Source organism: Leguminivora glycinivorella, chromosome 2, assembly GCF_023078275.1.
Source record: "Leguminivora glycinivorella isolate SPB_JAAS2020 chromosome 2, LegGlyc_1.1, whole genome shotgun sequence".
NCBI lineage: Eukaryota > Metazoa > Arthropoda > Insecta > Lepidoptera > Tortricidae > Leguminivora > Leguminivora glycinivorella.
This window is the reverse complement of record NC_062972.1, coordinates 26,853,850-27,107,792: the sequence shown is the minus strand read 5'-3', so window position 1 is coordinate 27,107,792 and position 253,943 is coordinate 26,853,850. Positions and strand designations below refer to the sequence as shown.

General features: G+C 36.9%; 3 protein-coding genes and 2 long non-coding RNA genes across 8 annotated transcripts; 2 read left to right on the top strand and 3 right to left on the bottom strand.

Annotated features, from left to right (window-relative positions):
• The first annotated feature begins 10,825 nt into the window (after positions 1–10,825).
• Positions 10,826–57,868, top strand: LOC125236468. 4 transcript variants are annotated; one of them, XM_048143305.1, is made up of 6 exons: positions 35,766–35,902; positions 37,816–37,897; positions 48,984–49,090; positions 53,649–53,720; positions 55,919–56,087; positions 56,232–57,868. In XM_048143305.1, exons 3-6 carry the CDS (start codon positions 49,059–49,061, stop codon positions 57,267–57,269), a joined length of 1,311 nt encoding a protein of 436 aa, XP_047999262.1. In that variant the 5' UTR covers positions 35,766–35,902; positions 37,816–37,897; positions 48,984–49,058; the 3' UTR covers positions 57,270–57,868. The 4 variants fall into 4 exon arrangements, with proteins under 4 accessions (XP_047999256.1, XP_047999262.1, XP_047999248.1 ...); XM_048143299.1 differs by lacking the exons at positions 35,766–35,902; positions 37,816–37,897 and adding an exon at positions 10,826–11,033; XM_048143291.1 differs by lacking the exon at positions 37,816–37,897.
• Positions 57,869–58,002: 134 nt separating this feature from the next.
• LOC125236492 lies at positions 58,003–59,885 on the bottom strand. Its single transcript, XM_048143316.1, has 2 exons — positions 59,313–59,885; positions 58,003–58,545 (listed from the first exon to the last, which is right to left on the bottom strand). The coding sequence occupies exons 1-2, from the start codon at positions 59,535–59,537 to the stop codon at positions 58,399–58,401; spliced, it is 372 nt and encodes a 123-aa protein (XP_047999273.1). The 5' UTR covers positions 59,538–59,885; the 3' UTR covers positions 58,003–58,398.
• A 5,485-nt stretch (positions 59,886–65,370) lies between these two features.
• Positions 65,371–248,156, bottom strand: LOC125236457. Its single transcript, XM_048143271.1, is given in 32 exon segments — positions 65,371–65,961; positions 66,470–66,607; positions 68,488–68,649; positions 69,837–69,961; positions 70,579–70,683; positions 71,242–71,341; positions 71,422–71,493; positions 72,086–72,187; positions 72,508–72,561; positions 100,543–100,612; positions 103,095–103,189; positions 110,899–111,101; positions 176,781–176,871; positions 177,532–177,720; positions 178,052–178,085; positions 178,087–178,148; positions 178,693–178,818; positions 179,394–179,507; positions 179,924–180,065; positions 196,932–198,379; positions 207,121–207,212; positions 209,174–209,348; positions 210,945–211,087; positions 211,635–211,767; positions 214,765–214,905; positions 215,199–215,369; positions 215,934–216,146; positions 216,519–216,642; positions 217,148–217,242; positions 237,101–237,192; positions 247,310–247,434; positions 248,052–248,156. Coding segments are annotated over 32 exon segments (5,112 nt in total). The 5' UTR covers positions 248,057–248,156; the 3' UTR covers positions 65,371–65,790.
• On the bottom strand, positions 66,773–67,842 carry LOC125236502. Its single transcript, XR_007178212.1, has 2 exons — positions 67,341–67,842; positions 66,773–67,136 (listed from the first exon to the last, which is right to left on the bottom strand). It is a non-coding gene; the product is annotated as an uncharacterized LOC125236502 (long non-coding RNA).
• LOC125236508 lies at positions 83,399–84,132 on the top strand. The gene is made up of 3 exons (XR_007178213.1): positions 83,399–83,484; positions 83,562–83,647; positions 83,741–84,132. It is a non-coding gene; the product is annotated as an uncharacterized LOC125236508 (long non-coding RNA).
• Positions 248,157–253,943: the final 5,787 nt, after the last annotated feature.

Genomic DNA, 253,943 nt, shown 5'->3' with positions numbered 1-253,943 from the left:
TTTTTGCGCCTGAACAAAAAGAAATAGCAATAGGCCAAATAAAGGAGTTATTAAAACGCATATCGTATTTTTATTTTATTATAAATGGGCTTAATCGTGGCTACTATTATTCTTTTCACATAATGTTATAAAATAAGTTACATTTTGTTAAGTATTGTATGTGAGTGTGTTTAGTAAGACGTCCCACTTTGTCGGTTACCATTAAGGCGAGATTTACTTGTATCTTTATATAAATAAACTGACAAAGCGGCTTTATAGCAATCGACAAAGTGGAACGTTTTCCCGTGCACACTAACATATTTACATAAAACTAAACCACTTATACCTTAGAAAATAATATACCATACCAAACATATTATTTGGTTGCAATTCTGAATTTTACCTCTTCTGACTTAGACCGACTCTCGCCTCCAAAGATACATTTTTATGAGCTAGTACAAGAAACAAACATTTTTTCCGCCGACTGCCTACTGTGACCCTGTCAAAGGCATCCGAGCCACGCGTCTTATACACCTTAATGATCGATTTACCCAAGCATGGACAAGGCGTCATTACCACTTTAGAAAATAATTTATAGCTGTGTAATTCACAAGCCAAGTCTAGTTACGATATTGTTATACTCGTAATATACATTTATTGCTTACATGCGAAAATTATGCAATATTTCTACACTGACAGTATACAGTTTCTGTCAAACGAGCAGTCAAATAGTATACAGTAAATAAGAAAGGCACAGGAATTGGAGAAGATCATCCATACTATATAATATTATAAAGGGAAAAGTGTGTGTGTCTGTTTGTTCGTCTTTCACGGCAAAACGGAGCGACGAATTGACGTGATGTTTTAAGTGGAGATAGTTGAAGGGGTGAAGAGTGACATAGGCTACTTTTTGTCTTTTTCTAACGCGGGCAAATGCTAGTTATTACATATAAGTACTTAAATACGTGTAAACTGAGTACATTTTCACTTTAATATCTAGGTTATTATTGTCATATACATTAAATTCCACTCCATCGCGCAAAATAACTCCACGTGTGTTCTTCGTAGATAGCTGTCGATTATAAAATTAGTTAAGTTTTAGAACTTTTAGGGCCAGTTGCACCAAACCGTCTGTCACTGTTAAAGCATTCGTTAAATTTTATAGTATGGGGAGTTCCATAGACTTCTACTGCGTGACGATGATGTGTCTGTCAAATGTGGTTGATGCAACTGGCCCTTAGATGAAGTGTGTAGAAGTGACGAGACGACGGCACGTGGAGGATAAGGAGGAATACCGAAATAGAGGAGTTGGTGGGCGAAGCGAACATCATCGGCGTAACCAAATCGCACAGACTTCGCTGGTTCGGCCACCTACTCAGAATGGGAGAGGATCGGGCTGCCAAGAGGGCGTATCTGGGAAGACCAACTGGTGGCCGCCCGGCGGGTCGGCCCAGATACCGCTGGGGAGACAGCGTGATGGCGGATCTGTGTCAGCTACAAGCCGATAATTGGCAGGAAGCTGCGCAGGATCGGGATAAGTGGCGTGCTCTCGTTTTGGAGGCCAAGATCCTCTTTGGATCACAGTGCCATACTAGTTAGTTAGTTAGTGTATAAGTAGTTATAATTATAACCTACCATAACAATTTCTGATATCGAATTTAGTTTTCTATCCAGTATACTTTATGGGATAGGAGGCAAACGAGCAGACAGGTCGCCTGATGGTAAGCGATAACTGCCGCCCATGGACACCCGAAACACCAGAAGTGTTGGAGGTGCGTTGCCGGTATTTAAGATGGGTCTACCTCTTTTCTTGAAGGTTTGAAGGTCGTATCGGTCCAGAAATACGGCAGGTGAATTTCTGTTGACGAAAGCGGAATGGCCCGACTCTTAAATCTGTGGGCCCGACTAATAACGACTGCAAATAGAATCAGATAGTTCTCTGTATTAGGCTTAATTCTTGCTAATACGCTCAGCGGGAGTCTACGGTGAGGTATTCCATGACTAAATACAAAAACTACTTAAGACTCAACAGGAACGAAAATGATAATATGGAAAGGAGCTCCGCTTTCAATTTGGGAATTATAGTTAATGCACGTATATCATTTCTTAATAACACGAGTATATTAAAAAAATTGTCTATTAAGAACAACTCAGTTAAAAGATATTGCGAAAAAATCTTTAAACTCGAGGTGCCGCTCTCGACTGTTTCCTCCTCCAAAACTTAATCAATCGGAACGAAATTTGAGAATCTGAATAACAAATAATCTTTGTCGGACCATTCAGTTTTTTGGTTAACTGTTACTAATTTTGAATATCACACCTTTTTGCGCCATAATGAAAAAGGCCTTTTGTGGAAATTTTGGATGGGCCCTAGCGTCGTTAAAATCGAAAAATCAAAACGGTCCGACACAGATTAAAAATTATGATAATCTGTGTTGAAAAAAGCAAAAGGTACTCTAGCTTCAAAACCAGGGAGGAGATAGTTGAGTTTGTATGGAAATTGACCCCTCCTGTTACGTCTTAAAGGGTGTTCGCAGATGACATTAAATAATGCGGCAACTTTTAACATTATTGTGGCAAAGTGCGCCTACTACACAATATTTTGATAAAAACCGATTGGATACTATTGTCATGTTACATTGTTGCTACAACTAAATCATAATCATAATCTCGTCACTACTAGTATCCAATAGGTAGGTTATGGTGTGGGTGCACTTTGCCACCTGAAGGTGAAAAAATGTCACAAGTGAAGGAAAAAATGTCACAAGGTGAACCTTGTGACATTTTTTTGACTTTTTCATTTATCCAGGATGCTGCAAGCAAGCATTCACCTAATTAATAGTCCAGCGGTAGGTAAGCTGCTACCTGTGTAGCCTATAGATGGCACAGAATAGTTTACACAATAAACATTTTGCTAATTTATTATAGTACAGTCAAGTGCAAAAATACGTATCGATTTTATCCGCTCAAAAATATGTACCGAGACCTTATTCCGCCGACATAAAGTGCTATGGGACATATTTTTGATAAGTTGTACGCACCCATATTTTTACACTTGACTGTACGTGTTACATGCGCGTTGTCATTCAAATAATCTATGTGCACGTTTGCAAAGCGATCATAAAACAGCAACATTTAGACACGCTGAAATCTTTACCGAATCTTCTAAAAAAAAGCATGTAATATCTTTGTCTTTTTTGTGTTGTTTTCCATAATTTTGTTCATGTTACCTGTCGTGATTGTTTTTCACCGAATGGTTTAACCGGCAGATCAGCGCTGGAAGTCGCCTGCAATATTCTATTCTAAATATATTAAAGAAGAAACTGACCGAATGCCTGACTGACTGACATAATTATCAACCCTCAGCCGAAACCGCTGGTCCTAGACTCCAAATTTGGCAGGTAGGTTCTTTATAAGGTGTAGAAGAGTACTAAGAAAGGATTTTTTCAAAATTCACATCCTAAGGGGTGAAATGGGGGTCCAAATTTCAAAGTTTTAATAAGATTACTTTTAGTACGCGGGCGAGGCCACGGGAAAAAGCTAGTTACCTATATATTTTTAACACATAAAAAGTTTATGATCTTAAAAGTACTTACCTATTAAATACTAGATGTTCTACAGTTCAAGAAAGGTAATCACCTACTATCGGAAAAAAAACATGACATTAAGCCACTAGATAAAAGACAATTAAGAGGATACGGTACCGAAAATGCTAAAATGGAAAGGAGCCCCCTTTTCAACTTGGGAATTTTTGTTAAATATTGTGTTATTAACCAGATTTATCGAAAAAAAAATTGTGCATTAAGAACAACTCAGTCAAAAGATATAAAAAATCTTTAAAATCGAGGTTCCGCTCTCGACTCATTCCTCCTTCAAAACTTAATCAATCAGAACGAAATTTGAGAATCTGAATAACAATGAAATAGTCTATGTCGGAACGTTTAGCTTTTTTGGTTAATTGTTACCAATCTTGAGTATCACACCTTTTTTTGCGCCACAATGAAAAAGGGCGTTTTTGAAAATTTTTGATTGGCTCTAGTCTTTAAAAAGCAGAATATCAAAAAAATCAAAACAGTCCGACACAGATAAAAATAATAACAATCTGTGTTGAAAAAAATCATTGCTCTATCTTCAAAAACCAGGGAGGAAATAGTCGAGAGCGTTTGTATGGAGAATTGACCCCTACCGTGTATCGTCTTAAGGAGTGACAAGAGTGGACATGACATCGCTTTTGATATCTTATTACCTACATTTATATGCACATTAACCTCGTATCCCTTAATTACTACTAATTCCTACCTGACAGACAGGCAAGTAAATATAGACTGGCAATGACGCATAGGCAATGGTCTCACCAAATGCGAGTAAACTATGAGCTATCGGCTATAAAAACGAACAAATATAGTCGCTTCCGTGTAAATATTACCACAAAATTAAAATTTTGAAAAAACCCCCGACCGCGACCTAGTGGACCGATTTTCATGAAACATGGCTAAGAACACTCCCGACTAACTCAGCTTTCAGACAAAAAAACTAAATCAAAATCGGTTCATCCGTTCGAGAGCTACGATGCCACAGACAGACACACACACAGACAGACAGACAAACAGACAGGCAGACAGACCGACATCGACAGACCGACAGACAGACAGACATACACACAGACAGACACGTCAAACTTATAACACCCCTTCGTTTTTGCGTCGGGGGTTAAAAAGAGACGCGATGATAGACCGGACGAGTTATAGCTCGTAGTCGAGCTATGAACCATATAGTATATTGAATAGTATGGTATAGAGTTATCATTATCAGTCAAGATTTTCGAATGCAACGCCATCTATTATTAAGTTACGACAACTTTTCATGTGACTTTCCGTTTCTTATAGCATAAAACATTTAGACCCTTTAGACATTTAGCGCCACATTTTGAAGGCGGGATTTTTGAATAGGTTTCATTATGAATCTGAGCAAATCAACGAACGCATTTTCCAAATTCCACAATTAACATTAAAATATATAATTGAATTACATATAATTAACCATAGAATGTTGTTCGCTAGTTTGCAGGTGGTACAGCGACATCTAGCAAAAAATTTGTACATCAAAAAATACTTATACATTTTACGACAACAAGTCATTACCCAGTTTGCGGGGGTAACAGTGACATCTAGCGAACAACTTGCACTACGGCATATAATTGTTTTTCACGCCCTCTCGTTGAGTTTCCTAAACATATCCTAAGTACATCGGATTTACTATTTCCTTTGACTGAAAACACCGTGCTATGAACTACAAATCGCTCGCGGGAGCGACTATCTTTTGTTCGTTGTTATAGCCGATAGCTCATAGCAGAGCTTAAACGATTTTGGTGGGACCAGTGCCATTAGATTTTCTACCATGTGCCTCACCAATTTAACATTTATAGGGATTAGTGATAGCATAAATTAAATATAACAAGATCATACCATCCCATACATTAAAATGCGACCGCCTAAGACCGCGCTTACACTCCACCACACATAGATGGCGCCACAAAAAAAAAATGTCTGCTATACTTGTAGATGGCGTTAAGTGTCACTTTTGACATAGATTTACGGCTCGGAATTGACACGTAATGCCAAACTACAAATAATCGGTGGCAACAAGGCATTTTCTGTGGCGCCATCTATGCGTGGTGGAGTGTAAGGGCGTTCGTAGGCGGTCGCATTTTAATGTATGGGATGGTATGATCTTGTTATATTTAATTTATGGTGATAGGGAGAGCTAGCTAGTCTAGCAACGATACGCTTACGAAACGTAAGCTGTTGTAACGTTGGCTAGGTACCTAGGTCTAATATGTATAATATGTGCACACACACTTGTAAATACGCACTTGTTTAATGGAATTACGATCGCCATACCGCTGTTTATGTGTTTAAGTAATTAGATCAACAATTTAATTACAAGTTAGAAGTGTACCTACTCGTATATGTATAAGGTAATGTGCGATTTAATAGTAATGCTTAATAGGATTTGCTTTTAATACAAATAATCGTTAACATAGTTTTCCGATGAATTTTTAATTAAAATAGGCTAGTTTCCTATAGTTAAAATAAAATATTTTATGCAGTGCACGAAATAAAGCACCACATAATTAGAATAAAAATATGGACAGTAGTTATGTTTCAAGATAATTTATATTTAATAAGTCAAAGAGAAAGATATAAAGTAAATGAATTGACTGTGACGTCACTCCTCAGTATTTCATAGTAATTCCATATTAGCAAAGCGTTTTGACAGTTCTTAAAAAGAAGCTGATTTGACTAGTAGGAAACTAGCCTATTATCAATTTTATTGCTAAACAAATGCCTTATTTATTTATATTCACGTTATGTGACCAGGACAAGTCTATCTAGTCTATACCCTGAAAACATTTAGCAGCAGTAGCACGATATAGCTGTTACAGTTCAGTAAATACATTGCTACCAACTTAACAAACCAATTCGCAGAGTCGAGACTCCTTCGTTTTCTGCTGCGTTCATTGGCGACGCGTCGAATCGCATTCAAATGTATGAGAACTCGATTCAACTCGGCTCGATTCGTCTTAGTGGCCAGGCTTCAAAGAACCATACCATAGACAGTTTTATTTTCATGTTTGCACTCAAACTGCATATTCAAAATGGTAGGCGGTCCACCTAGATAACTAAGATGACTGAAAGTAGGTATTTGTTGAATTTATAATTTTCTTTCAAAATAAGTGCTTGGTCGTAGAAAAAGTATTGTATGCAACGGTGTTTAACTGAGTCAAAAAATGCTCGTGGCGTCTTTATTAACAATTTTCGGCTTCGCCTCAAATTGTTACCCACGCCACTCACCTTTTTTGACCTCTTTTAACCACCAGTTGCATAAAATACTATAAATATAATATTTTTATACGACTAAATCTACAGCCTGGCAAAAAAAAAGTTGAAAATAATATTGGCGGCGCCACCATCTATGTAAACCGCTTTGCAAGTAGCAACTATTTTGACACCTCTGTATGAAAAAAGTGTTGCTATGAAAAAAAAAATTACTATTTTTTGCTAAGCTGTAGGTATCCTTGTTTTCTTGATAACATATGCTAGCTTAACAAGAGCCAAGCATGTCTAATATGTACAAATATAATTGAACCATAACTCACACGCCTCGCACTTAATACAATGTTGCACGATATAATGAGTAAAGACAGCCGTGACATTATCCCTTTAACTGGTCTAAGATCGTGTGAAGGTTGCCTATCAGGTGACTCGATTAATGGCTAAACTCATTACAGGGCCTGACAAATCAATACTGACATAGTAACTCGGAAAAAGGTTTGCTCTTATCTCCCATACATTTAGTCATAATCATAGTCATCCATACTAATATTATAAATGGGAAAGTGGGTGTGTCTGTTTGTTTGTCCGTCTTTCACGGCAAAACGGAGCGACGTGTTGCCGTGGATTTTTTAAGTGCAGATAGTGGAAGGGATGGAGAGTTACATGGGCTACTTTTTGTCTCTTTCTAACACGAGCGAAGCCACGGGCAAAACATAGTTAATTTATAATGTTACAAAATATTACATGTGACATATTTATCTACATAATTATTGGTTCTACTATCAGATCAATTGAATAAGTAAAAGGAACTACTGGAACACGTGAATTTTCGATTTTGATTGCCAAGCGGAACTCAAGCTCTCATATAGCATTGTGTCTGAACATATATAACATAGTACAGATTTAATGGAGGTTTATCACTATTTAGGCATAAATTGTTAATTGTGAACCATTTATAAAGGAGGATAATGCAGTATTGACTATTTTGTTAAGCTCTACTAGGTTATCAGCATGTACAACAGCATACATTATTAAACTGGTACTACACTATTTGGTACGACACGAGATAGGGTAAACTTGCCTCATTCGGCGACACGCCTAATTCGGTGATACGCTTTGAAGCACTATTCCGAAAGACGATTTTTGGTTGTTTCACCGAATTAGGCGTGTCACCGAATGAGGCGAGTTTACCCTATATTTAACAAGATCATTCGTAAACATAATAAATAGTACAGGGCCTAAAATGGACCCCTGGGGTACACCTCTTCCTACTTAATTTTAGCAGATTTTAAGACGATACGATACAGGTAAATTCTCCATACAAACGCTCTCGACTATTTCCTCCCTGGTTTTTGAATATAGAGCAATGGTTTTTTTCAACACAGATTATTATTATTTTTATCTGTGTCGGACCGTTTCGATTTTTTTGCTATTTTCACTAGAGCCAATCAAAAATTTCTAAAAACGGCCTTTTTCAATATGGCTCAAAAAAAGGTGTGATACTCAAGATCGGTAAAAATTAGCCAAAAAATCTAAACGGTCCGACACAGATTATTTCATTGTTATTCAGAATCTCAAATTTCGTTTCGTTAAAATAAGTTTTGAAGGAGGAAACAGTCGAGAGCGGAACCTCAATTTTAAAGATTTTTTCGCAATATCTTTTAACTGAGTTGTTCTTAATGCACAATTTTTTTTTGATAAATCTAGTTAATAACACTAGTATATTTAACTGAAATTCCCAAATTGAAAGGGGGGCTCCTTTCCATTTTAGCATTTTCGCTCCCGTAGCGTCTTAAGGACCATGCCGCAGTCACGGTTTACCTCTTTTATTTCTACGTACTGATTACGGTTTTCAAGATAGTTACATAAGACCACAGATGTCATATATACCATAGATCAAGCAAACGTATAGTCCATTTCAAATACGAAGGCCCGATGGCACTCGAAACTTAACAATAGGGCTCATACTCATAATGTTTGCCTTTTGTTATCTAATTAGGCCCACTTCAAATTGGCACGCGTCGGTGCAATCTTTTTGTCGGTGCAATCAGGTATCTTTTGTTATCACTAATCCTATTGTTAACGCTAATTGACCGTCTCAAGTGCCATCGGGCCTTCGTATTTGAAATGGACTATATCTACTTAGCGTGTCAAATGAACTCAGTGAAATCCACTGAGTTGTCAGTCTTTACTCGCATCTTGCAGCTTTCGGGCGTCAATTTTTGTAAGTTGAAGTCAACCAAAACATAAAAAATGCCTCGTTACGTGATATTCAATTGCAACAACACAAAAATTATGAACAATCAAGAGCCTGAGACATATTTAAAATTACAGGCAAGAATCAACTTCAGTACAAAATTTGACACGCTCGGCCCCTATACAAATATATGAATTTGTTTCTTCTATCTAAATTAAGTTCTGTGCATGAGACCGTACACTTTGCCTCTCCATAGAACTCCATTTTTTTAAAAGATTACATGACCCACTGTATCAAAGGCAGAACTGAGATCCAGGACCAGCCCACTCCAGCCTACTGCCCTATTTTTAATGTGGATTTTGGTTTAAATAAATAAAAAAATAAATATAAAATAAATAAATATTGGGGACACCTTACACAGATCAACTTAGCCCCAAACTAAGCAAAGCTTGTACTATGGGTGCTAAGCGACGATATACATACATACTTAAATAGATAAATACATACTTATATACATAAATAAATAATAATGTTTAATTGAAATGGAAATGCAAATTATTGTAGGAATATCATTTTATAAAGAAAATTGATGATCAGATTCTTGCGAATTTTGGAGTAGTTTTCATCAAAACTGTCAGTAAATAGTTAATCATACGATTAATAAATAATTATTGCCTCGAAATGATAGTTAAGTCACGTGTGCGTAAGAAATATACTAACAGGAAATTTTAATTAGAGCCATATCATATTTTAGTACTTATTAGTATCCATGATCATCTTTAACTTTTAAAGTTTTTTTTTACCTATGTACTTTACAAAGTCGACTAAAATTGTTCCTTAACGTTTCTTATAGCCATTCTGCATAAAATATTTTTTTTGGCGATGTTTACTCGTAAATAAAAAGTTAATAAGTTTAAAATCAGTAGCATGACTTCATTCTAGTCTATTAAGCCTCATCCACACGAATCACTCGATGCTCGTGATCGTCACGCTGACTGGTCGCGTGTGAAGGTCGCATAATCACCTAAAAAGTTACATAATAAATGTTACGCTCGTAGAGGAAATTTGTATTATGATATGTACTAGCAAATTTCGTCTTTAATTTAAGATACTTTCGTCGGTACGCGACCATGTGGTAGCTTTTACTTGAAAACGTCACAGACATAGACCGGATTACAGGTACATACATACCCTCTTATTCATAAGCGTTCACTAAAGTTACCAAGCTGATAAAGTTCGTTTGTCCGTTTCTATCACACCAATACGTCGGAAAGGGATAAACGAACTTTATCGGCTTGACAACTTTAGTAGCACCATTTTGTAAAAATAAGGTAAAAGTTACCTGCATTTTCCGGCCAACTTGCTGTCATTATTAAGAGTTTGTATGAACTAAGCTAAAAAGGTACTTTAACAGTTAAGTATTACTTGTGTAAATAAATGTTGTACGTTGGCACTTAACTTGAAATTTATTTAATTAATTTTCCTTAAACGCGAGTTACAACAATCGAATAAAAAAAATGTTAGTTTTTGACATCTGTTTTTTTTTCGGTTTTATAACTTAAACAGCAGGAATATTTGGTTAAGCAAATGATCATGGTGTTTAAATGAACATACTTTTCTAAAAATAAGCTGAATATAAGACATACAAATTATACTTTTTATTTAATAATCCACTGAACAAAATCACACCTATTAAGATAGCTATCGAAAGTGTTAAAACTTTACGCGCCAATTCTTCCGGCATCGGCATAACAAAACGATTGCCGATGGCTCTTGTCAGTATCATAACGCTGCCGAGGCGAGAGCACGCAAAGAGGCGTTTTTAATCCAAAATATCAGTCGCGCGCAAAATATTCGCATGTAAAAGAACGTCTTCGTCGTTCCAAATTAAAAAAAAAAATATATAATTGCGTTTTAATCAATCGTTACAACGGAACGTTTTTGGTGTTCAAAATTCAAAAAAGTGTTTTGTTTTGGAAGTGTTGGTGATTCGTTTGTTTCGAATTGGATTGTACAAACAGGTAAATTATTATTGATAATGGTTATGCTTTGGTGTTATTAGGTTAATGAACATGTACGTTATGTGATTATATGTGGCATCTAGAATGTTAGAGAAACTAGAACGATTCGATTGACTGTTAAGTGTCTTCGCAGAAATAGTAATCGTGTTGAAGTTTTTCTTAGAATTTTACTTTCAATTAACTGTTGACTATCCTATTGTACTCACTACACTTTTTTAAATTATAGTTAGACTCTTAATCTGAACTACACATACCTATCAGCTTAGGATAGGCTGAAAATATTGCAATAAGGCTCTAGCTAAGTTAATAAAAAAAGAAACAACACAAAACAGAGCAGCTTGGCGCGAAAAGTGGCATATCCCGAGTTCCCGACCCTAATACTAAATAATAAAAGGCAAAAAAAAACTTACAAGGCTCTAGAGCAAGGCTAAGCGTGGTCCGCGCTTATTCTGCAGCATGTTTGGTTTGATGGCAGTGATTGAGTATGGGCCTTTTAGGCTTAAAACTAGATGGCGCTGTTTCGCCGCCTGGAAGTGACCAAAATCATATTTTCTCCAATTATTTTTGCGTGTTTTTATTAGAGTTCCGTAGTCAACTAGGAACCCTTATAGTTTCGCCATGTCTGTCTGTCTGTCCGTCCGTCCGTCCGTCCGTCCGCGGATAATCTCAATGACCGTTAGCACTAGAAAGCTGAAATTTGGTACCAAAATGGATATCAATCACGCCGACAAAGTGGTAAAATAAAAAGTGGAAAAAAATGTTTTGTTAGGGCACCCCCCCTACATGTAAAGTGGGGACAGATTTTTTTTTCATTCCAACCCTAACGTGTGATATATTGTTGGATAGGTATTAAAAATGCATAACGGTTTACTGAAATCGCTTTTTGATAATACATAATATTAATATTTTCGGAAATAATCGCTCCTAAAGGAAAAAAAAGTGTGTCCCCCCCCTCTAACTTTTGAACCATATGTTTAAAAAATATGAAAAAAAATCACAAAAGTAGAACTAAAGACTTTCTAGGAAAATTGTTTTCAACTTGATTGGTTTAGTAGTTTTTGAGAAAAATACGGAAAACTACGGAACCCTACACTGAGCGTGGCCCGACACGCTCTTGGCCGGTTTTTTTCTATAAGAACAAATGACATGCTTCTTTATTTTTATATCACGTCAATACACATTTTGAAAATAATAAATATGTATGCATCATCAATGTAGTTATAAAAATATTTAATAGATGGCGCTAAAAATGGAGGTACTCGTACGATTCATAGTATGAAGATTGTAAATCCTATATAAATAATCCTTGTCGAGAAGCATTTTTTCTTGAAGGGGTTTGGATAAAATTAATAAAGACAATGCTTGTAGCAAGTATTTATATCTGTGTGTAGTCAATAGTCATAAGTATGCTGTACGCGGAAGAACCGCGAGCACCTTTCACCGGCTTTCCGTATCTTTTGAAATCGTCGCGAGCGTCAAAAGTTCAAAACAAAACATTACAATCTGGATCAACGGGCCGATTTTTGAGTCTCACGCGTTCGAATTCAGAAAATTGTCACTGAAAAGAATAAGCAGGTCACCGTATTATAGGGACAAAATCCCGTATGCGAGATTCAAAAATCGCCCTCCTGGAGCCATTGAACTTTGCCGTAATATAGGTATAATGTTTTAAGCGGGTTACTCACGTATTATGTACTCTTGAAAAAGATCCTCGGAAATGGAACGAACCATGTCGAGCCGAGCGTTATATCGACATAATACGTGAGTTACCCGCGTAAAATATATATTTTTTAATATGTCTGAGTCTCGCGGGAGTCTAAGAGTTAAAATAACAAAAATATAATTATGAATAACTACATACTTACTTTACTTGCCAGAACGAAAGAAAGGTAGAGGCCGCCCGCCTGCAACCTGGTGGTCAAATATAAAGAGAGACCTTAGGAAAGCCCAATTGCCAGAACCGACAACCCAGGACAGACTATCCTGGCGCCTTAGAGTGAGGAGACCCGACCCCAAATAACGGCACCAGGGTTGGACAAAGAAGAAGAAGAAGAAGACATACTTTTTTTTATGTATTTACTTTTATAAGGGTATATATGGATGGTTATTTCATTTGAATAATCTTAGAAAGTAGCCCGTGTGAATGCCAATCCTAAATAAGTGGACAGGTGTTTACTAAATTTTAACAAAAAATTAAAGGTTAAACTATAATTGCCTGATAAGACAAAAAACAACATGTGTATGTGTGGGTCTCGCTCACGAGGTGGCTGTGACCACTGTGACCAGTTGTGGGTAGAGATGGGTAATGGTGGGTAAATAGGTACCGGGTAAATACCCGGTATTTACCCAAAGTACCCAGTAAAAACCCATAAATACCCGATTGGGTGGGTAAAAACTATTACGAACTAAATTTTAAATAAAATTATATTTCCTTCACTTATCTTTTCATCACGTTATATTTTATTATTAAATGGTTATTTTTGAAGCGAATGGTGATTTTCTAAGCGACACGAATGATATTTTTATTATAAAAACCATATAGGATGACTACTTATATATATAGGATGATTCCATATAGGATGATTAGAAACTTAGTTTACACTGATATTATTGTAGTAATAGAAGACTATCTATTGAAAAATGTACAGAACAATCATAAAAAGTCGGATATCAAACAAAATACCGCTCATTAGACCACCTGGTATTAAAACAGCACTTATATTGTAAAAAAATTCTCTTCATCTTATCAAACAGCTGCGTTGAACCTCATGGTATTTAAAATTGACACCTATTGTTGTTGGATCGTCTACTTCTAGCATACCTAGCAGCCAATCAGAAGGCGGGTAGCTAGGATTCTCTTAACTTGAAAAAAAAATCTCTAGGATCCCGCAAGAGAGGTCAGTTGCTATTTGTCATCTGACTTGCACACAACTACTTGCTCCCGTTTTACTTAATGTGTTATATACATCACGTCGTACTTCGACACTTGTTTTGTTTATGGACTTTGAAGTAGTTTTTCTGTGAATTAAGCTAACGTTATCTTTTGGACTTATATGGATATTTGCCACTTGCCAGTGAAATCGATCTTGGATCAGCGGTACAAGTAAGTAAAATTTTATTGTTTTTATCAAACCATGCGCCTATTTTTTACTGTATGGTTTTTTTCGTGATACTTAATTTCTTGATTAGGTATGTTTCAATTACCTATATCATAAACAATTTCTTTATTTCATAAATGACATTTATCAAAATAAATATATTAATAAATTATTATTTATTAGGTAAGTACAAATACTTACCTAATAAATAATAATTTAAACACTATCAACTGTTTGTTTTACTGTTCCTGTTCTATTCTACTTATCCGGCTTGTAGTCTAAGTCTTCTTTATTACACTATCATCTAACTTTGGCCAGCACCTGGAGACTAAATTTCAATTAAGTAAGAATTCAGATAGTATTTTTACTTCATTTGAATCAAAGAATGTTATACGAAGTAAATCATAACGAAAACCTTAATTCAAATACGTTTTACATTCTAAAAAGTTTTTACCCACTCATTCGGGTGTAAAAGGGTAAATACGGGTGGATTGGGTAATAAAAACCCGGTAAATACCCGGTATTTACCCGCGGGTTTTTACCCACTACCCATCTCTAGTTGTGGGAGGTACTATAACATATAAAAACTTAATTTATTCTATACAATTATCTAATTAATATAATTAGGCGACAAATAAATAAACTTTTTAACAAAAAATAAAACCGCCTTCAAAAATAAGCGCGTTACAAAACACGGAGAAACTAAAAAGCCAAAAATAATAAACCTTTCAATTCAGATTTCTTATCGTATTGCAATAAGCTAAACATCCAAATTATAAACAAATCAATTATTTTTGTAGTCGGTACCAGACCTATTCGTCGCCTTGCTATTGCCTGTTTGCCCCACCCAACCATACACAGGCTGGTACCGACTCCAAAAATAATTGATTTGTTTATAATTTGGATGTTTAGCTTATTGCAATACGATAAGAAATCTGAATTGAAAGGTTTATTATTGGGTTGGTAAGAAAGTAATGAGCGAATCATAACCAATATTGTAATTTTTATTTAATTTATTATTTTAATCATTTATCAAAAATATAACGGCCTTCGTTATCTACTACTTGTCTCCATCGTTCTGGTAAAGAATGAATAGCATCGGCGAAGAAGTTCTTAGGTTTAGATTCAAAAAACTCAGCTATGTAGTGTCGTAGATGGGCTTGATCATCGAACTTTTTTTCATTCAAGGCATTGCTTAGCGATCTGAATAATGCGTAATCCGTAGGTGCCAAGTCTGGAGAGTACGGTGGATGAGGTATCACTTTCCAACCTAGCTCCAATAGCTTTAGCCGAGTCACTTTTTCAATGTGTGGGCGAGCATTGTCGTGTAAGAAAAAAACTTTAGCATGCTGTGGACGATTCTGACAGATTTTTTGGTTTAAATTTTCAAGCTGATTACAGTATACTGATGCGGTAACAGTCATTCCACTTGGTAGGAGTTCCCAGTGAATAATACCAGGAATATCCCACCAAACGGACAGCATAACTTTTTTCGGGTGAGGCTCTGTTTTTGGTGCCTCTATTCCTTTTTCGTTTGGAGCTAGCCACTGACGTTTGCGTGTGTGATTTATATATAAGACCCATTTTTCATCTCCAGTGATAAGATGGTCCAACCAGTTGAATGTGCGGCGAAAAGACAGAAGTTGTGTGCAGATATCGGCACGGTGGTTTAGTTGATCTCTATCAAGAGTATCAAGTTCGTGCGGTATCCAAACACTGTATTTGTAGTTTTTTCCCAACTCGTGTAAATGTGTTTCTATGGTGACATGAGAGCAGCCTAACTCGGTAGCAAGAGTACGACTCGTTAGCCTCGGATCTCCTTCAATTAAGGTTATTAATTTGGCTACATCAATCTTCACCGGTCGACCAGACTTAGGTTGATTTGATAATGAAAAGTCGCCACTACGAAACCGCTGGAACCATCGTTTCGCCGTGGCCTCAGACACAACTTCAGGAGCAACACGCTGACATATATTACGCACTGCTTCGGCGGCTGAATGGCCAGACTGAAATTCATATAGTAAGCAATGCCTTACATGCACTTTTAATTCGTCCATTTTCTTCCTTATATTAGCTCGGCGACAGCTAGTGAATGACTGACGAGAAACTGTGCGACTCGCCCTTTATATACTTTCGACCATAGAAGATTCTAGAACTCTCTCAAAAATTTTATGTGGAATTCAATCGATCGCTCATTACTTTCTTACCAACCCAATATTTTTGGCTTTTTAGTTTCTCCGTGTTTTGTAACGCGCTTATTTTTGAAGGCGGTTTTATTTTTTGTTAAAAAGTTTATTTATTTGTTGATTTTTAGTGGTTCCTAGTGATATTATATGTATCAGTCTGAATACATGTACAGTAGTGAAAGAATTATCCTTTAACTCCTAACCATTGAGGAGTTGACCTTCCATCATCAGCTCAGCCACATAAAATTATTACCATCAGACGTAAATACTGGTGTACCTTTGAAAAATAGACTAAAAACATTACATGTGCCTATAACATTTGAAGAGTTCCCTCGATTTCTCCAGGATCCCATCATCAGACCCTGACTTGGTGTCAATGGGACCATCTCGGGGTTATAAGGTAAACGTCCCAATGAATGACACTATTAGGAGGAATTTGAGACATTTTCTATGAAAACTACTTATTATGTCACCCGTACAGATTACTGGCGTATGCAGATTTATGAACCAATCCTTCCTTTATGTCAGTGAAACATTACATTGCATAATAGTAATAACATTTCTTTATAATTTCAGTTTCCCTTGAGACCTGAAATTGTACCAATGGATAACACGCGAAAACTCGTATGTCCCAATATATGACTATGGAAAAAAAAATAGGCTGTCCTAATGTATGACAGTGTGAAACGGTAATTCCGTAATTATTAGCTGCTGTAGCAACAGCTATCACTCTCGATACTTCGTCTAATGCCTTTAATACGTCATCTAAACTATATTTTTAGAGTTTGGAGGCATTTTTACTTTTATTTATCTATATCTGTAACTAGTGTATGACACTATACTTTAGACCTAATTTTATTTTTACAAGGTATAACATACGTATGTTATACTTCCTTAATTTATTGTCAAAATAAAAACTTGTGAAATTACATTTTGTGCCAATGAATGACACGGGTGTCATACACTAGTAAAATCTAAAAATTTGTTCCAGTGAATGACATGTCTTTAAAATACTAAAGTAAGGAAAATAAGCTAATTTCAATTTACTAAATCAATTGTTTAATGTATCACCTAACAGTTTATAATGATGTTTTACCAGAAACTTCAAAATCCTGGTTTTTATTTCCTCTTTTCAAAAGCAGTTTCTTAACAGATTTAGTAAAAATTACGACGCACAACCAGCTAGATGCACCTCCTTGCAAAAACTACCCCACAGAATAAAAATTACTAAACTTATCATTCACAAATTCTAAACAAAATTCATAGATAACGCTGACGATCGATTAAGTCCTGTATCTTGTTCATACTGTTAACCGTTTTCTTATTTTTTTAAATAAACTGTGAAATAGTCATACATTGGGTCAGTGTCATCCATTGGGACGTTTACCTTACCGGTTCGATCAAAAAAAAAATTTTGAAAATCGGTCCACGATTCTCGGAGATATCGAGTAACATACATACAAAAAAAAAAAAAAAACATTCAGTCGAATTGAGAACCTCCTCCTTTTTTGAAGTCGGTTAAAAAGTGTCCAAAATTTCCTACCGAACCTCTCCACTATCACTTCAGACACGACATCACATGTGACAAGTCATCGAATGATGAAGGTGATATCGAAGGCAATTAATCAGGACCGTTTAGCGGCGCGCGCGCAGGGTAGCCAAATGCACAACCGCCTACGATATTTATTATCGATATCTCTCTATCATTTTTCCATATTGGCACGACAGAGACAAATCGCGTTTTGGATGAGCGTCTAGCGTCAACGATTGTCATTTCGGCTAGGCCGGTTGACCGATCGCGTGCGCATGTGACTGCACGGCATGTCACATGACGAGGAAACAGTCGGCAACAAACGTTTACATCATGTACCTTATATTTTTGTAATATGGTGTATAATGTGAGCATGTGTCTGATGTTCGGACCGTGTAGTTTGTTCTCGAATGTTTTGATGTATCGATAATGTTTTGTTGGTAGCACGTACTCCATTCTTGTTTTGACATAGTGTTATAAGGTATATTTGAGTAGTCTTTTGCGGTTTTTTTTAAAGACTAAGAAGACCTTACTGCAAAGGCATGGGATTCACTGACGGCTGAGGGTGTTGTTATTTATTTGTTTCGTAATTGTAGTTTAGTTTAATATGTAAGTAGATGGGGGTATACTCATCACACACACCTGTTTTTGCTATTTTAGAGCCCATTATTCGCCAACAAACTGTCCACAGTTAAGTTTTCTTTTGTAAAAAAAAGAATTTAAAAGAAAAGTACGTGGTGGTAAATACACTCCCTTATATTGTATATTTGGGTTTTTAATGAAATAAAATCGTTGACTCATTACTCTTTTCAAGTCTTCTTCAAGCTCATTTTATATATTTTTGATTAAAATAATATGTAAAGCTCTCTTAAATTATTGAAACTACTGATTAATACCGTGATTGCGAATTGTCTTCTAGAGATTGTACTACAACTACTTGCCCTATAATGTCGTTCTCCAACTTTACCCCATAGATTATCCTTTGTTCGGACAAAAGACACAAAATTGTCGTCAACTACTCTCAAGCTTTAAAGGATAGTTTTTCTGAAGACAGATGATGTAAACACGTCACTGACGTCACAGATGTGATTACCGGCACGAATGTAGCCGTCACGTCCGCTGGGTGATTGAAATTAATGTGTCAAGTACCCATCCTTATATTAAATGTGGTAGGTAGGTACTTGAAGAACAAGCAGACACACATTCTAATTGATCGGCAGTTAAAATGTAGGTCTACTGACCTTACTTGAAAATTAAGGAAATCTAAAAACGTGGTGCCGATGTTGAACTTTAAAATGAATATTGATATGTATTTTCGAGTACCTCGGGCGCTCTTATATATATCATGTCGAGTGTACCTTATTCTGATAACGTTTAGCTGTGCATCCTCGTACTCTGATGTGGGTGGAAAACAAACTGTTGACGGTTTGTGTAACGCCGTGCCTGTTTAGCATGTGCATCTTTTACATCTACTTACTCTTTTTTTCTTGACTGGAATTTAAAATTAATCATTTCTAAATCTTGTCTTATCTAAGCTACCATTATCCTATTTCCTATCAATAATAAAATGCTGATAACCCAGTGGTTTCGAAGAGCCTTGTATACCGAAGGCAAACAGTCCATTATTGTAATTACCATATTATCCTTCTTAAAGTATTTTCTCATTACCTGATTGACTACTTGACAGCATAAATATCTATTGCCGTGGGTATTGCTTCCGGAAGTTCCGTGTCATCTACCAACATTGTTAACCGAGACAATTTTTAGTATTTTTACTTATCAAGGAACTAGGTTATTGTTATGTTTCGGAAATTTGAAAAACGCGTACTGAGTACAGTCACCAGCATAAATATGTGATGATTTTTATGCCTTGTCACATTAACGTCTTGTTTGAAATGTACGAAATTGTCAAACGATTCAGAGCGACAAGGTACACAGATCATCACTTATTTATACCGGTGACTGTACTGAGCCAAACCTCTCGGACACAACAGCACAACTTGCGTCGTATACTAAAATTCACGCTAGACTTATGGACCTATGGACTCGCGCGCGAGACCGCAAACTTTGCTCGACCTCTTGTTAATTTATGTTCTTGGACACATCCTTAATGAAATGTAAAGGGTAGGTACACAGAGTGGATCCTCTTGCTCGTATCATGAGACGGTACCTACGTAGAGGCAGCACCCGTCAGCAAGGTATCATGATTGTCGCGAGAGTATTATGTCGCCGCGAGATAGACTACCCGTCCTTATGTCATTAATACACTCGCGGCGACATACTCTCGCGGCCATCATGTGCTAGGCCTACAGGGTTTAGGTAGATACTATTGCGATGCCGGAATCTGAAAATGATTAATACCTATTAAAAATGGGTTTAGCAAATCGAGGTCGTCGATCTCATTTTCTCTAAATTACTCTCTTAGAGTCTAAAGCAACCAACATTTAGAGAAAATGAGAACAATAATTCAATGTAATTTCATGGCTTGGTTAAAATAAATTAAGAATAACAAATAGACTTCACGAAATTGAAAGACAATTAGGTACTGTAACTAATAGGCGTAAATCTAGCTCGGCCAAATCCGCTTTTTTGTCTCATAAAGAATACAATGTTGTTACAAGAAATCCGCCAAAGGAATAAAAAAACATAGATAACTCGTGTAAAGCTGTGTTAAACTAAAATGGTTATAAAGGTAATTATATTCCTATTGATAGGTACCTCGTAGTCCTCGTACATTATTTTCTAACACTTTTATATCACGAAATATATGATAATCATATTTGCTTCATGAATAGGCATACCGATCTGGTTTCTATTGTGATGCTAATGTAACCTTCAGCTCAGTCATATGTGTGGTCATATGACATGCTGCTCCTAAAATACTTTCCACAATGACATTACTCAGATGGATTAACAAGTACTTAAAATAAAAACACAGTCAGCAGATGGCTTATGGAGATGCGACACACAGAATGATAAATAAATAAAATAAAATATAATTTATTTCAGACCTTGAGCCCATATTAATAAACAAATTAAATCAAAATGAAAACAAAATTAAATTAAAAATAAATTAAAATGTCAACTGAATTATATTATGTTAGATTTACACTTGTCCATATTATGGGCTATATATATGTCAAGAGTTTTGAATGATTCGCGGTTATTTTCATTAGACTTATATTGACCGGGATATAGATCGTGATTACCCTTTTGATTTTTGTAGAGCTCCCGATATTTCGACACAGTTGCATGCAGTGATCACGGAAAACTGACGAAGGCGGTTGGATGTCAAAGTTGCGTAGACAGCGCGCGATCTATCCTCCTTCGCGCGTCGGCTGCGGCAAAAATCAAAAAGGTAATCACGGTCTATATCCAGGTCAGTAAAAGTCTAATATATATATGTCACTACTTTCTGGATCCGTCTCAAACCATAAACACGAGAAGAAAAGTTGAAGTTGTTTCACACCTTCGTAGACACTAGACGCCTATACATAGGTGTTTACAGTGTTTACACTGATTGATGACAATTATTACTATATGTGTAAATGTCGAACAAGCTAACGGGAAAATGATTTTTTTTTTTAAACAAATCATCAGCTGTAATAGACCTTGTGGTTTACGTAAGCTATAAAAAAATATTTTATATCATTCGAATAACTTGTGTCGCTTAACTTCAAAACTGGGTATGTAAATCCATTCTGCTATAAGGTTGATTATCTTTCAGATCATATTGTATTTTTTATATATTCAAACTTAAAGCAGAATGGATTTGCCAAGGTTTGAAGTTAAGCGACGCACTTATTGTTAGACATAAATCTTATATTGTCTAACAAAACTTTAATATCCCTACAAGTAACAACTTAAAACTTCATTGTCTACCTAATAAAAGAATACATAGTTTACATACACGGTGTTTTTTTGTTTTCCGTTAAATTTGACACGCAGTTAGGTTAATCATCAGGAACCGAATGTATATCGCTTTTTGTAAAACTCGAAATTTTTTTTTTCTTTTCCATACATAATAAATGGATTAATTAGTGTGAGAGGACTTTAATCATAACATTTAAGTCATTGTCAAGTGTTTGACGGCACATGTCAAAACAAATAACATTAGGAAGTGGTAAGGGATGCCACACACGTGTTCACGTTCAGTAATTTTCTTTTTTAATAATTCGATAACAGTAAGAGTTAAGAGGCTAGTTTCTTAGAGAAATTGATTGTATTTGAACTAAAGAATTTTCCCTTAAAGTCAACGGAATTCAATACTAAGCAAAATCAATAATTTTGAAAAACCCCACGACGGAGACCTCATTTCAAAAGAATAAAATTAAAACCTACCTAAGAACATGCACCAATCAACCACAAACCCATTACTGAAGACCTCATCAAAATTGGTTTAGGAGTTTAGGAGATAATCGGTAACATTCCTTTGCACAAACAAACACACAATTTCTCACCCTAAACGCATGTACATTCTCCGTGCCGTAGCGCGTCGTGGGTAAAAAAACAGGGTGTATATACTGTGTAATAGATACATCAATCATTACCAAGGCCAGAATATAAATGAGTTTCTTCTAGAGCTGTAAATATCCAATTAAGATAAACTCATACAAAGTGAACCATTTACGTGTATGAGAACTGCCGCTGAGATCGGTATCGCGCATTAACCTAGTATAGTTCGAGTATTTATACCATAAATGATACCAATTACATGCATTTGGATCATTTATAATTGCTTAGGACTAAGTTTCTAGAGTACCTTCAAAACTGGTAAGTAATTTTTTGTGGTTTAGTTTTGTATTACAACTTGATTACAACCCTTAGCAGGAGGTAGGGCATAGCGAATGATATTCCGCTTTGTGTGGTAGGGCACAGCACAGCGGATATCATCTCGCTCGAATCTAGAGCAGAGCCCAACTGGGGAAGTACCTCCGCCTTACAGAAGACCGCAGCCAAATAGCACTAGACCCTACTCATAGTGTTGTGTTCCTGCCGGTGAGTAAGGCTGCCAGAGCTCAACGAGGGTGCGGTGTGCTGATGACGGGAGGACTTACGGAACTAACTTGTTCCGTCTATTGTCCTTTGAGTCGTCGGCAACCCGAACCCTCCTTGGAACTTGTGCACTCCTTTTTGCTGTGTACTTAACACAGCAAAAGGGAGTGTACAAGTTTCTAATGGGGTGGCAACGCGCATGTGACACTGTTTGAGTTGCAGGCGTCCATAGGTTACGGTGACCGCTTTACATCAGGCGGACCGTATACTTGTTTGCCACCGACGTAGTATAAAAAAAACCCCCATTAACTTATCGGCGATTGACCCAACTCCAACCTCATGGAAGACAGAGACCTAAGCTTGTTTTACTCTAAGGTACAGCGGGGCAAATCTCGACTGGGGGGCAATTGTAACTGATCCTTTTTTCCATTATTACAATAATTATGATGTTGAGTTTTACATGTAAGGTACAGCGGGGCAAATCTCGACTGTAGGGCAATTATAACTAATCAATTTTTCCATTATTACATTATGATGTTGAGTTCTACATGTATACACTGAACACGCCTACCATATATAATCGGTGGACACTCTATTTAATAATGCACACATTGTAAAACATGGAAAAAATGGACCAGTTACATTTGCCCCAGTCGAGATTTGCCCCGCGGTACCTTACTAAAGATATAAAAGGTGTTGCTTTTTTTCTGGTTCCCAAAAGGAATTTGGTAATAAACGCTCATGATAGTCATGATAATATTGTACTGAGTGAGTGAATTGAGTAACATACCTCATTCAAAAAATTCAAAAAAATTCAAAATTATTGAACCACGAGCAAAGCGAGTGGTTCGAGAATAGAATCCTGAACTTGCGAGTTTTTTAACACACGAGAAGTAAAATACATTTGCACCCGAGTGTAACACAAAACTTTTCCCCTCACTACAGCGAGGAAACTACAACGCAAAAAATGCGTTTATTACTGCTTCCAGTAGTTCCACAGGTGGTAAATCATCTTTATTACTAGATTCACCTACTTTTATCAATTTTAAAGCAGTTAATTTTACTTTATTCAAGGTCAAATTACTTTACCCACTAGTGGATAAAATGCGTTTTTACCCGCTGGTATTAAAGGACAAAACACGTGTTTCCGAGCTAGTGAGGGGAAAATAATATTAAAGTACAATTAAGATCTTATATAAATAAAATAGGTAGGTACATGCTATTCTCAACTATGTTACATTACAATTTTCAAAGTAGATTTTTAGGTAGTTAGGTAATAATTTTTTTGTAAGTATCTGAAAGTAAATTTAAAACTAAATTTGAATGTACATTTGAAAGTAAATTTAGGTTAAGGTAAATTCAATATTAAACAGGGTGAACCAGGAATATAAAACAAATTATTATAATAAAGATAAAGACAGAGGATTGTCCATGCAAATACTCGCACATGCGAGTCGCACGACAAAGTAAGTATATTTATCACGTTTTAATTATTAGATTAACGAATATAAAATAAAATATTTTATACCATGCACGAAATCAAGCATCATATTAGTAATTATAAAGAAAAAACATGGACAATAGTCATTTCATCCTCATACTTCAGGAGGTTGGATATTTAGTTAACCTCTTGCCGCCCAATGTACAATCAAATGTACATTGGTCAGTTGTTTTATTGGGCATATTCTATTATATTTACGATCAAATGCAAAAGTATCTCCAAATGTGGTGTTACCACAGGTACAATATTTTGTGATGGTGTTGTAGAATTTTTAATGACATCACGGTCAATTTTACTTTATATCTTTCTCTATGACTTATTAAATATAAATAAACAAAAAAAACAATTATTACAACATATATATAAAAAAAAAGGTAGGAAGGATACCTAAAGGAACCCGTTCTGGGCCATGCCGGGTCCAAAGGTCCCCATCACGCTAGCAGCGTTACCCCGCTGTATGGCGATGGAGACCTGTTGGACAAGCCATGACTCAGAACGGGGATCTTTTGTTTTCTCCCTGAGGCGCTTTCTGATCTCTCGGAAGAGTTCACGCGCCTCCCTTCCCCAGGGCCCGGCTGTCTCAACCGCGAAGGGCACGAAGTCATAAGTGGCTTCCAAGGCAGAGTACTTCAGGCGTTTGTTTTTGGCGGCAGTCTCTGCTGCTGAGCCTGCCGTCTTAACTGTGTGTCTGATATGGGATGCAGCAAATGTACTCACACACGTTGCATCCCATATAAGACACCGCCCTCTCTACCAAGGAACCAGCGTCAGCCCGTCGGGACGTTTGCCATCGGTTCGAGACAAACCTGGTGGTGGTTCCATGAGGCACGGAACACTTACCGAGAGCATCGCACGACGAATTATTTCGTTTATCGAGTGGTGCCTGGGGAAACGACCGGCGCAACGTAGGCAGCTGAGTCCGTGGTGGCCGTTCTCCTTAACTGACGCCCCACAAATACATCGGTGAACATTGCACACCTTGCTCCCTAGCCTTAAGGTCACTGCGATTCTTAGGGAATCGTTGTCCAGCAGTGTCCCCAGTTGAGGAGAAGGCAAGGCATGCAGCCACGCACCCGACTCAGGCTTGGAAACCGCCTTGAGTCGCGCTAGATCGTATCCCGAGGCACCAGCCTGTAGGTTAGTTTGACGGAGCCTGCACAGGATATCGTCCCAGCCCCTCTGAACAGCCGGGTTTTCCGGCCGGTCGTTGGAAGGGCATAATGTGGCCCATTTGGCTAAAGCATCGGATGCGAATGGTATACAGGTATCGGTGCTATCTATAGCTAGTATACGTGAGACGAGATTAGCTGAACCGAATGCTGAGGCCAAAAAGGCCACCAGGCCGATATCCTGGACTCGACGGACACCTAGACCACCGTAACGCACGGGTAAACTTGCCTGAAGCCACTGATCTCCGCTCAAGCTTACGTTCAGCACTGATTCCAGGATGAGTTTTAGAGTGTCGTCGTGGAATTTTAACTTTCATGTAAACGAATAAAGTATAATTTCTTTTGTTTCTAAAATTTTTCGATCAAATAAAACTCAACTCAATTTCAAGTGCAACTAACGTGGTTAATCCATGGTACATTAACAATACCTATTTATCAATATTCAACCTATCTAATCCCCTACATATTTGTTTATAAGGGCACATTAGCACTTTATAAAATGTACCTAATAGTACTTAATTTATATCGACAAAACTGAAGGGTTTTAATTTACGAATATTTGTTATACACGTGTTATTAATCTACATCTCAGTTTTACATAATATTAAAATGTATGTCCATAACTTTTATACCTTCGACGATATAGGAAAGTTAATAGGATCAAAATAATTACAAATAAGTCGGCTAAGTACTTTAACAACAAGTTAATCGCTGTAATTTAACTGTTAAAACTTCAAATCACGTTACAAGATTTTACTTAGAATTTTAATTTTACCGTAAGTGGATATAGTTTGCACTTGTTTCATTAAAAAGAGATATAAATACCGAAGTATAACAAGGCTTATTAAGCTCAATTCTATTGAATTAAGGTTCAAGTTGGAGCGCATGTTACTAGAACTTAATCTAATAGGTACCTACTAAAAGTTTATCTACACATATTATAGTATGTATAAAGTGAATTAATGTATATGTCAGTGTCTGTCGACATATTATTTTAAAGTACCTAGATAATGTATGGTAAACGAAATCCTTTCTTAGTGCTCCTCTACATCTTACAAGGAACCTACGTGCCAAATTTTGGAATCTCTAAGACCAGCGCCAGCGGTTTTGGCTGTGCGTTGATATGTCAGTCAGTCAGTCGGTCAGTTTCTTCTTTTATATATTTAGAAGATCTTTTTTTTGGTGGTAATATTGTGTGTAACTAGGGATGTAAGAATACTGCAAACTTAAGTCTTTAAAGCGGCTCGACAAGCCGGTGCGATTTAATTTACTCTCATTGGATATATTTCATTTCCGCCCCACGTGCCACAATGTTTACCGTGTTTAACATATTTATGCGGATTGTATCCTCAGTATCGAGGGTCGTTACCCGAATGATCACAATTTTCCTTTATGAACTTCCTTTTGTCTGACGTCAGTTTCACAACATATTAAAACTGGCACTGGAAACGCGATCGAAAATGATGATGCAGTTTATCAGAGAATTTAGAGAGCAGTAGGCCTAGCACATGATTGCCGCGGGAGTATGTCGCCGCGAGATAGATCACACGTCTTCTTCTAACTGTATTAATGACATAAGGACGGGTAGTCTATCTCGCGGCGACATACTCCCGCGGCAATCATGTGCTAGGCCTACTGGGGATCGTTTTTTGAATTTCGAACGCACCAATTCGCCGTTCGAAAGTCTGTGGAAAAACGACGTAATGCTATTTTTGAAAAAGGACGGCTAGTAATTCTAAAACTAGTGGTAATGACCACTCGTTTTCGATTCTGTTAGTAGAATTTAAATCGCTAGTAGTGGAGATATTATTAAACGAATTTCACGAAATCGAACGGCCGAGGTTCAAAAATAGGCCCCCTGGGTACGTAGCCGAATGGCACAAACGCTCACGAAACGAAACGCTGTATAGATAGATATCTATCTCTATCGCTCTTGCGTATTGGTGAGACAGAGCTATACCTTTCGCGGCGTTTCGTTCCCGTTTCGCGTCGCAGAAATGCCATTCGGCTACGGCACCTGGTAATAAACTCTGGGCAATGACAATAAAAAAAATGGTTTTGTCATCGCCGTTGCGCTGTCATTTCCGTAGGAAACGAAATCCGCGCAAAGTCAAGGTGAAACCGTGTCCTCAATAAAGATCATTGCCAGTTGAGCGGCTGAGCATTAAATGGCCTGTCAGATTCTTTGCAATTTCAACCTTGATTTATTTGGATAAAGTTTAGTTTATGTTGCTTTTTTGGGATTTGTTATGCTGTTGTGCAAATGAATAAAATTGGTTACCTGTGATTTTAATAAGTAATAATTGACTTATGATTTTTGTTGAAACTTCAACCCTAATACGTTTAGATAAAGTATGTGTTAAATTGCTGAATATAGGTTATATAGGTGTTTTGGGGAAGATTAATTGGTATTCGCAAAGTTGACAAATCGCCTCGATTCAGTTAATCCAATATAAGTATTAATCTTAACATTTTGAAAGATCTTTGGAGATCAGGAGGTCAAGTTATAGTAGAAAGACTAATAGTCATGGTATATTGTATATAAATTATTTAGGTGAGATTATTACGGATAATTTTCATACAATCATAATATTATGCTTGGCTTTTATCGTTAATATCAAGATCTCGGTACGTTTAATTCGGTCGTAAAGACTTACGCGCATGTCCCTTGGCATAAATAAGTAGGTATTCAAGGGTAAAAATAACTAAGTACAAACTTATATGAAAGAAGCGTATATGCATTTAAAATTTCGGCAAAGCATTTACAACCCCTTTAGTGTTATGAGATCATTAAGGGGCCAACTGACTAACAGTTTGTCGGACGATAACTGTTTATCAGGTAGAAGTAACGCCGTGGCTTGCGTGGGCGACGGTCGCGCGATGGTCGCCGACGGCGATGCGACGCATACGAAATCAAACCTTATCGATATGGAAGTATGAGACGCGACGGCGACGGCCGCGCGACCGTCGCGCGTCGCCCACGCAAGACACGGCGTAAAATGTTATAGCGCCGAATAAGTCCGTTTTCAGATCGGATCGGATACCGATATCGTACCTTTATGCATTGCACGTTTTGTATCTATGTCTATTGTCTAAGTTTACTGTGTGTATACGATTATACAATGAACGATTGAATGAAGCAACCGGCATGGGAATAGCGGAGGCCATCGCACCGTCTTTGACGTATTTCGATAGTCGCTCTTGTCGATTATTAGTCCGTTTTCACATTATCCGATCCAATATCGGATGTCGGAAGGATTTCAATGGAAAAAAATCCAAGATGGCGCCTGTAATGTATTGGGATATCGGTCTTACATCTGATATCGGATCGGATAACGTGAAAACGCATTTAGGGCGCTCATACACTCCAAATAAAATTACATGGAACTACTACGATTAGAAATATCAATGTCTAAAAAAGCCGTTATTCCTTCTTACATTGCACGTTCGTTCCATGTTAAGTTTGACATGTTAGATCGATATTAAGTAAGACTGTGTGCTTCTAAGTGAATAGTGATTGATATGCTTTACGCAATTAACTGCCCTCATCAATCCTAGACAAGTTTGGTTTAAAGACGACTAACTATGATATTCAAACTACGATAAATAACAGACTATGTTGACATGCACCAGAGACAATCTAGATGAACGCATTGAATGAATGATTGAATGAAGCAACCGGCATGGGAGTAGCGGAGGCCGTCGCACCGTATCGGACGAGTTTCGATACTCGCCCTTGTGTTGTGACCGATAGCAATCCGTGTATCGATTATTAGGACACTCATATACACTCCATCCATATAATATTCCATGGAACTACTACGATTAGAAATACCAATGTGTAAAAAAGCCGGTATTTGAGAACGGAAGACGCTGTATATAAATATATTATGTACTAGCTGTCTGTTAATATATTTTTTTATGAATACTTTTGCTGATTAAATTGTATCTCGTTTTTTTAATGCATGTTAATTATAAGATGTAATGTTTTGAAAAGAAGTGGCCCGCCGAGTTTCTTGCCGGTCCCATAGTGTGGATACCCCCCTCCAACTGAGGGGGGACTGAAATCTTCTCGAGGCTGAGGCGTAGGGTTAGAGCCGGCGTAGTTTTATTTGACGTTCATAAGCGCATTGTAATATGCCTACTTGGAAAATAAATATTTCATTTCATTTCATTTCATTAGCTTTTGCCCGCGGCTTCGCCTGCGTTAAATTTGGAAATTGTGGAATGCTCTATACAAACTTGCACCCCCCAGTTTAGAGAAGTGGGGGGTTAGAAACAGACAAAAAGTAGCCTATGTAATTTTCCATCTCTTAACCCCACTTAAAAAATCACGACAATTCGTCTCTCCGTTTTGACGTGAAGGATGGACAAACAAACAGGCACACACACTTTTCCATTTATTAGGGTTCCGTAGTCAACTAGGAACCCTTATAGTTTCGCCATGTCTGTCTGTCCGTCCGTCCGTCCGTCCGTCCGTCCGTCCGTCCGTCCGTCCGTCCGTCCGTCCGTCCGTCCGTCCGTCCGTCCGTCCGTCCGTCCGTCCGTCCGCGGATAATCTCAGTAACCGTAAGCACTAGAAAGCTGAAATTTGGTACCAATATGTATATCAATCACGCCAACAAAGTGCAGAAATAAAAAATGGAAAAAAATGTTTTATTAGGGTGCCCCCCCTACATGTAAAGTGGGGGCTGATATTTTTTTTCATTCCAACCCCAACGTGTGATATATTGTTGGATAGGTATTTAAAAATGAATAACGGTTTACTAAGATCGTTTTTTAATAATTTTAATATTTTCGGAAATAATCGCTCCTAAAGGAAAAAAAAGTGCGTCCCCCCCCCTCTAACTTTTGAACCATATGTTTAAAAAATATGAAAAAAATCACAAAAATAGAACTTTATAAAGACTTTCTAGGAAAATTGTTTCGAACTTGATAGGTTCAGTAGTTTTTGAGAAAAATACGAAAAACTACGGAACCCTACACTGAGCGTGGCCCGACACGCTCTTGGTCGGTTTTATAATATTAGTATGGATTTCTGCAGTTCTTGCTTCACGCTTTGCCCGTTCTTTATATGTTGTTTACGATTATGCAAGCTAGATCCGACCGGTGTGGCTCGAAGCGAATAGTGATTCTACCTGCCCCATCACACCTAGATATGTTTATTCGAGCATACTATGACAATAATATGTTTAAACTACGATTGATAACTATGTTGACATGCATGGCATGCCATGTTGACTAGAGACAAACTAGATGAACGCATTGAATGAAGCAACCGGCACACAGTGGATCGAAATGAATAAAAAATGGACATTCGCATTTTTTTCCAAAAATCCTATTTTAAAAAATGCTCTTCGGTTTAAAATGATATGAGAAATATAAAATGTTATATAAAATTTTTCAAAATGAGGCTTATTTTAAGCAGAAAAAATAAAATGTGTTTTTTTTGTATGAAACTGAAAAATAGGTATCTTATTGTAAGAAAACCGTAACCGATCCCGCTTTCAAACCTTTACAGTGTCATTGTCCTACTTTAGAACAGTAGAAAATAGTAAAAACCTTATCTGAGTAGGTGCCCGTTATTTTTTTGTAGTCCAATCAAAAGTCAGTAAATACAACATTTTTCTTAGTGCTTTATTTTTTTATTTTCATAAAAAAACGGTATATTCATGACAATTTAGTATAAAAATAAAATATATATGACATTTTGATACAGATAAATACAAGTTTTTACAAGGAAATGGTTAAAAATTACATTGAAATCGAAACATTTATTGCGATGTTTTTAGTAACTATGATAGTAACAAAAAGTTAAAATTTACTTGAAATCAACAATAACAATATAAGTTATAAAAAAAAATACATTGTATAGATCTATTTTATTCACCACCTTCTTCTACACTTTCAAACATTTCTATATTTTCAGTGTCATCAGTGCTTATGTTTTCTATTATTAATAATTCCAAAGCTTTAGAAGAGAGGGTCTTTTTAGTCGCTTTACTTAGTGGTGGCCTCAAAAAAGACAATCTTGGATCAGATGACACCAAAAAATTGTGCAATATGTCTTCGTTTGTTTTTGTTCGGCTACATTTTCTAGAATGATGCTCCCTCACATTGCGAAAATCTTTATTTCGTGCTTCTGATGCTTCTTCTGACATCTTTCCGATGGGCAGCATACCAAAATGTTCAATTTTGTCAGCCCCGTGAATCAATAGCTTGTGGACACTGGGTATATCCCCACTTAAACACTTACTCTGGGATTAACCCTTTATGGTAGATAAGTAACTAACGATAATGAATATGATCTGAGCAATTAGTATAAATGCTTAACTTGCATTATAGCGAGGTTGCTAATGTACCCATTACTTAATTACATATTATTGTAAAGGTTAGAATATCTAAGTTATAAATTAGTGAAACGATTTGAACGTTGATATTTCAACGACACATCATTATTTATGATTATGAGCATATTGTGAATGTGCTTACTAATCTCCATGTTTTGAAGTACAGAAGAAGGTGGTGAATAATAAAGATTTTTAAAATGCATTTTTTTATTTAATTATATCGTTATTGTTGATTTCAAGTATATTTTAGCTATTTGTTTACTGTCAATAAAAACACCGCAATAATTGTTTCTATTTCAATGCAATTTTCTTGTAAAAAATTGTATTTATCCTTAATAAAATGTCATATATATTTTGTTTTTATACTAAATTGTCATAAATACACCGTTTTTTTAATATAAATAAAAAAAATAAAGCACTAAGAAAAATGTTGTATTTACTGAATTTTGATTGGACTACAAAAAAAACGGGCACCTACTCAGATAAGGTTTTTACTATTTTCTACTGTTCTAAAGTAGGACAATGACATTGTAAAGGTTTGAAAGCGGGATCGGTTACGGTTTTCTTACAATAAGATACCTATTTTTCAGTTTCATACAAAAAAAACACATTTTATTTTTTTCTGCTTAAAATAAGCCTCATTTTGAAAAGTTTTATATAACATTTTTTATTTCTCATATCATTTTCAACCGAAGAGCATTTTTTAAAATAGGATTTTTGGAAAAAAATGCGAATGTCCATTTTTTATTCATTTCGATCCACTGTGCGGCATGGGAATAGCGGAGGCCGTCGCACCGTATCGGACGAGTTTCGATACTCGCCCTTGTGATCGATAGCAATCGGTGTATCAATTTATTAGGGTGTTCATACACTCAGTATTAGTTACGTACGGATGTAGTTTTTAAGTTTGAACATGTTAGTGTAAACTTACTGTCATTTTAGGTTACGTGTAATAGATGAGATTTTTTATAAAACGCGTTCCGGACTTTTTGTATCTTCTTGAATTCAGTTGATTCTAAGTACTTTGTGTTTAAATCACATTTAGAGTTTACCAGTTGACTGTCGCGAATGAGTTACATGTTTTTATTTTTTCATATTTTAAAAAGTTTTGTTCATAACTTATGAATCAAAAGTCAAATCTTATTAAGTAGGTGCCTACCGGAGCAAAATATTTTGTGTTTTACATAGTGACAGAGCCTAGATTTAAGTATGGAGTCCTAATTTTAAAATATGTAAATATATGGGTAAAACATGTAACTGAGTAAAAATTGCCTTGTAGTTTGTAGGTAATGCTTACTTAAGTAGGTACTTAAATTAAATACTTTGCCGTTAGCACACCTCGGACACTGGCGATCAAAATATAATATGAAAGAGACGCGTTCTTAGCACACAGTCTAAGCTCGTGTAAGGTCAGTGTGGGGAATACCGTCTATCCGGAAAGACCGTCTATTGACTATAACTTTTGTGTTTATATATCTACGCCTCTCACACCTCCGGAGGTATACCAGTTTTTCATCCTTAATCCATTGGTCTTCAATATATAGGTGAACGCGTACCAGGCTTGTATGAGTGAGATATGACAGGTCGGCTGTTCGCGTTTTTGACAGGCGGTAACTGTGAGGTAACCGAGAGCGGGTGGGTGGCACTTTCTGCGGGTAGAGGGAGTGGCCATACTGTACGATAGTACTCTTTATTATGCTGCGCCGTTAGTATGCGATCGGCCTAAAGTAACAGTTGAGCAACTATGAATCTATGATCGACAGTTACTTTACCAAAACAGATCTGGGACGATTTTATTCAACCGCTCATTGTATTCTATAACCTATTTTTTTGTACTTAGTTTCAATTTTGTTTGTTTAGGAAATTTTCCATTGTTTGATGGTGTTAAAAGATATACTTTGGCGCTTTCATCATATCAGTGTAATATTTCGTTCATAGATTTATCTAAGGCACATCTAAGGTATTTGAACATAAATGGAAATTGATTATTTATGATTGAATTTGTACTTATGAAATTAGCATGATGTGAATATTTACACTGTCTTACACACTTCTAACTTCTAACAAATGAAACATTTTTCTTACAAGAAAACAATAAAAACATGGGATAAATATGTAGAAGCAAACAATGGCGGACAAAATTCAAAAGAAGCGATATCTTTCATACATTTTTGAGTAATAACAAACAAACCTTTTTAAAACGAAAGTATGGTAATAAAGTAAGGAATAATAGGCGGATTATACCTACTATTTACAAGTGTAATATAAGATAACCGTTACATTCCATCATTGTCTAGAAATATAAATTTGGAACAGTAATCCATCAAGTAACTGATAAGAGATAATCCGTCACAGGTAATTGCCTTCTTGTGGCATTTTTGGACACCTTTTCAATATGATTAATGATTAATAATATAAAATACGTACACAAGTGCGAAAAGTAGCGATTACCTACGCAACGAGGCACTAAAATGACACACAGCCCAAGGGTGTTTTATAACTTTAAATAAATAAATACCCAAGTACCTGTTGAATATTATGTTACAGTAGAAAGTGCAACTTTCCTGCACTCGTGTAGAAAAGAGCACTAACCGTAAACCTATGTCTAAAATAAAACAAAAAAACATTATAAAACAAAAAAACATAATAGATGGCGCTGCATTCCAAAATCTTGACTGATAATTCTATACCATACTATTCAATATACTCCATGTTTTCCACTTTTCGCTTTTGTATCGTAATTAAAAATACTTGACTAATTATTCAACAGATTAACAACCAGACATTCTTCAAGACACCTGTCACCTTTACAATAGCAAAATTTATTTTATCATATTAATTACACACACTAATCATACCACGTGCGAAACATAATTGTAAAACGTTTTTTACTAACATAAAAACGAAACAAGTACCTAACTAAAGGCACCTGTTATTAATTTATTATATCTGGCACGACCATAATTTATTCCAATGATATAACCGATCACAAAAAAAAATTGTCAACTAAATAATAGATTGCAAAATATCAAGAGGGAAATCCCAAATAGTAGTATTGAGTAGTCATCGTTACTGTGGCGAGTATTGGCGTAGTAAGTAACGAGCGATTTGCTTAGGTACTTTTTTTTAAAGTTTGTCTATGTTAAGTTTTTTGTGGATGACTAGTAATAGAATAGATCAAAGTTTGAGTGTGTCATCCAAACAAACAAACAAACAAAGCATTTATTGCAAACATATTACAAACATATAACATGTGGGAGTAATATGACCCTGCAAGGGCGCAGCAATCTTACAATTACTTAATAGTAGGTGTATAAATAAATTACAAATTAGGTTTTATAAGTTATTAATAATACTTTTAGCTACTTAATTTTATCATAATAGGTATTAATTAAACATTCTGTCATCAATGTTAACATTGCCATAATCTATTGTTGAAAATTATATTCACACTACTTTGAGAATAATAGTATCACACAGTGTTATATAATATAAGTTTCTGTGTAATTAGGTCCCATAATTAAAGTTATTCTATAGTATCGCACAGTTGCGCTGTAACTCTGTAATTTTACAAAAACTTGACTGAATATTTTTTAGTAAATGTAATCAGCCTTCATTCTTTCATATGGTCACATGGTGGTTATTTCTCCTACATGATAATTTCCTGTTTTCATTTGGTGAGCTAAGATTAAACAAAAAACTAAATATTTATTTACTTGTGAAGTATTAGATCAAACACAACTCTAGCATTTGTCTAATTCTCTTTTTGTATTAAAAACAATACAATTGATAAACAGGACAATTTCAATGGTAGGGATAGGACAGGCCGCTCCCGCCTCTCGCTTGCGCCAATCTCATCAATACTCAATGAGTCACAAGACTTTGCAGTTGGATCTCAAACTTCGGTCAAGTCGCACAGACGAGTAGTAGTGACTTAGTCAAGTAAACAAACAATCAAGTTGAGTGAAAAATAAAGTGACCAATATTTTCAAAAGTGACAGTGTTTTGTTTTATTGTGAATTTAGTACCTGCATGTGAGGTAAGATTACGGTTACTTTTGGGTTTTGATTATGTTGTTAATATTTAATACAAATTAATAATTAATTAATTAGAACTATCATTAAGGCGATCGTCATATTTTTATAAGAAGAAACTCATTTACATTATTACCAAAATGATCCACGTGGGTACAATAATCAATCAGTGTGTTTGTTTACATCTACATAGTTTGTAATCTAGCTAAGATTATGCATGTACCCTAATTTTTGGTTAGAAATGTTTTTAAAATACCTACCGATTACATAAGTATAAGTATGTAGTAATAGGCATGTAAATTTTAGGGTCGCACAGTGTGTTAAAAACCCCAATTTTGTCTCACCTTGTTATAAGTAGATATAAGTAGCCTAAAGTAACAACCCTAGTCACAAGAAATCCGGTTATAACTAATATCACTTCTAACTTTTGATTAACGCGGAATTAGCACGTGATTTTAATATGGCTTACACCTTACACGTGTAAGCTAAAAAAATTAAAAACATAAAAACAGAAATTCATAAATTTCTCCTCTTGTAAAAAGAGAAAATACACAAGAAATTGCACAAAGGTCTGGTATTATACGCCTAATCAACTGGTTCAATTGAAATTAGTATTATAGATTTTTATGAATTTTATGACCCGGGTATAGGCAAACTTTAAGATTTTTTTATAAAAAAACTAGAAGCCGTAGCACCCTTGGAGTTTTAGTCTACTATTCAAAATCTTCTTAACTATGCAATAAAACCAAGGTGAAACAAAATTGGGGTTTTTTAATACACTGTGGGTCGCCAGTCGCCACAAATGCTACCAAAATTATACGTTTCATGGTTTAAAAACTATTTCTGACGGATTTTTGCTATAAATCTATAATGGTTTGGGTAGTTAATATAATTATGAAATACTTACAAATAAAAATAAGAACTGAAAAACTGGTTGATTAGGTCAATAGTGTTCTACATTGTAACTTCACCTGATATTTATAAGGGTATTTTCATTTTAAAATGTTTACATCAATGTCTAACCTTCTAATCATACTTATTAGATTCATTGATTGTCAGGCGACCATAGTGTACAGTGAGCTACAAAATTGAATGGAGAAATTAAGAATAAACTCATTGATAAATTCGCCATGCACTTTTACAGCTCACTGTACAAATAATTCGAGGGGTAGTCAAACCCGATAAGTTGAATAAACTGGTTTTTGAAATTCGAACTAGGTAGGTACTTATGTGCAATTTCCACAACATTCTTGTTTCAATACTTTTTTTAATGAAATAATCAGCAAAGGAGCAGACGAGTTTCAATTTATCGAGGTTTACCTCTAACCCTCGAATTTCGGATCAATGAGTTTTTTATTGCTGGCTGAATATTGTTGTTTACACTAAGTATAAATATTTACCTATAATTACCTATCCGGTATACAATCGTCACATAAAATGCAAACGATATGAGCCTTATGTTTCCTTATGGATTTTGAATATGTACTTGTACTAGTGCCAACTTACGTCAAATGCATAAGTACCCTGGAACCATTTCTAATAATGACATATCCATATATGACATCACTATTGGATTGCAAATTTCTTGCCGGTCCCATAGTGGATACCCACCTCCAACTGAGGGGGGACTGAAATCTTCTCGAGGTTGAGGCGTAGGGTTAGAGCCGGCGTAGCTTTATTTGACGTCCATCCATATGCGCATTGTTATATGCCTACTTGGAAAATTTAATATTTCATTTCATTTCAAATTTCCTTATGCCACGTTACTTATAATTATTTATTATTTATATCGGTTTTTCGTCTTCGTAGAGCGTTGTCCCTTTCTTACTTACGTGACTTTGATTGTCTCTTTCCAAAGACCGATGCGCATTCTTTATCGCCGTTTACTGTAAGTAAAATCCTTTTATGACATTTATAGGTGCAGTTAAGGTAAAACAATAAAATGCAGCGGTTGACTGTATCTCACAATAAAATTGTCGTCTGAATATGACTAAAATATGGTAAGTACTTGTGAGTAGCATGAGTAATGCTCTTGTCTTTCAATTATTTCACAAGTTCTGAGAGTTTTATGAATATAGAAATGACTAGTACAAATCTTTTACAAATCAGCTCTATAAATAGGGATTTTTCATCTTTGTAAGTAGTAATAAATAGGTGTTGCACTTAATTTATAAAACTAAATAGCAGATAAAGAAAGTGTATCAATTAGAAATAAGATTAGGAATAATATTTTTTAAGAACTACGAGTAAATACCTACCTATACCTACTACCAATCGCTACCCAAAAGCTATTGAATATCTTAGTTTAAAACGAATATACATTTGTATAAGAATTATCAATTTTGATTTATTTACCATAATTTTTCACGTTTGCGTACGTATAAACGTCAATCTTGCATCTGATATTATTTGTTTCTTGATTTGGCACATTGACTATGTGCAGGATTGTGATAGGTATACATCTCCTGCGGACGCGAGTTATATTCGTCCCCCACTAACATTCGTTCCCCTGAAACATTCGTCCCCCAGTAACATACATTTCTTGAAACATTCGTCCCCTGTAACATTAATTCCCCTGAACATTCGTCCCAAGTAACATTCATTCCCCTGAATAATTTGTCCCCTGTAACATTTTCATTCCCTGAATCAACCGTCCCGTGTAAATATCGTTCTGAAAATGAAAATGAAATAAAAATCGTTTATTGAGGAAATAAATATTACAACAAGGGTTAAAAAAGTGGTTCCCAAACTATTAGGCCGAGCCTGTATCTTAGGAGCCATAAAAACTTTATACTAAAACATTCGTCTCCCAGTAACATTCTTCCCCATTTAAAATTCGTCTCATTGTAACATACGTCCTGCAGTAATATTTATCCCAATGCAACATAAAAAGTTCTCACACAGTTATTACTAATAAGCATCATGTAGACCTTATCAAGGCTAACGCCAACCAGCTGCTCAGAAACACCGCCCATAATTTTCGGTTCCAAATATCGCGACCCGGAAAGGTCTGCAAGCCGATTCGAATGTACAAATAAATACAGATTTCCTTTTTATATCAGCCCCTATATATTTCAAATTTAATTTATAAATATTTAAGGAAAAATCCAGTTTACCGTATTTTATAAATATTTCATGTCGCTCAGTAACAGAACACGTAGCTATGAACAGGGTTTAGCGTAGCAGGAACAGTTTAGGTTGAGAGAGAGGGACGGAGCTATGTAACTGCTATAGCTGTGTCCCTTTCTCTCAACCTAAAATGAACGTCTTTAGTACGTCATGGTAACCCCCAGTTCTGTTCGAATGCCGCTTATGGTTTTGGGCAACACCCGGCACCAGTTACGCACCATCTTGCGATGACGTAGCAAAATATTGTATGTATTACGTATGTAAATAATTATTGACGATTTAAAAAGTCGTGACTGGTTTGAAACAAGTTTTTTTTCGCGCCCGGAGTTGTTAACTATAATATCGGGTGACGAAAACTAAACCGATTAAAAAATATATGTATGTACAAAGCAATTGCAATTTTTGTTTGTTTCACACTAGTGTGATATAACCCTACCATGCTTGCTCGCCTGGTCTAACAGCAAAAGCTAGTTACTAGAAATAGTTTCTTATATGAATTTCGTCATCTAGCATACGGTCAGCGCTATTAACCCCTCTGTGGGTATTTCCCGCTGATATTTCCTCAATGAAAGTTAGTGCCGACTATCGGCGCGAACTTCAAGATAATGTTAAGATTATGATATGGATTGGATATCTGTTTCAATAGCGTCATTTTGTTTAGATTATTGACACAATCCCTATCGTATTTAGATGTAATATTTTGACTGACAGTAGCACACAAACAATACCTGCTAGAAATGGAACTGCATCTCAATCTATGTTATTTAAAACGTTTTGATACCTTGTAGTTATTTCTTAACTTTATTTTAGTATCTCGTATAAATATTAAAAAATCAGAAAATAAGAATGGGAATATTAGATATATACCTAATTATTAAGCTTTAAATTATTAAAAAAATATTTTGGGTAGGTAATTTAATACCTTAATTTGTCGTTATATAATTTGCAAGATAAAAAACCGGCGGAGTTCCGTAGTTTCCCGTATTTTTATCAAAAACTACTCAACCTATCAAGTTCAAAACAATTTTCCTAGAAAGACTTTATAAAGTTCTACTACGGGGAGGACACACGTTTTTTTTACTTCAGGAGCGATTATTTCAGAAAATATTAATTTTATCCTTTAAGCCTTTTTCATTTTTAAATACCTATCTAACAATATATCACACGTTGGGGTTTGAATGATATCCCTATCAAAACATTTTTTTCCACTTTTTGTGTTACCACTTTGTAGGCATAAAATCTCTTCTTTTCCCCACCCTTATTGCACGTTATGTGATATACATATCGGTACTAAACAGTCTTCCTCTTCCATTCTCCTCTATCTTTCGTCATCTCAACATGGCGACATCTTTCTTCCTCATATCCTCTTTCACACAATCCATCCAGCGTTGTGGGCCCTCTCCATCCATCAACCTTCATTTCCAACATTCTTTTGCCTATATGACATTCATCCCTTTTCATGAACCGAACCATCAACCTTCCTCATCTTTTCCTATAGGCGCAACTTTCAAACTTCCCCTAATATACTATTCCTGATCCGATCCATTCTGGTCACTTCCATCTCAACATTCTCATTTCCGCTATTAACTCTCCTTTTCCTCCACCTTTGTCGCCCAGCATTCAGATCCATACAATACAATACAACAGGCCTCACAATCGTCTTGTAGATTTTCCCCTTAAGTTTAAAATCTAATCAACAAAAATAAACAGAAAAATACAAATTATTCTGATTGTGGTTTCCTCCTATACCGGTTCGTAAAGTCATTTTCACGATCATTAGTGTTCTGTGGTTTACGTGACTATGCGCACGTATTGCCTATGTTCTTAGATCAATTTTGTACCTTATAGTTACAGAAATAGGGCTTTGTTTTAAGCGGAAATTGATCACGACCCACCTGGAGCCTAGGTTGACCATACAACACCTCCAACACCTCTGGTGTTTCGGGTGTCCATGGGCGGCGGTGATCGCTTACCATCAGGCGACCTGTCTGCTCGTTTGCCTCCTATCCCACGATAGACCACGTGACCCCCCCCCCCTGGGCGCGAAGCTGGATCCGTGCTTGCCCAAGACAAAGTCAAGTGCAAAGGCCCTTTATAGTAGATCTATTTATGATATATATACTGTTCATACAAGATATACCTATTATATGCCATATAATCTCAACTTTAGCGTGTGATTATCTTATCGCTCCTTATCAGTCCTTATAATGCAGAATGTTCCATTTTGCAATGTTATCTTCTTAAGTAGGTATCACAAATAAAACTCTGAGCCTTGATTTCGTTTCAGGATATCTATCACAATTGTTTACTAGTATAATTAGCAGAGGTCGGGATTGCTCATGGCAATAACCTAACCACAAAATTAAAATTTTGAAAAAACCGCCGACTGCGACATAGTAGACCGATTTTCATGAAACATGGCAAAGAACACTCCCGACTAACTTAGCTTTCAGACAAAAAACCTAAATCTAAATCGGTTCATCCGTTCGGGAGCTATGATGCCACAGACAGACACACAAACAGACAGACAGACAGACAGACACGTCAAACTTATAACACCCCGTCGTTTTTGCTTTGGGGTTAAAAATCAAACGTCAATAGAGTTGGAATGTTAAATTTTATCGACTATATCGATTAAACTGAAATATATCAGTATATTGTTGAGTTGTTTTCGTCCGTAAGACAAGGATACTTCTTTATCCATTTGTTGGCTGTTTTTCGTTTTGGATTAACCATTTCTTTCAAACGTGAATTAGTTGCAAAAGGACTAGTGACAGAAATGGTAATCAAATGTCATACAATTTACTTACTACATCTTATCAAAGATGTCAAAATCAAATGGTCGAATAGCTAATCAGAGGTCAATGTTAAATTCAGAAATGTAAAAGGTGACTGAATTTATCGATAGCTGAAAATGTCGATAAAATGTAATGTTCCAAAGTTCCAAGTTCCAACTCTATTGACGTTTGATTTTTACCATGAGCAATTCCGCCCTCTGGATTAATTAGTAATAATCTGAGAAACTCCATAATAGTTATTTGTTATACAAGGGGGCAAAGTTGTATTTTAACGCCGAGTGTGGAATTGAAAAACGAGCAAGTGAAAGGATGCTATAGTTTATATATATTTCAAAAATAGAATCCTGAACTTGCGAGTTTTTTAACACACGAGAAGTAAAATACATTTGCACCCGAGTGTAACACAAAACTTTCCCCTCACTATAGCGAGGAAACTACAACGCAAAAAATGCGTTTATCACTGCTTCCAGTAGTTCCACAGGTGGTAAATCATCTTTATTACTAGATTCACCTAATTTTAAAGCAGTTAATTTGACTTTATTCAAGGTCAAATTACTTTACCCACTAGTGGATAAAATGCGTTTTTACCCGCTGGTATTAAAGGACAAAACACGTGTTTCCGAGCTAGTGAGGGGAAAAATATATGTATTACTTATTCATTTTCATCATCTCGGTTGTTCATGTTAATCCTCAAGTGATTTTCAATATTTTCATACACGTAGAATAAGCGGATAGCAGGTACTTATTTCAAGGTCACGAATAAGAACTATTTCTTCTCTAAGATAATTAGACACAACAAAAAATTGCCTATTATGTATGCCTATTCAACTTTTTGCGCGTAGATTTGCTTCTAAAGATGTTTTGTTTGTTTGTAACCTTGCCCGTGAAATTAAAGTTACTTTGCAATAGGTAGTAAATAGTGACGACCGGTCTGGCTCAGTCGGTAGTGACCCTGCCTGCTAAGCCGCGGTCCTGGGTTCGAATCCCGGTAAGGGCATTTATTTGTTGATGAGCACAAATATTTATTCCTAAATCATGGATGTTTTCTATGTATATGTCGCAGGGAAATGGCCAAAACAGAGATTTGATCCAGTCTCTAAGGGCATTTCATCATTTCTCTAGAAAATTTCAGTCACTTGACTAAATCCCTGACTCTGTTTAGTGAAATCACAAGTCGCTTAGCACCCATAGTACAAGCTTTGCTTAGTTTGGGGCTAAGTTGATCTGTGTAAGGTGTCCCCACCAATATATTTATTTATATTTATAGTTATTTGTTTTACAAGGGGGCAAAGTTATTGTTTCCAAAGGAAGATTCCAATATTGAACCGTGAGCGTATCGAGTCGTTCAAAAAGTGGAATCTTGAGCGTTGCGAGGGTTTCAAGGCACGAAGGTTAAACAAACTTAGCCGCCGAGTGAAACACAACATTTTTCACCACACAAACACGAACAAAATATTAGCTATAAAACATAAAACTAAATCAAATCTATCAATTTATTAAATATTAATATAGTTCATATTTGTATGAAATTACTTTGCACACTTGTGGATAAAAAGCAATTTTGCTATCTGTTTACGAATAGCAAAGTAAGCCTCAGTTGGTGTGGTGAAAAATAATACTTAAACTATTTTAGAGTCATTACAGACGATAAAAAATAAATATAAAAGACATTTATTTTAAATGCAAAGTTATAGAATAGGCTATAAAAACAATAGTGTAGGTACCAGTATGATGTAAGATGTCGTTATATTTGCCTTTGTTTAAGCCATGTAATTTTATTGACTGCTTACAAAAATACATCTTACGTGCAATTATTATTTTTATCACTTTAAAGAACACGTGTATCCCGAATTTAAATTTTTCTCACCGAGAAGTGTAAATGTTTTTGATCCAGATATAAATAAAGTCATCATGTTTAAACTTATCACCACCCACTTAAAAATGCTAAAAGTTCATACTGAAACAAACAACGGAAGAATTGAGACAAATCTCTAATGAAAGTTTAATGAATATTATTATATCGTCAATGAAAATAGTTACCCATTTTATATATGCCCCTTTCCGACGTATTGGTGTGATAGAAAGGGACAAACGAACTTTATCGGCTTGATAAATTTAGTGAAAGTTTATGGATGTTAGGGGGTTAGTGTTTCCTCAACCCAAGATGGTTTGAGTAAACATAACTGCCTCAAGTCGTATTTCCATATCAACCATTAGTAAACCAGTTTATTAGATTTTTATGCACAGAGAGAATGTAATGTATGTGTGTGTGTGGAATGTAATTGAATGTTTTTCTTTTGAGTGATTTGGCTGTGTAGTGCGTAGATGTAGTGTAGGGACACTGTACACCGAATGCACAAACGCTCACGATAATATCTCTTTCTTAGCTATCTATCGCTATCGCTTTTGCCTATTGGCGCGACAGAGCAAGACTACATTTCTGCGGCGTTTCGGTGGCGTTTCGCGTCGCAGAAATGCCATTCGGCTACGGGGCCTGGGTACGTAGCCGAATGGCACAAACACAAACGAAACGCTCACGAAACGAAACGCTCGTAGTTATCTATCTCTATCGCCCGTGCGTATTGGCGCGACAGAGCCAGACTACCTTTCCCGGCGTTTCGTTTTCGTTTCGCGTCGCAGAAATGCCATTCGGCTACGGCACCTGGGGGACGATTTTTGAGTCTCACTGTCACTAAAATACCGGTTGAAAACGGTGAATTGCCTATTATTTTCAGTGACAATTTTCTGAATTCGAACGCGTGAGACTCAAAAATCGGCCCCTGGCCGGAAACAGGCGGGCTGTCGAATTGTCGATCACATCATTCAGCCCAATTCCCTTGTGTAGTGTGTCTCGCTTACGCTTCATAAGCGTGTAGTTAGCCTCTCCCTGTCGCTCTCCGTAGTGACGCGACAGAGCTAGACTGCGTTTCGATTCTCGGTCGCCAAGAGGCGTCAACGATTGACACTTCGGCTAGGCAGAGAACACAGTTGTTTTCATTACATACGTCGTGTATTGTCGCCAAACAAGGCACGCGACTCGCCATGCTATTGTTGTGTTAAGGAAGTTGAATTACTCTACTTGTGTATGCGATGGCATGTAGCAATGTAAATATACTGACAGCCAGGTGCATCTGACCTTCAGATTTGAGCGGTTACAAGTAAATCAATCCTAGCTTGATTAGGAATCAGATTTCCGGTGCGTATGCTGCAAAGAAATAATATTTTTTGCGAAAGTAAATATAAAATTCAGATTACCCACCATATTCGAACAATTATTTTAAGATTTGTGTAAGATGTCACAGCGATGACATTTACGTTGACGCCGTCAGTGAAGTTTCAAGTAAAAATGTTATTTTTGCCACTGACATATACGATCGGTATCGATTTCATATAGCAGATTTAACAGTTGACGTAGGTACTATCAGCTGCAAAAGTGAATAGAGAAATTATGAATGAATTCATTGATAAATCGCCATGCACTTTTGCAGTTGATAGTACATTCAGATTCAAATAAGGGCTGTATGTGTATACTAGTTTATGAATAGCTCGAAAAAGGCAAATAAAGGTACTGGAGAACCGGGCGCTGCTATACTATGACAGGTACATAGGCTCAAAGCATATAGGAGCGATAGATTCATTTGCTATGTTATGCAAGCCGTCCTATAATTAATGGTTATGAGTTCAATAACGCAGTAACATAAATTTTATTAGTCACAATAGATCGCTGGCCAGAGGAGCACTATTCTGTTGAATGTTTACATCTAATATCACAAAAATATTAGTTATAATATTTACGATTATTTTGGGATATACGGAAATGGTTAAATATGTATGTGTATAGCTACATATATACAGTAGAGACCATCATTTAGACAATATTATGTCATTTGAAGTATATTATATATAATTATGTCATAGTTTTTTTGTATGATCAATTAATTACAATAATTGAAAATTTTAACTGAACATACTGTAGCAGTCGAGATTTGCCCCGCTGTACCTACCTTACATTTTTTGTTTCTATGTCTAATAAATAATCGCAATTTATTATTTCCTATTCATAAAATATCAATCAATGCACGCAAGTGTTCAATATTTCAATCAGTTTACTCAATACAAAATGCTATAGTTTTTAATGTAGGAAACAATAATTATATAATATTTATGTATGTGGCTGTGTGTACTTTACATAACAATTACGAATAACGTATGCTAGCAGAATTACTTATGTTGAACTATGCATATGTAACTATTGATCGTCAACCAAATCTTGTCACTAGAAAAATGTCTCCGCAAATTTGAAACATCCTGCTAGCAACTCTAGTTTTGAAAATCGGTGAAAATTCGCGTGTCCATTTGTATCTTGGGCAGTTTGAGAAATCTCCACCCTACCCCATGAGCAAATGAGCTCCTGCTGAACGAACGATCCAGGTCGATTTAGGGCGGCATGGTTTGCATTATCGGGTACATTCAGGTGAGGGCCATTTTGGATAGGTGGGTATCAGGTTTTCTGAAAAAAAAATGCCATTTCCGCGTCTGTATTTCGACTTGTACGGGTGCTTGTTTTTGTTCTCCATAATAGGGATACCGTTTAGTTTGATATACATTTAGGCCAAAAGATGACAGGCTATATTTGTTGTCTTTAAATTTGCCTGTGTCATTATTACATATGTATGTTACATAATATATCAAAGTGGTAATTATGACAGTGTTCAGTTAAAGCCAGACTTACAAATAGTGCGCTGGGAACGGCCTGATGTTTTATCATTTATCGCGCGATCATGCTCGTACGCCCGATATATAATTATATATACGAAGACTGCAACTAGGGAAGAAATCAAATTATTTTTCCCCTCACTAGCTCGGAAACACGTGTTTTGTCCTTTAATACCAGCGGGTAAAAACGCATTTTATCCACTAGTGGGTAAAGTAATTTGACCTTGAATAAAGTCAAATTAACTGGTTTAAAATTGACAAAAGTAGGTGAATCTAGTAATAAAGATGATTTACCATCTGTGGAACTACTGGAAGCAGTGATAAACACATTTTTTTGCGTTGTAGTTTCCTCGCTGTAGTGAGGGGAAAAGTTTTGTGTTACACTCGGGTGCAAATGTATTTTACTTCTCGTGTGTTAAAAAACTCGCAAGTTCAGGATTCTATTCTCGAACCACTCGCTTCGCTCGTGGTTCAACTATAGAATCCTTTCGCTAGCTCGTTTTTCAATTCCACACTCGGCGTTAAAATACAACTTTGCCCCCTTGTATAACAAATAACTATTATTGAATGTTTTTTTGATCCCTGGCTCGGCCACTAGTGGCCCTAGTGGCCCTTGTCGTTTTTTTTCGTGTATGTTAGGTATCTATTTTAATTTGTATGAGAATTGTCAAGAGAGCGCTGTTAGTCTCATGTATATTCATGTACCATGTATGAAAGTTCAATATACTATGGAAAAAAATGTCGTTTTGAAATTGCGCAACACGGTGCGTATTCTAAGAACAAATTATCTACATTATTTTCATAATTCATAAATTTTAATTTGTATTTTGTAGTAGTCACACTACTATTAAACTATAAATTGTAACGTCTTAACTGATTTGATTCAGTTAGAACATCAAACCGTACTGTTTTATCTCAGGGATGGCTAGGGGGCGCCACAAGCCTTCGGGAATTGTCATGTACTTGGAAATCTCAACCCTTACCATCGTGTCCGAATGAGAATTTAACTCACACGTTTTTTTTTTCACTATACCAGGGGAGTATTCGGGCACATGTTAATTTTATTGCATGTCGCGTCAACCTCTTTAAGTAAACCTTTGTACGTAATGTCATGTCATGACATCGCCTCAAGAAAATCCTTAGTCATATCTCACTGATAGCCGGTCAAAAGGTTACCTTCATTTTAAATGTTACCACCAATTAATACTGACAGCTATAAGTATTTAATGATCTTAATCGCCCTATAAAATCTTTGTTTCAAAACATCGTATGTTCTAAAGGATTGTGTAGGAGTTACGACGTTTTGGCGCTGAGTTGATAGCTCCTTGCCCTTTGCAAGTGGGTTAAGATTGTATTTACAATTTACATACAATGGCCGGCATATGGTTGTTAGATTCGTGTTTAGTACTGTTACAGGACAATTAATAAGCATAACCTACTTAACTTGGTTGTAAGGCGGCGCGTAAAAAATGAGACATTCATTCATAACTGGTTTCATATAAAATAATTATGTTCTTTTTTTATGTTGTTCAATAAAATTCATATAAGTTGACCAATGTAAGGAAACTAAGGAATCCTAACTTCACCGGTGGTGCCCATTTTCGCCGATTTAAAATACTAAAATAATATTTCTCCTTCCATGTATGTTAAAACTATCGGTGTAAAAACGTAAGTTTAAATATTCAATAATAATACAAACATTCGTAAAAAATCTTATTACATTGACATACATACATTTAAAAACTAGATCTAACCTAATAATACACACACACAGATACATAAACTTAGCCTGGTGTAAAAATTGTTTAAATGTAAAAAATACTGTTAGTCGTCTAAATTTGTTTAATAGTGATATTTGTATAATATATGAAGGTAATTATATTGAAACTTAATAATACAATAATCATGGAAAAGTTTTAGAGTTTAATTTTAGTATTCGACAGACTTATGAAAATAAATTATGATTTTATTTTATTTTATTATTTTCAAGGGATAACAAACAAATATGCAAACACATTTTATAAATGGAATTACATGGCATTTATTCGTGTGATGAGCACAGATATTTGTTCCCGAGTCATGGCTATTTTCTATGTATATATGTATGTATTTATCTATTTAAGTATGTATATCGTCGCTTAGCACCCATAGTTCAAGCTTTGATTAGTTTGGGGCTAAGTTAATCTGTGTAAGGTGTCCCCAATATTTATTTAATTATTTATTTATTTATTTAATAAGTATTGTTTTATCAAGTATTGTTTTGTCAACAACGTTATCCACGAATTAATACATTTTAAAATACAGTTGATGAGGGCAGGGCAGGTATACGATTTTGCTATTCTAGTAATAGTTTAAATGTACCTATCTCATATGATTTACGTAACATAATAAATATTATACATTTATAAATAAACTATTCTAATCCAATTCTCCATTGTTACAGAGATGCCTTCCTGACATTTAGGAGCTGCGAGCGACAGAGCAAACACACATACACGACATGTAAACAATCGTCGCGATGCTCCTAACCATCTGCAAATCATGCCAGTAGTGAGTATTTATATATTGTATTTATTATTATTTGTATTTATACATCTTATATTGTATTCTATCTACTGTTGTCATGCGGAAGAAGTTAAGACGATACAGGAGCGAAAATGCTAAAACGGAAAGAAGCCCCCTTTCAACTTGGGAATTTTAATTAAATATACAAGTGTTATGAACTAAATTATCGAAATAAAAATGTCCATTAAGAACAACTCAGTTAAAAGATATTTAAAAAAAAAAAATTTAAAATCGAGGTTCCGCTCTCGACTGTTTCCTCCTTCAAAACTTAATGAATTGGAACGAAATTTGAGAATCTGAATAACAATGAAAAAATCTGTGTCGGACTGTTTATAGTTTTTTTAGCTAATTATTACCAATCTTGAGTATCACACCTTTTTTTGCGCCATAATGAAAAAGGCCGTTTTTGGAAATTTTTGATTGGCTGTAGCGTCTTTAAAATAAAAATATCAAAGAAATAAAAACGGTCCGACACAGATAAAAATAATAACAATCTGTGTTGAAAAAATCATTGGTCTATCTTCAAAAACCAGGAGGAAATAGTCGAGAGCGTTTGTATGAAGAATTGACCCCTCCTGTATCGTCTTAAGCGGGCACGGCAATTGAGGGTTTTCTGAATTGTTTTTTTTTTTACCGAGGCGTAGCCGAATGGCATTTCTCCGACGCCAAACGAAAGCGATACGCCGCTGGCTCTATCGCGCCAATTGCAAGCGCTGAGCGCTTCGTTTCATTGTGCCATTCGGCTAGCCACCAAGGTCTTTCTGACAGAAAACTTCGAAATCCACCAATAATATGTCGATTTAATATATTATGATTGGTGGATTTTAAAGTAGGTATCTCACCTCAGCATAAATTGTGAACTCTCACTTTATTTACTATACTATTTACTGGCGAAACCCGATAAGTCGAGATAGTTTGTCCTTGAAATAACAACATTGTGGAAATCGCACATAGTTCGAATTTCAAAAACCAGTTTGCTCAACTTATCGGGTTTCACCAGTAAACCCTCGAATATATTTAGTACAAACATCATTAAAACAGATAGTTATACATATTATATTATTAATATAACAAAAAAAATTGAGTGGTATTATAATGACATTTCAGGTTAAAAACGTTCCGGGTAGTCATTTCTGAATACATATTAGGTACTGTTAGTTCTTTGGAACTAATGTGATTGTCAGACAAATAACTAAAAACCATACAATTGTGAAATAATTAAAGCGATTTGTACACTATTCACCGCGAAGACACAAACCGTGAATAATCTTCACAATTTCCCAGTCCAGTCACGCCATGATAAACCTGTAACTGTCACCTGTCAAGATAAGTCACGGTGTCATGACTCAAATCGTAACGTCTTATCAACGTATGACGTCTATACGCACTTAGTACAATTTTCTTCTGAGACCAGAGTGCTGTAGTACATATTTATATAAGAAGTTCATTCAGTCGCCAACTACGTAAGGTATAAGCAGTTGCAAACTTTTGTGTCCTTCGTGCAAGAATTACTCCAGTTGATTTTAAACTTTTTGTAGAAAGCATAAAGTCGATTTTCATAAATAAATATTTTTTGAAATTGGACCTTAACGATAGCGACTTGTTAGATGTTATTTCGTATATATTTGTAAAAGGATTTGTAAAAGGGACAAAACGTTTTCATTGCAAATTTATGTTTGCGGCTGAAAGAAGCGCCACTGTCACACAAAGTCAATGCGTTTTGTATGTGGTAGTGTTTGTTACAAATTTATCTACCATCAAACATAATGTGGCAGAGATACAACTTGAAAAACAGTTTTCATCGTGCTCCTCTCAGATGAGTGTAGGCGCGCACAATATTTTTTTATATTTTAAAATTTTATTGAGACGAGATAAGATTTTTTTTTTCTGCAAAAATCAATGTTCAAATCAATGTGCAAGTAAGAGTGCTTGTGAAAAATGAGTGTTCCAACTTATTCAATTACCTGATGTTTATTTTATTACGCAAATATGCGATCTAAAACATTTATTATAAATGTGCGGCTACATTACTAAACCTATAAAAATAACCTGGCTATTTGTGACTGAGGTTTTGGTGACGTGAAAAGTAATAGTGTGTTACGATGTGGTTCCTGGTTATCATACTAGCCATCATTCTTGGTGTCCTGTAAGTTCAACTATGAGGCATACTGCTTTAGTACTAGTATATGAATATTTAGGCATAATTTTATTTCTTGTCTTGCTATAGGCACTGAGCTACAGGGGGGTCAAAAGTGGGTCGAAACGGTTCGTGTAAATAGTGCAGGCATGCGCGCGGCCTGTTGATAGAACTTGGCCTGCGCACTACCGTGCGCTTAGATATTAGTTATTTATAATTTCAAAGCTTTCAACGCAAAAAAAAACACCTATTAAAAGCAAAGATATCCCGAAAAAATTGAAAGAGATTTATGAATACCTACGTCTGGAGGCGTTATATGGAATGAGACGTGGACACTAACTCAGCGCGAGAGAGACCGACTGAACGCTTTTGAAATGTGGACGTAGAGAAGAACGGATTGTATAAGCTAAAGAGAGAAAAACAAATGAACAAGTATTGGAGCAAGTCGGGGAGAAGAGATCTTTGCTACCAACAATTGAAGGGGAAACATGTTGGGGCACCTGATACGGCACGATATTTAGATAAAATCAATAATCGAAGGGCGAATAGAAAAGAGGAGAGGTAGGGGAAGACCGAGGCGTGCGTTTTTAGACCAACTTAAAGAGAAGACCAACGTAGTGACGTATCAGGACCTCAAAAAAGCGGCAGAGAAAAGAACGGAATGGCGCTTACTCCACAGAAAAGAGCCTGGCTATTATAATTATGATGATGATGATAATTTCAGAGCTTATGTATGACGCCAATATTAAGTAAAACTGCATGATATATGTATTAGCTATTAAGTTTCCAATTCAATTGATTTACCCAATTACCACTTTCCAAAACTGACGTTGTATTGTATTGAAGATTAATTAATAATTTCCTCCAACGGATTCGATCATAATCATCAGACACCATATAAGTACATTTTAAATTAAAATAAAAATAAATAAATAAATAAAATAAAATAAAATAAAATAAAATAAAATATCTTTATTTCAGACCAAAGTCCATACAGTGAGCAAAATACATTTTTAAAAACTTATTCTAATTCTAATTAAAGTGCCTTGGTAACAGCCACATACACTCAGTTATATGTGTAGGTGGCCACCACCGAGTGCATTCTAGTCCAGTGTATGAGGAGCTGACTATCCCAGCGATCAGCTAAGACGGCCAGAAGGCTGTTCCGGCTGCCACGCAGGCGGCACAAAGATGCCGCGCACCGCGCGCGCAGCATGGCCTGGAAACCATCTACGCGCGCATGCGCGAACATTCCCGATCGATGCACTACACCAGCGCGGCAGCCGCAACAGCGCCCTGAACGCATTGTTATACTGGACGCGGAGGTCACCCAGCGCCCTCTGCGTACAGCTGGCCCATAGTGCACATGTGTATAGTGATGTGCAAAAAGCTTTAAACAAAGTTATCTTGACAGGCACTGTGCATCGCCCGAACCTATGTGCCAGCATGTTCGCCCTGGTCGCCAGCGCCCTCCGCTCCCTCTTTATATCCTCATCGTCACACATATCATCACATAATACATGGCCAAGGTACTTAAATACATACACTCTTTTTAATGGAAAAATAAACGTATAGATAATTGTTTACTGGAATAAACTCACAAATTCACATATCCAAGGATTACTAAGGCAGTATTGCAGCGCGATGACTCTGCCGATTTGATTGTAGAATTTTCGGACAACAACGATGATTTTGGCATATTCAGGACTAATAGAGTCTGACTAAGCGAACTTTGCAATGATTTTGATAGTGCGTTATGTAACACTTGATCCAATTGTGATAATAATATTATTCCTTTATTTTATTTCACTTTTTAAGTTAGTCAATTTATAATATGATTAGTTATAAAAGAAAAATACAAAAACAATTCAAAATATAATATAAACACATAAAAAACTTAACCTAAGGAGCCGCCAGCAGCGGGACAGGGCCCAAGCTACCTGTGATTAGGACTGCAGAGAAAGAGGAACCGTCAGACTATCCGCGCCGTGTTCAAGATCAGATCACCGCCTTCTGCATCTGGCCCTTGATCCAGTCACCTAGCGAGAGTCTCTTAAGATATTGGTCGAGACTCTTGGCTATGAGACCGTTCGCTGAAACGACTATCGAAACAATGATCTTCGATCTACATCCCACATGGCGGTTATCTCGTGAGTCCAGTCTACGTGCTTACTGTACTTGTCCTTCATGGCTTTCACGAGATTCTCATCATGCGGGATAGCGTTATAAAAAATATTATTATAACGTTTGACAATTGCACAGCGACCACAGCGTATTTAATAGTGCGTTAGTGCGTTATAAAAATTGCTGCAGAGGTAGTTTAATCTGAACCCGAACTGTGTGTGCCAGGTGTAAAAGAAAAAATACTGAAAGGCTTTAATCAAATAACTTTTTTCATTTTTACAGCTGCCTGGAGACTATGTACTGGAAATGCTGCGAAGAAAAGTTCTGCTTTGACAAGAAAATCGCCGCCTACAAGTAAGTTCTTACTTATTATTTATCATAGCCAACTGTTACTCGTTTTAGTTTGATTTTTAACGGTTTATGAAAGTAAAAGTAAAATAATAACTAGGCAAACATTTCCTACATCATATGCATCTTCCTCGGTATAGTCAGACCAATAGATGCTAAATAAAAATTTTGGAAATGAAAAATGTGGAATATGGAAACTTAGATTTTGGAAATGAAAAATGTTGATTCCTAAAGATAAGTTTTACTTTGTAGCAACTTCACAATTTTGGCAAGTTTCCAAGTGCATATCAATAGTTCAACGTCGTTCAAGGTCGATATAGTTATCAGTCACTTAAGGGTCAGTGTCCAAGTCTCGCATCCGTACATGAGTATTGGTCGTATGAGATGGAAAAACAGGCGTTTTGGATTCGGATGTCAATTTCCTCCTGGATTGGTGTCGGTTTAGTATCTACAACATGGAGATTCTGACCCGTGTGTTCTTATAGCGCTTCATGTGTAGATACTCTGACTTTTCATTACTAGACCCATCTTTTTCCAGCACTGTAGCGGACTCGACAACTGTTTTGTTTCACCAAGCAGGGCTAGATTTATCCGATTGTGTAAAAAACAACCATTTCATCTAACACGATAGATAATCGATTATTGTGTGACTCAACTCCGTATATTTAGGTTTGGGCCACTCAAACTCGTATAATAATCGCTTTAGTCAGCAAATCAAATTCATCTGCGATACGAGGTTGAATCACACAACCCTCGTAATTTTGAAAGCTTTTTCTCTGATTTATACGATTATTATCTTCATAACTATTATACCATTAAACGGCCTATCCAAGATCGCAATTGCTTTCCTGAAATACCGGCAACTAGCCTAGGCAACCAGTTATGTCTGGTATGTCATCAATGCCCGTGATTACTTGATTACCTACAGACGATGCATTAAATAAATGGGATTGAGAAATATCGTTCTATCATTAACGTACCTGCGTTTATAATAACACTAATAACTATTAGATAAATGGTCGTTACAGCATACATAAGTAAGTCGGCGTAGACGATCATTTCAACATAACACAAGTCATTAGATAAATAGGTGGTTAATAGTTATTGAATAATGAAATAGAAGTAACGTAAAAAGTTTTTAACTGGACTATCAAAAAATTATCTTATTTAAAGTTAAAGATAAAAAAATCTTAATTCGCCTATTTTGTAAATACGCGTAAAATTTTAAATATAAAATAAAAAAGTTTATTAAAAAAAAAACACTAAAACATATTTCATAAGATAATCTAAACTAACCGTGATTTCAAAGATAAGCGCGGAAATAAAAATATATAACACGTATATGTAGTGTTTACATTTTTACAATGACTCTTTCGGAGCAAGTAAAATTAAAAGTTAATTTTATGAACGAATACAGAAGAATAGAAAAAATGTACTTACCCAATATCGCCGGAGACAAAATTATATTCTGCTCCCAAGAGCTTCTTTGTTCACTGTTTGATCCTTCACTATCCACTGACAAAATAGCTACAAACGAATAAAACATTATTTATTTATTTATGTTATGGAGAGCCAACAGTTATTAAACTAACAGTGTACAACAAGATATGATTCAGAAAGCCAATTACAGGATTTCACAGAAAGAAATTACCTATTTTTTAAACATTTTAATTCCACAAACACACAGATATTGATATTCATTGATATTTTAGTTTTACTCAAAATTGCAAATATACAGCACTGACGGAACTGAGAGCGAGTTTTGAATATTACTTGACATCTTTTATTTTCACTATTTTTAAAAGTAGGAGTAGAATTTGCCTACTTTACTCTTTGGGAATTCCTATGAGTTTCCTTGCAAAGAGGTTTATGTAGATTTAATTAATTCTTACAATGTAAATAACAGACTTAAAATCTCTTGGAATTAAGGACTATGAGTTTCCTGCTGGGCAAAGGCCTCCCCCCAAACTGATCTCTATCCATTGCTATGTCTGAGTATTCCTCCAAGAAGGAGTCCAGTTTGCCGGATGATAGATTTAATTAAGTTTTCTTAAACTGTAAATAACAGACGTTAAAATCCTCCAATCTCCATGGCTCGTTGCAAACCGAGTTTGGACTTCTGATTTTCAACTTCTACCAATAAGCAGCTTCCGTTTGAGTGTCATTCAAGAACTTTTTTTAATTACTTTAATTTTTAATTGCAGACTAGACGATGATAACCCGAACGCGTACTCGAACGGCTACGCTAACATGGGTGCGAGCCTGGACAGCGTGGTCACGGAGCAGCCCACCAACAACAACCACCTGCAGCAGCGGGACATCATCGGGCGTCAGCTCAACGAGCTGCCTATACATGCTGACAAACTGTATGAGGTACCAACCAACCTGTACCAAATTATTTCAAGCCGTTTTAGCCAAAATTGCTACTATCCTTTTAGTTATTTATTTGCCAACACAGCAAACGTGATTGGCTATAGTTAACAGTTGATGAGATCAAATTTTCCTTTCTCTTTCCAGGTATTCTCCAAATCTATGATATTTAGAGATGACCAGGAATTAAAATCAAAAGGCAGCGACGATTCACTTGACGAACTAGAAACGAAATCTGAACCAGACTATTTAGACAAACCAAATAGAACCAAAGTATATTTCGAAGATGAAGTGGATTCTCCAGTCACCGACTTTGAAATTATGTTCAAAGATGAACTTCTCGCAGGTCACGACATGTTCAAAATAGAGGAAGAAGAGGAAAGTGATAGTAAAAGCCAAGATGCTGAAGAGGGCTTAGTTATGAATGTTGAAGTAAAGAAACAGGACGTAATAAAACCTACTACAGTAACTGTCAAAGATGAATCCAAGATTACCACCCAAAGTTCCATTTATAAGTACGATCCCGTGTCAATTGTGGCCTTACCATCTACACTGTCTTTACCAAGAGTAGAAAGCGTTAAGGGAATTCTAAGATTAAGAGGTGAAAGTATGCCTAGAAGTTTCAGTGCCAGGACTTTGGAAAGAGTAGACAGTGGCAGTAGATTAGCCAAACCAATGCTTAACAGAGTAGAGAGTTTGAAAAATATAGACCCTATGAAAATGAATAAAGTTTTATCACGAGTTCCACACAGGAGCGCATCTTTCTTAAATATACCAGAACATTTAATACCAGAGAAGCCTCCTTTAATGAAGAGTAAATCTACAATAGGTATGACATCTTTAGAACAAGATGTTAAATTAGGAAGATTGCCGGACACACCAATAATCAGGAGTAATAATCTGCCGAGATTCTTCGCCGATAGTCCTTCACTCCCGGAATATAAGGGTGATACGAGCTTGCAAAGCATTAAACAGAAATCTGCTCAAATGTTGCAAGAGGACTATAGTATGCCAAGGTACTACGGTGCAGCAATACCAATGGATGCAGTGCCGGTCCATGAAAGCAAATCTATGCCTGATTTAAGGAGCCCCACCTCGACTGGTAAAGTTAGTAAAAGGTTAGTGAAATTACGAAGCAGGCTGAAGCCTCTGGTTATTAGAAAGAATTCAGATGAGAGGTTATAAACAAAACTACTTACTGAATTAGAAAATCTACTTGCTTCTTTGTTTATGGAAGATGATGATTTTGTATTATTTTGAATCGGATAAGTAGGTACTGAAACGAACACATTATTTACTATACCTAGATATATTTGTTACTCGGAAACATAAAGAAGAAAAACAGTCTAGACAATAATTTACTAAAATCAGATAAATTGTGATGAATGAGAATAATTGTGATTTATTATGGTATAATAGTATTAATTTTAGTTAAAAATTATACCTGCACTGGTGGCCATTTCCAATGTGCAATTGAATTGTTTCTATACATAATTAAAAATAAATTTCCTAAGTACTTACTAAAATTATGTGTTTATGAGTGTCAGTTTTCTGTGTTGTATTCATAATGTCATTTTTTAAATGGAAGTATAGTTTCTAAAACCTGATTTAAGTTACCTTTTTGTGTGTGAAGATGGTGTGAAGCCTATCTACTAGTATTGTAAGTATTTAATATTTTAATATTGTCACAAATAAATGTAATATTGAATATGACGTACGTATTATTAGGATTAGTTTGATCAGTATTTATTGCTCAAATATTAAGTACCATGATAAAAGTAACTGAAATGTTTAATTTGGTAATATCCCCTGCGTAACTGGCAGCGCGCAGACGTGTGGTTGGTCAGCTGTGTGGGAGGCCGGCGCTGAGGTGCAGGCGATCCGCTTGCTGGCGGTTGGTCTGGTGTGCCGGCTGGTCCCTGGTTCCGGCTCCCATGTTTGTCTGTCGTATTTTTCTTGCAATCTGTGGACAATCTGCAGTATTTTCATTTATAGTTATGAGTCTAACAATGCAATTGTAGTTTAATTGCATGTTCTTCACGGCCACAGGAAAACCAAATGAAAGTGTGTAATCAATTTTTGTAGTCTATTCCTATAAATGTCTGTGGCATGTCATAACCTTGTAATCCGTATTTAGTTTCGTATTTAGTATTGGAGTAAATAGTAATATGAAATTTGCAATTGTAAATTCTGTCTGATAATTTTCCGAGTCACTTAGTTCTTGTTATGGTTCGGTGTCACTGTAAAGGTCGGTTTACACTGTGGTATATTTTACTCTAAGCTTTTGAATCTCGTTTTCAAAAACTTCATCATGTTACTGAATTTTTCTATCTTGTTTGGCTCGTCTAACTCTCGTCGTCGTCGTCGTCGTCTCGTGGTCGAGTCCCATTTTCGATGGCTTAGTATGGGATCCTCTAAATGCATGTCGCGTAACATTCTTCCATTCGCTTGTCGATATTTTGTCAATTCTAATAACTTGTCAATAAAATATGTCTGAGTCAGAAGTCGCTCGTCTTTATAGCGATTTCTTAACAATGTGAGCGCGGCCTTATACTGAACCTCGTTCACGGTCAAATGCTCGATCAGCTTTTCTGCGTCGCCTCGAACATGTGTTTTTAAATATTGCATTTTTTCTTTTGTTGAAATAGTGCAGTCTTCGTCAATTATTTTATTAAATAAGTCATAACATGAAGTCCATGTGTCGTAGTTTCCCGTGAAAAACAGTATCGTAATTCCCGGAAGCTTAGTCGATGAGGTTTTAATGGTCTGTTTGTCTTTGTCTAAAACCTTTTCTTGTAATAATTCTATTACGGTTTCGTATGCGTCTTGCACGTCGGTGAATAAATCTTTCGTGAAATATTCGTCGCTGATTGTACACTGCTCGTAACACAATAACAATTGCATAATAATATGCGTCTCGTCTATTCCTTGAAATAGTTTTTCAAGGGTCTTAGTCAAACTTTGCAAGTGCCATGTAGGTTTGTTTTCCGTTATGGCGGTCTGTGCGGTCAAAAGTCTTTGTCTGAACTGATTTAATCCATACTTTTGAATAAACAGCTTAGACGATATACTTAAGTCTTGTGTCGCATTCGGATAACAAGTTGTGCTTGTCTTGAGTTCCGTGAGACTCTTACTACCCGAAGCGGTCTTAATGTTGACAATTTCTTGTCGTCTTTTTGTCAAATGAAGCATTGCTTCGTCAAAATGTCTTTTGATGTGGACGTCGAAGTGGTTGAGAGTGAGGTATTTATGCGAGGACAACACCTCTTGCTCCTGCAACCGTCGGTCGAATGCTCTTTGATAAATACTGTCCAAATTGGATTTTCGTTCGTCCACATATTTTTGTGTCTTCCTGGCTGTTGAGTCTTGTTTGACGCTTTCCCAAATCCTTCTAATTTCTTCATAGTTGTCTTCCTGGCTTCTATTAAGTATCTCGTCGACGGTCAAAGCCATTGTGTGTTCCGGTCTTCTTTCTTCTGTTTTCTTCTCTTGAAGTCCCTACTGTCCTTAACGTACCTACTCCTATCGCCCTACGACGTCAGCAAGTACTGCTCTCAGCGCCCTCGCATACAGTATCGCAACTTCTCAATTGACTGGTTGAACCCGCTTGTGGGAGGCCAGCAACCGATCTGCTACTGTACGGGTACCTTCTCCGAAAGCAATACCTACTAAGTACTTCGAATTACCACAATACTGGTGCTTGTTTGAGTACACCAGCATGCAGCTCTCCAAAGTGTCAGTCAGTCAAAGTTATGTCAGGGACAAGAGGACCGCGATTTTACCTAACTCAAACTGATTCAAATTTTTTGGTAATATTATCAAATTATTATCTTGTAGGTTTTAAATGTCATCTACGTATTCGTGTAAAAAAAATGTACCTATTTTATTTAAATAATTACTTGTCATGAAAAAAAAAATATAAATAGATTTTGAAGATGGTTTTTCGCAATGACTATTTTTGATGAATATTATTTAGATACTTAAAATAACTGTACGTAACTCAGAAGTACATTAAAAAATTGACATTTTATTTAATAGTACTTACATAAATCTGGACATTGAAGAAAGAAATGTTATTTTTCTAGTCATTTTGTCACAATAACTAAAATAACTGTAACGTAGAAAATATTATTAGTAGATTAATAAGATCTGCCGCATGGAAATGTACTTTTCTTAGTATTGCCTACAGATTATTTTGTGAATAAAATAAAATAATATTAAATGAATTGTCTTTTTCTCAGTTAATAACAGCAACATCGGAACTTGTTTTTTTTTTCATTAGTTGACTTATGTACAACTTATGAGAGACTTGGTATTGGACACATGAGATTGGAAAAAAAATACCGATTAAAAAAGCGCACAATTTATTACATAATCACTATGTCATACAATTTCCAGTTTACATTATTTAGGTATGTATATATTTAAAAGTCCAACGGTATAATTGTAAGAAATACATTAATAAATTTAAAAATTACAGCCACTAAAATGACTGGGAAAAGTGAAACATCTAACAATAAATGTATTGTTCTTTTTGATCTAATAAATCTATATTAACTATATTTACTTCACTTAAACTAATATGAACAAGGCTTTGTTATATAATTTACTTGAAGGATAAGAAACATCTAAGATGAAATTTTAAAGTTCTACTTACAAAAGCTTACATATAAATAGCGAATGGCAGATACTGGTATATCTTAGTACCCCTAATATACCTAAAATCTATGCTGCCATCCACCTGGTTAGAATTGCTTATGACTAAGAATGAAATATTTTAAAATTTTATCACAAACAGCTAAATTCATAAATTATCGCCTTGTACTAATATTGCAAATCTTTACAATTTTTAGCGCGTTATGACTTTTGTCGCGATTTAAAAATATAATTAAAGATAACGCCTGCTTGAATATAATAGCAAGAGTTTTCACCTGTAGGTCAGACTAGTATATAAAATAAGGCGCTGCAGAATTTAGTACCATTCTATGTAACTAAAGTACCTACTACGGATTAAAACTGGGTGGTCACTTGTACCAAAGAAATAATATATAACTCCCTATAGACAGATAAAGTCCAAGAAAAAAACGTACCTCAGTACCATACAGAAAAAGGTACGGTGGCCTTGATGGCATTACACCTTTGGGGTACGCTCAGCTAATAGATGGCGCTAATATTAATATTTGACATTTTAAAACATATCAAGCTAAGAATATGGGCCAAATTGTCAAAACTGAGGTTCAAAAGTTTTAAGCCTGTGTCAAGAGATGGCAGTCTATGCACTGTGATTACACATTTTACTTCGACAGTACCTCTCTATAATACTCGATCCTCTTTGCTTGTACGTATATTAGGTACCTACACAAAATACAGTACAAGTATGTTATTAAAAAACATACCTAGGTGCATTTGTAATATTAGTTTAGGTACATAACCCAAATTGTACATAAAAATGTGACTTCAATAGTGCAACTGGGGATCGCAGGCATTACGTTATACCTATTATCAAACAATATCACATGAAAATATATAGTTTTCACAGAAGCTCTATAGAGGTCTTTTGTATTTTTTCTACAAGATTGCGCTAATACAATAATATAACTGTAACCACAGTGAATGCAGAAAAGTAGGCTGTCTTGATAAAAGTCTACCTTTGGTTGTAACATTGTATTGTTCTTTTAAAGATCGTAGACATTTATCATGTCACTTAAGGTTGGAATTTCTACCTACAAATAATTAGGAATTTAATGAAACGCTCTATAATTTTGTTTTCACTGTGTATTAACTATAATGATATCTCATACCCATCTTAGCCTAATTGTTAATTAAATTGTAGTTTTTATTAAATTTCATATCACAAAACAGAATATCACTTGATAAATATTAAGCAATAGGTAAACTGTTCAAGCAGTTTCACACTGTTACAATCCAATATCGGATTTAGGGAGAATGTCAAAGGTAAAAATCAAAGATGGCGTCCCTAATAATTATGTAGGATATCGGTCCTACATCCAATATAGGATCGGATAATGTGAAAATGCACTTACCTTTATGATATTTACGATGAAAGGTACCTTCAAATGATCAGAAGTGATCATAATTAAACTATGATGGGCATGAGCTATCACATCATTTTTAAATTTAATTCTAAGCTTATAGGAAACTTTTTACACTTTACAATGATTTAGAATTATGCTACGCAACATTTACAGTTTTTTCAACTGGTTATTTTATATTTACGGATACCAACTTATCATGACAGTACTCGTCGTCATCGAAATCAATCAGAAAAATTATGCTTTAATTTTGATTTAAACTTTCATACGGGAAGTAATCGCAAATTATTAAGTTTTTACTAACCTCCGACGTTTTAAGGACGGCGTTGTCCCCGTGGTCTCGGAGCAGACACGTCACTGTGCGTAGCCAAATGCACAAAACGCTCACGTTAATATATCTTTCGTAGCTATCTACCTCTATCGCTCTTGCGTATTGGCGCGACAGAGCCAGACTACATTTTTGCGGCGTTTCGGTAGCGTTTCGCGTTGGAGAAATGCCATTCGTCTACACCCTCAGAGGTAGATTCGCGATTACGTCCTGTTTAAAACATTAAGTAATGCTTTAATATTTTAAATATTTGACGTATTAGTAACGCGTTTGTTTAACGAAATGTGTACTTATAAAGTATTCGGTTTATATCGTATTCAGATCTACTTTTTCACATAATTTTACATTATCTTAAAGTTCGAATTGGCCGTATTTAAAAAGTTGTAAAAAATGCCAAAATATAAATGTTGGTCTTAATGCCCATAGGAGCATATTTGAGTTTGTAAATGTGTGGACATCATGCATTCATGCATTAGGTATACTTAAAGGTAATGTTTGCGTCCTAACAAAATAAATATTCACCTAATATGACTCTAAAAGTGAAAATTATTAGTATAGAGTGTAAAGTAAAGTAAATAATCGCTTGTCAAAACTAGAATTAGGCTAAGATATCTCTGTACCGGGAGGCACACAGTTAACAAATGTTATTTAATACGTCAGATCAGAATATTATTTCTGTTGTTTAAAAGAACATTTTCACAGCTACAAATTTGGTTCAGCCTAGCTCTAAAAAAACCAGGGTTGAGGTTCTTAAAACCTTTTAAACCTCGTTCTTGTTTATGTTTAGGTACTTTCGAGTTTAAAAAAGACATACCTATCAATAATCATGTAAAGGCTAAAATGATGACCAAGGACAGTCTGTTGGCACAATTCTATATAAAAAAAAACATTTATTAAAATCGCTCCCGACTTAATTTGGTATCTTTTTGGATGTAGTCGATTGATAGGGATTATTTATTTAATTATTAATGTTATGCATATTTAATTGCGACATACTTTCATATATTTATGTTGGAAAGTGAATATATAGGTATAATTCCTCTAGCTACAGAAGTTCATATACTTACATTTAAGTAGGTAAGGCTACGAAAAACTTCAACTATAAAGATTTACATTTATGTACTTTTTACAAAACCAAGATTTTAAGATAAAAAAATAGTTCAACATTTTTTCGCAGATTTTGATACTATCGGTATATTATTATTTATAAATAGCTATATATTTTTTTCTAGCACTCTAGCAAAAATTGCCTAAGATTAGTAAGAAAAGTTGTTTATTTTTCTACATAGGTGTGGACTAGAGGTTTCGTACTTTGAATATTTAATATTTAAACAAACTAAGATACTATAAATGTATTTTTTAATTATTTTAACGGGTATTTTAGTGCTTTATTTTTATATATGCATCTCCATTAAACTAATGTTAAATAAATTGGTTTATACGAAATTCTACCCATTCTATGATTATAAAAATCATAAACTAAAGGATCGAATAACAAAATCTAAATATTAATACTTACTGAAATCACGTCAATCCTACAAACCAAGGGTCATTTCGGCCTGTCTTAGAATTAACTTAGATTAACTCAGATCCCAAAATTGTACTCAAAATACTGATTCTCTAATTGCCTACAATGCAAGAAAAGTTTAATGACATAAAAAACTATAGGAAAACTGTAATTTTAAGTTACTTAAAACTTAAGTAGGTTTTTCTAGTTGATCAGATAAAGGTTTATTTACTCAATGGTTTTTAAAGTTTTATTTTTAATATTGTTTCGTTTCAGGTAAGTAGATTTCAACGGTAAATACCTACTACGAACAGAATCAAACAGAGTTATTTCCTGCAGTATAGTTTTACCTACAGCATTTTGTATTACAACAAAAGTTAATGACTACAAAAGGTTCATGTAACCAAACGACCCTATGCCTTTGGTTTCAATAATATTTGATTGGTAATTTGGTTGGTAAAGATAAAAATAAATTTAAAATAAATATTGTTATATAGTGTTACTCAATAGTAATCGACTGAGAACAGTATAATACGTATATTTTCTAAGCGGATATGAAATTTATTTTCAAAAGATATTTAATTATGTATATCTGAAAATCATAACAAATTCATTCAATAAGTTTCAAACTATCCACAGAAAGGCCTTTGAAATAATAATTAATACAGTGTATTGTCAATCCACTTTTCAAGTTACACTCGTGACAACCACTCATTATTTCATCTTCGCTTTATCGATATTAAAATGTAGCGGACTATAGGATTGTCAAAATATTGTGTCCCAATATCATTTGTAGCGACATTCTGTAACTGTAAAGTAAGGTAAGCTATAACAGTATTTCAGCCAAAATTCCGAAAAATCAATTTTGATAGACAAAACGTAAGCACGTGGGCTTGCTCCCCAATAAAAAAATAATTTGCGCGTTTTTCTACTTGAAATTCGTTTATTTTGATAACACTATGCATTGATGAAGTTTAGTTTAAATTACAAATAGATATGAAATCGAGGAATCAATGGTCAAATCCGATTGAAATTATTTTTCATTGAAATAAGAACGTTGCCGAAATTGTACATGGTTCGAATTTCAAAAACAAAATTTGCTCAACTTATTGGGTTCGACCAAATCACCACTAATTCCTCAAAATATGAGTTTACTTTAAAACAATTAAAACATTTCAACTAAGTGTTTTCACCGGTTTTGACAACCCTCCAGCCCTAAGAAAACAGTACTAGTACGATATTGTCCTACCTAGAGACGCCCTTTTCTATACCATTTAGGGCCACTTGCACCAACGAAAATGATTGATGATTTTATATGGAATTTGACAGATGACAGCCCACTAACCCTGCCGGCGTATCATGCTGCCAATTTTATCACTTATCCACGTGGATAAAGCATCCGTCACGCTTTAGCAAGTATGTCAGTGTGAGAGTGACAGATGTCTTATCCACGTGGATAAGTGATAAAATTGGCAGCATGATACGCCGGCTGAGTTAAGTGGTTGGTGCAAGTGGGCCTTACATGACTTAACTCTTTTATACTTTCAGATATTTAGAAGAATAATAACATTCAAACTATAATACTATATTGCCAACCACCCAGGCATCAAAACCTGCCAATAGAATTGCGATTTGATCTGAGAAAAAAAAAGATCCAAATTAGAATAGAACAACAGACTTTTTATAGGCGTCTGGCCGGATAGAGGGCATCCATAAACCATAAATAACACCAGCTCGGTAATCGTATCACAAAGTAAAGTTTTTGTCCTTATAAATACCTAAAAGTACACACTAGATGGCGGTAACTCTGTCAACTTATTATCTGACTATCTTGAACCTCTTGACTTTGATCTGTGCCTTGTTGGCGCACAGCTTCAGCGCCGTGGCCGCCGCTACGTAGTCGCCTTGAGAAACGTCCTTTCCGTCCACGGATACTAGGAAGTCGCCTTTCTGGAGACGGCCGTCTAGATCCGCGGGGGAGCCGGGTAACTGCAATAAGAGTAAGTAGTGTGATGATCTGACTATTGGGAAGCAGTTTTAGTGGCTGGAGGTAATTTTACTATTTCATAAATAAGTACCTACGAGTAGTTTATTTTTACAAGGCAATAGTTTATAAATAGCATTAACCTTTTACAAAAAATGTAACAGTTATAGTCAATCGGTCTCAAGGGCAGCCATTTATATAGGTTTCTTGTCTACCAAATCTGACAAACCGTTGGTTTTCTTTAATCTGCTGCCAAAAATGTGCCAGAATTCATGTGAATGGGGATCCCTATATATGATCGGTCTCAAGGACAATCCCTTAAATATCTTGTCTACCAAATCTAACAAAGCTTTGAGAATGTTTTGTTCGTATTAGAAATGTATAATAAATATCGGAGGGATCTATGATAATAAAAATCCAAGCTCAGATGAAGTTTTAAAAGATTACTTACGAGTATATTGCCTAAACTGTTGCATGGTTTCATATATGTACTTAAGACTATAAGACCCTTACCAGATCCCCGAGGTAGACTCCCGTGCCTTCCACCGGTGCGATGCAGGTCAGGCCCAGAGTCTTACCCGCTTTGCGCGACAGTTCCACTTCCACCTCCGTGAAGGGAATGGGGTCTGGACGGAATACTGTTAGCTTCAGCTGGAACACATAAAACATATCTTTAATAGTTTAGTTCTTTAAATTAAGTGTTGTTATTATAAGGTTTTGATACCACGTCAGAATAACCGCTTTATTATTTCATGAAAGTCAAAAACAGATGGGTGGTTCTTTATTAACTAAATTAAATTACATGGACTTAGTGTATGGTTCTTGTCTCCTAGCAAAAACGAAACGACTCATTCAGCGGGTACAAAATGCGTGTGCTCGTTACTGCTTCAATATCCCACCAAGAGCCCATGTAACTCCGTTTTTGAATGATCATAACATTCTTAAAATGTTGCACCGTCGCAAACTTCATCTGGCTTGTCTTCTTTTTGGTACGATTAAATACAAATCTCCGTCATATCTTTTTGAGAAGCTATCATGGATGTCCACTCGTAGATCGTTAGGGGCTCGTAACTGCAGTGTTCAACTGGTGACGCCTCGACACACCTCAGCAGCATTTCGTGGTAGTTTTAAGTACTTGGCCAGTCGCTGCTGGAACAACATTCCTCCTCCCCTCAGGAACCTGCAAATTAGTATCAAATCTTTTAAAACCAAACTTCAGTTATGTATACTTCAGCACCAGCGGCAGCAGGAAGCTTTCCGAAATGACACAAGTTTTTTGTAGTGTTCTTAATCAATACTTTCAAGTAACTGTGTTAAGTGCTTGCTACAATTTGTACAAATGAGCAAGCCAATTAATTAGTTAATTAGGTAGTAAAAGGCATACCTGTTTTATGTCCTTTCTTTACAGACACAGCCAAAGCGCACTTGTTGATCTCGTGTCCGCGTTTTCGCAATTTATTGCCGCATCGTAACTTGTGGGTATAATTGTTGTAACCCAATCGTCACTTATATAGGTGATAACTGTATGCATATTGTTTCTTGGCACTTCGGAGCACACACGCTTCGGCAACGTAAACGCTTTTGTAACAAAGAACTTAATCAATGTATTATTGCACTTATCTTTCCGTGTAACGAGTTAACGTTATGCTTGTTCCATGTAGTTATTACTTTTTTAGCAGATTGAACTGTTTGAAATGTAGAATTGTAATTTTATATCAATCGTGAAACGTGCAACATGGTTTTCGTTTTCTCAGTTCTCAAATGTCATATGAATGTCATCATGACACCTAACCCATCGTGCAGCGCGCAGGCGCAACAAGATGGCGTCGACCCAAGAATGACAAATGGGCGCGTTCAAGTTATATTAAGGCCGAGTTGCACGTTTGCGTCCGTGGCCCACAAATGGTGTCGCCGGAAGACCAGCGCTGACTGTATGGTTAGCATTATGCTGAGGCGGGACCATTTCGTGGTAAACGATAATTTTTATATTATGTTTTAATAAATAAATGTTTGTATTTTTAATACCTATTGTAATTTACCACGAATAAACGATTTCTATTCTATTCTATTTCTTTTCATTTGACTTAATCATACTTTGAACGTCAACATAATTCTCATGGCAAAGTAATTATTTGCTGTGAAGTGCTGATATTTACATAATTATATACCCATAGGCTGACAGTCGTCAATTGGAACCCTAGGCCACTCTACAACCATGTCAAAATGACAAGCAGTAAGAGACTTCTTACATTCTGATTTATAACGTCACTATGACGTAGTTCTACAGTGGCCAAGGGTTCCAATTGGTTGACTGTACATGCGATAAGATCCTTAGCCTTATGCTGGATTGTAAAAAGCTAAAGCTACCTTGTTTTTTTCTTGACCTAACACTTTTAAGAACAGTCACAAACATTTACATTTGTATGAATAGGTACTAAGCTGACAGCCTTGCTGACTTCCTAGTTTGAAGTACATAAAATTCCACATTTGGTTAATGAGGATTGTAATAAAGACTCATTTAGTTTATTTACCTTAGGCGCTCGCTGCTTGATGCTCATAGCGATTCGTTCGTAAGTCATCTCTTTGGTGATATGGATGCCGTTGCATTCCACGATCTGGTCTCCAACCTTCAGCCGCCCGTCCTTGGCTATCGCACCTTTCTTATATATATCTAGGATCACCGCCGCTGCTCCCTGAGAAAACGTGTTAAAATAATAAGTTTTGTTTAATGCAAATAATGTAATACATACATACATACATACATACAATCACGCCTGTATCCCATAAAGGGGTAGGCAGAACACATGAAACTACTAAAGCTTCAGTGCCACTCTTGGCAAATAAGGGGTTGAAAGAAAACGAAACTGTGACATAATAATAATGTAATATGTAAATGTAATATTTATTATTATTTTAAGTGGCTTAGAATTAAATAAGAATCTTGTATCATAGAACTTTGGTAGCAGTCAACGAAAAATAGGGGTATCTAATCTAAAAGATGAAGGAAGAAAGTGTGGAAATATTAAATTTGTTGAGTGAGATCTTGATATCTCAGATGGCAGAAAATGAGACCGAATGAATAGTGAAGATTCAGAATGAATAGTGACTTAGTGTCGTGAAATCAAGACTCAATCAAGTCAGTGAATTGATGATTTTTAGTCCTTAATTGGTAAACAAAACCAGACTAAAGCTCTAAACTCATATTTCAGCTCGAAAAATAGGTGCGAGGCTAAAACTAAATACACAATATTTATGAAACACAGACTAATATCAGTTAAATTAAATACTTGTATTTAATTTGGGAAGTATCTGAAACGATGTTTACCACCGGAGTTCAAGGTTCTTTCGAATTTGCATGTATGCCGTTTGGACTTAAAATGCACCAGCCTGTGAGGTGAAAAAAGTGGGGACATTTCATGAGCTATCCTGTACCAACGCATTTTTTTTCTTATAAACGTTATTACCTCACTACTTTTATTGTCTTCTATTTTTACAGATAGGGCATTTTTACATCCAATGGGACAGAAAAAATAAGGAACCGGTGGCCCAGCGGTGAGAGCGTGCGACTTTCGAACCGGAGATCACGTGTTTGAACCCCAACTCATACCAATGAGTTTCTACCTGAACTTGTGTGCGAAATGTCATTGGATATTTGCCAGTCCGCTTTTCGGTGAAAGAAAACATCGTGAGGAAACTGGACTAGTTAGTCTAGTTAGCCTTCGGGTTGGAAGGACAGATGACAGTCGCTTTCGTAAAACTAGTTCAAACGCCAAATCTTGGGATAAGTTTTCAATCTGGACGTGGCTAAAAAATTACTAGGAGTGCAGCTCTACAGGGTAGGTTTATTGGTTTCACGTCGAGAGTATATAATGTTACTTACATTGATTAAAGTATCACTGCCACCTAGTAGGACGACGCCCAGAATCTCGTTGGCTGCATTAATTTCTATGACCGTGTCGTGATTTGGAATGGGTTGACACGTTGCAGGGTCGGGAGGTGGTTCCGCTGGAAAAAACAAATTGGAATAGTTGCAATAGGAAGTTGGAATATTCAATACAATTGTCAATCTCCTGTTTTTCCGTACTAATACAAAACCACCAACAGTTCCGAGTGTGTAGTAACAGCACAGCGTGCTAAGGGATTCTAAGGAAAATAATTATAAATTATGTTATATCAATTCATAACAGGCAAACTCTGATGGTCTAACGAGTAGACGTAGTAGACAACCTGACCAGTGAGCGCGAGTGTGACTTACAATAGGGAGGTAGAGATTTTCAAACATCGTAAAGGGAATCTCATTAATCCGTATAGGCCTAGTTTATTTTTGTGTTGGCGGCGTGCACACACAAGTAAGAACCCTGCGAAGGATACGGACGAGCCTTGCTCATGCGTATATCTGCCGCCATCTGTTTCCCTTAGTCGCCTTATACGACACCCACGGGATGAGATGGGGTGGTGCTATTATTTTCTGATGCCGGCATCACACGGCACCGGCCTGGTTTCGCCTATAGATTTTAAGGCCAATTCTCTCAGTGACTATCAAGGGAAACCAAGGCACATACGAGCCAGGTAAAAAGACATGAGGGAGATGATTTATTATTATATAATATTTTTTGCTATACCTTTCACAGGAGAAGGTGCCGGCCTCGGCGTGGTAGGGCGGGAAGCGCCTGCCTTGCCAGCGTCTGGGGTTTGGTTCCTGCTAGCTGGTCGTGACGCTGCGTTGGCTGTGAATAGATTTTCCAGTAGGTTAGGCCACTATCACTAGAATTATGACAAATATAAAAATGCTAATTATATCTTTGTAGATGAAAAATTCTTATCTTGAATTCCACTGCTAATTTGCTAACCCCCTTATTCGTAAACGTATTCTAAAGTTATCAAGCCGATAAAGTTTGCTTGTCCCTTTCCGATGTATTGGTGTGATAGAAAAGGACAAACGAACTTTAACAGCTTGATATCTTTAGAGTACGTTTATGAATAAGGGGGTAAGTATATAATTTTTACACTATTATGGTAACTCTGTATGCCAATTTTTGAAATTTGAGAAAGTAATAGCTAACCATAACAGATATGGCGCAGTACAGAGCGATCAGCTGTAAAAGTAGGGGCAATTTTTATTCTCAGCAAGACTAACACTGAACTTATATGAGATTTTCGTGACCTTTATGCCATCGAGCAACGTCAAAAAATTATGGTATTTGCTCTGGTGGTAGAAGGACAAAGCGTTGTCTGTCTGAAATTTACGTACAGTAAATTATATCATAATAAGTAGGTGTTCTTACCAGCTGAGCCGCTGGCATCATCAGTCTTATCATCTTTCTGGTTGGGGCTACACACTGTGAGCACCACAACTCCCTCAGTGTGCTTCAACTTTGCCGCTGCCTGGAAGAATTAATACCAAACTTATTGAAATTATCTAAGACACAAATAGAGAAGTCAAAGAAAGTATATAGAGAACTTACTGCATCGTAACTGCAACTCAATAAGGAATCTCTGTTCACAGCCAATATCATGTCTCCTATTTGAAGACCGCCCTGAAAAATAATAACATTAAAGTATAAGTGATATATAAACTACTACATATAATCAAAAATGAGGCTTAAGGACCTGTATAGAAGAATAATAGTGCTACAATAGCTTAAGGATGCGAGAGGATCGGGCAGTTAAGAGGGCATACTTGGGGCGACCAACTGGACGCCGTTCTGTTGGTATCCGTAAATATCGTTAGGTAGATAAAGTGGAAGCAGCTCTCCGTGAACTCGGCGTCAGCAAAAGCTGAAGTGACATCGCTCTGGGTCGAGCATAGTGGCGTACTCTTGTGTTAGATGTCAAGACTGATTTTGTGTCAGTGCTTTAATTTATAAAAGAAGATTCAAGTTTATAAATTTAAATAGATATCACACACGAAAGAAAAAACGACAAGGCCCACTGGTGGCCGAGCCGGGAATCGAACCCGGGTCTTCAGCTTACGCTTGAAAAAAAGAACAAATCGAAAAATATCCAATAAAATAATTTGATTTGTTCCCTAGTTGTAAAGATTCAAGTTTACTTGGACAAAATTCGAAACAGAAACGTTTTGTACGTAAGTTGTTTATACTGTACTGTGCTAAAATTATTGACAGTCACCTGTTCGGCAGCGCTGCCCTCTTGTAGGTCGGAGACGAAGATTCCCCGGCCGGCTTCTGTGTGCCGGCCCTCGATGATCATAATGCCGAGGCCAGAAGGACCCTGGAAAATAATAACGAGGGTTTCACTTGTCTTTTACTTTTTTTTCTACAAATAAAATATTAATAGGATATAATGTAAGTCAAATTTGCGCTCAATATATTTTTCAAGCGCTGGTGGTGGCCTAGCGGTAAGAGCCTGCGACTTTCAATCCGGCGGAGGTCGCGGGTTCGAAGCCGGGCTCGTGCCAATGAGTTTTTCGGAACTTATGTGAGGAATGTATTGTATTTGCCAAATATATTAGTCAAATTTCATAGTTCTAGTCAACGGTAAGTAACCCATGAATTTGAGGTTTTATTATACTCTTATGAAAGCGAACTTACCTTTTTGATGGTAATGTCGCGGACTCCTTTGTAAGCAGCATACTTGTCCTCCGACTGGAAAAGAATAAAAAAAACTATTGTAATTTGATGGTAATGATTATCTGGCCACCTTCATAAAACAAGATTCAATCAAAGAGCCGTTAAATAACGTAATTCTGTCGTAGAAATGCGACTTTTATATTGTAATATGTATTATGGTGTTGTTTTATGTTTGACACTTATGTCTGATTAACTTGCTGCGACTCAGAAACTGCACGTTGAAAGGCCAACAACACGCCTTCAACCCTTCTGATGTTTCGGGTGTTCATGGGCGGTAAGTATTTGGCGATTTTGAAAAATGTAGGGGCGAAGGTTCATCGTCCTATAAAACATTTGAATTTCGAGCCTTTTTTAGTGACAAGATTTACTTGACAGTATAGTACTTATACATAGTATATATGTATGTACGTTAGGCAAGTATTATTGATATTAAATTTAAAATAGGTATTCCAAAGGAAAACTCACAAAAAATATGTAAGTTTTCAAACCCTTCTACTTTCGGAGAACTCAAAAGGTCAACTCACGAAGATAAGACAGGCTTCCCATGACATTTAGGTTAAATTTAGCCTGATCACTACCTACGCAGTTCTTGAAACAAAAGCATCAATTTACCCCGATTAAATAAATACTCGTAATTATCCGTAAGTACCTAAAAATAAATCTATTTGTGGATATTTCCTTGTATTGAAAAATGGAAGTGTCTTAGTGCGTTTTCACATTATCCGAACCGATATCGGATTTCGGAAGGATTTTAAAGGAAAAAAACCGGCCAAGAGCGTGTCGGGCCACGTTCAGTGTAGGGTTCCATAGTTTTCCGTATTTTTTTCAAAAACTACTGAACCTATCAAGTTCAAAACAATTTTCCTAGAAAGTCTTTATAAAGTTCTACTTTTTCGCACTTTTTTTTCATTTAGAAGCGATTATTTCCGAAAACATTAATATTATCAAAAAACGATCTTAGTAAACCCTTATTCATTTTTAAATATCCTATCCAACAATATATTACACGTTGGGGTTGGAATGAAAAAAAATATCAGCCCCCACTTTACCTACATGTTTTACCCTAATAAAACATTTTTTCGATTTTTTTATTTTTGCATTTTGTTGGCGTGATTGATATACATATTGGTACCAAATTTCAGCTTTCTAGTGCTTACGGTTACTGAGATTATCCGCGGACGGACGGACGGACGGACGGACGGACAGACAGATAAGCGTTCCTAGTTGACTACGGAACCCTAAAAATCCAAGATGGCGCCTGTAATGTATGGGATATCGGCCCGACATCCGATATCGTATCGGATAATGTGAAAACGCACTTATGTATGCTAGGTTTATTGGTTATCAATGAATGACATTAAGTACACAAGTAGACTTTTTCGTGAAACATATTCAAATATTTAAATATACGGATGTACTCCGATCATCATTGTTAATTTGCATACAGCGTGTTTATTCCATACGGGCGAATATCTACATGATTTTTTTTTAATAGATGAAATATTTTTATCAATAGATAATAATTCAGCACGCAATGTATTATGTCCACAACAATTAGCGTACCTACCTATTAGGTACGACATGACGTTTATGTCATTTCAAATTAAGTTAAAAAAATGTATTACTATTAATTAATAACACTTTTTAACGAAATGATTATCTTATACAATTTGTATGATCAGATGCTATAACTGGATACGTAATTCGCCCGTATGGAATCCACACTCCGCTGTATATTCCTGATGTTCTACTATTATTTAATCTAAATATATAAAAGAAGAAACTGGCTGACTGACATATCAACGTGCAGCCGAAACCGCTGATTCTAGAGATTAAAAATTTGGCACGACGGCACGTAGGTTCCTTATAAGGTGTAGAGGAGCACTAACAAAAATTTTTTCAAAAGAATCTCCCAAAGGGGTGAAATGGGGGTCCAAAGTTTGAATAATAATACTTTTAGTACGCTGGCGAAGCCGCGGAAAAAACAAGTAAGGTACAGCCGGGCAAATCTCGACTGGAGGGCCATTGTAACTAATCCATTTTTTTCCATTATTACACTATGATGTTCAGTACTCAATCTATGATGTTCAATACTCTATTTAATAATGCAAACATTGTAAAACATGAAAAAAATGGATCAGTTACATTTGCCCCCCAGTCGAGATTTGCCCCGCTGTACCTTAAGTATTTATTTATTAAAACTTTATTGCACATTTAAAAAATAATACAAATAGCGGACTTAATGCCTTCAGGCATTCTCTACCGGTCAACCATAGGGCAAAAAATAAATTCGCGAATATAATTTCATTTATTTTATTTATATAACTGTATGGTTATATGTATATTGTATACCCTTGTAAACGTCACACTTACGTAGGTATACTAACAGGATTCACTGTGCTAACAAGTGCTAACTTAGTAACAGCACAACTAGAAGGCCTACCGCGAACCTCGTTCGACTCATCTCCCTGTCACACTTATGTACAAATTCACAAGTGCGACAAAGAGGCAACACGACGAACTTGATTCGCGGTAGGCCCCTCGAAGACCGAATCACAAGCACTACAGACCTTCACCTTTGGTGTTAAGGTCTTTGTTATATAAATCACGCTCTTGTTTCGTGAACTCCTACTGTGTATCCATAACTCGTAATATATTGCTGAAAATTGCTCACATCTAAAAATATATGTTTATTTACTTACCTATACTTGTAACAATTATCTAAGGTACAGCGGGGAAAATCTCAACTGGCGGGCAATTGTAACTTTTCCATTATTATACTACTAAGTTCTTGAGTTCTACATGTATCCACTGAAAACGCCTATCATATATATATAACCGGTGGACACTCTATTAAATAATGCAAACATTGTAAAACATGGAAAAAATGGACTAGTTACATGCTCCCCAGTTGAGATTTGGCCCGCTGTAGGTACCTTATGTTTTTTTTGGACCGAAATAATTTGTATGTTCATTTAGGTTTAGTACCTACTCATTATAATATTTGCCAAAAAGGATGCTGATAATTATAACATTTAGTTTTAATAAAGCACCATCCGTTTTCGATTAACTGTTAATCAAATAACCTTAAACATGCAATGTAAGTAATGTTACGGTTATCTAATAACCTATTAGCTACCGGAAACGAGGTCAACTGTTTCGCTGCAGAGAAATTTAGATGACATTATGTTTCCCAAAAATAGATATGTAAATAACCTAACCACAAAATTACAATTTTGAAAAACCTCCGACCGCGACATAGTAGACCGATTTTCATGAAACATGGCTAAAAAAACTCCCGACTAACTCTGCTTTCAGACAAAAAAATTAAATCTAAAACGGTTCATCCGTTCGGTAGCTACGATGCCACAGACAGACATACACTCACACTGAGAGAAAATACAACCAGTTTTCATGTTCGCTCAACAAGTTTTTTGGTTAAAATAGCGCCTACGTGCTCTTTGGTTCAAACAACAAGCTACTTGTCATTTGAATCGGCAATATATTTGAATCAACAAGTCGATTTTATAAAAACAACCTGACACATATTGTTTTAAACATACGTTTGGCTGATTCAAACGAATAAACCGCAACAAGTCGAACTTGTTACATTCACAATGCAAATTTCTCTCAGTGCACAAATAGACAGACAGACAGACACGTCAAACTTATAACGCCCCTTCGTTTTTGCGTCGGGGGTTAAAAAAGCCTGACCAAAACTATTTTCTTCATACTAAACTGAACTGTCGCCAGCGCAGTTCTTGACAATTAGTCATATAAATATTTCTGGCCAGGCTTTACGTGGAACACCCCACTGAACGTGGTCTAGTCTGTCCTACCCTTAAGACTCAGACAGCGCACAAACTCGCATACAATTTTAATTCCATTGCTGATTGAAGTTACATACAATAGGCTAGTTTCCTACAAGTCAAGTCAGCTTCTTTTTAAGGGTGCTTTCGAGAAAAACGTCAAAATAATGTAAAATTGATAGTTTTAGTCGGTGAAATACTACACTTTCCGTTAATAGATATATTTAATTGAAGTTTCAATTAAACCATCTTTTTCTACTCCCGTACTGTTATTCGTGAGTTACATGGTCGTGCATAGAACTTAAAAACCCTACATAAAAGATGTCAGGACAAGTCTATCTAGTCTATACCCTGAAAACATTTAGTAGAAGTAGCACGATATAGCTGTTACAGTTCAGTAAATACATTGCTACCAACTTAACAAACCAATTCGCAGAGTCGAGACTCCTTCGTTTGCTGCTGCGTTCATTGCCGACGCGTCGAATCGCATTCAAATGTATGAGAACTCGATTCAACTCGGCTCGATTCGTCTTAGTGGCCAGGCTTCAAAGAACCATACCATAGACAGTTTTATTTTCATGTTTACACTCAAACTGCATATTCAAAATGGTAGGCGGTCCACTAGATAACTAAGATGACTGAAAGTAGGTATTTGTTGATTTATAATTTTCTTTCAAAATAAGTGCTTGGTCGTAGAAAAAGTATTGTATGCAACGGTGTTTAACTGAGTCAAAAAATGCTCGTGGCGTCTTTATTAACAATTTTCGGCTTCGCCTCAAATTGTTACCCACGCCACTCACCTTTTTTGACCTCTTTTAACCACCAGTTGCATAAAATACTATAATATCTGGATTTTTATCAGACGGGATTTTTAAAAAGCTAGCTCACAAAAGTTTTTTTCTCTGATGCACGTTTAGAAACACCCGCGTATAGCGTTGAATGAGTCGATCTTATTTGTAAAATTTTGAAAATTTTGAATATTAAAATTAGTGAATTTATAATACGTATATTCTGTACTACCATATTCTAAGACTACATTTTTATTATAAGGTTTGTTGAAAAAGAGTAAACGAGGCTAAGACGAATTCAATGTTTTTAAGAATTTACCTAAAATTAAGTGACAATTTCTTTGAAAATCTACATCGTATCGAAGTAATTTTTGTACAAAAATAATCTGCAACGTTTTCTTACATTTCTCTTATGCCTCAGTGATTATAAATTTCTATTATATATTTTTGGTGATTTTTTTGAAAACGAGCCTTCACCGTCGCAATTATTACCACTTCTTGACATTTTCTCATATTTTGTTAGACCAAGTAGAAAAAGTCCTACAATATGTTATAAATTTGTAAACTACTCGTAAAGCCCTTTAATTTGATACCACACACGGTATGATTAATCGCTCGGTTGCCATTTCACTATTTTTCACATGAAAGCCCTCTTAAGGCTCACTTAGACAGCGCACAAACTCGCATACAATTTTAGTTCCATTGCTGACTATTGAGGTTACATACAATAGGCTAGTTTCCTACTAGTCAAATCAGCTTCTTTTTAAGAACTGTCAAAACGATTTGCTAATATGGAATTACTATAAAATGAAATACTGAGGAGTGGCATCACATTCAATTCATTTACTTTTTATCTTTCTCTTTGACTTATTAAATAGAAATTATGTTTAAACATAACTACAGTAGTAACTGTCCATATATTTTATTCTAATTTTGTATCGGAAACTAACCTATTCTGTAAACCAATCAAAATCATTTATTTATTCGTATCGTAGGTATACAGTCATGTTAGAAAATAGAAACATATTAGAACGTGAAATTTTACTTAAATATCTAGACTAAGAGCAGTCAGCCATTTTGTGGCTTCGTCGCACAGGGTGATCAGGTCTTCGGGAGGGCCGGCATAGCGTGTTATAGGGCAGTCTTGAATTATGTGCTGGATGGTTTGGGCTTCCGCACCGCAATCGCAGGCTGTCAAAACCATAATAATATGCCTCGTATGCATCATGTAAATGGGTCCTTAGTCGTTGCTAAAACGATACCCTTTTATGGAAGCAACTTTAAAGAAAGTATATATTTGCGGGCAGCAGACGGTCTCGTGCCGTTTGCACACCTGGCCAGCCACCTGTATAAATGTTTGTCTGTCTGTAAGGGGCACACAAACAGCATGCGCATAGCGATACGTTTTCTATGAACTTGGGACGCCATTCATCGTTTATTTTTCATTAAAATATTTTTAACCCCCGACGCAAAAACGACGGGGTGTTATAAGTTTGACGTGTCTGTCTGTCTGTTTGTCTGTCTGTCTGTGTGTGTGTCTGTCTGTGGCATCGTAGCTCCTGAACGGATGAACCGATTTAGATTTTTTTAGTTTTGTTTTTATCTGAGAGTTGAGTTAGTCGGGAGTGCTCTTAGCCATGTTTCATGAAAAGCGGTCTACTATGTTGCGGTCGGCGTTTTTTTCAAAATGTTAATTTTGTGGTTAGGTTATTATACGAAAGTTGAGCAAAGATATCTCTTAAATTTTTAACTTCTGATTAGCAGAAACGTCTGCAATCGATGCCACTAGGCTAGGTTTAAGAAGTTTAACACTCTTACGGTAGATGTCGCTACGGGTCCCATTGACCCTAGTAGTGGAAAATTTCGCTGGCTTGGTTGAAGTCTTGGTGGCTCAGTTGGCAGAGCGCTGGAGTATCGATCCAGAGGCCGTGAGTTCAAGTCTCACCCAAGGCAGACATTTTCCACTTTTAAATTTATTCTAAGATATCTCTTAATTCAGCTATGTACAACTAAAAATATCTCTTAATTCAACCAATTGGAACCCTAGGCCATTGTAGAACTATGTCACAGTGACGTTATAAATCAGATTGTAAGAAATCTCTTATTGCTTGTTATTTTGACATGGTGGTGGCCTAGTAAGAGTTAAAATACATTTTTTAATAAAATACAATTAAGCGTAATTATTTTTTTAAATCTGATCAAGCTGCAATATACGCCGTCCAACTTAATTTGACATGACATAAACGTCATGTCGTAATGACGATTAGGTTAGGTACGCTAACTGATGTGGATTGTGGACGTAATACATTTCGTGCTGAATTATTTCTATTCAACAAAAAAACCGGCTCCTTAGGTCCGACACTAATCGTTATTAAGATATTCGGCCGTATGGAATACACACGCTGTATATTCATATGTCTATGCTCACAATAGTGTGAGCATTAACGAACAAAATTTCATGGTAAGTTGGTTGGTGGTTGGTGGAATTTAAAAATTAGTAAAATTTTAAAGTTCGGTAAAAAATCTGTCTGAAATAATAATAGAACTGGGGATCGATTATTGAATTTCGAACGCACGAATTTGCCGTTCGAAAGTCTGTGGAAAACGACGTAATGCTATTTTTGAAAAAGGACGGCTAGTAGAATTTAAATCGCTAGTAGTGGAGATATTATTAAACGAATTTCACGAAATCGAATGGCCGAGATTCAAAAATCGGGCCCCTGTAATTGGACAGCGCCATATTTCGTCATTTTTGGGGTAAGTGGAGAAATACCTTTAGACCAAATGGAACGATACGATAGCGCAACAGTCCATTTAGATGTGTTATCCGATGAAAGTGTTGACACATCCTTATCAATAATATATAATCCTTTTCACACACGAATTCTTGATATCTTTGCATGGTAATATTAATAAACAAACAGAGTATGTATTGCATGTACGTATAGTGGTTATATCTATAGCTGGATGATGATACTGGACGTGGAGTGTTGTTTTATATTATTTCAAGTTTAATGGCTGATTTAGACGGTATACGATTTCTGGTGGCTTAAATAGATGTAATCATAATCACAATAGTCCGCAATGTGCCTCCTAAATAAATCTTAATACTTCACTAAAAACCATCGTCATTGCTTTTTGTGTACCTGAGGCACTTAAATACTTGTACTATTATATATTCTGTGCATGAGGACGCCTGGCAAACCGAAACGGTGATGGCGCTACGACTTTGACACATTTTATCAGAATTGACGTTAAAATGCAAATACTGGGTTGGCTTGAGGATAAGATGCACATGCCCAGCAGTGGGTCACTAAAGCCGATAAACAATTAATAACCTAACCACAAAAAAAAAAATTGAAAAAACCCCCGACCGCGACATAGTAGACCGGTTTTCATGAAACATGGCTAAGAACACTTCCGACTAACTCAGCTTTCAAACAAAAAAAACTAAATCGAATCCGTTCGGGAGCTACGATGCCACAGACAGACACACACACAGACAGACAAACAGACAGATACGTCAAACTTATAACACCCCGTGGTTTTTGCGTCGGGGGTTAAAAAGAAAAGTTATGAGCGAGAAACATTATCAAAACGATGTGAAATTTTCCGCGATTCGAATAGCCCCCAGCGCGGATTGAGGCGTCGATGAGGCGCGCGTTCCGCGCCGCCAGACGTATTTGTGTTTGTAATTGAGAAATCACTCCCAACATCTGTATCGAGATACATCCCATTCTGTTTTAGCTTGCGGATTTATGACTTCCGCAAACTCAGTCCTCGATTATATTCGTAGTAGTCACTTATGAAACAATCAGGGTGGCTAGCCGAATGGCACAATCGCTCACGAAACGCTCACGAAACGAAGCGCTAGTAGATATCTATATTATCTCTCTCTTGCGTTTGCGGAGTCCAGCCGTATCGCTTTCGAACGTCGGAGAAATGCCATTCGCCTGGGGCCAGGTGGGCCTGGCACAATCGCCCACGAAACGAAGCGCTAGTAGAAACATGTGGCGCGCAGCCAATAGCGATATAATAACGTGAGTACAACCGTATTTCAATTAATTATTTATAAATAAATTCATGAGTAAATTATGTATTTCATATAAAACAGATTATAAATCAAATTTACCTGTAAGTATCCCGTAGTAGCAGATAATCTAAAGATTAACTAAACTTGGACAGAGGGAAGCAGCTGTCAGCGAAGACAGCAAATAAAATTGACGTAAAGCATTTAAAATATCACGCTTTTAAGCACTTTTTATTCTTTCCGATGTCTATTTCAACTAAAAAAAATTCTAAATCTCTCCAGTCACGATGGAGATATCGTGGAACACACATTAAAATCACTTTGAGGTTTGGGCGGCGGTTAAAAAGTCATAACTCATAACTTTAATAAGGCACGGAAGTGCGTTTTTTTATACTTTTACGTGGAATCACTTCGTATGTAAATTATTTGACTTGACACAAGCTCGAAACGACGAATATTCTATTTGGTCATGGTAATTCGGCCATAAGTACCTACCAAAAATTTGTACTTAACATGGATGAGTTGCACTGCGTAACTACTGTGTAAATATTTATTTTGTTACAACGAAGGTATGGCACTTAGTTGCCACTCTAGTTAGTAGTTCTCAAGTTTCGGTAATTTCCAAAAAAAAAAAAAACTTATGCTAATACCAGTGCAGTGTTCATTTTACCCCTAAGATATTGTCACACTAAGACCCATCAGCCGATATGAATTTGAATACTACTGAAATACTTTCAAAATAATGTTTCTTCAGAGTCGGTTTTCAGTTTCGAATAAAAGTACTTAAATATTGCAATTAAAAATACTAAGGTACAGCGGGGCCAATCTCGACTGGGGGGGGCAATTGTAACTAATCCATTTTTTCCATTATTACAATATGATGTTGAGTTCTACGTATCCACTGAACACGCCTACCGGTAACCGGTGGACACTATTTAATAATGCAAACATTGTAAAACATGGAGAAAATGGACCAGTTACATTTGGCCCCCCAGCCGAGATTTGCCCCGCTGTACCTTACTCCACTTTACTATGCTCGTCAGAAAACCTGTCTCCACTTTCAAGTAAAATGCGTACAATAGGCTAGATTCCTACTAGTCAAATCAGCTTCTTTTTAGGAACTGTCAAAACGATTTTCTAATATGGAATTACTATGAAATACTGAGGAATGACGTCACGGTCAATTCATTTAGGTACTTACTTTGTATCTTTCTCTTGGACTTATTAAATAGAAATTATGTTTAAACATAACTTTTTTCTTCTAATGTAATTGTAATTGTAATTAATAATTATGTCCTTTATTTAGTGCACTGTATAAGGTAACGGACCTATAATCATTGACAGTTTAAGAAAAATTTTCGCCTGTTTTTGATATTTCACTGATAAATGTAAAAGTTCTACCGCTAAGCGTGTTAAATCTTGTACTTGTATGTCCTATCCTTCTTTTACATTTTAAGCGTATTACAGAATAGATACTGCTATTGGTTTCCTCATAGTTAACAAATTAAAACGAGGTGTTTTTTCTCCAGTCATGGACGACAGTCCTCCAGTAATGGATCCCTCATTATGGACAGTGAAATAAGTTTATAATTTTACTTTTAAAGCCAACTGATACTCAATGAGTCAATTTTATATACCCCAAATAAAAATAGTTTGCGTTATTTTAACATAGAATTGTTTATTGTAAATTTTGGTTTCGTAAATGGTTCCTTGTCCATCATTAGGAGGTATGCAGTTTTACGGTTCCAGTTATGGACACTTGCAAAATAACACTATTTCTTTATATCTTTGGAGTAACAAACTAGTATGTTTTATACCTTATCTCGTGGTTAATGCAGTAAGTAAAACTAATTCAAGTTTACACCGAGTGTTATTTATTTACAATTATTTTATAACATGTAACAATATTTTTTCAAACCTCGTAGGTTGGTTTCATACAGGCAGAGCCATCTATCGGCAGGATTGTATTGATCTCCCAGTTTGCTGTTGCTAGAATGACAAAAGATGGCGTGTCGATCGTCGTTAATTTATTTCCTTCTAAAACCCCTTTTTAATTTTCATTTATTAACAATAAAACTCAGTTTATTATTGTATTGTTAGTTTTCGCTCCTTTTTGGAAATATTTTATTACCCTCTTTAAGGAAGAAGTTAAAGTTGTTGTCTATAGGCGAATGCATCTCGTCACGTATCTGTGGGCCGAGCTGTCAGCCGACACTTTGCATTGGAAAGGATGTAGACGGGTGGTTTTCAAAATTCGTCAAGGGCCAATGTGCCACATTCTAATTTTAAATCGCGAATTAATCGCATAATCGTAAGTATTTTCTTCCATCTTCGAATACAAATTGTTGTGTTACGTTTAGTGCTAATTCTTGTGTCCGTTATTTTCAGATGATTTTATTTTTATAAAATTACCGAGGACCCCTTCCATTGACATGAATGCACGGAACCACAAGCCGGCTTCTTTTCTGGAATGGGTACGTTTCACATTCGTTCGAGTAATATTTTAACCCTCGCCAAGGGTTGGTGAAAGCCTCAGGGTCATTGTTTTTCCCTTCAACCTATTTCAGGGTCCTCAGATTTGGAGGTTAACGTTCGAAGACAAAGCAGAGCTGATGCTTCCCGAGCCTGGACCGGTGGACAGGGGGCTGTGGCGACCGGTATGGAAGAGCTCCCATTCCGTGGCTGCAGCGGTCAACTCTCCTCAATTCTGTTAGACATCACCAAGGTCAGAGCGTTCCTCGTTTTTTTAAAGGCGCCCAACATAAATTAATCTTTTATTTTAATTAATAATTTACCCTTTACCCGGTCTTCCAGTACCAGAACTACTGACTCACCCCTATGCTCTAAATTTTAGGTATTTGTTTTTTTTTTTAAGTAAATAGACTGAGCTAGCGATATAATTTATAATAAGCAGTATAATAAGGGTAGTTTCATTCCCTACCAGTTAGGCGTTACTAAGTAGTGTATTATTAAGTTCGAAATTATTTTCAAAAAGGAAGTTCATTAAAAAGTTATTTTCTATATAAATACCTAGTTTACTTTATTTACCCTTAGGTATTCCCCAAAATTGTAACAAACATGAACTCAACCCTCTTAGCAACATTACTAAGAATTCGTAATGACATTTTTTTCAGTAAACTGATGACTTTTAACTTGCCGCCAAATCCTTCAGAAATAACCGAATTAAATCAAACTTCGAAATTAAGCAGCTCTTTGACTCTTGTTTATGGTACGATGCCGTCCGTTTTTAGAAACTAATTTTATATACTTATTTTTAAGGATATACACGATGATTTGGAACAGGAACCATTTTTTCTAACTCAGTAATTGATGGGGATTACGTTAAAATAGTAATTACGTGGAAACAAACTTGTTCTTTTTTAAATCCTAATTTTAATTTTGAGTTAAATTTTATCCTAAAATCTTTGTCACTCTACTACCTTATCAGTTTTAATGAGTTTTTAACCTTTACAAACTTATTAGTAATTGACAATTTATGAGTAAATCTTGTCATGGACATTGTCAATTACTTTTGTCATAAGTACGCGTAAACAAAGTCAGATTCGTGGATATTGAATGAGAAAATTATAATTTATTTTCTAAAAGTCATGCCTCAACCATATCCGTACTCAAATATCGAGCGTTACGATTACGATATTATACGTTTGTCGATACAAACAAACAGCACAAGACGAACCCAACAGTTATTCCACGAACTTCATCCAAACGTCCCGATTCCCAGACACAATTTGGTCTCGGTTTCTCGGTAAATGTGTGGGCAGGGATAATTAATGAGACATTAATTGGACCCATATTCATAGAAGAGAGATTAAATGGAAGAAACTACCTAAATTTGCTAAGGCATATGGTGACAGAACTGTTGGACGAAGTGCCCCTGCGGAATTTGAACAACCTGCATTTCCAGCATGATGGTGCCCCTGCACATTTCGAATATAGGGTTCGCGACTACCTGAACGCGGAATTCCCTGGGCGGTAGATCGGCCGCGGCGGTCCCATCGCATGGCCTCCACGCAGTCCAGATCTCACTCCATTGGATTTTTACCTTTGGAGTGACGTAAAACGAATTGTTTACGAACAAGAGTCTAATACTGTCCATCAAGAACTCCGCCAAAGAATATGCAACGCATTTGACGAAATAAGGGCTAGCAATTCTCTCCGCAGAATTAAAAATAATCACAGGCGTCGAGCGGAGCTGTGTCAAGAACAACACGGTGGTCATTTTGAACACTTGTTAAATTATGTTTAAAATATTTTTTTTTATGTTTTAGTTGGTCAGGTACGCAGTTGCTTTTATTGTTTTTTATTTATTAATTAAATTGTACGGTTTAAAAACGAATCGTTTATCGTTTTACTTGTTCAACATTTAACTTGTACAAGAAGTAGCTTGCAAATAAAAGTTTAGGTAAGTAATGCACTTTATGTTAATCACCTATCAATTATTTTCGTCGTTATCAGTGCAGCACTAATAAGAGTGATAAGATTACAAGTACATAGAAGTATTTATTGACATAAGATCCGTCAAATTTCCCGCCATACTGATGACACTTGACGTATCGTAGTTAAACTTTATTTATACTGTAGGGTGACCATGTATTCAGTGGTTATTTGTTTTAATTATGTTTTCACTTTTAATTAATTAAACAGTGAAGAAATAACGCGAGACCTCGCCGAATAAGTTTAATTTGGGCTAAATTTTAATATTTTTCCACTCCTGTTCACGGAATAAAAATCATCGTGTATAAGAGAGAAAACAAATGTTATAGACGCACTAGATTACGCAAGAAAGTTAAAGTGGAAGTGGGCAGGTCATGTCGCAAGGATGGCAGACAAGAGATGGACGAATCAAATAACTATATGGCCCGGACCAATGGGCAAACGCAGAGATGGAAGGCCTTGCATGCGGTGGTCTGACGACATTATAAAAATTGCTGGCCCAAATTGGACTCTACCAGCGCAAGACAGATCCAACTGGCACTCTCTGGAGGAGGCCTTTACCCGAGAAGGGGTTCTTGCTTCGTAGAAATAGGAATATACTTAGTTTTATATTTATTATTAAATTGGAATTTATAAAATAATGACATATTAACAATTTTTATTCTAATAAGTAATTATGCATGTATATTCTTTTAAATGACACTGTACTGACATTCTATTGATTGATGAGCAAGAAAATAAAAGGCTTTTTTTTTTAAGGATTTGCATTTTTTTGTCCATAATGGCATGACCGTCCATTATAAGGTATTTTACATAACAATATTTTATTTTAAGTATAGGAAACTAGCCTATTCACATAGGTATGCTCTTAGAGCTTGAACATTGTTTTTAACCGACTTCAAAAAAGGAGGAGGTTCTCAATTCGACTGAATTTTTTTTTTATTGTTCCTCTATGTCGATGTATGAACACTGAGTTTATAAGTTTATCTAGAAAATGAAGACGGTCAATATCGAACGTAACAAGGGATTCGGAAATAGGTACGTACAAGGTTGATCGTATTATAAATTCATAAACAGCTTGCTCGGCAGCGGCGCTCGAAATAACTATACAAATACTAAAGTTTAGGCGTGAGGGTATTTGTTTGGCGGATGTTAGCAGAGATTCGACCTAGACATCTTCATTTTTAACCCCCGACGCAAAAACGACGAGGTGTTATAAGTTTGACGTCTGTCTGTCTGTCTGTCTGTCTGTGTGTGTGTCTGTCTGTGGCATTGTAGCTCCCGAACGGATAAACCGAATTAGATTTAGTTTTTTTTGTCTGAAATCTGAGTTAGTCGGGAGCACAGATCAATCAGTATTGATCGTCAGTGTCCGAGATGTAGCTAAAATATCATTTTGATTCACAACAGTATTTTCTTTTATAGTTATGAATAAGAAATTTTAGATTATTTATAAAAAAGTGATTTATGAAGAACAAGATGGTTCGCAATCATGGATTTCCAGTTTGAGGAAAAAATTCAAAGATATTTCCAAGGTAAGTAAAGCACTAAATAAAATAAATGTTGTATTACACGTTTTGCTTCGTAGCCTAGAAGGTTCATTAAATTTACACGTGTACAGGTGGAAAGACTTTGAAACGAAGTTTTCCTCTGTGTTAGGTCGAGGCAGCCTTTTGAGGGTTGGATCTTTTTTAAAATAATTAATAAAATATGTCGTTTGAATAATTTGATTTAAATATAAGTTATAATATGATATTCTAGAAAAGTTACGATTTAAACATGATGTAAAACAGTATTTAGGTTTGTACCGCACCACTCTATGATTTATGCTGGTGATTAGTACTAACCTTCCTCTTCTTGAAAGACAGAGTTTGCCGCCAAATTGTGCGCAGGAACGCTGTTGGTTTGTATAGTCTCTGAGTCAAGACAGGGCTCGGTCACCATCATCACCGTCATCACCTTATCTCTACTAACATAACTACAGTGTTTCGTCTCCTTCCTCTTCTTGAAAGACAGAGTCCACCGCCCAGGAACGCTGTTGGTCTGTACAAAGTCTCCGAGTCACGACAGGGCTCGGTCATCATCATCACCGTCATCACCTTGTCTCCACTTACATAACTACAGTGTTACCTTCCTCTTCTTGAAAGACAGAGTCCACTGCCATATCGTGCGCAGGAACGCAGTTGGTTTGTATAAAGTCTCCGAGTCGCGACAGGGCTCGGTCATCATCATCACCGTCATCACCTTGTCTCCACTAACATAACTACAGTGTTTTGTCTCACCTTTCTCTTCTTGAAAGACAGAGTCCGCCGCCATATCGTGCGTAGAAACGCAGTTGGTTTGTACAAAGTCTCCGAGTCGCGACAGGGCTCGGTCATCACAGTCATCATCCATCTACACCCGACAGGCCTCACGCGGCCTCCAGTGATTAGTCCATTGTCACTTCACTTGTCACTTTTTCACTTTGCACAGTTTGTATGTCTTTACTTGTGCACACTAACACTTATCTTACTACGTTAACTGACCGCTACAGTCCGGTATCAACTTTTGTATATTTTGAGAGGGTTTACGGTGAGTTTATACTACTACAGAAAAGGGTTAATAAAGATATCTGTTGTCGAGATGAGATTTTTAGAAGTTTTTAAGATAAAATAACCTACAGGATGTAATTTTTTTTTAGAAAATAACTCTTTGTAAAAAAAAGTTCCACCGACTTAATCAGAGTAGGTACTGACTAAAATATCATTATTTCGTGCTCACACTCGACACTCTTGTAAAATTTCATCTAACGAACCTAAACTTATTGCGGTTTCGTTTGTTTTACCTCAGAATTCCTAATGCTACTTTATCATAACATTGTGTTGTTGTCAAAGTAGGTAATTTAAGTGGTTTTGGACTTACTTTTTGTAACAAATTCAATTGTGGTTTTACTAATGTTATGCTAAGCTAAGATAGCGTGAGATGAGACAAGACACTATTTTTTGTACAATACATAATCCTCATACTATTTCTTTTGAGCCGAGAAAAATCCATACTATTATTATAAATGGGAAAGTGTGTGTGTCTGTTATTTGTCCGTCTTTCACGGCAAAACGGAGCGACAAATTGACGTGATTTTTTTTAAGTGGAGATAGTTGAAGGGATGGACAGTGACATAGGCTACTTTTTGTCTCTCTCTAATCCCCTACTTTCCTATCATGGGGGGAGGTGGAAGTTTGTATTGAGTATCCGCAGTGTTCGAATTTAACGCGAGCGAAACCGCGGGCAAAAGTTAGTAAGCTATATTTATCTTAACCCATATGACCTTATTTATCAAGAATTAGCAAGATCCCTTAATTACTTAAGCTTTTGATTTACCAGCCACTGTACCGTGAATAATGATAAAGTTCAAAGTGTACCCGTCCGCGTTATCACAATAACGCTGTTAACACTGTTAATGCTGATAACGATATTTGCTCACCTAGAGTGGCGGTCGATAAAGCCGGCTACATTAGTTGAATCAGTTAAATAGGGGGAAATTATGGAACTGACTATTATTGGCTATGCCATATGAATAACGTTCTCAAAAATGCTCTACGTGAAACATGGTATCATTTTTATTTCAATAATATTTTGTTAAAAACTCAGTTAAATGAGGCACAATTTAATTTCCGCATACAATTAATGTTATTTTTAGTAACGTACTCTATAACGTCAAAACATCATAGATGCTGCTGTTCCATCGCTTAGATGTGCTATCGGCCAAATGTTTAAAAAAACACATTGGATCAACACACTAATTTAACGCTGTTTATGAGCATTTACTCCTTAGTTGTATTAATTTTTTGTATACATTTTTATGTGTACTACTTTTGTATTTTCAAAATGTCTATGAAGTTTTCAGAAAACCATAGGTAGCAATTATGAGATAGTCCGTATCCGCAAACGGGCGCCCGCTCCGCTGGGCCGCTCAACCGCGGCACCTACCGGGCGCCCTACGATCATTCTCCCACCTCGTGGAACTATTGTTAAAATCGTTGTAATAGAATAGTCGCCATAGCAATTATTCTTACTTCAATGGTCAAATTAGCATACCTCCGCTCAATAGCACATTGTTTTAAAGGCCATAGACAAGTCGGAAATGTTTGAACAATTATTTACCAGTTTCACGCAGTCTTTATAAATTTACATAAATTTGCTTGGTTGGAAAAGGGGATTTCTTGTAAACTTGACTTTGCATAAATAAAATTAATGATTAAGTATGAGTTTTAAGTAATAGTGATCACTGATCACAGATTTGTATGTAAACACTTTATTGTACATAAGACGAGTTAGGACATAGAAATACAGTATAGTTATGGTGTACAAAGGCGAACTTATCCCTATAAGGGATCTCTTCCAGTCAACCTTTGAGCGAATTGAGAGGAAAAACTAATTAAAACATGATAGACAAACGAACACTATGTACAGAAAACAAAAATTTATAGTTCAATTACTACCCCAGTAATAAATAGAACCTGCAGCTTATTATATCGATATATACAAATATATAAATATATATATATATATATATATATACTTACAGAAATATAAATATATACAATATCACAATAAAATAAAATATTCGGCTGCAAAGATTTTTTTTTATAATACATCGGTGGCAAACAAGCATACGGTCCGCCTGATGGAAAGCGGTCACCGTAACCTATGGAGGCCTGCAACTCAAGGAGTGTCACATGCGCGTTACCAACCCATTAGAAACTTGTACACTCCCTTTTGCTGTGTTAAGTACAGAGATTTTGAATATTACAAATATTTTAATTAGACAACGCAATATTCATTAAGCTTGAGCAAGATGTCTGGGCGTGTCCGGCATCGCATACTTATACATATTTAAGCAGGAGTTTTAGTAAGTGTGAGCAAAAAAGGGAAAAAGCGGATATTAATAGTACATTTTCATACTCTCATCTTTAGTGCAAAATTTGAAGATGCGTTCTTGTTTTCCAATTGGCAAAAGGTAAACAATCAGGTTTTAAATCGATTATTTTACTCGAAAAGCCTCATGTCATGATTATCATTTGTATTTTTATACCAGATTTATGATTTAAAAAAAACAAAGTTTTATATTTTTCACAACCTTTATATAATTTATTATGATATAACCAATGCGCGTTTAATATTCAGTTTTTCAGGGTTAACGAAAAATTCATAGAAAATGTAATTCTTGAAGTATTAACCTAGTACATATTAAAATTCGTAATCATGTTACTATCGTTACGATTTTAAGTATATGAACATATTTTCTACTCAAATATTATCCTCATAGCCTCCGCTTATGACAACACTTACTTTTCCAACACAACTTATAATCTAAAACCGTAAAAAGAAGATATATATATATATATATATATATATATATATATATATATATATATATATATATATATATATATATTATATATATATATATACATATTATTTATTCGAAAATAAACGAAACATTTAAAATAATGCTTATGCAATTAACTTGTCAGTCAGGTTTACTCAATATCAGAGTGAATTTAATGACGGTAATCTAATTAGTCAGATATTTCCCACGGTATTTGACATTTGATACCTCGTATCAGCTCGACTACTTTATATAACGTGGGCTGAGTGATACATGCAGTGCACAGTATAAACACTGTTATCAGTATCGTCAGAAGAACTATTCACGCTTATTATCTCGCAGTGAAAATTTGGCTGTCTCATTTCAAATATCTTAGATGGAAAAATCATGATTTTTAATTGAGTAAGTATAAAAAATCTGAAGAAACACGTAAAATGGGTACAGTCACGGACTTTGATTGTTGATCCACTTCTAGCTCATTTTATACTGGAGCATCATAGCTTAACTATGCTTAACTATGAGATGTCCAGTATAAAATAAGCTACAAGTGGATAAACAATTAAAGTCCGTGACCGTACCTAAACCTATAGTTTTAGATACAAAAATCTTAGACTCATTTTCAATACTATCTGTATATTTATTTTTATTAAAATGTACACATGTAAAGAATAATAGCTCCTTTGTTTTTAGGGTTCCTCTTTTCAGAAAAAAGAGTTTGTAAATAATAATTATTATGTATCTGACAGTAAAGTACAGTCAAGTGTAAAAATATGGGTGCGTACAACTTATCAAAAATATGTCCCATAGCACTTTATGTCGGCGGAATAAGGTCTCGGTACATATTTTTGAGCGGATAAAATCGATACGTATTTTTGCACTTGACCGAAATGTCTCAGATAGATCACACCACTCAAGGGGGAGCAGAGACTTTTATTTTTCTGTTCGACGGAGTTGGGCAACTTCGCTTAGCGCAGAGGGCTGAAATTGACGCATTCTGGCCGGAGGACGCAAAATATATTTTGTTATCTAAAAGAGCAAAGCAATATTAGATATCTCTATTTTTGATACATTACAGCTCTATGATTTTCCAGACGATTCCGATAAGTTATAATGCTGATTGATTACTTTCACTGTGTTGACATTAAACATGTTGATATTAAACATATTCACGTGGATGATCTATAAATAGCATCTAGCATCTCAGATGTTAATTAACTTGTAATTGTAATTAAAGTTAAAATTATCTAAGCAATTTCGGCTAAAGTAACTAGTCTCCAATTATTCTTATATTTTTAACTACACACATCAGGGCAAAGTAAAGATAAAATGTTATATGACGTAAAATTTCGGCAAAAAAAATTTTTTTATGTATTTTTTTTTTAAGTTTTATTGGATGTATTTTCACATAAAAAGTAAATGTTGTTTCTAAAAGTGGCACTTAGATATCAAAAAGTAATTAGACTCATCGCAAAAAAAGTATTTTATTATAAAAATTGTAATTTTTTATTTTAAGTGCGATCAACGAGGATAGTTACATTATGTCCAATAACGACATCATCGCCATTAAAACAGCGTTTTGATCTGAGAAATAATAAGTAATTTTTATTTTTTCTAAATGCTTATAATTCTGAAAGTAGGCGAAATCCAGAAAAGTAAGTTTATATGACATTTTACTTTTCTAATATGATGAGGAATACTATATATATATACTAATAACTTGAATTCGACGAAAATGTAGCGCACAATACATACAGTTGCCATCAAATATATCGGAGCGGCCAACGTGATCACAAAAATTCTGAATAACATTTTTGAGAGTTGAAATATTTTAAAAGTCATTATCATTAACTACTTAGGTACATACCTATTTTCGGGTCTGTTGTTTTTACTGTTTTGGTAAATTTGTCCTAGATAGTTTAGGAAAATATTTTTAATTTATATTTAGTTTAAAGTGCCTTATGTACAAAATCTTTTATCGAAGTTTGAAATTCAGTTTAAACCCAACTCACCCCAAATAACGGTATACTGAGTGTCTAAAAATGTTGATCCTGTGACAATTGATTGCAGGAAATGCATTGTGACTATGAATTTTATTCCTAATAGAACAGGGATGCTGATACGCAATAATGCGTTATCTTATCCCACACGAATTTTGCAATAAAATGTCAACTTTAATCGTAATTTTTTTGAGTAGACATCTGAAATGAAATATTTATTTTCCAAGTAGGCATATCACAATGCGCATATGAACGTCAAATAATGCTGCGCCGGCTCTAACCCTACGCCTCAGCCTCGAGAAGATTTCAGTCCCCCCTCAGTTGGAGGGGGGTATCCACTATGCGACCGGCAAGAAACTCGGCGGGCCACTTCTTTTCAAAACATTACATCTTAGAGGTATAATTAACATGCATTAAAAAACAAGATACAATTTAAAAAGCAAAAGTATGCATCAAAAAAAATATTAACAGACTAGGTACCTACTCTATGGAAACTAATTTCAAAAAATTATACAAAGTATGATTAATAAGAGATGTTAGAGATGTATAGAGTCTCTAAGTGTCAAAGTACATCTAAAAAAAAAAGAAAAATTATACATGATGAAGAAAACAAAAACGAACTGATACAAATAAAAGATAACTAAAATAACTTTAGAGTTGTAAAAGACTCTTGGTGTCTCAACAAAAGAAAAAAAAAATACTTAATCTACTTTTATTTTCCTTGGAGATGTATATGGTCTCCAAGAGTCAGAAAGTAAATAAACAAACAAGGACGATCTTATTGCAAAATGAATATGGGATGACACATTATTGCGTATCAGCACCCAGTTGTAGGTATGTAGACAGACAGAAACCTTAAATGAGAAATGTTTAAAAAAAAGTATTTTTCATTTAGGCTTAGGTATATTAAAATTTAGCAAGACTACTTTTGTTGACCTAAGTGATTTTGCTCGCAGGTAACTAGTTATTATGTATTTAGGGTTCCGTAGTCTAGTCAACTAGGAACCCTTATAGTTTCGCCATGTCTGTCTGTCCGTCCGTCCGTCCGTCCGCGGATAATCTCAGTAACCGTAAGCACTAGAAAGCTGAAATTTGGTACCAATATGTATCTAAATCACGCCAACAAAGTGCAAACATAAAAAATGGAAAAATATGTTTTATTAGGGAACCCCCCTTACATGTAAAGTGGGGGCTGATATTTTTTTTTTCATTCCAACCCCAACGTGTGATATATTGTTGGATAGGTATTTAATAATGAATAAGGGTTTACTAAAATCGTTTTTTGATAATATTAATATTTTCGGAAATAATCGCTCCTAAAGGAAAAAAAAGTGCGTCCCCCCCCCTCTAACTTTTGAACCATATGTTTAAAAAATATGAAAAAAATCACCAAAGTAGAACTTTGTAAAGACTTTCTAGGAAAATTGTTTTGAACTTGATAGGCTCAGTAGTTTTTGAGAAAAATACGAAAAACTACGGAACCCTACACTGAGCGTGGCCCGACACGCTCTTGGCCGGTTTTTTTATTTTATTTGAATAACATTACACCTTGACTTTGTACTGATACATAAATATATTTGCTAATAACCAAATTATGTTTTTGTCAGTATTTATTGACCACATTTTGTAGAGGAATACCTCAATAGCATTAACATTTTTGTGGTCTGTTATTTAAAGAAATTCGGTACCTACGCAAATTAACATGTTATTCTAAACAGAGATACTTCAGTTTATAGGTAATCCAATATAAGTTTGCAACGATTGTCACAGCCTCGCCAGTGCAGATGTTATTTTAAACGTCAAACATTGATGAAATTATGACATTTACTTAACCCTTGCAGAGGCGGGGCAATTAAAATCGTTGCAGACTTATCTTGGCCGGACTTTATAACAGGTAGATAATATACAGTCACCGGCAATAACATCGTACCAAACAGAAGCCCCCATAAATATGTGACATACTCTTTATGTAGGGTTGCCAGACGGTCGGGATTTGGCGGGATTCTCCCGATTTTTAACATGTGTTCCCGAATCCCGACAAATTAGAAAATGTCCCGATTTCTCGAAATACTCTAAAATTTCAAATTCCAAACTAGAATCCAGCCAAATTATTTTTCTGGAACGACCGTAAAGTAAGTACCGTAACCCGCGCCTAGTGTGCGAAGCGCGTTGTTTCAGTGCGCAGTGCGGGGTGCGGTACGTTTTAAAATATTTTGGTTGCTCATCGTGGGTGTCATTTCAATGAACGAATTTCTTGGACACTACATCCTATACCGGTTAATATGTCAATACTGTGGGACTTCGTTAAATCGTCTTTCGTCCCGATTTCGAGAGCACTGGCTTTAGCAAGCTGCTGCATGGCTTCTAAATATCGTGGATGATATCCAACTATTGTCAGAATAAAGTTGAAAGATCGTATTATTGAATAAAATCTATCAGCAATTTTTGCTGTAGATTTCTCTATTGAATTCGATTCTTTCAGCAATTTTTGCTGTAGATTTCTCTATCTAAAAGTAACTAATGCCAGATAACTAATACCGCATCAACTTAATTCCTGGTAAAGTAGATATTTGGAGATACGTACATTTTCATTGTTTCACAGGAATCGTAATCTCACTCTCCATCCCTTCAACTAAATTTAAAAAATCACGTCAATAATTAATCGATCCGTTTTGCCGTGAAAGACGAACAAACAAACAGACACACACACTTTCCCATTTATAATATTAGCATGGATTATACAAGTCAAAAAACTTCTATGAGCAGGAGGTGTGCCAAATGTCATAATACAAACTTATAAAGTATATTCTTTAAATATAATTACGTATGAATGTTTTTTTTTCTTTTCCCGACTTGAGACCTAAAATCCCGAAAAAATATTTTTTTTCCCCGATAATCGGATAATACGATCTGGCAAGCCTATCTTTATGGCTCTATGAAGCACTAGTAGCCTAGCGGTAAGTACGTGCGACTTTCGTTCCGGAGGTCGCGGGTTCGAACCCCGGTTCGCACCAATGAGTTTTTCAGAATTTAAGTGAGAAATGTCATTTGACATTTGTCAGTCGCTTATCGGTGAAGGGAAACATCGTGAGGAAACCGGACTAATTCCAATAAGGTCTAGTTTACCCTTCGGGTTGGAAGGTCAGATGGCAGCATCGCAGCAGTCGCTTTCGTAAAAACTAGTGCCTACGCCAAATCTTGGGATTACTTGGCAAAGTGACCCCAGGCTCCCATGAGCCATGGCAAATGCCGGGACAACGCAAGGAGGATGACTCTTATGGGTCTACAAATAAAATTGTGTCAGATATTATTGCGGTCCTCGTTTTGTGCGATGTTACTGTCTGTGACTGTACAATTGTCCATACCTAAATAGCTGGGCATTTCAGAATTGATTTACAGATGAGAAATTAGCCATGAAAAGTATCTTAAGGAATTGTAATTAAAGTAGATTATTTCCTGTTGAATTAACCATCATAAAATTCATAAATAAAAGATCCAAGACACCTTCTAACGGCTAACTGATTAAAACACGCTTATCATTCTTTACAAATTCTAAATAGTTCTCAGTAGATTTATTTTCTTCAAAAATAAAACACAAAAATATTTTTCTCTATCTAAAATACCTACTCCACCAAAATTTGCTACTACTTCCGTTTACCTGAGTCCAACAAATTTTAAACAAGGTAGTTAAAACTATTTCACTATAAACAGACGATCACACTTCTCAACGAAACCTCAAAAACTGCACTCACTTAAAACGCACTTGATACTTTAAAATTTAATTAACAGTTTATTTTTAAACAAGATGGTGAAAAACCGACGCGTTTATATCGCCGCTAAACCATCCTCGAACTACAAACGGTATGTTTGCAATATGACATTGCTATGTACGATAACATTATACAAAAAAAAACTTTACACTCATACTACTACAACCTGCAACATCGCCATTTCATTATCAACTCTATCATAACCAACCAAAAGTCTAAATTTGATTCAAACCTAACGGTAACTTAGGTCTTTTTGTTGTGATAAGAAAACGTAAACACTGAAACTTTTTGTATTCACCGATTTTCAATCATCTGTTCTTGACTTAGAGTTTATTATAACATATAAATGGCCGAAAGGAAAATCATACGGATTATATGGCATGCGATACGCGGCGAGTGCGAGCGAGACGGCGATAGCCACCGCGACAAGGTCAGCGTACACTAATAAACATATTTAAATAATAAAGTGTAATTTATCTTTTTTTTTTTGTAAAATACCAGTTGTAATTGGTTGCTAGGAGCGGATTTAACACTGATTGCGTATCGGTTTTGTAATGCGGTTGCATTTGTTAATTTCTATTAAGGTTAACCAAAGTTATTTCATTCATGTAGCTTGTGTTTTTTTTTCTGGCATTAACATTTATAATAAAATTTGGCTTTGTCAAACACGGGGAAAATTTATAAACAATAAGTATCATAAAATTAAAAGGGGTTGGAAAACGGATGTCTTGAGTGTCAAATACCCACCTGCTCCAAATTATATTTTATATAGGATTTACAATCTTCATACAAAGAATCGTACCTCGATTATAACTACACTGATGATGCCTACAAATTTATATTTTTTTAAATGTGTATTGACGTGATATCTCTATCTATTAAAATAAAGAAATATGTTATTTGTTCTTATAAAAAATAAAAACACGCAAAAATATTAGGTGAAAATATAATTTTGGCCACTACCAAGCTTTGAACAGCGCCATCTAGTTTTAAGCCTAAAAGGCCCATACATTTCAGGGGTACGCTTTTTTGTATAGGCTTTGTCAATAAACTATTAATTAACCGATGTTAGGTTCTGTCCATGTTAGGTTCTGTCCTCACTTGTCACTTACCGAGTCTAACCCCCTTATTCATAAACGTTTACTAAAGTTATCAAGCCGATAAAATTCGTTTGTCTCTTTCTATCACACCAATACATCGGAAAGGGACGAACGAACTTTATCGGCTTGTTAACTTTAGTGTACGTTTATGAATAAGGGGGTAAGTGACAATCGTTGACGCTAAGTGGCGACCGAAACGCCGTCTGGATCTGTCGTGCCACTACAGAAGAGCTATTCGGTAAAGCTCTTTAGCTACGAAACTTAAGAGGATACGGTAGCGAAAATGCTAAAATGGAAAGGAGCCCCCCTTTCAACTTGGGTATTTTAGTTAAATATACAAGTGTTATTAACTAGATTTATTGAAAAAACCGGCCAAGAGCGTGTCGGGCCACGCTCAGTGTAGGGTTCCGTAGTTTTCCATATTTTTCTCAAAAACTACTGAACCTATCAAGTTCAAAACAATTTCCCTAGAAAGTTTTTATAAAGTTCTACTTTTGTGATTTTTTTTATATTTTTTAAACATATGGTTCAAAAGTTAGAGGGGGGGGGACGCACTTTTTTTCCCTTTAGGAGCGATTATTTCCGAAAATATTAATATTATCAAAAAACGATCTTAGTAAACCCTTATTCATTTTCAAATACCTATCCAACAATATATCACACGTAGGGATAGGAATGAAAAAAAATATCAGCCCCCACTTTACATGTAGGGGGGGTACCCTAATAAAACATTTTTTTCCATTTTTTATTTTTGCACTTTGTTGGCGTGATTGATATACATATTGGTACCAAATTTCAGCTTTCTAGTACTAACGGTTACTGAGATTATCCGCGGACGGACGGACGGACGGACAGACAGACATGGCGAAACTATAAGGGTTCCTAGTTGACTACGGAACCCTAAAAAATTGACCATTAAGAACAACTCAGTCAAAAGATATTTCAAAAAAATCTTTAAAATCGAGGTTCCGCTCTCGACTCTTTCCTCCTTCAAAACTTAATCAATCGGAACGAAATTTGAGAATCTGAATAACAATGAAATAATCTATGTCGGACCGTTTAGCTTTTTTGGTTAATTGTTACCAATCTTGAGTATCACACCTTTTTTTGCGCCACAATGAAAAAGGCCGTTTTTGGAAATTTTTGATTGGCTCTAGAGTCTTTAAAAAGCAGAATATCAAAGAAATCAAAACGGTCCGACACAGATAAAAATAATAACAATCTGTGTTGAAAAAACCGTTGCTCTATCTTAAAAAACCAGGGTGGCTAGCCGAATGGCACAATCGCTCACGAAACGCTCACGAAACGAAGCGCTAGTAGATATCTATCTCTATCGCGCTTGCGTATTGGCGCGACAGAGCCAGCGGCGTATCGCTTTCGTTTGACGTCGGAGAAATGCCATTCGGCTACGGGGCCTGGGAGGAAATAGTCGAGAGCGTTTGTATGGAGAATTGACCCCTACCGTATCGTCTTAACCCACCGAATTCTGCAGGCACGGATCCGTGCGTAAAATTAAGTCATCTTTAAGAGTGCTTTGAAGAAAAAGGTTAAAATAATGTAAAATTTATAGTTTTAGTCGGTGAAATACTACACTTTCCGTTATCTAATAGATATATTTATGTAATTGAAATTTCAATTAAAGCATCTTATTATCTTGATTCTTATCAGACGAGATTTTTGAAACCCAGCTCACTAAATTAATTACGATTTTTTCTCTGATGCAGATTTAGAAAAATCCGCGTATAGCGTTGCATTAGTCGATTGATAAGTAGGGATGTATATTATTTGTGTAAAGATATGTTGATAGGTACTTTGTACATTTTCCGATGCGCTTTAGTTGTGTTTGTCTACCATCTTCTATTTTCCTCTCTCAGTTATTCTAAGGTTAGCTGGAAGAGATCCCTTAAAGGGATAAGCTCGCCTTTGTACATAACCATTATAATTATTCAATGTAATTGTAATTTGTTCTGTGCAATAAAGTGTCTACTACTACTACTCCTACTATTAGTTAACCGTAGGTACCTACTGTAAAATGCGCATATTGCGTATAACCTGGCTGTTCAGCACTGGGACATTAATTATCTATATGCACTATATTTATTATTAAGTCAAAAACTTGTTTACCATGTACCTTTTTATACAGAATAGAAAAACTCGGAGTACCCAACTGGCGTGAAGGATAAAGCGCAATGGCACTGAGCTTGTGATGCACCTGGGTACCTACCTAAGTAAAATGTTTCCTCTGAAACCGTTTAATTGGCAAAAAGTGCTGAAGGTCGTGCGTTCAAAGTTTGAACCACCCGCAGCTCAATAGTACTAACGATTCTGATTCAGAAAAAAATACAAAAAGACGGTCAAAAGTAATGTACCTACATCCTGGCATGGAAGCATGGTCGCGCGATAAATGATAAAACATCTATGGCCCGTTTCTCTAAAGGTACAAGGCCTTGTATTACAAGTGTGTTTCCATGACAACCCATACGATTTGACAGTTAGCGCACTTGTAAACAAGGCTTGTACCTTTCGAGAAACGGGCCTCTGGCCGTCCCTATCACACTATTTGTAAGTGCTATAGGGACGGTCAGATGTTTTATCACTTATCACGCGACCATACTTGCCTGCCTGGTTACCGTTAGCAAAATAAGGGTTAAGTTCTAAAATTTGTAAGAGTAAACTTACATCTTCCTCGAGAGCGACAGGAAACTGTGTCAGCGGCTTTACGGCGACGTCTTCTAGAGCTGACTTCCGCCTGTTGAAAAAAATAATGGTTACACGTAAATGCATAATATTTCCTTAGACACAGTGCATAGGAATGGCTTTAAAGATTGACAAGTATCAAGAACCATAAAATGCATAATTAATTTAAGTCATTTTACTGTCTTTGAGCAAAATTGCCCAGAGAGGAGCAAAGTAGGAACGTTTTACGGTACCTACTTACTTAGTTTAAAACGTCAAATCTTATGGCAGAGGCTGATATATTCAAATCGTACAAAATTCAGCTCATATAGTATCGGATTTTCAGTTTCTTACATTCCTTTTGTATTGAAGATTTTACAATACACCAAATTTCTGCACATCATCTCCTTATTACCCATTCACAAAAGAAGTTTGTATTGTATGACACGGGAGAAAGGTTCCTAAAAATACGATTAATCGGACCTTGAAGGTATCTCCGAATAGCCCTTTATTCCACTAACGAGCCCGTGACAAAGCTTTGAGAGGAGCCTAGTACGCGGAGATAGGGTAAAGGATATGGCACAGACGTATGACTTTCTTGTAATCTAGACAATTATACGTTAAACTATAAGTGAGCCATATAAACAATTCAATGTTCAGAAATGGAAGAGCAGTCATTGCTACAGGCTAGTGATGGGAACCCCCTTTTAGGATTTAGTATAGCTTGTGCTAGAAGTAGCACAAGCTATATTAAAGCTTAAAAGAAGGTTCAAATCACTAGTTTTAAGATAAAAGTTGTGAAAAAGTGAAACGTGAAAAATTTATTTTTTATTAAAAGGTAAAAAACAGATGTACTAGGTCTCTCTCTGGGCGACTAAGGAATATGGACCGGCAGAAGTTGTTGAACGAGTGAAGGGGCGATTTTTGAAGTTTTCTTCTTATGTGAAGGTATCATAAGTACCTAAATAATATTTTGCCAATATCTTGCCACCTCCAACCCTCGAGGGGTTCTAACTATTTTTGAATTACATTTCAAAAGTGAAATACTGTTGATTTTAGGGCGATGAAGCGCATGATTTCATCGCCCTAAAATCAACAATAATAATTTTCACTTTTGAAACACTAGCGCTAGATTATTGAAACTGGGAATCTTGTGGTATTGATCACTCGTTAGTATTTGTGGTTAAAGAAATTTATTTTCTCAAAAGAAATTCAACATTTCACTTATATAGAGAAAATACAAGATACCTAAAACAAATTATGAGTGAGCATGCAAGTAATCTAACAGATCAAAATACTTAACGAGTAAAAGAATACACACTAGAACATGCCATTTACGAGCATTACCTACCCAAATTAAGATAAAAAAATTCTCTGATAATTCAGATATCCATCTATTCCATCTGTTTACAGAGTGCAATTCGTATTTCTAGAATATTTCTTTTTTACATTTCTACTAGTTTACTAGGGTCGTTTCTACTAGGTTATTATTACTACAGAGCCTAGACTAAGTGTAAATAAGTAGTACGTATGTTGATTGTGTAGATATGTCGTAGATATGCCTCTTCTAGTCAATACATTTTCTCATGGGTCCCATCAAAACGACCCTTCCACCGTTTAATGCTCCCTTGACGTCATCCATTTATTCGTATAATAAGCCAGGATGAGAATAGGATGATTGTCGAATTTTGCAATTGAATACATATTGTGTTGTGCATTGTTAACTCAATGCAAACTCGTAGGTATACAGAATATAGTATGAAAACGAGCACAAAAATGTACTTAAACAAAAGAAGGGGTAGACACAGGACACCTCTCTCATTCTCTTCCAAGCTATGAATTCCACATGGTGGTGCGGTCAGCTTCCGTGTCATTCGCTTCTACTTCACCCTATCGTTGACGTCGTCTTCGGACCTTTGCACTCAACCATCCTTTTTAGCACTGGGTCCCTCCATCTTGTTTTCGGATTGGCTCTGCCTCTCTTATCACTCTTATCAGGCCCCGTAGCCGAATAGCATTTCTGCGACGCGAAACGCCGCAAAAATGTAGTCTGGCTCTGTCGCGCCAATACGCAAGAGCTATAGAGTTAGATAGCTACGAAAGATATATTATTGTGAGCGTTTGTGCATTCAGCTAAGCACACAAGGTTGGAGAATCGTAATGTCAAAGCGTAGACACAGCAGATGAAACTGCTTTAGTAAATTTAATTGCCACTTGTCTTGTGATATTGCAGTCACAGATTAGACCCATTAAAAGAATATCGACTAAATTCGATTTAAGCATTACGTTTGAAACGTAATTTGAATCTTTAAAAACAATACCACTTTTTAATAAACATGAGTTTTGAATAATTCACGGTTATTTTAATTAGACTAATATTAAAGTGAACGCAGATCGCGCGCTGTCTACACAACTTTGACATCCACCCGCCTTCTTCAATTTTCCGTGATCATGATGCATGCAACTGCGTCGAAATATCGGAACCTCGACAAAAATCAAAAAGGTACTTAATCATGGTCCATACCTCGGTCAATATAAGTCTAATACCACTATACCTTAGCAGAATGATTTTGAAGACTGGCCCAACGAGTCCCTTGATGATGGCGGATGCGTTGAGATGGCACCGCCCGTGCAGCACGATCCCGTTCACCTGCACGAAACAAACATGGGTAAATAAATAAATAATTATTATCTTAATAATTAATTATCTTCTTCCACCCGTGATAGACATAGCTGACTACGATATTGATATTATTATTAAAGGCCTTTAAAACTTTTTTGTCCCTATAACTTCGGTCATTCAACAGAGTTAAGTTATACGTGCAACTTTACAGGTGTTATCTCCAAAGCAAAAGCAAAACAATCGTGTCGTCCTTTTCTAACACACGCACTTGTATTACAACCGACAAGGATGGCCAGATTGGCCAGCACACTTCACCTGATTCAAGAGTTATGGGTCACCCCGCTAGAACAAGAGAAGTTCCAGTGAAGTTACATTTCAATCAGAGTGAATTGTAAATGGGCCAGTTTGTTAGCGTCCGACGGATCGGGTGAGGGCTGAGAGATGGAGATAGCGGATTTAATCCGAGAAAGACAAAATCTTGTTTAAACAAAGATAATACGAAAGCAAAAGTTTTTTTAGCATCGGAAATGTTGGTTCAGCTGAGGATTCCAAATAAATAGATTAGCTTGGCTTAAAATTTAAATAAACAATAATATTTAACGAAATTTCAACGTCTTAGAGACCGAAGTCCGATAAGATCTCGTAGCAGATCAATGAACCTATTAGCGCTGCATTTTACCAGGCTCACCGTAACTGAAGGAGGCAGACATGTGACAAACTGAAGGAATCACGATCCTAAGTAAAAAGAGGAAAATTGAAGAGAGAATAGAAACAAATAAAAAAATCCAATCTGTCGTCTACACCTACAGGAACAGCTTATTTTCTAGTTTACCTACAAATGCATGCGCCAGTGCTTAGAATCTATAGTATCCTCTTTTAAAAAATCTGACATATGACCACGATAACCAGGACAATTGACCCCTTCATGGGGACACGGGACCCTACACCCTCAGGTGTAGCTTATTTTTAATTTCACCTTTCGCTCCGTCCACCGCCCCGCTTGCTCCCATCGTTGTACCCTCACCCTGCGGCCACTTGGCGGTCAGCCAGGCGCCCGCCGGAAATCAAAAGATCAGTCTAATGCATTCTCGAATATACAAGCGGCTGTCAGAGAATCGATAATTTATCTGACATAATTAATTTCCTATCTGACACATGAAATTAACAATGTAACTGCAAAGAAAAGAGATTTTAGACCTTTCATACTTTCTAAATTATTTATATGTTTTAGTTTTGGTGCATAATTTACCCGTGTGACGAGTTAAGAATTTCACCACCCCTTTCTTTCCGTGGGTGTCGTAGAAGGCGACTGTGGGATATGGGTTAAATTGTGGCGTAGGCGAGAGGCTGGCAACCTGTCACTGCAATGTCACAGTTTCGTTTTCTGTCAACCCCTTATTTGCCAAGCGTGGCACTGAAACTTGAGTAGTTTCATGTGCTCTGCTTACCCCTTCATGGGATACAGGCGTGATTGTATGTATGTATGTATGTATGTATGCATAATTTATATTTTTAGATCCTTGAAAGTTAATTTGCAAATTAATGAAACAAAAATGACAGATTTTTTTCTGACATAGCGTTACTTTTCTGGAAAAATGATTTTCCTGTTTCCAATGTTTTCATAGATGCCTTAAATCACAAGTTTAGAAGAGCCCGTTAGGATGACTGCCAAGTATTCCAGGTATTTTAATGTGCAAGTGAGTATCAGCCTCTGATGTAATTTAAAAATATTGCCATGGATAACAGCTTCAAAAAATATTTGGAATAATGTAACCATTCATCAACCAACCCAGCTCAGCTAGGTTCTACCACAAGGTAAAACTAGTGTCTACGTTAAATCTTGCGATTAGGTGTCTAAGTGGACCCTGGGCTCCCATGAGCCGTGGCGAATGCCGGGATAACGCAAGAAGGATAATGACAGTTACCACAAGGACCTGTGATATTTCTTTTATATTTATTCTCCTTGAATTCACAAACGCAACCAATATTACAAGCCCTGTTTAATAGCGCCTGAACCAAAGTATGTAGGTAAGAATTCAAGACGGCAGAAAATAAAAGCGCCGCTGGTTTTCAGTACGGCAATCCATCGAGAATGAGCCATTTCATTCAGCTTCCCATTCAGTATCGGTCTACCTTACAATGGGTTCCATTCGTTCAGTGAATGAAGTTTTTGGATTGCCGGTCTCTTGGCAAATGTTGACTTAAGTGTGAAAGAGCCGTATAGTGTAAGTACGAGACATTTAAATACACACAAAATAAGAAATGAAAGGCACCGCTGCTTTTTAGTTTCTAGCAATTTATCAAAAAATGAGATTAAATTACGTTTCGCTCCATGTCAAGCAAGCCAAATATTTCATTAAAAAAATGCTTTTTCAATACAGTTGGTGTTTTTTTTTACGCACTAGTGCGAGAAGTGGTTCATTCTATGTCAGGTCGAAACTTCGGAGGGCCATCTGTACTGAAAAAGTCGTACGATACACGTGCGAAAAGGAAATTCGTAACTCGTGTCGATTTAAAACACTCCCTTCGGTCGTGTTTTAATTTATCGCCACTCGTTTCGAACTTCCTTTTTTACGCACTTGTACCGTAATGTACTATTTTGAGTTATAACTATGCATTCTGTACTGTATGAACATGCATGCCCACGCCTCCTAGTTGTCAACAATAAAACGCATTTTTGAGAAATATATAATATTATTATTATATACGCAGCGCGGTAACTAAACAAATGAGGTCCGCTTCAGTTACCGCTATATGTATATTTACAAAAAGTTTTGACTAGTTTGACGAATTGAAATATTTAGTCAAATTATCCACTAATTCGGTAAGTTAACGGTACAAACCGTACAAACAATTTATTTTAGACACCGTCCGAACGTAAACTGAAAATTCGTACCATAAGTAAAAGTGAATTTTTCAAAGCTAGCGATCCTTCTCTTTATATCAGAGTTGGCATTATTCCACTTGGCGATGATTCACGGCGCATATTACGTATACAATAGGTATTTGCGCTTCTTCAGGCGTTAGTTGCCAATCTGATCAAAGATATCGAGAGATATTGATATATTATTTGTTTTTTGTAGATAGGTTATGATTAGAAACACCGGCTAAACATCCATACTAATATTATAAATGGGAAAGTGTGTGTGTCTGTTTGTTTGTCCGCCTTTCACGGCAAAACGGAGTGACGAATTGACGTGATTTTTTTAAGTGGAGATAGCTGAAGGGATGGAGAGTGGCATAGGCTACTTTTTGTCTCTTTCTAACGCGTGCGAAGCCGCAGGCAAAAGCTAGTTGTATAATAATCCGAATTTGACTTTGTAGCTTTCGCTATTTTAGCGCGTAAGGCAATTTGACGCCATCGGTCAACAAATTTACAAATAAATTAAAAGACATAATTGAGCCTCTTTATGTCCCACTGTTGGACACAAGCCTCTACCGATGCGTGAAAGAGCTCGCGCTATATAGTCATCACGCTAGTCTAATGCGATTGGGGACTTTACATACCCCTTGAATTTCTTCGCAGGTTATACAAATTTCCTCACGATATTTTCCTTTACCGAAAAGCTACATACTTCTATGAGTTCCGAAAAGTCCTTGGTCCAAAAAACTAACAATGGAACTAACCTCCGGATTGAAAGTCGAATGTTATATCATATCCATTTAACCACCGCCGATTTAACAATTTATGCCGCTTTGTTAAATAATAGACATAGTTCACACTTGTAAACGCACCCGTCGTGGTTAGGCTAGGAAGTGAAGTCGCTGTGTAAATCACTTAGGTCCTAGGGTCTCTCACCACTCCCCGCCGGCGACTTAGGTTAGCGCATCGCATGAATTTCAATATGACTTGAAACTCCGGTTACCGTATAATGTTCTTACGGTAGATGTCGCTACAGGTATCATTGGCCTATAAGGTGGAAAATTTCACTGGCTTGGTAGAAGTCTTAGTGTCTCAGTTGTCAGAGCGGTGGAGAATCGTTCCAGAAGTCGTAAGTCCAAGTCACCTAAGGCAGAACTTTTTCACTTTTAAATTAATCCTAAGCAGACGTTGCTGCTTGTCAAAAAGTTAAATTTAGATAAAAATAGCCTCAGGTTCACAAGAAAAATATCAAGTTCGCCTTTCAGTGAATAGATAGTTCCGAGAAACACTTGAACTTTTAAAACTAAATCGGGAAGAACAAAAATAGATATCGATGTGTACTCAGACATAGAGGCAGGGATAAAATAAAATATAAAAGGTCATACAGATCATAAAAATCGATGAAAAGGTTGTTTATCAGTAATAAGACCCCCTTATTAATTTGACGCTTATAATAGATATAAAGGTATCGTATCTAATAATATTATTCTGAGAATCGGGAAATAAAAAGGAACCTAGACCTCTACAAATTCTACGTCTCTTTCCGCAAATACTCTACTCATTGTCGGTTCTATGAAAAGGAAAATGCTTTTCATAAAACTATTTATAGTTGAAAGGTAAGTATTTCATTAATTAATATCAAACGCCCGGCCAGTGAGAGCGCCAGTCATGTTTGCACTGTATGACTGTGTTTTTGAGCGAGTACGAACTTCAAGTGACTACCTATAAACCCACGTACGTGCATGAAATACCTCATAGATCTAGTAGTTCCCTAGTTCCTGACTTTCACCAGCTGACTGGCTTGCATACCGAGGCTCAGCTGGTGGCACCCAAAGGTAAAGGTATGTTTTGCACCCTCTGAACGCGTGGTCGTTGCACTTAAGCTGACTGCAAACCTACGTAGCTGCGTAGGACGGCTGCCCTACGCAGAAATCAAGTATCTCAATTTTTTCCAAAAAATGGTTTTTTACATCATTCGATTCATTTTTTCAAAATACATCTTTCAGTATTTTTTTGAAATTTTTATAATGTATATTTTTCAAAATACAGAACATTAAAAAATTCAAGTATCTTTTTTTAACGGGGTATTCTACGCTAAAGTCAAGTATCTACCCTATTTCTATCTTGAAATCGAGTATCTTGCAAAAGCTACTTGCAATTCATATTAGATGGCTAAGTTACTTGACTTCAGAGTTGAAATATTGATATTTATTGATAAGTTACTTGACTTCAGCGTAGAACTATTGATATTGATTGCGAAGTTACTTGACTTCGGCGTCTATCATTTTGTGATGATGTCAAAAGCTTCTAATTACTTATACATGTATTAATTTGGGTTTAAGGTAGAAATTGTCTTAGTATTAAAAACAACCAGATGTAAACAGTAAAAGCACGAGGAACTTGTCTTATTTAATATGTAACTTCTTTTATACAAAATACGAAAATACATATAATGAACATACTTAATAATTATTGCATGTTGGTTAGTTGATCAATAGGCTACTTGCCTCCTAGTCAAATCAGCTTCTTTTTAAGAACTGTCAAAACGAATTTGAACGACTTGCTAATATAGAATTTATATGAAATTTAATTGAGTGACGTCACGGTCAACTTATTTAAAAATAACTGCTGTCCATGTTTTCTCATAATAATCTGATGCTTTATTTCGTGCATGGTATAAATTTTATTTTAACTACAGTTCCCTATTATTATAATTAAGGAAGACTATAACTTTCATTATTTTTTTCTGTCACCTACTTAATTAAATATTGTGCGTTCCACGGGAAATCGCTTTCGACGTTTTTTTTTTGTTATTTAAATAGTCTCCTACAACGTAAGTAATTGATTAAGTTTAATGAGTATTTTTGAACTCTTCGTAATAAAAAAACCTCTTAAACCTATACCTAATCTTAAGACAACTTGCATTCACACACAACCAGAGCTTCTTTTCCGTGGATTACTCCAATTTTGCATTTATATTAAAACCTAATTTACACAAGCATGACATACACTACATTAAAGGCATCTATCTAAAATGTATACATTGTTTACATATACTAGCGGTCCGCTCCGGCTGCGCACGGGGCTATCATAAAAATGGTTATAGTAATTTATCCTTAAAAGATAGACATATGCTATTACGGACTTTTTTGTATGTCTATGAAAGATACACAATTTTGCCATACATTGTTTTGATATAGCTCAAACAGTTTGGGCAGCGTTTTCGACTAAAGCTCTCAGCCAGCAGAATTTTGTCCGACTTGATTAGCAAAAATTGACATAAGTATTTCAACCAATTCAAACATGATCTCAACAAAGTATATACCAAAACCTTTCCCAAGATTCATTCTATTCATTGGTGAAAACCGCATGAAAATCCGTTTTGTAGTTTTTGTTTTAGATACAGTTAAAAATAACAAGCCTACCAAAGCTAAATGAAAACAGTTCAAGATACTTGCTTTCTTGTAGAAAAGCTTTAAAATTTTCTTATCGCATTCTACGCAGAAAGCTGTTTTTGTATTTTAAAATGATTGTGCTAATATTTTTGTTAAAATAATTATAGTACACTATTAATGATATCTAGTATAATAAAGTTCGTCTGTTTTAAAGGCTATCAATTAATTAATAAGCATGTAATCAGGAAAAATAAAAAAAAAAACGTTTTTTCGCTCTACTGTAAAATTTGACAAAACCCAGATACTTGATTTCTGCTTAGGGCAGCCGAGGAGTGTTAAAGCTTCTCACCTGTAATGTTGCTCCCACACTGGCTGTTGTAACACCCCGCCCAGTGTGGGAGCACCATAAGGTGTCATTAACAACTTTAACTGGCGGGGAGGCCTTAGCAGCCGAGCCAGCTGGATTGAGACCACACATGAACATAACCATCCGACTTCTGTCCCGATGCCCGACCAGCGAGATCCAGTCCCACCCGCGCACTCACTGACTTTGCTGACATGGACTTCAACTGACTACATCACTAAGTAATAACATTAAAACTCCTCAGTTCCTCACCTCCAATATCTCATCACCAACTTTAACCGGCGGGCTGGCCTTAGCAGCAGCCGAGCCAGCCGGGTTGAGACCACACACGAACAAGGCCATCCGACTTCTGTCCCGATGCCCGACCAGCGAGAGCCCTAGCACCACCAGCGCTTATCGCTCGCTCAGTTTGGTGACATGGACTTGGATCACTAAGTAATAATATTAAAACTCCTCACTTCCTCACCTCCAATATCTCATCACCAACTTTAACCGGCGGGATGGCCTTAGCAGCCGAGCCAGCCGGGTTGAGACCACACACGAACAAGGCCATCCGACTTCTGTCCCGATGCCCGACCAGCGAGAGCCCTAGCACCGCCCGCGCTTTGCGCTCGCTCAGTTTGCTGACATGGACTTCAACTGACAACATCACTAAGTAATAACATTAAAACTCCTCAGTTCCTCACCTCCATCTCATCACCAACTTTAACCGGCGGGCTGGCCTTAGCAGCCGAGCCAGCCGGGTTGAGGCCACACACGAACACCGCCATCCGACTTCGGTCCCGATGCCCGACCAGCGAGAGCCCTAGCACCGCCCGCGCTTTGCGCTCGCTCAGTTTGCTGACATGGACTTGGATCACTAAGTAATAACATTAAAACTCGTCAGTTCCTCACCTCCAATATGTCATCACCAACTTTAACCGGCGGGCTGGCCTAAGCAGCCGAGCCAGCCGGGTTGAGGCCACACACGAACACCGCCATCCGACTTCTGTCCCGATGCCCGGCCAGCGAGAGCCCTAGCACCGCCCGCGCTTTGCGCTCGCTCAGTTTGCTGACATGGACTTCAACTGACAACATCACTAAGTAATAACATTAAAACTCCTCAGTTCCTCACCTCCAAGATCTCATCACCAACTTTAACCGGCGGGCTGGCCTTAGCAGCCGAGCCAGCCGGGTTGAGGCCACACACGAACACGGCCATCCGACTTCGGTCTCGATGCCCGGCCAGCGAGAGCCCCAGTCCCGCCCGCGCCGTGCGCTCGAGTTTCACCACAACCACGCTATCGCCGAAGGACGCGTACTTCTTGCGGATCTTGTCTGTGGACAAAAAAAGCATAAAAATAAGCTTCAAGAGGTAAGAGTGACGCGCTGGTTTGTAGTTTGTCGCTTTCAGATCTTAGTGTACGGTTTACCCCGTCTGATCATGTAGATCATTACGCTGAACGCAAAGGCCTAATAAATACTTTCATAATGTCAAGTTGAAGAGGCCTTGATAAATTCATAACATAGGTACATACCTATGTTATGAATTTATCAAGGCCTACTTACACAAGTAGGTACATATTTTTGGTGTCTGTTCGGCATGAGAAGAGTTGTGAAATGTAATGGATCCAATAAATTCTACGTCTCTTTCCGCACAGCCAGGATAAACTAATGAGTATTATTGCGTATGGCTAAATATATATTCAATACTAACGAAACAAAGATCGAATTTAATGATACAAATAGACATTATGTTTGTTCAAGCTGAACTATCTTCAATTCTTCACACAAATCTTTGTTTTAAACAAATTCGGTAAACCAATTCCATACTAAATATCAGCAACTCAATTTCGCATGAGTCAACATTTAGGCAAATTATTTTACAAAGATACTTTAAATGTAACATATAAACAATTCCGTAGAATCAATATAAGGCGAAAAACAGAAAATTCTTATTTATACATCATAGTAAAATGTCGAAGTTTATACCGGTGACATTTTAAGTAGTTACCAAATGAAATAAATTCAATTCAATGTCACGTCAGCCCGTGGTCGGCACAAATCCGGACGTCCGGCGTCTCTGTGACGTCATAAATTGCCACCGCGTCCGCCATTGAGAAGCGCTCGCGACATAGTGCATCCATCAATCAAAGTTGTGGATTTAAAGGTAACATGACATACAGTTGCCTAGGTATGGATTTTCTGGTTCTAAATCAGTACAACATATTGTCAGACCCAGCTACCGTGGAATCTAGATATTCTTTGGTAAATACCGATAACATATATGCCAAATGAAATAAATTCAATTCAATGTCACGTCAGCCCGTCGTCGGCACAAATCCGGACGTGCGGCGTCTCCGTGACGTCACAAATTGCCGCCGCTTCCGCCACTTGCGCGCTAACTCGATTTGAGAAGCACTCACTACTGACACGGTGCGTCCGTCAATCAAAGTTGTGGATTTAAAGGTGGGAACATGACATACAGTTACCTAGGTATGGATTTTCTGGTTCTAAATCAGTACAACATATTGTCAGACCCAGCTACCGTGTAATCTAAATATTCTTTGGTAAATACCGATAACACATATGCCAAATGAAATAAATTCAATTCAATGTCACGTCAGCCCGTCGTTGGCACAAATCCGGACGTCCGGCGTCTCCGTGACGTCACAAATAGCCGCCGCGTCCGCCACTTGCGCGTTAACTCGATTTGAGAAGCACTCGCTACTGACACGGTGCGTCCGTCAATCGTATATGGATTTACATACATGAAGGTACGACTAAGAATGTAACATGCGGTTGGGCCATTTTTTTCAAAGTTGTCCACCCCACTTTTTTTTTTGATTTGGAAATTTTTATGCGTTTTCCACTCAGAATCGTGAGCTCGTTCAATACAAAGTAAAAAATACCCATGTTACAAAAAAAGTGGGGTGGACAACTTTGAAAAAAATGGCCCGGTTATATTAAGATTTTGTGGTTGAGCGAAGTTGGAAAGAGTTGGTCTGGTGGAGTGATACAGGCGTATTCTGATTTTAAGAATTCGATTTATAATCAATATGGATTTGATATGTCAGAGTCAGAGTGATGTTACTGGTCATTTGTGGCATGAACAGATCCGAACCATATTCAATCCAAGTAGAATAATTATTAAAATACGTTACTCGATCGAGCACTAACAGAATCTGCAAAGCATTTTGACTGTTTACGTATAAGTAATATTATTCATCGAAAGTTAAATTTACTTATGGGCGGCGGTAAACAATTAAATACTTAATTCAAATTAATTACATCTTAAATAACTTCCTAAACACTGATCCTAAAAAAACCTTGTAATAAAATTTCTGTTAAACTTTGATTCAAAAATAATCAATCTAAAAGCTCCTGCCATATCTACGTGCCATCAAAACGTGGGCTGTCGTTTTTATGACATTATCCTCGTAATAACGAAACCATTGTCCTTCGCCGCTGGAGCGCAATGATTGAAATCCCGACATAAATGAATTCATTTACATATGCCAGCCGGCCTGGCCGCAGCACAGACTGGTATTTGACCCAAAAAGTTGGCCAAAATTATTTTAAAGTTCCAATGGCCTCCTAACCATTTGTTATTAAGATTTAAGGGTCAAGAAGGTAAAATAAACCGGCCAAGTGCGTGTCGGGCCACGCTCAGTGTAGGGTTCCGTAGTTTTCCGTATTTTTCTCAAAATTACTAAACCTATCTAGTTCAAAACAATTTTCCTAGAAAGTCTTTATAAAGTTCTACTTTTGTGATTTTTTTCATAATTTTTAAACATATGGTTCAAAAGTTAGAGGGGGGGACGCACTTTTTTTCCTTTAGGAGCGATTATTTCCGAAAATATTAATACTATCAAAAAACATTCTTAGTAAACCCCTATTAATTTTTAAATACCTATCCAACAATATATCACACGTTGTGGTTGGAATGAAAAAAAAAAATTGTCCCCACTTTACATGTAGGGGGGGTACCCTAACAAAACATTTTTTTCCACTTTTTATTTTACCATTTTGCCGGCGTGGTTGATATATATATTGGTACCAAATTTCAGCTTTCTAGTGCTACCGGTTACTGACATTATCCGCGGACGGACGGACGGACAGACAGACATGGCGAAACTATAAGGGTTCCTAGTTGACAAATTGAAAGTTGAAAGACACTAAATATTATATTTCAACTTTTATTAGTTATTTTCTTCAAAGCTTACATTAGCTTTCTTCCAGGACATTTCTGTTTTATGTCTCTTGCTCTTGTCGCTCAACTCTAAGAAAGTCTTTTCAGGACGACCAGAACTGACTCCTGCTTTTGGTAGAGATATGCATCCTTTGAGCTACTCGATGCTGCTATCTAGGAATCTGGCACTTGTATTAAGAGCAGCTGTCCATTTTTGTTTAAACTAATGCTTGATGCGAGACAGTTTCAGCTTTATGTCAGCAATATTGTGGTCATTTTCCGTATATAGATTCAGTAATACTTGCTCCAAAAATTGCAACTTTTTGTTAAAAGTTGAGCTGTCTGAGCGTTCAATAATAGCAAATAAATCATTCCTATATAATACCCGGATTCCAGAAGAACCTAAAACACAAAAACGTAAAAATAAGTAAAATCTCATGTACCGAGTAACGAATGTGCTTACGGAAAAAAAATCACCAAAAATAGGCGGGTGCATTGGGGTGGCTATTCTGCACTTTATATTATAAAGGAAAGTCTATTCTTCAACATGTCATTCAAATGTTTGCTGGATAATGCTTGGTAACTTATTAAAAATTCCAATGTTCTTGAAAAACTTATCTTTTTATTTAAAATTTCCCGGTACTCACTTCTAAAGGGTATTAATGAAGAAAATCAATTAATATTTAAGTAAAATTTAGTGTTAAATAAAGTACATACCTGGTTCTTCGCAATCCATATTAGAAACCAACACAAAACGGGCCAATCAAGGAATAACAAATTTTTGAAAACAATGAAATTCGAGTGCATCGAACAATCACGCAGACGCTTTCGGCGAACGGTAATTTTCGACTAAGCCTACACGGGTGATAGATGACTTTAGCACGTGGTATTTTTTTTTACTAGGTGGAGGGGTTATCCTAGTTTTAAGAAACAATGGTTAAGAAGGGGTACGGCGTAAATAAAAAAAATGGATTTTGGCCAGCTTTTGAGGCAGTGCGCAGTTACCTGTCTGTGCGCAGTGACGATCGTTGACGCTACGAAACATTCGAAACGCAGTCTGGCTCTGTCACGCCTACAGAAGACGGATAGGACGACACGCTTACGAACCGTAAGCGATTGTGACGTTTAGATAGGTCCTTTCAGCCCAAAAGGCACGCTGTCAGTGGCCAATAAGAGCGTTTTGTTTGCATATTATTGCATGCTTTGTTAAACGGACGATGTTAACTTTATTGAGTATGGTTGAATATATTAAATATTAATACCTAAGGGCCACTTGCACCAACGAAAATGGAGGGTTAACCCGAGGGTTATCCCACCATTTTATATGGAATTTGACAGTTGACAGCCCACTAACCCTGAGTTAAGTGGTTGGTGCAAGTGGGCCTAAGTATGTTACGTACCTATATTTCAATTATCTGCCGAGTGAGGCTACTTTGTTCCACGAGCTAGCATATGATTGGTGCTACAGTTTATCGCTGTAGATCACACGTCTTTTTCTAATTGTATAATTGACATGAGGACGTCTAGCTTATGTCGCCGCGACATGATCTCGCACCAATCATGTGCTACCACTGCCACCCTATGCAGCAGCTATGATGCAGTTGCCACAAGTTGACAATTCACAATTATCTACATACGTTAGAAACTGCGTAGCAATCTCAGCTCATCTCCTTCGCACTGATGTAGGCTGGATTTATGAGATAAGATCTAGAGGAAATTCGATCGAGTTTACGCCGTCGCAAGCGTAAATGACCAAATTTTACATCAAACGCATGTACCTACCTACTGTATGAATACTTTTATATCTACCACTCATGGCTTGCAAAAGCCCTGTATTCACAGTATTTATTTTCTACTATGCTAGGTATTTTACAATATGTATATAAAAATAAAATATGAAAACATTTACAAAACAATATAAAAGCATATAAACATATTATAAAAAACCTAACCTAGGGTGCCGCCACCAGCGGGGCAGGGCCCAAGCTGCCGGTGGTTAGGGCTGCAGAGAGAGGAACCGTCGGACTATCCGCGCTGTGTCCAAGATCACCGCCTTCTGCATCTGGCCCTTGATCCAGCCACCTAGCGAGAGTCTCTTAAGACGTTGGTCGAGATCGGAACAATGATCGTTGATTCAACATCCCACATGGCGGTTATCTCGTGAGCCATGTCTAGGTACTTACTGAAGCCCTGTATTTATTATTATTATATATTTAGTCTACTGAAGTGAAAATTTAAGAAAGATATTTGCATTTGACCAACAGCACGTCATTGATGGCAAATATGACCATGACACGAATGTTGACGAATTTCACAGTATTGCGACAAAAATGACATTCAAGGGGGACGATTATTTGATTTATTTGTATCTTCTGTGCCATCGTCGAATCGAACGTCGGACCATATAATTATGTGCATTTGACGACAAAAATGGCATTGGGAACAGGAATATAATAACATGATTATATTAGTTTGAGTTGGTTTTGGTGTACATATTACATGCTTATTTTATAAATTACTAGCTTTTGCCCGCGGCTTCGCTCGCATTAAATTCGAAAATTACAGAATGCTCTATACAAACTTCCACCCCCTATGTTAGGGAAGTGGGGGTTTAGAAAGAGACAAAAAGTAGCCTATGTCACTCTCCAGCCCTTCAACTATCTCCACTTTAAAAATCACGTCGATTCGTCGCTCCATTTTGCCATGAAAGACGGACAAACAAACAGGCACACACACTTTCCCATTTACCTCTATAATGTTAGTATGGATGTTTACCTGTAAATATTATCGTTCAACGTATTGATGTTATTTAGCTACGCGTTGATTTTTATTCTATTCATTGTATGAAGTTCATTGCAACCTTCACAAAAAGCCCTCCAGTAAAACACTTCAGTTCATATCACTACCCCATATCGGTGAAAGTGCAGCTCGCATTGGGGTCGAGAGCTCTTGGCCCTGGTTGAGGATTCCCATTGGCAACATCGTGAACCAACATAACTAGGCCTTGGGATTCATCTAAGCTATACGTGAAGGGAGAGATCCCTTAAACTGGGACGAGCGAGTTAAGGGCTCGCAATACGCGGTAGGTTCCTAGAATGATACCACAGGCGTGCGCTAGTGTGTATACCACCACCTAACCTTACCTCAACCTTCTTTAAAAGGCATAAGGTTCACCAATGGCGAGTCAAAAGTGTATGTGCACTCGTTTGGCTCGTAGGTGCTAAGCAAACAGATGGACAAGATACACCACGATCGGGCCGATAGGATCTTGAGCAATTAGTCGAGGTGATACCCTATATTAGCTCGGCTCTTTAGTTAAGGTGAGTTCACGAGTCTTGGGATAATTATGTCAACATATATGTAGGTGAAGTATTCATATTCTGACACGCCTGAAGCGCTGTTCAATTTTGCTTTATGATATCGCACATCTAAACATTCGCAATGGGTCTTACTTAATACATACAAATATTATAAATGGAAAAGTCTTTGTGTCTGTTTGTTTGTCCGTCTTTCACGGCAAGATGGAGCAACGAATTAACGTAACAAAAAAAAAACTGTTTATTTCTAAGAAACGTACATGCATTTATGAACTTAACTGCTAATCTTAAATTGAAAAGATTATTTGAGTTAAGGAGTCTAAGGTACATATGAATTGTTATTTATTTTATTTATATTTGTATGTCTTTCCCATCACGGAACAATGGTGTTCCGGACCTTTGGGAGGCGTGCGCGGGGCCGAAGCCAACGCGTAGAGGCCCTTTCGACACTTTAATGAAATGTAAGGGGTACACCGAGCGGATGTTGCCCTTGCCCGTATCATGGGACTCACGCAGAGGCAACACCCGCCAGGGTGTAAGGACTATTTGAGAGTTAATGGAATCTAAAATGAACTGGTCTATTTTGATGAAAGTGATGGACTAAATACTGGGCTATGGATAAAAAACCGGACGCCTGCCTAATAAAACGGTATCCAATTTTATTTCCGGCAGACGGTGACTCGTCCCCACAAGATGGGCCCCCACAAAAAGCGACATCCAAGATGGCTCAAGGGCAACACCGGTGTGAGAACTCAAGGGTGTCGAGAGGTGTACACCGCTTTCTGCCCAGTGGCTGTTAAGCCACTGTACCAACTCGCGTCTTATGTAAATTTTCACTTCCACCCCTGGGGCATGTAGCCCTAACGACCCCACTCTGGACGGCCAGCCAAGGCAAGCCAGAGGTAGAGAGTACTGTCCCACCCACCCGCCTTACGGGTAACAGAACTCCCCAGGAGCACTCGGGTACGTGGGGTCGCTGTTCCCCAACAGCTCGCCACAAGCTGCCCTGCGTTGACTGATTGCACTGGTAAAACCAATGGGCGATGGGGTCGTCACATCCCTACGCCATTGTCACATCCCTACGCCATCGTCACATCCCTACGCCATCGTCACATCCCTACGCCATTATTTATATATTATTAAGTTTTTTCGTTTTTAATAAGTGTTTTTTTGAGTGGCGATAGTTGAAAATATGGAGAGTGACATAGGCTACTGTTTGCCTCCCCCCCCCCCTCCCCCACTTCCCTAAAATGGGTGGTGGACGTTTGTATAGAGCATTCCGCAATTTTCGAATTTAACACGAGCGAAGCCGTGGGCAAAAGCTAGTATTTTTACAAGATTTTGACCATCTTTTGCAGCCCCAAATCGAATCAAATCTATTGTATGTTTTTCTATGCTGACACTGTAAATGTTTTATTGACTTGTAGCTCTAGAGGACCCTTGACGCCCGACAGCACACATTTGAAAATATTTTTCATCACATTTGCTGTTTAAAGGTCTCATTGCGTCTACGTGTACTGAAGCATAATGTAGTATTTTATTCCCAAGGGAATAATGAATTAAGTTTTAAAAATTAATACAATCCGTACAATACTTCAGGCAAAGGATGTTTCAATCAGCCAAGGATTTTTTTTTGCACAACCAAAATTTGACTATTAAGCTACAAAAGATATTATATTTATGTTTTAGAATTTCAGTGTGTTTTGCATTTATTTCGTAAATTTAACTCAGATATATCGTTATAATTTACAATGACAATATGTTCTCGACACACGCTTGACCGCGTGCCAGCGCGAGGCGCCCACCGTCGCCTAGCAACGGAGAGTACAACAGATCAAAATTAATGAATGAATGAAAAATAAGTAAAAATTTAGTTCAATTATATGATTTATATGCTTTTTTGAACATTGTATTTTATTTTATTGCAGGATTTTCGTGTTTGTTTTCGTTCAAAAAGTGTTTGTTATCAAAAACAATGGAATTTAATGTGAATAATCTGATATAGATGAAGATACACTACTGGTCTTTGCGCCGTCGTTGCGTTGAAGGTTTTGCCTTATGACTTTTTTTTGTATTTTTCTCTCAAATGTGATGAAAAACATTGTGTGTAACTCAGGAGGTAAGGATATTAAATACCCGTGTCTATATTCACTCCAGCCTGCGGCTGTCGTGAATATATCAGGACACTCGTATTTCATGACCCCCTTACCTCCCTTGTTGCACAATTTACTATTTCAGTCAACTGAATTCTGAATAAAATTTTGCCGTCGACATTTAGGGCCTATTAAATAAGAGTGACAAAGAAAGATGTCTGCAATTTCTGAACTTCGGTGTTCACGATGGGATCTCTGGAATGACAATCACTATAGCTCTCCTTTTCACTACGGTTTGTGTGTCAGCCTTGGCTTGATTACCACTGTCCACACTTATGAGACTTAAACCTCACTGGAAATATAATAAGGTCTACGACAGATCAGTACTGAGTATTGATGTCAATACAAAGGATCCTGAAATAGTCTGTTTACCTACATTATTGGTCCATAACGGAACGCATTAATCGGGGTATTGCCACTGCCGGCCGGCAAATATAATAAATCTATATTTTCATGCGGGGTCTGTAATCTTTGGGGAATTTATAGCATTCCATGAATATTACATCATAGTGATGTGCAAGTTGCGGAAACTTTCCAAAAAAATCTTAAATTTCTTGAAAATTTCAGGAAACTTTCACGAAAAATAAAGGGAATTTAAGATTATGAAATTGAAAGTTTCCACCCATACAACTGTCCACACAAAAAATGGAAAGTTTCCGAAGGTTTCCTATGTGAAAATTTCAGAATTTTGGAAACTTTCCGTCGGCACATCAGTATTACATCATCATCATCCTTGCGTTATCCCGGCATTTTCCGCGGCTCAAGGGAGCCTGGGGTCCGCTGTGACAAATAATCCTAAGATTTGGCGTAGGCACTAGTTTTACGCAAGCGACTGCCATCTGACCATGAATATTACATGTATTAATTAATTATAGAAGATTTAAAATAGTACCCATTAGCACAAATAAATCTATTTTGAACCCCCGACGCAAAAACGACGGGGTGTTATAAGTTTCACGTGTCTGTCTGTCTGTGTGTGTGTCTGTCTGTGGTATCGTAGCTCCCGAACGGATGAACCGATTTAGATTTAGTTTATTTTGTTTGAAAGCTGAATTAGCCGGGAGTGTTCTTAGCATCGATTTAAACTTCTCTAGATACACTATCACCTACAAATTCGGCACTCAAAAGTGTCCGAACGCTTAGTTGCAAATGTGTGCGTCCAGTTGACAAACGAAAACTTCGCAATGTAGTAAAAACTACTTTCATTTTTTTACAAAAACAACGTTATTTCTTAGTACTTAAAGTTCAATTTCAAATGCAAGCAATTGGCGGTTATGACATTAATGAATGTGATCATCGCGAAAGCCATAAAATTTTATTACCGCAGATCGCAGGTGTGCATATTTTTAAAAAAATCTACGTCTTATTGCAACCAACTTAAGTTTAATTTCGTTTGCGCTGCAACAATCTAAACGCCATTTTTACATTGGGAACGAGGATGGACAGAGGCATCATGGGAGTCGCGCTATGAGATGAAAGGCGAGAATGAGGAAATTTGCGGTATTTTTGCGAAAAACTGTTTTAAAAAATCCTATTAGATAGAAAATTTCTTAAGGAACAAAACGTTTGGTATAACATTTTTCGAGATGTTGCGTATTTTAAGCGAAAAAAAATGAGTTTTTACTGTACGATATTTTTATTGATATTATCTCAAACAAAAAAATATATAAGGTACGGCGGGACAATTTGGACTGGGGGACAATTGCAACTGAACTGATTAATATCTCCACGTTTTGCAATGTTTGCATTATTAAATAGAGTCAACTGAGGTATATATATATATATATGTCGCAGTAAGATAGATAAAACCGTTATATAGTTATAACCCTAGGAATATAATTATACGTCGTAACATAGTTAAACGAAAGCGATTAATTGCTATCTTACTAGGAATATAACTATAATACGTTACTAGTTTAGTCAAATAGTTATATGACTGGATTCAGTCTAGTGAAATGATTGTAGGCAGGAGTGCGGCGGTGCGGCAGAGGTATAGTTATAACCCTAGGGATATAATTATATGCCGTAACATAGCTAAACAAAAGCGATTCATAACCATCTTACTAGGAATATAATTATAATACGGTACTAGTTTAGTTATATAATTATATCACTGGATTAAACTTAGTCTAGGGATATAATTATAATACGTCTCTAAGTGGGACTGGAACCGGGAGTCCCGGTTCTTTATAGTTCTATACCAAAAAAAAATCAAAAGAAACCCTTATGTCGCGACTCTGTCCATCCGTCTGTGTATTTAGGGAGAATAAGCACATTGAATTGGAAATAATTAACAAATTCTTGCCCTAAACTATTCTTCACTGTGGTTTGTTTGTTTAACGCATATAATTATATCCCTAGGGTTATAACTATACCCCCGCCGCACCGCCGCACTCCTGCCTACAATCATTTCACTAAACTGAATCCAGTCATATAACTATTTGACTAAACTAGTAACGTATTATAGTTATATTCCTAGTAAGATAGCAATAAATCGCTTTCGTTTAACTATGTTACGACATATAATTATATCCCTAGGGTTATAACTATATAACGGCTTTATCTATCTTACTGCGACATATATATATATATATATATATATATATATATATATATATATATATATATATATATATATATGTGTGTGTGTGTGTGTAGGTATGTATATATATAACATATGTGTGTGTGTGCGTGTAGTGAGTGTATGTGTAGCGATTATGTGAAGGTAAACAGTTGAGGGATTGTATGTGGTGTGTGTGAGGGTGCACTTGGAGAATATGAATTAAGTAGCTATTAAAACAAAGAAGAATTGAACGATGACATTAATTTATTATTCTACGTATAATTTCTTTCAAAGCTTTGTTTGGGTAAATCTTCTCTCCGCTCCTCAGCTATAATCTTGCGCCATTTTTCCCTTTCAACGTCTTGTTTTGGGAATCTGGAATAAAAAGCTTTTTTATTACTTAAAAACGAATTTGCTATTCCCGGGTTGTTTCTTTTTATAATTAAAGTAATTTATAAGATATGTATTAATATTATTGAATTGAAATCATTTATTTCAGACTTATTGGTCCATAATAATAAATAAATACATACATTATTAATATGAAATAGGCTTCTTTTACAAAAAATATAAATTAGCGACTCCATCATTCCATTTTTAACTATGTTCCACTTCATCCATCTTTTGTCGCCGTCCGCTCATTACTAGTATAGCGCGAGAGAAAGAGACAAACTGCGTAAGACCAAATCAAGGAATTTACTTTAATTATTCTAGAAAATAAATGTTTTTTGTAAGTTAGGAAGCCATTTTGACCACAAATGCATAACATTATAAAATTATTAACAATTACTTACCGGAAATACGATACGTCATCCTTTTTCAACGTATATAAGGTGTTATTTTTGCACTTTTTTACGGAGCACTTAGGCATGTTGCCGACACGGCGGATGAAGCGCTACTGACCGCCCAATTGTGCTTAGAACATTTTCAAGCACAATTTGCTGCGGACACATTCTAAGCCGTGATGGTGCATCTAGGTAGTTTAGATCGATGGTTCTTAGCCATGTTTCATGAGAATCGGTCTACTATGTCGCGGTCGGGAGTTTTTTCAAAATTTTAATTTTGTGGTTTTAGGTTATGACATGTGCCGTCAATCACTTGACACTAACTTGAATGTTATTCTTAAGGGTCTCTCACACTGATTAATTAATTTATTATGTATGAAAATGATGAAAAGTCTTTTTTTACGAATTTAATTAAAAGTGATATACAGGGTGGTTCCTGATAATGAACCTAATGACGTGTCGAATTTAACGGAAAACAAAAAAAACACGGTGTAGAAGATATAAAATAGTACCATTAGCACAAATAAATCTATTTTTAAAGGTAAAGCGGCGAAAGTAGATTCGAGTGCAGTAAGTAGGTCTTTCGTCAGAATCTTTCGTTTTATTTTAGCTTCAAAGACTAAACAAAAAGATAATTATAAATTTACTACGCACAATATGTACCTATAAGCAGAATAAACTTAGCTGTAAATGAAACCCGATCTATTAAGCAGATTAAATAGGTTTATGTTGACATAACCCCATTTGCAATACGAGATAGGTGGATAGGTGCGGCGTAATATTGTATGGCATCGTGGTGTTAGGTATATGAAAAGCGATCAATTATTTTAAACCGCTGACGCAAAAAAGACGGGGAGTTATAAGTTTGACGTGTGTGTGTGTCTGTCTGTGGCATCGTAGCTCCCGAACGGATGAACCGATTTAAATTATTTTTTTTTGTTTGAAAGCTGAGTTAGTCGCAAGTGTTCTTAGCCATGTTTCATGAAAATCGGTTGACTATGTCGGAGGTTTTTTTCAAAATTGTAATTTTGTGGTTAGGTTATTATTTTATGGTTTGTGATTCTCCAACCAATGCCCGGATAGCCAATTCTATAAAGGTGCCCTTAAAATCCAAGAACTCCAAGCATATATTACCAGGTGTGATCGTGGTCAAACGTCTACCTATTCATACAAAAAATAATAATAATAAGGCAGTTAGTTATCCGTGTCACAGATGTAAGATTTTACCATCCCATTTCCTCCCGTGGGTGTCGTAAAAATCGACGGTGGGATACCTAGGCCCACCTGCACCAACCACTTAGGGTTAGTGGGCTGTCATCTGTCAAATTCCATATAAAATGGTGGGTTAACCCTCCATTTTCGTTGGTGCAAGGGGCCCCTATTGGTTAAATTTGGGTGTATGCGAAAGGCTGGCAACCTGTCACTGCAATGTCACAATTTCGTTTTCATTCACCCCTTAATTGCTAAAAGCGGCACTGAAACTTGAGGAGTTTCATGTTCCCTGCCTACCCTTTAAAGTCAAAACATTGATCTTATATGTTTAAGAATTTTGGTTATTCTATCCGTTTCCAATATACGATAAATACACTCGAATTAAATAGGTTAAAATATTCTAACTAAGTCACTCTATTTGGGTAATTTCGAAAGTCACATAAGAATCAAATTTTTTTTCATCATATCAAGATTCCCCTTTCGAATTACCCGAGCATTTCTGTGCTTCGAAATTAGCCCAATGCACTATAATATTAATATATTGCCGAGTTCGATGTATGAGCAATAAATTAGGCTAATAAAAGAGCAGTTAGTTTAACGGAGGTGTTAACTGCGCCACTTGATACGGGGTAGTTACTGTAGTTAGTAGTTACCCGTTGCCTGTGTTTTATGGCCTGCGCAGAGTTGAGTTAGTATTTTAATAACTTTAATTAATAGGGGACACTGGGGCTAGACTGTATTGCTTAAAGCTAAAAGGACTTGACTGGCAATTATTACTTGTTTTCTTTATTGAAAAAAAAAACTTACTTTACATTTTTCTGTATTACGGCGTCGCATAATAGGTATAGAGTTCAATAATACGTCACGTACATTTCAAGGCAGTTTTTATAGTTCTCTAAAAACGAATGTTGGAAAAGTCCTGAATTTCATATGTAAAGTGAAATTTAAAATTCGTCGTCTAACATTTAAAATAAGTGAAACATTGTGATAATTTAGAAGTAAAACACTTGAATACTAAACTATTTATGGTTTTGAAACTTTCAAATTCAAAAATATTTAAGTAAACAAAGAGCGACTCCACAATTTTAGGTGCACTCAAACCATCTCATGCAGAGGAACGTAAAATATGTAATAAAATTCTTGGTCCATATACACAGATTTATGTGATTTCTGGTTCCGAAAGCTAATAACAACGATAAATACACATAATTCGATATAATGGAAAACCACTTCGTACAAATGATCTTAAGGCGATTGATTATAAGCTTGCATGAAGTCAATTTAAGCTAACTTTCGATATTCGTAAATGTGCAAGTTGCGGAAACTTTCCAAAAAAATCTTAAATTTCTTGAAAATTTCAGGAAACTTTCACGAAAAATAAATGGAATATAATATTGTCTTCGGTTACCGCGATAGTTACTCATTCATTATACGCGATTTAATCCGTTTCCATAGTTTTATTTAATGGAATATAAATTTATCAAATTGAAAGTTTCCACCCATACAACTATCTATACAAAGTATGGAAAGTTTCCGAAGGTTTCCTATGTGAAAATTTCAGAATTTTGGAAACTTTCCGTCGGCACATCAGTATTCGTAGCATAAACAGAATAAAATAGTGTCAATATTGTCGTATTTTCATAGAAAAATGTTGATTATGATATTGCCTCAGACAGTCTCAAAAGTAGCGGATCAAACAACGCTTCAAAAGTAGGTACGATTCTGCAACCGCTAAACAAAAAGAGAAATGGGTGTCTAAATATAAGTAAAGAGCGAAACTTTGACATTCCTATCCACGATCTGTACACATTTATCTATATTTCTTCAGTGAGTTAGATACTTTGGTGCGTTGTTTTAAGCGCTATTGATGCTTAAGAAAACTTGAGCCTTGAGCTCAACCAAGACTGAAAAATCAACAATTTTCGATTACTTAAATATTTAAAACATGAAGGGTGAATCCATGTAAAAGTAACGTGAGTCACGACTTAATTGAGTGTTTATTTGAACTACAGCAGCAAATTAAAAGATCTATGCATATATCGGGAAAGTAACACTAACACTTATTTAGAGGTATATTATCAATAGAACTTGCTTCGTGAATAAATGGAACATGCCACAAAATCGTGACTCGTGTTACTCTGGCCGCGGATTGACCTGAAGTGTTTTTTCTAGAAATCGAGATTTACTGACATATTTTATTCCAAATATCTCGTGTCCCTGTTTCGGGGTTAACTACGCGGCTCAATATACATTTAATGGGTAGTCAAATAGCGGTTATGGCTGCATATCTCGGCCTTAGCTAAGATATGGGGAGGCTATTTCTTTGGCGTCATCGATTGGCTGAGACTATATTTCGTAGGATCTTTTTTATAACATTTTCATTGAGAGTTTCCTGAAAAAAACGATGGCGTATTCAGATACTATTAATTTATGAATATTTAGAGTGATTTGAGTGATGTACATTTCGTTTATATTTTTGTTGTTAATAGTTATTTAGCAACAAAATAATTATCATTTATTTTTAATAAAATAACTATCATGGTGAAGTCGCTATTTTTACCGAAAGGTAGGTAATGAATATATACTTTCCTTCTCTTGAAAAGTATTTTCAATGTCGTTTTTCCCAAATGCTTATAAAATTTAGTAAAAAAAACCTACACAAGTTTATTTTTAGTATCAATTCAACGAGTAAATTAGGTAATTTACAATTTGGGTATATTGCTACCAGCTGCTACGACTTTGTAGCCCGTAGCTTTATTTTTTAAGTAGCTTTGACGTCATATCGCTCAGTTATTGACCTATTCTAATTTTAATATACCTACGTCGAATAATAAATGTAAATACGATTTGATCGGATATTTTAGTTTCAAAAACGATGTTTTGTTTGAAGTAATTTCAGTTTTGACACTGACGAATCGATGTCACATGATACCTTACACACCTTAGAAGAACTTATTCGTACACTGAGAGAAATTTGCATTGTGAATTTAACAAGTTCGACTTGTTGCGTCTTATCCGTTTGAATCAGCCAAACGTATGTTTAAAACAATATGTGTCAGGTTGTTTTTATAAAATCGACTTGTTGATTCAAATATATTGCCGATTCGAATGACAAGTAGCTTGTTGTTTGTACCAAAGAGCACGTAGGCGCTATTTTAACCAAAAAACTTGTTGAACGAACATGAAAACTGGTTGTATTTTCTCTCAGTGTATAAGAGAGAAGGTGATAGTAATTATGTAGCGCAGATAACATTTTGAATATCAGTGTGTATACTAAGACATTTTTGTAGTGTAAGCGATTGTGCAGTTGGCTTGGTAAGGGTATGTAGGTACGCTAATTTCGGCCTACGCACTACGAGCGTAGGCAACGGTTTTAAGAAAAACTATACTTTTATATAAGAATTATCCTGTAAAATATTATATATTTGCTTACTTTATATACAATACAGAGAATTAATAAATCTAACTCCAGAGAATAAATCCACTTTATAGCTTCGTCTTTTAGTTCAATCAGGTCTTCCGGGGGGCCTCCAGTATATCGAGTAGATGGGCAGTCTAGGAGAATGTGTTGTATACTCTGTTCCTCGGCACCACAGTGACAGGCAGAAGTCCACCCAGCCACAACAATATCTATATAAAGCGCAGCGACCGTGGCCAGTACGCAGTCTATTTAAATTATACCATGTGCGCCTCGGTAGTTCAAAATCTCTACCTCGTAAACATGACACCACGGCCAATGACACAATGTTTGAGATACACTGAATGCTCTTTAACGCCAGCTCAGATGGACAGACGTCGACACAAGTCAATTTCAATTAAAAATTCAATTTGCTTTGGACGGTAGGTCATCGACTTAAGAGTTATTATCTTATTACTGAATATAGGTTCAGTTTACATATTGTGACCTTTAATTGTAATTAAAACAGAATTGGGTTTTATTTATATATTACATGAAATTTAACGTTGAAACGTTGTTTAGTAGAATTTATGGGATATTATAAATTCATTCATGCGTTCAGTTTACGTTCCTATTTATAATTATGGAATAATAGCCACGTTTCATAAAACACATGCCCATACCTATAATTGTATTGTTTAAACATCAACAAAACTTCCTTTACAAAATGTCGCCCTCGTGTAAGATCAAAAACGGTTCTAACTGGAATAAACATTTTTTCCCCTCACTGAAACACGAACACACGTGTTTTATCCTTTAATACCAGCGGGTAAAAACGCATTTTATCCACTAGTGGGTAAAGTAATTTGACCTTGAATATAGTCAAATTAACTGCTTTAAAATTGATAAAAGTAGGTGAATTTAGTAATGAAGATGATTTGCCACCTGTGGAACTACTGGAAGCAGTGATAAACGCATTTTTTGCGTTGTAGTTTCCTCGCTATATTTAGTGAGGGGAAAAGTTTTGTGTTACACACGGGTTCAAATGTATTTTACTTCTCGTGTATTGAAAAACTCGCTAAGTTCAGGATTCTATTCTCGAACCACTCGCTTTGCTCGTGGTTCAACTATAGAATCCTTTCACTTGCTCGTTTTTCTATTCCACACTCGGAGTTAAAATACAACTTTGCCCCCTTGTATAACAAATAACTATTATAATCTTATTTGTTTTATGTGGTGACGGGTTAAGAATTTCACCACCCCCTTTCTTCCCGTGGGTATCGTAGAAGTCGACTGTGGGATATAGGTTAAATTGTGGTGTAGGCGAGAGGCTGGCAACCTGTCACTGCAATCTCACAATTTAGATTTCTTTCAACCCCTTTTTGCCAAGAGTGGCATTGAAACTTAGTAGTTCATGTGCTCTGCCTACCCCTTTATGGGATACAGGCGTGATTATATGTATATGTCGCAGTAAGATAGATAAAGCCTGTTGACTGTAGATGGAGGCGGCTACCAGGTTACGAAGAAAAAACTCCAGTTTTTTATTTTCAATTTGCTGCGGTGGTGTGTATGGGGGAGCAGCGCGTGCGCGCTCTCTCGCCGTCGGTGTTCAAGTGACGCTCCGAGCGTCGGGGCGGGTATATATATGCTTTCCCGGCCGCGAGACTCGTGTACCATTCGTCAAGTATGTATTGGTGTTATGTGTGTCTATCGTGTAACAGCAATTCTTTATTTTTCAAATATAATTCTTATGAGATAAACATTAACAATCTTCTTATACATTCTTATAAGTATATATTATATTAATATTCTAATTAGATTGTAAGTATCAGTGCCAGATACTTACTTTATATTAATTGCCATTTGTTTTTGGTATATAGTTATGTATTTACGACTGAACTATGCTTGGGTTTTTTAAGGGTAAGTAAGAATCTACTAGTTAAAGTTCAGTCGTATAGTGAAGTGCTTAGGATTGGTGGGAAATAAAACGAACAAATATAAATCGATATTTCTTTATTATTTATTATCTTAAATCTAACCTACGAGATCGTTATTTACCTATATTTTGGGGCTATTTACGACATTCCCCCTACGTGTTTTTAACACAGTTACAACGGAGTAAATCCTATAACGATAAGTCGTGAGGCTGGGCGACGAATTCTTCCTGCAGCGGTTTCAACTTCTGTAACTCGTACTCGCCCATCTGGACCAGGAAACGTCTTTACTACTTTGCCGCGTGGCCAGGTATTACGAGGCATAGTGCCGTCAGCTATGATGACTATATCTCCTTCTTTTATATTTTCGTACTTGGGATCGTTGGGGCTTCGTCTTGGTCTTAGCGTTTGACGGTATTCTTTTGTCCATCGATCCCAAAACATATCTGATAGAGCTTGTGCCGTTTTCCATGATTTTTCTGTGAGATGAATGTCGGTGAATACGCCGAATGGTGACATGGCGTTTGACCTTCCTATCAGGAAATGATTGGGCGTCAGAGCCGTCTGACGGTCATCTAATCGGACTGGAACAAGTGGTCTAGAGTTGATGATATGTTCGGCTTCTAGAAGTAAGGTATGTAGCACTTCTTCCGGTGGATGCCGTTCTTTCAGTGTAACGCGAAGAGCAGCTTTGGTAGCACCCACCAGTCGTTCCCAAGATCCTCCTGCTTCTGGATTGCCAGGAGGTATCTTTTTCCAGATTATGTTTTTATTTGTTACGAACGACTGCACTTCTTCTTCTATGTCTGCTAATGCTTCAGCTATCTCGCGTTCGGCCCCTATGAAGCAGGTAGCGTTGTCAGTATATAATACAGTAGGTTGACCTCGACGAGCCATCATGCGTCTGAGTGACAATATCATAGATGATGCAGATAGGGAAGGCACTAGTTCTATATGTACTGCCCTAGTGGTTAGGCAAGTGTACAGTGCGCCCCATCTTTTTTCATGTCGTCTGCCTACTGTAACTGTCATAGGTCCGAAGTAATCGCACGCTGTAGCTGTGAATGCAGGTTGATGAGCGGTAAGCCTTTCAGCAGGTAAATCGCCCAGAGGCACCTTGTGGGTAGTACCTCTGTATACGCGACACCATTGGCATGTGTTGCTAATATACCGTATGGCACTACGCAGTCCTACTATATGAAATTGTTTGTGTAGCTCATTGATGACAGTTTCGTGATTTGCGTGGTTAAACAAAGCGTGGTAGTGTGCTATGAGTAACTTTGTTAGAGCTTCTTTTGCGTGTAGGACTGGTATGCACTGGTTTCGATCTGTGCGCCCATCTAGTAGTAGGATTCCATGTTTGCTGACGTTCACGGCGAGCTTCTTCAGCGGTGACCCCTTTGATATAGGCCGCCCAGCCTCTATGTTGGCGATTTCCTCTCTGAATGATTTTCTCTGACTTCGTTTGATTAATAACAATTCCGCAATCTTAAGTTTTTCATTCATTGTAGTGAGTGTAAGTTTTATGCCGCGTATGAGAGACTTGAACGATTCAACTGCTGATAGTACGTAAGCGGACGCGCGTAATAATCGTTTATAGGTAGGAAATCTATCTATGTCGGGCAAGCAGACGCAAGTTTTGTTTTTATTAACGACATTTACCTTCTGTTGTACGCGTTCTTCTCCTGTTGGTGGAAACGGTTGTGCCGAGGGCTTTTCTACGGGCCACGAACTACTGTCTTGTGTTATAAAATCTGGGCCACGAAACCATCTATGGTTGGCGTCGAAATCTTTAGGTATGCCGCGTGTGGCGTCGTCGGCTACGTTTAGTGAGGTAGGTACCCATCGCCAATCCTCTGGCGAGGTAGTCTCCTCTATTTCAGCTAATCTATGTGCGACGAAGGTTTTGAATGTACGAGGTCCCGACCTTATCCACGACAGACACGTTAAACTATCTGACCAGTAATATGATTTTTCTATGACGTAACTAGATTCTCTTTTTACTGATTCGGTTAATCTACTAGCTAACGTAGCGGACTGCAGTTCGAGCCTAGGTATTGACACTTGTTTCAAAGGACAAACCCTTGCCTTCGCGGCTACTAGAGTGGCTTGTTTGTTCCCTTCTTCGTCCGTACCTACCATGTATACCGCGGCCGCGTATACTTTTTCTGACGCGTCACAAAAAGTATGAGTTACGACCTTTCGATTCGGCGCGGGAACGTACCGTTCTATTTTTAATTCGCGCAATTTATTCATGTTATTTATGAATTCTAACCATAATTGGTGATCTTCGGGGGTGATTTTTTCATCCCAGTCTTTACGCGTACGCCATATGTTTTGAATGAGTACTTTTCCCGTTACCGTAATGGGAGAAATAAGACCGATGGGGTCGAACAAGCTCATTACCCCCGAGGTCACCTGTCGTTTGGTAGGTATGACGCCTTTTTCCAGTACTTCTTTAGGTGTGTTGCGAAAGTTTACGTTAAACCCTAGTTTATCTTGTTTATTATGCCATAATAGGCCTAACGTTCGTTCGCATTCGTGCTTCCCTAATTCCGATACCTCTTTGCTAGAGATGTCGGTTACGTCTTTTAGAACTTCGGGAACGTTAGAAGCCCACCCGCGTAAATGAAAGGAAGCTTTTGCGTGTATTTTTACAATATCGTTCACTAACGTGCGTGCGACATGCGGGTCGTCAAAACTGGCTAATAAATCATCTACGTAAAAGTTATTTAGCGTAGTTTCTTTTACTAGTGGGTATTTTTCACTATGTTCTTCTGCGTTTTTATTTTTTACGAACTGTGCGATAGTAGGGCTAGAGGCGGAGCCGAATATTAGCGAAGTCATTCGGTATTCATCGGCCGGGCCTTCGCGCCTATCTCCCCTCCATAGAAATCGGAGGCTATCTCTGTCCTGCTCTATTACGCGAACTTGTAAGAACATTTCGGCTATGTCCGCTATGACGGCCACTTTGCCTTCGCGAAATCGTATCAACACACCGAACAATGATAGCAGTAAATCTGGTCCTACCAATAGTGCTTCGTTTAAGCTTTTACCCGCCATTTTGCATTTTCCGTCAAATACTAATCTAGGTTTACCCTTTTGAGGATGGAAAGTGGCAAAATGTGGAAGGTAGTATTCCCTGGGAGACGTGTTAGGCTTATGTATTCTTTCGGCGTACCCTTTGTCTAGGAGGTTTTGTATTTGTCGAGAGTATTCTGCCTTTAACCCGTCATCCCTGTCTAGTTTTTTTTCCAAACTTACTAGCCGTTTCATTGCTTTGTCTTTGTTGTTAGGTAGAGTTTCGTTGTCCGTTTTCCATAATAATCCTGCTTCGTACCTATCTTCGCCCTGTATTTTTTTACATGTTGCGTTTAGGATTTCGAAAGCGCGGTTATTAGGATCGGATCTGTTTATCTTAGGCTCCACTCCTAACGACTCTATGTTAAAATGTTGTTTTATTAATTCGTGCGTATCTTGTTCGTCGCGACGAGATACGTGATTAATTGTTGCTATTAACTTTCGCGGTTTTGCTTCCGCGCCGTGAAGGACCCAGCCCAACTTGGTATAGGATGCGGCGGGCAGGTTCTCGTCGGCCTCTATCAATTCTCTAGTAACAATTAAATGCCAGTTATCCTGGCCTATAAGTACAGTAGGTATACCCGTAGCGTATGTGAGTTCGTCTCGTAGTTCCTCGAGATGAGCGCACTTACTTAACACTTCTTTATTTATTCCTTGCGGGTGTAATCCTAACTTTTCGACTGTAAATGCCGTAAGATTATTTACGTTCTCGCTCTTTAGTCCGCGAATAGACACGTTTACCTCGCACGACTCGTTATCTACCAGAGTATTGTCTCCTACTGTATTTAGAGATAATTCACACGAACGCGTTCTAGGCGTAACTTGGTCGGCTATATGGCGCTCTATTAAAGTAAGCCCCGCCCCTTCGTCCAAAAGCCCGTATGTTTGTACGGAGCCCAATGGCCCGCTTACTTCGACTGGCATAACCTTTAAATAGGTATCTTTATCGTGTAAGTGGCTTATGGACGACTGCACTTTGCGGGTTTCGCTCTCTTTTCTAGTGCCGTGTAGTAATTTATGATGTGCCGCCTCGCAATCGCCCGTTCCGCACGGTACGTATTTACATCTATTAAAGCGTCTGTGATACGGCCCTAAACATCTGTAGCATAATTTGAATTCCTTCATTTTCGTCCATCGCTCGTCAACATTAAGCTTTAAAAATCGGCGCACTTCGTTATATAATGTTCGCCGCTGCATACCGTACATTTATTTGAATTACTTTCTCTAACTCGCGGGGCGTTCGTATGTGTTTTAGGTTTATTATTTTTCACGGATTTTTTCTCTACTGGTTTTTTACTGACCTGTGCAATGAAAGGTTTACTTGAACGTTTGTAGGAATATTCCGTTTCGCTATACGATTCCCTACTCGTCGACCGTGAGCGTGAACGGTGTCGCGACTGTGCTACCGCGTTTACGCTATGCTTTTTCTGTGCGGATCTACGCGATGCGTGGGTAACAGTTAGACCTGCCGCTTTGCTGGCCTCTGTTAGGAATTTTGATAATGACACTAAACCTAATTCCTTAGGGTTTTGTACGCGGTGTTTATTCCACTCATGTCGCATTAGAACACTCATTTTATCGACTAGCCTATTGACCAACTCCGGGGCCATGAGATATTGTTCTTGATGCAGTGATTTGATGGTGGCTACCACGTTAGCGACTTGGCCGGCGAACGATACGATATTGTGATTGTCTTCGGATAGTTTAGGTAACCGTTTGACCTCTTCTATTTCTGCTAGTACTAAGGCCTCGGGGTTGCCGAATTGCAACTCGAGCATGTCCATAATTTCGAAAGGATCCGACGTAGTATATAGTAGGGCTTTAACTGCGTATTTGGCGTCGCCGCGTAGCGCGCGCCTAATCCTACCTACATTTGCTACTTCTGAGAACATAGCCTCAGTGTCGTTGAACTCAGCCTTGAAAGCTATCCATTCCGATATTGAACCGTCGAATTTGGGTAACTCGGCAACGTGCCGTTGTACTACCGGGTCGCGCCTACCTTTACCTACCGCGTTCTCAAATCGTTGCGCTAACAATTCAATGTCATTACTTGCTATTTTATTACTTGTACCTACATACGGCATCGGTGCCGTATTTCTCGGTCTTATAGTATCTTTTTGTTCTATTTTTGCCTGTTCGTTAACCCAACATTGTACCGGGGGTACGTCTGACACCTGTGCGGGTTTGTTCATCGTCGCAGGTGTCTGTTTACGAGTACAGACTTCGGCAAACTCCGCCTCTGCTTTGGCTAGAGCTAATGCGCTACTGGCGGCAGCCGCTGCCGCCCTAGCTTGTGCTAATTCTGCGTCACGCACGGCCTGTTCGCTGCGGAGTATTAGTAACCTAGCCTCGGTTATTCTCTCGTGAGAACTATTGTCGATGACCGTAGGCCGCGGTGCCTCCACTGGCACAACCGTGTCGTCCAACATTGTGCTTTGACGGGGTGACGCCTGTTCGTTCTTATTTGTCGTTTCAGTACTATTCGCGCGTTTGCTACCGCTTACGCTTTCCTGTTCGGAAGCTGTATTTGTACGAGACCCTACTAACGGCGTGTGCTTACCCGATCGTAATACCCTCCCGCTTTCGCTCATGATTGAATCGTACAAATCTCTATCACACGGTAACGCCCTATATAATGAGTGCAAATAATTAGTACTATATACAATGGAAACTACAAAAAATAATCAAAAACGAACAAAACAAATTAACACTTATATTATGATTGACTTAACCACTACGCATAACACTTATATAACAACCCGTGACTCTACACACTCATTATTTGTACGTGGCACTGTATATGTTTACACTTGGCAATAACGCAATCCTAGCACTTCACTGTCCCTATGCAACGTGTCAACCCCCTGATAGGTTGACTCGTGCGCGGTCCCTATCGTCCCTAGGGCCTGACCGGGTACTAACGTAGGGGATCCGATCAGGATAGGATAAGGTTTGCGGAACTGCTCTGGTAGTGGCAGTGTACCTTACGGGTGCCCACTGATGACTGGGAATGTCCTCAGCTTAACAGCCTGGTTTCAATCCGTTAGACGGCATAGAATCCACCGTTCGATACACTGCGTGCCAGCACACACAGCCGAGTATGTACGTATCACTTGCGTGACACGGTGTACGTTCTCGTTCGTACACGAAGACCCGCTGCCCAGGCTCACGACAGTCGTTGACACCGTTAGGTGACCGTCTGAGGAGGGGGAGAATGTCGTCCAGGTCGCCACCGTTAAGGTTACGTTACCCACGTTACTTTTCTCGATAACTGATAAATCAGTCCTACTAAATTTTCGCGGCTAGCGCTACTCGTCTAGTTTATATCGATGACTGTATGTGTTTCTTTCTTCTTAGTTGCTGGATACTGGCACGATGATATCCGCGGCTCGATGGACCATTGTTGACTGTAGATGGAGGCGGCTACCAGGTTACGAAGAAAAAACTCCAGTTTTTTATTTTCAATTTGCTGCGGTGGTGTGTATGGGGGAGCAGCGCGTGCGCGCTCTCTCGCCGTCGGTGTTCAAGTGACGCTCCGAGCGTCGGGGCGGGTATATATATGCTTTCCCGGCCGCGAGACTCGTGTACCATTCGTCAAGTATGTATTGGTGTTATGTGTGTCTATCGTGTAACAGCAATTCTTTATTTTTCAAATATAATTCTTATGAGATAAACATTAACAATCTTCTTATACATTCTTATAAGTATATATTATATTAATATTCTAATTAGATTGTAAGTATCAGTGCCAGATACTTACTTTATATTAATTGCCATTTGTTTTTGGTATATAGTTATGTATTTACGACTGAACTATGCTTGGGTTTTTTAAGGGTAAGTAAGAATCTACTAGTTAAAGTTCAGTCGTATAGTGAAGTGCTTAGGATTGGTGGGAAATAAAACGAACAAATATAAATCGATATTTCTTTATTATTTATTATCTTAAATCTAACCTACGAGATCGTTATTTACCTATATTTTGGGGCTATTTACGACAAAGCCGTTATATAGTTATAACCCTAGGGATATAATTATATGTCGTAACATAGTTAAACGAAAGCGATTAATTGCTATCTTACTAGGAATATAACTATAATACGTTACTAGTTTAGTGATATAATTATATGACTGGATTCAGTTTAGTGAAATTATTGTAGCCAGGATTACGGCGGTGCGGCGGAGGTATAGTTATAACCCTAGTTATATAATTATATCACTGGATTAAACTTAGTCTAGGGATATAATTATAATACGTCTCCAGTTAAGTAATATAGTTATATTACTGGATTAAGTTCAGTAGTATAATTGTAGCAGTGTAGTGCGGGGGTGCAGTGGAGACGGGGGCGGGAGCTTACCCGCTACCACAAGGCAGTCGTTCGGCATCTGTTGTCGTTCACGTCACGGTTGAGTTTTCGTGCATAATTATTTATTGAATTTTCGCCACTTTTTCTGTGATATCGTTATGTTACGGCATATAATTATATCCCTAGGGTTATAACTATACCTCCGCCGCACGGCCGCACTCCTGCCTACAATCATTTCACTAAACTGAATCCAGTCATATAATTATATCACTAAACTAGTAACGTATTATAGTTATATTCCTAGTAAGATAGCAATTAATCGCTTTCGTTTAACTATGTAACGACATATAATTATATCCCTAGGGTTATAACGATATAACGGTTTTATCTATCTTACTGCGACATATATATGTATGTATGTATGTATGTATGTATCAGTTTTTTGGAATAATCATTACTTAATTACATTTTATAAAATTGACCCGAAGCGTCGTGTAATCGTGTTTTAATTGTGGTTAAACTACGATATGTCACAAAACCTGTACTTGTATAAGTTGATATAAAATATTATAGATGCATATTGTTGCACTAAAATATTACCCACTGGGATGGAAACTAGTTCGCCGTGTAAAGTTTCTAGGCAAGATGCCATTCTCATTTTTCATTGTAGATTTTATAACACTGAAGTCTCGAGTTTTAAAATAATGTTATTTTATCGCGTTCGATCCGTGATTTTAAATATTATAGATTTTTTTTGTGTATCCAAATAAGATAACGGTTGCTTTGTCTACATTATCTACAACTTACTTCATGGTCTGTTCTATATAGTTCTATTAAAAAAAAATCCAATATTTTTTATTGGAAAAAAAATATGTTCACAGTTTTGTGTTTAATTATATTTTCCCCTCACTAGCTCGGAAACACGTGTTTTGTCCTTTAATACCAGCGGGTAAAAACGCATTTTATCCACTAGTGGGTAAAGTAATTTGACTTTGAATAAAGTCAAATTAACTGCTTCAAAACTGATAAAAGTAGGTGAATCTAGTAATACAGATGATTTACCACCTGTGGAACTACTGGAAGCAGTGATAAATGCATTTTTTGCGTTGTAGTTTCCTCGCTATAGTGAGGGGAAAAGTTTTGTGTTACACTCGGGTGCAAATGTATTTTACTTCTCGTGTGTTAAAAAACTCGCAAGTTCAGGATTCTATTCTCGAACCACTCGCTTCGCTCGTGGTTCAACTATAGAATCCTTTCACTTGCTCGTTTTTCAATTCCACACTCGGCGTTAAAATACAACTTTGCCCCCTTGTATAACAAATAACTATTTCAGGACAGATGGTGCTTTTTTTACGCACTAGTGCGAGAAGTGGTTCATTTCTTGTCAGGTCTAAACTTCAAAGAGCCATAATAATATTATGTACTGAAAAATGTTGTACGATACACGTGCGAAGAGGGAATCTGTAACTCGTGTCCATTTAAAACACTACCTTCGGTCATGTTTTAATTTATCGCCCCTGGTTTCGAATTTCCTCTTTTCTGCCATTTGTATGTAAAAAGTAAGTGCACTACGACACCATTATACGGGTTTTAAACTGGATCCGAGTCTACTAGGGTAACGGTGTCAGTAACAGGACCTCGTTAAAAGTTTTAATCATGGATGTTTCGGTCAGATGAGATTACTGTTTACTAACAACTTTAACGTTAAACGTTAAATTTACGCACGAGTAAGCTGACACTTAGATAACAACAAGCGTTATTAAACTTTGTCTCATTATTAGAAAAACAATAATCTAAAAAGAAACTGAAATATTTCTTAAAAAAAAAAAATACAACCGTCAATAGAATTAAATTGTGTGACAGAGCTAGTTTCATGCCCCTATATTTTTTTCTAAAAACAATTAAAAAAACCACAGTTTCGTTTTCTTTTAACCCCTTATTTGCCAAGAGTGGCCCTGAAGCTTTAGTAGTTTCATGTGCTTTGCCTACCCCTTTATAGGCGTGATTGTATGTATGTAATTAAAAAAAAATAAAAATCATAACTATGTACTTATTGCCATGATGTTAGATTTTAAAGACACTTTGTTGAATGTAGAAACAGTATACAAACCTAATATTTTAAAATATGTGATTAAAAACATTATACACATTTTACCTACCTTGACTGTACTACAAAATACCAGCGAGCTTTTTCCCATTAGGCATTCTGGCACATTTTTGGAATCCGTCCCAACTAATAAAGTAAAGTAGCAATTTCTCTAATACATTCCCTCCTTTCCTTTGCAGCTAAAGTGTTGGAAAAGTACGCACTTTTGCCCCCGACTGTCCGTTTACCATCGTAATGGAATCGAGATAACGCGGTATCGACGTCTGGCTGCGTATAGCGAGCGGAAGCGAGTCCCGAGATCGATTCGGAATTTAAAATATAATAATTATTATTTTTTGCAAAATTTATTATCATACCTCAGGGTTTTCCATGTATGCGGTAATGTAATGCGGTAATGTCGTACTGTCGTAAAGCTGCAAACCGGGCTGATACGTTGCACGGTATCGGAGGCTAAACGTATTCTTTGCAAATGGTTACTGTCACTTGACTACCATGAAACTGAAAACTTACTTCAATAGGTAATTTAACAATAAATTTAACAATAATTTTAACTATAACCATACTATAAAATAACTTCTGCAAACTGTAATATTTTGGGCAACAGAATCAATGTTTAATAACTGTTCACACTGTACTTTTAATTATATAGTTACTGTGTTTTTCTAATTTTCTAACTACTGTCAACAGACTTCCATGAAACTGAAAACTTACTTCAATAGGTAATTTAGTAATAACTTAATTATAACCATAGTATGAAATAACTTCTGTAAACTGTAATACTTTAGACAACAGAATCAATGTTTAATCATTGTTTACACTGTACTTTAATTATATAGCTAACTTGTTTTTCTAACTTTCATGACATATAAATGCAATACAGGTCTCCCGCGGTACAGGCCTAGCCTAGTGCGGGGACCCCTGGAAACTTGTGTTAACAATAATTAGGATATGCACAAATGGATGTAAATTTTACCTATCTTTTGTAACAAATGACTTTGTGTTTATGTGCAACAATAAACGATTTTTACTTTTTTTACTTTTTTTACTTAATGATTTCTTATATGCGGTGAGAGATTCTTCGCGCGTGATTCCTTGCTTGCAGCTCATAGGCTGCTCGTCCACTGAAAGGCAGCGAGGCAATGCAGCGATGAGTTATTATAGATACATACATACATACATATAATCACGCCTGTATCCCATAAAGGAGTAGGCAGAGCACATGAACTACTAAGTTTCAGTGCCACTCTTGGCAAAAAGGGGTTGAAACAAATCCAAATTGTGACATTGCAGTGACAGGTTGCCAGCCTCTCAAAGATACTTATAGGTAAATCTACCAAAAGGGCAATGGAACTGGGATTTTAGCAATCCCACTCACATAAGTACGCAGATTTTCATCTCGCAGATCTTGCTCGCTGCCTTTTACCTCTCTCCGCTACAGTGGACAATGTAGACATCCCCTTTTTTAGTTCGTAGATTGTGTTCGAAGACATTGAGCCGTTTCATAGCAAAATATTATCATAAGTATGACCATACAATATAGCATTTTAAACTTAAATCGGCTACCATGAGCGGCGCGAGAGAGCACAATCAAATCGAGTTAAGATTGATGGACTTTAAATCCGTCTCCAGTAATGGGAATATCGGGCCTGTCCATTCTTATCCTATCCATATCTCACTCCGTCCTTCGACAATTGATGAGAGAACGTAATTTTGTGCTTTCGGCAAAATGTTTCGTGTCACTTCCTTATTTCGAAATGGGTACTGAATAGATTGACAGAAAAAGTAAAGTTTCTTTTCTTTTTAGGGTTTCATAAACCTTTTTGATCAAAAACTGCTTGTCATCCGGTGGAGGCCAAAACGAATAGCAAATGGAATGGATCTTTTTTTCGGATACTGCAAATAATAAAACCTATAACATATAAAACATTTTTTCCACTTTTTATTTTTGCACTTTGTCGGCGTGATTAATATACATATTGGTACCAAATTTCAGCTTTCTAGTCCTAACGGACTCTGAAATTATCCGCAGACGGACGGATGGACAGACAGACATGGTGAAACTATAAGGGTTTCTTACTACGGAACCCTAAAAAACGGGATATTGCCATCCGCAGAGCTTAAAACAAAAGAAATAACAACAAACTGAAAGCACACAGCAACAAATATTAGCCTTACTGAAAGTAAGTAAGTAAGTAAGTAAGTAAATATTCTTTATTGCACCATTTTACATGTTATATGTATACAGAATGTTTAGTGAGAGTATAACTAGGTAACAACAGGCGGTCTTATCGCTAAAAAGCGATCTCTTCCAGACAACCTTAGGGTAGCTGGAAAAACGGAACAGAAACAAAAGTTAACAGGCAGTATCCAAGTAAAGTAAAGTATCCAAGGAGTAAATATATTTCATTCTAGCTTTATTCATTGGTCCGTTTAACCTTGAGATTCTCATTTAAGACCTTTCAACATTAAAACTATGGCAAACAGCCAACTATAGAAAGATGAGGGCTATAATACTTTTGATGCATAACTTGGACGATACACACGATACCTCCATACAAAGCAAAGAGGATTGAGTACCTAGATCCGATGTCAGTATAGAGAATTACTGTCATGTCTGTGTAGTGCATAGACCATCTTTTGACACAGAATTGAAATTATTGAATTTCGTCCATATCCCCGAATCCCGGTAAGGTCATTTATTTGTGACGAGCACAGATATTTGTTCCTGAGTCATGCATGTTTTCTATGTATATAAGTGTTGTCTGAGTACCTGCAACACAAGCCTTCTTGAGCTTACCGTGGGACTCAGTCAATCTGTGTAAGAATGTCCCATAATTTATTTATTTATTTATCCTTAAGACGATTCGGTAGGGGCCAATTCTCCATACAAACGCTCTCGACTATTTCCTCCCTGGTTTTTGAAGATAGAGCAATTATTTTTTTAACACAGATTGTTATTATTTTTATCTGTGTCGGACCGTTTTGATTTTTTTGATATTCTGCTTTTTAAAGACTCTAGAGCCAATCAAAAATTTCCAAAAACGGCCTTTTTCATTGTGGCGCAAAAAAGGTGTGATACTCAAGATTGGTAACAATTAACCAAAAAAGCTAAATGGTCCGACATAGATTATTTCATTGTTATTCAGATTCTCAAATTTCGTTCCGATTGATTAAGTTTTGAAGGAGGAAAGAGTCGAGAGCGGAACCTCGATTTTAAAGATTTTTTTGAAATATCTTTTGACCGAGTTGTTCTTAATGGACAATTTTTTTTCGATAAATCTAGTTAATAACACTTGTATATTAACTAAAATTCCCAAGTTGAAAGGGGGGCTCCTCTCCATTTTAGCATTTTCGGTACCGTATCCTCTTAACCTCATCAAGTGATCAGGCCCCCGTAGGCGAATGGCATTTCTGCGACACCAAACGCCACAGAAATGCAATCTATCTCTTTCGCTCTTGCGTAATGGCGCGACAAGAGCCAGACTGGATTTTTCGGCGTTTGGCAGAAATGCCATTCGGCTACGGGGCCTGATATTATGTGTTAAAGTTGTCAAATATATTAGCGCCATCTTGCCGAGAATCGACTTTAAGCTTAGCGCCATCTAGTCGACCGCGCATTTTTCTTGATGGTTCCGAGGTCTGAGGTCCTACGTTTTTATTACAAGCTTTTATTTTTAACTTGTCTTGTTAAGTATGTTAGTTTGGGTCAAAACGTAGAAGCTAAATTTGACCCACTTCCCGGTTTCCTATTGAGCTGAAATTTTGCACACATATGTAAATCACGTGACAATGCAATGTTATAGTATCATGGAGATGATTTGATGATGGAACAGAAAGGTGGTCATAGGCACTCTGTTAACACGTCGTATCCCCATCGAGTTAGGGGTTTTTTAAAAACGTCTCGGAGAGCAGTAGATGACTGTTGAAAGAAAGGTACAGTCGGCGATAAAAGCTTGTGCCAAAAATGACATTTTTGCAAAAAACTTATTATGCTTATTCTTCTGTCTATATACGGAGTTATATACGTCTTTGATACAAAGCCACCCGTTTTTATAGCTATTGAGGGTACACAGGATAACGCTGTGTTCTCCACTTCTAGACGGTCTCGCGACACGAGATTATATTTATTTCGAGGCGGGCCCCGACCGCAGTAAACAGTGGCATAACAGTAGCCAAGTTTTTTTTCCTCGCGCCCAAAAACATATATGAAAGAGGCGCGTTCCTACGCACACAGTCTAAGCTCGTGTAGAGGAACGCGTACCGTGCTTGTATGAGATAAGACTGGTCGACTGGTCGCGTTCTTGACGGACGGTAACTGTGAGGTAACCGAGAGCGGGTGGGCGGCACTTTGAGCGGGGAGCGGAAGTGACACAGCACTCTGACACTTCATTAGCTTTCTTAAATTCTTACCAGACGGCCTGCACAATTCGCTTGACCATATTTGACGCCGCGCTTGGTGTATGGCTTCGCAGAAGTTTTTTCTAAACAGCCAGTTACAAAGTACCAATAGTCAAGTAGAAACACAAAAGTTCAAAGAGCATCACAAATTACTGGCTTGTAGTTGCTGAGCTTCAGAAATGAGAGTCGTGTTTGGTGTAGGTATGTACAACCAGTGCAATTTAGAAATTTGATTGACATTGACTTTAGCACACCAACATTCTCTACTATATTTATAATCTGGGATTAGTAACACTTCGGCTGTTATTTCCATGTCATTGACTACTGTCAGTGTAAAATACACTGTGATCTAAGAAAGGCACTTGACCCGACATTCTTTCCGCAGAAAAGCTGGTATTAGTGCGACTGCTGTAGACATCGCGTTATTGCAACGTTTGTTACTTGCTTTAGGTGGAATTGTTTGACATATGTTGTATATTATAAGATGTCTAGCAATTTCCTTTGTCTGAACTATCTTCTTACAGAGACACAGATGAGTAATAGTTTTTGCGTAATATATGACTCGGAAATAACATAAACAAATGACAATCATTTTCACAATAATAATCTATGGAATGTATTTCCACAATAAAATTAGTTTCAGTTCATTTCATTCAAGATAATTTGTCATTTAAAATGGCAATTGCACATCCTGTTGGAAATGGCTTAGTTCAACCCTTTTCGAGTTGATAAAAATAAATATGACGATAAAATTCACTTTTCACGCCTTTGACTAGAAATAAGAAAACAAATGGCGATCACATAAGAAATCTCTTATAAGTCACATTGCGTTGTGCGTAAGAAATCCCTTATAAGGCACATTGCGTTGCGCGTATGATATATTCCTACTTATAAGTTAGCTAAGTCTTTCCTGTCCATAATTTACGTATTTATTATTGCGTGTGTATGTTGTATCTTCGTATTTTTAACCCCCGATGAAAAAACGACGGGGTGGGTCTGTCTGTCTGTCCGTCTGTCTGTCTGTCTGTCTGTTTGTCTGTCTGTGTGTGTCTGTCTGTGGCATCGTAGCTCCTGGATGGATGAACCGATTTCGATTTTTTATTTGAAAGCTGTGTTAGTCGGGAGTGTTCTTAGCCATGTTTCATGAAAATCGGTCCACAAGGTCGCGGTCGGGGGTTTTTTCAAAATTTTAATTTTGTGGTTAGGTTATTAACCGATTCGTTGTGTGTTCCATTTTCGAAAACATTATCCTTTTGTCGATTTTAAAATGACTCGCATCGCGTGTCATACGCCTCAGGTAAAAAACCTTGATGACACGCCTCTCGTGTCATCCGTACAGAAACGGATAAGACACAGTATAATAAAGAGTACCTATCGTACAGTATGGCCACTCCCGCTCCCCGCTGAAAGTACCGCCCACCCCCTCTCGGCTACCTCACAGTTACCGCCTGTCAAAAACGCGAACAGTCGACCTGTCATATTTCACCCATACAAGCATAGTACGCGTTCACCTACACGAGCTTAGACTGTGTGCTAGGAACGCGCCTCTTTCATATATTTGGACGCCAGTGTCCGAGGTGTGGATAAGGTTACTGTAAGCACACGGTACACTGTGATCACAGACAGGCACTTGACCCGCATTGTGACAAAAGCCGGCATTAGAGGCACTGCTGTGGACATTGCATTACTGTTCGTTTGCTTTACGTCACATTGTGTGTCATTTATTATGATGTGAAGCAATTTCCGCTGTTTACTAAAGTTACAAAATTTTAATTATGTATATTTAATGCCATCGCATGATTTGCATGGAAGTACTGGGTTCGAATCCAGGACTTATTCTCTTTTTTTTTTTTTAATACTACGTCGGTGGCAAACAAGCATACGGTCCGCCTGATGGAAAGCGGTCACCGTAACCTATGGACGCCTGCAACTCAAAGAGTGTCGCATGCGCGTTGCCGCCCCATTAGAAACTTGTACACTCCCCTTTGCTGTGTGTGCACAGCAAAAACGAGTGTACAAGTTCAAAGGAGGGTTTGGGTTGCCGACAACTCAAAGGACAATAGACGGAACAAATTAGTTCCGTAAGTCCTCCCATCGTCAGCACCCCGCACCCTCGCTGAGCTCTGGCAGCCTTACTCACCGGCAGGAACACAACACTATGAGACAATATTTTTTGTTTTATTATTATGTACTCGTACAGTAGTTACTGAGCGTTTTCCACAAAAAAGATTAAAAACCTATTCTCTTACATGGTAATAATTTTTGGGTTCGTCGAACTCAGAATTTCTAACATAATTATCCTAATCTGATATTTTAAAAAATTCCAAAAAGTATAGATAAATTTTAGTTTCTAAACTACGATTCGAATGATTTTTTTTTATTGTTTATTTTCGATAGAGCAAGGGTATTCAAATCGCTTTTGAAATCTTAAATTAGTAAATGAAAATGCAATAGTTAACTGAGTAACGTAATGCTTTAAAAACTCAAGTGGACTTTTTTATCTAAGGAGTAATTTCGAGAAAATATTATATTTAGCGAGGGTTTTGTCTCTTTCTTACGCGAGCGAAGTCGCGGTCAAAAGCTAGTTTATTATAAATGGGAAAAGCTGGTTACTCTATAATCTGAAGTGGAAGAATTCGTTGTTTCACCAAAGATAATGTGTGTTTGTTTGTTTGTTTGTCCGTCTTTCACGGCCAAACGGAGCGACGAATTGACGTGATTTTTTAAGTGGAGATAGTTGAAGGGATGGAGAGTGACATATGCTACTTTTGTCTCTTTCTAACGCAAGCGAAGCCGCGGGCAAAAGCTAGTACAGCGCGGGTAGCATGGTCGCGCGATAGACGATAAAATATCAGGCCGTCCCTGTCGCACTATTAGTAAGTGCGATTATAGGGACGGCCAGATGTTTTATCATTTATCGCGCGACCATAATTGCCTGCCTGGACCAGATTATATTGATGATAATTTGATGATAATTATTATTTGAAACCATTTAGTTAATATTGTCTTCAGTTACCGCGATAGTTACTCATGAAATAAAAACTATGAAAACGGATTAAATCGTGTATAATGAATTTACAATTCATCCCGACGTTCCAAACACTACAGCGTTCGTGGTCTCTGAGCTCAACGGGTGACTGAGGAAAAATTACAATGTGCAAAAGCTACCCACATACCTACGTACATATTCTTATATATAACTATTTAGTTGTTGAAGAAAAACATTCACACAACAATAACATAGGTCAACTAGCTCAGTAAATGTAACGAAGTCAGCACATTACTAATACTATGCCCACACTATGACCTATGTACCTGACCTGACGTGTAATATTTTATTTTATCAACCATAATAAAGATTGTATTGTATTTTTGTATGAAAATAAAAAATAGGATAGAAATATAGTAAGAGTCTTTTTTAATAGAATATTTATTCTATTAAAAAATATAAAAAAAACTTAATAAATCCAAAAAAAGTTCAAATGATTAAAAAAGACTCCGGAATGGAACTTGAGATCTCCTGCTTCATAGTCAATGCATATGACCGAGACGCCATTTCGATTTACACTAGCAGTGTCGAAATACACGATATGTATCTTTATTGACAAAATGCGTCATTATTTCTGAGTCTGCTTGAGTTAAGTAAACCAATATCTTTAAATAATTACTTGTCAAGAGCCAAGTGTCACTGATGACAATGTCAACTAAAAATGCGCGAAATATGACGGCTCTGTGTCTGTACACAAAATTTGGCACGCACATTTACGTAAAATTAATAAAAAATTCACATGGATTTGTCCATGATTTCTGTATGAAACAATGTATTTCGTTCAATACTGCGACGATGGATAATGTATAGTAGATGTATGCGCATATTTTTATTTAGTTGTAGTGTGCGGTGACTAAATAAATGGTAGATGTTTTTTGTATGGAAAGCGAGCCACCTTAAGCGTAACCGTTTCATTGTATTGCAGTGCAATACATTTTTCACAACTCGACGTCTTGCGCCTATTTTGCGTGACATTTTTTTTAACCCCCGACGCAAAAACGACGGGGTGTTATTTAACCCCGACGCAAAAACGACGGGGTGTTATAAGTTTGACGTGTCTGTCTGTCTGTCTGTCTGTCTGTCTGTCTGTTTGTCTGTCTGTGTGTGTGTCTGTCTGTGGCATCGTTGCTCCCGAACGGATGAACCGATTTCGATTTAGTTTTTTTTTATTTGAAAGCTGTGTTAGTCGGGAGTGTTCTTAGCCATGTTTCATGAAAATCGGTCCACTAGGTCGCGGTCGGGGGTTTTTCAAAATTTTAATTTTGTGGTCAGGTTATTTATATATTGGAAACAGGTAAAGCATTTGAGTACGCAGTCTAGGACGGAACACGTATATCCGAAAGATGGCTGTCTATTCACTCTTGGTTCGCTAGTCTTGTCCACCGGTTCTTCGAGGTATCCTATATCCTATCAGACCTTTGATGAATTTACATTTTACAATAGATAATTAGATCTGTTTTTGTTTACCACGGCCACGTACGGTTGAAAAAACTTACCTCCACCTAGCGTTTGATAGTCTGTTCTGATAACCTAACCACAAAATTAAATTAAAAAAAAAAACCCGACATAGTAGACCGATTTTCATGAAACATGGCTAAGAACACTCCCAACTAACTCAGCTTTCAAGCAAAAAAAAACTAAATCTGAGCTACGATGCCTCAGACAAACACACACAGACAGTCAAACAGACAGACACACACGTCAAACTTATAACACGCCCTCGTTTTTGCGTCGGGGGTTAAAAAAAGAGTTTCACGATTTTTCTCTTTCCGAACTCTAACACCCACTCATTTATTTGTATTGTGTAAAATGCAAATCATTTCTTTTGTTACAAAAGCACTAGTGCAGCAATCACGCTTTTCCTCCCGGTGAATTTATTCTCCAGGGGGAACCGCAATCATTAATCAAAAGTCGAGATGAGCCTATGTATTCATTAAAACCTTTTGTAATCGCCAGCAAAAACCAGTGTTAACTGACCTCTACGTCCGTACCAACAGTACTTAGGTAAAGACCTGATATTAAATGGTGGTACACAAAGCGATGTTTTTTTATGTCAATTAGGACCTTGTAGCAATTTAGGGTAAAAAAATACACACAATAGAACATTCTCCACCCCAGTGAGAGTAATGCTAGGTTTACACGGGCTTAGTATCTGACAAAAGTGCAAGTGACTTATAAGTGGAGCGACAAGTGCCAAGTAGCCGTCTACACATGGGTGTTAGAACGCTATTTATTACAAGAGAGCTTTACTTGTCAACAACGTTTAAACCATTCATTTGTAATTTTTTTACTGGGGATTAGGTAATACTTGTCGCTTAGGAAACAGAACGGGGCATCTAATATTGTTAAATGTTTGTGACAAGTACACAATGACAAATACTAAGCACATACTAAGTCCGTGTAAACCTAGCACAAAAATTTAATAAATAACAGAAAATGTGTATTAAGGTTCAGAATGTCGCAATTTACCTTGAAAAGTCAGTTTAATTTTTAAATGTTACAACCTTTAGCAGGGCATGGTAATTGCTTTATAATAACAGGGTAATCATATGACAAGACTACCAAGCAGACTTACATTATTTTAAACCTACTTCGTGACCATAACAGGTGTACAAACAAGAGCATACACTAGAAGCGTCGGAGGTGCGTTGCTTGAGATGGGTGACTGGATGTACTGTCAACCAATTGGAACCCTAGGCCACTGTAGAACTATGTCATAGTGACGTTATAAATCAGATTGTAAGAACTCTCTTACTGTTTGTCATTTTGACATGGTTGTAGAGTGGCCTAGGGTTCCAATTGGTTGACTGTACGCTCTTTTCTTGAAGGTTTGATAGTCGTATCGGTCCGGAAATAAAGGAGACGACAGTACGGTCAACCAGTTTTAATCCTACTCTACTCTAGAACCCTATCTTAATGACTCCTAGCCGTATTTGTCATATAAGTCACGTTGACGTTTACTATGAAAAGGTTCTACAGTGGCTAAGGATGAAAATTGGTTGACTGTACTTAAAAAAATTGCCTACTTGATATTTCGCAAGAAAATCACATAAGATTACGTAACAATGTATAAGTTATACAGTATAACCGTCTAACATTGTTTAACCGTTTCACAAATATGGTCAGAAACAAAATCGTGTCAAACACCTGCTTCTTGGAAACACGAGTATAATGTTTGAACAGCTTTCAAAAGCTAGATATAAAGTATAAACCTGAAAATAATCGACGTTGGAACTGTGCGGGTTGCTTGTTTATAGAACATTTATTTTAGGTAGGTAGATGAGGAGATCGGTTCTTAGGATTTAGTTTAGTTACCAGAATTTTTTGAACGGTAAATTTTAAATACGTCTGTCAATCTAAACTATATTAGCGCTCCATGTTTTTGACACAGGAATGTCTAATTCCTATAGTATTTACAGCGAATAGTCGAGAAATATTTAAGTTTTTTTTTTTTTTTTTATGAGAAATATGATTAAGTTGGGAATAAGGCCAATGGGTGTAGTTTTCAATATCGGTGATCAACGATAGTGTGGAGTAAAAACGGATTACGGGGTGCGAATTTACACTAAAATCACTAAATGCATGGTTATAATATGGAAAGGTGTATCCCTTCTTGAGGCCTTACTGCAGGAAACCAAATATCAATACTTTTTTTGCGGCCTTGATCACTCAAATATTCAAAGAAAACAGGGATGTAGATTAAAAAAATGCGTTTCTCGTATGAAAACCTGAATTCCGTCTCTGAAATGGAATCGGTGAAATCGCCCAGAAGATGCCTGTTCACTCTTGATTTGAAGGTTGCCGGGTCGCATGTGTCGCATCGCATGGGATGAGATGCGACAAAAAAAGTACGTGGCATATGGCGCACATAAAAACTGACCTCTCTCTATTAGGGATGTACCGACTATTGATTTGGCCGACTAGACCGACTATCAACTAGTCGGCGCTTGGGTGGCCGATTAGTCAGCCGACTAGTCGGCTAGTCGGCTAGAACACAATTTTCGACTAAATTCATCAGATTCTTTTAATTACATTTTTGGTCCTTCGTCCGCGCTTTTAATTTTTTTTACAGGTTCAAGTTTTTCAAGGTCTATGAGAATACTTATACATTTTCCATTTTTGAAAACCGATTTGTCTTAGTGGGTAGGCAGGAGCCTATGAAACCCGGTAGTCCTAGGTAGGATTTTGTTTCTGTGCTGGGGGCCGATTTTTGAATGTCGACCATTCGATTTCGTGAACTTCGTTCAAAAATATCTCCACTACTAGCGAGTCGAGTCTCTATACTCGTACATTCGTATTCTGACGACTGTTCATTAAATGATGTGAAGGAAAAATAGATAAAGATAACGTTTTCACTATTTTGCAACACCTACATACAGCAATACTCTGTTAATATTCGGTCAAAGGTGCTAAACCTTTGCATACAAATTTTAATGCAAGGGATCACGATGTATTATCAGCAGATGTTTAACAAAAAATAAATAAATAAAAACACTTTTGAGCCCTATTATAACCAAGGCAAAAATGGTGGCAATTAGCTATTTTTTTGTGATACTAAAACCAAACAATAAATAATTTCTGCAAACATGACTACATTTGCCAACCATTTACACATGTAAATGGTTTTGTAAAAAAACAAAACATTTAATAGTCTTCTAATAAGTCATCAAAATCGGTGCCTAGAATCAGTTTAATTAGGCATTAGGCTGTCAACATCTTTGCCAACTTTTCTTAGACTGCCTTTATTAAATACAATATCAGTGAACTTACAAATGTACCTACACGTAAAAGTTTCGATTTTTTCCATGGTAAAATAAAATGAATAAAAATAGATAATATCTGATACATAGAGCGTACTCGAAGAGCTCCTATAACAAGGTAGATTAATTAGATTGGGTTCCCAATGTTCCCATCCTTCGAGGGGTCGCGAAGATATATTAACTTAACGGGATTTTTACCCGCTTATCTGTGCGAAAGTGTCAACGCGAACAATCTCACGATAATAAATAAAAAGAGAATCAAAGACCAGCTTAAGGATAACTCATGTCAGGGCCGATACAGAGAGTCTGCAACCCAACTGCAACTTATAGGGGAACTTCCTTCCTTCCCAGCTCATACAACCCAGTAACCTTTCAATTTAAGGATGAGGTCAGGCCACGTCTTTGACTCGGTTAGTAGTAATCTTGCAAAAAAAAATGCCCTGAGAACTTGTAAAAACTGGCTAAGAGCTGAAGCCACGCCTATTCAGACGTACCAAGCAAGACGTGCAGCCGTGCACCTGTGCACACTTGCACAGAGCATAACTATGTTAAAGTTAAACCAAATACAAATGATTTAATTTCATTACCAAGCTCAAGTTCCGCTTCGGCGTCCTCGGCGATGGTCTCCATGGCCTCAGCGCATGGTTCTAAACTGCACGCCCGCGCGCGACTCGCACGCCGCGCGCATTCCGAGCACGGGTGCAACGTGCCGGCGTGCGGTGCGGCGGGGGCACGTGCGCGCACGGCGCTCCGCTAGACACGGTTGCACGGACACTAGCACAGGGCAGCGGACGCACGCACGCACAGCGCTCCGCAAGACAAGACACTGTTGCACGCTTTGCTCACAGATTCTAATATAATACGGGGTGACGAAACCACGCTCCACGTGACACAATTGTACTGATTTTGCACGGACACGAACACAGCACTGCTTAATTCACTAATGCACTTGTTGATTGTAAGTTGTATTTTTGACAACGGCACTAAAACCCTAATCTTTATATGGATTGGTAGGGACACTATTGCACTTAAATATTTGCACGAGTCACTGGTCCACCGATCTGTTATAATTACAAACGTTATTTTTATACAGTTCTATTTTTTTATACCATGTTCTTTTTGAACCTGATCTTCAATTACGTTGCCCAATCTTTAACAAAGATACAAAGAGTTTGTAGGTATGTATAATTTTGTTACTCTGAATGGACCAATCAATATGTTTGGACACTTTTGTATAATTTTTTGTTATATTGCTTATCATTCTTATCAACGTCGTGAGATTATTTACATATCATTATGGTAATCTATTATAAATTCAATTCATTACAATTCATTCCAAAAGATGTGTTGACGTCAGCTGTCCGTGAAAGGAGACAACTGTTTTATTCATAAAGATGCAGTAAAATTATGCGAAAAAGCATCAGATAAACACCATTATGCGATGCCGGGAATTTTAAGATGAATATATTACGGGAGATGTTTTGAACGAAGAAATATTTTTTTCTTATACGACTGCACGTATCTACAAATTATATTTCCTGCTCAAAAAAGTAACTTCTTATAGTAAAAGAAAACGATACTAAAATAAGAATGATCCTTATGTATTTTTATTTATCAGTGGTTTTAATATTACCTACAAGTTATACAAATGTTACTTGAATATAAATTTGCCTTTGTACCTCTTGTTCCTGTAGATTCTATGCATGGGCATAAAAAATAAAGTGGTCATTGCTACCATTATTATATTACGTCTTCCAAAACAGGGAGTGCCTCCCAACAAATTTGAAGACTCGTTGTAGAATGCAACTCAAATAAATAAATTTATTCAAATAATAAAATAAAAATTCCTAGTAATATTTTTAAACTCTGCTTAAAAATTACTCAACTAAAATGACATGCATTTTTCATAGCCTAACTTTGTAACTGAAGTCCTATCACTGTCTTATTCTCGTGCAAACTCAGTAAACTTTAATGAAAACCACAAAGAACGGCCATAACTTTTTATCCATTACTACTTTAGTTGACCTATTAAAGTCACAACCTCTACCACGTTTTGTGTTTTAGAATACATATTACCTACTGTTATATTATCTTTAGGTATCTAAAGAAACGTAAACAAATTATTTGTACATACATAATTGTTGTTAACCAACCAAGTTCAAAACCGATCGGATCTGTTACTGAACGACTTATTGTCTTTAACCTACTTATTTGGTCGTGTATTGTTTGTATTAAGGATCCTTTTGAAGGTAGATTTAATTTACATTTATTTAAATTCCTAAAGATATCGTAAACATCACGGAAAATAACCTCCGAGAAAGTGAAAAGCGCCCCCAAAACTGTAAACTAGACCCAAAACTTACATTAATTTTCCTTAAAGATTTCACGTTTACACTATAGAGTAAAGTATTCTACAAAGTTGAGAACCCATAGTAGAAACTCAGATTCGCAACTTGACAATAGCTTCATCTAACAGTTGAGTTGAGACCACTTTTAAACGTTTGAACAAGGTTACTACTACGAGAATGGAGGACATTAAGAGAAGTTTGTGCTCAATTGTACACTACCGTCAAAAAGTTTAAGACCAAACACAATGTTCAGTGTCATTGTTATAAACCCTTCTAAAAATCATCAAACTAAATTTGTAATCAATAGAAAACAACGTAATCTTATTATATTGATCGGCAACCCATTTGTTCTGCAAGAAGACAACGATCCCAAACACTCAGCAAAGATCTGTAGAAGCTACACAGTCAATAAAGAACGCCAAGGTGTGTTAAAAAATATGATTTGGCCACCGCAATCCCCAGACCTTAACCCGATCGAACTTTTATGGGATGAACTCGACCGTAGAGTCCGAAGACAATGTCCGACATCTGCAACAGCTCTATGGGAGATACTGCAATACGAGTGGAAATCCATTAGCCAAGAAACGCTACACAAACTTATAGCAAGAATGCCAAGAATCTGCTCGGAAGTGAAAAAGCGTCGAGGAGGATTTTTCGATGAGAAAAACGTTTAGCTTTTTTTTCTTATTATGATCCCTTTTTAAAAATTGTTATACGCTTTGTTTTGTCGGTTGTAGGTACTGAAAAGTAATATTCTCATAGGAACTTCGTGAAATGTTGATTATTTGCATATATCGTGTTTGGTCTTAAACTTTTTGACGGTAGTGTATAACAAAAGCATGTGCTCCAGAAGATAAATTAATTGTCATCATCCTCCTCCTTGCGTTATCCCGGCATTTGCCACGGCTCATGGGAGCCTGGGGTCAGATTTGACAACGAATCCCAAGATTTGGCGTAGGCACTAGTTTTACGAAAGCAACTGCCATCTATCTGACCTTCCAACCCGAAGTAACTAGGTAACTAGGCCTTATTTGGATTAGCCCGGTTTCCCTCACGATGTTTTCCTTTACCGAAAAGCGACTGGCAAACTCATTGGTACGAGCTGGGGTTCGAACCTGCGACCTCCGGATTAAAAGTCGCACGCTTTTACCGCTAGGCCACCAGCGCTTTTTTTTTCAGAAGATATTCATTGTGTTGGAATCATTGTAGGTTTTAAACTGAAAACTCAAAACCCTAAGTGCGTTTTCACATTTTCCGATCCGTATCGGATGTAGGACCGATATCCCATATATTTCAGCCGCCATCTTTGATTTTTGCCTTTCAAATCCTTCCTACATCCGATATCGGATCGGATAATGTGAAAACGCACTAAGGGTCGGTTGCTTCAAAACTTCTGTCACCGAATTTATCTTTCGTTAAATTGTTTGTATGGGAATTTCCATAGTCTTCTGTTGCTTTACTAGCCCTAAAAGTTAAATTCGTGTGAACGAGAGGTTATTTGCTTATAGGACCCTGCATTAGACTATAAAGATAATATGAGTAGGGCTTAGTGGGCAGATGTGTGGGAGGACAAAATATCGTAAGTAGTAGGTACAATCTACACGATACAAATTTAATAATGGCTAAATAATCATTTATAAGGACCATCTTTAGGGTTCCGTAGTCAACTAGGAACCCTTATAGTTTCGCCATGTCTGTCTGTCCGTCCGTCCGTCCGTCCGTCCGTCCGTCCGCGGATAATCTCAGTAACCGTTAGCACTAGAAAGCTGAAATTTGGTACCAATATGTATATCAATCACGCCAACAAAGTGCAAAAATAAAAAATGCAAAAAAATGTTTTATTAGGGTACCCCCCCTACATGTAAAGTGGGGGCTGATATTTTTTTTCATTTTAACCCCAACGTGTGATATATTGTTGGATAGGTATTTAAAAATGAATAAGGGTTTACTAAGATCGTTTTTTGATAATATTAATATTTTCGGAAATAATCGCTCTTAAAGGAAAAAAAAGTGCGTCCCCCCCTCTAACTTTTGAACCATATGTTTAAAAATTACACTTAAAAAAAATCACAAAAGTTGAACTTTATAAAGACTTTCTAGGAAAATTGTTTTGAACTTGATAGGTTCAGTAGTTTTTGAGAAAAATACGGAAAACTACGGAACCCTACACTGAGCGTGGCCCGACACGCTCTAGGCCGGTTTTTTCAAAGTTGTCCATCCCACTTGTTTTGTAACATGGGTATTTTTTATTTTTTTATTTATTTCAATTAATACTCAGAATCGCGACGTCTTTCGATTCTGATAGGAGAAAAAAAATGTCCCAAGATTTCCATAGGTACATTTTTTGGAACCTTCCATTCCGTTACCGCCATACAAAACGTATGAAAAAATGGCAACGGAATGGGAAAAAACCTTGGGACACTTTTTTTCTCCTATTAGAATTGAAAGAGCTCGCGACTCTGAGTGGAAACCACATAAAATTTCTAAATCCAAAAAAAAAGTGGGGTGGACAACTTTAAAAAAAATGGCCCATAAACGCTTTATAAACCTGAAATAGATAATAACCGCTTGTCGTTAATTGTGAGAAAGAGTGAAACCCCCTTATTCATAAAAATGTGATTTATTCACCATATTTTTACGAACTATAGACCCGGGCTTCGCACGGGGATTAAAGCACAAACATGAGTCCTACTCGCATAGTATGTTTTCCTTAAAAGGTACACTTTTATGCCATAGTGAAAATTTTGAAGACCTTTTCGGGAGACACAATCTCGCTATAAGTACTTTGTTTTAAATAGTGATGTTGAATGAAACTAATGTGATTGATTGATAAAATTTATGAAACGATGAGGTGAATACGTCGTCAATTAAGCTAAGGTACAGCGGGGCAAATCTCGACTGGGGGGACAAATATGTAACTGGTCCATTTTTTTCATGTTTTACAATGTTTGCATTAAGTATTAAATAGAGTGTCCACCGGTTATACCTCGAACTCAACATCGTAATAATGGAAATAATTGATTAGTTACAATTGCCCCCCAGTCGAGATTTGTCCCGCTGTACCTTATAGTTTTTCAAACGTTCTACTTATTACTCTAAAAGTACCTATGTCACTTAGTAGACATTACTCCAGTCACCTTGACTTGTGTCGACACTTCCCGCAAATTACCGTGTGAGCGTAAATTGTCACACACACAACACACAATAGTCATTCTTATAACATCACAGATAAAATTTAATGTGACTTTGAAAACGTTTCACTACATAGCGGAATGATACTGCGATTAGCGGAAATACTATTTGAAATTGTATGGCAAGATGTTACGGTTGAATTTTCATGCTGAAAATTGATACAGTTAACTAAATGACTTTTAAAGAAGTTGACAGTACTCATTATTTTAATTATTATTGCTTCTTTTACAATATTGGTAATTGTAAAAATAAAATACACAGAGATATATGTTTTAAAAACGGTTTCCACAATCTAAATCTTAATTATACTGTACTCGACAGCAATATTCATGCTTGTTTCGAGATTTTTGGTGGACGGACTGCGAATCAGAAGAGAATTTGAATTTGAAGAAGATAAAACTGGGTGCTAAGGTGACGAAAGATACAGAAGAAAAATAATAGTTTATTTTTAAACAGTGTTACAAGCGGTAGTTACCAGAGGCCCCCGCACTAGGTAACACCAAAGACATATGTAACTCCGTATAGACAGCTACAGTCTAAGAAAAAAACGTACCTCAGAACCATATAGAAAAAGGTACGGTGGCCTAGATAACGTTACACCTTTGGGGGACGCTCGGGTAGATGGCGCTAATATTAATATTTGTCATTTTAACACATAGCAAGCTAAGAATATGGACCAAATTGTCAAAGCTGAGGTTCAAAAGTTTTAAGCCTGTGTCGAGAGATGGCAGTCTATACACTGTGATTACACATTTTACTTACACTTAACACTTATCACAAATAGTACTTGTTTCATTGATTCAAAACTTTTCACTTAGTAAGGATGCTCAATGTTCTTCATATTCGAGAATAATATACTTATTTTACAAATAAGTAGTAAAACGCTGAACATCATTAGCTACCTACTTACTTATAGTTAAGTTTTTTTTCCAAATAAGTACTCCAAACATTTTAGTTAGCATAATATGATACTTTAATAATTTCGTTAATCGAAAGTTTACGAACGATCTAAAAAGGTAATTCTACGAAAAGTTTATTTCATCATTTTGTAGTCCCATTATGCGAGGCAGCCAACTGAGAAATTACAAAAAATAACTTTTCGCTCAAATTTCACATTGCAACAAAATATCACGTAGGCTGCAAATTCTTGACAGTAATAAATTTATTAGGCTTTCAACCTTTTGACCGCTCGTCGTGTCTAATAAAAAGTCATAAGCTACTCTTAGCAAACCTTATTTATGCTAAGCTTTTATAAGCATTCTTAGCTCGTAAGACGAGTAGATATTTTATCTACTTAGAATTTATTCATCTTAATACGGACAATGAATCTAAAGAATTTGGTAATTATTATAGTAACTCTGTGATACAATCGCGCAACCAATTTTGTTATTAGATTAGTTAATATTAGGTTTCAATTAGTGCCTATTAGTACCTATCTATAATAATTTGTAATAGCATGTTGCAAGAAAAGTACCTACAGTCAACGATATTATTCTCATAGAAAGAGTGCAAAAAACTTTTCTCAGATTTTTGTATAAGAAGTTGCATACTTATTTTCCATTTTTATATCCGACCCAGTTTTTGATTCCCTTGCAGTTAGGCGCAATTACAATGTCTTAGTTACAGCGTGTGGAATTTTACGCGGCGATACAGACTGTCCCGAACTCGTAGAAAGAATTGTCAAACTTAGTGTTCCATTTGTGCCCAAAAATCTACTAAGACCGCGAAATCAAAACCTTTTAGCAGCCCCAATTACACGAAATAAACAAATAGAAACGCATAGAAATTCACCAGCTGTGCGGGCTCTAAAACAATTGAACTCGTTTCTGTCATGGGCACCAGAATGTGATGTGTTTGCAAGCAGATGGATGATAGTGTATCAAATGTGTCTGCGGTATTGTGAGGTGATGGACGAAAGGTGATCGTATTTTATATAATGTTTGTTTCTTTTGTTAATCACCTAATAATATCTATAAACTGAATTGTACAGTGCTTTGGTTTCGACTGTAATGCTGTAAATTATGTTTACAATAAATAATAATAAATTATTAGATAACATTTTTACTTGACAATAGTAGAGTAAAGTAAGAAATGTCTCAGATCATAAATTGTATGTTATAGCCGAGCTGGTAGGCAGTAACTTCGTTTAGCACAACGGCCTGAAATTTGACACTTTCCGACCGGAGGACCGAAAATTAGATTTTCACTGTCGCTTAATTTGTTTTCATTGTTTTTTTACAGAGCAAATGTCGAAAAAACCCGAAGCTTTTATCATTTCAATTAACAACTTAAAATATAATGAATTTACTACTACTTTTAACTTAAGAGATAAACTGATAACCCACTTCACGTACAGGTATGTTAATTCAACAAAAAACCGGACCAATTATAATTTGCGTCACACTTCACGTGCAGTCCGACATTTAGAGCCCTTGGGTAAGAGGGAACCACCGGTAAATATTAAAACGTACCTAAGGTAGCCTTCGAAGTAAATAAATAAGGTCAATACGGGTAGATACGTGTGTCATTTTAATATTTTATCTTCTGAACGAAAATGAGATTTTAAAGCATAAATTGCGTTTTATATCTACTTATACACCAATAATCGTAATTATAAGCATAGGTACCTTAACGAACTATATCCAGTATACCTACTTTATTTTCAGTATTCAATACTCCGCCTATTCAAGATTTTTATCTGATAGTTGTACACGAGCTAGAATAAGTAAGAACTCTAAATAAAATGAAGGTAAATATCTAAAAATAAACTTCTGAAAGAAAGAAATAAACATAAACAAACAAGCCACTGTTGTCATAATTTTTATAAATTATGAGAAGGTAACGATAGTAAAATATTGACGAGCAAATAAAGACAAAACATCAAAGCCGGAGTCAGGCTAATAGGCATAAAATTTATACTTAGGTATGTCTTTAATGGAATATATAAAGTGAATAAAACATTGACATGTCTTTGACCTTTATTGGGACGGACCGTCTTTTTAAACAAATGTGATATAAAAGTAAGTAATATAAATAAAATAATTTAGATACGAAATGTGAAGTATTTCACTAATTACAGTGGAAAAGTAGTAGCGGCCTAGTAGCGTATACAGAATATTAACGGCCATATTCGATTAATAGTTATGAGTTATGAGTAAGATGTCACTACGATATTATAATACCGTATATTTGGAATAAAGTACAGCGGGGCAAATCTCGACTGGGGGCCAAATGTAACTAGTCCATGTTTTACAATGTTTGGAAATGGAAAAAATGGATTAGTTACAATTGCCCCCCAGTCGAGATTTGTCCCGCTGTACCTTAATTAGATTGCGTTGTTTTACGTGATGAAATTTCCATACCACCTCCTATGTAGTCATTTTTCACTTATTGAACGTTTGTTCAACACGGTAAGTTACAGTTTAGCTCTCTTCTGAGAATGTCTTTATAATACCAAAGAGGATCGAGTATTATAGAGAGTTACTGTCGAAGTAAAATGTGTAATCACATTGCATTGACTTCCATCTCTTGACACAGGCTTAAAACTTTTGAACCTCAGTTTTGACAATCATCTAGCTGAGCGTACCCCAAAGGCCATCCAAGTGCCATCTAGGCCGCCGTACCTTTTTCTGTATGGTACTGAGGTACGTTTTTTTCGACTTTATCTGTCTATACGGAGTTATATATGTCTTTGATAATACTCATTTACCTAATAAATATTTATAATATTCATTCATAGGTATTGTATTATTTATATTCTATTTTTTTCGAAGATAAGATTACATACATACATACAATCACGCCTGTATCCCATAAAGGGGTAGGCAGAAACACATGAAACTACTAAAGCTAAGATAAAACACAACAAATTGTATGATTGTACAGTAATATGTCAGAGTTTCCTCGGTAACATTTTCTGTTGGGAAACTCTGCACCTGGCTGTATGTTTGGGGAAATTTATTATTACATACCTACAACTAAATTTTCTTTAAGAGTTTTGAATGATACACGGTTATTTTAGACTTATATTGAACAGGATATAGACATCCACCTGCCTTCGTCAGTTTTCCGTGATCATAATGCATGCAACTGCGTCGAAATATCGGGAGCTCGACAAAAATCAAAGAGGTAATCACGGTCTATATCCCGGTCAATATGAGTCTAAATTTTCTTTAACCGCATATGGTATAGTTTCCTAGACCTTAGGTACGGTCAACCAATTTGAATCATAGGCCACTCTAGAACCCTGTCGTATTGACATCGTGCTTTATTGGCCATTGAAGTCACATTTGGCGTTGACTGTGAAAAGATTCTACTGTGGCCTAGGATTCAAATTGGTTGACTGTACTTGTAGTCTTGGGTCGTATGTAGACTCGTGGAATGACGAGGAAGTCGCTTACGACATGCTCTTGCCTTGTATGGCAGTTATATCAATCAAATCCGTAAAGCTCGAGAAAATACTGCTAATTGGTTAACCAAGTCATGAAAGGTTGTTAGACACAGTTTCGCTTTCTTAGCGTCTTCAGAAGAATTAGAAGAATTGCATGTCGTAAGCGACATTCTAGTGGAATGCCCCAGGTAAGTTTTATGTTTTTTTTAATAGCCCTATTATGTGTCTCACTGCCGGGCAAATACCTCCCCTCTCCCCTTCCAAGTTGTATGCTTTATAGAAAAAATGCAAATTCACAAAGTAAAAGCCCTAACAATAAATACAGCTGATGTCAACACATCTTTAATGAGATTAATGACTCCCAACTTTTATCTCCGCTCAAATTATCGTTTAATTTTAGCATTAAAGATTTTATAATTACGTAGCAAATTAATGTGGGCATTAAAATACCCGTGATTCTGTATTTATACATTCTTTCGGTATTTCTAGGTTAAGGGTAACTATCAAAACAATATACCTAAAAGTATGCTTAAGTATCTGAATTAGTTCTCAAAGAATTTGTTCGTATCCAGACGTTCTATGCAAAGTCTGCCTAATTTATACCAACTTACATATAATTTTTGTAAGTAATCCATTAAATACACTACTTGATGATTTCAAACTTCACTATTCAAAAGATATACCGCGAGTTCAGCCGTCAACTTTTAATAAGTTACAACTTAAATATAAAAGTATATTTTCATAGGCGCGAACAAATCGTGGGAAAACGCGCGAATAACATCTCAACGACCATCCACGAGCATTCTCTTCGCGGCACTGAAAAACTGAGCACGTGGTAGAAAATACACCGCTCGCCGCCTACAATACGGCTCAATCGGCCGCTCGCGACTAGCCAAATAGCTCTTTGTGTCAATTGAAAATGGTCGTAAATAGAACCGCAGCTAGTGACGAGATCGCGAAAAATTACAAACAAATGCCATCACAACAGACAATCGACGATCAACGAAAATTCAACCTTACTTTTATATGAATAAGCTTAAGTTGATGATGGTGAGTGCGACTTTAGGTTTTCAAATATGGAAAACTTGATAGTTCGTGAAAACTCGGCCGCGCTCGGACGAGTTCGCGTTCGTTACCGGTCAAGCTTTTGACTGCAAACAGACGTCGCGAACGTTCACACTACATGGATTTTAATGGTGCAAACAGTATATTTTCTTACGGGCAATAATCTATTAGGATTCTGAAAAGATCCCTAAAGTATTCTGAATAGGGTTTTATTTTCTTTGCGAAGAAAGGTCGTTTTCCGGACGTTTGGCACGGATTTGAATTTGTTTTCTCGGAACGGGAGACAAATTATTCGTGTAATGATGTGCGAAAATATGCATGCATGTCAAATAAAGGTGTGTCGAGCAAAGTACGTGACGAAAGGAGAGTTTTGTACGTTTCTAAATGGTTCATTACTTGGTAATGAATGGAGTTACCGCTAGCGAGTTAAAAGTTGGAATTTATTTTAAACTTTGTACAGCTTCTTGTGCGAAGAGAAATGGTTGCGGAAACAATCATTTTGAAAGATTGTGTTCGAATATATCTCTTTGAAATATTGTTTGAGCTCGCTGTGTTACACGTGCATTTGAAGAAATTTATGGAACTGGAAAACATATGTAGAGGTGTTCATAATATTGTACAACATCTTGTTTACGTTCAGTACATTTTGTTAGGTAGGTATGTATAAATATATTTCGCTGTGTAATTGTAGACGTTGAGGTCTCTCAGTAAAAAAAAATGATTGATAATTTTATGATTAGAACTATTAGCAAAGAGCCAAAGACATATATAACTCCCAAAATAATCGATGATATGGCAGTCTATGAACTATAAACTAAATATTTTACTTTGACAGCAATTATCTATATACTCGATCCTCGTAAAATTTATTAATATCTCAATGCCTATTTGCAGCACTAGTAAATGACTTAACTGCAATTATAGGAGTCATAACAAAATTTGATTTGTTGCCAATACTCTCATGTATTTGGTAAACATTGCAATACTGGCAGCTTTCAGTACCAATTGCATTTTGAAGGCAATATTTTCATTGAGATTTATTACGAATTACAAAGAAGAACAGAATAGGATACTAACTTTATATTTTGTAAGATACCGGCGCCTAAGATGACTTATCGTTATTTTTCTCATGGCTGATTATATTGTAGGGTTCTTATACTTAATTAAAATATTTTATGCAGTGCACGAAATAAAACACCAAATTATTAGATGAAAAATATGAACAGTAGTGACTTTTAAAAATATTTTCAATTTAATAAATAACTCAAAGAAAAAGATATAAAGTAAATAAATGAGTTGACCGTGACGTTACTCTTCATGATTTCATATTAATTCCATAATAGCAAATCGTTTCGACAGTACTTAAAAAGAAGTTCATTTGACTAGTAGGAAACTAGCCTGTTATACCGGGTGTGACCTGTAATACGAGCAAAAAATTAACTGTAGCTTGTACTCAAACTGATCAACATTAACTCTGCGACTTTATAAATTACTTGTAGGTATTACATTTTTAGCATATCTACTTTAAAACTTATTTTAACACCCGATGTACTGCGTACTGATTTTGTTATGGTAATAGAAAGACGTACAAGTAACTTCAAGTAAACTGATTTAATTTATATTTTCTTTTTTAAAGTTATAATAAAATTAACATCGTTTACGGGGTAAAATTATTTGCTGCTAATACAGGCAATACACGATGTGTGTGGTTGAAAATACTGTTAGGTAATAATAATCATGATATTCATGATTCCCAAACCATTTCCGCCAATGCCATTCAATTAGTTTTCACTATCAGCTCTAAATAATAACCAATTTAACTTTTAGAGCCATTCCTGATAAACAAAAACATAGTTTCAGAAACACAGTGGTCCATTTTACAAAATTGTCTACTAGATTATTAGTATTACGAGTATTATCTGATGTCCCTTAAACAAAATTAAGTTAGCAAAAATCTATTTTATTCCATCGATAAGAAATATTTGAATAAGTCCCTGGGGCCAAAAATATGAGATACTTTGTTATCTTATCCCAGATCTCTAAATATTTGCATATTTGGTACCATATTTTGCTAATTCATTTTAAATACGTCTAAGGGACCAACTATATACACTTTATTGCGAGTTTCGTTACAATACATTGCCGTATTTTATGGGTATGCTGAATGAGGAGGCACACTGACATTTTATCCCGCCAGACGGCGCCTGTGCAAGTTTAGTGTCTAGACATGTCACTGTCATTCATATGTGTGAGAGAGAAAAGACATATCATCTTCTCGCTCTCACGTATGAAATTCTTTATCTGTGCAATGCAAGTACAATGGACTAATAGGGTGGCGCCATCTATGAGTGTGCCTCCTCATTGTATATAACCTCAACAATCCGCGATGTACGTAACTAAAATCGCAGGGGGCGTAAACCCAGACGCGTATTTCACTATTATAAAGTTTTAAGCTTTGAAACCTCTAGAAGTCTAGATACCTACTGAAGTGAAGACGCGAAATAAGACTCCTCGGAATGTTTGCGTAAACAACAAAGAAATATCGAGAATAGTTGAGGAGTTCAGGCGTTCAGGTGCCATCTATTTTCGCATTCCTTCTAAGCGACATACGGGTTTTCATCTAAATGGTACGCAAGAATATTTTCAACATTTTTTCGCTGTTATTGTTAAATCTATACAAACTTTAGCTTCTTTCTATACAGCCGTCATGTAAAATGCTCTCCTTAGATAAAAAGTCTTGCGGTTAGGCTGCGACTTTAGCAGACAGAATAAATATTATATCCATAGAATAAATATCACATCCAAAACTTCAAAACGGAAAACTTTCTTTTCATCTCGACAGATGTTATTGCTGACAATGTACGTTAAAATTTTCATGTATTACCTTTTTCATTCATCGTGTCAGCTACCAGGTGGGAGATATTGCAAATCTCAAATAGTATTTCATACAATCGTTATATCATACAAAACTTTTCAGCCGAGTACCATGTTTAGGCCACGAAGCTTGCTGAGTGGCCTAATAAAACAGTACGAGAGTGAAAAACTTAATTATATCACTTCATCATCAATGGACGAAAAATATCATCATTCAAGTTAAAATTAATGTAAATAGCGTCGTTCACCGTTGTATCAACATCAAATTACCTGATAACCAATTGTTTGTAATAACCGTCTCTGATTGGTCGATAACGCGATACCTAGATAAAAAAAATGTGTTTCAGATGCAGAAAAAAATTAGTATATAACTTGTACGAAGTTCTATTTTTTAAATGTTTTCAGTTAAATAAAGTGAAGTGTAATTAAATATTATAGTTGACTGTGTAGTTGACTAAGTGTCAAAGACTATCCAACACTGAAAAGTCAGCACGCATAGTTTAGTCTGTGATGTCCTAATTGACAGATTAAAGTCGACTAGTAGTAATAGTTATTTGTTATACAAGGGGGCAAAGTTGTATTTTAACGCCGAGTGTGGAATTGAAAAACGAGCAAGTGAAAGGATTCTATAGTTGAACCACGAGCGAAGCGAGTCGAGGACAAAACACGTGTTTCCGAGCTAGTGAGGGGAAAAAATAGTTTCCCCTCAGTAGCTCGGAAACACGTGTTTTGTCCTTTAATACCAGCGACTAAAAACGCATTTTATCCACTAGTGGGTAAAGTAATTTGACCTTGAATAAAGTCAAATTAACTGCTTTAAAGTTGATAAAAGTAGGTGAATCTAGTAATAAAGATGATTTACCACCTGTGGAACTACTGGAAGCAGTGATAAACGCATTTTTTGCGTTATAGTTTCCTCGCTATAGTGAGGGGAAAAGTTTTGTGTTACACTCGGGTGCAAATGTATTTTACTTCTCGTGTTTTAAAAAACTCACAAGTTCAGGATTCTATTCTCGAACCACTCGCTTCGCTCGTGGTTCAACTATAGAATCCTTTAACTTACTCGTTTTTCAATTCCACACTCGGCGTTAAAATGCAACTTTGCCCCCTTGTATAACAAATAACTATTTTCAAGCGTATCGTCAGTGTGTATCAATGACAAAAATAGCCCCAAATATTGTTTACATTTAGCAGTTTTAAGCATTTTTACGATATAATAAAACATATTTATGTCCGTGCATTCGGATGAGGTAGGTTATTTATTTAGTATCATATGATGTTTTCTTGAAAAGATGGAGATTTATATGTCGTAAATTGCAATCCTCTATTCGTATTTAAATTAAATAGATACTAATGTTAATTTAGATAGAATAAAAAATAAAATTTAGGACTGAACACATTTCATGAAACGATTTGTCTTTAATTTACTGAGACAAATAACAACAATAAAATAATAAATATGAATGAACAACTCTGGTTGGATGTATTATTATAGTATGTACTTGTTATAACTAGTACCTACTTAGGGCCGGTTGCATGAAACCGTCTGTCACCGTCTGTCACCGGTTGATGCAACTGGCTCTTAGTAACGTTTCTTCAAATAAAGACGTAATAGTTGACACTAATATTTCCGATTCATAGCATATCTATTGGAGAATTAATGTTTGCATCATCATCATCATCTCCTCCTAGCCGTTTTCGGCTACGGCGACTGCATTTTATAGATGAGAGCGTCGCTGGTGTGCCCTCAGGTGACTGACGTAGCCAATTTTTGCTACGAATGTGCGACCACACTCGCGGCAGGTCAGCACCCCTCCGACATAATTGTAGGTAATAGCCACAGGTTGCATGTTCAATCCATAAGGAAACATCAAAAAGTTCTGCTGCAAGCTGAACACCCGTGTTCGATTCCCGACTCGGCCACCAGTGGGTCTTGTCATTTTTTTCTTTCGTGTATGCTGTCTATTTTAGTTTATAATTTATATTATAGTAGTGTGACTACCTACTTGAAAAACAACAAATCAAAAAATATTTAATAAAATAATTCGATTTTTTCCCTAGTTATTTATATATTTTTTTACATTTCAAGTGTGATGAAGAATATTGTGTGTAACTCGAGGCGTCAGAATATTCCAAACTCTAATCGCGATTTAAATTGCTCTTGTATGCAATATTGAACTTCCGCCCCACGTTGTACAATGTACTATTGTCATTATCATATGACAGATAATGACAATAGTACATTGTGTATTTGTGAGAAAGGGACAAAACACCAACCAATCACTCTAATCAGTAACTTTTTAACCCCCGACGCAAAAATAACGGGGTGTTATAAGTTTGACATGTCTGACTGTCTGTCTGTCTGTCTGTCTGTCTATCTGTATGTCTGTGTGTGTGACTGTCTGTGGCAACGTAGCTCCCGAACGGATGGACCGATTTAGATTTAGTTTTTTTTTTGTTTGAAAGCTGAGTTAGTCGGGAGTGTTCTTAGCCATATGTTTCATGAAAATCGGTCCTCTAATTTCAAAATTTTGATTTTGGGCTTAGGTTATTAATAACTAGCTTCGCTCGCGTTAGAAAGAGGCAAAAGTAGCTTATGTCGCTCAACCATCCTTTCAACTGTCTCCACCTAAAAAATCACGTTGCTCCATTTTGCCGTGAAAGACGGACAAACAAACAGACACACACACTTTCCCATTTATAATATTAGTATGAATAACGGGGTTTTACACATCTTAATTGTACTTTTTCTCCCCACTAAGCATTTTGTGAACCAGCCCTCACAGGCCCCGTAGCCGAATGTCATTTCTGCGACGCGAAACGAAAACTAAACGCCGCGAAAGGTATTCTGGCTCTATCGCACAATACGCAAGTGCGATAGAGATAGATAGAAACGACGTACGAAAGAGATATTATCGTTCAAAAAAAAAAAATTCAAAATTCGTTTATTTATCAAACAAGGTTTCTTAGGGTGTCGAATCCTCCTTTTAAGTTTGACACTTGTGTTAGGAGGAATTCGCTCCTTCATACAAGGTGTTAAATAAATACATTGTAAGCGTTTCGTGAGCACATTCGGCTACGCACACTTGCCAGGAACAGTTCATGGGATAGCTTTACGATCGATCGATGGCAAGGTGCGAGTCCCGCTATTTCAGTCAAGGCCTCTCTCCGTAAACATCTGCAGGTGAATAATGTAACGGCTGAATGCGATGGCAAGAATATGCCGGATTCTAAATGTACAGTCTGCAATAAAATACCTACAATGTAAAACTATCTGAAACTGTCTTTTTATAGTTAAATAAATAAATAAAATAAATAAATAAATATTGGGGGACACCTTACACAGATCAACTTAGCCCCAAACTAAGCAAAGCTTGTACTATGGGTGCTAAGCGACGATATACATACTTAAATAGATAAATACATACTTATATACACAAAAAACATCCATGACTCAGGAACAAATATCTGTGCTCATCACACAAATAAATGCCCTTACCGGGATTCGAACCTGGGACCGCGGCTCAGCAATGTAATATTACTTAATATTACCACAATATTTTACACCACAAAAATTATGTGGCCTATCATCATTAGTACCTCAAAAAGGAAAAACGGAACCCTTATAGGATCACTCGTGCGTCTGTCTGTCTGTCTGTCACAGCCAAAAGGTTTTTCAACTATATTGTGTGTTTTTTCAACTACCTATATTGAGCTTTTCATAAGTATTTCAAAAATATATTTTTTTTATAATTTTTAGTAATTTTGAACATTTTGTGTACGCATTGAATAACTGTTTTTTTATAAATAAATAAATATGTAAATATTGGTGACATCTATCGTCATTCACTCGTCAATCACGCGCCAACTAGCGTAAATTATCAGTACTGCTACTTGCTAGACGTCACGACGAAAACATGCTCAACAATTTTTAGCTAATATACAATAGTATTAATCAGTACTTTCCAATTACTCAGGAAAATATAAGGTGTAAACTGTTTTAATATTACATTTTTGGCAGACGCAATAGTGTCGGCACCTAGTGTCGAGTAGCAGTACTGATAATTTACGCTAGTTGGCGCGTGATTGACGAGTGAATGACGATAGATGTCACTACAAATAACTCGCATTTACTGATGTATGGAGTTACAACTCTTCCCTTACTTATTCCTCTATGGTGTACGTATTGAATAACTGGTTTTTTATAAATAAATGACATCCTTCTCTAAAAAGATGATTTTGATTATCCTTATTTTATCAACGTCTAAGGTATTAAAACTAGGTTAAAATCTTATCTGACTTTAATAACATCTTTTAAAAATTACAGCTTCAACTGATAGCAAAAATACTGACTTAAGTATATCAAACAAAAGACGATTAAAATAGTTGTTTACATATAATAGCTCCCTTGCGAATACTCCAATAATTTGTCTGTCAACATTTGCTAAAGATAAAAAGCTTATTTGATGAATGTTATTTTATGAAAATTTTTATACATTTAGAACATAAAATTACAACCATTTTAATAAATTTGACTCAAAACATTTTTGAATAAGAAGACAGTAACAAAATAGTGAAAAGATACATTATTATTTAGAGAAAAAGATCGAAAAATAAAGAATCTAAAGCTCCCAATGTTATTAGGAAGCCGCCGCCGCCCGTTCTCAAATGATGCAAAACATTGTGCCGAAATGAAACTATTTTGATAGCCCAGCGTATTTTGCCAACTAAATTTTAATAACTTATTAAGACCCCTTATTCCTTAGAGCGCTCATCAATTTCACGAAACGGCTATCGATAGGATGGCGTTGGCGCTCGGTACGCGAGCACCGGCAACTCAACGCGCGTTTCAACGCAGACACGAATAATCTTGATAGTTTTGAATTAAATTGCTAATAACATAATTTTCAATTTTATATGGGGACTCTTTATTTAATTTCATATTCATGGTATGGTAGTAGTAAATAAGGTATATGAATGTAGTAAAAGTATAGTATTAGTCTACATGTACATATAATAATATTTTAAGAATATTATGAATAAATGAGTATGAGTATGAGTATATAAATTCAGGTTTCCTAATTGATTGATTCAACAACCAACACCGCTGAGCCGAAACTACGAAAGCTAGAAAGTCGAAATTTGTATAGATTGCATTAACAAAATTTCGAAGAGATAAGAATCGATTATGAAAATTTACACCCCTAGTAGAGGGAAAAAGGGGGTGAAAGTTTGTAGCGGGATCAATTTGTTTTTTTTTTTATTAGGAAAATTTTAGTTAGGAACTTGAAATTAGAGAATAGTTTAATAGTGATTTCTGTTTTTAGGGTTCCGTAGTCAACTAGGAACTCTTATAGTTTCGCCATGTCTGTCTGTCCATCCGTCCGTCCGTCCGTCCGTCCGCGGATAATCTCAGTAGCCGTAAGCACTAGAAAGCTGAAATTTAGTAACAATATGTATATCAATCACGTCAACAAAGTGCAAAAATAAAAAATGGAAAAAATGTTTTATTAGGGTACCCCCCCCCCCTACATGTAAAGTGGGGGCTGATTTTTTTTTTCATTCCAACCCCAACGTGTGATATATTTTTGGATAGGTATTTAAAAATGAATAAGGGTTTACTAAGAGTTTTGAATGATTCACGGTTATTTTCATTAGACTTATATTGACCGGGATATAGACCGTGATTACCTTTTTGATTTTTGTCGAGCTCCCGATATTTCGACGCAGTTGCATGCATCATGATCACGGAAAGCTGACGAAGGCGGGTGGATGTTAAAGTTGTATAGACAGCGCGCGATCTACCCTCCTTCGCGCGCGTCGGCTGCGTTCACTTTCAGCGTTACCACTGGTCGCGTTCACACTCGATGGTCTGTCCAAACACACTACACTCACAGTGTCACTACGTTTGTTCAATTCTGACTTCACCGGTTTTTTACACAAACAAATCACTGGATTCCATACATTAGATAGTTTGAAGCCATCCTCACGATTGAAATTTTTATATTTGTGAATCTCAATGGCTTCTCTGAATGGCTTCTTTGGCCAGTGAAGTCAGAATTGAACAAACGTAGTGACACTGTGAGTGTAGTGTGTTTGGACAGACCATCGAGTGTGAACGCGACCAGTGGTAACGCTGAAAGTGAACGCAGCAAACGGGCGCGAAGGAGGGTAGATCGCGCGCTGTCTATACAACTTTAACATCCACCCGCCTTCGTCAGTTTTCCGTGATCATGATGCATGCAACTGCGTCGAAATATCGGGAGCTCGACAAAAATCAAAAAGGTAATCACGGTCTATATCCCGGTCAATATAAGTCTAAGGGTTTACTAAGATCGTTTTTTGATAATATTAATATTTTCGGAAATTATCACAGTTATAGTGACTTTCATATTTTTATAAGAACAGCATGCACTTACGTCCAGGGTGGCTAGCCGAATGGCACAATCGCTCACGAAACGCTCACGAAACGAAGCGCTAGTAGATATCTATCTCTATCGCGCTTGCGTATTGGCGCGACAGAGCCAGCGGCGTATCGCTTTCGTTTGGCGTCGGAGAAATGCCATTCGGCTACGGGGCCAGAACAGTGACATTTGGTGCATTGGAACTGCTCATGATGTGTCACTTTTTAACCGTCGCCTCAAATCTGAGAGATTTGAGGCGAGGTTCTCAATTCGTCTGTATGTTTATTTATTTTTTTTATTTTTTTATCTTTGTTCCTCGATATCTCCGTTGTTACTGGACCGATTAAAAAAAAAATTATTGAATGTATATGAATACAGATAAAAAAAAGTAGTAGATAAAAAAAAAATATCTGTCCCCTCTTTACATGTAGGGGTACCCTAATAAAACATTTATTATTATTAACGACCTTCCACATATTTATAATGAGCCCAAACATGATGGGGTTATGATGAGGAGAATAGCAGTTCTGTTGACCACCTCCTGACTCCATCATGAGAACTTGGACCTCGTCTAGTTCGATGGTGCTCGTCAGCCCAAATCTAATGAGCCCGAACATGATGGGGTTATGATGAGGAGAATAGCAGTTCTGTTGGCCACCTCCTGACTCCATCATGAGACCCTGGACCTCATCTAGTTCGATGGGGCTCGTCAGCCCAAATCTAATGAGCCCAAACATGATGGGGTTATGATGAGGAGAATAGCAGTTCTGTTGACCACCTCCTGACTCCATCATGAGACCTTGGACCTCATCTAGTTCGATGGTGCTCGTCAGCCCAAATCTAATGAGCCTGAACATGATGGGGTTATGATGAGGAGAATAGCAGTTCTGTTGGCCACCTCCTGACCCCGTCATGAGACCTTGGACCTCATCTAGTTCGATGGTGCTCGTCAGCCCAAATCTAATGAGCCCAAACATGATGGGGTTATGATGAGGAGAATAGCAGTTCTGTTGACCACCTCCTGACTCCATCATGAGACCCTGGACCTCATCTAGTTCGATGGTGCTCGTCAGCCCAAATCTAATGAGCCCAAACATGATGGGGTTATGATGAGGAGAATAGCAGTTCTGTTGACCACCTCCTGACTCCATCATGAGACCTTGGACCTCATCTAGTTCGATGGTGCTCGTCAGCCCAAATCTAATGAGCCCGAACATGATGGGGTTATGATGAGGAGAATAGCAGTTCTGTTGGCCACCTCCTGACCCCGTCATGAGACCTTGGACCTCATCTAGTTCGATGGTGCTCGTCAGCCCAAATCTAATGAGCCCAAATATGATGGGGTTATGATGAGGAAAATAGCAGTTCTGTTGACCACCTCCTGACTCCATCATGAGACCTTGGACCTCATCTAGATCGATGGTGCTCATCAGCCCAAATCTAATGAGCCCAAACATGGTGGAGTTATGATAAGTAGAATAGCAGTTCTGTTGAACATCTCCTGCCTGACTCCATCATCATGAGAACCAGAACCTCATCCTGGTCCCAAAATATAATAATAATTCAAAATCTCAACAAACTTCACGTATAACTTAAAATCCAAAATCATATGAAAAGCATGTCGAATGCTAAAATTGCATAAGGTGTAAAAAGGATCAAGATTTGTTTAGTCGCAGTTTACGGCTCTTCTCGGAACTATCGCGCTGCTTACGAAAGCTAGGTGCGCCGGACGATCAAACGCAGGTCCGTTGTCTTCGAGCGCTCGGCGCAGACTGAGCGGGCTCGCGTTAGCACAGTGTCTTTTATTCGAATTTTAGGTGTTTTAAAAACATATCTATCGACAGAAAGGTATGTCTTATATGTATGATTTTTTTTTATAGGTCAATAAGAAGTTCTAGTTTAGGATAATATTATTTAAGAGTTACAAAAAATGCAGGAATCGCAGGAAAAATACATAATGTAAACCTCTTTTTATCGAAAAAATGGGGAGGATACGGAAGGTTATTTATCCACCATTTCAAGTAAATCTTAAAATGTCAAAGTATTAGCTAACTCGTACAGGATATAACAAATAGGATTGTGATCATTTATTACCGCAAATAACATTTTTAACAGCACAATCACGATTCTAAACGAGCTATTCCACTACGAAATTTGAAAACGTCTTCCGAAAAAACTGATTTTTCGGAAGTATAAAAAGACATATTTTAAAGTAGTACCAATTGACTTTCTAGCTTAAGATATGTACTTTTAGGAACATTATCATTTTTTTAATAATCATTTATAGTTTCTTTATAATTTTGAATGAAAAAGGTTCTATTTTGCAAAAAACGCTCGTCTTTAGGAATAAGGCCTCTTAATTTCATCATGTTCTAACGCTTTATGTTGATTATTTTATTCTTACTAAACAAAGAGTATATATTTTCTTACTAAACAAAAAGCAATATGAGCACTGAATACCTATATAATAGTACAAGTACTCCTTTGATGTTTACAAAATGCCGCCACTCTGAATTCTTACCTACATGTTAACAAACGGACCGCACGCGAGCAGCCGACATTGAACTCTATTGCGCCGCGCGAAAGTCGTCACCACTGAATGGGCCGCGAACTCGCGGCCGCCGGCATGTACTTGTAACGCGGCGATAAAATCGCGGAGTGAGCCGCCCCTGATAGGAGCCAAAAATACCCCCAGTAAAATTACCTAATTAGATTCTCTCACAGATTTTTTTTGAGATATGTTGGCCCTAGTGCTCACTATAACTCAATATACAAAATGTAAAATACTTCTGGTAATTAAACCTGTATAAAATAATGTAATTCTGGGATTCCGCAATCAACATTATTAACGCAAGCTACGCGCTACGGTCGCGAGTGAATACACGGTTTTCAGGTTTGTATTGGAAAAGCGCAGCTAGGGAGCCCGACTAATAAATGTAAAATATGAGATCTAGATATGATATAGATCGGATACTTCAGTGGCAAAAATACGTTTTTATTTGAAGAAAGTAAATATTTTTATTGCACCATGAATTATAATTTTAGATATACATAAAACTTCAAATAATATTTAGTGAGTGTGACTAAGTAATAACGGGCGGTCTTAAGAAACGTCACTTTTAACACTGGAAGCTCGGTATCATATTACAACGTTATCTTACTCGCATAATAAAAGCATCGTTCGAATACGGCAATCATTATAATTAAGAGGATACGGTAGCGAAAATGCTAAAATGGAAAGGAGCCCTTTCAACTTGGCAATTTTAGTTAACTATACAAGTGTTATTAACTAGATTTATCGAAAAAAATTATCCATTAAGAACAACTCAGTCAAAAGATATTTCAAAAAAATCTTTAAAATCGAGATTCCGCTCTCGACTCTTTCCTCCTTCAAAACTTAATCAATCAGAACTAAATTTGAGAATCTGAATAACAATGAAATAATCTATGTCGGACCGTTTAGCTTTTTTGGTTAATTGTTACCAATCTTGAGTATCACACCTTTTTTTGCGCCATAATGAAAAAGGCCGTTTTTGGAAATTTTTGATTGGCTCTAGAGTCTTTAAAAAGCAGAATATCAAAAAAATCAAAACGGTCCGACGCAGACAAAAATAAATAACAATCTGTGTTGAAAAAATCATTGCTCTATCTTCAAAAACCAGGGAGGAAATAGTCGAGAGCGTTTTATGGAGAATTGACCCCTATCGTATCGTGTGATAAAAATCTAAATTTTTTACAAGTGCTAAAAGATAAGAATCTTCTATAAGTACTGGGTGCGTATACCCGTATACCAAAACTCGCAATAAACAGCCTAATACCAAAACAATAGTTTAGGCAAAAACGCAGCATCTGTTTGGAACAACAAGAAGAAACTCGGCTAGTTAGGGTATTCTCAGGGTAGTTCGTGTGAAGTTGCCACAACTCGCAATAAAGGCTTTTTTCCTACTTTTAAAGGTCACTGATACAAACATAATCACTTTGAGAATTTTGAGAGGCATGAGAAACTGACAGATTTCATTCAACGTTTTGTGTTGTAGTGCAGTCGGCATCACAAAATGGGATCGACTAAAGGGACCATACATAACAAAACACATCTTTATTTATATCGTAAAAAACTGTGTTAAGAATTTTGATATATTTTGCTAGTTTGGTCGTCACATAGTCGACAGTTCCACACTATCTATTTAATGCTCACTCTACGTACGTACAGAGGGTATCGCCTGGGGTCCGCTTTGACAACTAATCCCAAGATTTGGCGTAGACACTAGTTTTTACGAAAGCGACTGCCATCTGACCTTCAACTCGAAGGTTGAACGAGACCTTATTGGAATAAGTCCGGTTCCCTCAGGATTTTTTCCTTCACCGAAAAGAGACTGGCAAATATAAATGATATTTCGCACATAAATTCCGAAAAACTCATTGGTGCGAGCCAGGGTTCGAACCCGCGACCTCCGGAAGAAAGTCGCACGTACTTACCGCTAGGCTACTATCGCTTCATTATTACCATTATAATTATTCATTGAGTGTTAATAAAATTGTAGATAGGTATAAAATAATGTACTTAATAAAAAATGTACACCAAGGGTCCTCAAAAATAAAGCGTTTTATCCTAAACACTAATATAACAGTTTGTAAAAAACACAATTTCATCGGATAGTTCCGGTAGTTGAATATTAAATAAACAGGGCATTATATATGTAGTTTATATGTATACTACATTACATGTAGTGTCATTTGTTCAAAAAAATATGTAAAATATTGTTAGTATTTGTAATTTTACACTATCTTTTGATAGTAGTAGTTATAGAATATTTTGACAAAACCACACCAGTAAAAATAGTAAATCTGAAAATAGGTGTATTTAAATTTCTTAATTTATAAAAATACATGTAGGTAAATTGTTCAATATTGGCAATAGGAAGACATACCTTCTTATATTATTGCCCCTATCATTATAAAGACAACTACTTTATGGAAGTTATTGAATATTTTTGTATAAACGCCATCTCTGATAGCAAAACCCCGCCAGGGAAGAATGATTTTTGTACTAGGTACAATATCTCATTTTATCATAATTCATTTATATCAAGAAATATATGTATAAGAGTAGCTTTTGTTGCCAGATATAAATCAAGTTAACTTAAATCCTTTTATAAAGTTTTGTTTCAAATATTTAATTTTTCAAAAAAATTGGACTCAAAAGATTTTTTAAGCTTAGAATTAAGCCTCGGTGAAGTGGAGACAATTTTGTCATAAGACTTAAAATATTCATGCCCACATTTTTTTTTAATAAGTATCACCTTTGCATCCCGCCGAATTGATCTTGTATAACTTGTGTATAACCCGCTAAAGTTTAAATTTTAAACCTTGTATTATTCTGCAGCCTTAAATCCATTTTCACCTGCTGTGCTCCAAAAGGCACGCATAAAAGTAAACGTGTACGAGATAGAAAGAGAAGTTAAGAAGTGTGAATAATGTATCTTTCCACTCACTTGTCGTGTAGCCGAAGTCGTCTTCTTCTTCTTTATCTGCCTCCTTCTCTTCTTTGCTGCGCTTGATCGCGGCGGCTGACGCTCGATCGATCTAGAACAATTAAGACATTTATTTGCTATTATCTATCTATTTGTATTGTACAAAAATGTAAAAAGCTCTAACTTTACGAATTATTCCCAATATTCATAGCCATAATTTTTAACAGAGTTGATAAGTTGTTTTATCAGAAATTAGAATGTTTTATATATTTCTGATAAGTTTTGTAACTGATGTCTTCTTAAGAACATTTTCAAATTTTGTTTGTTTGGCCTTAGTTGTTTTATATTTATCATCATTCATCATTATTGGTATAGTCAACCAATTAGAACCCTAGGCCACTCTACAACCATATCAAAATGACAAGCAGTAAGAGATTTCTTACAATGTGATTTATAACGTCACTATGACATAGTTCTACTGGTTCCAATTGGTTGAAATGCCAGTCTAGCTTCTCTGACAGTTCTTACTTGCACAATCATACCCACACGTTGTAAAATTGTTTAAATTCAAGACTCATATCAACCTTCTTACGTTTTTAACCATTAATGTAATTGTTACTGCGTCAAACTCTCCTTTATGTCTTGCTCTGGTGAAACTGCTATCTCTAAAAAAATCGGTTTCCGTAGTTGATTTCTCTGTCTCCCCCTCCGTGTCTTCTCTTTCTCTGCCTGGCTCTGATATGAGTATGACAGTCACTATAATAAGACTCACCTCAACCCCTTTATCTGAATACGTTCGTCCCTGTAGCTCTCTCTCATCTTCTTCGTCATCACTACTTTCCGAGTCAGAGTAAACTGGTTTCTTTGGCGGCGTTGGTTCGGTTTCCGAAGTTGATTTCTCTGTCTCCCTCTCCGTATCTTCTGACTCTTTCTCTATGTCTGGCTCTGATGTGACTGTTATCTGTGAAATATTTTTTATCGTCATGGCCATATATTTACGGACAATAATTTTATACCTTTCAAAGTTTTAGGAGTCTGAATAATCATAAATATTTAGAATTTATAAAAAAACAATAGGATCTGAACTTATAAAAAAGGGCCTGAAAATATTTTCTTTTCTGTGACTTTTTAGAAAACGTGTTAGTGTGACACTTAGTTTCAAACGTTAAATTTGGGATTGCTCAATGAGAATGGGAAGTGCGGATCACAGAGAAAAGATTAAAGATATCAACGGTAGCATTATAGGATGAAACATTAATGTTTATAAACCAAGTAAATGATGACAGTCAAACCTTGATCTCGTGTTCTGGCGTCCCATCGACTGGCAATGGTGTCCGCCGGCCCGGTTTGTGGGGACGCTTCGGCTTCTACATCTGATGAGTCGGTATTCTGGACAGAAAAGTAATTATCAATTATCATCTTTATTATTTTTTTTCTTAGCTGTGGAAGGCGGAGTAAAAATTACACCTACTTATTAGGTTCTATGATAAATCAGTTAATCATTCAAGACGGAACCAAGAAATCCTTCTTTACAGGATACACCAAACAATGTTGATAGAAGTTATTGGATGTGAACAATAGTTATTTGTTTTACAAGGCAAAGTAGTTGTTTAACCGCACGTGCCATAATTGATACCCGAGCAAAATGATACCTACTTGGAATTAGGTTCTATGATGAATCAGTTAATCATTCAAGACGGAACAAAGCCAAATCCTTCTTACCACACCAACAGAACAAAATACTGGCGATACATTAAAATAAATGAAACCAAACAATGTTGTAAAATAGCAGCCAGATTAGATCGAGTTAAAAGTTGAAAAAAGAAATGCAATTTTGCTATCTGTTTTCGAATAGCAAAGAAAGCCTTTACCAGTTGGTGTGGTGAAAATATAATTATGCTACGGGATTCGCGATCCATATGTGCCAACTTACCCAAGTCGGCAGACTCTGAACCGTGAGCGTTACAGTGTCACCAGCTGCTTTGATGAGCTGCACCGCCCGCTCGTGCTGCGCATTTCTCACGCACACTCCATCCACCTCCAGGATGCGGTCACCGGTCTAAGAGAATAACCAATATACTCTGTTACTTCTATGCTATTTTTTCGAAGGATTCAAAGAGACAGGTAAAGGGATAGGTGGTAAATCCATATGTGCCAACTTACCCAAGTCGGCAGACTCTGAACCGTGAGCGTCACAGTGTCACCAGCTGCTTTGATGAGCTGCACCGCCCGCTCGTGCTGCGCATTTCTGACGCACACTCCCACTCCAGCTTTCCAAAAAAACTAAATCGAAATCCAGGATGCGGTCACCGGTCTAAGAGAATAACCAATCTTATTAGATACTCTGTCTACTTCTGAGTCACAGCGTGCACAATTTTTTTGCGAAGTTGACGGTACAGATGGCAAAGAGATGGCAACGTCCTCTCGCACAACATATACTATAAATATTGCGATACAGTGAGAAAATGCCACAGGCATCCTTGTTACGTTAACTCAAGTAGTAGTAGTAGTAAGTTGTATAATTAGTCTTAGATTTAATATGTAAATGTTCTCATGTAAATTCATACCAAAGTAATGACTTCGGATATTTGGCAAAAGTTTATTCATTGTGTCATATGGTGGTTTAATACTCACATGCAACTCGCCACATTTGCCGGCTGGACTCTCTGGAACTACATTTTTGATGAATATTCCAAATATGGCCTTGTCATCGGCCCCAGCGCTATCTTGATTGTCAATAATATCCACCTGCAACAATTAAACAAGTTCTAACAAAGCATTTTGCACAAAGCAATCTTAGGGTGTCTTTCCACCAGTGATGCGTTTTGATATCAAACACATCCACGTAGCGCATTACGTAGCTTAGTCGAACCCGTTGGCACCAGCGCTAAGCTAAGAGGTTCGACTAAGCTGATTAAGTTCGATTATGCTTGTGTGGACATACGAATAGACAGTTTGAGTCGGGAGGTAAGCACTCTTTTGCTCTTTCGCGGACAAGCCGATGAAAGAAACCCCGTTTTTCGCACAACAGGCACAGAAACAGTAAGTGTGGTGGACAGAGAAATTTTGTTAAAGTCCTGTCCTCATCCTGAACTAACTGCTGTGCAATTGGAATATAGGTAGATTGCACAATCTACCTACATTCCGGACAATACATAACTTACCTTCCCTCCAACGATGCTGACTCCTAGAGGAGCCCCTGGGCATCTTGTCAGTGTAACTTTTCGCGGCGACCCCCACTGCTGGGCAGCCAGGCCGTCCCGCCGCGGCGACGCTGTCACCGTCATGGCTGATAGAGGAGCGTAACTGCAAGCAAACCGTTGGTTTTAATTTCTATACACAATCACACACCTACTTTTTTAGGGTTCCGTAGCCAACTAGGAACCCTTATAGTTTCGCCATGTCTGTCTGTCCGTCCGTCCGTCCGTCCGTCCGCGGATAATCTCAGTAACCGTAAGCACTAGAAAGCTGAAATTTGGTACCAATATGTATATCAATCACGCCAACAAAGTGCAGAAATAAAAAATGGAAAAAAAATCTTTTATTAGGGTACCCCCCCTACATGTAAAGTGGGGGCTGATTTTTTTTTTAATTTCAACCCCAACGTATGATATATTGTTGGATAGGTATTTAAAAATTAATAAGGGTTTACTAAGATCGTTTTTTGATAATATTAATATTTTCGGAAATAATCGCTCCTAAAGGAAAAAAAAGTGCGTTCCCCCCCCCTCTAACTTTTGAACCATATGTTTAAAAAATATGAAAAAAATCACAAAAGTAGAACTTTATAAAGACTTTCTAGGAAAATTGTTTTGAACTTGATAGGTTCAGTAGTTTTTGAGAAAAATACGAAAAACTACGGAACCCTACACTGAGCGTGGCCCGACACGCTCTTGGCCGGTTTTTATTATAGACTAATCGGCGATTGATTCTAGTTAGGTACAACTGCGCTAAATCGGATTAGTTTGACCCAAGGAACAATTTTGGCGACCGGTGTGGCTCAGTCGGTAGTGACCCTGCCTGCTGAGCCGCGATCCTGGGTTCGAATCCCGGTAAGGGAATTTATTTGTGTGATGAGCACAGATATTTGTTCCTGAGTCATGAATGTTTTCTATGTATATAAGTATCGTCGCTTAGCACCCATAGTACAAGCTTTGCTTAGTTTGGGGCTAAGTTGATCTGTGTAAGGTGTCCCCAATATTTATTTATTTTAAAAAGATTTGCCAAGCAGCATCGCCGAGAATAAACGATTTATTTATTTATTATTATTTTTTTTTATCCTACTGGTCACCAAACACAAATATTACAAAGGGAAAATGAGCATAGTTTGAAAATTATAAGTTCCAGTTATATACTTCCAAAGACAATATTATAGATAATTTTATAATTTTTATAAAGAATATACTTCTCTTAGACATTATTATTGTCGTTTTAAAGTTTTTTATTAAAATGTTAAAAAACTGAAAATAGGGACCTAAAAATGAGAGGAAAGAGGAGAAACATTGACACCCTCTGCGTGTTTCTACTTCTATTTTTTCTAATAAACCTATAAGCTATATAATATATGTACATGCCAAGTTTAATGCTTTCTGCCAGACCAGACCGGACTGTAGCTCCGGTTAAGAAGCCCCGTGCTCTCGACTGCGATTTCACTATTTTTCACATGAAAGCCCTCTTAACGGGTTTAAGTTAGATACTGTATATGACTACACAAAACTATATTATGATACCAAATGATAAAAAATTTAAAAACGTTTGTATGAAGAAGCGGTCAAATAACTTTGTATTATAGAAAATATATAATACACCCAAGTGTATATCGTCAGGATAGCGTGCAAAATTGTCCGCGACGCAATTTACCAAAGTAAGTATATGTAGATCGTCTTCGGCTCGCATGGAGGCCAAGGGCGATTCAATCCGATTTAGTTATTCCTTTATTGAACCATGGACATTATGTGATGTTATGGAAGAGCGCTGTAACAATTTAACTATGTAGCCAAAATGTTGCAATGGCATATCACATAGTACTGGGGGGTTACCATGACGTACTAAAGACGTTCAGTTTAGGTTGAGAGAAAGGGACACAGCTATAGCAGTTACATAGCTCCGTCCCTCTCTCTCAACCTAAACTGAACGGCTTTAGCACGTCATGGTAACCCCCCTGTAGCAAAACTCGCTAACTTTTTGCACATTACCCCTGTGTGACTATTCCCGTTTCACGCTTGAATCGCTGAACCGATTTACATAAAACTTGCTATGAAATTACCTAGTTTGTGACTTGGGAAAGCTCAGGATAGATGTTATTGCGGATCATTATTTCACGCCGAATAGTTTCAGGCGAACGCTAGTTGCGTTACATATATTGCTAAACCGATAGTAGATATTAAAAAGTAACAATTTAGGACGATCTAAAACAATGTATAAATATTATAATAACAATAGGCTACTTGACCCTTTTTTAAAGTTTGTCTTATATTATTACTTACTGTCCAATTAACCGAAAAAAAATATCACTATATTTTATTATGATTATGACTTATAAACCGCAAAAAACATTTTTTCTCAAACATGCAATGAAATATTGTCTTTACGTTCCTTAAAATGGGCTGGGAAGTATCGCTTTTTGGGCGCAACAACTCGAGAGGACTGTAATGGGATTTCATATTATTTTTCAGGCCTAGGCCTGCAAAGTAACTTTTTTTTATAAAATATTGTCCTTTAGAGCATTTTTTTTTATTTCATTGTATGTTTGAGAAAAGCACTATACATGCCTCGGCGTGAAAACGGATTCCCGGCCTCGTATCCCTATCCGGCCTCGCTCGCACGCTCGCTCGGCCGTATATACCCACTTGGCCGGAAATCCTCATTTTCCCGGCCTCTGATGTAAAGTACTATTACGTAATCAGGCAAAAACAAACAATACATCAGCCATGTCATCTATAGATTTTCTGCGAATGAAGTAATTCAGTGCGAAAAACAACACTTTCTGACACTTTAAGTACAAGGCATAAAGGTAATTATGTCAGTGATTGATTTGACATGAATTCTATGTCACTACACGACCGACAGCGTTTTCGGTGGCCAAAAAAAAATACTCTCATTTTTTAATTAAAAATACGTAGTCATCGTACACATTTAATACCCAAAATCATTAAATATTGGTTTCTTATGTCAAATATTACAGAAGACAATAATTTATTGTGCCAAATTAGATATGAGTCTAGTAGCCTATAATGCATAAAGCGTTATGTAAACTAACAGTAACGAAACGTTACCTACTGCTAACGTTATTTCGTCAACTTTTTCTACACAATTCACAAAAAATCTGTTTGTATAAAAAAATAAATATAAATACCATCGTAGCCGAAGTATGTAACTTGCATTTTTGAACAACGAATATTGCAATTGGAAAGATCAATGTTTACATCTCCCGAATGCTTGGGCTGAAAGCGGGTAGCTACAGTGAGTAAGAAAAGTGAACACTCCTGCAATAAACCCGTGAAACCTACTAATATTTGATGTGTGCTGTCACAAACATTGTTACTTTAAAAAAAAACTAATTAGTCCGTCAGTTACATTATCAAAGAATTTTAGACACGTATTTTTATTTTTTCTCGTAAACGAAAAATGACGAGTACAGTGCGTTGAAGTTTCGCGTGACGTGATTTTTTAAGTGGAGATGGTGGAAGGGATGGCTAGTGACATAGGCTACTCTTTGTCCCTTTCTAACCCCCCCCCCCCCCTCACTTCCCTAAGTTTGTATGGAGCATTCCACAATTTTCGAATTTAACGCGAGCGAAGCCGCGGGTTAAAGCTAGTATTCATATAATTTTGTTCCAGCGTTCCATTCTCTCCCCAAATTACCCTAATAAGTATGATGTCATTACAACAAGAACATCTTAAAGGCCGGCAACGCACCTCCAACACTTCTGGTGTTTCGGGTGTCCATGGGCGGCAGTGATCGCTTACCATCAGGCGACCTGTCTGCTCGTTTGCCTCCTATCCCATAAAAAAAAGAATCCTGGGTCTGCTTATGACCGACAATGTTTAAATAATTTTAAACCTGACCATATTGGTCGCGACTGTACTATATGCATCGTACATAGTACAATCACTTAGCGAGGCGACACGGCCGACCGAACGCGCCCGTCTGCGACTGTACCAGATGAAAATAACGAAATAGTGTTGCGTGTATTGAATTGTGTATTTTGTGTAGTAATTTGACTTATTTCTGTGCAATTATGTTCCAGTTGTTTTTATTGCGTGTTTCCTCGCTTTAGTGAGGTGAAAAGTTATGTGTTACACACGGGATGCAAAGTTATTTTACCTCGTGTGTATTGCAACACTCTCTACGCTCAGGATTCTATTTTTGAACTACTCGCTTAACCAAAATTTAATTAGTTTTCGTCACAATCATTTGCAACAATCCTGTGGAAAAGGCAAGTACAGTATTCATTTTATAGTACCTATCATTAACATTAATACAACAAAAAACATCAAAAAATATACTGATAGTAAAATATTTATTGTAAAGAAAGGGTAGGAAATAAAACGTAAAGAAGTCAAATATACAAACTCAAGTATAGGTATAAACTCAAATGTTAATATCGATCGTTCACAACGATAAGTTGTCAACTCAACATTACGATTCATAGACCTTTGGATGTCATCCGTTCGTAATTGCAATTATTTATGAAAATCTTTTCAGAAATGATATTTTTCAGTGGTTTTTTGATTGTTTTCAATACTTTGTGAATTTATTTAAGTATATAATGACATTTTATGTGATTATTAATGTTTATTTCCAGAGAAAAGTGAAATAATGTTTACCAGCAGTGTTTGTTTACATGATAGGACAAGTAAAGATGAATAGACTTTAATATTCCGAAGCAGCCTGAGCCCACCCAAACATTTTCTAACTCTGATTCATTTACTTTTATTTACTTAGTTCTTCCCTCATCTTTCCCATTGAAGAAAATTCACACATGAACGCTATTTTAAGGGATATAAACCGTATCTTTCTAACAACAGTAGGTATGTTGTTTTAATTTTACAATTTCCGAGGACGGGTCTCGACGGTCCAATTAGCAAGGAAAACATTGGCAATTCATCTCCATATTTCTTAACACATCAGTGGCGGCTGGTGAAAATTTCTGCTAGGCAACACTGAGCATAAAGAAACCTACCTTAACATTAAGGTACTTTACTAGTAGGTAATCAATTTTAGGCAAGCCGGTGGGAATCGGCTTGTATGGACCAGCCGCTGCTGTAACACATACCTGTATTAAAACTTACACCATTTACGTCTTTCGTATTTGTCCTATTTCTAATATGATGAATAATTATGGTTTATATTTCCATAAAAAAATCCTTCCGAACCGGAACCTCGGGAACTTGCCATACAGACTGAGCCCAGAAGCACTCCATCGCTATACCACAGTATAAAAGTACTATCGTAAAGTATGGCCACTCCCGCTCCCCACAGAAAGTGCCGCCCACCCGCTCGGTTACCTCACAGTTACCGCCTGTCAAAAACGCGAACAGTCGACCTGTCATATCTCACTTATACAAGCATGGTTCGCATTCACCTACACGACATTAGAATGTGTGTTAGGAACGCGCTACTTTCACATATAAATTTGATCGCCAGTGTCCGAGATGTGGCTAGTGGCAAATTATCCTATGAGACGATAGTCGAAATCGCATCAATCTTTAATCTTATTTGAGAATTAAAATGTCCCAAATGTGTCATTTTTACGTCGACACGTACGACATTTTTTTACCCCATCTCTACCCATTGATAGGTTGTTACGTTCCGACTTACGAATAACAAACAGATAAGAAACGTGTGTTTACTACCTCGTATTGTCTACACACGTCGTTATTTTGACGTAATACATCATAGCAGATACCTATGAAGGGTCAAAAGTCGAGTCCATATTAGCGTTGAAAAAACCGGAAAAAATCAAATGATTTTTCCCGAAGTTTATGAATTTTTCGATTTTTTCGGTATTTTTCGGGTTTTTTAAGAAAAAAACAAATACATTATTAAAATTAGTGTTCTATTAATCTATTAATCACTCTCACTCTCATCTTGTACTGACGGTCAACTGACCTTGGCAGTAAAAAAGGCGGTTAATTTGAAAAATATAGGGCTCACCGGCGAATTGTCTTCATAAAACGCGTGCCTTCTTAAACCTTGAAGTTGGCGGAATCATCGACGACACTTAAAAATTATTGAAAATGTAAGGGCGAAGGATTAATTCCCATAGAAAATTCGAATTTCGCGCCATTTTTAGTGCCAAGATTTGGTTGACCGTCTGTATTTCAGTCATTTCTGCTTTCATGTCGTCGGTGTAGCCCGTTTGTAGGTGCAAATTTGCCCGAATAAAGATTAATTTATAAAATCGTTCGGACAATAACCGATTTCTATGTCTGGTATGTGTCCGTCCAAACAATGATAAATTTCTTTCATATTTCATGTTTTTTTTTTGAAAAATAAGAGCCGAAACATTCGCGGTTTTTTCCATAAATTTCTGAAAAAACCAAAGGAAATGGAAAAAAACGGGTATTTTCCGGCTTTTTTCATCGCCAGTCCTCCAAATGTCAGCTATAAATAACAGTTCAAAGCTCTCATACTAGAGTAAATAGTTATAATAGGATATCTAAGCAGTTATTTTAAGTAAAAGCGCTGTCAACGACTTCAAATGCTACGTCAAATATTCTAGGTACATAGGTATTGTGTAGGGTAAACTCGCCTCATTCGGTGACACGCCTAATTCGGTGATACAAGCTTTGAAGCACTATTCCGAAAGACGATTTTTGGTTGTTTCACCGAATTAGGCGTGTCACCGAATGAGGCGAGTTTAGGCTAGATTAGTCTCAAACATTAAGTTGTCTCATTAATTCTACCATATAGATAAAGTCTAAGAAAAGAAACGTACCTCGCAACCAACCATAAAAAAACGTATGTATAACTAGTCGCCTAGATGGCGGTAAACCTTTGGTCAATTCTCGACTAGATGGTGATGGAGGTAATATTAATATTTGTTTGATAATGTTACCACATATCAAGTTAAGAATATGAGCCAAATTATAAAGTTTTAATCCTGTGTCGAGAGATGGCAATTAAATGTACTGTGACTTCACATTTTACTTTGGCAGTAATCCATACTAATTTATACTAATATTATAAACGGGAAATTGACGTGATTTTTTAAATGGAGATAGTTGAAGGAATGGAGAGTGACATAGGCCCTTCCTTAAAATGCGGGGTGAAAGTATGGAGTATTCCGCAATTTTCGAATTTAATGCGAGCGAAGCCGTGGGCAAAATCTAGTTCTCTATAAACTCGAACGTATTTGCTTCTAACTAACAAGCCGCTACCGTCCAGCGAAGTGGGTCACTTTAGAGCCAGATCGGGAAAAGCAAGTAGATACCCCGTATGGTTTTGAACTAATTTCGATACGACCTTGAAGGTAACTCAAGCCATGCGAAAGGAACACTTTTATTATTCAGCTAATTATACAAATTATACCGTATAAATCCCATTTTCTCCCTTCATTGTCTGAACAATGAAGCAAAAACTGGTCAATCAACGATGCAATTTACATTGGCTAACTATTTCTATGGAACTCGCAACGAATGTAACTTGTAACTATGTACCTACTTATACTTTGATTATCAGAATTTTCATCTGTAATGTAAACGTCCACTTACTGTGAACCGCAAACAAAGTTTTGGCTCTCTGTCACAGTAAAGTACGAATTTACAAGTGCGTTCGCGGTTCTGTCTAAAGTTTGATCCGTATGATAATGTATCAAGAAATAAATCCATCGGTTTGAAAACACATATAAGAGCTAAAGGATCATATGAATAGACAGAAAGACATAGCTATACTTTCGAATTTATAATATTAGTATTAGGAAGGGAATAGTTCGAATCAATACACGATAATCTTGAGTTGATTGGATTGCATCCATATTTTTATCGTAGAAAAGAATAGGCAGGTGCCTTTAGTTTCCGTATCTATCGTGTCAGAAAAAACATTAGAAGTTAATAAATAAACGTAACCTAATACCATCGCCTTATTTACCGCAGTTTAGCTGAATAAAGATAGGCATTAAATGCACTGAGAAGTTATTTCGCTTGACAAAGCAGAAAATGAGGCGTTGCAGCGGAAGGGCCTCAAATTTTACCGCCTTGATACGTCATTATTGTTTACTAAGCAAGTTACGCCAGTATCGTAAACATCTAGCGGACTTCATACTTACAGAATTATAGAAGCCCGATAAGTGTCTATACTATACGAAAATCCATTCTAAGTAATATTATAAATGGGAATGTGTGCGTGTGTCTGTTTGTTTGTCCGTCTTTCACGGCAAAACCGAGCGACGAATTGACGTGATTTTTAACTGGAGATAGTTGAAGGGATCTAAAAATATATGACACGTTCTTATTTGTAGAGTCAGAAGAGCGTTCACGTATGTTGTATGTGATTGTACAATAAATGTTCGTGTAAACTATGTGAATGTTACTGGATTTGACTTTAGTCGTGGGTCAAAGACCGCATACGTATTCGAAAACCACAAATGTCAAAGAACAAAAGATCTCAGCAACAATGTGAGTTAGGTTCGTGCGTTTAGGGTGGACCAGAGACCAGAAAGTCATTGGCACCGCTCGGTCATAACAATAATGGTAGTAATAATAAAAATGTACCGCACAGTTTTATTTTGAGTATCAATATTATTGCTACGAGATACAATGTTACGAACCTACACGAGGAAAGCCAACAATAAACTTGATCCCATTTAATCCACTGAAATTCAATTAACCTAACAATAGACGGAAAAACAAAAGAAAACAAACACTCACCGAATTCAAATTTCGAAGCCGTTCATTCCACAAGCGACAACACAATCCGACCGACAACGGCGACAAACGACAAACTCTGTAGCGACAAAGCCTGTGGGGACAACGACAAGCGGGGTCTGGCGAGACCGCGGCCACAATGATACATTGAGGTCGGCTAACCATAATTCAATTATGAGTATTAGCAATTTTCTTTTAGTGATGCGAGCGTTGTGGTTTTTTTTCTGATATCGAGTGATGCGTTGTTGAATGAATAGTGTTTTAATTGATTGTGGTAAATACTGGCAATTTATGACGTGACATTGTACAGAGTAATGCTTTAATCTTTATGTTACTGTTGATGGTAAGAGGCTTACAGTTTATTTTTTCATGACCAGGGGCCTATTTCCTAAAACTGCACTGAGAGAAATTTGCATTGTGAATTTAACAAGTTCGACTTGTTGCGGTTTATCCGTTTGAATCAGCCAAACGTATGTTTAAAACAATGTGTCAAGTTGTTTTTATAAAATCGACTTGTTGATTCAAATATATTGCCGATTCAAATGAAAAGTAGCTTGTTGTTTGAACCAAAGAGCACGTAGGCGCTATTTTAACCAAAAAACTTGTTGAACGAACATGAAAACTGGTTGTATTTTCTCTCAGTGTGAAAGCTACAAATTACAAGCGGAAGTATTTTTCCAACTTGTCATATTAGACATTGACAACCACTTGTAAATTATAACTTGTAGCTTCGAGAAATGGGCCCCTGATCACCATGCTCGTAATAATAAACGTATACCTACGTGCTATGTACTGCAATGAACATACTGCATAGCTAACATATTACGCACAGGGATTATATTTCAATAGACATAAAAATTCTAAAATAATTTTGAAGGTAATTAAAAACACATTTCCACTTTTCACAAATAAACAATTCGTGTGCAACAGCTTTTGTAAAAATAAATACAAACGTGTGAAACGTCTGTATTTAGAGACCTGAATATATTATGTAAGGTAAATCATCAATTACAAGCGTGTGACATCGTAACATCATCATCCTCCTTGCGTTATCCCGGCATCTGCCACGGCTCATGGGAGCCTGGGGTTCGCTTTGACAACTAATCCCACTAGCTGGCGTAGGCACTAGTTTTTACGAAAGCGACTGTCATCTGACCTTCCAACCCGCAGGTTAAACTAGACCTTATTGGAATTAGTCCGTTTTCCTCACGATATTTTCCTTCACCGAAAAGCGACTGGCAAATATCAAATGACATTTCGCACATACGTAAATTCCGAAAAATTCATTGGTGCGAGCCGGGATTCGATCCCGCGACCTCCGGAACGAAAGTCGCACGTACTGGGCTACCAGCGCTTGACATGGTATAGATACTAAAGCGATACTACGAGTTTGAGTGGTAATGCTAAATGTAACGAAGAACAACCAGCAAAATATCAGCGTAATGAAACAGAGGCTTGAGGGAAAGTTATCGATAATGTCTCATCACTAGTCGTGGTTGACTGTTTTCTCTAATCCTCTAAGCCGGCCGGGGCTAAAGATTGTTTCTTTTTAATTCCCCCATACTCTTTCATATTAGTTAATGGGAAACGGAAGCACCCTGCTCCACTTTCAAGTGGAAATATTTCAAAGTGCAGTGAAAAACTTTACCGTGGATCTGTAGTACATTTTTTGTTAATGACGATAAATTTGGTATTTTGACATCATACACTCTTGGATGCTATTGTCCAAACCTCGAAAATTTTGTGTTTTTACGAAGTTTCAATTTACTGGTTAACATACATAACATTTAACCCTTAAATGCATGGTGATGTATGTATATATGCATCATATATTTGATGGCCCGTAGCTCGATATGTAGCTATCCAAAATCACATTTATTGCTTAATTATTATTTATTATTATTTAATATACAATTAAATAAATTAAATAATATAATGATTTATTATAATTATTATTTAATGATTAAGATGAATTGGCGGAAAAGTGTAAAAAAACAGGACGATGGCGATTTTTAGTATGTGATTTAGGCTGATTTTTTCGGAGTTAGTAATTAGTTTATGTTTAAACATTTTATCATAAACGTTTCAAAAATAGTGTACCTTTTTAATAGTAGTATTTTTGTTTAATAAAACTTACCAATTACGATATATTTATATAAATAAGATTTCGCCTATTTAACTTCTAACACTGATTTAGTATAAAAATCGATCTTAAATATTTTTTTTATTGTTTTTTTTTCTACAGTCGGAAAACCATTGTCTATCACATAATTATATTAATATCTCGTTAAAAGAAAAATTCATGCATTTAAGGGTTAAGGAGCAGCGGAGCAATTGCGACTGGGGTTCCCCTTTAGGGTTAGAAACCTTCAAAGTGCCTTATTGTTTTTATACACTTTATGCATACATGTCACCCACCCATTATTCAAATGCATAAAGTAGGTATATTCTGAATGACTGACTAATATACGTAAACACAAAAAGTAGAAAGTTTAACTAAACAAGAGATTAAATAAAACGTATTTTTGAAAAAAAAAATCTGGTTAAAATTACGCTGAAATGTGCGATATATGGTATGTACCATATATCGCACTACGTTTTATTTAAATAAGCCACATGTTTAATAAATTTGAACCTTGTATAAAATTAATGGAACTTTATTCGAATAAGTACAAGTAATTTATTCATTTCTATCTATGGGATAGGTATAGATAATTACATTATTTATCTAATGTAACATACTAGTGTTCCCGGCACTTTTTGCGTGCCACTACATTCAGTACAAGTCCCATTGGGACACACTCAATTACTCAATTGCATAGGCGCCACTCAACAAAATTAACGAGCAATATAGCAAAGACCGGTTACTGGTATAGATGTAACATTTTAAATGAAATAAGATTGCATGAGTAGCTGTCGCGCTAACCCAAGACAATAGTATGTGACATTTTAAGTTCTTGCGATTTGTACACCTAGTATTTAAAGTCGCTTGCAGGTCTAACGCGATTCAATATTCTTTTTTTTTTACTATTTTTTTCGACGTTGTGGACAGATTTGACACACAGCACACAGCATTTCGGAGAGTTTTTCGAGGTTCAGAAGAATCGAACACCCGACGCAAAAACGACGGCGTGTTATAAGTTTGACGTATCTGTCTGTATGTCTGTGGCATCGTAGCTCCCGAACAGATGGACCGATTTAGATTTAGTTTTTTTTTTGTTTGAAAGCTGAATTAATTGGGAGTGTTCTTAGCCATGTTTCATGAAAATCGGTCCACTAAGTCGGGGTTTTTTTTTTCAAAATTTTAATTTTGTGGTTATGTTATTTATTGTTTTATACGCTCTGGCCCTTTCGCTATAGTTTTTAACCCCCGACGGAAAAACGACGGGGTGTTATAGGTTTGACGTGTCTGTCTGTCTGTCTGTCTGTGTGTATGTGTCTGTGGCATCGTAGCTCCCGAACAGATGAACCGATTTAAATTTAGTTTTTTTGTTTGAAAGCTGAATTAGTCGGGACTCGGGAGTGTTCTTAGCCATGTTTCATGAAAATCGGTCCACTATATCGAGGGTTTTTTTTTCAAAATTTTAATTTTGTGGTTATGTTATTTATTGTTTTATACGCTCTAGCCCTTTCGCTATCGTTTTTAACCCCCGACGGAAAAACGACGGGGTGTTATAAGTTTGACGTGTCTGTATCTCTGTGTGTGTGTCTGTCTATGGCATCGTAGCTCCCGAACGGACGAACCGATATAGATTTAGTTTTTTTGTTTGAAAGCTGAATTAGTCGGGAGTTTTCTTAGCCATGTTTCATGAAAATCGGTCCACTATGTCGGTTTTTTTTTTCAAATTTAAATTTTGTGGTTAGGTTATTTATTGTTTAATACGCTCTAGCCCTTTCGCTATCGTTTTAGTCACATTGGTTGGCCCAACGCATGACTAGCTCCGTCCTCTTGTCTCGTCCTAACCTTTTCAACTTGAACTTGAACAATTGTTTATTAAAAACGCTCGCAAAAAAACTCTTTCCCTGCCCAGTTATTCGAATCTCAACTTTTTCTCTTCGGAATAACCAATAACATACCATAGCATCCCCGTGACCATGTACACGTGATAATATGCCATTGGAAACTGAGTCTTGTATAGTAGTTTCCGAGATTCAGATTTGTTTGTAGATGAGTAAAGAGATCTTATAAGGCCGGCCTCAAAATAAGGTTTCATCGCATTAGGCTTGCCGGCACGTGTTTCAAGAAATCTTTAGCGTTTGCGTTCGTTTGATGGTTATTTTTGAAACAATGTTTCGAAGTAAACTGTTTCATTATTATTTACTTTTACCTGTATCCCTACATTGTACCATAATTTTACACACGACGCCTATTTATTATTTGTATACATACAGAGTGATTTTTTTTATAGTGAATCGTTATATTCTCTTCGAAGTCCATACTCGATTAACAACTGTTTCTATAAAAAATTAACTCGATTAAATATTTTGTTATTTTTTGTATTTTTTTCTCAATTTGTCCTATGTTGTTGCTAATAAGAATAAGAAATTTATTTGCTAGAATATCTAATGCTTGGACACCCTACATTACAATTGACGATGTCACGAAACTTAAATAAAATATATTCAAACTCCACGTAAAATACTGGCTGGCTGCGTTGTAGATGTTGACACTTTTGGCATGCGTAGTCAAGTGTCAACATTGTAAACATTGTTAATTTGGATAGTTTTGAATGCTTCAAATGGTCAATTTGTATTATGTATATCCTGTACTACAATCTTCTGAGACTACTTCTTTGTTATAAGGCTTTAGAATAGAGTAAATGAGGATATGATGAATCCAATTTGTTTCAGAAATCACCTCAGAATAAGTGTCAATTTCTTCGAAAACTTACGTGTTTTTGAAGTAGTTTTAATATAAAAATAATCTGCAACGCTTACTCAAACAGATTTTATGCAAAAGTTTTCTATTAATTGCAATTTAATATTTTTGACGATTTTTTAAAAATGCCTCCTTATTACCAGTTACGCGCGCTTGCGATGTCAGTACCGCGGCAGAGCTTGTAGAGGCAGGACGTATGTTAGTCCGCTCCGCACGCGGCTCGACGATCGCGAAGTTATTTTGTCATTGTGTGCGGCACCCGCCGTGTCCAAAACCGCACTTGTGTGCGTGTTTGGCTGTACTGTTGCATGTATACTGCGACCGAAAACTTTGATCCTTGGGTTGACGACTTTGGTAAGTAACTAATTAACTTGACTAATATTTTAGTAAGTATTATTTATTATTGAATATCATTTTAGGTTACTGACTCGTCTCAACAAAATCTTTGACAATAGATGGTACTCAGGATCTGATGATGAAGTCAGATGGTAGTCATGAGTTCTCATCAACCAGGTCTTGAAACTATTTCGTGTTTGGGCTCGTTTGATTCGCCTCAACAAGATCTTTGACAAGAGGTGATGGTACCCAGGATCTGATGATGAAGCCGGAAGGTAGTCATGAGTTCTCATCAACCAGGTCTTGAAACCATTTCGTGTTTGAGCTCGTTTGATTTGCCTCAACAAGATCTTTGACAAGAGGTGATGGTACCCAGGATCTGATGATGAAGCCGGAAGGTAGTCATGAGTTCTCATCAACCAGGTCTTGAAACTATTTCGTGTTTGGGCTCGTTTGGTTCGTCTCAACAAGATCTTTGACAAGAGATGGTACCCAGGATCTGATGATGAAGCTGGAAGGTAGTCAAGAGAATTCATCAACCAGGTCTTGAAACCACTCCGTGTTTGGGCTCGTTTGGTTCGTCTCAACAAGATCTTTGACAAGAGATGGTACCCAGGATCTGATGGTGAAGCCGGAAGGTAGTCAAGAGTATTCAACAACCAGGTCTTGAAACTCTTCTGTGTTTGGGCTCGTTTGATTCGTCTCAACAAGATCTTTGACAAGAGATGGTACCCAGGATCTGATGATGAAGCTGGAAGGTAGTCAAGAGTATTCCACGACCAGGTCTTGAAACCACTTCGTGTTTGGGTTCGTTTGATACGTCTCAACAAGATCTTTGACAAGAGATGGTAATCACTCTTTTATACTCTGGCGCATCCACTGTCTCAGTGTGTCAACAGTCAACTAAAGCAGGTAGGCGTAGCGTAGAGTTGTATTTCCTTACAAAAAACTAATACATAGATGTGGACCTTCCTGTGCTCCATGCAATTAAAACAACATAATATTTAAAAACCGGCCGAGAGCGTGTCGGGTCACGCTCAGTGCCTACACTGAGCGTGGCCCGACACGCTCTCGGCCGGTTTTTAAAGCCGCGTTGGTAAATAGCCGCTCGGCTCTTCCGTAGTTTTCCATATTTTTCAAAAACTACAGAACCTATTAAGTTCAAAACAGTTTTCCTAGAAAGTTTATAAAGTTCTACTTTTGTGATTTTTAAATATTTTTTAAATATATGGTTAAAAAGTTAGAGGGAAGGGGGAACACACTGTTTTTTCCTTTAGGAGCGATTATTCCCGAAAATATTAATATTATCAAAAAACGATTTCAGTAATTCATTTTTAAATACCTATCCAACAATAAATCATACGTTAGGGTTGAAATGAAAAAAAAAATCACTCCCTACTTTACGTGTAGGGGGGGTACCCTAATAAAACATTTTTTCCACTTTTTATTTTTGCACTTTGTCGGCGTGACTGATATACATATTGGTACCAAATTTCAGCTCTCTAGTTCTAACGGTCACTGAGATTATCCGCGGACGGACGGACGGACGGAGGGACAGACAGACAGACATGGCGAAACTATAAGGGTTCCTAGTTGACTACAAAACCCTAAAAACACATTTTAAACATAAAAAAAAAAAACTACTTAAAATTAAAGAAAACCGATCTTAGTTCCATTATATATATATGTACCTAGAAAACATCATCATCTTCCTTGCGTTATCCCGGCATTTGCCACGGCTCATGGGAGCCTGCGGTCCACTTTGACAACTAATCCCAAGATTTGGCGTAGGCACTAGTTTTTACGAAAGCGACTGCCATCTGACCTTTCAACCCAAAGGGTAAACTAGACCTTATTGGAATAAGTCCGGTTTCCTCACGATGTTTTCCTTCACCGAAAAGAACCTAGAAAACATATCATATACAAAATGAAATAAAACTAAGAAAACGGATTATATTCATTATACGCGATATAATCTGATTCCATAAATTTATTTCATGAGTAACTATCGCGGTGACAGAAGACAATATTATATACACAATTTATTATATGTATGTATGTATGTATGTATGTATAAGCTTTATTGTACATAAAGGAAACAAAAGAGACACAGTTACAGAGTCAGTAATATACAATGTAGGCGGACTTATCCCTTAATGGGATCTCTTCCAGTCAACCTTTGAGGAAATGAGTAGAAGCGAATTAACGATGGGTGACCAATTCAAAAGTGTACAACCACTAAAAGAATAATATTATATTATAAAAGTTTTTTAATTTATTTCTTCCAAGGCTACACACGTTTTAATAAAAAAAAACTGTGATAAGTTTAATAATTAAACTAAAAGGTCAAGTATTTATGCACAAAATCATGTATGCAAATATGTAATATATATGGTGGTGTTTTTACGCAAGTATCAATAATGGTTAGTCCGCAACGCTACTGATGGCGTGGCGGTACCGACCATGAATGCTATCCCTTTCGCTCTAGCCGCACGTAGGGTTGGTTCGAAGAGGATCGCACGCTATGTCTGTACCGCAGGCTACAATCGTTATGCTTCTGGTTATAGTGTGCGTCTGCACACAGGCGCACGCCAGCGCCGCCGGCGTCGAAATGCGAGCAAGCAGATTTTTTGAAAGCGCTCTTAATTCGTAAAGGACAAGTAATTCACGAATTTTTATCACATAATTTTTATCATATATTATTTTAAGTGATAATTAATTAAGTAATTCATTATTTTCGATGAGGACAAGTGCATCGTGTTCTTTTTAGCAGCAGTATCGGAAAATAAAGCCACGATTCACGATTAAAAAATCAGCCTGTATAACGCAGCATCCACCGAAATACACAGATGTCAGTTAGGAAAACGACTTTGGCGGTCAAAGTGTAAAAATACCCTACATAATACAGTCCCTTTTACGCAAAATCTAATCCTTTCTTGAATCGTAAAATATTTACCAGATTATTTGGAACGAGAATTCCTTTTAAATATGTAAGTATCGGCAATCGGTTTAAAGACTGTTGCAGAGGAGCTTCGCAGAGAATCAAAACGATTGACACAATTATTTAAGAACCTAGATTACCATACCTGGTTCTCCTCGAAGGCACAAGAAACTTTAAAGGACCGGCAGACTTTCTCCTGTCCTTCACAATTGGCACCATCAAAAGTTCCTCCTCCTCCGTCGTCGACCCCGGGCTATCCAGGCTGACGAAAGCGGGCGCAGACATTCTCCGATCCGGAACATCCTTCGGGACATCCAGGATCTCACGAATCACTTCACAAAACTTGCACGCATGCGCCTCCGCTATATACGCTTTCGTAATAGCGTAGGCATAGTTCTCTAAAAAACACTTATGGCATCCCGGAACGTAACCTGTTTCCAAATCTGTCGACTCTTCACTAGGCTCTTGCTTTTTTAAATGAAGCTTTTTCTCCATAACAGCTTTGTTAGAATCTAGAATCTTCTTCTGCTCAGCTTTATGAATGGTCTCCTCTTCCTTTATCCTTTTTCGTCTTATTTCTTCTAAACATTCAGCTTGATCGTTGTAGTATTCGACGCACTGCACGGTTTTGGACGGTTTATGTTTCGTCGGACTTTTCTTTTTCTTCTTATGACTTATATTAATATTTAAGGGTTCGATTCTTAAGGATTTCATTTGTTTTATTATGTGCTCCTGGATGCACGGATTGTACGACACTTCGTCTAAGATAATGGGAGTGTTCTGCTCTATATTTTTGGCATCGACGTCTTTGTCTTTGTTTCTCGCATCTGTTCTATCGTGTTTATCTTCCGCTTTGATCTCCCGATCGCCGTTAATTTTATGACCGTTCTTTTCTGTACACTTAACGGACGAAGAATCGTCATCGATGCACGTTTCATAGCCATCAATTTCATGATCTATGTACAATAGGGACTGTCCATCTTCTTGGACGGAAATTCTAGTGGTAGCGTCGTAAAAACTTGAACTTTCTTCTGTAGGTGAATTTAAGCACTCTTTCCAACTTTCATCACTTTTCACTTTTTCTAACGTAGTTTTTGTGTCACATTCTTTCCAATACTTTTCAAAACTTATTCTTTCTAAGCCTGTCGGTGTCACTGCAAAAACCATTTCATCTGATGTTGATATATCTTTACTTTGTTGTTTAGACAAAGTTCGCTCCGATTGTTTGTCATCAACAAATTTCGTTCTGATGTCGGGGAGTTCTCGTGGCGTAATTAAGACATCATCCTCTCTTATTGTCATGTCGTCATCGGGGTCATCTAACGAATCATCAGATTTTGATGCTTTTAACTCAGTTACACCGTTAACTTTGTCGGATACATTTTTAACGTTTTCGTTCAAAGTGTCATCTCGCTTGATACAATCGTCGAAGCTGAGATCACACAAGGCTGATAGTTCCTCGTCCTTAATAGACGTGTCCTCGGGTTCGAGGCATATTTGGACGACTTCTAGGCCTTCCCCATATTCCTGCAGGCATTCATGGAAGGAATCCATCCCGGTGTGGTCGTCTGACGCTAACGAGTTTATGCATTCCTGTAAAAAAATAATCAATAATAATATAGAAATGATGTTGATTAGGTACAACAAGATTACTTCAATTATGGGTAAGAAAACTATAATGTTATTTATAACATAATTAAATATGGCGACAATGTCTAGCAGCAAATAATAAATCGTTACCGGTTCTTGCAATTATCGGTTATTGAAAAATTTAAAGATACTTGGGTATTTTTTTTAATATGAAGCTGTGTCTGAAATGTAAGAGAAAATTAGGGTGGGAAATAAAACAGCAAAGATTTTCCAACGTTTATTACAACACACATGATAAAGCATATATAAACGATCAACACATAGCGCCTGAAGCAACATCAATATATCTATTATTACAGTTCACAACAATTCGTTTCCTTTAAAGCCTATAGTCCTTTGACATCAACGCCTAAGCTAACTCTTAGTACAGCTAGAACATTTAGTTTTGGCAGTCAGTTAGTATGATATTTATTTATATGTTATTTTAATAACATTTTCCTAAAGAACACCCCAGTAGATAGGTAAATATCTCATAGCTTTAGAACGCCCCTGCATAAGTCCGTAACTTGGAGCATAAAAAAGAGGACAAGCATACAAAATGTTCTTACGGAGTTTTGAATCCAAGATCCAGGTTTTCATGATCACTAACTAGGCTTACAAGCCTTTAAAAGAGGTATAAATTCAATAACTCCGCACAGAAACAGTTTTGCGTGACTCAAATTCAGCAACAGTACAACAGTGTACTATTTTCGTCGCGTAATGTTGATCCACGTTTACGTCCCGCAATCGCAAATAAACGGAAAACAACGCTATTGTTACGTATAAATAGGCATCTATGTCAAGATCAAAGAGATTTACGAACTTTGTGATGTTGTAAATGTTAGTAAATAAGAAACCAGCGATTTACAATCGTAGCACATTTCGGCCATTCTCTGAAAAGTGGTGGGATAATCCAAGATTTTTTCCTGAGTCATGGATGTTTTCTATGTAGGTATATAAGTATTTTTATATTATACTAGCTTTTGCCCACGGCTTGACTCGCGTTAAATTCGCGAAAATTACGGAATGCTCCATACAAACGTCCACCCCCCATTTTAGGCAGGTGGGGGGTTAAATAGGGACAAAAAGTACCCTAAGTCACTCTCTAATTCCTTCAACTATCTCCATATAAAAAATCACGTCAATTCGTCGTTCCGTTTTGCCGTGAAAAACACAACGGACAAACAAACAGACACACACACTTTCCCATTAATAATATTAGTATGGATATAACACAACAGCTTGAGCTCCTACTTATCAATGAACTACAATGCGACATACTTTGCCTAACTGAGCACTGGCTTAAATCACAAGAAATATCAGTAATTAACTTTCCAAGTTACCAACTAGCCTCCAGTTTCTGCAGGACTACAATGGACCACGGCGGCTCGGCTATCTACATAAAGAACGATATAACTTTCAAAGAACGCATAGATATCTGCAATCTGTCAGTAGAACATGTCTGTGAAATCTCTTGTATAGATATCTTAAAGTCGAACATGATTGTAATTTGCATATATCACTCAAACCTAAGTAATCTTGAACATTTTATCACTTGCCTCGAGAACTTGTTAGAAAAACTAGCTATTGAGAATAGAAAATGTGTGATACTAGGTGATTTTAACATTGATTATCTCACAGACTCCAAACAGAAACGCACACTAGACGACTTAGTTGGATCGTTCAGTTTCACACAAGTAGTTACTTTCCCCACTCGCCAAATAGGTACATCAAGTACTTGCCTAGACCACATTTACACTAACTACCTAGTCACATTAGAAGACATAAAAACATCAGTAGTTAAAACACATTTATCAGATCACTATGCACAAAAAATTACAATAAAACTCACAGTTGACCGTACAGTAAACACACTCACTCGTAACTTCTCCGATCAGAGTTTAATTTCCTTTAAACACGCCATCGCCTCCGTAGACTGGGTTAGCGTATCAAATAAACACATTGGTGATCCAATGGCACTCCTTTCACACATAATAGACATATTAAATAGCAAATCAAACACTTGTTTCCCACTTAAAAGTCAATCACTCACTCGCAGTAATCTCTGCCCGTGGTTAACGAATGATATAATTATGAAAAAACAACTACTTAACGATCTATTACAGCTAAACGGCCCAGCCACAAAAGATAAACACTACATTTTTATGATACTATCATTATCCTTACAACTAGAAGAAACTATGAGACATGCGCAACAATCGTACTATTCCAACACTTTAAAAAATAGTATCAACCAACAAAAAACACTTTGGCAAATAGTAAATCAATGCACGGGCCGCGCTTCATCAAAACATCAATGCAGTTTGAGCGCATTACGCGACAGCGATGGCGCATACTATGAGAGTTTAGACCGGTGAGCAAACGACGTAAACACATTTTTTCTATCTGCTGCCACCGCCGTTCACGCGCCTACCGCAAATCCAACCGAAACAAATCGTTTGTTATTGCATACAGCGAGTCCTAGCACTGTCTCAATTTACCTACAACCTGTTACTGAGAAAGAATTACATGACGTTGTGACAAAGAAAATAGCCTGTAAAAATACTCTCGACATCTACAATATCTCCACAAAACTTTTAAAAATCGCGTTGCCATTTATATTACAACAATTAATGTACATCTTCAACGTCTTGATAAAAAATGGAACTTATCCACAAGTCTTGAAAAAAGTCAAAGTAGTACCAATCCACAAAGGAAGAGGACAAGTTGATGACATAAAAAATTACAGACCAATAAGTATCATTCCGGCAATCGGAAAAGTTTTCGAATACTGTTTATGTCAACGATTTTCCTTTTTTCGAACGCTTTTATATAATTAGCGACAAACAATACGCGTACAGAAAAAACAGATCTTGCATCACCGTAATCCGCGAAACAATAAATAAAATAATGATATCGAAAGAAAAGTCATCACACGTCGCAATTTTATTATGCGACATGACGCGCGCTTTCGATTTATGTAATCACGACGTCTTAGCAGGCAAACTCCACCATGCTGGAATTCGCGGTCCAGCACATAGAATAATGATGGAATTCCTAAAACAGCGAAAACAGGTGGTAACCTTGAACGGCGGCCAGGTACAGTCGGAGTTCGGGGGGGGTCGACATTGGGGTGCCTCAAGGTTCGTCGCTAGCCAACCTGTGCTTCCTATTACAAGTCAATGACCTACCGGCCAACGTACTAGGCGACATGTACCTATTTGCTGATGACTCATGCGACATTTTGACAGCACCCACTATTCAAAACCTAGAAGTGCTCATAGCTGAAGACATTAGGAGAATGCAATACTGGTTCACCCAAAATGGCTTAGTCCTTAACCTTGAAAAAACGCAAGTAATGCACATAAACTTAGGTGAAAGACCTCCTAGGCCTTTATCAATCCATGTTGACGACACACATCAAATAGAACAAATTCACCATACAAAATTCCTTGGACTAACTCTGGACTCAGCCCTGAAATGGGACAAACACATTGACAATCTTTGTAAGAAACTTTCCGGCTCATGTTTTGCTATAGGAAAACTTGCCAATGTCTTACCGTACAAAGAATTACGCTCAACATACTTTTCACTCTTCCACTCTAAAATGTGCTACGGCCTGGAACTATGGGGCACAGCAGCTGAGTGGCATCGAGTCTTTGTGTTACAAAAGCGCGCGCTACGAATTCTCGCTAGAGCTCCACCGGGTACGTCAGCCAAACATTTGTTCGATTCTCAAAATATTCTATTCGAATTGTAATTTTATTTAAATGTAACCTACATAATATATCTTATTGTAATATTGACTCTTAATATTATCGTTGTCTGAGTCGCTTTCCTAAAACTATTGCCTACGCCAAATCTTGAGATTAGCTGTTATAGCGGTTCCATAAGTCGTGGCGATATCGTGGTCTGAGTATCCACAACACAAGCCTTCTTGAGCTTACCGTGGGACTCAGTCAATCTGTGTAAGACTGTCCTATAATATTTATTTATTTATATCATATCACACCGGTTGTGGAAAAGCGTACGGCCTGCCTAATTGAAAACCTTAATTGTAGTCGACTTATAGAATAAATCTCATACTAGCTGACTGCAAAATAACTTTATTACATCTATGATATGTCCAATCGTATCCTGTAAGGAATTCCACATCATTGACCAAATTCATTTAAATAGTATAATTTCATTTTACCCTACAATAGTTTTCACAATAATTAAAAAATATACCGGTATTAGTGTATTCTGATCAAAGGATATTTTGTCTCCTGGCAACGGTTTATTGACTGTGATATTGTACAGTCAAGTTCATAAATGTGTAATACATCTTTTCATCGTATTGAAAAAATGAACTTAAGTACACTTGTCAACTCGACTGTATATTATTTTTATCTTTGACTATCAATATAAGGTATATTGTAGGGTAAATTGCCAGCAGCTGGCCCCTCCAATAATTGGCTACATTACTAAAAATGAACTGTAAAATGGTAATTTGGATACATTTTAGCGTAACTAGGTCAGTTACTGAGAGGCCAGTAATAGAAATGTATGTAACTCTTGTTTATAGGTAAAGAGAACTCATTCTTAGTCTAGAATGGCCAGGTATTGGACATTGGCTAGTAACTGGCAATTTACCCTATTACCTACATGCAGAAACTGAAATTGCGACTTAAATATCAGATAGCAAATTGACATAATACATTCTCATTTTCCGAAGCTATCACGAACAACAATTATTTAACTACACCACATATTATTTTATATAAAAAGAAATACATGTATATTATAGATATCACATTATAATTTTATTTTTGATACATAATTATATATTATATATTACCTATAACGTTCCCAAATCACTGGTTAATATTAATATTCATATCATTTGGATTCTTCAAATCTATAAAAGTAGGTACATATAATTATGACGTCAAAAATTACAATGAAAAGAATAACTGTCGTGAGTCGAGTCTAGATTATCACACAAGTGCATGTTGACGTATTATTGTTTAACATTAGCCAATTTTTTTGTTTTTTTTTGGCAATTCTTAGTATGCAACATATTAGAGAACAGTTTTCCATAATAAATAGGCCAATTAAAAAACGTACGTATTTACATGAAATCATCGCACCTCAATTCCAAACAATCTTACAACCATAATCTCTCTCTTATTTTATTTTATCACATCTCAATTGACGGAATAATTCTTTACTTATATTATATTGAACTATTTCTATTTCAATATAAAAAACATTGTCCAAAAGAGACAAAAGCATTATGGAAAATGCATTAAAGAAATAACTTGAAAAAAGCCAAAAATAATAAACCTCAACAAAATCTATCACATCTCAATTGACGGAATAATCTAACACGGATCTACTTTAGCCTTACCTACTTATTTTTGAAGGCGGTTTTATTTTTTGTTAAAAAGTTTATTTATTTGTTGATTTTTAGTGGTTCCTAGTGATATTATTTACTTATATTATATTGAACTATTTCTATTTCAGTTGATTTTTACTAGTGATATTATATGTATCAGTCCGAAAAACATTGTCCTTAAACTCCTAAAAGAGACAAAAGCATTATGGAAAATGCATTAAAGAAATAACTTGAAACCAATGGGTTTATGACCACTGGTTGACTGTTCATAATAATAAAAAAAACTGATCTACTGAATTAAGATACTTATAGGAACAATTTTATTAATTTAATTAAAACCCCAATCGAAATACAAAATACGGAGTAACAAAAGCGATATTTTTATTCGCATCGACGAATTACTTTTTTATAATTATATTTCTATTTCTATCTATTTATTTCATTAATTAAGTCTTATTATTCCTCTACTTTTTATGATTTTTAGCCCCTTATTCATAAATTAACGTACCTACACTAATGTTATCAAGCCGAAAAAGTTCGTTTGTCCCTTTCCGACGATTGTAGTGATAGAAAGGGACAAACTAACTTTATCGGCTTGATATCTTTAGTGCACGTTTATGAATAAGGGGGTTAGTCTATACCGCCAAAATAATTTATGGCAACTTTAATTTTCTTACCAAACCTATGTTAGCCCTTCAGCCCTTATTTAAATATATATTGTACAATGCTGTTGAGAAATGTGTTATCAAAAAAGGTTCAATAATGATTTTAGATTCAAAAAAATTATTCAAAAGTGTATGATTACCTAAAAAGAAGAATAAAATAGTTCAAGCTGGCCAACAACAGATCACATTTGAAAATATATAACTAAAAACTACACATACGCTAATTTAAAATTGGGGCAGTTTATATTGTATGTGTTAGACTAACTTAGCGGGATCAAAAAAGATCCGAGGTTCTTAAAATTTAACAAAATTTAATCAACAACTTCCACATTTTACACTACATTCCTTGGCAAATATTCATAGCAATCCCACAAGCAGATAAGTCTTCATTTATTTTTTTCAGGAGCTACGTATTTCTTAAGCAGGTCATAATTTTCTATCGACTATGTTAACTACTTAACCTTAGGTCCATTTTAGCCCCGCTCTCCCCAACGCTGGACATATTAAAAGCTGACTTCGCGTCATCATAACTGACAGGTATTGCCACAGTGATAGTTTCATTTCAGTTTGTCATTATTCCGCTCTCCTTATATAGGCTATTTCACCACCTGGAGATTGACACTGACAATTCTGTGCCTATTTCTGGGCATTTTCGCGAGAACAATCACAAAAAATATTTTTTCTAAAGTAGGTAATTTCTTTGTTTTTCCTACTCGGGATCATGAGCCCTTTCGATCTAGGACAAAAAACAAGAGAGAAAAGAATGGTCCCAAAATTTTCCACTTTGTAACCACTGTACAAAGTGTTTGAAAAATGGTAACGAAGTAGAAAAATTTAATTTGGGACGCTTTTTTACGTACTAGGATCGAAAGGGCTCGTGACTCTGAGTAGGAAAAACATTAAATTTACCTATTAGAAAAAAACGTTTTTGAATCTTTTTTCGCGAAACTTCTGGGTTGATAAGTAACACTGTTACTCAGCGTCATTATTTCCTTGTTGAACAGGCAATGAGGAGCAGGCCACTGAACATGACAATAAACTTAAGCTTTGCTTGACTTTTTGATCCAATCAAGGGCTAAATTTTTGAGTCGTCATAACTGCCAGGTATCTCCACAGTGACAGTGTATTTCAGTTTGTCCTCGTGTCATTTCATGGATATCTCCGCGTTGATTTTGGGGGGCACGCGGAAGGGGGGCGGCGGTGGAGGGGGAGACGGGTGCAAGTTGGACAGCGGGGCGTGGTGCGCTTGAAGCTGGAGCTCCATTATGTCGCGGTGGAGTGACATGATCAGGCGCAGGATCTTTGTGAAGTATTCCAGTTTCTGTAAAAAAAAAATATTACGAACGTATAGTATTTTTTTGTGCAAATATATTTTCAAAAAAGCGTACACGAAGCAAAATAGAAATGTTATTTATATATTAAAACAGATTTTTAGGTAGAAAAAATAAAGTTAAAAATGTGAAGAATTTATTGTTGGTATAAAACAACTTAAACTACTCGTATCTTTTAACCTAATCATAAATAATTGCTAGAATCTGTTCGAAATGTAAAGAGTCCTGGAATGCATTGGACCCCACACATTTTCACGACTCTACATCATCCGAACAAACTCTATATCAAAATTGTGTCTAAGAAAGTCAGGCAGTTATCTAATAATGTATTGTACACTAAAGGGAATTATTTTTACTAAACCATTTTTCAACAATTTTTAAAACAATAACTTATTATTTAAATCTTAGAGCGGTAATATTCCCTTTACTGTACAAGTATTGATATAAAATATAATTATTAAAAATCGCATGCTATTTGTATTAGGTAAATAAATACTGCTCTAAGCATTAATAAAGAAAAAGCTTAATATGTAAAATAACTTACTTTTTACTTTCCCATCAGTGTACAATATATCACAGTCACTTAAACAAAATTTCGCAAAAAAAATAGTTCATAATTGATTTCTTTAATTCGGTAAATAACAATTTATTTGTGACCCTATTCCTGATTTTATATCTTTAGATCCTTTGCAAGCTTTTTAACAACTTAAACTGCAAATATATATTACAATATTAATATTAAATATTGCTACATCCGCAAGATTCTTAAAAGTGAACATATTTATTTGCAAACGTTTCTATAAATGAAAATAGGGGAAAACATGCAGCTAAGAAAAATATCGTTTTTGGACTTTTTTACTGGTTTATTTATTAAATTCATTGAACAAGTGACATCCTACGACAATGACTACAAAAACGCGTATAAATCTTAGAAACGTTTTTTTTTTGCTTTGCAAAGGAAAAAGTTGTTTATTCCGAAAAACATACCGAAAACAAGTAATAGTAGGTAACTATCAAAAGCTTGCAAGAGAACTTCCAAGTTTCCCAACAATTTTAATCTAACTCCGTTGCAATCAGGTTTGCATTACTATACACCTCGTGTCGAATAATGGCCTCTATGACAGTTTTTTTAAGTTTAAACTGTCACGTGTATTTGACAAAAACATTATGGTAAGTAATGGGAATATATTTTCTAACTTCTAATCCCAATACTTCCTTCCCATCAAAGAAAAACTTCAAAGAGCTGCCAGCGGGACCACCATAAAATTTGACACAAGAGTCGATCACAATAAAATTTTCAGTCAACAAAGATAGAGGAATGGTACTAACCTGGCTCCCTTGCATACTGTGTCCATTCGCCTTCTGACCGCCCACCACTGTGCTGCAGGGCAGAGGTTTCGCTACGCCGATCGTCACGATTCCTGAAGCAAACATAATCTGTCAGGAAAATCAAAATCATTGTCAAGTCAATCAAGGCATGATAAAAATGTGGCGATAAATTAAAACACAACAAAAGGAAGTGTTAATCGGCACGTTACAAATCCCCTTTTGGCAGCACGAGTTTTCAGTAAGTGGCTCTTTGAAGTTTTGACCTGACATGAACAACAATAGTACATTACATCAGAGGCCGGGAAAATGAGGATTTCCGGCCAAGTGGGTATATACGGCCGAGCGAGCGTGCGAGCGAGGCCGGATAGGGATACGAGGCCGGGAATCCGTTTTCACGCCGAGGCATGTATAGTGCTTTTCTCAAACATACAATGAAATAAAAATAAAATGCTCTAAAGGACAATATTTTATAAAAAAAAGTTACTTTGCAGGCCTAGGCCTAAAAAAATATGAAATCCCTTTACAGTCCTCTCGAGTTGTTGCGCCCAAAAAGCGATACTTCCCAGCCCATTTTAAGGAACGTAAAGACAATATTTCATTGCATGTTTGAGAAAAAGTACATCAATATGGAAAACCACCTCTAGGTTTATAGAAACACTTTTTTCCCCTGATTACACATCACAAAAACACATTTTGTACATTAAACACGTCTATAAAGGAATAAGGATACGTATAAACTAACACGAATGTCATTGAATTAAGTATATAAATATAGTTTCCTTATTTGAGTAGATGCAAAAAAAACATAGGTATAGTAACAAAGTTATAATGTATAAAAACTGTTATTTGATCAGTTTATCTATTTACTTGTATAAACTCTATTCTTTATTATTTTTATTTGAATTTTGATAATAAAATTGGTATGTATTTACGTTACGTTGATGATTTTGCTTGAGTTCCGAAGGTGTTGATAGTGTTGAATTGTTGATACTGTCTTAGCTAATTTACATGATATTGGATTTATTATTAAAATAGGTACATTCATATGTGTTTTTCATCTTCATTGTAAAAATGTTCTATGTACAATTTGTTGTTTATTTAAAAAAAAATTTGCTATAGGTACATTCATATGTGTTCGATTAAATAACTATTACATTCATTGTTACTTTACGTCGCAAATATTTTTTTAAGGTTCAAAATCAGATAATAGTTAAATACAATTATGTACAATTTTAAATTGTCTAGAAAAGTATTGCGATGTTGGGACATAAAAAAAAAACAATTAAAATACCCAAAACTTGAATAAAATATTTTATTGAGTATTAATTCCTTTTAACTGGTATAAATACTTATTTAATTCCAAGTTTAGATAAAACATGTGATTATAAAAACATACACCGTGTTTTTTTTTCAACACGTCGTTAGGCTCATTAACAGAAACTATCAGGTACCTAGGTATATTAAATTTTGTTAAATTAAAAAAAATCTGACAGCACATGTCAAAATAAAGAATATTAAGAACTTTTAAAATAAGTAACTCAATAACCGTAAGATACCAGTTTCTCAGTCTCAAAAACTTTAATTAACCTGAAGAATCTCTCTCTCTCTCTCTCTCTCTCGCTCTCTCTCTCTCTTAAACTTACTAAAATTAACAGAAATCCAAAACAACACGATGTATACAACCATACAACCATGTAGACAAATACAATAAAGTCCGTAAACATACTCATTATCGAGTTACATAAATAGGCATTATGTTGTATTTGATAATAATATATGGATGAGTAAATATTATGAGCATCGAGATAGCTCTCTCAAAGAAACTCGTTAGGTGCTTATATTTTTAAGATGTTTGATAATATTAATTCCATAACAGTACTTAGTTTTAACAGGTTGTTACATGTCTACATAGGTAGGTACTTAAAAACCATCTACTATTAAACGCACCACGATCAAGGACCTTCGGGGATTGGACGGGCCCTAGGATACAGCAACGCAATCTTTGGTCTGATGGTAAGTCCAATACTGTTCTAGTAGAGTAATGGTGACGTACCCTTGGGCGCACTCTTGATAGCCTGCACAGCAACCGCAAGCGGGGCACGCGAGACATCCTGCGCATTGACGGACACCAAGCGGTCGCCCGGCGCCAACCGCCCGTCAGCCGCCGCCGCGCCGCCTGCCACCACTGACCGCACCACGATCACGGAACTACCGGGCTCAGACGGGTCCTGGGAAAAAAATAAAGAATTAATACTAGGTATGTTCAAGAGCATAAGGGCAGTGGCATCTTAATAGTTACAAGCTTCTACCTTTGGACCTTGTGCAAATAAGACCTGCTTGAGTTGTCGACTGCCAGGGATTGACACAGGCGAATTTAGGTCGACTTGACGCGTGAGAGCTTTAGTGCTCAAAATAACGACCATGTGGTCGCGGCCTTCAGCCATGAGGAACCGAAGAAGAAGAGAAAGCATATATTTTGTAATAGGGAACGCTCCGAGGACTTTTTCGGAACTCTTCCACCATCTTATATTTTTATCTCCTCAGCAGTTTTAATCCACATCAGCAAAAAAAATTAACTTTTTCCTTAATTTTTGTACAAACTTTTTGAGAACTTCATAGTTCGCAGTCCATAACTGGGCGTTTTTTTTTTTCAGAAAATTAATGCCATCTGAACTGAGGAATAACTTCTTGACTGCGATAATTCCTATCTATCTGATATAATGTGATTTCGGAATTGTCGTTAACCCCACTAAATGCCAAGCGACTGTTTTGGGAAGCCCCCGCTTGCTTGCGTCAACAGATCTGGCTCATATTTCACCGATCCTCTTCGAGAACACGGTGATCCCCCTGTCAGCACAGGTTAAAAATCTCGGTCTCATTATTGACAGTGGTTTGACATGGGAGCCTCTTGTGATAGACATCAGTAGGAAGGTGACAAACACATTACGGGCGCTTTACCGACACAAATACTTTTTACCGGTCAGCACTAAAACGCTTCTCGTACAGTCGCTGATACTGCCAATTATTGATTACGCTGATGTATGTTGCACCAACATTACACAAGCCTCGTTGTCCAAGCTTGATCGTCTCCTCAATAACTGTATAAGATTCGTTTTTAATCTTCGCAAATATGACCATGTCTCCGCTTTTCGCCGTAAACTTAATTCGCTCCCAATTCGTGAACGTAGGTCATTGCGAATCTTGTGTGCTCTTTATTCGATCCTATTTGACCCAGCTGCGCCCAATTATCTCAGGTCCAATTTTCAGTTCGTAGCGGCTCGGCCGGGTTGTGTGCTCCGTGCTTCTCGTACGCTGAAACTGGCTGTCCTCCCTCATCGCACTGGATTCTTGTCCAACTCGTTTAGCTGTCAGGCAATTCGTCTATGGAATGCCCTCCCTCTGCCTATCAGGCAAGCTCAGAGTAAACTCTCTTTTAAAAGCAAGTTGCGTAAGCACTTATTTGCAAACATTCGAGATTAAAGTCTACTTGATGTCTCGCACTAGGTACATTTATTCATTTATGTATATGTGTATTTTATTCATATATATGTATTATTCTAATATATATGTAGGTTTACTTATTGTATTTGTGTATGTTTATTTTATAATAGTAGGTATCGACTTGTATTTAATCGTTACAATCTCATACTGGCTTTATAATCTTGTGCACCAAACTAACTATTTCTGTTTTGCCCAATGGTTGACTGGTAGAGAATGCCTTAAGGCGTTAAGTCCGCCATTTGTACTTTTTATTGATAATTTGTGCAATAAAGTTTAAATAAATAAATAAATAAATATAATATACTCTTATCAGAAGAACTCACCAAATAGTCAAGTATTGAGAAGCCTAACCCCCGTTCTTCCTTCTGCAGCTGGATATACTCCACTCGATCGCTCCACATCGCTAGACCACTCAGCGGCTCTAGTGATCGGGAGCGGTTACGGTCCAGTTCTTCTGTGCAGAACTCTAGAATGAAAACAAAAAAGTAGTTACAACGTTACAATGCTACTGCACACGACTGAAATCATTGAGGGCCAGCTGCATCAAACCGTCTGTCACCGTTAAATCGTTCGTTAAATTTGATTGTATGGGAAGTTCGAAGACGATGATGTGTCTGTCAAATGTGGTTGATGCAACTGGCCCTAAAACGATCTAGAGGTATGGTCCTAGGTTAGATTAATTACGAAACGTTTGTAATTAAGCATCGAAGAGTAAGCAACGTATACAGCTTAGGATCACAATGGGTGACCAACTCTAACTCAAGCACAACAAATTATCAATTTATAGAAAGTGACGAATAATGACACGAGTACCTATGGTAAATAAATGAAAACAGCTAGGGTCTGAATAAGGGATAAAAATCCGTTATGACACATTTCTGACGCGTCTTCATAACCTTGTTGGTACGAAGGGATTGTAGATTGTTTTCAGGCTGTAGCTGCTAACGTCAGTCCGAAAGCATCACTGGGGGTCAAAAGTTTCGAGTTATTTGCACTATGTCAGCTGGCCTTACCGTCATGATCGTGCCCCGTGGACATGACAGTGTTGGTGCTACATAAGGAGGCGACCGAGCTCTCCGATTTTGCTTTGATGAGTCGCTGCGGAGGCGTCAACAGGTCTTGAAGACTGCCGCCGAGGATTTTACTCTGAAACCATTAAAATATTTTTGTTTTAACCCTTAAATGCATGACCTTGAGAAAGATTTATTCAAAATAAACTTTGCAAGCTGTCAAGAGAGTCAAAAATGCATGATGCATATATACATCACTATGCATTTAAGGGTTAAATAATATATGAGGCATACTTGCACAGGACGATTGGGGATATGACGGTATACCTACTAACGTTTTGTCATTTACTTAGATTTGATAAATGGAATAGGCAGCAACGCCTACGCACTTGTGGCCTGGTGGTGGTAAGAGCGAATGACTATCATCCGGATTCGTGGCTTCAAATCCCGGCTCGAATAAAAAGATATCTCTCAGTCGCTTTTCGCTAAAGAAAAATATGAAAGAAAGTGGGCTAGTCTGGGTTGGAAGGTGCCTACGCTAATCCTAGGGATTACTAGCAGTGTTACGTATGCATGTACTAGTATAGGTTAAAATAAGGTGTCATCGCGAATAAACGCCAGTGCGTATCCGAGCAGCAATCGTTTCACTCATCCCGTCCCGATACATAACAGTGGCGACGACGATCTACCCGCGTGTGCAAAAAAGTGACTAAGTGGCACCCATGAACTCTACCAGACCTGTTCGTCGCCTTGCTATTTCCTGTTTGCCCCACCCAACCATACGCAGGCTGGCCCCGACTCCAAAAATAATTGATTTGTTTATAATTTGGATGTTTAGATTATTGCAATCCGATAAGAAATCTGAATTCGAAGGTTTATTATTTTTGGCTTTTTAGTTTCTCCGTGTTTTGTAACACGCTTTTTTTGAAGGCGGTTTTATTTTTTGTGAAAAAGTTAATTTATTTGTTGATTTTTAGTGGTTCCTAGTGATATTAATACGAGAATTGATATAGAATTGATAAGTAATACGAGATATAAGAACGTATCGTATATTACTTATAAAATATACGCTCACTTTGTATAAGCTTGTTCAGCATAACGTTCACTGGTTATAATGCTCAAAATCGATAATAGCAAATAATCTAATTTCGAAGTGGATAATGTTTATTCTCTATAATATCAGTGTATATAAAAATTAACGTATATAACGTTAGGGATACCTAATGTTTATAACATATATTAATCAATTATTCTAACATCAAAAGGTGTAATGTTCATAATATCTAAGATCTATGTTTATAACGTTTGGGATACCCAATATTAATAACATATATTTTTCAATTAATCTAACATCAAAAGGCGTAATGTTCATTCTGTGTGTAAGAATTTAAATGCATAATAACCTAACTTAACCCACTTTCTTAGCAACAGTTTTGTGTGGGGGTCGCAGTTCTAACCTAACCTAAACCTACTTTCTTAGCAACAGTTTTGTGTGGGGGTCGCAGTTCTAACCTAACCTAAACCTACTCTCTTAGCAACAGTTTTGTATGGGGGTCGCAGTTCTAACCTAACCTAAACCTACTTTCTTAGCAACAGTTTTATGTGGGGGTCGCAGTTCTAACCTAACCTAAACCTACTTTCTTAGCAACAGTTTTGTATGGGGGTCGCAGTTCTAACCTAACCTAAACCTACTTTCTTAGTAACAGTTTTGTGTGGGGGTCGCAGTTCTAACCTAACCTAAACCTACTTTCTTAGCAACAGTTAAATGTTATAAATGGAGAACGGTATGGTGTATAAACTGATATTAAGCTAATATATAATCGTTATATTAAGTAATGTTATTTATGGTGGACGGTATACTTAGTGTATGGTATATAAACTGAAATTAGCTAATTTAAATATTATATTAAGAAATGTTATGCATGGTGAACGGTATCCGTTGTGTATGGTATATAAACTGAAATTAAGTAACGTAAACGTTATACTAAAAACCGGCCAAGAGCGTGTCGGGCCACGCTCAGTGTAGGGTTCCGTAGTTTTCTGTATTTTTCTCAAAAACTACTGAACCTATCAAGTTCAAAACAATTTTCCTAGAAAGTATTTATAAAGTTCTACTTTTGTCATTTTTTTCATATTTTTTAAACATATGGTTCAAAAGTTAGAGGGGGGGGACGCACATTTTTTTCCTTTAGGAGCGATTATTTACGAAAATATTAATATTATCAAAAAGCGATCTTAGTAAACCCTTATTAATTTTTTAATACCTATCCAACAATATATCACACGTTGGGGTTGGAATGAAAAAAAATATCAGCCCCCACTTTACATGTAGGGGGGGTACCCTAATAAAACATTTTTTTCCATTTTTTATTTTTGCACTTTGTTGGCGTGATTGATATACATATTGGTACCAAATTTCAGCTTTCTAGTGCTAACGGTTACTGAGATTATCCGCGGACGGACGGACGGACGGACGGACGGACGGACGGACGGACGGACGGACGGACGGACGGACGGACGGACAGACAGACATGGCGAAACTATAAGGGTTCCTAGTTGACTACGGAACCCTAAAAACGTTATGTGAAACTAATATTATGGCAATTCAGCGTTATTTCTTACAAAAGTATTGATGTTGGTGTTATATCTAACGTTCATTATTGCTGCTGAACGTTAGTAACATGAAATTATATATATTAACGTTATATCTCGTGGGACGCACCCGATATTATATGTATCAGTCCGAATATATGTACAGTAGTGAAAGAATTGTCCTTTAACTCCTAACCATTGAGGAGTTGACCTTCCATCATCAGCTCAGCCACATAAAATTATTACCATCAGGCGCAAATACTGGCGTACCTTTGAAAAATACACGAAAAACATTACATGTGCCTATAACATTTGAAGAGTTCCCTCGATTTCTCCAAGATCCCATCATCAGACCCCGACTTGGTGCCAATGGGACCATCTCGGAGTTATACCCGTTCGATCAAAAAAAAAATTTGAAAATCGGCCCACGATTCTCGGAGATATCGAGTAACATTCAGTCGAATTGAGAACCTCCTCCTTTTTTGAAGTCGGTTAAAAAGGCTTTGCCTTGACTGGACTTCAAAATACTCGATTTACTTACCCTGGCAAAACTGCCCTCGGTCTTCGCTTTGCTCTCGTCATCGCGCTTTCTCACACACACCAGCACAACCGGTGACGTCACCGCACGTAACCGCGTCACCACTTCCACGTGATGGGCGCCTAGTACTCGCCAATCGTTCACCTGAAATATGCAAGGTTGAGTATTAAATTCAGAAATAAATAAATTAAGACTATTGGTGGAAATGACTGACTGACGAACCTCTAAATATTTGATAACCCACGTCGCGGTCTTCTTTAGACGGTTATCTTTCACTTATCTTTTTAAGAGAGCTTATCATGCTTATCTAATCAGTAAAGAAACCAAGAAACGATACGATTAATTGTCATATCCAACCGGAGATTCTGAACAGCTGCTCAATACCGCTGGTAATTTGTTACAAATGACAAAACAAATTAACAAGATCAAGAAATTACCTCTAACAACTCGTCTCCAACTTTATACAATCCTAATCTCGCTACAGGACCATTCGGAGCAATGGCCCTGATGTAGTGTCTCGCTTGCACCTCCTTGCCTCCCACCACTCTCACGGTGCCTTCTAGTGAGATACCCAACCCGCTGTCCTTCTCTTTGATTATTGTTCCAACCTGAAAAGAAAATTATGGTTGTTTAGTAAGAGAATACTCTACGAGTAGATGCAACTCGCCTTCTACTCAACGATCTTGTCATCCCTTCCAATCAAAATTTCGGCGATTGAGGAGATCATAAGGCTTACGAGCCAGTAAAAGCGGAAGGACAAACTTACAATGATATCAGACACATACTAGTATTTTATCCTCGACCGTTCCTGCTCATTCTCAAGTACTTACCTGTGTCCCGTCATTTGTATGAGTACTGTACTGTATCCGACGTGCCGCGTCTACCGCTCAAGAGGTCTTATCGATCCTTTCTGGTTTCCTCAGATGGTGACTAAGGAGTTAGCACAATTTTCAGAAAAAACAAATTACCTATACAAGTATTTAGAACGTACAATAACCAGAATTATCATACTCGTATTGCCGTCCGGCCAGTTTTGTTCGTTCTGCAGTATTTCCCGCTACTTACTTGTCCCATACCTATCTGTCGCGACTCCCGCTTAGCAGTGTCATCGTTCCTTTCGAGCTTTATCAGATGATGACTAAGGAGTTAGCAATTGTTTCAGAAGAACTTACAATGATATCATATTCGTACTGTCGCCCTGGCCAGTCTTGTTCGTTCAGCAGTATGTCCCGCCATTTGTCCTGTATCCGACGCGCCTCCCGTTCAGCGGTCTCGTCATCCCATCCGATCACGATCTCGGCGTCATCCGATGGTGACTGGGGCGATGGCGGGTGGATTTGAGCTTCCGAATCTGGCTCGGTTTCTATCACTGTTGATTCGTCGTACTGCAAAGGAGAAAATTTTTGCTATCATATTTGTGATCAGAACCGTCAGCACCGCTGCTTTCTGAGTATCCACTGCTTAAGGAAACGTCCGTACGAGAAAAGAAGGGTATCGGGTTTCGGGGTTATAGGTTGATGTCGATTATCTATTTGACGCGGACATTACTTAAGCTCAGACATAATCATCGCAATTATAGAACGAGTCAGTTATTTATTATCAATCTGAAAAAATAGTGGGTACCATGATCAAATTATGAAGCTACAATTTTCCGAGGGAGGTGAAAAATATAATAGAATAGAATAGAAACACTTTATTGACAAACTGAAGCTATGACTACCTGATAGATCTCTCTAAAGGATATATAAAGTACTCACCACACTAAAACTATACTTGGCAAGGGAGGTGACAGACGGGCTGGGAGGGGCGAGAGGCGATCTCCTTCCATCTTGTGCCGCCAAGGCCTTCTGAAGCTTCTCAAACCCCGCCCCGCGGAGATACCTGAAACAGAAGGCCAAAATATTGGATAAACAAATTTGCAGATTCATTTTGGGCTTCGCTGTTTTTTTTAATTCAGCCGGGCCCAAAAATTCGTAGACAGGGATTTATATAATGTACAAAATATTCTCATATTTTGATTAATTTCGTCATTTTACAATTTTCTATGTGACGTTCTATTGGTAAAGATACCTATACCTACGGCGGGTAACAGCACTAACGTCGCGTAACTCGCGTAACCCTCGTTAAACAGACTTGTCATACTTTTGAACCACCTTGCGGTACCTTTACTCGTAGAAAGTCTCACATGGGCTGTTTTATTCAAAGTTGTTGTCACGATCTTTTGTGATCCTAACTAGAAAAAAACGTATCGAAAGATTCGAAACGTATCGATTTGATATACTATTGGGTCCTGTTAGGGTCGAAGGAGCTACAAATTTTGAGTACAATTATTAAATCTAAGAAAACTAGTAGCGTGTAATATTAGACGTCAATATATATAATGTACCTTAAAGCTTTTAACCGCACTACCGGCCCTTTGGCATCTCGCAGCAACGCCACTGCCCTGTGGTTCGACACTCCGTGTAAAGACACACCATCAACCTGCAATAAAGTAAACAAATACTTAACAAAGTCCATAAAAATACGTATAATTTATAAATAAATATCATACACTCAAGAAGAACGTTCCCAAGTGGCGGAGCAGGGAATGGAACTTAATTCTTCCACTTACGCGGCTAACGTAACGTAACTAAAATAGAATAATGAGATCGTTATTTTCATTAAAAATTACGCTATTAAGTTATCCATGTACGTTGGAGTACTCATGCGCAGTTTTTACAACTGCACCAGTAAAAAACCTCAACCTTAGGTGTACAGTCAACCAATTAGAATCCTAGGCCACTCTGGAACCCTGTCGTATCGTATTGACACCGTACTTTATTTGCTAGAGCAGTCACTTTGACTTTACTGTGAAAGGGTTCTACAGTGGCCTAAGATTCAGATTCGTTGACTGAACTTAAGTATTCGATGTCTATTAACTAACCTAGCCTAACAAAGAGCTTTCCTGGAGAAATGCAAGTGAATGCAAATTAATACAAGTTAAACCTGTAAAACATCGACCTACAGACACAGTCCACTAGGAATGCTAATTCATATTAATGTTCTACGTAAGTCTGAGCTAGTGCTGTATTCCAATCGCTAGCTGAGAGTTTGAGTGATAAACCTGTGGTGATTATTATTTTTAAACCCCGATGCAAAAACGACAGGGTGTTATAAGTTTGACGTGTTTGTCTATCTGTGTGTGTCTGTCTGTGGCATTGTAGCTTTCGAACGGATGAACCGATTAATATTTCGTTTTTTTTTTGTTTGAAAGGTGAATTAGTCGAGAGTGTTCTTAGCCAGGTTTGATGAAAATCGGTCCAATATGTCGGGGTTTTTTCAATATTTATTTGCGTGGTTTCTAAGAGGTTAGAAGCGATTTGTGATTTTAATAACAGTTATCGTAAATCGAAACTTAATCACATCGGAAATTTGTAGGATTTACCTATTTAGTAAAAAAACTGTAGGTATAATTTGAATACAGCTAAAATAAAAAGTCATATAACAACACTATAATACCTATTGATGTAGTATAGATAAATGAAAGTTGGCTGGCTAAGTTGCAGACAAAATGTAATAAATAAACTGTAGAAGTGCTGCAGCGAAAAGTTTTAAAGATTTTCAGCGATTCGAATGGAGCAGAAATAACAGACTCACGACTTGTATGGACTTTGATATTTACCAATTTTGGCGAAGAAAAATATCGTGAGAAAATAAACAAATTGTAATAAGGTGTCATTACCTTAGGCTCAGTAATTAGTGTAATTACTACCTACTTTTGAACTTACTATTCAGAATCAAAAACAGCATGCTTTTTTTGTAAAACCTAAGACAATATTAGAAGTACATACATCTGAATAACCAATATAACCATGTTTTACCGGTTGGCATACAATAGGCTACTAGACTCATATCGAATTTGGCACAAGAAATTATTGTTTTCTGTAGTATTTGACATAAGAAACAAATATTTATAGATTTTGAGCATTAAAAGTGAATGATGACTACGTATTTTCGATTTAAAATGTGTGTATTTTTTTTTAACTTTGGCCACCGAAAACGCTGTCAGCGATGTAGTGACGTCACAGAACCTAACATAACTTCATGTCAAGTCAATCACTGACATAATGCAGTAATGCATAATGTGTAGTATATGCTGTATAATATGTATATATATAGTTTGCTTTTCTTCTTAGTAAATCACCTTTTTATTTTCTCTCTGCACCATTTGTATTGAATCTCTGTTTGGCCCTATGGTTGACTGGTAGAGAATGCCTTTTGGCATTAAGTCCGCAATTTGTACATTTTTGTATATTTTGTGCAATAAAGTTTAAATAAATAAATAATGAATTTTATGCCTCATACTTAAATGACAGAAAGTTTTGTGCTTAATTCGATTGACGTCATGCACAGACAATCTTATAGATGAACATGGCTAATGTTGTTTTTGCCTGATTAAGGTGGCTCGCTTAGGTTACCCGAAGCTCAGGCTGCGTTAGATGGCGTTAATCTGCAAATTACCAGTCTTATTTTTTTTGTGGAGTCGTACAGGCATTTATATACTTTCAATTATGCTTCGCGAACATTTAATATTAAAATTGACGTGTTACAACAAACATTCCACTTCTCATTGTAACGTTAATCCCCTTAATGTAAATAAATTTACTATTTTACACTATTTTTAAGTACCACTCACACATACAAACAGTGTTTTTGTATTCCTTCTAGTCGATAATTTCACGCGGCGACAGCTTGTTTAAATAGCCTTGCGGTAAATACGTGCCATCGCATGATTGCATGGAAGTACTGGGTTCGAATCCAGGACTTATTCTCTTTTTTTTTTTAATACTACGTCGGTGGCAAACAAGCATACGGTCCGCCTGATGGAAAGCGGTCACCGTAACCTATGGACGCCTGCAACTCAAAGAGTGTCGCATGCGCGTTGCCGCCCCATTAGAAACTTGTACACTCCCCTTTGCTGCGTGTGCACAGCAAAAAGGAGTGTACAAGTTCAAAGGAGGGTTTGGGTTGCCGACGACTTAAAGGACAATAGACGGAACAAATTAGTTCCGTAAGTCCTCCCGTCGTCAGCACCCCACACCCTCGTTGAGCTCTGGCAGCCTTACTCACCGACAGGAACACAACACTATGATACACTATTTTTTGTTTTATTATTATACATAAATGACTGTATATGTACTTATGTACTCGTACAGTAGTTACTGAGCGTTTTCCACAAAAAAGATTAAAAACCTATTCTCTTACATGGTAATAATTTTTGGGTTCGTCGAACTCAGAATTTATATATTTAACATATTTAACATAATTATCCTAATCTGATATTTTAAAAAAATCCAAAAAAGTATAGATAAATTTTAGTTTCTAAACTACGATTCGAATGTTGTTTATTTTCGATGGAGCAAGGGTATTCAAATCGCTTTTGAAATCTTAAATTAGTAAATGAAAATGCAATAGTTAACTGAGTAACGTAATGCTTTAAAAACTCAAGTGGACTTTTTTTATCTAAGGAGTAATTTCGATAAAATATTATATTTAGCGAGGGTATTAAAAGTTGTGTTTTATATCTCAACTTAATAAATAGAAAATCAAAATGACAATAAAAAAATCAATATGTTCTCTAAGATAAAATTGATACCTTCGGTTCTCCATTCTTGCTCGGTCAATAAAAAATACGAAATTTATATCCAAAAAAATACAAAAAGTTTATAGAATCCTGGGAATCGAACGCACCGTCACGGCATGACAGACGACTGTTCTCCAACGACGCCATTACATAACACGCTGTTACCGACGAAATTGGGCTATACATATATAATTATTTAAATAAAAATAATAATGTCAAATCCATAGTAATATTACAAATGGGAAAGCCGCGGTCAAAAGCTAGTTTATTATAAATGGGAAAAGCTCGTTACTCTATAATCTGAAGTGGAAGAATTCGTTGTTTCACCAAAGAAAATGTGTGTTTGTTTGTTTGTCCGTCTTTCACGGCCAAACAGAGCGACGGATTGACATGTTTTTTAAGTGGAGATAGTTGAAGGGATGGAGAGTGACATATGCTACTTTTGTCTCTTTCTAACGCAAGCGAAGCCGCGGGCAAAAGCTAGTACAGCACGGGTAGCATGGTCGCGCGATAGACGATAAAATATCAGGCCGTCCCTGTCGCACTATTAGTAAGTGCGATTATAGGGACGGCCAGATGTTTTATCATTTATCGCGCGACCATAATTGCCTGCCTGGACCAGATTATATTGATGATAATTATTATTTGTAACCATTTAGTTAATATTGTCTTCAGTTACCGCGATAGTTACTTATGAAATAAAAACTATGAAAACGGATTAAATCGCGTATAATGGGTTTAAAATTCATCCCGATGTTTCAAACACTTTACAGCGTTCGTGATCAACGGGTGACTGAGGAAAAATTACAATGTGCAAAAGCTACCCATATTCTTGTATATAACCATTTAGTTGTTGAAGAAAAACATTCACACAACAATAACATCATAGGTCAACCAGCTCAGTAAATGCAATACTTTACTAATACTATGACCTATGTATAATGTATTATACCAGACGTGTAATATTTTATTTTATCAACAAAGGCATAATAAAGGATTGTATTGTATTTTTGTATGAAAATAAAAAATAGGAAAGCAATATAGTAATAGTCAAATATTCCATTAAAAAAATAAAAAATACTTAATAAATCCATAAAAGTTCAAATGATTAAAAAAAACTTCGGACTCGAACCCACGATCTTCTGCATCATAGTCGGTCGTTTGACCGAGACGCCATTTCGATTTACATTAGCAGTGTCGAAATACACGATATGTATCTTTGTTGACAAAATGCGTCATTATTTCTGAGTCTGCTTGAGTTAACTAAACCAATATCTTTAAATAATTACTTGTCAAGAGCCAAATGTCACTAATGACAATGTCAACTAAAAATGCGCGAAATATGACGGCTCTGTGTCTGTACACAAAATTTGGCACGCACATTTACGTAAAATTAATAAAAAAATCACTTGGATTTGTCCATGATTTCTGTATGAAACAGTGTATTTCATTCACTACCGCGACGACGGATAATGTATAGTAGATGTATGCGCATATTTTTATTTAGTTGTAGTGTGCGGTGACTAAATAAATGGTAGATGTTTTTTGTATGGAAAGCGAGCCACCTTAAGTGAAAGTATACTTTATAAATGTTTTTTTGCGGTTTTCAAGTCGTAATAAAATATGGTAAGAATTTTTTTCGGTTAATTGGACAGTAATTAATAATATAAGATAGACTTTAAAAAAGGGTCAACTAGCCTATTACATTTCGAATTTAATATTCTATTTCGCATTTATTATCCTAGACAAATTATGACATAGATATGTTGATACACAAAGTTGACGGTGAAATATGCGACTCCTCATAAAAGCACGTTGCGCCCTAATTAACTCCTGTGCTGACATTTTGCGTCCTACGCGACTTCATTAAGGCTATATGAAAACATGTACGAGTTTGACGTGGTCGGTAGGTACGGCGGCCGGCAGAGCAAATAACCGCTGACGTATATTGCTGGTACGGACAGCAAACAAACACGTCCTCAGTCTAGGTATCTATGGGACTCACTGATCATAAGTGTACCAGACGATATAGAAAATTTGTTAAAATCAAAAATAGACAGCGCTAAACACAGCGTGTGTAGACTGTGTAGCCGAATGCACAAACGCTCACGAAACGCTCGTAGAATCTATCTCTATCGCTCTTGCGTATTGGCGCGACAGAGCCAGGGTGCGTAGCCGAATGGCACAAACGCTCACGAAACGCTCACGAAACGAAACGCTAGTAGAATCTATCTCTATCGCTCTTGCGTATTGGCGCGACAGAGCCAGGGTGCGTAGCCGAATGGCACAAACGCTCACGAAACGCTCACGAAACGAAACGCTAGTAGATATCTATATCTATCGCTCTTGCGTATTGGTACGACAGAGCCAGACTAGCTTTCGCGGCGTTTCGTTTTCGTTTCGCGTCGGAGAAATTCCATTCGGCTACGGGGCCTGGCTACCTTTCGCGGCGTTTTGTTTTCGTTTCGCGTCGCAGAAATGCCATTCGGTTACGGCGCCTAGACGTTGTCACCCGGCGACCTGGGTGCCTAGTTAACGCTATAATCGCTTAAGCTTCATAAGCTCATCGTAGGTACCTAGGTATCTCTCCCTATTGCTCGTTTGTAGTGGCGCGACAGAGCCTGACTACATTTCGATCGTCAAGTAACGTCAACGATTATCAGTTCGGCTAGGTCGGCTGATAGTTAAGTAGGGCCCTTTTCTAAGGATGAATAATGAATGAGGTCAGGCAAGGTGGCTAAAACTGAGACGTAAATGAGTCTCAAAGAACCACCTTAATTAAGTTATATAAATTATAAATTGAAATAGATATCATACACGAAAAAAAAAGGGCAAGGCCCACTGGTGGCCGAGCCGGGAATCGAACCCGGGTCTTCAGCTTACGCGGCTAACGTCTTTACCACTAGACCACACGCCCGCCGCATTTCAATTTATAATTTATATATAGTAGTATTTATATATAGTTGAAAAAAAAAGAACAAATCAAAAATATTCAATAAAATAATTTGATTTGTTGTAAGTTATATAAATTAAATAAAACTATGGAAACGGATTATATTGCGTATACCTACTGAATTTACAATTCATCCCGACGTTTTGAACACTTTACAGTATTCGTGGTCAACGGGTGATACCAAATGCTGTACAGTGTTCGAAACGTCGGGATAATTGTAAATTCGTTATACGCGATATAATCCGTTTCCATAGTTTTGTTTCATGAGTAACTATCTCGGTAACCGAAGACAATATTTTATATAAATTAAGTTATAAAATCACAGATTACATGTATGTATAAACTGTAAGTATACGGGATAAATAGGCGCTGTCTACTGGACCCATTTATCGATTGGAGACAAATTGATTCATACTACTTTAGATAGAAAACTAACCCACCCATGCTACCAATCGACTAGCAAATTTTTATATTAATCTGTCTAAACTATAAATCTAAGGGTCCACTGAAAATCAGCGTCGTGGCACTATGTGCTCCGACACATGCTGAGTGGCATCCTTTTTGGAACAACAATCTGAACATTTACCACTTATGCAACTGTTAAGATGTAACGTGTTGTTTCGAATAAATTTTATTTCATTTTTTTTTTCATTTTCATTTAAAATTAACTGGTATAAGTATTATCTTGCAACTAGGTGTACGTATGTACCTACCCTTACGAGTATATACGATTGAGCTCATTAACATATTCAAAAGAAAATATTCCCAACTATAATTCATATTAAACACACTAAAATTGTACAAAAAGTGAACTCAATGCTAAAAGGCATTCTGAACTTAGTAATTAACCTTTAAAACTCGACCACTGCACAACCACTTAGACAAAGAAAACAAAAAAAACTACCTATGGAAAATTGCGCTCTTAAAAATCTCCCGTAAAAAAGGTTACTTAACTTTGTGCACAGCCTTTCGAAATGTTTTGCGAACCGTACCTTGCCGAAGTGGCTCCGTTGTGAAAACTGCATTTTACAGAGCTGCATAATTATGAATTGTTGACGAGCTCATGCGAAAACTTAGGAGTTGGTAACACAATTTGCCTTTGATACGTTGATGTTATGAGGCTAACTTTATTTTATAATATTTTAAAAGATTTCTGAGCCGTGCAACGCGTTTAGGGATTTTGCATTAAAAAGTAAAACCGGTAAGAATAATGTTGTTACTCGTAGTTTACTAGAGTAATTAGGACTGGCCACATGCTCCGAGATAAAAGAGAAAAATGATCAAAGGACATAACATCATGGTACCCAACCCAAGGGATGGCAAAAGGAAGGATGGTGGAAAGAAAATGAAATAGGAAAATTAATTCAGAAAGGTAGCTGGAGCCCTGTGGAGAAGACAAGCTCTAGACAGAGAAACATGGAAAAATATGGGAGAAGCCTATGCCAAAGGCAACCAGAAAAAACGTATGCGGAGACTAGCAGTAAGTAAGCAGTAAGAGTGATAAGGATAGGTAACAATATACGATTTGAAGTATCCAAGAGAGAAACATTGAAAATAAGCATTTTAATCATTTTTAACATCCTCCTTGCGTTATCTATGGCGTAGGCTGACTGCCATCTGACCTTCCAACCCGAAGGGCAACTACTTAAGCCTTATTGGGATTAGTCTGGTTTCCTCGCGATCGATGTTTTCATTTACCGTAATTTAAATACGCGGTATTTACAATATATAGCTTAATTGTTTCGTAGCTTCATTATTTGCAAAAATGAGTATTACACGGTATAACTACGTGCTCTGTGTAATAGGGATGATGACTACATAAAAAATGGCATTCTGTTTAGTCTGTCAGTTAGATATCGTCCAAAAATACTGAACACATATTTTTCGCTTTTTCTAATTAATCGAAAAAATACAAAGATATAAAGCATCAAAGTTCCGGAGTCGGGGCTTGAATGTGACGTCACTTCTAAGTAAAAATTCTACCTAGGCGTGACGTCACGCGAAACTTCAACGCACTGTACCGTCGTCATTTTTCGTTTACTAAAAAAAAGGAAAAATACGTGTCCAAAATTCTTTGATAATCTAACTGACGGACTAATTAGTTTTTTTAGTCGTCTCGCCTATTACTTATATCGGCGTTTTCATTTTCATAGTCATTTTATTCCACTTTTCTAATAACCATATACCCTTTAGATTCCTTTTAATTTGCTGACCATAGAGCTACGCGGGGTGGAGGGTTCATTGTGTATTCTGCATTATGCTGCTGCCTGCATGTGTACCTACTTGCAGAGGACGTCATTTACCTACAGTTCTGATTGTGACCTGATAAAGTAGAGATGGCACTGTGTTTGTTTTTATTGCATTATTTGTTACAGCTAGTTAATATTAACCTTTAGGATTAATTTTACCAGATAATACATAATACATAGTTATAATATATAGTTTGCTTTTCTTCTTAGTTTATCACCTTTTTGTTTTCTCTCTACACCATTTGTATTTAATCTCTGTTTGGCCCTATGGTTGACTGGTAGAGAATGCCTTTTGGCACTTAGTCCGCCATTTGTACATTTATGTGTATATTTTGTGCAATAAAGTTTAAATAAATAAAGAATATGCGTATATACAATCATTCCACTGTCAAACAAAATATGCACATCGTATTTTAATCGTCAAAGATCTCAAGTTTCAGTGGCACTTTGGCGTTCAAAATCAAGGCTTTGAAATAAAACAAATTTGTGATATTACAGTGACAGGTTGCCAGGCCATCGCCACAATTAAACCACTTAAACCCATATCTCACTGTTGCCTTCTACGACACCCACGGGAGGAAAAAGTTTGGTTGTTTAGAGTTTAAATGTAAATGTAATAATTGTTATTTAATTTTTAATGTTTGAAATGTATAAAATAATTTTAAATAATTTTAATTATTTGCCCCTTATTTGCCAAGAGTGGCACTGAAACTTGAGTAGTTTAATGTGCTCTGCCTACCCCTTCATGGGATACAGGCGTGATTGTATGTATGTTAATGTGTATGATAATATGGATTTATCTGAAATAAATAAATGTATTTCTTTTTTTTTTTAAGACAAATTGGTGCCTCGACTCGACATTTTTACTGACAATTAGTAGGTACTGAAACTTCTGCAAACCTATCATAAGAGACACGTGGGACAGACGAAACGAAGAATTTCCACACGGGTGAAGGAACACATAGCGGATGTCAAGCACCGTCGGCAAAGGTCTGCAGTCTCTGAACATGTCATGGATAAAGTCAATCATGCTATAAAATTTGACAAGCCTCTGCTTCTTGCTAAAGAGAAGCGATATATACCCAGAATGTTGCGCGAGGCCATTGAGATCAAGAAATATCCAAACTTTAATAGAGAAGATGGCTTTACTTTACCACCGGCTTGGGATCCAGTAGTACATCTGATAATGGAACAAGCACGACGAAGGCTGTGAGGCATTTGTGTTGTATGGTGTTGGACATTTGCAGTTTGTTTTTGTCAATTTTGTGTAGATTAATTGGTTAATTATTTTTTAACATAGTAATGGTAAATTTTTTGAATATTGTATAACTAAGCTTTATTAATAGTGTGTGAACCTGCCTTAAAAATCTATAATATTTGTGGTCATGGTTCGTTAATATTTCTTGTATGTGGGTAGCTTTTGCACATTGTAATTTTTCCTCAGTCACCCGTTGACCACGAACGCTGTAAAGAGTTCGAAACGTCGGGATGAATTTTAAATTCATTATACGCGATTTAATCCGTTTCCATAGTTTTATTTCTATCATAAGAGTTTTGAATGATTCATGGTTATTACCTATCATAATCCAATTTAACAGTATGTTCAATACAGGTTAACTTTCTTCCGAACAAGATCACATAACGGACAATTGATCCGGTTAACCAGATCCAGACCTAAGTACATCCAATACAATTATCGTCATCATATCACTCTTTATCGCCCACTTCTCCTGGTCCAGGGCTAGTCTCATTGAGTTGTGACCCGCAATTTTCCGGATCCAATACAAATAGCTCTTCAAGTCAAACTCCACTCTAAACTTGACCTCGCAGAAATCGTTACTGTTTGATGAGCACCAGATACTCTTTCATTGCTCACGACTTCGCCTTAGATTTAAATAGCAGTAAAATAAAGTTTTATGGAAACTGGCGACCCATGTGAAATGGACATGATTGCATCCACGGACGTTTCAGGGAACTTTAGTGACATATAAAATAAGGGTAGTTTAAACACAGTCTCACAGAAGGACAGAGGGGAAAACAGTGGTAGGAAAGACAATATATATATTAAATGGAATAAACCGTTAAATAAAAACTAGGTACCTACTTTATGTAGATCGAATTTATCTCCAATTTTGATAGCGAATTTATAGCGTTTCGGTTTATACAATGTAATGGTTGTCACAAACTTGAGATGTAATTTTGAACGCATATAGTTTTTGTGGGAGTTTAATAGAAAGTAACCTTTATTTTTTATGATATAGGCAGCAAACGAACAGACGAGCCGCCGGGTGAGCAGCAGTCATCGCCGCACATGGCCATAACAGGCAACATGTAGCCGAATGGCAGTCATCGACGCCAAACGAAAGCGATACGCCGCTGGCTCTGTCGCGCCAATACGCAAGCGCGATAGAGATAGATATCTACTAGCGCTTCGTTTCGTGAGCGTTTCGTGAGCCATTGTCAGGGGAGCCATTTATGCGTTGCCGACCTATGAGAACCCTAAATACCTACTTCTTGAAGAATCCCATGGCATTATTGGGTTTAATAAGTACATTTAATGACTCTTAGTATAGTATCCTATTTTCAATGCACTTTTGATATATTATTTAGATTTGGTAGACCTGGATTAATAAAAAAACCCGACAACATGGCTAAGAACACTCCACAGGTGCCACAGACAGACACGCACAAAGACAAACACGTTAAACTTATAACACCCCGTCGTTTTTGTGTCGAGGGTTAAAAGCAGAAAATGTCACTGTGTGTGTGTGAGCGTGTACGTGTGTGCATAATGTGTCACCGGTCGCCTCGTCGACATGCGTAGCTAGTAGCTATTTAGTTTTACGACGGTAGGTCTGCAATGTAAGCAGTGTAAGCACACTCAGGGGCAACCCTAGAGATAACGAAGCTTATCACAGGCTCCGTAGCCGAATGGCATTTCTGCGACGCGAAACGCCACCGAAACGCCGCAGAAATGTAGTCTGGCTCTGTCGCACCAATACGCAAGAGCGATAGAGATAGATGGCTATGAAAAAGATATTATCGGGAGCGATTCGTGAGCACTCGGCTACGCACATAGTATGTAGGTCAATGGCTCTATCCCTGAATCAGAGTTTATTGGCTTGGTAAGTCTACATTCTAGGACTTACGTCTGAGGGATAAGGCTCAAATTGATTTAACTGCTTTAGAAGTGACAGGACCCTAGTTAGCTTTCGTTATCTAGTCAGCGATGTTCAAGGAAATATTATGTAATTTTGCTAACCTCATTTAACTCAATTTGCGGATTTTCCGTAGGAGTCGATACGAACCTTATCAATTTTAACACCCCTAACGGTTGTGTTAAAAAAATATATTTCATATTTATTTTGATCTCGCCGGAAGATCAGCGCTGACTGTATGGTTAGCATTATGCTGAGGCGGGACCATTTCGTAGTAAATGATAATTTTATATTATGTTATAATAATTAAATGTGTTAGTTTGTATTGTAATACCTATTTGTAATGTTTACCAAGAATAAACGATTTCTATTTCAATTCTATTCTCTAAAACATAACAAATAACCGAGATAAATGGAATGTTCAAAAAATTTTTCATATAAGTATTTAGAATGAATCGTAAAGCATTTTTAGTCCCGTCATACTTTTGTCCCTTGTGCAGGTTGACAGATCGAAAATGTTAATCGAAAATTAATCTTACTGAATGTAATTAAAATTATTTATGTGGTGTGATTTGGGAAGCCTTTTGCTTGGTAAAGGGTTACATTTACCCTGTAACTATATCAAATTAGTTACTATTTTGTTTGGTTCAGACTACTTTGTTGCGGTAAACGTAATGCTAAGTACTAGCTGATTTATCAAAAATCATTTGCATGTCAATGTCATGTCAATCATTCACGACGCGATGTGTCACTTAATTATTTATTGCAATCGGTGCGTGCAATAATTACGTAAACAATTATGTCTGATCCGCAAGTTTCTGCAATTTTATACTGGATAGAACCTTACAAAGATCTAAAATACGATCATGAGAAATGTGTTACTAGTACTTAGCATTACGTTTACCGCAACAAAGTAGTCTGAACCAAACAAAATAGTAACTAATTTGATATAGTTACAGGGTAAATGTAACCCTTTACCAAGCAAACGGCTTCCCAAATCACACCACATAAATAATTTTAATTACATTCAGTAAGATTAATTTTCGATTAACATTTTCGATCTGTCAACCTCCTTGTGCAGGTCGAAAAGTATTACGGGACTAAGAAAATTAGTGAGTATGAGTATGAATATGAATTAAAGTTTAGTTTTAATATCGACTCCATAGTTTTCTTTCATCTTACCATGCCAAAAATAATCCGAGGCCTGGTAATGACGTGCGACAAGCGACAGTTGTCCCTTATAATGTCGCTTTCTTTCAAACTAATTAAACAAGCACTTTCGTTGCAAAATGATAGTATTTTCTAAACAAAAGTGTATAATACGGTTACATTGGTAACAACTATATTTAGGGTTCTCAAAGGTCGGCAACGCATAAGTGACTCCCCTGCATGCTTATGTCCATGGGCGGTGATGACCACTTCCCATCAGGCGGCTCGTCTGCTCGTTTGCTGCCTATTTAAAAAAAAACCTTATTTTCCATTTCAAGTTACATAATTTTAACCATTCGCGGCTAGACGAAATTAACTGTTATTCATCAAACGTCTTATAAATATATACTTACACTATTGATATTTTAACGAGTTTAGATGTTAAAGAAAAGTTATGTTGGCATCTTAAAACCGCCGTTTTAGCCTAGGATACAGAAGATAAATATATAAGTAAAGTTACGAATAATTTGTTCACAGTTTAATTTCCATTTGGCAACATGACAAGATATTTTGGAGCAAAGTTTTAATTGAAATGAAATTAAGCGTGTGATGAATATCCCTAGTGGAGTAAGATGCCTTAATTAATCCTAACTCTTGTTAAATAATGAAATATCCAGTTCTTCAAATTGGATCGAGTCCCATATAACCATAATCGGTCGCCGTTCCTAATTAATCTTAACAATGCTTAGTCGCAGTACGGTCGACGTTTTAAATGGGGAATAAAGCACAAAGTCACAAATTCTGTGTCTTCCGTTTGGCGACTACTTTCCCAAAATCATTCGTTCATTTCATTCTTTTCAAAATGTCAGAACGTTAAAGTAAAAAAGAAATAAAATCATTTGACATTAAAATGTAATGGCGTAAGAATTTGTTAAAGATAAATATTGTTTGCATTTGTAATATAATGTGGGCTAATTACCATGGCCAATTAAATTGCTCGAGTGATTTCATAAAATAAGTCTAAATCGCCATCAATTTACCTCAGTTTAACCAGTAATAATATTATTGACTGCTCGGTGTTTGCGTGTTATGTATATTGATTGGTGAGGTTTTAGTGCTCCGGTGCATATACTATACTGAAATAATAAAAATAATGCCTAGAAAACCAATAAAGTTGTTAAAATATGGATTAAGACGGTAATATTCTATGTAAAAAACAGTCGCCAAACGGTCACCAAACGGTCGACAAACGGTCGCAAAATGGTCGCAGCGTACACGCGTGACCGAAAGCAGTGAATATTTATTACAAATTCAAAATGGCTTCCTGTATTATTTTTTTCCAGGTATCCTCAAACTTTATAAACAATTAAATATGCCGTCGTACTCAGTTGCCCTCACTAAAGAAGATTAAAAAAAAATGTAACGTGCGTACCGAGCTGCTGGGTTGTAAAGGATCGGGGATCATATTATTATGGTCTTCTATAGAGCAACTAGTATTTTGCGGCATTTCACAACTGACACTTGTTGAAGTAGTCTTCATTAATATTACTATCAACATTCATTTCAGCGATCTGTACTTCTTTTGTCAAGATTTTTGTATAGATAAGTGTCTACAAATTTGTAATGTTAAAGAGACATAAATAAAACGTAGTAGAGTAAATAATGTGTTTTTTTTGTAACCCAAACAAAATACTTGTAGATACGAGTGCGGAAATTTTTATCAATAAGAATTAAAAATTATATATTTAATACATTAAGTAACTATAAAGTGCTTATCTATTTGTATTATCATTCTGCACTTTTCTTAACTTTCCCACATTTCTATAAAATGTCAAAGAGTGCTTAAATGGTCGTCGTCGTTTATTATTATTTAATTCGCTCATATTTAAATGATTCAAAGCAACCAGTCCACAACTTCACAAGACAGTTTGAGAAACCTTCGTATTTCAGATTATCATTTGCGGATACAGTGGTTTAGGAGCAGTTCGGTAATCAGACCTACACATGTGTGTACAAATTCTGTCAATGTCACTGTCAGAAACCGTTCTGACAGTGACAATTATGACAGCCACAAATTCGTCCACATGTTGTTACCGTTATGTGTGCAAACGTCGACTAATAAAGTGTCGTTAAAAGTCATTCTGACAGTGACATTGACAGCCACAAATTCGTACACATTTTGTTACCGTAACGAGTGCACACGACGACTACATTTTGTTATTGTATCAATACGGTCGCATTGTTTGCACGACGTTACCACGCGTTATGTCACATTTGACAGTTAGTTACTGATTTGAAGATTTTGCGACTGAAATGGTTGTATGGGGTATTATAGAGAGTTACTCTCGAAGTAAAATGTGTAATCACAGTGCATAGACTGCCATCTCTTGACACAGGCTTAAAACTCACGCCAAATAAAGCACGGTCTCAATGCGACAGGGTTCTAGAGTGGCCTAGAATTCTAATTGATTGACTGTACCTAGACTATCTAATTACCTAATAATCAAAAACTTACTACAAATTTTCATATGTAAAAATGAATTTCTTATGCAGTTAGAAATTCACCTAATTTTAATTAAATCTTGGACTTCAAGATTTACTATTCAAGTAACGTTCCGTCTGATGTGGGTATCACTCGTCCTACTTGAACTTAGCCTTAAAGATCTTAATATAAGACCTAAACTTCCTCAAGCCTAATTCGCGTTCCGCAAATATTTGCCAATGCAAAATAGAATCACAGATTTAAGAATACGATTCGGATTCGAAGCCTGGAACTACATCTCATTCATATTCCATCGAAAAACGGCTACAAATTATGTGAAGCGCGATTCACTCGCGAATAAAGTAAATTTATGGGTTCACGTCGGATTTATGGATAAAACTTGGGGCATTAAGGCACTGGTCCCACCAGAAACGAGTAAGCTATGAGCTATTGGTGATAGAAAAGAACAAAAGATAGTCGCTCCCGTGTAAATAAAAGAGAGAGCGAGCGATTTGTAGTTTTATAGGGTTCCGTAGTCAACTAGGAACCCTTATAGTTTCGCCATGTCTGTCTGTCCGTCCGTCCACGGATAATCTCAGTGACCGTTAGCACTAGAAAGCTGAAATTTGGTACCAATATGTATATCAATCACGCTGACAAAGTGGTAAAATAAAAAGTGAAAAAAAAATGTTTTGTTAGGGTAGGTACCCCTACATGTAAAGTGGGGACTGATTTTTTTTTTTTCATTCCAACCCCGACGTGTGATATATTGTTGGATAGGTATTTAAAAATTAATAAGGGTTTACTAAAACCATTTTTTGATAATATTAATATTTTCGGAAATAATCGCTCCTAAAGGAAAAAAAAAGTGTGTGTGTCCCCTCTAACTTTTGAACCATTTGTTTAAAAAATATGAAAAAAATCACAAAAGTAGAACTTTATAAAGACTTTCTAGGAAAATTGTTTTCAACTTGATAGGTTTAGTAGTTTTTGAGAAAAATACGGAAAACTACGGAACCCTACACTGAGCGTGGCCCGACACGCTCTTGGCCGGTTTTTTTTTAATGTAAACTGGCGAGTGATTGACCTTAGCTATGGTAAGTGACGACAAGGCCGAGGTTCAAGCTCACTGGTTTAGTAATAGCCTATTCTTGACTTGAATACACCCAGATTGTACTCGGCCGGGAATACAGCTGAGGGGAGCATGTTCCATTCCTTAGCAGTTCGCATTAGGAAAGAAGAGGCAAACCTCTTCGTGTGAATGAAAGGTTAGTTATGGAAAGTGACGACAAGGCCGAGGTTCAAGCTCACTGGTTCAGTAATAGCCTATTCAAGTATTCTGACTTGAATACACCCAGATTGTACTCGGCCGGGAATACAGATGAGGGGCGCATGTTCCATTCCTTAGCAGTTCGCATTAGGAAAGAAGAGGCAAACCTCTTCGTGTGAATGAAAGGTTAGTTATGGAAAGTAACGACAAGGCCGAGGTTCAAGCTCACTGGTTCAGTAATAGCCTATTCACTCTTGACTTGAATACACCCAGATTGTACTCGGCCGGGAATACAGATGAGGAGCGCATGTTCCATTCCTTAGCAGTTCGCATTAGGAAAGAAGAGGCAAACCTCTTCGTGCGAATAAAAGGTAGGTCGACAACGTAAGGGTGATAACTCACCCGCGCTATCATCGCGTCTCTTTTATTTACACAGGGGCGACTATCTTTTGTTCATTTTTATAGCCGATAGCTTTCCCGCTTTTGGTGGGACCAGTGTCTATATTAGAGATGGGAAATATTCGGTATTCGGCATATTCGGCAAGTTTTTCAATGTTCGTATTCGGCCGAATAATTCGGTTGCTTTGCCGAATATTTACCGAATAAACAAAGTAAAAAAATAATGAAGATCTTACGTATTCCTTTGGATAATAAGCTCCTATTTTAGTAGCTTTCTAAGGAACTACTAGAAAGAGATAATTGCCTATGCGTCAAAATACAAATACAAAGTTGGAAAAACCGTAGTTTAAGAGTTGAGAAGAGTTTAGAGTTGTTTTAACTAAGTTTTAGTTAAATTCACTAAATCGTAATAACATATGTAGTTCTAGTAACATATGTAACCATTATCAATCATTTAATAGTTTTATTCTTAACATCCGCTTTCTAAATATGGCGTAACCGAATATTCGACCGAATGTTCGGTTCGGTAAGAGCTGAACCGAATGTTCGGCCGAATATTCGTATTCGGCAAAGTCCATATTCGGCCCATCTCTAGTCTATATAGGTCAAAGTAAAGTTTATGGGAAATACCCGGTCGTATTAGAGCAAAATGACTCAATTACACTCGAATCTGGCCGTTGCCATTTGTCCCATGGAATAGGGATGTCAGACAAACAAATAACGGATATTTTTACAAAGCCGATACGTTTTGTTCAGTAGGTGCCGACAGTATTGCGTCTGCCAAAAATGTAATATTAAAACAGTTAAACCTTATATTATAAGCTGAAGTAATTGAAAGCAAAGTACTGATTAATACTATTGTAATATTAGCTAAAAATTGTTGAGCAATAGACTTTTTGTTCGTCGTGACGTCTATTGACAAGTAGCAGTATTGATAATTTACGCTAGTTGGCGCGTGATTGAAGAGTGAATGACGATAGAGGTCACTACAAATAACTCGCATTTACTGATGTATGGAGTTACAACTCTTCCCTTACTTATTTCCTCTATGGTAAAATGGATGGGAGTATTTTGTCAATTTGTGCGATTCGCGCTGTAGAGATACCTAAATAACACGGAAACAAAATAGTCTCAATTGACTGCATGCGTGTCTACCCACGGTAATATTATTTTGTAAGTGGCTATCAGCCGTTATGCTTGGGCCTTGTTAGCTAAACAATAAAATTAAAAATATCACACAAAACTGTCCTCAATAATCAATAACACCAAAGACTCTGGGAGACGTACCTACCTCAGAACCATAATAAAAGGTACGGTGGCCTAGATGGCGTTACACCTTTGGGGAACCACCGGCTAGATGGCGCTAATAAAAATATTTGACATTTTAACACATATCAGGCAAAGAATATGGGCCAAATTGTCAAAACTGAGGTTCAAAAGTTTTAAGCCTGTGTCGAGAGATGGCAGTCTATGCACTGTGATTACATATTTTACTTTGATAGTAACTCTCTATAATACTTGATCCTCTTTGATAATACTCTACAGTTTTAAGAAAACGTCGCATTTGGGTGCGTAATCTATACATATATAGCGAACGAAACTCAACCGTTGTCGTACTAATATGTCAGAAACTCTCTAATAGTTATACCAGCCTAACCTGTCGTTTAGCATGACTTGTGTTGCGTTCCCACGCGCGACTTCATATGCCTTGAGCGACATAAGTACTGTCAACAACACACCTGTGAATAATGATGTGCAAGTTGCGGAAACTTTCCAAAAATATCTTAAATTTCTTGAAAAATTCACGAAACTTTCACGAAAAATAAAGGGAATTTAAATTTATGAAATGGAAAGTTTCCATCCATACAATTGTCCATACAAAGTTTGGAAAGTTTCCGAAGTTTTCCTATGTGAAAATTTCAGAATTTTGGAAACTTTCCGTCGGCACATCATTATCTGTGAATACAGACAAAGTGCCAAAAAGATGTAAACACGGTTCACTAATGTCTTGTCTGAAACTTTTTAAGCATTTATTTGATTGGTTCTTGGTTGGTTTAGTTCTTGGTAGAAGTCACGTTTGGCAGAAACATCTTACGCATAATATATGCTTTGGCATAAACCATTTCGCAGATTTTTATAACACCAAATGGTACATTGTCATAATGTTAATGAGCATGTTGAATAGTAATTTCGCAGATAATTTTTGGCATAATATTTAGGCGGCATAGTTGTCATTCTCCTTTCGATTTGGTTTTTGATAGCGTGTCCGACGTATTAGGGATGCAAGATACCTAACACTCCTCCTCGTTTCGCTCGTCGTCGTACCTAACGGTGGCTCTGGGACAGTATTTCCTTTTTGATAGCGTGTCAGAATCTTGCTCTTGTAATAGTATGCTGTATGATTATTATGGTACATACATAAAATTATGATAAATCAAATTCGACCCAAGTAATAGTCTGCAGAACAATATCCTGCCAAGTGTGCCGTATGCGTGGTAGCAAAGACATATATAACTCCGTATAGACAGATAAAGTCTAAGAAAAAAACGTACGTCACTACCATATAGAAAAAGGCACGGTGGCCTAAGATGGCATTACACCTTTGGGGTACGCTTAGCTAGATGGCGCTAATATGAATATTTGACATTTTAACACATATCAAGCTTAGAATATGGGCCAAATTGTCAAAACTGAGTTTCAAAAGTTTTAAGCCTGTGTCAAGAGATGGCAGTCTATGCACTGTGATTACACATTTTACTTCGACAGTAACTCTCTATAATACTCGATCCTCTTTGATGGTAGTAATAATGCCAACTATTATTTCTGTAAAATTAACATTCGACCAAGTGTTTCTGCGAAACATGTTATGCGAAGTGTGTTTCTGACCAAAATTATTCTGCCAGATGAGGGTAACCCGTATACACACCTTAATGTACAGGCTATAAAATTCTGTATACATATTTTTGCCACTTTGTCTGTATTCAAAGCAACTGAAACTATAATTAGTTGTGGGAAATGTGGGAAATGACAACATGTGCGGGTTGCGGCTCACTCACCTCAACAATGCGGTCGTTGACCTGTATCCTGCCGCATAAGTCTGCGGCGCTGCCTTCGCTGATACTCTTCACGAATATACCGCTCAGCTCCTCTGAGAAAGAACATAAACGTCAGATTTCCAGATATAAATAGGTGCTTGACAATGAGAACCTATCAAGGCCTGTAGCACACTTCGGACACTGACGATCAAACATAATCATGTAAGAGGCGACACTATGCCAATTTGACTGTTTGCGTTTTTGACAGGCGGTCAAAAACGCGAATAGTCAACCTGGGCGGGGTAACTGTGAGGTAACCGAGAGAGGGTGGGCGGCGCTTTCAGCGGGGAGTGGAAGTGGCCATACTGTACGATAGTACTCTTTATTATACTGTGCCCACGGTAAGCTCAAGAAGGCTTGTATTGTGGGTACTCTATACTATATAAAGTACGTATATAACCTCATTATTCATTATCCTCTACATAGTTTTCAAGGGAGGTCAACCGGGCACAAATGCGGGCATTATGTACATATTGTACTCGTACCGTTCAATGCACAACGCCTATGTTCTTAGCAGTAGATTCTCATCGTTACGCTGACGCTTTCGCAATTCTGACGCTCGAGTATTTCAGGACATATTTCAATCTATAGGTATCCCCTCACATACTACATATTTCATGTACTAATCGTTAGATATACCAAAGACATATATAACTCCGTATAGACAGATAAAGTCTAAGAAAAAAACGTACGTCACTACCATATAGAAAAAGGCACGGTGGCCTAGATGGCATTATACCTTTGGGGTACGCTCAGCTAGATGGCGCTAATATTAATATTTGACATTTTAAGACATATCGAGCTAAGAATATGGACCAAATTGTCAAAACTGAGGTTCAAAAGTTTTAAGCCTGTGTCAAGAGATGGCAGTCTATGCACTGTGATTACACATTTTCCTTTACAGTAACTCTATAATACTCGATCCTCTTTGGATATACCTACTGTAAAACCCAATTAATAAGCAATATTTCTCTATGGGAAAACAACTCACACAGGCCCTAAGTTTTTAAATTAGGTAGTTTTTTTATGGGATAGGAGACAAACGAGCAGGCAGGTCGCCTGATGGTAAGCGATCAATGTCGCCCATGGACACCCGAAACACCAGAACTGTTTTTTTTTTTCAATACTACGTCGGTGGCAAACAAGCATAAGGTCCGCCTGATGAAAAGCGGTCACCGTAACCTATGGACGCCTGCAACTCAAGGAGTGTCACATGCGCGTTGCCATCCCATTAGAAACCTGTACACTCCCTTTTGCCTTTTTAAGTGTTGGAGGTAGTTTCATTTTTCTAATGACGTTGACTACTGAAAATGGGGTGTGCCCACGTGTGCCAGAGAATACAAAGCGAGAGAAAATATCACTTAGCAATCGGTACTTCCTTCCTCTGAAACTTCCTGAAACGGGACTTTTTCGTCTATTTTGAAAGGCGGGGATATCAGTCACTTAAAAAAGTGCCGACGTCATCTTTTTATCATTACTTTGCTCCTTGGCATAAGTCCGCTGTTAGTACTATTTTTTTATTTGTGCAATAAAATGTTAAATAAATAAATTAACTACTATCGTTAATGTCAAGTATGTTAACGATTCAAATAGTCAAGATAGCTTACTGATACGATTGTATTCCAGAAACTAGAATTATGCTATTTGTAGCCAAATAGAATATGGATCAGAGTAAATTCGACAGAGACAGATGAGTTTGCTAGTGTTGGCAGGAGCTCGATTCTATTGAGGCAGAATAATAGACTCGTTTACGGAAAATACTTGACCAGATCAAGTATGTCGTTGAGTCTTTTTATGGCAACTCAAAAAGACCGAAATCTCGATTGTATTTAAATAACAGTAAATAAAGCGGGCATTTGTGTGATTTACACTCACCAGAGCAAATTGCATTATGATTTTTTCGTTAAGTAACTTGAGTGTTTACGACTTCGGATCCGTGAAACTGAGTTGTCTTAACACATTCAGTGCCCGTAACCCAATAGTCGGGTTCTCTCTTCGTAGACGCTTTTCGCTACATACGCATTTCCTCTTGTTATCGGCTACGCTCGTAGCGCGTAGCACGCTCTGGCACTTAACCACACTTAAGAGGATACGGTAGCGAAAATGCTAAAATGGATAGGAGTCCCCCTTTCAACTTGGCATTTTTAGTTAAATATACAAGTGTTATGAACTAGATTTATCGAAAAAAAATTGTCCATTAAGAACAACTCAGTCAAAAGATATTTCAAAAAAATCTTTAAAATCGAGGTTCCGCTCTCGACTCTTTCCTCCTTCAAAACTTAATCATTCGGAACGAAATTTGAGAATCTAAATAACAATTAAATAATCTATGTCGGACCGTTTAGCTTTTTTGGTTAATTGTTACCAATCTTGAGTATCACACCTTTTTTTGCGCCACAATGAAAAAGGCCGTTTTTGGAAACTTTTGATTAGCTCTAGAGGCTTTAAAAAGCAGAATATCAAAAAAATCAAAACGGTCCGACACAGATAAAAATAATAACAACCTGTGTTGAAAAAATCATTGCTCTATCTTCAAAAACCAGGGAGGAAATAGTCGAGAGCGTTTGTATGGAGAATTGACCCCTACCGTATCGTCTTAACGCATTGCAGCAGAGGACTGAAAATACTCAAACACTACAATACTACTATGGCATTGGGTTCATCTTTGTTCATAATTATATATAATGAACATAAACAAAAGAATCATGTTAAGTTAACCCTTTACCGCCTGTACAATATTTATTCAAATTTGTAATATAACAGTTGCCAGTAGAGTAAAATTTATAACGACCAAATATGTAACAACTAGCTGTTGCCCGCGGCTTCGCTCGCGTTAAATTCGAAAATTGCGGAATGCTCCATACAAACGTCCACCCCCCAATTTAGGGAAGTGGGGGGTTAGAAAGAGACAAAAAGTAGCCTATGTCACTCTCTATCCCTACAACTATCTCCACTTAAAATATCACGTCAATTCGTCGCTCTGTTTTGCCGTGAAAGACGGACAAACAAACAGACACACACACTTTCCCATTTATAATATTAGTATGGATATGCGGTAAAGGGTTAACCGATAATATGTTCAGTATACCGGGAAATAATGCAACGTTTTATCTTCACTGTTTATCGAGACGTCGCGATAAATCAAAGTAGGAAAAACAGAGTATTGTAAAAGATCGTTACCAGATGGAGATAAGAACGGTATGGGCACTCGCGGAAATTGCGACGGGGTTTCATTATTTTATTTTAGTACGGTAAAATGGGGATAAATACAAATAGAGAGTACCGATTTACGCTTTAAAGGTTTTTATATACTCTCATTATTATTCACCGCCACGGGACTTGAGTATCCAATTCACTTCCGAATTTTGAAGGCGCTTGGACGGCTATGTCCTCCATGGTCTCGGTAGTGCGGTCGTTAGTGTCACCCAATGCATGGGAGGTGCAAATTATGGTATCGAAAGGAATCACTTGGCACGGACGTAATATACGTAAAACTGAGCTAATCAAGCCCGGTAGCCAAGCGCCAGCCTCTGGTGCTTAGATTTGATTTTTTCTCTGAGACCTCGGGAACTACGTCATCGTCGACTCAGGAAATTTAAAAACGCAATTTTGGAACGAATTTTACGGGCATTTTCAGAATTTGGAACCCCCCAATTAGCGTAAGTTGTTAACAAATATTTACTAACTATCAGTTTTATGACGACAATTAAGCATGAAATTTCTATAAAAATATTGTTTTTGTATTAATTACATAAACTTTTAGCGATAATCTACATTAAACGATCAATACCGGCTTGCTCCAGGTTATTGTCTATCGCCACGATGCATTTTACGTAACGAGCTATACTTCAAAAGAATAAATATGAATAACAACCGGTGCTATCAAGGGACGGGTTTTTTCTATCATCGCGTGTTTCATTTCATGTAAACAACGAACAAACATTGTAATTGGTACAAATTGAACAAGAAACTATTACAAAACAATTTCTTTTATAGTATTTTATGCAACAGGCGTTTAAAGGAGGTCAAAAAAGTCGAGTGGCGTGGGTAACAATTTGAGGCGAAGCCGAAACGCCACGAGTATTTTTTGACTCAGTTAAACACCGTTGCATACAATATTTTTTCTACGTCCATGCACTTAGTTTTTAATAGTTTTCTTGAATAACTTTCGTGAAATTCACACTGTTTCCTGTATTTTGACGCAAAGGCACTGTCAGCTCAGCTGCCCAAAGCCTTCCCGCGCACGCGCGCAGTATCGATATAACAACGCGTTGCCATGGTTACAGAGCCAAACAATGCGTTTTCAGTTTTTTCGATACTGCGCGCATGCGCGGAAGGCGGCGGACGTTGGCTTTGGGGAAGAGACTTTTATGTAGGGTTTTAAAGATCTATGTACGACTCTGTAAATGACGAATAACAGTTCGGGAGAAGAAAAAAGTTTTTATTCCACTTATAAAGAAAAAATTAAAATGTTTTTTGAAGTGAATTTTGCTACACTTTTTTTGTTATTATTTATTAAGGATGTTGTTGTTAACCGGCAGTAGGTAGTCACAGTAAAAAATGTTTACAGTTGAGGCAATAAGGGGCTGACAACAGCCAATAGCGTAAAATTGATGTTACTTGCGCAGTTTTTTAAGACAAAATATTAGTTTTAGTAAGACAAGTAAATTATATGTTATTATTCATTATATTTCAAAGAACATAGCCGTACTCGATACACGATTTAATGAAATCGGCTCGATAGAAAAAAATTGCAAAGATTGGTCTCGAATTCGTCATTAAACGGTTGTGTGTCGTTCAATTATTCACTTAGTTGTCTTTAGTTAATATTATAATAACAAATATATACATATCTAAAACACTAACGAAACATTTTGCACAAATAATGCTCTCTATTTTATTTTAATATTTTTCCGCACTTTTCATACCTATCCGCCCTCTTTTAGTGACATCGCGCTCTCACTTACTCCCATACGATTAGACAGTGTACGCTAGCGTCAAGGCCATTGGGTGCTGTCAGTGTCATAAGTACGAGTGTCTTTACTATGATTTTCATCACACTCGCACAGTAAATGCGCAATTGTATGCAGGTGAAGCGGGAGTTATAGAAAACCCCTTCTCCCAGGGGAGTTATGGAATTTCAAGTACCATATTCACTTTTTTATGCTTTTTAATTTGTTTTATTTATTTATTTATTAGGAGAACAAACAGAGTTAAATGTACATACTTTTGTATAAAAACTAAATTATATGGTAAACATGCATTTACCTCCACATCAGTTCTCACCGACACATACATTGATACATTGAGTTTTGCAATTAAGTAGGGCGTAAGAATATTGCAAACTCGGGTCTTTAAATTGCTCCAGTAAACCGTCGCGAATCAAGTTACTCTCTGCAAGTGAGAGTAAGTTGATTCCTCGGCCGTTGTTCGTTCGTTGATTCAACTTTCGCCTCAAGTTACACAATGTACCTACCTATTATTGATATCAAGTTACATAATGTACCTACTGTTGATATATTCTAGTACCACTAGTTTATGCATTTTTTCATTTCAACCCAAAACAAATAACCTCATTATGACTTAACGATGCATAATAACACGTAGGAACCCAATCTATATTCCAATTACTCAAAACACTGCACACGCTATCATTCCAACTAGTTCCAAATTTAAACTAGAAGAGCGGTTAGGAAGCAGCCGCACCGTTGTCTGTTCTGCATTGGGAAAGTTGGAACTGAGACATGTGTGTGTTTGATATTCGTTCGGTTCGTTTGAGGTTCGGTTCGTTTTAGGAGAATAACCAGTCAAATCATCCTTATAACAAGGACCAAATGTGCTTTTGTTTGAAAATTACATTTTTGTTAACTTTTATGTTAGAGACTGTGCGGAATGGTCAAAGTCGTAGAATGTAGGTACTTATTGAATCCTATTCATTTAACAACTCTTTTCAATCCGCACAGACTTTATGTAAAAAATCGCGAGAGTGAGGTCTGAAACTCACATCACTCGTATGACCCAACGTGTATTCCGATTACAAATCTGCTGCACACGCTATAATTCCAACTAGTTCCAAATTTAAACTAGAAGAGCGGTTAGTTGGGAATTGGGAAACATCTGCGCCGTTCTAATCTGTTCGGTATTGGGAAAGTTGGGACATGTGGTCGATATCTCGTGAATGGGTTTGTTTTGATAAGCTAGAGGAGAATACACAAGCCTACCTGACTTCCCACATTAGGTAGGTGTTTTATGTGGTAAACTGTACATTCAAAGAGTAATCATGCGTACTTGAGTCTACTCAGACTCTGGTCACGCTGGCATTACACAAATTTGAGTGGAAATGCGTACCCTAATATAATGTCGATACTTGATGTAAGTAGCACTTGGAAACTTAGCGTGGTTGGGTTCGATAGGCATTTTAGTTTTTCATCATTTCCAGCTAGGTACATGTACACTATAGCTGATTTTTACTACGTATTTTTTTGTACTGTGTATACTATTACAATACTGCGTACTATTGCTCATTTTCAGATGAATAAATCCTTTTGAATAAATTTTCAGATGAAAAAGTCCTTTGATTATTTTCTGCAACTCTTTGCGCAAAAAACGATACAAAACAATGTCTAAAAAGGTATCTACGCAAGCCCTAACAAACATAACGTTAACGAAAAATGTTTTCTGAAATTCCGCGTGGAAAGCCTGAATCCGCATTTTTCTCAAATAAAAAGTTTAAACTGGCTAGCTGGCTAATCTTATACGAAAAAGGTTTTCATATGTTTTAAGGGATTAAATGTAAATCCCGTGCTGTCACCTGTGCTATTATGAAAGTTTCGTGATTTTATTAAAGGCTCTATCTATTTAATCTAAAGTTGCCTTCAATGAATTTGCCAGTACCGGGCAAAAGTTAAATTTTAGAACTCCGAATTCCCTTCGTCCTCTTCAGTTTTTTATTACTTGGGTAGGTTTCAATTCTCACTAAATTAATAAATATTTCGGGGCAGTTTTGCATAGATTAACCCAGCTCTAAACTTATCAAAACCACAGTAGTCAACAATTTACCACTTAGCTGGAAAACGCTTATGACTTAGAAACAATTACGTACCTGTCTGGATTTTATTCTCTATCATTTAATCTAAAAGAATTTATCAAAAGTAAAATTTTAGAACTCCGCTCTCACCAGGATTCGAATTCTGTGCTTCACGCGGTTTTTCCTAAACGAGCATCAAGTAAAGTGTACAATTTTGTCCATAGCGCTCTTAAATGTAAATCCCGTGCTGTCACCTGTGTTATTATGAAAGTTTCGTGATTTTATTAAAGGCTCTATCTATTTAATCTAAAGTTGCCTTCTATGAATTTGAAAGCACCGGGCAAAAGTAAAATTTTAGAACTCCGGACTTGGGTAGATTTAAATCATCACTAAATGAATAAATATTTCGGGGCAATTTTGCATAGATCAACCCAGCTATACCACTTAGATAGATAACACTTATGACTTAGAAACAATTACGTATCTGGTTCTTATCATAAAAGTATCTAACTGCTCTCACCAGGATTCGAACCCAGGACCCTTGGCTTCATAAACACCAGTCGACACAAGTTTTACCAGTCAGTTAAACCAACTGGAAATTTTCTATCAGCATTAATAGGCAGTCTATTTTAGACACTTGACGAGGCGCGGTCGAAGCCTCCCGGTCAGCTGTGCTCGTAATTTGACACTCGGACAGATCGGCCCACATTCCGCTTCTAAATTTAACTCTTTGTCACTGTCCGGCCTAAGTTATAAGAGGCTCGATTAGTTAACTTTAAGAGTAGCATTGGTGGTTTTTTGGTTTCGGTTTCAATGTGTTCATAAACCCTTTCAACTTAGTCTACCAAGTAAAACTGTCTTTTTATTATAAAAACGACAAAATAGTTCTATTGGAAAATGAAGACAGGGCCTACGATGGCTACGATGGAGCACATCGGTTCAAAAAAGTCTATGCGCTCTTGGTTTTAAATATACTGACTATACTAGCCCCCTTATTCATAAACGTATTCTAAAGTTATCAAGCCGATAAAGTTCGTTTGTCCCTTTCCGACGTATTGGTGTGATAGAAAGGGACAAACGAACTTTATCGGCTTGATAACTTTAGAGTACGTTTATGAATAAGGGGGTAAGTATATAGGTCATATTCTATTCCTTAGCAATCCACACCAAATACTTCGAACCAAATCTTTTTGTGTGACCAAAAAGACCCGGGTCTAGACTTTCGATGACAGTAAGGAGATTGTCGGATTAGAGCGTGCAGTTCTTACTGCGTCACATAATCAGTTTTGCAACGTTTAGCATTTGTAGATCCCTACAACCATAGAGGAATAAGTAAGGGAAGAGTTGTAACTCCATACATCAGTAAATGCGAGTTATTTGTAGTGACATCTATCGTCATTCACTCGTCAATCACGCGCCAACTAGCGTAAATTATTAGTACTGCTACTCGACACTTGGTGCCGACAGTGTTGCGTCTGCCAAAAATGTAATATTAAAACAGTTTATACCTTATATTGTAAGGTGAAGTAATTGAAAGCAAAGTACTGACACTTTCGAAACCGGGCTCTACGCGGCGCTACGACATTTTCGCTACATACGGGTTTCCCCATGTAATCGGCTACGCTTCTACGAGCGGTGTGCCCGACAGTCGGGTTCTTGGTAGCGAAAGTGTTAATACTATTGTAATATTAGCTAAAAATTGTTAAGCAATAGACTTTTTGTTCGTCGTGACATCTATTGACAAGTAGCAGTACTGATAATTTACGCTAGTTGGCCCGTGATTGACGAGTGAATGACGATAGATGTCACTACAGATAACTCGCATTTACTGATGTATGGAGTTACAACTCTTCCCTTACTTATTCCTCTATGCTACAACGTAATGAAACTGTCTCAAAATATATTTGCCATTAAATAGTGTTGAAAGTTTCTAAATCGATATTGTTTTGTTTCCAACTCCTAATGTATCTAAATTACAGAATAAACAACTAAAAGTGCAGTTTCACGCACCGCCGAGCGCTTCTCGTTCGCACCAAAAGAATCAACTTCGCCCCATCTAGTTAGCGACCCGCTGTGCCCGCAACTATTTATATTCCACCACTTTGCCCAATATTGGACTAGTTTATTCTGCCCGACTCGCTGGACGTATTCTAACATTTCTAACTATTTTGCGGTGGTTATAAGTCGTATATTCTGTCAACCACGTCCGTTATTTTCACGAAAATTATTTCTGAAGTGCCTCTGCTATATTTCGCGCTTACACGGACAAAATTCTACTTATGAGAAATTACGTGAACTGGGTACGTAGCTGGCACAAACGCTCACGAAACGCTCACGAAACGAAACGCTCGTAGATATCTATCTCTATCGCTCGTGCGTATTGGCGCGACAGATCCAGATTACCTTTCGCGGCGTTTCGTTTTCGTTTCGCGTCGCAAAAATGCCATTCGGCTACGACACCTGACGTTGATGCGCAGGGGTGGAATCACCATGTATTCAGCATCGACTCTTCGATTAATTGTATTGTCGTTGGTTGAATATTTTTATTCTGTATTGAAGTATGCAGTATTTGTAATAAACAGTATTTGTATTGTATTGTTAGTGAACGTGTACTTACGCATCGGAAGGCTGAGAGTATGAGTATGTGTACGCATCTTCATACTAACTATCGATTTTCAGTAGTCCAAGACAGTTTTTTTACTAGGGGAATACGTCCGAGAAAAAGCAACCAGGGGGATAAGGACAAACCAGTTGAAAACCTAACGAATACCGCTTTTAAAAGGAGTGCCGAGGTTCGCTATCCATTAGATAGGTGTGCAGTCCAGGTCAAGACAGCTAGGGACTGTACATACAATATGTAAGTTATTTTTAAAATCGGGACTTAATCGCGTATAACTACATATTAAACTGACCTCCAACGTTTCAAGGACGGCGTTGTCCCCGTGGTCTCAGAGAAGACTGGCTTGAAATGACATCAACACCTTCTGACAGCCGCGCGAGTTTTTCGAACTACCCGCACTTGGTTTTGATTATCAACTAATTCCCGATTCTATTAAGATTCGATTCTATTAAGTCCCGATTTTAAAAATAATTATGTGTAATAATCGTGAAAGTTTAAATCTGTGTAATATGTAAGTTAGTACCTTGCTCGCACACGTAGCCAGCGACGGTGATGCCCAGGCCTAGCGCGGAGTCCTTGTTGAGGTCCACTTGATAGCTCAGGGTCTCTGGTTCGCCTGTACCACGAATCGCCATGTCGAGCGGCAACCTGTGATACAAATTAACTTTTAACAGGTAAATTCTTAAAATTACGTTAATTTTGTAGTAACTTTAAATGATGGAAAATTCTTACTTGCTAAACATTCCCCATAGTCTTTTAAATTCCCCCTTTCTTCCCGTGGGTGTCGTAGAAGGCGACTGTGGGATATGGGTTAAATTGTGGCGTAGGCGAGAGACTGGCAACCTATCACTGCAATGTCACAGTTTCGTTTTCTGTCAACCCCTTATTTGCCAAGAGTGGCACTGATACTTCAGTAGTTTCATGTGCTCTGCCTACCCCTTCGTGGGATACAGGCGTGATTGTATGTATGTCTTTTAAATTATCGTTTACATCAGGGTAAAGATGTGGAAGTCTCGTTGATAATCCTTGATTACTCTTATTCATAATACTTCTAAAACTACTTAGTTAACTTCGCTAATAGAAATGAACTGGGTATCTAGTGAATGATTAAAGATGACATTTTAAGAATTTATCATACTCGTAGTTGTACCTATTCAATCTTGATTAAAGCGACGACCGGTTATAGTCGCAAATACCATAATCCATTGGGTCCTTTGATAGCTTTGAGGTCAATACAAACGGGTTTAATTGTAGGGAATGATTACCTCATAGGTGGAGGCTGCGGTCCGGCGGGGGCAGGATGAGCGGCGGGGGGCGAGGCGAAGGCGCGAGCGCCCCGCGAGGCACCACGGCTACCATGGACGCTACAGGCTGTAACAAAAAGCACATTTTAGCGGCTTAAAGACCTTAAACAAGCGTATTGGAGTTGGAGCATTCCATGAAATAGTCCACCGTTGTCCCGTACTAAGGCAACTTTTCTAAAATGTGGCTGGTGTAGGAAGATCTTATTGTGCAAAATGTATGTACAGGAAAATGATCGCTTGCTTTAGACGCCGAAAAAAGTCACAACATACAAAATATGTACTAGTAGGAAAATGATCGCTTGCTTTAGACGCCGCCTAATCAGGGTTGGCGCGCGTTCTCACGGAACGCACGTTCACACTTTCTAAAAAGTCACAACATACTTAGTTAAATAGACAAATATAATGCGTATGCGCTAGTATCGGACAGCCCATGGAGTGCTTCCATTCATGATTCTACAAACATTTTACGCTGAATTTTATTAAACAGTGCTATGGCGTCGCACTATCTAAACAGTAGAGGACAAACGCATCTTCACACAGGCAATGAAAAGTGAAAAATACTTGCTACTGTGTGAAGTTTTTGATGCTCAACTCTGATTCAATTTCATCTTCATAAAAAGCACCGCACCCACTGAGTCTTAATTAATGCGTCCTACCTCGGTTACAGCTCAGTTTGTCAACTAGGTACCAAGCGGCATAAGTTCAATTGGCAATAAGATGGTATTGTTGACTCACCCGATGATGCAGTCTGTCCTCTATAATAGTGGGTGGGGGCCGGGAGACACTAGAGCCGCGTCTTCGCAAAGAGCCCCAAAGTTATAGTGATGTGATATGCCTCTCATAGCCTCCATCCAAGCTCGATGGACTTAGCCAGCTACAAATGCTATTGAGTAGTTCTGTGCAGGTTAATGAGATGGTATTGTTGACTCACCCTATGATGCAGTCTCTCCTCTATAATAGTGGGTGGGGGCGACACTGGAGCCGCGTCTTCGCAAAGAGCTCCAAAGCCGTCGTGACCCGCTTCGGCTAGCCTCCGTTCTAGCTCGACTGGGTCGGCTAGCAGTCTGGATGGGACCACCGGCGCTGGTGACGCGCCGAGAGACTGTGAACAAACGAGTCGTTGTCAAAATATTTTTTGTATTTGAAAGAGTACTCAATACTACGTCATTAATTTAATCTTATAAGAATCAAAGAAGCATTGCAAAACCTATGGGTACCAAACCATATTTTAAAGGCTGCAATCTACGGGCTGAGTGAAAATTCGTGGTGTAACATAACATAACATTTATATCCTTTAGGCCAATCTGGCACTAGATAAAAGTAAAAGGTTTTGACCATCAAGGTTGTTAAACAACTAATACTTATTAGAATTTCATAAACTCTGTAACTATTAATTTTGTTTTAACATCCTAAGACCATTATTATTTAATATTGATCTCTATTACTTAATATATTTTTAAAGTAAGCACAAAATACCCTTTTATAACCTCATAAATATTCGAGGTTGCCCTAAAAATGGCCAATTAATAATTCAAAAATTGCGCCGGCACGTTCCAGGGTTTGTTTACTGGCAAAAATGTTTGACTGAAATTCGTCGCTCGCCCGACGAATGCCAAATAGTAACGCAAAAACCAGAGTTGGGTTTTTACACTCGACCTGAAGGGTAAATAAAAGTAACCAGCAAAAGGGAACTACTACTGCTACTACTACGTCTACTACCTACTTGATAAACAAAGGGAATCCTTGCGGTTTGATTTTACAGCATCTGGTGAGTACCTACTTTCTTTGTTTACAACGTCAGTTTGACGTTACTAACGGTGTAGGTTACAAGAAGCAATTCAGACATATTGTGTAATCCTGAGGTTCTGCCGAAATCCTTGGTGTCAGAAATGCAAGAAATATAACGAGACAAATAAATCGAATGAACAATTTGAGGGTCCAGTGGTCCAGAATGTATCAGGTATACCAGTAGACGTAATGCAATTTATATGTATATCTAGTAGCTCAGGGGTATATTTTTTGACATGACAATATGACAGATCAGCCCCGTGAAAAACCTTTCCCAGTCTAACCTTCTTGACAAATTTTTGACCTAGATACGACAAGATGCCAGACCCAAAACTATCCAGCATTAGATACCAATTCGTTCCATCTATTCCATGTTCCAGATACCTCAATGGAAATTTCAGTCGTTTTCGAGAAAGCGATAGCATACAAACAATATTGTTCAAACATCGGCGGACCGCCCGTTTACTTATCAAATAATGGTCGTGTCATATACCTATCCTGCCCCTACTAACCATTCAAGCGACTACGCCGAAAATGGCGCACCTTTATGGACACACCCCAATCATCTTTATATAGATAAGGAGGCAAGATGATGACGGCAATTTGATTATTGTCAAAGATTCCTTACAAAGAGACCAAGTTCGCTTCATATTTTTCTAGTGCGTACGTTTTCTTTATGATCGTCGCTGTTTAGACAAACAGATTTCGTCAGCGCATCGCGCTGATCCGCGCAAATCAATCTAGGGCATAAGCCAGCACAAACATAGTGTAGTAGTTGCACTTTACACGGATGGAATACAAATAAGATTTACATATGTGTGCTATAGGTAATATTGTGTATATAAGGAAATATAATTTGTAAATAAATCAGATACCAATTGTCCGTTGGTGTTTCACTACCTCCATACCTAAAACCTCTGCTTGCTCAGGGCGACACTCTGAGAGTAGAGACTCCCATCCACCACCTTTTTACAGGTACCCTTGCTGTGGCATAAGACTCCTTTAGCCTTAATCGGTCGTCTGAGCCTGGGCGATCGGCAGCAAGTATCCATCCAACCACCTTGATCCCCCCCCCGTAGGGAATCCGTCTGTTACCGATAGGTCTCCCGGTACAGACATCCTTGTCATAGAATAAGTTAGGGCTAGGGAAGTAGGGACTTAGGCCAATAGGATCCCTTGCTATCGCCTCCCACCTTATTTTATGCAGTCTGTGCAGGCACATGCAACGCCTAAGTATCATTTGATTCCATATCATTTCAGTCCATTTAGTAATCCAGGTACTCGGCCTTAGCGTGTGGCTGTACATATGGTCCTTCGAACCGGACCGCTTAGCTGCTTTGTGTAGTGTTGTTTTGCTTGCTAACGGATAGCTTTCGTGTTCATCACGTGCTAATTGCTGCAGGGTTCTGACAGCTAAATATGGTGCCGAGGCTGTTCCATATGTTACTGTGGTCAAGGCATACTCCTCGATTGGGTCACTTGTGGACCATCTCCATAGTATTCTCTGATATTTCAAGTCTGCCTGGTGAATTTTTATGAACCGATACATCTTCTCCAGGTCCGCCATAAATGCCACTTCATGCTTTCTCCAGCGTAACAAAATGTCTGATATGTCTTGTTGTAAGCGCGGACCTTTATACATATTTTCATTTAGACTGAGATATCCTTTTTCCTTACTAGAAGCATCAAACACGACCCTTAACTTTGTGGTCAAGCTGTCGTCTCTTATTACTGCGTGATGTGGTATGTAGAACTTTCCTTTGCCGTATTCAGCTTTGTTAAGCTTTTTCATGTGTCCCATACGCAGGTATTCTGCCATGAACTCGTTGTATTGGCTCCGTAGGACGTCATTTCTCTTAAATGACTTTTCTAGTTGGAATAGTCGTGCCGCAGCTTTATTACGCGTTTCCCCGTACTCAAGGTTTGGATTCTTCAACGGAATGCGTTACCAAGCTCAGGTCCGATGAGATGAGAAACCAAAGAGGATTGAGATTTCGACCCCAATATAGAGAGGGTCAGAATAAGGATAGGCGCGTTCAAAGGATGACGACTCACACAGCCACAACTGCAGAGGATTCAAGGAAGACAACGTTGTTAGCTACGGCGTTAGTAGAGACCTCTACATACTACGGTGAACCACAGTTGCTAAGGGTTTTGTGTGATCAAGGGTCAGAAGCGTCATTTTGTACAGAAGAAGTGGCGCAGATGTTATCGTACCCAAGACAAAAAATATACACCCAGGTCAAAGGAATCAGGGACGAGCAGCCAAAAGAGTCTAAACATTGTATTACGATTACAATAAAACCACGGTTTCCAAGCCAATATAAACTGCCGGTAACACTTATAGTGTTGCCAAAATTAACCTCCGTATTACCAAGACAGGATATTCCACAAGTAAACTCTAAGAAAATAGAGAACAAGGTCATAGCCGATCCCACATATTACAAGAAAGGCCCAATTGATGTAATTTTAGGAGCGCAAGAGTACAGCCAGTTCCTGCGAGAAGGATTTGAAAAGGTAGAAACAAACATGATAGCACAGGAAACGGAATTTGGGTGGATATTATCAGGCTGGCGGATAACCAACATAGTAAATCCCATGAAAGTGTTATGCATGACATCGTTTAATGATGAAATCAAACAATTAACGGATTTTTGGGAGCTTGAAGAGGTCCCGAGAAATATTGAATTGAAGGAAGAAGATCGAATTTGTGAGGAATATTTCAGTAAAAGCACTGTAAGAGGGAAAGATGGAGCATATACGGTCCGCATTCCGTTGAAGAATCCAAACCTTGAGTACGGGGAAACGCGTAATAAAGCTGCGGCACGACTATTCCAACTAGAAAAGTCATTTAAGAGAAATGACGTTCTACGGAGCCAATACAATGAGTTCATGGCAGAATACCTGCGTATGGGACACATGAAAAAGCTTAACAAAGCTGAATACGGCAAAGGAAAGTTCTACATACCACATCACGCAGTAATAAGAGACGACAGCTTGACCACAAAGTTAAGAGTCGTGTTTGATGCTTCTAGTAAGGAAAAGGGATATCTCAGTCTAAATGAAAATATGTATAAAGGTCCGCGCTTACAACAAGACACATCAGATCAATCAAACAGAACCGTTACAAAGGAATCACAAAGCAACAAACGCACAGGTAGAAAATACCCTTGGACATTGTTCATAACCCTGTTTACCTGTTTTATAAATATGACAACAGCAACTTACACAATAAAAAACATCAACGAAGGAATTTACGTGGAACACGTAGGGTCAGCGACAATCGACAGAGGAATATTCCGGATTCAAACCAATTACGCAAAAAGTAAAATAGGGAGAGATGTTGAAGATATTCGAGGAATCACCGCACAATTCAAACATTACTGTGACGCAGTAACAAAAACTAACACGGAAATTCACTGTGCCCAATTGTATCACCAGTTGTATGAAGGGCAAGAAAGACTAGAGGAAATCACTAATTTGATCTTGAATATAGGACAAATCAGAAAAAAAAGAGGATTATTCGGCCAAATGTTGACGTCAATATTCGGGGTAAATGACGAGGTCTACAAAGACATAGATACGTTACAAGGGAACCAAAACAAGCTGATAGAGGCCGCCAATCATCAAACCAAATTCATGATATCAACCATCGCAACAGTCAACCAAACAGAAGAAAGAATAGTAAAGAAGCTAGAAACATTTCAGACCAAGTTAAATCAAGCAATACAATATATGAATAATGTGAACAAATGGTACAAAAGAATAGATATCAATCGCGTAAACATCAACATTCTTCACATGTATCAACTCGCAGCACACTACATAGATGAGGTTATAGAACACTACGCCAGACTTCAAGAAGCATATCTACATCAAGGAACGATCTATGATGTACTACAACTTAAAGAAGTTAACCAAATTCTGACAAACGCCAATAGCAAGCTACCAACAAAGCTAAGAATAGTGCAAAATCAACTAATAGATACGAAGGTCACAGAAAACTCAACATACATAAAAGTATATGGATATTTCGCATTACAAGATATAACTAAATACACTTTG

Coding starts and splice junctions, on each gene's coding strand:
- LOC125236468 (XM_048143282.1), top strand. CDS start 51,208: ATGTGGTTCCTGGTTATCATACTAGCCATCATTCTTGGTGTCCT. Junction 53,721..55,918: donor AAGAAAATCGCCGCCTACAA/GTAAGTTCTTAC, acceptor TTTTAATTGCAG/ACTAGACGATGATAACCCGA. Junction 56,088..56,231: donor ATGCTGACAAACTGTATGAG/GTACCAACCAAC, acceptor TTCTCTTTCCAG/GTATTCTCCAAATCTATGAT.
- LOC125236492 (XM_048143316.1), bottom strand. CDS start 59,537: ATGGCTTTGACCGTCGACGAGATACTTAATAGAAGCCAGGAAGACAAC. Junction 58,546..59,312: donor AATACCTCACTCTCAACCAC/TTCGACGTCCAC, acceptor ATTAGAATTGAC/AAAATATCGACAAGCGAATG.